At 40.8% G+C, this 288,358-nt stretch overlaps 9 protein-coding genes and 1 non-coding gene across 14 annotated transcripts; 5 read left to right on the top strand and 5 right to left on the bottom strand.

Moving 5' to 3' along the window:
• The first annotated feature begins 720 nt into the window (after nt 1–720).
• Nucleotides 721–16,535, top strand: arfip2b (ADP-ribosylation factor interacting protein 2b). Of its 5 annotated transcripts, none has more exons than XM_070843387.1 (10): nt 721–969; nt 3,511–3,621; nt 6,800–6,856; nt 8,491–8,599; nt 9,666–9,722; nt 12,142–12,257; nt 12,467–12,688; nt 12,863–13,020; nt 13,137–13,311; nt 13,444–16,535. In XM_070843387.1, the coding sequence occupies exons 2-10, from the start codon at nt 3,523–3,525 to the stop codon at nt 13,597–13,599; spliced, it is 1,149 nt and encodes a 382-aa protein (XP_070699488.1). In that variant the 5' UTR covers nt 721–969; nt 3,511–3,522; the 3' UTR covers nt 13,600–16,535. The 5 variants fall into 5 exon arrangements, with proteins under 5 accessions (XP_070699488.1, XP_070699489.1, XP_070699490.1 ...); XM_070843388.1 differs by having other exon boundaries at nt 6,800–6,832; XM_070843389.1 differs by lacking the exon at nt 9,666–9,722.
• Nucleotides 16,536–18,411: 1,876 nt separating this feature from the next.
• On the top strand, nt 18,412–24,609 carry fhdc3 (FH2 domain containing 3). Its single transcript, XM_070843930.1, has 11 exons — nt 18,412–18,667; nt 19,006–19,067; nt 20,806–20,908; nt 21,212–21,297; nt 21,458–21,558; nt 21,672–21,742; nt 21,890–21,997; nt 22,118–22,188; nt 22,327–22,444; nt 22,549–22,713; nt 23,317–24,609. The coding sequence occupies exons 1-11, from the start codon at nt 18,452–18,454 to the stop codon at nt 24,367–24,369; spliced, it is 2,154 nt and encodes a 717-aa protein (XP_070700031.1). The 5' UTR covers nt 18,412–18,451; the 3' UTR covers nt 24,370–24,609.
• A 2,191-nt stretch (nt 24,610–26,800) lies between these two features.
• trnaw-cca (transfer RNA tryptophan (anticodon CCA)) lies at nt 26,801–26,872 on the bottom strand. Its single transcript has one exon. It is a non-coding gene; the product is annotated as a tRNA-Trp (tRNA).
• Nucleotides 26,873–57,641: 30,769 nt separating this feature from the next.
• Nucleotides 57,642–73,381, top strand: trim3b (tripartite motif containing 3b). The gene is made up of 17 exons (XM_070843762.1): nt 57,642–57,719; nt 61,184–61,359; nt 63,568–63,697; nt 64,352–64,462; nt 64,639–64,790; nt 65,007–65,187; nt 65,456–65,557; nt 65,722–65,820; nt 66,186–66,338; nt 66,678–67,056; nt 68,175–68,278; nt 68,406–68,573; nt 68,911–69,079; nt 69,821–69,862; nt 70,601–70,671; nt 70,775–70,915; nt 71,110–73,381. Exons 2-17 carry the CDS (start codon nt 61,214–61,216, stop codon nt 71,260–71,262), a joined length of 2,301 nt encoding a protein of 766 aa, XP_070699863.1. The 5' UTR covers nt 57,642–57,719; nt 61,184–61,213; the 3' UTR covers nt 71,263–73,381.
• Nucleotides 73,382–75,982: 2,601 nt separating this feature from the next.
• trim47 (tripartite motif containing 47) lies at nt 75,983–83,033 on the bottom strand. The gene is made up of 8 exons (XM_070843478.1): nt 82,830–83,033; nt 82,238–82,449; nt 79,554–79,599; nt 79,273–79,368; nt 78,738–78,962; nt 78,395–78,417; nt 78,195–78,316; nt 75,983–77,216 (listed from the first exon to the last, which is right to left on the bottom strand). Exons 1-8 carry the CDS (start codon nt 83,010–83,012, stop codon nt 76,687–76,689), a joined length of 1,437 nt encoding a protein of 478 aa, XP_070699579.1. The 5' UTR covers nt 83,013–83,033; the 3' UTR covers nt 75,983–76,686.
• Nucleotides 83,034–86,025: 2,992 nt separating this feature from the next.
• On the bottom strand, nt 86,026–136,221 carry frem2a (FRAS1 related extracellular matrix 2a). The gene is made up of 24 exons (XM_070843698.1): nt 131,250–136,221; nt 128,390–128,479; nt 117,274–117,420; nt 109,699–109,929; nt 105,722–105,847; nt 104,006–104,257; nt 98,838–98,987; nt 98,516–98,725; nt 97,505–97,702; nt 96,930–97,094; nt 96,472–96,654; nt 95,234–95,364; nt 94,606–94,764; nt 93,516–93,819; nt 92,216–92,347; nt 91,498–91,829; nt 88,689–88,881; nt 88,468–88,593; nt 88,172–88,299; nt 87,954–88,088; nt 87,692–87,818; nt 87,402–87,589; nt 87,153–87,299; nt 86,026–86,574 (listed from the first exon to the last, which is right to left on the bottom strand). The coding sequence occupies exons 1-24, from the start codon at nt 136,219–136,221 to the stop codon at nt 86,026–86,028; spliced, it is 9,375 nt and encodes a 3,124-aa protein (XP_070699799.1).
• A 13,789-nt stretch (nt 136,222–150,010) lies between these two features.
• On the bottom strand, nt 150,011–160,194 carry ufm1 (ubiquitin-fold modifier 1). Its single transcript, XM_070843690.1, has 6 exons — nt 160,144–160,194; nt 159,984–160,040; nt 157,404–157,461; nt 154,799–154,838; nt 153,444–153,476; nt 150,011–151,159 (listed from the first exon to the last, which is right to left on the bottom strand). Coding segments are annotated over exons 1-6 (264 nt in total). The 5' UTR covers nt 160,146–160,194; the 3' UTR covers nt 150,011–151,085.
• A 38,176-nt stretch (nt 160,195–198,370) lies between these two features.
• On the top strand, nt 198,371–229,215 carry trpc4a (transient receptor potential cation channel, subfamily C, member 4a). The gene is made up of 15 exons (XM_070843174.1): nt 198,371–198,531; nt 201,708–201,937; nt 202,941–203,159; nt 214,325–214,465; nt 214,876–215,052; nt 215,767–215,967; nt 222,631–222,976; nt 224,227–224,366; nt 224,465–224,665; nt 224,799–224,920; nt 225,083–225,278; nt 225,373–225,567; nt 226,436–226,477; nt 227,023–227,112; nt 227,835–229,215. The coding sequence occupies exons 2-15, from the start codon at nt 201,779–201,781 to the stop codon at nt 228,567–228,569; spliced, it is 2,964 nt and encodes a 987-aa protein (XP_070699275.1). The 5' UTR covers nt 198,371–198,531; nt 201,708–201,778; the 3' UTR covers nt 228,570–229,215.
• Nucleotides 229,216–233,047: 3,832 nt separating this feature from the next.
• On the top strand, nt 233,048–252,200 carry LOC139212729 (periostin-like). Its single transcript, XM_070843243.1, has 23 exons — nt 233,048–233,224; nt 233,946–234,044; nt 238,828–238,892; nt 239,052–239,209; nt 239,300–239,464; nt 239,588–239,734; nt 239,904–240,045; nt 241,672–241,884; nt 241,987–242,121; nt 242,350–242,498; nt 242,935–243,071; nt 244,621–244,751; nt 244,942–245,072; nt 246,412–246,514; nt 246,614–246,681; nt 246,789–246,834; nt 246,917–246,949; nt 248,866–249,246; nt 249,377–249,412; nt 250,799–250,843; nt 251,077–251,163; nt 251,263–251,298; nt 251,609–252,200. The coding sequence occupies exons 1-23, from the start codon at nt 233,106–233,108 to the stop codon at nt 251,662–251,664; spliced, it is 2,682 nt and encodes an 893-aa protein (XP_070699344.1). The 5' UTR covers nt 233,048–233,105; the 3' UTR covers nt 251,665–252,200.
• An 8,354-nt stretch (nt 252,201–260,554) lies between these two features.
• Nucleotides 260,555–263,625, bottom strand: ugt5d1 (UDP glucuronosyltransferase 5 family, polypeptide D1). The gene is made up of 4 exons (XM_070843242.1): nt 263,486–263,625; nt 262,930–263,228; nt 262,111–262,824; nt 260,555–261,491 (listed from the first exon to the last, which is right to left on the bottom strand). The coding sequence occupies exons 1-4, from the start codon at nt 263,487–263,489 to the stop codon at nt 260,907–260,909; spliced, it is 1,602 nt and encodes a 533-aa protein (XP_070699343.1). The 5' UTR covers nt 263,490–263,625; the 3' UTR covers nt 260,555–260,906.
• Nucleotides 263,626–288,358: the final 24,733 nt, after the last annotated feature.

Genomic DNA, 288,358 nt, shown 5'->3' on the forward strand with positions numbered 1-288,358 from the left:
AGTAGAAGAACACATACAGCTCACAGTTACCTGAGTTAATGTACAGCTCGAACCTGCACACATCACCTGCAGGATGCTCTCAAAGATGGGTTGTAACGGAGGGAGGGAAAATTAGGAGCTTTCACTCCTTTCCAATTTAGAGATACAATTCTAGTAGTATTGATGGGGAAATCGCTCCATGCCCACTATCTGTATATTTAAGCAACAAATCATCATAAATATAAGCACATTCCGTTTGAAACTACTGAAAGTGGCAAGCACACATATGCATCATATTAAAGACCAGTAGACATTGATTACTACAGTGAATTCTGTGTTTGAAACCGGAAACCTGTAATTTAATTATGATAATATGTTGTACCTTAAGTTTAAATATTTTTACTAATTTGTTATCAACGCATTAATCACAAAGGAAGGCAGGATGGTAGGAGGTAGGATCTGTGCCACATTGTTTAACACCTCATATGAAAAACAACTATATTGTAAATATACATGGAAAATACTAAAAAACACTCAGTGTTTCAAGCTGCTCGGCAACTGTGAAGTTAAGCACCAAGCAGCTCATGGAGGCACCAAGCCGCTTATGATGGCACCGTGGTGGTTTTTGCCTTTGTGACTTGTGAGTCATCTTCTCCTAAATAGACGCTCTTTGTATCGGAGAAATGAATTAGACGATGTCGTCAGTTCCGTAAAACGTTCCTCCCAGATTCATTAAAAAAAAAAAAAAAGAAAGAAATACAGGATTATTTATCAAGAGGCAAGAGACAAAAACAGTTATAGCAAGACTTTACCAGGCTATGCCATTAAAATACTCTTAAACAAGAGCCCTGCACTGGTTTTGGACCGACCAAAGACGCACCAGTCTCCTCTAAGCCGCGCATGAACTGGGATGCACTGCCGTTAGCCCGCTGTTAGCTCGCCCGCTAGCATCCCGAAGAGCTCCATTTGTACGACGGGACCAAGCACACCGTAAGTCACGCCGTTTGAAAACCACCATATTGTGTTTTGTATGCGTCTTTATTTTTAAGTTTCTACCGTTTGTGACCACTCAGCTTTGCCCAGTGAACACACTGTGTTGTTTACCATTTTTAACCAGCTTCCTCTGAACAGCTGCATGTGAGAACTACACGCAGGCCTTTTCTAGAAAGCAAATTCCAGCCTGAAATAAACAGCTGTGACAGGCTGCACGATGTCAATAGATGGTGATCATGATCTGTTATTTGTTCCGGCCTGAATAAACCCCCCAGTGTGTCGGACAGATTGAGCCCACCGGCCTGCATGTAGCGTTACCTGCTGTACACCTGTGCCGGTGCACCTGCTATGGCTCCCGGATCTTTTTTAGCTGTGCAATTTCCCACCAAACCCTCCAGTCTATTAAACTACAACTCACTTCATCTTTACGTCTCCAAATACATTGTCACTGTTGTAGCACCATAAGTGCAGCTAAATGATATTTGTAGTAGTTTAGGAGGCTACACGTTCCAAATATTAGACTAAGATCAATAACTAATATTTAAGGCAGTGTCCCAGCTCTCCCTCCTGGTTGTTTCACACTGACTCATCTTTGGACTACATGATGTCATTGTAATGGACTTAAAGGTCCCATATTATGCAAAATGCACATTCTGATGTCTTTATAACATAAATATGTGACCCTGCTTTGCTGAGAGACCCTCAAACTATGAGAGAAGACCTTTCTTTAATTTTTTTCTCCTGTTCCATCTTTCCAGTAAGAGTTTGTGAAAACGCTCTGTTTAGATTTGGCTCCCCTTATGATGTCATAAAGGGGGGATCTCTTGAACAAGTGACATCCTTCAGCCCTTTAGCGGCCCGACTGTCATTGAAAACCCCCCTGAATCTGCCACTGCTTTTTTCCTCACTACCTTTAGCTTCTGGAAACACAGAGATGTCGAAGAGGAGAGCGAAGCAGCTGGCTGTTCTGCGTTCAGGCAGAGCAGCTGCGTCTGCTATGATGAAAATAATGTGTTTTTTGAACATTAAACCATGTCAATATCTTCTAGTCTGACCTCCAAATACACGTATGAGCTTCAGAATGAGCAGAATATGGGACCCTTAAGACTGTAGCTTGATCCGTGCCTATTATAGATGTAAATGTTATGTAAAGCATCTAACTTGGTTGTTCAGTCTATGAAGTGTTTTGTAGAATCTCAGTTCAATAAGTTTGGATGACAATAAACTGTTGTATAGAGAAGATGTCAAGCCAGTTCTGGCTCAGGCGCAGTAGGCTGTCTTAGAGACTTTTTTCTGTGTGAAGCATTGTTGGGCAAGAGAAGTACAACTTTTAATGTTAAAAGCCAACAGAGATGTGTCATTCCTCAGGTAGTGGACTGGGCATGGCCCGCAAAAATAGGCTAGGTCAAAGTAATGTAAACAAGCGGTGCCTCCCTTCAGACATCTGTGATATTGGTGCCATGAAGCGATCAAACTGCCATAAACCTGCTGCTTAGTTATCTTCAAGTTACAGTCAGCCACATGGTAGCAAATCTCACAAAGACACCAAGCTTTTTTTTGCCTTAATTTTCTCACATAATACACATTTACCATATGTTCATTATTAGTTTATTTGATGCGCATGAGTTATGTTGCCTGGATCCTGACACGTTTCCTGCTTTTCAGCTGTGTTATCGATTCAAATACATGTGAGGTTACACATGAAATGACATAAAAGTATAATATTTAACAATCCATTAAAAACACAATACTCTGAATTACATTGTGAGACATTTGTTGATAGATTAATTATTGTTTATATTGTATTATTTGGTCTATCTTTATGTTTATAGAGCTGCGCTACATACTTTAGTTAACCGGCACCCTGCTCTTCAGTGTGAAAACCATAATAAGCATCTTTTTGCACCATCATGTGTGGCGTTGTCTCTCACACACAGATGCCTCATTAATGCCTGTGGGAATGAATTCATTAAGCTGTGAATTCATTATTTCCACCCAAGCCAAAAGTACGATCTATGTTACTGCTCATTCAGCATTTTAGCCTTTTACTTTAGCAAACATTACTGTGCATACCTGATGTTACGGCTTGAACGTGTGGCTGTGCGGCATGCCAAATCAGTTTGACCCGTTAGAATGACTAGAAATGTTCACGTAAACATTTCGCTGTCTGGGTTTTTAGGCAGTGGGCGCTGCTGAAAACACGTTCCTGTAATCGAGCTGTAGAGCAGAGTGGCCACTTCAACACGGCAGCTCATTGTAGTGGCGGCTCGTGTGCGCGGGGCTTTCATAGGTGTACTGTTTTCATGCTGCGCGGTAGCCTTGCTCTTTGAAAACCACCTCCTCGCATCTTTGTGGCAATTATGCTCCCGTCTGCCTAATGATTTGGCTGTTTTGACTACGCTCTGTGGTCTCTCCTCTTCAAAGCAGTATTAGGCCTTGCTGTTTTTCCATTTCTGCCTTTTTCACTTTGTTTGAATACAGTAGTTTATTGTATCCACACATTCTCTCTCTCTCTCCCTCCTCGTTTTGTTCTAACAGACATAGTGCATTATGACAGACAGCATTATGAGTAAAGCTGCCACAATGGAGATTCCCATCAACAGTAACGGTGACACAGGGACACTACCAGAAGACGACAGCCTTGAACAGGTGGGTCACCGCTACTGTATTTGTTGATAGTCTATTTTGTGTAGCATTTTGAGACCACCCTGTGTTGTAATGTGTGTTTATATTATTTACCTGTTTAAAGCTATTACACAAGGAACAAATGTGCAAACTTTTACTGTTTACACACTTACCCTAATTTGCATACTGAAACCCAGAAGACACTACAGAGAATGCAGTGTTGGTTATTTTCTCAGTCATTTGCTTGTCAGTAATTTACGCTCATACTGCTAGACAACTGTTGGCCCACCACAAATGTTTCAGGACATAAAGACTGTTGCATAAAAGTACTGTTCTTACTCCAGTGATGATGTGATGTTGAAGACTGAAAATGTTATAAGTTTGTTTCTAGTTAGTTCTTATAGTTCTAATATATATGTATATATATTAGAACTATATATTATATTAGATTTGTTTTGTCAGGTTGAGATCACAGTGACTCTCATCAGGTATTGGGAGATTTTTCTTAGTTTTGCTCCTATGGAACAATAGCTTTAACATGATGCATTCAGTGATACAGCGCCACCCCTAAAGGTTATATCATTCACATGAGAGCACATGAAGAAAATCAAACTTGCATAGGTTGGGAGCTGATGTCATTACGTGTCAGTAGTTGTAGCTGTAGTTCTGGGTATTGCGCTCAGCTATTACGAGATTAGGTAAGTGAAACGATACCATTCACACTTTAGTGCCACTCTGCAGAGAAATGCACAGTACAGTTTAGGACTCATTCTTTTTAGTATATACAGTCGTCGGTATTTAACACCAGCAGTATGAATGCAGCCTCTCACTTACTGTTATCCTTTCACTTTGCCTTCTTGTCTGTATTCAGTTTCTCAAGGCAGCATCATCATTCAGAGGCTTTATCCCAGATTCTTGTTGTGAACTTAATACTTAAGTCAAGTCAAATTCATTTGTATAGCCTGAATTGACAATTTGCCTCAGGGGCTTTATGATATGTATAGACTACATTACCCTCTATCCTTAGACTTTTAGATCCTTAGGATATTGTGCTGCCTGGGTTTAGCTATTATTGTATTATGTATTGCCTGTCATACACTGCCAGAAGTCCATGGGTCTCCTTAGTTACAACTGTGGAAAGAGCTCCTACTGGGAAATCAGGTGTTGGAGACCAGCTGTCTTCTAGGGAATCAGTTGTTCCCATCAACAGCTCATGTGGCTTCGTGTTCAGAGCTGCAGACACATCTCGGGTGTATTTGGTTAACCTTAACTCTATGTGTTTAACTGAAATGCTATACTCTCGGATGCAGGTGGGGATTGTTCATTTACAGCAGCACTTGTGGGCCTCCTTTGAAGGCAAAGCACACAGGAGTTTAGCACCAAGATTTTGTTTCCATCATTTTCAGGAGTGCATTAGTCAGTCAGTCAGAATGAATTAACAGCCGAGTTGCAGAGTAAGTTATGTGGAACAGGTTGTTCATTTTCCTGCGTCCTAAGACACGCCTTGTTGGACAAACAGACCGAAGATCCTGGAGGAAGTACTGGCAGTCAATAATGTTATTTGCTCACCAAACTATGTGTGGCTCCACTTACGTATTAAAAGAAAACCCTACTTGCTCACCAAGCTTACAGGGTGAAGCAAGCATTCAACCATTTGGTGTGACAACCTCAGTCTAATGTGTTCATGTATGAGAAGTGTTGAGCTGCACTGTTTAGTGCTGGATATTAACCAGTTGTCATAGCAACTCTGCAATTAATCTGAAACTGGCTGTGCTTTGTCCTTGAGTGAAAGCCCTCTGATATCGGATTGATATCTACTGTGCAGCACTTTTAGTTAAAGCTGCAGCACTCTGTATTGCTCGTGCACATAGAGATGAAGATTGGCAGGTTAAGGAGGAGCAGAAGTCTCGTCTCAGATGGTTTTGTGCTTGTGTCAGAACAGGGATGGTGACTGGCAGCTTGACAGTGACAGAGAGGACTGACTGCCTGCAGCATCCTGGCAGAAGCATGAGATGTATCACAGTGGCTCACTGGTGTCTACTCAGTCAGTCAGCAGCATTTCAAGATGCTTAAACTGTTAGACACAATTTATCAAAGGTGATTACTTATGCTGTTAATTTGGAGACATCCCAGTTGTATTGTTAGAGTTGCAAAGCAGCTCGGTTACTTTGGATGATAGGGGTTTGTAGCATTTTAAAGCAGAGCCTCTGCTTTCCAGTCTACCATAGCATTCTGTACATAAACAGACACAGCATTATCATAAACCTGCCAATCCTCACTGTTAAGATATGACATGCAGATGATTTTATGTTGACTTGAAGGTGCTCTAGTTTACTTCATCTCATAACTGTGTCAACAAAGTGTTTAGGGAGGGACCAGTGTCTGCGTCAGTTTTCTCCCACATTGAACAGATGCCATACCACGTGGCAGATCTCTAGAAGGAGATATACATAGACTGGACGAAGGAGAAAATGCAGTTAAACAAGCTTTGTCCCTTTTTTCAACATATGTTTTTGCTATGTGTGGTTAAAATGTCCATTTTTGTATGAGGTTAAATGTTGAAAACTATCATTGTAAGCTACAGAAATGACCACATTTACTGTGATGAAGGCCGTTCAGTTTAAAGGTTACATGTTACTCCTGAGACGACTCTAACATAATTGTTAAACAGACAGATGTCTTCTGGCAGTCAGCGAGTGCTACCTGGAGTTTGGGCACTTAAATTTGGGGTTTGCGTGGATGTTTGTGTGCATACAGTTCCTTCTTGTTTTTGTTTTTTTGTTTCCCCCATGATGTTACTGTCACTTTTAATGTCTGTAACTGTCTTCAAAATGAATACCTTGTGTTTTTTTTTTTCACTAGAATCAGTATTTTCTTTGTCCAGACAGTGATGGAATAATATCATGGCAAAGCCGTGGTAACACATTATAGATGATCCAATGTAAACGTTAACATAAACCTACTAAATGATGAATCCTGACCCAACCTGCTGTGATATCAGACATCACTGCTCTCCATCCTACATCCCTGCTGTCTGTGGACATTACAATGGTTTTTCTGGGATTTCTTTTTCATCGTTCTATCTTGTTTCATGATTTCAGTCATGGATTTTTCTTTTTGTCTCCTTTCCTTTTTTCTATTTGTTATCCTTTTTTTCGTTGTTCTTGTGTTTGTCGATTTCCCCTCTTCCATCTCTGTGCAGGCTGCAAAACTGCAGTGGAGCTTAGATGAGAAGGTAGGGAGCTCCAGAGGCACCAGGGTGAGCAGGCCGTTTGTGCATTTGTGTGTGTGTGTGTGTGTGTGTGTGAGTGTTTATGTTGGTGTGTAGTACTGCTCAGTGGTTTGACTTTATGCAGCATTAAATTCCCTCGCATCACTTTGTTGGTTCATTTTCCAAAATGTCAAATATTTCATTTTTACTGCAAACCACTGTGCAGCTTGAATTGTGCTGCCCTTAAACTTGGCTCCTACTAACTCTAGATAGGAGTTTCTCAAACTTTGAGAGATATCCCCCAAGTTGTGTAGTGTTAACAAAATAGCTGACAGCTAACACTTCTCCACAATACGATCTGTTTCCATTTGATTGTTTGATTCAAAATCCTCCAGCCTGTGTTGAGCTAATATTAACATAGTCTAGATACGTTGTGTGTTTGGGTGATGTGTGACTGTGGTTCCTTAATTTTAGCGGGTGTTGGTTGACAAAACAAACACAGCGTCTGACTAATAATCATCATGTCATACTACTGCTGTAATATTGATGTGAACTGGCTGTGCTTGTTCTGTTTTGATGTTTCAGTCATGATGAGAAATGTAGCTGGCAAGGAAGTGAGAGAGAGAGAGAGCGAGAGCTGACCGTGGCTGCAAACAGATCAGGCCCTGAAGCAGAGCCCAGACACACTTTGCTTCACGCTGATTTCTTTTTTTTACACATTGAATGCTGTTTAACAGCACAAATCACCGCAGTTGTATTTTTACTTCATTTTGGTGGCATCAAACATACTCGTTGTGTTTGCTTACAAAAAGGAAACGGCCACCTCCCTTCCACAGCTTAAGAATTTCCTTATCACAATCTTACGATAGAGTTGAAGCCCCAGGTTTCAGGAAGTGACCCATATGCCATGCTCTCGTTTACATTTCACAATGGACGATATGGGTCTTTGGCCATACTTCAGTTACTGTGCAGTCTTTTGCAAATGAAATTAGAGGCTTGCTTACAGCTCTGGCAGGAGTTAGAATTAAAACCTGTTTGTTGTAGGAACCAAGACTCGCATATGGTTTGCCAAATTGAGAAATCTGTTCAGGACAGATTTTCCATAAATTCCTCACATTTTTTTTTTCTTAACTGGGTGATACTTGAGCAGGAAGGCAAACAAAAGAAAACACTGAGCTAAATTAAGGAAAACACAGATGATGGATTGTGCTGCTGGTAACACAGTTTCCCTCATGAACTGAGCTTCACTCAAACCTGTGATTATTTTTGGAAGGAAAAAATAGTTTGCTTGAGCATTTCCTGCTGCATAGATCACAGAAGTCACTGCTCGGGATAGACTTAAGGTGTCACGCAGCTGTAGCCCTCTTGCTTGGCAGGAGATTGCAGGCGATTCACTTGATGTCATTAGTAGGATTATTTACTGGGCACTTTAGTAGTGTGTCTTTGCTTCTAGATAAGTTGTTGAATTTGACACTGCCCAAAGACTGTGTGTACTGACTAACCTTCCTAACATAGTAGTGTTTGTCCCCCTCTAGTGAATAAGCCTTTAATCTACATTGTCTACAGTGTTTCAATTTAACACTCAAATCATAATCTCCTGTCTACATACCCCCTCCCAAAACCCTCTATCCTTCCCTTTTGTTATTGCTATTTTTTTTTCTCCCCCCACTTCAACTTTCCAGGACCTACAGCAGGTGATGGTGTCAGGTCCCAATCTGAATGAGACTAGCATTGTGTCTGGAGGTTATGGAGGAACGGCAGAGGGTATTATCCCCACCAGCTCAATCAAAGGTAGAGTCCTGCTTTTCTCTTTTTCTCTCTCTTATTCATTTGTAACATCATTTGAATCTCTTCTCAGCTGTACTGTCGCAGCCCCCTTCTGACCTCTTCTGTTGTCTCTGTGCTGCGCCTCTGACTAAAGTTACTCAGAGAGTTTGTTCATGGAGCGTTAGATGTCTGGAGCGTCCTATGTTAGCGTTCCCATGAGATCATTGTGCAATTAATTTGTGGTGATCTGTGGTCAATTTGCGCTCAGTCATCCCTAGCCTCGGTCTCCACTGTATGAAAATGTCTGTCTGTGGTCGGTGTTACTCTGTTTTAAATGGTTCTAAGTGAACGATGAGCCACATGGATTTCAAAAACCACTGAGAGTACCAAAGTATTGAGTATAATAGTAATGTATTTGCTGGATTTCATCTGAAACATATGCATGTTTGGCAAAAGATTTTTTTTTACATAACCTGATTTGATACAATGATTATTTTTGTAATGAACCTTTTGAAAAGTGTTATTTAATCATCTACCACTACACAATGCTTTAACAATAGTACTTTCTTCTCCTGCAATAATATTTTTTTCATAGTTAAAAATCCCTTCTCATAGTGTGATAAACTCTTGGATCTGTTACTTAAACTGGCCTCACTGGTACTTGAAACAGCACTCGCCCACCAATGTGGCCCCACTCACTTTTTAATGGTCTGAACTCAGGATAATGCCTCAGAAAGATGCCGCTGCTGGAAAAAAAAAGTTCATCATCAGATATGTCAGGGATTCTAAATGTCAGGCAATGGTTTGAGGACATGTCATTTCAAGAATTACATGAGTGCGCTATGTAACACCAGTACTACCCATCAATTGTTTCGTGTAGCTCATAAGCAGCACAGACCTACAAAGATGGCTTCAAACTGAAATGTGTGCTGGAGTTTCCTCACATGTTGTGTGATACCGAGGGTCCACTAAAGGATTAACATAATTTTCTGGTTCAGGACATTGCCTTCAGCAGGGTGGTTGTAACCGCTCTGTTTAATACTTATTTGACTCTAACATTTCTACATGTTTATTCTGTTCTCTCTCTCAGGCCCTGCCGTGCGCTACAATGCAGAGTTTAACAAAAGGATCCCAGTTACAGGATTAGGTGCTCCTTAGACCTGATTATTATTAATAGCGTAGAGCTTATTTCCAAAATGTGATGTCATTTTAGGGAATGTTGACAGAAGATAAAACATCCGGTCTGTGAAATACTTTTGTTAAGAATAAGTACCAAAGAAGTTTTTTCTGTTAATTGCTATGCACATGATGTTGACTTTGATTTTCTTCTGTTTTAATGGATATTTCTCACATGATGGATATCTCATTTTGGAAAGATGCTTTTTCTACTGAGTGTGTCTTTTTTTTTAGATAATTGGGAACCGGCTTTTCTGTCCCTTTTTATCTTTAGAGTTGTTCCGACACTGACATCCGTATCGAAATACCTCTGATGCAGCCTAAAACGCTGATCAGCAATTTCCAAGTATGCGAGTCTATGCATCGATTCAATATCACAACATTTATTTGCCCCGAAAAAATCAATGTGTTTCACTCAGAGTAAATTTTCACTGTGCCGCCACTGGAAACTACTCTTTTAGAGCGTCAGAAGAAGAATTGATTTCAGGTGATGCGATTATAGCTGCTCATTGATGATAGCTGGCATTGTACCCTCTGAGGGTGTGTGAATATTGCCCCCTGCTGGACAACAGTTTAGCACACAGGCTGTCCACCGATGAGAGAACTCAGTGAGAGATATGTCAAGGTAAAAGGTAAAAACATAAAGTATTGCAAGCATTAGGTCAGAGATGAACTAGGTTATGCTAATTTTGCTAATCTTCTCCATATAAAATTTACTCCTACATTAGTTTGTGTGTCTTCTTTCTAAGATGCGACTGTCAGACTAGATAAGAAAAGAAAGTTTTAAACTTTCTTTCTCCGAATGTATTCATTCATGCTTTACAAAGGATTTAAACTGAGCCAGGCCATACAGCAATAGCTATGATAGCACATCTGTACAGGGTTAGTAGTATACAGCTCTTTAAAAAAACAAATGAATAAATAGGCTCTTGGTATCTGCTGATTCACAGATGTAAGGATAACGGGGAGGAGAAAATGGTATCGGAACATCTCTATTTGTCTTCATCAAATTTTCTCTTTTATTAGTGGAGAGCAGATCAGTGCACCTATTTCTGGCTGCTTCTTGGACACATTGGTGCCTTTTTTTCTATCACAGCACTCCTTTTATATATTGCTTCTCTACTTTCTGGTTGGCTTCTCTTGCAGTTTTAAGCTCATCCATCAAAGGGTCTACGCTTCTTTATTTTTTCCCAGAATACCACACTAAACTGATCTCTGACCTCCTCTTTAGGAAAACAGAAAGCTTCTTTATGTCCATTAAAGTGTGTATTTGTTGTAAGACCTTGAATACGAGTAAGAGATTACTGGGAGAAGCTTTATTAAACTTTTAGTTTTTACTCCTCCTCCCTTTATCTCATGTTAACCTTTTTCCATTTATTATTATTTAATGAAAGGCTGATCCAGTTTATTTAATGTCACACTGATTAGTACTGCTAGAATTCAAACTTCCATCTTCATCATCAGTCATTTGTCTGCATTGTTCACTGGGAGTCAAGCACTAAATGTTGTCTTTTCATCTTTGTGTTTGTCTTTCTTTGTCCTCCTCCTCCTTTTCACCATTCCCTCCTACATATCCTCATCCTCCTCCTTCTCCCTTTTGTCATCTTACTTTTCTGTCTTTTTTTTGCACCTCCCTGCTTCTCCCACCAATCTTCACTCCATTTTTGGCACACTCGTTCAACTCCAATAACTACTTCATGTCTAAACCCCAAATACAACTATAATTTTAAATCCTGATCCTGAAATAAAATTCCAATAATATGAAAAATGTAAATCCCACTCCCACACCCTACCCAACCATTCCCAACCTGAACTATTCCTTCATCCACACCCCGCTCACCCATCCAACTGTCACAGACTTGCGTATGAAGGCCGGGCGAAGTAACGTTTCCCCAAACAGTTCTTTCCCCTGCCACATAGCAAGCCAGTCGAATGAGCACCAAGGTACTGGGGAGGGGAGGAGGGTAAAGTTGAATGCTCAAAAGGGCTCTACATTGATTAATCAGATTACCATTTTAGTACTGACCCAAGACGTCCCTGGAATCTACAGGATTTTTACTCTCAGAAAAAGCAGTTTAATGTCCACAAAGTTAATGTTTTCTCAATATTTCCATCAGTTTCTCTGTTTGAGTCTCTACATTTTCTTGCCATCCACTCACACACTAACCCCATCTCTCACTCATGCATGTTTTACAGTGGTGGAATGGCTAGCGGTGATGGACACTGGTAGGAGAAGAGCATACAGCTCTCAGAAACTATGCTCAGTTTTGTCCTTTTTAGCTAGTTAAGGATTCTGTTTGGTCGGTTCTTTGCTGGGCTCGATGCTGTCGCCTACCTGGTTGTTATTTTATCATGTTTTTATGTCACTACATTTGGGTCTTGTCTCTCAGGTTCCAACATGCACCACAGCAGCAGCAACTCATCAATGATGTCAGAGGAAACAACCCGCGGTGTGGCAGTGGAAAAACTGGAAACGATGAAGAAGTGGGGTCTCAACACTTACAAGGTATCCCAGGGGCCTGTAATGTGGATTCATGAGAAACTGTGAATAGATGATGGTTTTGTGATAAACAGCTACATGATACAAAAGAGGTATTTGATAGTGTAATGATAAAGAGCCTTTCCCGCATGCCCTCATACAGTACGATGCAACCAGAGAAGGAAGCTGCTTTGTGTGTCACTAATGTCTCTGGTTGTCTTCCCCCACTGTTTTAGTGTACAAAGCAAATGATCTCTGAGCGCTTCGGTCGGGGCTCTCGGACTGTGGACCTGGAGCTGGAGGCCCAGATTGAGGTGCTGAGAGACACTAAAAGGAAATATGAGAATGTGCTGCGATTGGCCAGAGCGCTGACCAACCACTTCTACAACATGGTGCAGACGCAGCATGCGCTGGGTGACACCTTTGCTGACCTCAGTCAGAAATCTCCAGAGCTACGGGTGAGGCCTCAAGAATGTGTTCATGTAGCTCTCATGTTACTCGATATTGATCAGCAGCTTGAAAGTTGCCACTCGGTGTGGGTGCACTGGCTCGGTTTTTTTTTAAAGACATTTAAAAGCATTAATACCATTCATCCTCTAATGTTCGCACTATTGCCTTGTTTGCCTTTACAGGATGAGTTTGGCTACAATGCAGAGACTCAGAAGTTGCTGTGTAAGAACGGGGAAACCCTACTTGGTGCCATTAACTTCTTTGTGTCCAGCATCAACACACTGGTCAACAAGACGATGGAGGACACTCTGATGACAATCAAGATGTATGAAAATGCCAGGTAAGGACATGGAGCAAATGAATTATGTTGTGCTCATGTTGGAGCCCACCACTCATAGTAAAGGGTGAGTTTTTAGGGCCTTTAAAGTTCAGTATTTTCTCTCTTTTTGTGAACAGACTGGAGTTTGATGCCTACCGGTCAGACCTGGAGGAACTGAGTTTGGGTCCGAGGGACGCTGTCGCCATGGCCCGCATAGATGCTGCTCAGCAACAGTACCAAATCCAGAAGGACAAGTATGAACGCCTCCGCTCAGACGTCACCATTAAGCTCAAGTTCCTGGAGGAGAACAAGGTCAGTGGGCATGCCTGCAGCATCATCAGCCTTCGAAATGAGAAAAAAGGTCCACATCCAGATTTGAATGCGTCTTCTCTGTGATAACACGCACCAACCAACTTCCTAAGCTCCCTTGTTTCTCTCTCTCAGGTGAAGGTGATGCATAAGCAGCTCCTCCTCTTCCATAATGCCATCTCGGCGTACTTTGCTGGCAACCAGCAGCAGCTGGAGCAGACGCTGAAGCAGTTCAACATAAAGTTGAGGCCTCCAGGGGCCGACAAGCCCTCCTGGTTAGAGGAGCAGTGAGAGGGTCTGCTTGACCTTCTGCAGCCTCCTTCTTGATCACCTCCACCTGTTACCTGTTGAAACCCCCTTCTTACAGAGGACCACTACAGATGGAAACACAGATACAGATAATTGGGTGGAAGAAGATATGAAATGAGCGTGTGACTGGTTGATTGGACAGATGAATTGCAGGGTATTATTGACAAATGAGCGAAATGCAGCAGGAAACCAGGTGGCCAGTTTCATGAACAGTCTGGGGGCTTTTAGTGCCTCTTCCCAACCCCCCTCCCCACCTTTCTTTTTTCACTCTAACCCTCTCTTTGTGCGTTGTTCCCAGAGAAACTGTTCATCTCACCCTTCCCTCTCTCCTATTTGACTCCAGCCCCCCCCCCCCTCTATCTCAACACTATTTTGCTGTGTGAGCTTGTGTTAGTCGTGTTGATGGCCATTATTGTACTCCTCAAGTGCTCCCAGTGCTCTGAGTTAAACTTAAACCCCACACTATCTTATTAACACAGACAGATAAGTGAAGGAAAAAAACACTAAAAACCATTAAAACACACTCGGATGTAACCAGACACTAGATCAAAACTCTTCCAAACCTTATCACTCTCCTGGTGTGCCTCCTTATATATGAGATGATGTACTAAATATAGAGGAAGATGGATAAGTTCAGGAAAAAGATTTCCAACTACATATGAAGGGGATTTGTATGGTACACTGGAAACAAATGTCCAGACACTTCAAATCAATGTACATTTCAAATTAAGTACTGTTTCACTTTTGAAATGAATATTATATGGTTGTTTGTAGCTTCTAAAAAAAACACAATGTTGTGTTTAGTTTTCGCTTAGTTTGACTGTCATCTTTTTATTTTGTAATCATTTCAGTTCTAGTCAGCTGTGTGTCCTGAGTGAAGGGCAGTGCACCGTTTTGGGGCGACGTGTGCTGTCGTGTTAGACTGCAGGCACCGCGGCGCTTAGGCTGTAATCGTCAGAAATGCTACAGATTTCATTTGTAACTTGGAAATTCTTTGACGGCAACTCGTATATGCAACGATCATTTAAGCACACTGCCGCAGCCTCCCAAAGTGATACTGGTTTGGGTCTTTACTAATAGTGTCTATTTACCCAAAGAGAACTGAGAGATGTTTATTGGACGACGACCCTTGCCACGCTTCCATGGGTCGATTAAGCAACAGCGATCGGTTCAGTGTCGCTGTGGACTGAGGAGGCTTAGAGGGACAGGTGACCCGTATAAGATGAGTGTGCCAGTTGGTTAAGATCCAACAAACTTGAATGGATTCACTCTATTATTTAATTGTTTTAATAGACTGTATTTGAAAGGAGTTCAGTTGCTTTCGCATTGATTCACTGTTTTGTCCTAAGTTTGCCTTTTTGAATTCACACAAACGCATCATTGACATGTGGGGCCATATCTTTCAGCCCTACTAAAACAGAATATATTTGTCTATGGTTCCCTTTCTTCACACTGAAGATTACTGTAGCTGTATAATATTACTAATCCTAATATTTCGACATAAAACCTTGTAAATTAGTAGTTTGGGAATGGGATAACACTAATGATTCATCATTTGTTTCCTTCTCCTTTTAACTGAAGCTTCGTCTTAGTGTAATGGTAGTAAACAATCATCCATTGTTGACAATTAAGAGAAGGTGTTACCACAAAATATCGGCATGGTACTGCATATGTAATGTTGAATTTTTATGCATCACTGTATTTATTATGTTCATCATATGTGTGTTAATCTGTTGGAATCAACATATTGTACACTGAAACTCCCGGTTTGTGCAAATTAAGTACGACAATTATGGTGTTTTGCAGACGATGAACTAACATGAAAACATGCCTCAGGATAACCAAATCTGAAACGAATTCACTCTAACAAATGTCTCTAAACTAACTTAAAGAAAGTCGTTTAGTTTTCCAGTGTCACACCTCTGTGAAGTCAATGAAACAGTCCAGTGTAATGAATGTTTTACCATGCTGAATTGAACTCACGAGAGCCTCTAGTATCAGAAGGAAGAGCTCTGTCAGTTTATGGGTCAGTCCTCCAGCTTCTCGTCGTCTCTGTATTTGCATGGCAGCCAGCGATGCAGAGCATAGGTGCAGATACGTGTGAACGCACCGACGCTCTACTCCTCTCCTCCTGCGCACCAGCTCGCATGGATTGGCACAACGTCATGCCCATGATTTTTGAATTTTGCCACCGGCTGAAGCGGAATCCAAAATGAGGGTTTACTTTTAATGCTGCACTCTTCAAGGACAATTTACGAGAGGAAATGGATTTGATGTGTGACGAAAAGCAAATCTCAAAAAATTGAATCTATGATTTGTTTGGCTTGTGTTTTCTGAAGTTGTATGTGTCCGTGTGTCAAATGAGTGTATTTTATCCTGGCTGGGAGAAAAAAAAGGAAAAAAAGAAGTTGCTCTGTAAGACCTTGGGCACACTTTTGCCTAAAATTGCAGTTTGACCGGCCGGCTCCTGGTCTGTTTGACTGCCACACAGCAATATTAACAATGTGACTCCTCTCTTCCAAAAACCTGCCCTTTTGCATTTCCTAACCCCAACACCAAAATGAATGGCAATAGGATGTCTTTGTTCCATAGTTGTGAAACCTCCAGTAAACTGAAAAAAAAAGAAAAAAAAGCGTGACAAGGATTTAAAGTCACTCTTGCTAGCAGTCTTTACATTGTTGCTGAGAGAGAACCAAGATTTATAAAATGAGATATTTTATTTGTGTACAATCAATGTTTTCTAGGCTGAGCTGGTGTGTTGTACTGTATGAATGATTGCACATGATGGTATTTAAGATGATAATGAAGATATGTCATGGGTTGATGTGATACTCTGCCTTCATTCCTCACTCAGACCTGAAAGTCCCACTCCACCCCACCCCAAGGGAACAAAATTAAAAGTACACATTTTCAAACGCTCTGGCTGTCCTCCTCTGTTTGCTCGTTCTTTTTCTCATTGTTTTTATTCACACTGTAGCCCGGCGTGGTTCCTGTTGCGTGTTGACCGACAAGCGACCATCTCAAATAAAACACAAACCTGGTGATTGCAATCATACACGGGGATTTAAGAGGTAATCTTCATCATCTGATATTTACAAATGGATCTTAATGGTAATTAAATTCTCCTGCAGTTCAAACATTTTCTCACAAAAAAATTACATCAGTTACATTTTTACTTTCTTTCATCAGTAGTATGCACAATCCCACATACTATAAAACACTAAAACTCAGCTTTCACTGCATTTTGATGTCATTTATTGCATAATGTAAATTAGATATTTACACATGATATTATATTTTGGTGATGTTGTATCTATTGTGTTGACCCTTGCTTACCCATCTTCTCCCCTGCCTCTCCTCAGAGGGGCGTTCCCGTTACCTGGAAGCTTCCTTGAATGTGATTGGTGGAGGCTCGTCCTGCACCTGTGGGTGCTGTTAGTGAGACAGACCGAGCGGAGCAGTCTGCTGGAGCACGAGGCAAGACCTGAGAGAGGGTTAAATCTGACAGCTTGCCCACATTTTAAAAAAGCACGGTGAGTAAAAATGAATATGTCAAGGGGGCTTTGGTGAAAGCTCAAATTTGTACGTTTTATTGTGTGCGCCGGATGATTTGGTGAAATAAAGAACATGCTTTTGCAAGAACAGGAGCCCTTGGTTTTATGTCAGGAACTGACAGCAAAGCTCTGTTTGAAATTTGTCAAGTTTTGCCGGCACAGACATGTTTTAACAGCACTTTCTGAGATGCTTGAGTCAACTTTTATATTCGGCATGCGAATATAAAACCAAATCCAGTTGGCTCGCCTGCTATTTTCTACAGCTTCCCCACTCGAAAATAAGCAAAACATCGGCAGCAAACATTAAATTGCAAGTGAAGTTTATCTGTGAATGTGTGTTGTTCGATCGTGGGCATCTATGCCGAGTGCACCACTGGGCTCTAATAAGTAATATAAGGTATAAATCAAGATATGTGAGGCATTTACCTTTTGTTGTGAAAAAGGAAGTATTAAAAAGCGAAGTTTTCTCAATGATGTTTCGTCTAGTATTCACATATGGATGGACCATAATTCGGAAGTTGAAATATTATATTTAATGAGACGTAGAAGGTAAGATCATTAATGCAAATGTATTTCTGTGGGTCCTATTTGTTGGTACAAATGACACTATATCTTTTCACAGGCCAGCCAAAATAAGTAATAAAGAACAATGTTTTGATTGAATATTTTATTTCTTGGATTATTGATCAAGAAATGAATGTGTTTGCTGACATCTGCAGACTGACAGCAAAGCGGAAGTTGCAGAAAAATGATCTTGCTGATATGTGGAAATTGAATGGCTTCCATGGCTCCTGCTTTCTTGGACTAACATTAACCTGTAGCTATGAAACAATGAGAAAACCTAACATTTTAAACAGATTGTCCCCAATGACTTTATACACATGTAAGAGATGATCAGTGCACGCATAGTTTGTGCCAAACTACTTATTTAAAAAACAATTTTCTTTATGGATTTATATCTTTGGATCTCCTCAGGTCTGAGGGTCCCGCTGCTCGGTGCTTCCTCCCATCGTCTTTAGACTTGAGAGACGCAGATGGAGGGCGTGTTGATTCTAAGATCTGCTTCTCCTCCCAACTGTCCCTCTCAAAACTCTTCACCTCCTTTTTCACTGGATGCTCAGGAAGATTCACATCTCCAAACATCTTCTCCTGTCCCTCCCATCGTGTGTGTTACCACTGTACCACCCCCCCCACCACCACCTCCTCCTCCTCCTCCTCCTCCTCCTCCTCCACCTCCACCTCCTCTTCCCTTTGGCTCTCGTAATGTCCATCGACGCTCCATGAAGAAGCTGAACTGGGACACCATCCCCAGCCAGCGTGTCCTGGGAAAACTGAACGTCTGGACCTCTAAGAGGCCTCAGAGGGACCTCGTGCTGGATATCCGGAGCATTGAGGAGCTGTTCAGTCACGGGGACAAACGGGCCTCGCTACGCAATTCGAGGGTTATGGGTCTGAAGAACTCTGATGGCACAGACCATTTTCTTCAGGAGCCTCAGGTAAATGGCGAGGGTTGCACTTGGGACATATTTGAAAAACTTAGATGTAACAAAGCTTGATTTCCAATAAGTGATAAGACCATGCTACATTTCAAGGGAAGTTACAAGGGAAGTAACAAACACACAAATAGGAACTGCTTTGTAAAAGTTCCACGCTAATAATGACATCAGTGAGGAACTGCTAAAGTAAAACTATGTTTGGGAGTGTTTTTACTTCCTCAAAGATTATGTGTAATATAATGTTGAGTATGGACTTGTTTTCTTATCTGCATGTGGCTGTAAAGAGGCAAATCCTCTTTTTGATTGGTGTTGATGATTTCTGCTCTTTTTCTCTTAAGGTTACAATTCTTGACTCTAAAAAGAGTATGAATATTGGGATCTTCCTGAGACACTTCAAGAGGTAAGGATTGCTGAGGTTCTGAAAACAGAAAGTGAGTCTAATCCAGTGAAAGAACACATCAGGGCTGCAGATGAAGAAACTAAAACAATGAAGACAAAAGGACCTTTTTTTTTTTTTCATATCAAACATAGAGTCAGAAATATGGATCTTGAGTCACTCCCATTGTGCTAATCATTACCCAATCTGCAAACTCTTTATCTCAACGGACCTTATTCAAATAAATGGAAATGCGTTTTTAAATATAATTCGAGAGCATTCAGTATCAGCAATAGAGAACAACATAAAGTGATCTATTACTCACTGATAGGAATGATAGGAAAACACAGTGCAGCCCTAGTGCGTGAGGATAGAAAGGAAGGATACACCCAGCAGGTTTGTAGCCATGTTGAATTACCGCTGTGATGTAGCTGCATTTGTAATTCTTTATATATAGTTGAGTAAATTGCTTTCCTACTTTCTCTACTTATCCGCTAACACGGCCAGTTGTGCTTTTTCAATTATGAAAGTTAAATTATGGCCAGATCATTAAAAGTGTCAGGTACTGAATACTGATAGAAGCTGCTCATGAATTTGGATTTTAGAGATGATGGGAACTGTTGTGATCCAACTGTGTAGAGTAAAATTTGCTATATGTAATGTATGCAAGTGTGCAGGATTGGTTTCATAGATTTAGGGCCCCCTGGATTTACAGCTCCACATTTAGCTGAGCGTTTATCACACTGGACGAGTGAATTGCCTGTTCAGCACTGGAGGCACTTTCTGTGTCTGAACCTTATCAAGATGATGTTACTTTCAGTCTAAGGTTCACTCAGCTCTCACTTTGAATACCAAATGTGCTCTCAATGTCTGTAACACCTGAAATGATGACTGCTATAGCATTTTATTCAAATTCAAATTGCATCAGCTTCTGTGTGATAGTGACGAAGGTGCGCTTAGTGATGCTATTTGAAGGCATTTTCACATTTGCTAGACATAAAAAAAACAAATTTGTTTCATGTAACGTGTTGATCTTAACCAGTCGTTCAGGTTTGTCCTGATACTGCAGTAAACTGATGAGAGAGTTTTTTTGTGCCAGTGCATATGTGACGTGCACATTATACATTGTAGTAACTTCATATGCACGCCAACCGTTCCCCCTCCGCTCTGCTGGTTATATTAAACAGGAATCTGTAACTTACCATATTATGTCATAATAGCAGCAGAGGTCAACTGTGAACTGCAACATCCAGAGTTGGCTGCCAACCAACTACTTTTCGAATGCAAAAGGCCACTAAATTAAATGAACATCATTATTTTTATGACACCTCTGTTTGGTCATTGTTTGTCTTGTGGGTTGTGACTGGCCACCTCTCTAGTCTTAGGTGCACTGTAGGGATCTCCCTCTAGCACTTCGATTCAACAGCTTTCTCCAATCAGTCAATGTTGTGCAACAGGAACATAAAGTAGAGCATGATGCACGCTTCACTGTTGTTACTTACAGACGGGATAATACACAATATGCATTCTTAGCTTCTTGCATCAAGAATTCCCACTCATGATGCCTCAAGCAGGTTTTAACTCTTTTTTTTTTTTTAACATTATTTTGAAATGAATGAAAAGCAGTGGCAGTCTGAAAGGTAGAGAAACCACTAGTATGACGCAGCAGGACTGATCATGTTTGATGTTTAACCGGTTGTTGCAGGACTTCGGGCAGCACGAGCATCTTTGCATTACTCTTGTTGTTTGTCTCCACCCGCAGGCCAGTGGCTGAAATGGTGCAGGACATCCGTCAAGGGAACTGGCTCAGATTTGGAACAGGAAAACTAAAAGAGCTTTGTAAACTGCTACCAGAGGAAAGTGAGGTAAGCTCTAACCTTCTCCTGTCGTATTTCCATTTTGCATGAAATAAGCCTAATGAATATTAAAGTTTCTTGGAATAAGAATATTGTGAGGTGTGGTGTGTCCGTAAATAATTTGCTTTATTTGAAAGAAAATGATTTTGTAAGACTGTTTGTATTGATAACTGCAAATGATTCATATCAGTCTAGTCCTATTTTCTGACTAGATAAATATCTCTCTGTACACTTCAGCTGTGTTTATCTCGCGTAGTATCTCTAAGAGGGAATGATAAGTGAAATGTCACTGCTTGTTCAATGAAACCACAGGTGAAGCAGCTGATGGCGTTCAGTGGGAACCTCTCTGTGTTACCTGAGGCTGACCAGTTCATGGTGCAGCTGGTCAAAGTGCCAGGGTGAGAGCATTTTTAAACTGCGCCCATTGTGGAAACCTGTGCCGCTATTTTCATTGGTTTGATGTTCATTTTGAAAACTCACCCAGTTACTTCTAGGCTTCATAACGGATCACAAGACTGATAACGTTTCTTTTATTTTTTGGATGTTTCTTCCCTTCAGCTACGAAGAACGCCTGAAAACGATGGTGCTGAGGGAGGAATTCTTTCCTCTTATGGAGGAGGTGAAGAACTCTCTTGCTGTTATGACCAAAGGAGCTAATGGTAACGTCACACACATCCACCGAACGATCCCAACTCCAGTCACATTTATATCTCACATGCTGTTAATATTAAAAAAGAATGTGTCTCCATCTCTTTTTCTTCCCTCCCTCTAGAGCTGCTGGACTGTGATGACCTCCACTCAGTCATTCGGCTGGTATTAAAAGCCGGGAATTACATGAATGCTGTTGGTATTTTTCTTTAAGAATTATGTACTTATTACCCACACAGATGAATTATGTGTCATGCATTAAGCTGCCCTTTCTGTTTTCAGAAGCTTTTCTCAGCTTTTATTATACAGACGAATTGCCTATTCAAATGATTTATTGTTCAGGGTGGCTCCAGTGCCAATGCCATTGGCTTCAGGATGACCTCTCTTCTCAATCTGGCAGACACCAAGGCCAACAAGCCTGGCATGAACCTCATGCACTATGTTGCCAAGGTGAGGAGGAGCGCTGGGATGGACACTGAAGCAAATGAAATCATGAAGATGTCAGTAATTGTTCTCACGCTCCAACTCTTTAGTCATTGTCGCTCTCCTTCCTTTATCCTCCACCCACAGCAGGTGGAGGACATTGACGCAGAGCTGTTGACTTTTCACAACCAGCTTGAACACATTGGGATGGCATCAAGGTGGCATTATCATCATCTTTTTTTGATAACAGTAGCTTCAAGTGTTAGTCAGTATCTGTTTCAGTCTGACACTGATGATTATACTCTGTGTTGCCGGAATACTTCAAAACAATGTGTAAATGTTGCTCGCCAACACAGAATTTGTAAAGAGGAGATAATCACAGAGTTTGAGAGGGAAGTCAAGAAGATCAAGGAAGTGAAATTGTACTGCAGCAGACAGCCCGGCCTCCTGCAACAAATGGACACATTCCTCATGGTAAAGTTTCCGAGATGTATTGCAAAAGTGCAAACTGAGCTTGTGAGTACTTTGTGCACTTTCGATCTTTATTCTTTATGCCATTTCGTGTTTTTATTTCGCAGAGGGCTGAGGCCAAGCTGGCCGACGTGGAGTCATCTCTCCAGGAGCTAAACGCTCTGAGTGGCGCTGTCGCAGAGTACTTCTGTGAGGACCCAGCTACCTTCAAACTGGAGGAGTGCTGCTCCATCTTTCATTCGTTTTGCAAGCGGTTTGACACAGCTGTACAGGTAAGAACAGAAAGAATGTACAACAATACTAAAAAAAAACACATGGTAACCTTTGATGAGCAGCAGCAACAGCGGCCTCTGCTGCCACAAATATCAATTACAGGATGTTGGCTCATTTAATAATGTTGATGTCTGAATGACGAAGGATGCCGCGCTATTCTAATGAGAACAAAATTAAGGAAAACCAAAAATTAACACCCACAGCAGTTAGACCCACTGACACGTAGTTGGTAGTTTGTCAGGTAGTTCTGTAAAGCTTCATGACCCCCTCTACCAATGTTACATAGTGCAAGAACAGGTGTTTGGAGCATGGGGTAGGAATGACAGTCAGAGCATCACCAAAATGATTTTGAAGCTGTTATTTTAAGGTAAAATAGCTGCATAATGTTTCTTTAAACGTGCTATGAAATAAACCACATCACAGGTAAACACTGGGTCACTGTGTAAGCATTATCATTATTCCCCCATTTTAATGGAACCTTTGATGGTTTAATGTCGAGTCATTTGAATTTCAACAAGCTCTGTTCTCCTTTCAGCCTTTTGTCATCGTCCTACACTGTGTTGTAGCTTTCTTAAACATTTTCTCTCGTTATGCGGCTGTAGGAGAACAGAGAGCGAGAGGCGGCAGAGCAGAGGCGCAAACGGACGGAGAGCGTGCGCATCGCAGCCAAACGCCGCTCCACGGTGTCTTGTCCAGGATCTGAGCCTGATCGGGACTCCGCCAGCTTGGAGTCGGCCTTGCACACCTTTCTCTCCACCGTTCCAGATGGATTAGCCAGGTGCAAGAAGAACATTCTGCCCCCCATCAAAGGATCCCCCTCTGAGCATAGCTGTAAGACAACTCCATCAAAAGAAAAAAACGATGCTACGCCCCGCACTAGACAAGAAAGGCCCGAGAAGAAACAACCCAAACTTCAGAAACAGGCAGGACTGGAAAACAAAGAGGACGCTGAGAAGATGCGTGAGATGACTCGAAAGGTGCTTCGCTATCAAAAAGGCAAAAGCAGCCTCGATGGGGACAGAGTTCCTGGCACTCCTCGTCGGTCGGAGAAAACGCAAGACACACCGACTACACCAAAGACCCCCCGGCCTAGAACCAGAGACTACTTCTTCGCTAACAATGGGGATGTGGGCTCCCCGTGGACTATCCTGAGCCCTTTAATCTGCTCCCAGAGAAACTCCCTCCAGCGACAAGCACACCAATACAGACCATCCTCAACGTCTGGTGGTGATGACCTTGATGATGGAGTCTGGGAGAGCAACAAAGGCACTTATAGCTCCAAATCCTCCGATCGTGACGGTGTAACACCTCCATCTGGAGGTTCTGCGTCTCTTCCTGACTGCCCCGGTCAGAGAGCTGTGTCGCAGGGTCCAATCCTCAGGTCGGTTTCCATGGATGAAACCAGGCGATCCCCAGCATCTCTCTTCCGGCTTGGAGACTTGTTCCAGAGAAGCATATCTCAGCGGTCATATTCCTCCAGATCAGGGACAGACAGTATGACAGAAGAAGGAGCAGGAGTGTATTCATTACATGGCAGGAAGGCGCAGAACCTTATAGAGGGCCAAGCGAGCACCTCCGGGTTCATATCCTTCTTCAGACGTATTGGAGGCAAAAGTAAGCCTGGTGATGTGGAGGAACAAACTCCTAATACCTAATTAAACATTTTATCTAGAGACAGAGACCAAGCTTTGTCTTTTTTTTTTGTGTTTTAGATTGTTTAAAATGTGTTTGTCTTTTTTTACTGTTATTTTACCCTTCAGTGGAACCAAGGCAAATGAGGACTTGCTTTGAACTGTGAAGGTTTCGATTTTGTGGGTGTGAGTCAAACCACGTTCAAAAATCGTAACATCCTTCTGTTTTTTGTCTTTTTGTGTGCAATAAAGGGTAACATTCAACCTTTTTTAAATTTACTTGTATGTGGAGTATGCACTCAACATTTCTATTTGACAGATTTTCAGGTTGAAATGTCTCCTTTTCTACACTTTTCACGAGATCCTAGAAAGTCTGACTGGTGCGACTGTCTACCTCAGTGACGCCTACTCAGTTTCCAGTACTTGCCTTTCCCTTCATGTATTATTTCTTCTCTGTCAGTCTAACTGGAAGGCAGTTGTTCAGGTAGCAGAGGAGTTAGCCTTTTAATTTTTAACACTTTTTATTCGGAGACAAAAACAACTGCATTAGTAAACTAGAGGGATTTTCTTTTAAATGTCACATTATCCCAAGTGACAAGAACATCTCAATAAGACACACTGCCATTTGTTAAACCCACGATTGCTGTCGCCAGCCACCCTTTGGCTTCCAGTTGATCCGTCCTACCACTACTGTGCCATTCTGATGTGTCTGCTCAGCAGTGGCTGAGATTTTTGGGCAGACGGAGAAGAAGGAGACATTGAGCTGTGTTACTTGGGCAACAGTGTTTGTTTACAGCCGTTTCATTTGAGCTCTCGCAGTGTAATAATACTCTCTTAGACAAACTGCTCAATACAGGCTCCTTTCTGACTGTTCTGTTGTCCTCCCACATCCATCCCACCCACTGGCGAGCACTCAATGGGGACATTTTCAGTTGCCTGGCATTTCAAATCAAGGGGCACAATGAAGAGAATAAAAAAGGGATTTTGGGTAAAATATTGGTTGTTTTTTAAGGAATGGGACTCCTCTGTGATGATGAAAATTCAGCGCTTTCTCTTTGCTATAGGCAGTTTGCAGCTCTGCCAACCCTTCATGTTAGTCAGACAAAAGCTCAAAGAATGGCCTTGTACACAAGCAGAGATAACAGTCTGGTACTTGGAGCAGAGCGCTACGTCAGCAGCAACTGACCTGTTTGATGTAAAATGAGAGCTCCAGAGTACAATCAGGGCATTGTGATAGAAGGCTAGAGTGCTGCTAAGGACCGTCTCATGTGAGTCAACTCCTGAGGACTTGAGGTGACCTATTCTGTCTCACTGGGGCTATGCTAATCAGCCGTGCATTCAGAGTGTGTGTTTGTGTGTGTGTGTGTGTGTATGTCCCAGTGAAAGATGAGAAACATTCATGAATAGAGAAGCGAGAGGAGGTGGTGTGGGAGAAATTTTGACTGAGAGAGGAGGAGGGAGGGAGACTTACAAGTTGTATTGTGTGGGAGCATTTAAGCAGAGAGGAGCATGTGAAAGGAGAGAGGAAGCCAATATCTTAACAACAGAGACAACACAAAAAGGGAAATGCGCAGGAACAAGAACTAAGGTCAACAGGACTTACAGTCGGAAGGGAAAGAAAAGGAAAATCCTGCATAGTTACAATCCTGGATGACTAAATGTGGGAGCTGACAGCTGGACGGAAAAGGTAGATTAATATTGAACACGTCTCAAGAATGCATATTGTCAAGTAAAAGCATTGCTGTAGATAATAATATACTTGTTTGTATTCCATGTATTTATAGATTTTAAGCATAAAGCATTAAGCAGCGAAGCAAAAGACCACTTTGTGGCACCTGTGGCGGTTAACTTAATCCATCATGGCTGCTATCAGACTGTTTACAAATGTTCTAATCAGATTTGAGGTTGGAAAGGAAAACCGTGAAGAAGCCACTCGTGATGCATTTTAAATTACATTTCAGGTTTTCGGCTGACGCTCTAAACTCCATCAAAGGGTTGCAGAAAGGGAAATACAGTATGAATGTTGAACCTGCGACCGCTCGGTGACCTCTTGTCCAACCTTGAAAAGAGCTCTCTGTTTTTGATTGATTTGAGTGATTCCCACACCTCTGTGCATCCAAATAGTATTGTATTTTATCTTCTTCTAACTGTCAGCACTGTTGATTTGAATTAAATGAAGCATGGAAGAATGTGAAGCATGTACTAGAGAATCAGTTTTCAAGAAAATTAGTGGTGTGGATTTGAAATAAACTTACATTGCTGCGCAGTCACAGCTATAAATTGTAAATTTAAACAACCTGGAATGTGCACAGCTTGTTATTATTACTCTTTACATTTGCATTGAGTTCAATGGACAGCCGAGATCAGTCAGTCAAAGTAGCAGACGATGAGAGGTCCAGGGGGAGAGTTGCCTGTATGTCATTGATCATTTATTCCCAATATAAAGCCAAAGAATTGACCCCGACGTGATTTGAACACGCAACCTTCTGATCTGGAGTCAGACGCGCTACCGTTGCGCCACGAGGTCATTGGTGACCTCATCACATGACTGACATCTGCTGCTCTGCGTGAGGTCACGTCTATTTCCGTCCATTCTGGAGACGCGTGTGTGACGCGTCCGCGTTCCCTGTCGTTCGCCTTTACGCACACCAAACCTTACTTAGTCAAAAGATACACGACACACTCTTCACAGCTTGCTTCTCAGATACTGGGTAAAGACATTATAAAAGTTTAATTTGTTGCGTGTTTCCAGGGCGAAAGTGTTTTTTTTCTTTCTTCTCACAGCTGTTATCTAATTTGGCTTTTACGCGCGGCTTCATTCACCGTGTCTCTCTTCATTCTGTGATAAAAGAAGAGTAAAAGGTGAGATCACAGCTCCACCTCGTTGTTTTATCTGCATGGCATTAAAGTGCCAGTGGCTCCATCTGGTATAACATTTAGGGTGCTGTAGGGTGATTCTGTCCCCAGTCTGTCACTAGATGGTGCAATTCAATTCAGGTTAGCAGCTTTCTGCTTCGGTCTCCAGCATCTGTCGTTCCAGTTTTCAAACTTATTGCTTTCACATCTGGCACAGCGCCTCGGAGGCCCCCCTACAAAAAGTTGGCCCTTTAAAAAGATGTAAGTAGACGAATTAACATAGTTGTTGGTGTTTGTGGTCCCTGTGCACAATCCAAACTGGGTGTAAATGAATGTCAGGTAACATGGAAAATCAGAATGATGTGTTCCCTGCACATATAAATACAGTATGTGCTCATTTTATTTGTCTTTCAGATTCCCTCAGGCGTTAAAACGTGTCCGTTAATCCAAGCTGTTTCTTGCACAGGAAAGACGAGGAGCATCTGGAGATTCAACCAAGCTTACCTGCTAACCTCCACTAGTGACCGGCCTGTTCATAGTAAGATGGATAGGTACGTGCACACAAAAGATGTCAAATCTGTGGTTTTTGTTGTTTGTTTGTTTTGTCACAGGCCATACAAAAAGTAGTATTGCCAAGGTGCCTTTTATCGAGTAACTATTACCATATTCTTCCATTCACTCACAATTACAGGGTTTGTTGTCATCAGGGCAACACAAAGCAGTCATTATATTCACAAGTCACCTTAAAATAGGGTTGCACAGTGCTGATATTAATGTCCTTCCTGCTCCAGCTGTAGCCGCTCTGATTAGGATGCATGCTGCTTTCTGTCTACACTGATGAGATGGGCTTAACGTCAGGGAGCCGGAGCAGCACAGGGCACATTGATTAGCTGGGTAAATGTCACATTGTTGCCGGCAAGGTGAACAGATGACGGTGACGCCGTCGTCGATATTTATGTCTTTTCCGTTCCAGTAGTTTCATTTCACTGCTTTTATTACGCCAAAGTCAACTTTCCTTTCTCTCAATCACAATGTTCAGCGAGACAGAGAGATGGAAGCATGGGGATCAGGCAGTAGGTCTCTTTTAGACTCTTTCTTCTGCAGGAAGCCACCTGATTGGGTTTACAGGGTCAGACTGTAATGTTTGCGGGTCATCATCTGTGGTTGGTTTGGTTAAGTCGATTGTTTCAGGTCACAGGAGAATAACAGTAGCAATCTAACGAAACAGGGAGATGCGAGTGTGTGTGTGTGTGTGTGTGTGTGTGTGTGTGTGTGTGTGTGTGTGTGTGTGTTGCAGTTTTCATTGAGTTTCATTGATTCCGGACGCACTCTGCCGGTGAAGGCAGCTCATAGCTTACAGGTTTTGGTTATATGTACATTTACTGCACACATATTTCCACCACTACAGTCTTATTTGCAGGTCTTCTAAGTGAGTCATGATTCCTTTTCCTGCTGTCTAGAAACAGAATAAAAACTTTAATACATCCAGCTTATGCACGCTTATGCCTCCCCCACACACCTCAGTGCTGCAGCAGCCAAAGCTCCATTACTGCCTCATTCTCAGGCCACTCTCCCACAGCTAATACCCATCTGAGCACATTCACAGGGGTTTAGTCCAGTTTTAAAATCCATCTTAGACATGATCTACCAGTTAGTTGAAAGTCTGCTTTCACAAGTAGCACATCTAATGAAAGATTTTTGAAAGTGGAGGTTTTGGTACAGAAAGCGTACTTTAGTGCCAGTGCTTTGTCGTTACTTTTAAAAAACAGAAGTCAATTCAAGTAAATATTTCTGTATATGAAGACTCAGACCTCTAGAGTTAAAGGACCGTGCCAGTGGTTTTGCATGTTGTAGCCAGTTACCTGCAAATTGTGTAAACATCACAGCACTGCTGACCGTTTCCCCAAAGCATAGCAGACATTTTACACTAATTCCCTCCCTCCTAAATACACACTGTTTTCGATTCACTTCAGTATGACAATCACCTCATGCAGACTACTTGAAGCAAATAAACCATCATAGTTTGCACAATATTTGTACAATATTTGAAGAGATTATATGATTTTTTTTATGCAGCACATAGATCCAGGAGTAATTGCAATGTCATGCTGTTAACTCACAAATGCTGGTCATGAGTGTTGTCAAGTCACTGAGCTAAATGTTCATTGTGATAGCTGTCTTAGCTCTGGACTATGGTTATTTTGTTGTCGAACACACCAAGCATGTTTATGGTGATCTAACTTCATTATTCTAACTAACTTTATTATTCTATTTATTATCATGTAGAGTCAAGCTGAGAAAAACAGTTCAAAGTGCAGATATGAGGTTTTCACACAGTATCTCATATATTTATATCTATAGACCATTAAAAATGCTCTACAGACATTTTTAAAACAGTAAATTATTAGTGATTTACAATGGCATACACTGACTTTCACTGAAAAAGGAGGATGAATGTGTTGGGTTAGAATGATTTTACTTGTAAATAGATTGCAATATAGTCTTACTGTTTTTACATTTTTTTGTTGCAATTGTGTGCATGCGTATGTCTTTTTGCAACCATGCACTATTTTGTAATACTATTTTCAGTGATTAACACTGAAGATTTGTACATTTCTATAGGTGCCTCTGTTTTTTCCTTGTATATTGGGTTCCTGACAGTCTTATACATAGTTGATAATAATGTTACTTTGACAGAATGATAAGTCAGACTTGTGGCTGTGCTGAAAAAAAGGATAGCATGCGGAGTAAGAACATTGTGTAAAGCACCAAACAGAGATTAAAGTGAATGCATTAAACTTAACTGAAAGAACAGCGTGTTTTGGAAAATGGACAGTATGCCATAGAGACATTAATTAAACCGCAGTGTGTTTACGTCACCTTTTCTGCTCCAGCCTTTACAATGTGACATGGGATATGTAATGACACAGTTGGTGCATTATACTGTATACATACAGCATGTTCAGATATATTACAGGATACTTTTTGGTGAATAATCTTGCATCTTTTTCTGTGCAGTATCTTGAAAACAGGAGATGAACAGGCCTTTTCCTGTCTGTCAAAAAATAGTTGTCTACATGCTGAGTCAAAAGCATGTCCCTACCTGGAGGGTTTTTAAAAAAAAAAAAACCTGCACAGAGACCAGCTTTTATCATTTGCTGTTCAGGGATGAGAAGCTAACTGGACTGTTTCAGAGAGAGAGAGAGAGAGAGAGAGAGAGAGAGAGAGAGAGAGAGAGAGAGAGAGAGAGAGAGCAGCCATCCGCGTGTTCTGCTGCACTGGATGCAGTCTCCATGGCAACATGGTGCTCCCGCAGCAAAATCCTAGGAAGATGGTTTGGTCCCCACCCCCATGCGCATGCATACAGGCAGGCTACGCACACTTGCAAGGAGGACGGTGCTCATGCCTCTGCTGTCCACACACACACACACACAGATTTTGATCACAATTTTTTTGCCCGTACATTTCACTGCTACAGCCACTGTTTTGTTATCCTCTGCTCTTAAGGATATACACAAACTTACAGACAGGCAGAAACAACAACAACAACATTGTTATTCATCCTTGGGAAGAACTTGAACCCTTAAAAACCTGTTTACTTTCACAGCTGATTAATCTCCGTCACTCACCTCTCGCTTTCACTCTGTCTCTCTTTTTAACACCACTCCATCAGCCTTTACATCTGCCTCTTAAGCTGAGCTTCACATTTGTCACTCCTTCCAGCCATCAATTATTACAGTTCCCAGCAGGATTTGGTCATTCATCTCTCCTGCTGCTCCTATCAGCTACCCTGCGCCGACACAAAGAGTGACAGGCTGGTTTGCGTTTTCTGTTTGTCTCACTGACAGACTGGTTCTCTCATATGAAACATCAATTTTCTGTTTGATAGTTTGGGCTTTTCTCGTTCTCCTTACACGTGCAATCAGAATAGAGAGAGAGAGAGAGAGAGAGAGTGAGGGCAGGAATAAAAAAAATCTGTCTCTTTGTTGCCATCTCCTCTTCACTCTGCTCATCTCTTACACAATTGGTCAATCTAGCTCCCTCCCATTTTCACACTAGCCAGTCAGCTTGTACAATCTCTCTGCATCTCTTGCCTCCTAATAGCCTCTCTCTCCCTCTCTTTTCCCTCAGTCGCTTTCCCTCCCGCTAGCACACACATACATTAAAGCCAGATCTCGATCACACTCGTACGCTCACACACACACACATACACACACACACACACACACACACATGCGCGCACACACACTCATATACACCCTGCTCCTGCCTCTCTATCTAGGCTCTCTGTGTGAGGTGCTTTTTGCTTTGGCAATGTCGGGTTTTGTGGACGGATATCGCTCCCTGTGGAGGAGAACGTGCTGAAACTTCCTTGTACCTCTCCTTCATCTGTCAGGAACCTGCTGTAAGTAAATCTTTCTCTCCGACACTGGCTCTCATCCTTGCTCTTTAATGCCATCCCCACTGTGTGCCACCGCTAATTCCCTCACCCTCCACTAGTTCCATCTCACACCCTTCTCCCCTTGGCACAGGGTGCAAGCCTTCCCCTCCTCTCATGTCTCCTTCTCTCCACTCCATCCCTCTCTCCTGTTTCCCCTCCCTCCCACCGGTGGACACACACACCCTGTGCTGTCTGGATGCAAACTAATGCTGCAGGCCATTTGTCGGCCTGTGATGGGTTCATGTTGTGCAGCATAACCTGAAAATATTTCCTGCTCGTGTTCGTGAGACACCCTCTGTGAGGCTGACCTGGCTGTTATTATAGATGAGTGGAGAGATAGGCTGCAGTTATCTGTGCTGGATAGGTGGAGTGATGATGTTCTGATGTGATTGCAGACAGAGGGGCACTCAAAATAATGATTTGTGGCTTGGTGCGGCATGCTTTTAAAAAGCTTTTTTTTCTAAAATTGTGAGCGCTGAGTTTGTAACAGCTAGTGTGAGATTGTATTTTATTGAAGAAAAAAAAAACGAAACATGAAACAAAATGATTCTTTCAGAGAGCACAATTGCTTTTTGTGCAATTTGATAGTTTTCACTACAATGTATATTACAAACAATGGTATTCCTAACCATCGCAGTCAAGTAAAATCCTTCTAACGTCCATAACCTTAGTGACTGCAACAAGATTGCATTACATGGACTGAGCAATTTCTACAACATGTCAATCCCAGAAAAAAGAAGAATCAAAACTCTTCGGATGGTATAAAAAATGCATTGACATTGAACTTAAAAACTTTACTCAGTCTCTGAAAAGGGTTTCAGGAGGTTTAAAGTTCATCTTTCACCAGTTCCACATGTCAGTCCCATGCTGTAATCTACCGAGATTCACTTGATGATTTCTTGAGTAGAGCCTTACTTTGTCCTCAATCACGTGTTTTGAGTAGAATTCCCACAAGACAAGACACCGAGGGGCAGATGACGACAACAGAGCAGTGGCGTGCACCTCTGTACATGTATGTGCAGAAAGGCTGGGATGTTGAACAAGAGAATTTTTTAAAAGGTTCAAATAGTGATCCACAAGCACCTCTGGCCGCTGTGGGGGAAGTGGAGACTGGAATGTCCCGCTGGCATGGGAGGAATGTCACCGGAGCTGCATGGGAGGGGTGAGAGTCAGGCGACGAGGGATGTGAACTTCCCCGCACACTGAATGATTAACTGAATGGTCGCCAATACTGTAACTACTGACATTTCTTTTGTGTCAGGACGGTCATAACTCCGTGGCTTGTTTCTGTTAAGGTGTTCATGCAGTCATCGTCAGAGAGGTGTCGCAATGCTATGATGATCAGCTCACTTGATGCTGAATCAACGGTGCAGCAATCGATAAGAGATAGCGGAGCCAGTTTGTGTGTTCTGTGAATGCCTTTGTGCAACTAGTTGCATAATTGCAATATCATACTGTATGTTATATCTTTCTGTAAATGAGAAAATGTGTTGTCTGCTTTGGCCCTTCAGAGCAGTTGCATGATAAATGCATGACAAATTAGCAACAATAACCCTGTTGTGACAGCTGTATCCTGTGTGTGTGTGTGTGTGTGTGTGTGTGTGTGTGTGTGTGTGTGTGTGTGTGTGTGTGTGTGTGTGTGTGTGTGTGTGTGTGTGTGTGTGTGTGTGAGTGGAGGTGTGCTACTCTCCTCGTCCTCGTCTGGCAGACATGATGAGCTCTTAGGTGATTGTGTTGCCATGGGAAACAGAAGTTCTCCTTCACTCTGCATGGTCAAGCAAATGTTTGTGCACGTCTAAGATTATGTTTTTTTTTGGGGTCTTTTTTTAAGCTGCTTTGATGTGGGGGGGTGGGGGGGGGTGTCTTTATGACAAACTTGTACGTTGGCACAGTACCAAACAAGTGCAGCTCAAACTCATTAATTCTTTAAAGTTTTAACTTGTGAAGTCAGTAGAAGAGAAAGTCTGAGTAAAGTCTAAAAGCAAGGGAAGTGATATAACGCTGTCAGCAGGGAATTCTGTAAGTCAGGTCAGGTTAATTGTTATTACTTTCTGCTGTAAAAGCAGCGATGGCTAGTATAAGTAGCTTTAATGACTTTATTTTAGTTTCTATCGATGTTTCCAATTGTACAACTCCAACTTTTTGCAATCCCGTGGTCATGTGGACGTGACAGTAGTCATTACTGGTTTATGCGTCCAGTGCTATGGTGGCAATTTCTACGTTATTACGTGTATTTTATGTCACAGGTTTTTCTTTTATATACAGTTTGTGTTGTATCCACTTCATCTTTAGCCTCATGTGAATTTTATTCTTCAGTTGAAAGCACTTTTTTTCCCGTCACAGACAAAATATTTGACATTTGATTTGAAGACTTTAACTACCGTTGCTGCCTGACTTCATGTAGTCTTGTCCCGTCTTTGGTTACGAACGAAATGTGTGTGTGTGTGTGTGTGTGTGTCATTAAAATTAACCGTATATCAAAGCATATATGGCGTGTATAGCCATATCATGTGAGGAATAAATAGTGAGGTCATTTTCGTGCTTTGGCTGTGGGCGTTCAGGTTTTCCAAAGCTTTTTCAACCCTATTTACTTTGTATTGTGGGGGGAGAAGCATGTGGTGAAAGCTTAGTGTCTGAGCAGAGAGATGCAGTCATGTCATGTTGGATATATTTAGATGGATCCCTCAGGGGGGCTCAGTAATAGCACTGGCCATATTGTGCCATTTCTTGAGCATTTCATATAACATCAGCAATAAAACACTCTTGTTTTACCCAATTTCTCCCGTTTCTAAATCCAGTTAAACATTTTCCCTTCTAATGCGAGACAAATAGCCTTGCAGACCAATTTCACAATGACAAAAACAATAAATGTCAAAACAGTGCAGTAAAGAGGAATAAATGCACACGTCTTTTAAGATACTATGTCATTTCGGGTTATTCTTAGTTATGTAGCATGTTTTTCTTTCTTATTTAAACCATCTATCCCGTTGTGCTCTTACGTCATTTTTCACATTAGTGTTACACACTTCTGATTTGAAAGGAATTAGCATTTCTAGTCATGTGGATGCTATAAATTCCTTGATCAATTCTGACCTTCATGTTAATACGGAGATTTGTTTATTGATGCTTGCGGTCATTATAAGCTGTGATCTAAAGGTCCAAAGAAGATGCTCAGAATGCTAATTGGTATTATAAAGCACTAACATTTGCACTAGAGAGGTAAGGCCAATGAATACATCTGAAGGACACATTAGTTACACCTGCTGACCTGTTAAGACAATTCACTATTGATGTTCCTGTGTTCTCTATCCTGATAGTAATCCTTGAACCAGTCACGTCTATGTGCATTACCTCTTGAAATTGTATATATATGTAAGTATGTCAGGCAGGATTTGCACTTTTTCTGCTTCCGTTAGTATGAAACAAGGAGCCCATAAAACTGATCTCTCCTTATTGTGTACCACTCTTTCCTAAGACCAGAAATTAGAGAATTACAGCTGTGGTGACTCTGTGTTAGTAAAACAAATAGCTTGATGATGGCAGTTGGTCATAACTTTTCACAGTGTTTCATAGTTTTTGCCAAAATGTTTGCCTAAATACGCTATGCAGCAAATATATTGTAGTAGTGAGTTTAAGGCTACAGCATGAAAGCAATGGAATAAGGTTAGATGAACAGAAACTATGTTGTTTAGCTCTTTACCATGGATTAATGATAATGTGTTGGAGCTCTTAGTGTCTGAATGCTACTCTGGGATCAGATTTAAAACCCTAAAACCACTTGTAATCAGTTTTAATCAAATCTCTGCAAATAGAAATCAAAAATAAATGCTGCAGTGCATCTAGGCAAAAGAGAGGAAGCAGATTTGATATCTGAAGCCCTCCAACTGAATTCTGTCAGTATGCGTGTTTGGGGAAATCCTGATTTGCTGTCTGTGCGTTCATTTTTTCCAGTGACATGCTTCTGTGGTGAAGATGTGTCGCTTGGAGTTGTGTGCACCTGTGTGTCCGTTTGTGCTCATGTGCGCTTGCGTGCTGGAGTGTGAGCCGTGCGTTAATATGTTGATACAGGCGGTTCCTGTGACACATTCCTGCCCAGCTTGGCTCAGATCAGGCAAGCTGATAATTTTAGCTGCGCTTATGTCAGTCAGTCCCGCTTGTGTGCGGACAGTGAAGAGAGGGTACCACTCCTTGACATTTGTCATCCACTACATCATCCTTGCCAGGGGACTATACACGATGAATGTGCGTTGTAACGTTTGAGTCAGCAGACAGGCCTCCCTGTTTTTCTGCCCTGCCATCATAACGGCAATCTGGTGTTTCAAGCAGAATGATACAAGACAAGCAGCGCTGACTATAGCGTCACAAGCGTGTGGTCAGTATGAATGAATTTTCTAAGATATTCAGTTTCTGAGATGGTGTTTGTTTACCTCTGAGGTAAGTTTTAGGCCCTGATTGGGTTTGTATTATACTGTGTCTAGATATCTGTTGTTTTGTCCACCAGGAGTATGGTTTAGCCCAGTTCCCCTGGTTCGTGTGCAGAGGTTTACAGACGTGCAAATCATAAATCTGCTGACCTATCAGCATGACGGACAGATGATGGAATTTCTAATCCCCTTAAGTAAATCAATTTCCACCCTGTTAGGAATGCAAGCAGTAATGCACATTTAAGATTCAGGAGACAGGGTTCTTCATGATTAAAGTGAGCAGCTTGAGAACAAAAAAAAAAAACTTAGAGACAGACTGTGCTGCTTCTTACAGCCAGAGAGTAAGAAAAAGCAAAACTTCAAGTTAGGATACATAAAAATGTATTTTATCTGCAACATCTTTCACCGTGTTTGATTTTGGCGTGTGTGTGTGTTTCTGTGATGTGAAGGGCATGTAAGCAAAACACCCACGGCTAAGTGCTTTTATTTGTCTGTTGTGATTGGTGTGCTTGTTTTCTGGTTATTTGGCGCTTACTTAAAGCACATTTTTTTGACTTTTTCTCTCTAAAAACACCCAAATGGTGACATCCTAACATATAAACTTCCCACATACCCGGATGGACCTGGAAGGTCTGTTGCACTCCAACCTACCTGAAACATCATTGTGGTCCATGTGACATGGAGCTGCTTATGTTAATATATGTTCAGCTCAAGGCGTCTATTCCCTCAGTTATTTAAAGAAACAAATTATTTCAGGATCAGCTCCTCTACCCTGTGGCACATGCTCCTCTTTCACTGAAATAACTCTGTGTGCTGTGAGAGGGAGAGAGTCGGGTAGGATAAGACAGAGGGTGAAGAATTAGTGCCTCATATAATATTCCCTTTAATTTAAGATATTTGAATATACACTCGCAGATTATGTAATTTGTTCGTTTCTTATGCTTGTGCTGCTGTTTGACGGGCTTAAACATTAGGTGCCCATGCAAATTGTTGTTCAGTGTTAAACACATGCAAGAATAATAAAAGTCAATGTCAAGTGGTTTTGTTTAATATTCATACTTCATTACAGTTTAGAGTAGAGTAGAAAAGAGATCGCCTTTTCCCAAAATGCGAGTCCAACATCAAGAGGTTGTGACGGTATGAGTGTGTGCACACACTTGCTCTGCATCATGTACTCTAAGAGATGTGAAGGAGGCTGTATCTCCCTATCTGAGCTGCTCATGTATCTACTTCTCAAGGCTCAGAGGAGTTGAGCTGCGGCTCTGACGTCTGCCTCGGTGTTATTCATGTCAAGAATCTCTTGATGAAGTTCTGTTGGCAACAGCGTGAAAAAGAGGCTTGATGACTGCAGTGGTCACAGACACACATTTTGTTTGCGGTTTATTTCAGAGGTGTAAGGAATTGAAATATGAGTACTTGACCTGATGTTTTTTTTGTTTTGTGACAGACTTTTACTTCTCACTTAAATAAAAGTAACATTAAGTGAAATTTTAGGATATTGAAGAACAATTTTTTTTTTGTGATACTTGTAACTTATCAAACAATGTATGTAGGAAATACTTTTCCTCCGCTGGTCTGTGTCGTGTGGATGTTAACCAATATTAGGATATTTGTGTGAAGTGGGGCACTCTACGCACAGTTTTCTGCTCACACACCTGCTTTCCCTGAGGCCAGCTGTGGTGTAAAGACAGCTGGGTAGCTGCCACTGCATTTGACAGGAAGTGTCAGTGTTTTTTCTTTCAACCCATCAGTTAGCGCTTTGCATGTAGAGTAGATCTGTGTGTTTACCATGAGCCGCCAATAACAAGCCTCTTTCCTACAATAGTGTGTGCATAGTGTCAGATCTCTACATCGCCCTATAATATGTATACCTGATGCATTTGTCATGTATTTGCGTATTTATGTAGAATAGCAGGGACACCTGACTCATGCTGATAATTCCCTCATGAAATGCAAACCTTATTAGTTGTTATTCCAGCGTTATGCAGGTCAACTTGCTCTATCTTGTTCTGCCATCAAGTTTGCATGTAATCACACACGCTGGCAACCATTAAAAGAGACAGCAACCCTGGGGAAATGCTAGCAATGCTGTGGGATGGGATGTTAATGCCTGCATGAATGAGTGATAGTGTGCATGAATAAATCTCACATGTGCTACATGTGCGTTACGTGTATCGGAGATTTAGGGAACGAGGCACACGCTGATGAAAGTGTTGAGCATGTGGATTCTTCCCAAGTGTTTCTGAATCATTACTATGCTGGTCATCCGAGGATCCCTGTGCTTTTTCACAGTGTGTGTGCAGCTCTGAGCACGTGCATGCCAGTGTCGTGAAGGGGATGAGAACTGATAGCTCTATATATAGAAGTATATGTATGTGGAGGCTTAAGACTGGACTGCGCAGGAGGATAGAGGCTTGCCTTGCATACTAACAAGGGTCACACAGGCTGGTCGATGCACACCATCTATCAGCTCTGGATGTGTTTTCTTGAACTTGTATCATTGTGAGGACCAAATTAAGGGTTAAACCCTCAGAGTGAGGTCTGTGTGCGCTTTTGTATATGATTGGTGTAACTTGGGCAGTTAAGGCAGAAAGGGGGGGGTGGGCTATAGTATGACTCAGATTGAAACAGCTGACTGTGTGTGTGTGTGTGTGTGTGTGTGTGTGTGTGTGTGTGTGTGTGTGTGTGTGTGTGTGTGTGTGTGCGTTTGTATTTCTATCCTGGTGGGGACCATCACCTGACATTTCACTCACCAAATGGGGACCAATTTTTCTTGTGGGGACCGACCCCCGGTCCCCACAGGCACGAGCATTGCAATCAATAGAAAACGACCTCCTGATATGCCTGGTGAGGTTTATTTTGAAAAATAATTTTGGTCCCCACAGACTTGATTTTCAAGACTTTGTGTGTTCCCCAGTGGTGGTCGAGGGTATTGCGGTGTGTGTATTTGGATGGTGGGGTCCGTTTTCCTGACAGTGTGTGTAAGTGTGTATGTTATATGAGGTTAGTGTTTTATGAATATTATCACTTTCTGAGCACTTTGATGTCATCAGACTTGCATGTTATTGAATGACAGAACCTAAAATCAGGAAAGGGACCCGGTTCATCATTAAATTCCTTTCAAAGCCTTTTTATTCTTTGAAAGAAGTGACGTCATTGTTAATGGCCTGAAGTAAATACATATTTAAATGACAAATAAACAAATAAACAAACAAATAAATTAATAAATTAATTAATTGTTGGACCAGTACAGTACTGGTACAGTACATCATTCATTGATTTCAGAATCAATGAATGATTACCAGATATTTTGGATGGAATATTGATTACTATTACAGAGTACACAATGTACCATAAACCTTAAAGGGAGGTGTTTAATCACAATGAAATGAGCTCATTAAGAGAGAATGACATTTACATTAATATTGATTTTAAGCTGAGGTGAAAACTAAGTGACAGTGTGCTGTACAAACTGAAGCTACAGTAGCCCAGTATGAAACTAAGATGAGGCCCACAGTTAGCCTGTGTCCTGATAAGTGTCCAAACTGAGACCAGACCCACAGTTAGCCTGTGTCCTGATGAGTGTCCAAACTGAGACCAGGCCCGCAGTTAGCCTGTGTCCTGATGAGTGTCCAAACTGAGACCGGACCCACAGTTAGCCTGTGTCCTGATATTTGTCAAGACTGAGACCAGGCCCACAGTTAGCCTGTGTCCTGATGAGTGTCCAAACTGAGACCAGGCCCACAGTTAGCCTGTGTCCTGATGAGTGTCCAAACTGAGACCAGGCCCACAGTTAGCCTGTGTCCTGATGAGTGTCCAAACTGAGACCAGGCCCACAGTTAGCCTGTGTCCTGATAAGTGCCCAAACTGAGACCAGGCCCACAGTTAGCCACCAGGCCCACAGTTAGCCTGTGTCCTGATGAGTGTCCAAACTGAGACCAGGCCCACAGTTAGCCTGTGTCCTGATAAGTGCCCAAACTGAGACCAGGCCCACAGTTAGCCACCAGGCCCACAGTTAGCCTGTGTCCTGATGAGTGTCCAAACTGAGACCAGGCCCACAGTTAGCCTGTGTCCTGATGAGTGTCCAAACTGAGACCAGGCCCACAGTTAGCCTGTGTCCTGATGAGTGTCCAAACTGAGACCAGGCCCACAGTTAGCCTGCGTCCTGATGAGTGTCCAAACTGAGACCGGGCCCACAGTTAGCCTGTGTCCTGATGAGTGTCCAAACTGAGACCAGGCCCACAGTTAGCCACCAGGCCCACAGTTAGCCTGTGTCCTGATGAGTGTCCAAACTGAGACCAGGCCCACAGTTAGCCTGTGTCCTGATAAGTGCCCAAACTGAGACCAGGCCCACAGTTAGCCACCAGGCCCACAGTTAGCCTGTGTCCTGATGAGTGTCCAAACTGAGACCAGGCCCACAGTTAGCCTGTGTCCTGATGAGTGTCCAAACTGAGACCAAGCCCACAGTTAGCCTGCGTCCTGATGAGTGTCCAAACTGAGACCGGGCCCACAGTTAGCCTGCGTCCTGATGAGTGTCCAAACTGAGACCGGGCCCACAGTTAGCCTGCGTCCTGATGAGTGTCCAAACTGAGACCGGGCCCACAGTTAGCCTGTGTCCTGATGAGTGTCCAAACTGAGACCAGGCCCACAGTTAGCCACCAGGCCCACAGTTAGCCTGTGTCCTGATGAGTGTCCAAACTGAGACCGGGCCCGCAGTTAGCCTGCGTCCTGATGAGTGTCCAAACTGAGACCGGGCCCACAGTTAGCCTGCGTCCTGATGAGTGTCCAAACTGAGACCGGGCCCACAGTTAGCCTGCGTCCTGATGAGTGTCCAAACTGAGACCGGGCCCACAGTTAGCCTGCGTCCTGATGAGTGTCCAAACTGAGACCGGGCCCACAGTTAGCCTGCGTCCTGATGTGTGTCCGAACTGAGACCAGGCCCACAGTTAGCCTGCGTCCTGATGAGTGTCCAAACTGAGACCGGGCCCACAGTTAGCCTGCGTCCTGAGGAGTGTCCAAACTGAGACCAAGCCCACAGTTAGCCTGCGTCCTGATAAGTGTCCAAACTGAGACCAGGCCCACAGTTAGCCTGTGTCCTGATATTTGTCCGAACTGAGACCGGGCCCACAGTTAGCCTGCGTCCTGATGAGTGTCCAAACTGAGACCGGGCCCACAGTTAGCCTGCGTCCTGATGAGTGTCCAAACTGAGACCAAGCCCACAGTTAGTCTGCGTCCTGATAAGTGTCCAAACTGAGACCAGGCCCACAGTTAGCCTGTGTCCTGATATTTGTCCAAACTGAGACCAGGCCCACAGTTAGCCTGTGTCCTGATATTTGTCCAAACTGAGACCAGGCCCACAGTTAGCCTGTGTCCTGATGAGTGTCCAAACTGAGACCAAGCCCACAGTTAGCCTGTGTCCTGATAAGTGTCCAAACTGAGACCAGGCCCACAGTTAGCCTGTGTCCTGATGAGTGTCCAAACTGAGACCAGGCCCACAGTTAGCCTGTGTCCTGATATTTGTCCAAACTGAGACCAAGCCCACAGTTAGCTTGCGTCCTGATAAGTGTCCAAACTGAGACCAGGCCCACAGTTAGTCTGCGTCCTGATAAGTGTCCAAACTGAGACCAAGCCCACAGTTAGCCTGCGTCCTGATAAGTGTCCAAACTGAGACCAGGCCCACAGTTAGCCTGTGTCCTGATGAGTGTCCAAACTGAGACCAGGCCCACAGTTAGCCTGCGTCCTGATGAGTGTCCAAACTGAGACCAAGCCCACAGTTAGCCTGTGTCCTGATATTTGTCCAAACTGAGACCAAGCCCACAGTTAGCCTGCGTCCTGATAAGTGTCCAAACTGAGACCAGGCCCACAGTTAGCCTGCGTCCTGATAAGTGTCCAAACTGAGACCAGACCCACAGTTAGCCTGTGTCCTGATGAGTGTCCAAACTGAGACCGGGCCCACAGTTAGCCTGTGTCCTGATGAGTGTCCAAACTGAGACCGGGCCCACAGTTAGCCTGTGTCCTGATGAGTGTCCAAACTGAGACCGGGCCCACAGTTAGCCTGTGTCCTGATATTTGTCCAAACTGAGACCGGGCCCACAGTTAGCCTGTGTCCTGATGAGTGTCCAAACTGAGACCGGGCCCACAGTTAGCCTGTGTCCTGATGAGTGTCCAAACTGAGACCAGGCCCACAGTTAGCCTGTGTCCTGATATTTGTCAAGACTGAGACCAGGCCCACAGTTAGCCACCAGGCCCACAGTTAGCCACCAGGCCTACAGTTAGCCTGTGTCCTGATAAGTGTCCAAACTGAGACCAGGCCCACAGTTAGCCTGTGTCCTGATATTTGTCCAAACTGAGACCAGGCCCACAGTTAGCCTGTGTCCTGATGAGTGTCCAAACTGAGACCAGACCCACAGTTAGCCTGTGTCCTGATATTTTAGTCTGCATACAGATGGGGTCTATCAAACAGCTGGCCTGTTGGTGGGTCAGACCAACTTGGAGCTGAGCAAGCTCAAAACTGTGGAGATGACAGTGGGCCCCCTCCCTAATGAAAGACTTGTCAATGGCGTACTGTGTGTTGCATTTGGTGGCTGTTACAATCACGGCATAGCCCTAAACTTCTTATGCTTCAGTAAATTGTTTTAGAAATGTTTCCTTTGTTCAGCTTGTCTTTATATTTCCTGTTTCTGTAGAAGAGAACAGTGGGACACCTGCAGTGTTCACATACTCTGCCAATACTGACTCGACCAGGCCAACTGTTGGCACCATCCTGACATTTATACAGACTGAGAATACAGGTGATGTCGCATTGTTAGTCACATTAGATTATGAAATGTACACTGCTCAAAAAAATAAAGGGAACACCTAAAAAACACAATGTAACTCCAAGTCAATCACACTTCTGTGAAACCAACCTGTCCAGTTAGGAAGCAACACTGATGAATCAATGTCACCTGCTGTTGTGCAAATGGAACAGACAACCCCTATAAAGGAGTGGTTCTGCAGGTGGTGACCACACACCATTTCTCTGTTCTCATCCTTTCTGGCTGATGTTCTGGTCACTTGGCATTTTGTCAGTGCTCTCAGCCCTAGAGGTGGCATGAGGCGGTGTCTACAACCCACAGAAGTTGTTCAGGTAGTGCAGCTCATCCATGATGGCACATCAATGCGAGCTGTGGCAAGAAGGTTTGCTGTGTCTCTCAGCACAGTGTCCAGAGCATGGAGGAGATACCAGGAGACAGGCCAGTACACCAGGAGACGTGGAGGGGGCCGTAGGAACGCAACAACCTAGCAGCAGGACCGCTACCTCCTCCTTTGTGCAAGGAGGAACAGGAGGAGCCCTGCCAGAGTCCTGCAAAATGACCTCCAGCAGGCCACTAATGTGCATGTTTCTGCTCAAACTGTCTGAAACAGACTCCATGAGGGTGGGATGAGGGCCCGATGTCCACAAGTGGGGCTTGTGCTTACAGCCCAACACCGTGCAGGGCGATTGGCATTTGCCAGAGAACACCAAGATTGGCAGATTCGCCATTGGTGCCCTGTGCTCTTCACGGATGAGAGCAGGTTCACACTGAGCATGTGACAGACGTGACAGAGTCTGGAGACGCTGTGGAGAACGTTCTGCTGCCTGCAACATCCTCCAACATGACCGGTTTGGCGGTGGGTCAGTAATGGTGTGGGGAGGCATTTCTTTGGAGGGCCCTAACCCCTATCCCTCCATGTGCTAGCCAGAGGTACCCTGACTGCCATTAGGTAGCGGGATGAGATCCTCAGACCCATTGTGAGACCATATGCTGGTGCAGTGGGCCTTTGGTTCCTTCTGATGACAATGCTTGGCCTCATGTGGCTGAAGTGTGTCAGCAGTTCCTGCATGATGAAGGCATTGATGCTATGGACTGGCCTGCCCGTTCCCCAGACCTGAATCCAATCGAGCACATCTGGGACATCGTGTCTCGTCCATCCACCAACGCCACACTGCACCACAGACTGTCCAGGAGTTGACTGATGCTCAGGAGAACATCCTCCGCCTCATCAGGACCGTGCCCAGGCGTTGTAGGGAGGTCACACAGGCACGTGGAGGCCAAACACACTACTGAGCCTCACTTGGACTTGTCTTGAGGAATTTCCCCTGAAGCTCGATCAGCCTGTAATGTGATTTTCCACTTTTATTTTGAGGATGATTCCAAATCCAGACCTTCATGGGATAATTTTGATTTACATTGATCATTTTTATGTTATTTTGTTCTCAACGCATTCCACTATGTAATGAATAAAGATTTTCAACTGGAATATTTCATTCATTGAGATCTAGGATGTGTTATTGTAGTGTTCCCTTTATTTTTTGAGCAGTGTAGATCTACATGCATAGCATTGGCAGTCAACTTAATACACTTTTATATAGTGTGGATGATAAAAGCTCAACTTCATAATGATCTCTAATTTAGGGCTGTGTCCCAACCCTGCTCTGCTCTGATGTACAGGGCTTCTCCTAGATGCACTGATCTGACTGTGAAACAGCAACAATAAAATGTCCACACTAACTCAAAGTGAGGGAGGGACACACTTTCACTGTGGTCCCCACGCTGCTCATGCCCATCCCCCACCCCGCGGTGGACACACAGGAGAGATGGGACACATAGGAGAGATGGGACACACTTCTCCAGACATTTTCGGTCCCCACGTTACCTGCGACGCCGCCGCCCCACCCCCTCCCCCCGCTCACGTCTCACCTGAAGTTCAGGAGCATGCGGACAGCACGGACGGTGGTCGGACGGCAGAGAGACGATGTAATGAAAGCCAAGTAAGTACAGAGAGTTGTTTTATTAATTAACTAGGTTAAATTTAACTTTTAGAGTGTTTGCAGCCGAAAGCTTATTTTTATGCCAGCATGATTCGCTAATGCTAACGCGACCTAGCTTACCACATGCTAACGTGTGCGGACAGTGTTGCTAGCTAACAGTTTTGCTAGTGGACAGTATAGCTAGTGGACAGTGTAGGTAGTGGACAGTATTGCTAGTGGACAGTTTTGCTAGTGGACAGTGTTGCTAGTGGACAGTTTTGCTAGTGGACAGTATTGCTAGTGGACAGTTTTGCTAGTGGACAGTGTAGCTAGTGGACAGTATTGCTAGTGGACAGTATTGCTAGTGGACAGTATTGCTAGTGGACAGTTTTGCTAGTGGACAGTTTTGCTAGTGGACAGTATTGCTAGTGGACAGTTTTGCTAGTGGACAGTGTAGCTAGTGGACAGTATTGCTAGTGGACAGTTTTGCTAGTGGACAGTGTAGCTAGTGGACAGTATTGCTAGTGGACAGTTTTGCTAGTGGACAGTATTGCTAGTGGACAGTTTTGCTAGTGGACAGTATTGCTAGTGGACAGTATTGCTAGTGGACAGTATTGCTAGTGGACAGTATAGCTAGTGGACAGTATAGCTAGTGGACAGTTTTGTTAGTGGACAGTATAGCTAGTGGACAGTGTAGCTAGTGGACAGTATTGCTAGTGGACAGTTTTGCTAGTGGACAGTATTGCTAGTGGACAGTATTGCTAGTGGACAGTTTTGCTAGTGGACAGTTTTGCTAGTGGACAGTATTGCTAGTGGACAGTTTTGCTAGTGGACAGTGTAGCTAGTGGACAGTATTGCTAGTGGACAGTTTTGCTAGTGGACAGTGTAGCTAGTGGACAGTATTGCTAGTGGACAGTTTTGCTAGTGGACAGTATTGCTAGTGGACAGTTTTGCTAGTGGACAGTATTGCTAGTGGACAGTATTGCTAGTGGACAGTATTGCTAGTGGACAGTATAGCTAGTGGACAGTATAGCTAGTGGACAGTTTTGTTAGTGGACAGTATAGCTAGTGGACAGTGTAGCTAGTGGACAGTATTGCTAGTGGACAGTTTTGCTAGTGGACAGTATTGCTAGTGGACAGTTTTGCTAGTGGACAGTATAGCTAGTGGACAGTATTGCTAGCTAACAGTCATGGCTGGTGTTTCAGCGTCAGTAACACCTGCTGCTAATGTCGAGTAATGTGAGAAGAATCAAACTTTAATGTAACTACAGGTCATGAGGGTTACACACATTAGCTAAAAGCAGCTGAGTTGGAGTTGGATTTTTATTGTAATTAAAATAACGAATTAATCTCTTTGCATTTCTCTTGGTGCATTTAAACGCTTACTGTAACGTGTTGACATGCTGTACACTGGTAACAGAGTAGATATAATGCTTATGGACTGCAGTGATGGTTGCAGTGATGGTAGATGTAATGCTTACAGGCTGCAGTGATGGTAGATATAATGCTTACAGGCTGCAGTGATAGTTACAGTGATGGTTGCAGTGATGGTAGATATAATGCTTACAGGCTGCAGTGATAGTTACAGTGATGGTTGCAGTGATAGTAGATATAATGCTTATGGACTGCAGTGATGGTTGCAGTGATGGTAGATATAATGCTTACAGGCTGCAGTGATAGTTACAGTGATGGTTGCAGTGATAGTAGATATAATGCTTATAGACTGCAGTGATAGTTGCAGTGATGATTGCAGTGATAGTAGATACAATGCTTATGGACTGCAGTGATGGTTGCAGTGATAGTTGCAGTGATAGTAGATATAATGCTTATAGACTGCAGTGATGGTTGCAGTGATAGTAGATATAATGCTTATGGACTGCAGTGATGGTTGCAGTGATAGTAGATATAATGCTTATGGACTGCAGTGATGGTTGATATAATGCTTATAGACTGCAGTGATGGTTGCAGTGATAGTAGATATAATGCTTATAGACTGCAGTGATAGTTTCAGTGATAGTAGATATAATGCTTATGGACTGCAGTGATGGTTGATATAATGCCTATGGACTGCAGTGATGGTTGATATAATGCTTATGGACTGCAGTGATAGTTGCAGTGATACTAGTTATAATGCTTATGGACCGCAGTGAGAGAAGCTGCTGCTGCACCCTAATGCTGTGTTACCGGCGCTGGGGGCTAAATGAAGCGGTCAGATGCGCAGTGGTGGAAACTGACTTATTGAGACGTCTACAGGCTGCTGTACTGTAGTTTAGTTACAGTCACACATCTTTCTAAATCCAAGGAAGCACGGCTCCATGTAAACATCTCTGCTCTGCTCAGATGTAACAGTGTTTTGTGTTTAACCTCCTGCAGACGGAGCGCACCATCCACCAGGAAGAGGACACGCTCACATCGTCTGAGGAAGCGACATGGTAAACACTTATCCAAGACCAGGACAGGTGTTAAACACCAAATGCAGGTAATGATGATGAGGTGGACTTTCAAATGTGATACAGTATTCATGCAAACAGAATACAATTGTATTAAATAGAATAGATTTCAGTTTTTTACTCTGATTTTCAGTGCGGTTTTGTACCCAGCCCTCAGGTGGTTTGTGATTTTGGTTTCCAGTGACATTATTGCATCGCTTTGTTTTCAATGAATTACACAATGTACAGTAAAGATTCTGATTTTGAATATTTAGTTCATTGGAATTCAATGTGATTGAAGTGTTCCCTTCCCAGTTTATTGATTCACATATGAAACTTGTAAAATAGTTATAGGTGCAAGTATCAGTGCACTGATTGCAGTGATGCATATAAAAATTGTACCAGTATTATTTACTAGCGTATTAGCAGTGTAGCTTTGATAAATTAGAAAGATTGATGGCAGTGTAGTTTATTCAGGCTTCAGGGTAAATGAGTTGGTCCTTTGGATGTGTTGATGGTGAGTTTAGTGCGTCCTTTTGTATTTTAATATGTCAGCGGCAGCACACATCTATGATAATACATCTGTCCTGTCTGGTGTACAGCCCACAGCAGCTCCACTGCAGGACAGAGAAACCCCATCACTGCCAGAGCTGCCATCTGAATCATGCACAACTCACCAGAGTTTGGTAAGTGATAAACAAGCAGAGATTTTAGCTTGTCATTGACAAACCTAGCTTCACTGCCATTATGTTACAAATGTGTATAAATCTTTTTTCTTAAATTCAGCATAAGTTGCTTTGTTGACCAGGAAAACTGATGGAAACACATGCACCCCAATATTATTGTAATGAAATAAATATAAAGTCACTACAGTACACCATTATTTAACATATTAAAATGTATTAAGCTACTGTCTCACAGTTGGCTCCTTAATTCACACTCAGTCTCTCTCTCACAAGCTTTTTGTCTCTGTGTGCATCACTTCTTCTCTTACTTTCACGCTTTGATGCAAGCTGACCAGTCAAACAATGAATCAGTTACAAAGGCCTGAGGGAGAGACTAATAACTGCTGATGCAGTTCTTAACGTTGACTATATCCAATGTTGGTTTTTAGTGTTTCCATCCACATACTGTATATTATACACAACAGCACCATATGTTTAACTCTTTCTGACCTGCATGTCCTGGAGAAATGGTAATTCATGTGTCCTCTATGTTTTCCAGCCCTCAGGAAGTTTACTCCAAGAGGGGGAGACCTCATCATCACCACCAGAAGGGTCATCAAGCTTTCTTGCAGCTTCGAGTTTCGTAAGTGCCAAAAAAGCACTTTTAAAATGACAAGCCTCACAAGCAGACTGTTCTTAAACCAGGAGCAAACTGGGAATCATTTGGTGTTGTAGGAAATGAATCCTCTTTGACAAATGCTCAGGAAGTTTTTTTCAGTATGTTACAGTGACTACTTCTTCTAGTACTTATATATATATATATATATATGTATATATATTCCCCCGTAGGTAATGAGCCTAGATGCCGACATCGACACCGATGCATGGAGTCTTGAAAGCCCACATGCTGATATTGACGACCCAGATGTCCCGCCCCTACAACGAACTGACAGCATATTTGTAAGTTTGTTTAATGAAAACTAGCAGGGCATTTAACTTTTAAAAGAGAAAATGGTTACAGAGAACAATTCTGTTAATTTTCTATATTTATGTCGCTTCTTGGAAACATCAAGTGTCAGCTTCAGGTTTTAAGGGGGTCTTACAGACTTGTGTTTTTCCGAGGTTCAGTTAGTAGAAGTGCACTGCTAATGCAGAGGGATCAGCACCTCCGCTAAAATTTTGTCTCTCCTCATTCTACAAAAACAGTTAGTGGTTAAGCAACAGGTGAGTGAGCAGTAGGTGTACAGTGTAGGCACCAGTGTGTCAGTTAATAAATGGTGCCGCTTCTGTTTCCTTACTGCTGGAGAGCAGCCCTAGTAAATGTGTAGAATAATGGAGTTACAGTTGTAACATTAATCTTTTCACTTATCTGCATGATGTGTGGAGTTTGCATGTTCTCCCCATGCTTGCGTGGCTTTTCTCCAGGCACTCTGGCTTCCTCCCACAAGCCAAAGACATGCACGTTAGGTTAACTGGTGACTCTAAATTGCCCGTAGGTATGGGTGACTGGTTGTCTGTCTCTATATGTTGGCCTTGTGGTTGGCTGGCCACCAGTCCAGGGTGATTACGCCTCTTTCCTAAAGTCAGCTGGAATTGGCGACACTGATGGATAAGCGGTATAGAGGATGGATGGATATCTGCATGATATTACTGCCTACTTACACTACTCACAAAAAGTTAGGGATATTCGGCTTTCAGGTGAAATTTCAGGATGAACCACCACCAATACATTTCCTGCTTCAGTTAGAACTGGTATTTAAACAGTCCTCCTCATCATGCTGTTCACATTCTGACATCATGAGACCAAGACGACACCTAACAATTGATCAGCAGCACCTCAACACTGGAGGCTTCAAACAGGTCCTCAGATGAAGTGTAGTACAAAGTACAGTATTGCCTGTTGGGCTAAAGCCTGAAATCTTATTTATCTGTTCCATAGAGCACAATTCTCAAATCTTAAGTACATGAGCCATACTTGGTCATGTGTTCTTCATAAACAAGTGCAGAGTAGTTTATTATATTTGACCAGATCATCTTTTGATATTGCTTTCAACAGATTACCCTGGCTATTACTGTGCACCTGTGTACTGTATGAACTTAGGCCTTCCTCCTGGTGCCAGCAGGCACAGGTCATGTGTGCACACCTCAGCCACTAAACTCCATCCTAGGGGAAACACAAGTCCATGTAAGATTTTCATACCTGTTAATATTTCTTGTAGATAATTTAGCTACAATTGTCATTTTATATTTTATTTTCCAGCTTACCAAAGAATACCTGGATCAGATGTACAAGGTGCCAGATAATACAGAAGCCTCAGATAGCTGCATCCAAAGCACTGATGATGACTATATTCCATCCAAAGACTCCACAGATGAAAGCAGTTCAGATGGATCTGACAAACCTATGGGCAAGGTTCCATCTGTGAAACAGAAGGTGTCGAAGCCTTGTAGAGGAAAGACATTGGACAGTACTCCGAAAGATAATGATGACAGGAGAGGAAAGAGTGACAACACGGACACAAACCTGGAAGGTGTGTCAGTGCTGAAGCTGCAGAAAAAGAAAGATGGTGGCAGACTTTACAATAAACCACATTATTGTCTGTACTGTCCCATACATTGCCTTAAAATGGCGAGGCACTTAGTACGCAGACACGGCGACGAAACGGCTGTAGCACAAGCAGTTGCCTTTCCTTTGAACTCAAAAGAGCGAAAATTGCATCTTGACCTTATTAGAAACAAAGGAGACCAGGCTCATAATAATGAGGTCCTAAAATCTGGTCGTGGAACGCTAATCCCAAAATACCAATCTGGAAAAACAGCGAAAGTAAGTGACTTTATGCACTGCATAAACTGCAAGGCTTTTCTTAAAAGAAAATCATTATGGAGGCACGTGTCCAGGTGCAGGCTCTCACAAAAATGCGATACAAACAAGCCCGGCAGAAGTCGGATCCAGTCACTCTGTGCTTTTGCACAGCCAGCCCCAGATGGCGTTACCAATAAGGTTTGGGAGCTGATAAATGGTATGCACCAAGATGACATTACAAACATCATCAAACAGCAGAAAAGTATTTTGAGATTTGGAGAATACATTTATGCAAAACATGGACATGACAAGACCAAACATGAGTACATTAGACAAAAGATGCGAGAAATGGGTAGACTAATTCAGCACGCGCAGAAAATGGGCAGACTGAAAAGGATTGAGGACTTCTATGTACCTTCCAACTTCAACTTTGTGATTGATGCTGTAAAGGGCGTGGCAGGCTTTGATGAGGAGAGAAATCTCTACAAAACTCCATCTTTGGCTCTGAAACTGGGCCATAGTCTGAAGAAGATCGCTGATATTCTTGAGTGTGAAGCGCAGATGGCAGAGTCTGACAATGAAGAATTTCTCAAGAATCTGAAGAGGAGCCGGGGTCTTTATGAGAAGAAGTGGGATGTGTGCGTGTCATCACGTGCCCTACAAACTCTAAAAGAGGGGAAGTGGAACACACCTCAACTCCTCCCTTTCACTGAGGATGTTAAGAGCATGCACACGTATCTTGACAAGTGCAGACAAGAATACCAAAGCAGGCTTAAAGATGATCCAAATAAGAAGAATTGGTCCAAGCTGGCCAATTTGACTCTTTGTGAGGTGATACTGTTCAATCGCAGGAGAGAGGGTGAGGTGTCAAAGATGCCACTTAGTGCCTTCACTCTAAGAGACAGCTCAGAAGTGCATTCAGATTTGGCACTAGGACTTTCAGAGTTCGAGCAAAAGCTCTGCCAGCATTTTGAGCGCATTGAAATCAGGGGGAAAAGAGACAGGAAAGTTCCCATTCTTCTGACTCCAGACATGCTCTCCTCAATGCAAGTCTTGGTCACACATCGACGGGCCTGCGGTGTCCCTGATGAAAATCCCTTTTTTTTCTCCAGACCTGAATCAGAAACACACTTAAGGGGATCAGATGCCATCAGACAGATTGCAAAGGAATGTGGGGCCAAGCATCCTGAAACTCTGTCCTCGACCAAGTTAAGAAAGCACGTGTCCACACTGTCCACAGTGCTAAACCTAAGGGATAATGAGATGGACATACTTGCAAATTTCCTCGGCCATGACATCCGCGTCCATAGGCAGTACTATAGACTACCTGAAGGAACGCTGCAGTTGGCTAAAGTGAGCAAAGTGCTGATTGCCCTAGAACAAGGCCGACTCTCAGACTTCAAGGGAATGAGCCTGGACCAAATCCAAATTGATCCCAACGGTAAATTGAGTTTAAACAATATTGATCTACTCCAGAGGAAATGTTTTCCTGTCATATTTGGGATAACCCTGTTTTTCAGAGGAAGTGCCAGAAGCCAGGGACAGCGATCTCTCCGATGCAGGGGAGGACCTGTCTTTCTCTTCATCAGCAGGTGGGTTACAACTACTACAGTAGTTATACCTTCCAACACAATAGGCGAGTGTGAAGATTAACCACATGCCAATGCATTTACCATATTGTGTGTTTTTCTTGAAGGATCCTCAACATCCTCCTCGAAGAGAAGTCTACCATCCGCAGACGAGTTTGATGATGTCACACCCAGAGGTATACCACAGGGTAGAAACTACTCTCTCCATTCTTTCATTGTCTTTTATAAACACTGACTAATTTAAAAAGGGAATGATTTATTGTTATGTTAACAGGGTACTCAACACCCAAGAAAAAAAAAGAAACTGAGTCTGACAGTGATTGCCCTGCAACAGGTATCTTTACATAATAAAATACCTCCTGCTATTTGAGTTACCTCTTTCAGTTTAGCAACCAAAAACAAATGCTGTTTCTTCCTATATTTTAACAGGATCCTCAACATCCACAGGAAGAAATGAAATGGAGGAGTCTGACGGTGACGACCCTACACCAGGTATTTCACACAATAGATGGTTTTATTGTTATTTGACTTGCCTGCTTTTACAGGGATGAAATTAAAGAAATAATGTGATAGCATTTGAATATTCGACCAAATGTACGCCAACTACTTTTGAATAGAAATTCTGTTGATTTATTTTGCAAAATTTAAGTTGGCAAAATTCAGTTAGAAAATAATGCCACTGTCATTATCTGAAAATATTATCAAAATGAGTACTACTACTGCACCAAGCTAATTTATAATTATTTCAGCCCACTGAAAAAAGAAATACAAATGCTGTGGAAAGACTTTATCCCACATGGATGTGCACTCGCACTCAAGCACAGTTAGGATCTTAAATATGGAGTCCAGTCTACTGCTCACAGGTCACACAGCATGCTGGTTTTAGAAAAGACTGGGTGGCAATGCAGTGGCTGGAGTATCTACAAAACTGCTGTGTTTCAGTTGCCATTTTCCCAATTGTTTTTCCTTTTTCGCTCGTCTTGGTATTACATAGTGACCTGCATTTTTTTAATTTTGTAAACTATTTATTCCTCAAATAGGACAGAGAGCTGAACCTACTGCCACAGGTGTTCCACAAACTGATGTCACGGCACTTGATGTTCATATCTCCTGTTTATCTGTCTTTGTTTTTCTCACAGAACAGAAAAACGGGCAGTATTAAAACAAAGTCTGATTTTAGTTTTCTAGCCCTAATACGATGATTTTATTTCAAAGCCGCAGAAATACTTCAACTATCTGAGAGACAGCTGAGTAAATTGTTACTTGTCTTTTGATCTGCTCAACATTTACTATTTTAACAGGATTGTTAACTCTAAAGAGAAGACCGGAAACTGCTGAGTCTGACAGTAGTGACCTTAAAGCAGGTATTTCACACTAAATGACCCCCCCCTCTATTTTACTCACCTGCTTTTATCAGTGTAATGTGTAATGAGGGCTTGTACATTCTAGCCTGATTGAAATGGCCTCTACCAGTGGCTCCAGTTAGTCACTGGGAGCAGAGAGCCTCAGTGACAAGTGCTGTCTCTCAGAGACTAAAAACCTGATTTCACCTGCATCTCAGAAGTCCAATTTCTTGATCAATATGTATCAAGACCAAGATGTTACTTCCATGTTTCTAAATACTGATTCTCTTGTCTCTTTCTTAGAATCGTCAAAGAGGAGACATTGGTCATCTGCAGAGGTCTGTGCTGTGGAAAAGACACTAATGACCTTCATACAATCTGGTAAAGTACCAGGAAAGTCAGATTGTGTTCGCTGTATCGAGGCTTCACCGGGAGCACTGAGAGGAAGAACTTGGACAGCGGTAAAGTTTTATGTTAAAAATCGCATCACTGCCTTTCAGCGTGAAAGTGCAAGAAGATATTACTGACAAAGACACACACAATGCCCACGTTTGGGTTGTTCTGTTAAAACTCCATCTGACAGCCAGTTGGCTGTGAATTATGAGATGTTGTGAGTACCTACGTGCTGGAGAATGTAGTGTTCAATTTTAAAATGGATTTATTTTCTATATGTATTCATGTTGCAGAAACAAAACAATACCAGCCAGTTGGCTGTGAATTATGTGAGTACCTGAGATGCTGTGAGTACCTACCTTCTGGAGAATATAGCATTCAGTCTCAGCATGTATTTATCCACACTATGGATATGTTGCAGAAACAATAAAAAACAAAAGGGAAATCGGCAGTGGTTGATTGTGTGCTCTGTAGATGGATGCTGGGCTGGAGGTAACATCTTTAATACTGAACCCATTGGAGTGTTCAGGCGGAGCAGCAAGCATGATTTATGAAAGGGGCCATCATGTTTATTAACTGTTTAATCAAACATTTGCACAAAAATTATATTTTAGAGTGAGAATCTGACCTGTTTCTTTAGAAAAATCTGTCATCTGACAGTCTGGACTATCAGATTCAGTGTTCATGTAATCTGACAAAGGTTTCAATCCTACAGCAGTTGGATTAAATGCCTGTCATGGATTTTGTAGTGCTAACAGTGCAGTTTAGTGCATGTGGAAAGATGTCACATGATTGGTCCCCAGGAGGTGACAAGATTGAGGTTTGATGAGACTGGTCCCCAAGGGGAGCAAAAATCAGGTTTTCAATTTTTTAAAGAGTTTCTTATATTTCAAGTGATTTTTGTGTTTACATGAATTTTTAATGATTTTAGCAGTTAAAACTATGTCTGTAGACCCTTCAGAAAGGGTGGTTCCCACTAGGCTGCTCCCTGTCAGGGGGTCCCACGAGGTAGTAAAAACGGGTATGTGTGTGTGTGTGTGTGTGTGTGTGTGTGTGTGTGTGTGTGTGAGGGATGGTGTCAGGCCCGGAGCTGTCAGACTCTAACACCATCATGGTAGCCCAAAGATATCAGCATCATGCTCTGTTACACAAGAACCATTTCATCATTCACTGTGTGTGTGTGTGTGTGTGTGTGTGTGTGTGTGTGTGTGTGTGTGTGTATGAACTGTGAACTGGGTACTGCGCAGTATCTGCGTGCCCCCTCTTCCCTCTTCCTCCTCCTCCTCCTCCTCCTCCTCCTCATCACCACTTTTTCCTCTCATCTCATTCTTGAGTCCTTTTCCTCTCCGCCTCTTTTTTCCCCTCCACATGTTTCTGAGTTTATTTCTCTCTATACATACCAGGCATGAGGTTTCGGAGCACAGTAGGCAGAGACAGGATGGTACTGACATCATGTTGGGAGAGCACATAAAGCACAAGATCAAGCAAAAGATAACAAGGCATCAGGTGTGCAGCACTGAGTTCAGGCACATTATGAGTTGCAAATAAGCACAGCAGCACCCTTAACCCTTGGTACACACTGTCACTCTTAGAGAACTTTTCTTGTCGCATTATTCAGCTTGTGACTCCTGCAAGGTACAAAATAAGCAATGAAGCACCAGCCTGAAGTGGATTTTCTTGTTGGATTTCTTGGAGAACATCATTATCATTCTTACTGCCCCGCCTCTTACTGACCCTGGGGCAAAATCGTTTCTTTTGGTTGTTGACATTGCAAAAGGCACAGTGCTAACTTCTGCAGTGTGTGTGCTCGCCCCATATAGCTCTCTCTCAAAGCATATTTTGGACTTTCTGCTTAAATAACCATATTAACCATATTTACTTGGATCCTTTTTGTTATTTCTACTTAGAATAAAGGCCAAATTTTTTGAAATAGAGGTATAAACCTTTTAATATCTGAAAATATGTAATGTAGACAATTACTTTTTTATTCTATGATTATCAATAGTCTTTTAGTGGATGCAGTACTCCCATTGCGGGTGCCACTGGAGGTCCATCTTCCTCTCGTTTAATAAGTGCAGGAGTGGTATATTGTGATAAAACTGTCGTTTCAGCAGAAAGCGCACAGCGGTGAACCAATAATGCTGTGGAGTGCTCACTGCAGGGATGACAACAGTTGTCTTCAGAGGGTTGCCCACGCTGGAGTGCTGCATTTGGTATATTGGTCATGTCAGATACCTTCTCTCTAATTACTGAAAACAAGACTTCCTGTTCGATTTGTCCAGCAGCAGTACGTTTGTGGGAGTTGATTTAGTTTGGAAAGAACAAGCATCAGAACCTGTAACTACTGTCAAGTTGAGCAAATGTTTGACTTGTAACCTAACAGGTAGGACAGATTTCATAATCACAATGGTTCCCACTGAATCAATGTGTAACAGTGTCATTATAGATAGAATTTATGGAAATAAATGTGCTGCAAAGAGCTACTGATAAGTCATTCTCTGAGCTTATCCTTTACTTCCTGTTACACCCACCACATCAGTCTGGCCTGTGAGTTTAGGATGATGGGATTTTGGGAAAGGTGCGTGTAGGCGTGGAGGAAGCAGAGCCGGAAGCGAGAGAGGAGAGACGAGTGGACTCAATCCGCAACACATTAACTGTAGATTGATATTTTTGTCCCAGAATCGTCACCTCTTGCTACATATTAAACTCTGACCACTTCATACGGACAGGGTGTTTAAGGGATTGGGTGCAAAATCATCCTGTGACACGACATTTTACTTAAAATTCAAAATGATAATCCCCTTTTCAGCATTAGGGGCCTTTCTTAATCCCTGCATATGTGTAATTTGATACTATAATGCTAGACAGAGAGGCGCATGTTCCAAATTCTCAGTTTAACTTTTTTTTTTTTTTTAAAGGTGACATCATGAATTATATAACTCTATGTTTTGTTTGGCTGCCATGCGCGTGTGCGTCCATGTGTGTACTTGGCTGGCTAAGTAATGACGTATTTCTTCTTAACTGTAACTGGAGGCCAAATGATCAGATGATCGTCACCCATCAGCTGCTGTTTCTGATTGTTATTAGGAGCTAATCATCAGTTTTGGGTGTGCACACATTTCACAGACTCAATAATTACGCAGCAGATTAAGGCTTTATGCGCAATATGTCACTGGATTCAAGATTGTGGTCTTTCCAGCCTTGACAGTTGGTTTTTTCTTCTTCTTGTCTGTTCCAATCCTTACCTCTCACTCCCTCTGGCCAGCATGAATTGTTGGCCTATGATGCAATCCCTCGTCCCTGCTAGTTTAAGTTTCCCAGCCAATCAGAGCATGGCAGTAGGAGGGTATCCAGTCAGCTCATGCTTGTAAACAGCACTGACAGTAGGAGGGACTTTAAATTTACAGTCCCACCTTCTGTTGTCATCCCTGGTCAGTCTTTTTTCAGCGCGCGCGTGTGGCTCGGGAAAGGGAAAAGCAAGGAGGAAGAAGCAAAGGGAGAAGGAAGGGGGAGTCAGCAGGGCCGAGGGGGGAGAGACGAGAGGGGAAGTGGGCGTGCATGTGTGAGTCAGGGTGTGTGCTGATTCTTCAGTGTTACACCGACTTAACACAGAGCTGCCATGGAGCCTTCTAGACCGATCTACTCCACACTTTTGACAGTACGTAGCCTTTCTTGTTTGTTTCATGTACATGCTTGTGTGCATGTATGACTCTACAGTGTCAGCACAGCTGTTACTAGAGAGGAGTGTGTGAGCTCGAATGTTTATCTAAGCTGTCAGCACATGTTCATTGGTGCTGTACAGGTGCATGACAGTGAGGCGATCACAGAGGGGCTGATACTTTTACTGTATTCACTTCTTTCTCTCTTACTAAATGTCTCTCTCTACCACTTCCCTGTCCTCTTGTTGAACTGGGAAGAAAACATTTAATTTCCTGTCCTGGCTTATTTTTCCCCCCCCACTTCATTTCCACGTGTGTGTTATAAGAGATGCACATGAGCTGCGAGGATCCTATTGTACAGTTAAGCAACAGCAGAGGTTTCACTGCTGAATTAGACAAAGAGAAGTGTTACTCTTGTATTCAGTAAAGCCAGCAGTGAATAGACTCATTGTGCGATGACTCCATGGGTGTTAGCTTGTTGTCACGCATAAACATGCTGCACACATGCGCTTAAACACACACACACACACACACACACACAAACAATTAGTTACACATGCAAATGCTGTAATCCTGAGAGTTTGGGGAATTAGTGATGCTAAGGTCACCAGCAACATCACTGCTGTTATTACTGCACACAAATTGGCTGGAAGAATTATAACACATTTCATTTTGATGGTATTAGCTGACAGCTCTCTGCAGGACGTGCCCTCTCATACATCATGTTTTGAAGCCTCCTGCAGTCCTGCCTGGGCTTGGCTTTATCCCACCCTGCTGCCTCTAACTGCAGAGCCCAAATTCTCAATCTGGTCCTCTTCACTCACTTTTTTTTCAATTTGCAAAGTCAGTTAACTCGTCATGGTTACTTTAGAGCATCAAAACTAAGCATCATGGCCTACTTGAGAGTTTAAGTGGGAATGAATGAAGTTAGGGCCACGTCAAAACACAGTCTCTTGAACATATTTAACTATAAACATGGACAGACTCAGTCACGCGCATGACTGCTGTTGCACCAGGTATGCATTTTATATTAAACTGTATTTGTGCAACTTTTTTGCATCTCAATGTTTGGAAAAATATTTCTCCAGACTCTTCTTTCTCAGTGGTCCTTCCAATTTTAAAGTATGACCAACGGTAAACAAATGGCCTCCAGCCACTTCACCCTGCAGCAGAGACCCCAAGTCTTATTTTAGATTCTCTGTCATTGCTTTCTCGCCTGCCCACTAATACGTGTGTCTAAATTTAGACGGACGTCATTACAGATGATATTAGTATCAGTGTGTTCTAGTACAGTGAGAGAATGAGAGAGAAGTGTGAGAACTGTAATGAAGTGTACGGTGCATCCTGTGGTTGATCCCTCTCCGGTTCTTCGTTCTATCGAGAGACATTCAAGCTTCTTTTCATCAGAATTCAACAGAGACAACTGGATATTCTTGAAGTGCCCGTTTTAAGAGCAGGATTTATGAAGAACAATGCATATTTAAACTTAGACAAAACATAAGCTTCCCACTTCCCACTAATCATATCCATTAGACACCCTGCCTGTCCCAAACCAGCGTGTGAATGTGGCATGTCGTTGTCATGGTTGACAGCTTAAGAAGAGACCTGTACCCTCCCTGCGTAGAGACTGTGTGTCACTGGATCCTCTGTGTGTGTGTGTGTGTGTGTGTGTGCGCGCACGCAGTAGGCAACAACTGACAATGGGACGTGAGCATAGATGGGACATAGGGGATTGAGTGCTGTATTAGATCCAGCAGTGACAGATGTGCAGACAGGGGGAGAGTCTGGTGGGGGATGATGATTATCAGTGTGTTTGTGAGCATGAGTGGGTGCGTGTCCTTGTCATTGATTGTGTAATGTTCATAACTACTGTATATCTTAAGGCCAGGCATGTTTGTCGGAGACACACGCTGCTATCCACTCATCCCTGCATTTGTATGAGCTTGTGAGTGCATGTCTGTGTCTGATACATGAATAATACACGTGTTGACCTACTGAAAAATCTGTAGCAGGAGCCAGTTAGCAACACAGAGATAAAAATGGCATGCGTAGTATTTATCAGAGGTGCCAATTTCAAGCTGTGTTGTCATGGCCACTTTTATCACACAAAAAAGTCATTGTTGCAAATGGCAGGTGTTTGTTTTGTAATTCACACTGGATGTTTTTCATAGTTAACACCTGATCTTCCCACTTCATTTACGCACAAGATGCATAGCAATGAGGCCATGCTGCTGTAGCATCTTTGCCATGCAACTGTAATTATTATGCCATATGTGCTTGGGCTTGCCTCGCACTGATGAATGTGAAAGTGGGCCACTTCTAAACCAGCGCTGGTTTTGTGTTGCTATGCAGAATATCCATACCTTGCAGATGTATTTCCATAATGGATGAGATTATGTAAGGCATGGGGCTCCTTTGTTCTGGTCACCTCACAGAGTTTTGCTGCTATTTTAAATTGTCACTGACGCGTTTGCATTGGCATTTATTGAGTGCGTTATTTGAAAGATATGCATACAGTACATTCTAGATGTAGATTATAGCAGAGGCGGCATGAAATGTGAAAAAATGTAACATACATATCAAACAATTAGGTAGATAGTCAAGCACATTCACATTCATTTATTTTTCACCTATATATGAAACTCTTTACTCATACATGTGCTGTAAATCTGTGTGGGCGTGCATTATCAGAAATCACAGATCCTGATACCAACTTCATTTTTTATTCATTTTTCTATTATATTTATATATTTCCCAAAATGTTTTGATCTAGAGGCAACATGGCTGCAGTAGGTTACAGTATGAACCAAAACATAGGTCTGCAGTGGTGTGTATAGATAGACTTACAAACTCAAATAGAAGGAAATATAGACACAACTCAGCACAGTGGGGTTCAGTCACACACACACATATATATATATATATATTTGTGAGTGTTCATGTCTGCATGTAACTGTTAGTACAGGTCCTGTGTATCAGGAGTGGATATTTTTAGCATGTTTTCTTTCTGTTCTTGTATCATCAGGAAAGCTTATTAAGGCATTATTATGGATTTGTCGTAAAAGCCCCCCCTTTGACCACAGGTTGCATTTATTGTGTAGTTATAAATCTCTAGTTTCTTTAATTTCCCTCCTTTGGTGTTAATTGAGATGTTAATCAAAAAGCCACATGGCCATACTGGTTTGTCTATATCTGCTGCTTTCTGCACATTCAGGATTGCTTCCATTTCACACCGTTCTCTTTCAGCTGGCTTTTGTCTGGTATTAACCTAGAAATAACACCAAAACAATGGACACGTTTTTGTACTAATCACGGAATTAAACAGCTTTGTTAACTTTAGTTCCTGGTACCTCCTGTGGTAAGTTTGCTGAGCATTATCGGCTCTGAAAGTGACGCTCTCCAGAAAAGCTTTCGTAGACGAATATGGGCAAATATTCATGCATTTATCTTTGTCTCTTTGCAGGTTAACTGCTGTCATCGTCCGTGGCTTTAAATGTCCTCTGCCATGGCAAAGCGCGAGGCTGGGAGCACCAGCCCAGTGGTACGTCAGATAGACAAGCAGTTCCTGGTCTGCAGCATCTGTCTGGATCACTACCGCAACCCCAAGGTCCTGCCCTGTCTGCACACCTTCTGTGAGAGGTAACATTTGTGCTTTCTGCTTCAGTGACAACTGGCAAAAGTCCTAATTACCTACACTTCCCTCAAGCTAAACCTGACATAAACCCAAGTATCTGCTCACCCCTGTGAACGCTGGCTGCTACATGTAGCTTTGCAAAGAAGAAGATACATCACAATTTTTTACCATAGCTGTTTCACTGCCAGTACTTATCTTCTCACGCTATTACTGAAGAATTCTTGTCATATTTTCATGTCCCTTAATAGAGGAACCTCATCTATTGCAACTCCCTACCCACAATTAAACAGCTCGGAGCACTTCAGCTCACCAACTCCACTGGGATAAGAGCATTCCTCAATGTCAGGGACTGTCAGTGACTGCAGACTGAGAAAAGGCTCATTGTTTGGAGACACAATTATGATCCTTCAATCTACAGTTACTTAGAAAGATGACATCCCTCAGGCCATACTAACTAGGGCCTGGGCAGCGGAGGCTTTTGGAAAGCTTGTAGGAGGATGGAGACTGGCGAGGGAGGTATGCTGTTGAGTACAAACGATAACTGGGATTATGCTCCAAACTGGTTTACTTCTAAATCTAACAAATGTTTATGGAATAGTTTTGAATAGCCGCACAGAGTATGTGATAAATCCTTTCTCCATGCAGCGTGACGGGCATTTGCCCACCGTAGGGCAAGTTTAATCCCCGGTTTAACCGGATGGCATGTGATCTGGAGCCCTGCTGAGGTGAACAGATTTTTGTCTGGAGCTATACATGATGTTGCCAGACAGATGTTTTAATACTGGATGGGTTGATGTAGTTTTAGGGGTTTTAGGGCGAATCTGGCGAACTCACACTGGGCCTACTCTCTTTTAATTTTGCTTCCTTTTATCTCTGTGATAATCTGGGCACATAACCATGTGTTACTATTCCAAATGATGCCAAAATAAATGCCATCTTCCCTACAATAGCGGCATGTGGCTACTGGTACTTATGACACTATTGCTAAAACAAGAAGTCAGTTTATTGATTAGGTGGTTTACAGATAAAACAGTTTGGGTTTTCAATTAATTGATTTGATTTGCTGCTTTTCTCTGTTTTATGTAATAAATAAAAATATGCTGTATTTTTTTTACTATTATTCGATAAAAACAGTTCGGGAAAAAATAGAGGAATCTTGATGACCGTTTTTCACCATTTTCTGACATTTTATGAACCAAACAAGCATTCAAGTAATCACGAATTGACAGATTAATCGGCAGTGAAAATACTGCTGAAAATGTATTTACCACTGAACTGTTGGAGCCTGTGGTCTGACAGAGCAACAGTAATTTATTCAGGCCTCAGAGCATAACAGTGGTGCAGTCTGTCTAGGTAGACAGAGACTTTAGTTAAAGCCCTCTGTTGTTCTCAAAAGCTCATGACTGCAGTTTACCAAGGGTTGATTTATAAAAACCTGTGTAGTGCCATAAATAAAAGATAACGGTGTGAGCAAACGGCCCAAGCAACTTCCTGACATCCTTGTGTGCAACAACAAAGACTTATCCTCAACACTGGCCTCACGTTTCTTGCAGCATTAACAGCCAATTTGGTGATAAAGGAAAACAACCATACTGGCTGTAGGCCAGGAGTGCGGTGCGCTCTGCATATTGCGGCTGAACTTTGTTGACTGTGGATTCGGTTTTGGCTTGAAGGTGTCTTAACGTTGAATAGACTACTTCCTAAGGGGAACTGAACCTGCGCAACATCCTCAGTCATTAGGATAGATATGTGACTTCTGCCAGGACGAGGTTAGGCCAGAATCCAAAACCTCCAAAATGCAAAAGCACACAAATATAAAGAAGCTTAAGCGAACATGCACACACGAACATCTATTCTGCCAAAAGTCTCCTGTCTCTTTGCGTCTCCGTTAGGCAGATCGGTTTGCCTGAGATTCACTTACTCAAAGAGAAAGTGTGCGTGTTTTCTCCTAAGGCTGTTGTCCAACGTATTGACTCTGATTCACACTTTTCCCCAATTTGTTGTGACAGGAGCACTATTTAGGCACTGTCTCTCAATTACGGTGATAAGGTGACAGCTCTCCCTCTCTAGTGTCTTCCTCTCCTTCTCTTTCTGCTGTATTAGTAAATTGACGACTAATAGTTATACACAGAACAATGCAGGTGAGAATTGCTTGGATAGACTGTTTACTCTGATGCTTGATCTCTCTTTATTTGTTCACTCCTTCCCTCCAGTTGTCTCCAGAACTACATTCCCCCAGAGTCCCTGACGCTCTCGTGCCCAGTGTGTCGGCAGACGTCCATCCTGCCAGAGAAGGGAGTTTGTGCTCTACAGAACAACTTCTTCATCACTAACCTCATGGAGGTTTGCTTTTAAACTTCTTGCAAATGTTTTGGCCAAACAAGATTTCAAGTGCATTTACATGAAAGAAAAGACAAATCAGCAATTAAACTGATTATGAATTTAACAACATAGCAACGATTATTTAAAACAATAAGAAATGGGTTGGATGTGATTCAGTGCTGCTGTTTTTTGTGAGAACTACTCTTAGTGTTGAACAGAGGGAGGACATTTTTCGTATTTTGGTTTAAATTTGAGGTTATAGGGTTTCCATCGGGCTTGTACGGGTGATGATTAAGGTTACCTTTGGGGTACAGGGAGTGAATGCGTTGAATGGAGGGTGCTCAAAAGGATACCAGTGCAGGAATGTGTGTTAGTGTCCTGTAGAAAATGTAGCCAACAACAGACTGCAAGGAAATTCAGACAAAAAGGAAAGAAAAGAAAGAAAAGCATCTAGTGAGCGTATAGGTTAAGACACATACCATGTACCGTTGTCCTCAGGCTGATGTGATTCTGGCTGATCTTTGTCTATGTCATTCCCACTCTCTCTGTTGGTAGAAAAGAAAAAAAAAAACATGACAAACAGTACACATGAAAACAGCTCATTCTTACAAGTCTGTTGAGACATTGAGGCTCATTGGAAAACAGCATAATGAAGTTTAAAATGTTCTCGACCAGGTCCTTCAACGAGACCCAGAGTGCTCGCGGCCGGAGGCCTGCAGTGTCCTGGAGTCAGTCAGTGCTGCAGCTGCGGGGAAGCCCCTCTGCTGCCCAAACCACGAGGGAAAGGTGGGAAGCACTTTTGTGATGCCTCAGACCAGCCATCAGCACTGGAACATCACCTACCTCTTTAGTTTTTAGCTATAATTAATGTAAAGGGAACCAAATCTTAGTTCCTTACTTAGCTGCAAAGCTCAGCAACAGTGAATGAGCTTTTTTTCCACTCGGTTTGTCTCCCTCTGCAGGTGATGGAGTTCTACTGCGAGTCGTGTGAGACAGCCATGTGTCTGGACTGTACAGAGGGCGAGCACCGGGAGCATGTGACTGTTCCTCTGCGGGATGTGGTAGAACAACACAAGGCAGCGCTTAAGACACAGCTGGATGCCATACACAGCAGGTGGGGACTTACTTTACTTTGATGAAATATCCACAATATTTCCCTCACATCAGGTGTACGGAGGCTTAAGCGTTTGGCCCAGATTCGGCATCTGCCATCAGAGATCTCCTATGCTGTGCTGCGCTCGGCATTTAAGCCACTGTACTGAGCGCTGTCTTTATTTTAAACTCTTACATTTGTTTCTGTAAGAGAAGCTCACGTTGTGCCATCCTGCAGGCTCCCTCAACTAACAGCAGCCATCGAGCTCGTGAGTGAAATCTCTCGCCAGCTGAATGAAAGGAAGACTGAGGCGGTAGCAGAGATTACCAGCACATTTGAAGAGCTGGAACGGGCGCTGCATCAGCGCAAGACGGCCCTCATAACAGACCTGGAGAACATCTGCAGCACTAAGCAGAAGGTTAGCTGTTTTTTTTTACACGTTCACGTGTGCAGTACATGCTCTCACACAGGTGCACTTGCTTCCTTGCGTGCACAAACACATTTAGGCATTTTACAGGCAAGTATTTGAGCACGACCTGCCACATGTCTCACAGCCCTTCAGCCTGCTGACTTCATGATTTTGACTTTCCACTCTTCCTCTCCTCCTCCCCCTCCTCCCCCTCCTCCTCCCCCTCTTGCTCTTTTGTGCCCATTTTCCTCCTTATCTTCCACTTACCTGAGTGCAGGTCCTGCAAGCCCAGCTTTCATCTCTCCTCCAGGGGAAGGAACACATCCAGAGCAGCTGCAGCTTTACGGAGCAAGCTCTCAGCCATGGGAGTGCTACCGAGGTGGGCTGGCACACTGTAAATTGTACAAGCAAGATAACGAAAAGATTACAATACACGAGGGAATCGGCTATCAGATACGTTGCAGTAGTGTAGCAGGAAGTGAGCGCTTGCAAAATAATTGAATGAAACGCTAATGGGAGCATTTGTGTGTCTTGCAAGTGTAGGTGCTGTTAGTTCAGAAGCAGATGAGTGAGCGGGTAACAGCGCTGGCCAGACACGACTTCCCTGAGAGGCCACATCAGAATGCACACCTGGACTGTCAGGTATCAACTTTTATTTATTCTGACTCAAACTGTTTCTCTGCTCTCAGTTTTCTTTATGAGGGTCTGACTGATATTCCCACATGGTCACAATTTTATTGAATTTCAACCAAAAAAGGAGGCGTCTATGGCTCACGTTTTTTCTACCCACAGTACCTTTTTTTTCCTTTAACGTGTTTGCGATTTCTTGCCACTTGATAGCTTTCTGTCCAGTATTCATTGTGTTTTTTTTATCCCGGTTTGAGTTACAGGCAGGCATTCATTTGTCATTATACCACCGTACATCACATGGAACTAATGATGAAAATTAAACTAAAGGAGCTGTGCAGTGGAAAAGATCGTATATCTTGCTCTGCTGTCTACTCCAGGTGGAGACTGAAGGTCTGCGACGCTCCATCCAGAACCTGGGTGTTCTCCTCACCACAGCCGCTGTGGCTCACACCTCCGTCGCCACAGGAGAGGGCCTCCGCCACGCAGCAACTGGGCAGCACCACACAATTACTGTGACAACAAAAGACAAAGTACTACCTTTAGATTATTAAGCCTCGTTGCCGTTTTCTATATGTGTAGAGTGAACCCCGCATAAAGCTGGAAGCTTTACATTTTGCTTTTCTTTAATCTGTTGACTAACATATTTTGGTCTAGTTTTTCATTCAAATTCATATTTCATTCAAAGTTCTCTTGTTGTTCTCCTACAAGAAGTCAGTTATTTTATGGTGGTCTCTCAGGGCACCAAGGCAATTAACAGGGCTCATTGTTATCAAAACACATCTGTTAGAGGCTTGTGATGTGTCTGCAGAAAGTGCAGAGGTTGCAGAGGTTTTTGTACTAAAATTGAAACCCCTTGTGTCTGCCTGTAGGATGGAGAGTTGGTGCGGACAGGAAATGCTGTTTTAAAGGCAGAGATAACATCTGCTGACGGGAGCCGCGCTGCAGAGACAGAGATAGCGGACAATAAGAATGGGACGTACGAGGTGGGCTACACGTTACGCTCGGAGGGAGAGTACTCTTTCGCTCTGTTGCTCTACGGCCAGCCAATACGGGGCAGCCCGTTCCGCCTGCGGGCGGTCAAGCCCTCAGACGTGCCACAATCTCCAGATGACGTAAAGAGGAGGGTGAAGTCTCCCAGCGGGACAGGGGGCCACATACGGCAGAAAGCTGTGCGACGGCCTTCCAGCATGTACAGCACCACCAAGAAAAAGGAGAACCCTATTGAGGATGAGCTCATCTACAGAGTGGGTAAGACAGATGACCCACCCAGGCGAGAAAGTCTGTGTACTTTACCTGTCAAAAGACAGCATTTACACGTGTTGTCTCATTAAACATGAATCAGGAATATTCATCATATCACATATTACAAGTTTTTAGATTGACATCCTCCCCTATCAGCCACTACTGTTTTCACTTCATGCCACTAGACAACAGAACGAAAATCAACTTGCTGTGACCTGTTAGAGGAGGTGACGGTCAGGAAAAACACTGCATAGACAAGTATGTTGTAAGAGCATTGAAAGCAGAACAACAAATGTTGTGGAAAATCAAAGGAATCAGCCGGACACCAACTTCAGCATACTTTAATACTGCGTCGCTTACTCAATGTGTATGTATGTGAATTGTATGTGTGTGACATACAGAGTGTGTATGTGGTGATCTGCTCCTAACTTAGATTATCTTTGTGTAACTTGTAGCATGTCCCTCTGCTGCTGCACAGTGTATGTGCGGTGGCTTCCTCCTATCTTAGGTTACCTTGCCCTGTCAGGAACTTGTTTTACCTACTCTTGTGAGCCTGTGTTCTCAGACCTTAACCTATTTTTCCCCTACACAAAGTGTCCCTGCCATGCAAAGATAACATAACTTCTACAAATAAATGAGGGTGCAAGATTCTCACTGTGAAGAGTTAACTATTTCAAGCAGGTCTTTCAAGTCCTAGCAAGTTCATTTTTGAACTGTACCGCCATTTATCTGGAAGGAGGAAATCAATAAAAAAAAAGATAAGATATTCCTTCATTAGTCCCATGACTGGGAAATTTACAATGTCACATCAGACACGAGGAGATATAAAAAAAATTTGTACAGCTCCGATAGACGAAGCATAATAAAATAGACACAACATAGTATACAAGTGGGAGATATTACAAAGTATTGCACATTGTGAAGTGAAGTAAAACGATGAATAGATATATTACACAGAGTGAATTTAGCTATGCTTTGAAAAACAACCAGCATCAATGCATTGCATAAGCAATTTTTGTCCAGAACCACTGGTATGAGCCTTTAAGGAAATGCATCACACGCTGACACAAAGGTGAAAATATAAAATGGCACATGCACTGAGCGTGTAATGATTTATTTGTCAGGCACCCGCGGCCGAGAAAAGGGGGAGTTCACAAATCTGCAGGGAATCTCAGCCTCCAGTAATGGCAGAGTGGTGGTGGCTGACAGCAACAACCAGTGCATACAGGTGAGACAGACCCGGAGAGGAAAAGTGCACCCATGTGTGCCTTTGTTATCGCATCAAAAAGGAAAAAGTAGTACTGTGATCTCGATAACTTCACTCAGAAGGGGCTCTTTGATGGAACTGATTGCAGGTATTCTCCAATGACGGCCAGTTCAAGATGCGCTTTGGGGTCAGAGGAAGGTCCCCGGGGCAGCTGCAGAGGCCGACAGGCGTCACTGTGGACATGAATGGTGACATCGTGGTGGCCGACTATGACAATCGATGGGTCAGCATCTTCTCCTCTGATGGCAAGTTTAAGGTGAGATGGCTTGTTACTACGACATAAGTGTGCCTAATTTAAGGTTTATGCATTTATGATGTATTTCCCCACTGAAAAATGAGTTTTCTGAAGTAAGAGATGATTTTGCATGAATAGTTTATCAGTTCGATTCAGACTTTATTGTCCCCTGAAGGAAAATTTGAACTACAGTGGATGGTAAAAAACACTCCAAACCACTAAAGTGGTACCCATAATAAAGTGCTGCTGACAAGTGCAGTCAAGGTTTAGTGCAAATTGAATTAAATGTGTCTTACTGATTCAACAGTCAGTACAAAGTCTTAGTTTTCCTGCTTAAAATCCGTCCGCTCCCTCACAGAATAAGATCGGTGCAGGTCGGCTCATGGGTCCCAAGGGTGTGGCCGTGGATAAGAATGGACACATCATCACTGTGGACAACAAGGCCTGCTGTGTCTTCATCTTTCAATCCAATGGGAAGCTGGTGACTAAGTTTGGAGGCAGGGGGACCTCTGACAGACAGTTTGCAGGTGAGAGGGAGGCCTTAACATGTAACAGCAGAACTCTTTTCAACACTTACAGGAAGCTCGCAAACAAATCTCCTCTCAGGGACACAATATTTGACTTATTTTGGATTCTGCAAGGGTTCTGCAACATGTTCTGCAGATTGCATTTCTCCATTGCTCAGGACTGATGTAAGAAAAAGCGCTCTTTGTGAGCATCCTGACTGGCGTAGGTGCAGTTTAAAATGTCAGCTTGGGGAAGCAAACAGCATGACAAGCTCTTACATTTGAGGCCTGGATTTCAACACTGCATTATGTAACAATAGAACAATCTGGCATATTCTCCAAAAGTGTCCACATGAACACATGCACACACACCACATAAAACAACAACAAAGCAAGGAATAAAAAAAATAATAATAATAATAACAGCCAGTATGTTTTGTTGCTCTAGGCATGAAGGTCAGCAATAAGGCAGTGGCCTCCATTTTTTTTTTTGTGTGTGTGGACACTTTTATTGCCAGTTTGAGCAAAACTCTAACATATACTTGTGCTCTCTGTCTATTTCTGAGTGCAGATCAATGCATTACATCACATGGTACACTCTGTTTAAAAATGAAAGCCCCAGGCGATGCGGTGACCCCCCTGCTCCCCCCACAAGCTGCGCCTGTGCTGACCACCCGACTCTATTTTCTTCTTTGCTTATTCTTCATCTCTGACTACCTATTTTTTCTTTCTTTCTGTTCTTCCTCCTTTTTTTCAATCCAGAAAAACTTGGCCCAAACTTAAATAAATCTGGCTCAGTTTTCAGTAAGTACTAAGTGTGGCCTTGCTGCAACCTTAATCCCACAGTGCAGTGCCCTCCGTCTAACCCGACTCCCTGATATGTGCCTGACCTCCTGAGAAACTCACATTGTTGACAAACTGTCGGATCAAGCAGTGCCTGTACAGTAATGATCAGAGATACACGTACATGCACATTGTAATAATCAATCACTATTACAATAATGAACATTTTGTCATGTGCATTGTGTTTTTTGGTGTAAATGGCTATGAAAAGATCAGTGTGAATGATTTTCACTGTTCCGACTCCAGTGCCATGAGACTAACTGATGTTCCTCGTTTGCTACAAGACAATCAGTGTTGGGAGCTGCAGAGCTCACTTGTAGGTAACTTAATGGGAAGCTAACTCATGTTTTCACTTGAATAAATAGACAACAAATTAGGGGAATGAATCCTTAAGCCTTGAACCTTTCCATACGATCTAACTTAGAGTTGACAATCTGAAACATGCAGGGAAACAATTGTGTAACTCAAGTTAAAGCATCTAATGCATGAAAAGAATGCTGTCAAACCACTGCAGGCAAATCAGAACAGCTAACCATGTGATTAAAGTAGGATTTGTGATTTCAGCTTTAAACATGACTAGTTGAAATTTGTGTTTAAACGGCCTACTAACAGTAAAACGAATGGTGCAAACTACAGGAATCCATTCCTGTTCCACCTTCAGCAAATGCCACAATAACGTGCCTCTCTCTCCTCATCTAGGTCCGCACTTTGTTGCGGTGAACAACAAGAACGAAATCATTGTGACAGATTTTCACAATCACTCTGTGAAGGTAAGACATGCTTTGTCCCATTCTGAAAAGGTGAATTATCTCTGAGAGGCCGTGCGTGGAGGTGAAGACAAAATGTGTGTGTCTTATTGACTTCCCGTCTCAGGTGTACAGCGCAGATGGAGAGTTCTTGTTCAAATTTGGCTCTCACGGTGAAGGCAACGGCCAGTTCAATGCTCCCACTGGTGTGGCTGTGGACGCCAACGGAAACATCATTGTAGCTGACTGGGGTAACAGCAGAATACAGGTGAGACAGGTTGCATCCAACCGCTCAACTCAACTTAAAACTCATTTTCTGCAATATAGTTTTATTACTATTTTTCAGTGAGCTCAACATTAAGTTACAAAGACAAAGGTAGCATTTTGAACCCTGCATCTATGGATACCTTTGAGTATTTAGTTGATGCTACAGTCTGAACACGTTGTGTTTTTCTGTTCCAGGTGTTTGACAGCACAGGCTCCTTCTTATCTTACATTAACACATCAGCAGACCCGCTGTACGGCCCCCAGGGCCTCGCCCTCACCTCAGACGGACATGTGGCTGTTGCCGACTCTGGCAACCACTGCTTTAAGGTTTACAGATATCTGCAGTAGGTCTGAGGGGAGACATCGACGACGCAGCTCCTGCTTAGACATGTTAAAGTCACGTAAGACGTAGAGCTGCAATGTGCCTGTACACCTCTCAGTGGCTGGAGGTTCCAAAAATCAATTTCCTTCTCATTTTGTCTCAAGATCTAAAATTCAAGGAGCAAGGCATAGAAACCGAGAAAGTGTTAACATGAAAAACAATCCAAACCCTAAAATGAGCTAATTATCCCAAAAAGTATAGCAAGAAGTGATGTTAACCCCTCATCTGTGACGCTATCCGGTGAAATAAAAGTTAAAAAACAAATAAAATTTCACAAGCATAAAGCATATAAAACATCCTGTAATTAGATGTTCCCTTATCTGATCTGTCTACTTTAAACTCTCAAAACGTTGGTCTTTTGAACCAAAAATCCCCCCCGAGGTAAAAATTAACTGGAAATTAATTTCTGGAACAAGGTGTTTCAGCTCTATTTCTCACAAGTTGGAACTCACCAGTAGATAGCCCGCCAGTCTGAAGTTGGTGATGCACTGCAATTTCTTTGGGCAATGCAGACGGGCAACACTCCCAGCGACCAGCAAACAGAGCGAGACACAGGAGCAGAAGTCTGCTACCTGTTTCCTGGTGAGAGGATGATGCTTAGAGGTTGAACAATGCTCAGGCCTTTCCTTGAACACTGTTGCATGTCGGTGCGCTCCAAAAAAATTACCCTGTCGTCACTGCCTTCAATTCCTCATCGGTAAACACAACAGAACACATGCAGACAGGAATGTGTTGTTTGAATGTGGTGTTGCTCTCATTCTGCACCTTAACACTCTGACAAGATCTCTGCACATGGATATAGATTTTCTTTTTCTTTTCAGTCACAAGATGAGTTGATCTATATGCAAGTTTTTTTTTGTTTTTTCTTCCCGTTTTGGTACCCAAAGACAAGCATAAAGAAGCACAACAGTTAATAGGACGAAAAGGTTTTTAAACACATCTGATTCAGCTCCACTTCAGCATTAAGCTTAGTCCCCTTCCAGCTAGTCTCTCTCTTCTATTAACCAAAACAAACTTATATCTGACTCAACTAGTTGTTGCACTTTTGTGTATTCATATCTACAACCTAATGTAGTTGTACATACGCATATTTAGGTGTATATATGGATTCGGTGTCCATGCTGTTTCATCATATAGCCCACTTATTTCAGCATTTAATGAATCAAGAACTTCAACATTGGAACATGTACTAATACAGTAGAAGGTCATGCCAAGTAGTAGCCAACTGAATGACTTGCAAGCGTCAATGGAACAAACTTGTATACACATTATTTGCTGTATTTTATTTTTTCAAAGGACTTTATTTATTTTTTATTTTATTTTCTACATAATTTGTTCTACAAATTATTTTTCTAATTGGTGCATTTGAACTGTCTCCTCTTTGCCAAAACGTCATTGTACATAGGCCTTGTAACTCGTAGCACTGAAAGCTGTTCCTTCTTTTGCCTCTTCCCAGAGCTCACACCCAGTTTTAACAGTAACTCCTCCTTCTGCCAAAACGTATCGTTGTAAGTTGTTGTTGAACATTGCACAAAATACAAATATTATAAGAGTTATATAGTTTGCAAGAGTAATATATGCCTCTGTGTATAGTTATCATTTAACATAATCAGAAAGTGTACTGTATATTACAATCATATTCTTGTTGTAGCTGAAAAGCACCTTTATCATGGATTTTCCAGAATTTGTATTCAGTTGCTTGGTAGTTCAGTGTTTTAAAGGTTTTCTGTGTGGAACACAACACCAGCTAACATGCAGTGGCACAGAAAGTTTCTCCCCTGTGTTTTATGAATAAACCGTCTGTTTCCGATGAATGATCTGTGATCCGATCCGTCTTTCCATCAGCATTTCCCACTTATTGGAAAACTGACTGGTTTAGTTGACTTGCCGCCTCCATTAATTGGACCTGTGTTTCTATTTTTTTTTTAATTTTTTTAATGTCTGTCTCTCACCTGTAACTGACCTTCTCATGTGTGTAAAATAAAGGAAGCACATATAAACGAAACACTAGATCAGCCATTTTGTGTAGCCTACTGTGTACACGAGGCCAGTCTTACAAAGAAGTAATCACTACACTTATGTAATCATGGCAAAGGTGTGATTGTACATATTAAAGAATGATATTATGAACTGTTGTGCAAATGGTCTGCTTTGTAGAACAAGTTAATGAATCCATCCACGGATTAGAGTCGGAGTAGAGAAAATGACGTGAACATTTATATGCTTTTTTTTTTAGAAATCAGCAAGTGTTTTCTTGCAGAGACACTTGCTCTTGCTCTGAGGCCCATCCTGATAAGCATTTTTTTGTTAAATGCGCCCCAGTGGCTGTTTGAAATATTGTCAAATTAGCTGCAAACATGGTCAGTTAAATGCTGTGGAAATTGGAAACTTGACTGAATCATGCCATTTAAATGTATTCCTAAAAACTCCAGGATAAGTGGACATTAACACAATCAAACGAATTCTTAATGTGCATTTTTGCCTGATTCGTGTGTCTGTTTATGAAAATGTTATTGAAAACAGGAGTTCATCATAGAACATTGTTTGCTTACTATTACTATTACATTACTTGCAAATGTAACACTAGTATTCAGTTTAAAGTTACTGAATGCTACTGTAAAAATTCAGATACTGGCATCTTCAAAGGAAAAACCAGTATCTATCTTTAGAGGCTCCTGCCTGTAAACCAAATGAGTCACAAGAGACTGATGCTCAGAAACTGTTGCATAAGGTCACATTAGCGACCATTACAATTCTTCCTTGTGATAATGCTCGACTCCTCTGTGTCCAGTCGAGGAAAAGCCCAGTCGTCGTCATGGATACCAAGTCGGCCCCTATCGCGTGTCGTGCAGCTTCTAACCAGTTTTTAATCAGTCTAATGAGCAGATGCGTCAGACACGTCAATGTGTTTGTATCTCACTGTATGGTCAACTATTTATATGGCTCCTCGTCAACACCACTTATTCATCAAGAGACCAGGAAAAGTCACAAGTGAGTCATTACCAAAGCAGGAGGAGGAGGAGGAGATATGAGAGCTTGGTTTTCTCACCTCCTCCTTAAATGTTCTGGCAGTATGAAAACTGAATCAGCAGCACCACACTGTCTCAGAAGGTGAAATTAGGATGTTGGACCAGAATAGCGAACAGGGAGCAACAGCCTTTGAGGCTTACTCTTAACTCCAGGCAGGAAAAGAGTCGGTCCCTTTGGTGGTTCAGACGGAAGTCTTATCCAGGAACCTGCACATATTAGAGTGAGTCAGTGCGTCTACAAAAGTTAGCTGAGCAAGAAGGAAGCTCAAGATTTTGATGTTGCAAAAAAAAAAAAAAAAAAAAACTGACAGATTTCCTTTCAATAATTGAAACGGTTGAATCTCACAAATGACTGAGCTTCCTGATATCAGAATTAACTAAGCTGACAGTGATGTTATTGAATGTATCAGTAACTAATATATTATTCTACTAAGAGATAATCTCACAAAACAACTGTCTACCCTGTGAAAAGAGGGGAGATAACACTGAGCAAAGTGAGTACAGCAAATGGATAGCAGAGGAGAAATAGAGTCTTTTTCCTCTTTTAATGTCATTTGAAAGTCTGAGAAACACAAAGCACATTTATAGCAGGTGAAAAGGGCCACAAACAGGGACTACCAAGATTATTTGTCACAGCCTAAAAATGTCTACGCTGAATACGTGAATGAAATGCTCATCTAGGTATTAAATGAGGTATACAATCTTAGACAAAAACATTTATCAGCAAACACCCAAAAGTTTAAGAGCACAGAGTTTTGTAGTCTTAACACGTGAAAACCTTGGATGCCTAAAAATGAACCAAGGAAGGAGCAACTTGAGATTGGCTGTGGAGATGGCCAGTCTCAAATGTTCTCACTCATGCCGTTAAATGTTTCTACCATGTTTCTCAATATGGTCATTTGAAAGAGAAAAAAAAAAAAAAAACAGATCCACAGATCCCATCTGTAGGTTCACAGCCGCACAGAGAGAACCTGAACGCACAAAAATAAAAATCCATAAAGATAATCATCTGAAATAAGAAAATGTTTCAATCATAAGTTTATGAATGAAGGAAAAATATATATAACTGTCCACATATATGTATTTTTTACATTCAAAATCAAATAAGACTGCATTAATTGATGAAAATTAAAAAAAGGAAAAAAAAAAAATCATACTAGATCAAGTTGGATTATAATAGACCGTAAATGTCAAGAACAACTCGCAGCATTGAGACCAACTCAACAGCTAGTAATTAATAATCTAAAGCAGGATTATTCTGTAAGAAGTAAATAAAAAGCAAGAACATGTCATAACTGTCCTCTAGCATTCCTAAAGTCCACAAATCCAGTAGGCTCTTGGCTGTAAACGCTGACGGCTGCTGATGGAATGTCTTTTAGCATAAAACACAGTTGTAAAATAATTTGCTGCTAGGATATTTGAAAACGTTTTGCTTCGTCTTATCCCTGGCAGACTGATAAAATGTTCCAGAATGTTAAAACACGTCCAAACGCAAAATGACACGACGTCATGCCTTCAGTATCACTGCTCACATAAAATAAGTAAAAGAAGTGAAATATGACTGAGCAATATACAGGGGGGGGGTGAAAGTCAAACAGTGTCAACAATGTACAGAGTACAAAAAAACAAAACAAAGATGACTTTAAAAGGCAAATGATAAAATTATTTGAGCCATTTATTCCTGGAAACTTAACTATTGAGAGCTGAAATCCCAGTACAAGCTGGCTGACTGTGAGTCAAATTATTCTAAAACAATCAGCATTGGTTGACTTTCTTCCATCTTCAGTTAATGAGGGAATCTAAACTGTCAACAACTATCAATGTGATAACTGTCAAACATCCTTCGAGTTCTACCCAGCAAGGCGACAGCACTTGCCCGTCCGGAAGAAAAGAAAAATGGATTTAGGAGTTAATGTACAGTAGTATGGCATAGCGGTTGCTAATAGGATAAGAGCTCTGTATGCTCCAACCAAGAGCATCTGAGGCATCTGCATCCCAGCAGACACAGTGATAAAGACAGCAAAGCACCTCTCTAAACCCCCAGCCACAGTATTCAGGGGGATAAGCCTACAGTGTGTGTGTCTAGGTCGAAAGATACCAAATTTCAAATTATGAGGAAAAATGAAGCTCTACATTAAAACCAAAGTGTGATGAGACACCTGGCAACTCTTTTCCATGTTTTCTGAACGCCAGTAAGACCAACAAGTAACTGAAATGCATACAGTGCATGGCTCTAAGGGTCAACATCACCCTGTCACTGTCCAGCCTGATCTGTAAGATAAAACCTTGCTAACAGCAAATCTGAAAACACTGGCATACACGAGTTTAGGGAACTACATTTTAGCACTCATTACAGCGCTCTCAGTAATAGTGGCATATCTGCAGCCTGCTGCATGGGTCGTTCTTCCCTGGGCTGAAGAAAGGATAGACAGGCTCTTCAAAGCAGGTGTCGAACATGTACAGTCTCTTCATTGTGACGGCGTCATAGAAACTAAGACGTCCGTTGTCGTAGTCCAGGTACACGCCGACCCGAGGAGAGTTCCAGTAGTCGGCGACAGGGATGCGCCCGTCCTCTCCGTTGGCGTACAGCCGGTCCTGCAGACACAGGCTCCAGTACCCTGCAGAGGGAGTCAGGCTGACGAAGCCCTTCCTGTTGCTGCACTCGGTGGTGACTCCCAGGTACCACACACCTTTGTCCTTCACATCCACCTCCCAGTAGTGCTGGCCGCTGGAGTACTGGGCTGTCGCAAGGACACCACAGAACCGAGTGAAGCGGCCTGGCAGGTCGGGCTCCTGGTTACGAACACGACCCTCCTCCACTTTTGTGTCAAAGTCTGAGATAAGCAGGTTTGGGTGAGCAGTGTCTGGGTCTAAGGTGAGGTTCTGAGGCACTACAGAGAGACGCATAAAAAGGACAGATTAGTTCACCTTTCTCCTTCATTGGGCTGAAACTGGCAGTATGTTTGGACAAAATGTGAAAAACAATCCCTTTTGGCTTTTTCATCCAAGAAAACTGGCAGATTTCCAAACCAGAAAAACAACTTAATTTGGCATTTATTGCCACAGTGCAAGGAAACCAACCAGCCAGCTTGTGAAAACTTTACAATGCCACCAAGCACGACTATACTTCCAACTAGTGTTATGCGATTAGTTATGCCTTGAATGCACGTCCTTTATGAGCTAAGTTTTTGTTCCACCTCTACAGCTGAATTAATTCTAATGCAACCAATAGCTGTACTGAAATTAGTGCCTTCAAAGTAAATACTATATGCAACTATGCCTAGTATTAAATATGCAAGATGTGTTGCATAATATGTGTGATCAGACATTTTCTTCAGCTTGACTAGGTTGTTTCTATTGCGATGACAAACACAAAAAAAAAAAAAGCACGCAATTTTGCCCAGACAAAAATCTCAACTGGTCCCAACTTTTAAAATATTTTCAAAGCAATTTTTGAATTTTGTCTGCTCATAGCACCATAATATAAATAAACAGATAATGGATAGATTAATTTATTGTGTTTTCAAAACTACTGAGCCAACGTGTCCTCTGCAGGGTTGCGGGATTCCAGCTGAAACTAGAGGTGAGGTACACCCTGGACGGGTTGCCCAGCTTATCACATGACAGACACACAGTTTCACTGGCGACTCTAAATTGGTGTGAATGTGAGCGTAAGTGATTGTCTGATTTTCTTTGAGCTGTGGGATGCAGGCACAATTTGAGACCGTGCTAACCACCATGCTGCTGCCCATAAGAAATCTAATTAAAATAAATTACAGCAACTCTTCCGTTAACTGCCAGTCTTACACTTCAAACAGCAACACATTTGCCTGTGTTCAGTGCATGCATTGTGTGCGAGGTAAACTCACTGGTGTGCAGCACGTGCATCATCTTCTTCCACATGATAAGCTGGAAGGGCCCTGAGAAGTCTGTAAATTCCGTCTGACAATTAACCGTCTCAAGAGATGTGAAAGGCTTGCAATGGATGACTCTGAAAGAAAACAAATCACTTTTTTTAAAAGTCATTTTTAAAGTTCTTGGGTCTGTGATAAACACAAAAGTTACTTACTCGTTAAATGTCTCGGCAAGGCTCTGTTAAAAGAACAAAAACACATTTTCATTATTGAACCCAATTTAGAGCTTTTTCATCGTCTCAAGAGAATTGTGTTTGCATACAGTATGTAGTGGTTTTAATGTGTAAATGAAACACTAACAAGTTTCATAACCGTTAAGCTTTCGTTCACACCAGTAGAGTCTGAAAAAGGTGCACCTCCTACCTCAGGGGTAGATTAAGAAAAAAAAATAGAAAAACTTCTGCTGAGAACTTTCATGATTTTTCTAAAAGCAGAGACCTGCTGATTTAGGAGTTAAATCACCTATTTGAATCTGACAATTGATAAAATAAGACTTACTTCAAAGCTAGTTTTCCCACTGATGTGGCTGTGGATATTAGTGATAGCTTTGTCCACAGCTGCCACCTCCGTCTCCACGATCTTCAAGTTGTCGTCTATGATGGCCATGGTGGCCACTTCCTCAGCATCCAGGCTCTCAAGAAGGGAGTCTCTCTCGTCTAACAAGAACTGGACCAAGGCCCCAACATCCGCCTCAATCTTCTCCTTGAGCCTCTGTTTCTTTAACTGGACGACAGAGAGGTTCAGAGCGTTTAGGTTGAAGGATATGATTAATGAGGAGTGCAGATGGTTTGATTGCTCAGTGTCAACTGTAACATTTCAGTGCAGTATACACCTTAATATTTATACATCAAGTTTATATGACTACTTATTTACCCTCCAGGCTGGTTTGCAATATTACATTTACAGATAGAATGGGGTAAACTTGGGAAGTAAAGACAAAGCTGTACGTTTCAGAGACCATGCGAGCCAAGCAGTCTTTAAGCATGGCACTACCAAAAAAAAAAAAAAAAAAGGAAAAAAGGTCCATCCGTACCCTCACTTCACTTTTGGTGCGCTCATCAGCTGTTATAACTTTTACACATTGAGATTTCTGCCAGTTGAGCTCCATTAGCCTCAGTTTCAACTCCATCTGTAACAAACATGTAAATCAAGTCACATGCACACAGGAAAATAGGACATAATGATGCAAGATGTAGTCAATAAGACGTGTGGAAAAGGTCATAGATTCTCTGATCTTTCTCTTGTCAAATCTACAGCAGGAGATGAATACACAGAAGAGAATTTATCACAGCAAACTCATGCATGTAGCCTCACCTTCATGTCATTGACAACTTCTGGAACTGGTGCTACCTCATGGTGTCTGAAACGACAATAAAGCAAATGACAAGGAAGTTAGTGGTTTACAAAGCAATTTGTCACACCACCCATAAAACACATTAGGTGCCCTGTGGAGAGTTCCTGTAAACAAACACAAGTTGTCTTTACGTTCAGGGTTTCCTAATTAACCACACTGTGTGGTCTAACAGCCACTGTTGAGGACCTTTCCTTCCTCGTAAAACATGTGAAAAGCAGATTTTCTTCAACCACTGCCTGCGCTGGTGCATTACCACGTTTATTGAAGTCTCACCGCCACAAACTGCCAACAACAAAATGCAATTTCCTGTGGTTGGTGTCAGAGACATGCATGCATGTTCTTCCTCATACACAATACAATTAAAACGGGGGCTCCATATCACTGATTGAGTGAAAAAGTCTACAAATATTTTTTTAAACACCACAGGGGTTATCCCCCCAAAAGGTCCACTTGAACAAACCGTGGTCTGCATGCTTTAGGAAATGTTACCTTACATGTCTTATTTCCATTCATGATGAAAAGGTGTGAATATACAAACTCCATGTGCCCTGTTGCTTAGCAACTAATTCACCCTTGACAGAATTTCACCAGCGCTGACCTATGCCAAAACTCTTGTATCGTCCATGTGAATTCGTGCAGCAATATCAAAAAGCCCTCTGCTCTGGAAGACATCCCCGATGTCTTGATATGCTTATGTCTTAATCACTTCCTTCATCCAGCCACAGTGGCTGGCTGACATTGTAATGGAAAGCAGTCATGGACATGTTTCTTGCACTTAACGACAAAAAGCAAGAACACAGTCAAACAGCTAATGTGGTAGTTGTTCTAAATTTGGCTCTTGTGTAGCTCAGTGTGACCATCTGCGCTGTTACAAAACTGATTTAAAGAAAATTGATGTGAAGTACAAAGATCACACTACCAAAATTTGAATAGTACTACTTTGCATACAGTGATGTTATGCTCATGTTAGAGCTGTGGCAAGATAAAGAAAATCTATTAGTATTTTCAGCATAGTGGAAATTTCCATCTACCCTGCAACAATCATGTCATTTTTTTGTTCTTGGTGTTCTCTCTCAGCCCTCATCTCGCCTCTCACATTATATCTCTCTTATTTACCCAAGTGGACACTGTTTTCCTTGAAGACAGCAGTGATTGTTCTACCATTACTGTGCCTTCTGTACCCACAGCTGTGCTACTAAATATATCAGCACCTAAATCCTAATTTTCTTCAAAACTCACACTGATGTCTAACATTAAAGTTTGCGATGTCATTACGACGTGATAAACAGGCATATTCAATCCTCTCGAGATCCAATATGTGAATCAACAGCTGCATGTCCATCTGTTGCTGATTTCTAATTGGATGGGACAGATTAGGTTTGCAAAGGTTTTATGGAGCAAAAAAAAAATGCAAGAGATTTAAAAGGAACACAAGATAAAAATCATGAATTAGCAGATTACTGGTATCTCTTCATCAGAACACTGATGGCTTGTGCCTGGGAAAAAACAGGACTTTGGCAAAGTGATAACACTTAGAGTGAGCTCTCATTAACCTTTAAGTGTGAGCATTTGCATGACAAACGCACATTATAGGGAAATCGTCACTTTGGCAGAAGTAAGGGAGAAAGCAGATTAATGGGTTTTTAGTACTAGGGTTTTTCCCTTCTCATCTTACAATAATCTGGTTTCTTTTATGCATTAAATATATAATGAGTGGTATTAATAGTTTAGTCTTCTGCTAACTGTAGGCAAGGGCTCACAGGTGTGGCTTCCTCCAGTTCATGTAGCTAGCTAACGTTCGAATCACAGTATGCAATCTCAAAGAGCTTCACAGATTCACAAGTGTGCAAAGAAACAGGACAGTAATTCTCATAGTGCATGCATATACCCATGGTTGTGTGGTGGCAGGAGCGTTGGACGATACACTGTATAAAGGTAGTGAATGTAACTCTGGGTCTGAAAAGTGAAGGCAATATGAAAGTGCTTTAAACCTGCTTTCTAATGGCCAGCAAGGGGCAACTCCACTGGTTGCAAAAACCATGTCTGAATGTACAGAAGTCTTTGACAAAATGACCCTACTTCTCACTTGATTTGTTACCTCTATGAACATTTTTCTTATGGAGTTTAAAGTCTCAAACGCTTGTTTAACTGTGGAGTGAAGATCACTTTTAGCTCCGATATTAAGATAGCACCACCCACAATGCCAAACTTGAGGCTTCACAGCAGCAGTCCACAAACCAATGGGTAACATCACAGTGGCTACATCCATTTCTTTTAAACAGTCTGCTTACCTTAGCTTTAACCTGACAAAAACAAAATCTCATATTTCACAAGTCTGGTTACAGTCAAACGTTGAGAATATCTGCTGTTCATAACATATGTAAATGCAGCTGAAATGTGACATTTTATGGATTTGATCTTCTGTGATTGCATGAAGTCTCATTTATGCATTTGTACAGACTCATTTCAATGGCAAGGTCTACACTGGCAGTCTGACCTGAGCGATCTCAGTGACTAACAACTCACCTCATTCTGAATATGAAAATGGCAGTGATGAATATGCTTTTCAGAGCAAACAAATAGCTGACCTACAATAATATGTCTATAGCTTTCCAGTATAAAAAAAGGTGAGAACCCGACCAACCTGTGTGCTCTAGACTCCCTGCACACAACACAAATGGGCCTCTTATCAGTCTGGCAGTATAATTTCAGCTCTTCTCCATGTTGTTCACATTTGCCATCGACTTTAAGGGGCTTAGATGGTGTAGGACAGGACCCCAGACACTCCAGGTCGTCCAGTTTGGCCACCAAGTTCTGCACCAGGTAGTTTTTAGTGAAACTCCTCTTGTTGAATACCTGAAAGAACAAAGGCAGCGACTGAGAAAGGAAATCTGCTTGAAACCGAGGCTAGAGTCAATGTTAACTTGTTTACAGTGTCATAATCGATTCTGCATTATTGTATCTCCCAGCAGGCGAAAACTAAAAAGTTAGCTCATTATTGTTAGCTAACTTAGCTACTGATGATTTAGCTTTAGCGAGCTAAAGCTAGCTACCGTTAGCCGGCTATCGTAGCAACGGTAGCTACAATGTACACTGCGTAGCTAATGTCATTTTTCAAAGACCAGCCGTCAACCAGCTACTCTGAACTCGTTGATAGACTCTTTAAAGTAAAGCTGTCACACGTGTATCAAACCCGAAAACACGGTAGAAAACACAGATAACGTGTATTAACGTACCGTTCGGCATTGAGGGCACTGATAGCCGTAGTCTCCGCCATTTTCATCCCAGTGCATGCAGATGCAAAAACGACAGAAATTGTGGCCGCATTTCAGTATAACGGGGTCCTTGAAGAAGTCCAAACAGATAGCACATGTGAGCTCTTTCTTCAGGTCGTCTCCAGCTGCTCCCGCAGTGGCCATGTTTACGAGCCAGAAGCAGCACAACAGTGCCACAGCAGGAAGTGGAGGAAGAGGAGGGTGGGAGAGAGAGAGCACATTTGTGGTGCGTCACTTTCCCTCTTAACCAATCACATCTCTCTCTCTCTTCGTCTCTGTCTGTCTCTCTGTTGACATACCCAAATGAGCAGGTAATAAAGTGAGAAATGTCAACAGCAAGGTCAGTGTGTGGTGAAATAAAAGCTCATGAAATCACACTTTTATTTTGTGATATTTACAGATGCTGCTGTCATGGTGTAGGGTCTATAATCGTATGTATTTCATATACACATTATTGTCTCTCTTTCATTCTCCTCTCCTAAAATTCCCACCGGCTGGTTATTATGATTTGCCTATGCCCATAATGATGTGTGTGTCTATGTGAGGCACGCATATAACAGAGTTAACTTGTTAGGGACGAGTTCGAGTCAGGTCTCTAGACCTTTTGCGTGCAAGTTTCGACTCAATTTAAAGTGTCCCATGTCTCTGAATGGTGACCATTGAAATGTAAATACTGTTATCTGCATGGCTGAGACCCAGTAGTTTCAGTAAGTAGAATAATCAGTAATTCAAGGTGTTTGTTTTGTTGTGCAAAGCCTGCTTTTCTCCTGTCTTCCTTTCTTTCCCCTTTCCTCTATGCATTATTCATTTCATTCATTTTTGTCCAAGAATCTAACAGGTCAAAACATAGGATTTGAATGTTTTTGCTGTCAAGTCTCAAGTCTTGAGGGAGTAAAGTCTCAAATAGTCTCAGAGCAGTCCAATCAAGTCTTAAATTCAAGTTGACTCCACAGCTCTGCATGAATACTAAGTAAATCAACAACTAGTAAGCAACAATATTTATTCTTAAATACATGTACATAAAAACCCATTCATAAAAAGACACAAACTGAATATCAAGTTTGACTGTTTGTGCTAAAATTGTCATATACATGGGGATAACTGGCTGTGGGGCATAAATTACATTGCATAGCTTGGATTGGCATGTGAGGGATGTGACACAAAAAAGTGCATTTGATGTCAGACATGGTGTTATTTCCAAATTCATCAGGGCCAAAAAACACATCACAGCCTGGTTTTGGCAGACTTTTAGTTGCATAAACCATCACATCCAGTGGATTTTCATTACATTAACCAGCCCTGATAAATATTAGAAATAATTATACAATGATGACTGACAACACCATAATAAGACAAATATTTAGGAACACCGATCTCAGCATGTTGTATATCCATAGCAGAGTTAGACAACACATGTAAACAAGAAATTTCACCAGTGGTATCGACAAAATAATGAGACAGCAGATTACATCAAATGTCTCAAACATAACATTTTTCATGGTGACATAATGATTTGTAAGCAGCTATTTTGTTTGCATCCTTTGTTCGAAATCATGACTCAGAACACTGAAATCCCACACAGCACTAGTGGCAAAGCTTACAGGAACATAATGTGAGAAGAATCAGGGTCAAATCATGGGATATGGATACAGTATTTGCATGTTCACAGCACCACACTTATTAGCAGTGTAACACAGAAGTGGAAAGTGGCTCCGTAGAGATTCTCTTCAGTCAACAGTAGTAAATTGTGTTACAACACACGGCTCATTCTCTGTGAAAGAAAAAGCTCCTGAGATGAGTGTCTATACATACGTACCTTCACCAGTGTTGTTAAAAAAAAGTACGAAATATTATGCCAAAAGTATTTTTGAATAAATATGACAATTTCTCAGAAACACACGGTGGAACAACGACGCTGCCATGCTGAATAGCGGAAACACTTTAAACACATGACAATGGGTAAATAACTGAATTCATAAAAATACAAACAGTATAAAAAAAAACAATGGGAGCAACCCAACTCAGCAGCAACAAAAATGCCCAATACATATAGGAAAACATTCCTCATCATATAGTGGAAAAAATAAAGAAAAGTCAACAGATGACTGAATTAAATGGAATGAATGAATTAAATGATCAGCTGATTAGTGAACATGTGTTCTGACTGCAGTGGTATTCATCTCCTGTAGCCTGATGAGAGAGTTCTGCAGGTTTACTTCACAGATAAGAAACAAGTGACGGCACCTTGTGTTTATGTTTTTCATTACACATCGTGCAGAACGACTGTCCCAGCAAATATTTCTGACAAAATTGTTGGCCTAAAGGCACAATATGCCCCAGAATGAATGACTCAAGCATAGTCTTGAATGTTTTGTGGCTAAAAACTTAGACTATGGGTTCAGTATTTATAATAAGTCCAATGCTTACCTTTCAATCCTATTTTGTTTATGATATTGTCCTCTGGCAACAGATGGACAGTAGGTCAGTTGGTGAAATTAAAGTGGGAATCAATTTATCATTTGCGAGGTGCAGAAAAGATTCTTTCCACTAATATTTTGGGAGACATATGAAGTGCCAGGGTCATAAACTTCAGTGAAGTTTCGACTGACACAAGGGCAATTCGATAATATCTAAGCGTTCTGTTTGAGGTGAACTATTCTTTTCAGTATGACCATTGACATCATCTGTTCCCCTTTAGCCGAGGTACACCTGCAGTACTAAAACTCTCCCTTGGCCTGTGTGACACTAGCTTTATGAGAAAAGTGCTCTCTGTGACTGGGACTGTCCTGAAGGGATATGGCTGCTTCAGGCACTTCAATACCATAAAGCCAGTAAGAGAGAAAGGAAATACCATGCTACAAAAGCAGCACAAGTAGGAATGTTAAGTGAAGACAGCATGTGGGACTATCGTGCTGTTTTCTGTAGCAGTGATCAAGGTATGAAATGGATCCAATACTGCAGAAATCCCCCCCATTAACAAGCGCACACACACACACACACCCAATAACCCATATGATCAATCTCAGATTTTTGGTGTTATGAAAGTAATTTAATAGCAGTTTAAAAAAGAAAGAAATAAAAGAAAATCCAAACTTTTACAAAAGCCCACACATACTCTTCATCCCTTTGTCCATCTGTCCATTTACGCATCCATTGCTCAGACCTCTGAGCTGTTGTGGCAGTCTTGCATCCTCACCACCAACATCGGCTCTGTACTGATAGACCCTTTCACCACCTCCTGCACCCCCTCCCTCCATCCCTCCTTCCCATCCTTCTGTCTGGATCTCAGCACCAGTATGATGGTGACAATAATGAGGACAGTCAGCAGAAGCCCCACCAATGCCCCCACCACAGTCACCAGACCCTTCTCTTCCTCCTCTGCATTCAACTCACTAGATTCCAGCCCGTCGGCAAACAGCTCATTCGACCCCACTGCCCGACGCTTGGTGCGGTCCAAAGCGATGTGCATGATATTGGTGCCACGGTTGTTGTCTGCTCCAATATCCTCAGCGATCTCTGGGACCTCATCGCTGGCTGACCTCCTGGAGCGATGACCTTTCCCGCTTGAAGGGCTCAAGGCAAGTTCGTTGCTTGTAGAAACCAATGAGTGGTACTCCAGGCTGCGCTTTCCAATGCCTCTGTTAGCGTTCTCTTTGGAGCGGACTGTGTAAATAGTGTGAATATACCACTCACGGCCTGCAGCAACCTGAGGAAAACACAAAATTATCTTAGCATTTACAATTTACAAAATCACTGCAATTTTGCACATAATAGAAAGCAAACAGAATTTGTTGCGAGTCCAAAATGAGGACATCTTGCAAAAATAATTACAGCACATTCAATTTTGATAAGACGGGACCTGCAGGCACTAAATCAACTCACTATTGGAGTTTCGACTTCTGGCCAGAGTGCACTTTAGCTACCGTGAATTGACTGAATTTATTTGACGATTGAAAATACAATAACTCTGCACAGCAGTAGAGATGGTCATGGAGTATTAAAACACAATAAAGCTTAACTTCTCACTTCTACCTTCCTCCAAAATACAACAAATAACACAATACAACATAAAATCATGACACTAGTCGAACTAAAACACACAGTACAGCTGTAAAGCTGTTCAGCTTTCAAATTGTGTCCCACAATAGTACATGTCATTCACAGTAAAGCTTTTGAAGTGAAGTTATAAGTGAATGACAAAGTTACTTACTACTGTAGTTGCTGGTTCACAATAGAAAATGTCTATTTGCCACTGGATATGAGGAACAGCAAGATGCACAATACCTGGAACATGGCTGTAGAGTCCAGCCTAAAGCCATCAGACCCCGGCTGTCTGACGAGTGACATGGCTGATGGATCATCCAAAGCCAGCAGAGCATTAAAATGGACATCCCCAAAGACACGAGCCTGAGTCTCCGGCTGAGCCTTGTCCTGGTGAGGTGTGTCAGATTGAGTGAAAAAAGGAAGTTAGTTAGGAAATACTATTTTGCATCTCTCTGCATACTGAAATTGCGACATTAGTAGTATACTCACAAGGATCTTGAATCTATAGAGCAGAGACGGAGAGTCAGCCAAGCAGCCGAATTCAAACTTGGTCGGGTTGTACTTTGGTACATATCCATCAGCACCAGTGCAGAGGAACACCTTCTCTATGCTGCAGAAGAAAGAGTCTCCCAGGTTCTGCACGGGGTCCACCATCACACGGCCGTAGATCGTATCACCTGAAAGAATGGAAGAAAAGATTAACCTTGAAGCCTACACCACGTTATTATTATCAACCACACTTATAAATCCAAGTATAGACCTAATGAGAGGACACTCACCCTCAGAAAAGGCTACGTCACTCTCCTGACCAAAACCCATGGAGCCATCAGAGAGCCATAAGCTCTTCTTGGACAGCAAGAACATCTGAGTGTTCAGACTAAACTCCACTGCAACTGGATCACTCACCTAAAGAAGAATGCATATCGAAAGATAGAGAGAGAAAGAGGAGGAGAGACAGAGAGAAAGAAAAGCTTCCTATATAACAAAGAAAAAAAAACATGCTACTTTTGGATCTTAACGTTCAAAGAGAGACTGCCTTACTTGCTGGAATCTGATATCTAGATCGAAGGTGATTGGGTCTCTGGGGCTGCAGACTGGTGGAACAGTGTATTCCATATTCTGGGCTGTTGTACAGGGGATCAGCTTCACTGTGTAGGTCCCAGAGTAGTCTCTCACCTATACAGAGGGGACAGATACTAAAGCATCAGTCTATATCTATCATTATCAGTCAGTGTCAAATTTCATGGTGTCACACTTACAGCAAAGTCAGAGGTGAAGGTCCACTGCTGGACTGGCTGGTTGTAGGTGGGCTCACTCCTCACTAAGGTGAGGTTAAAGGTCAGGCCGGGATGGTCCACACTCATCACCATGGATGACATTGATGTTGCTTGGTAACGGATGTAGAGAGGGGGTAGAAGTTCATAATGGAGGACTGATTTCATCAAATGTGATGCCTGTTAAACTAATCACTTCAGCGATGTATGTGTGTTCAATGATGGAGATGCTATTAGGGAATAGTGAAACTGATATGGTTACAATAATCTGTCAATCTCACCAGCTCTTTTTATCCTGCCTCCAGAATGAGACTCCACAAACAGACCCCTGAAACGAGCCTTGGTGCGGAAGTTTACCACCAAACGTCCCTGTTCATTGATACGCATGCTGGTTGGATACAGTGCACCTGGCAAAAACACATACAAACACACCGGATTCTACAAAAACTGTTGTTTTGCGCGTGGATGTTGTCGCTGCGTTCTCAAGATCTTGGGGACTTACCCTGAAGGTCGGCCTGCGGGGGGCTGCCGATGCCATCCTTCCAGAGAATGGCCGTGTCGTACACGAAGGTGAGGCGCAGCTCTGACTGCAGGTCAAAGTGCTGCCAGCCACCGGTTCCCACGGGGGAGTGGAACACATACGACACGTAAAGAGGCACGCGCAGGGTCACATAGGACTGGACCAGGTTAAGCACCTGTAAGGAAGTTTTAATCACATTTACATTTTAGGCTCATAAAACGTAAAAATCATCACTGACACTGTTTATTTAGGTGATATTATGGTTAAAGCTGTAAGCAAGAAATCCTCAGTATGCACGGCAACAGCTGTATTATCGTTTTAGATTAAAGGGTGATTGTAGGTCGCTAAGCTATAACAAGTACTGAGAAGATGTAACAGATGAGCACGCTATTCTCCTCCACAAGGCACATGAACTCTTACTCCTACTCAGTGTTGTCAAGTTGCAGAAAAGTCTTGTACACAAGAAACCACAGTGGGAAGTGATGTGGGCCTGTATTGTTTTTTCCATTTTGGTTTTGTAAGTGTAAGTTTTTTCTAAGTATTAAAAAACTTTAAAAGAAAACATGTTGATTACTACTGAAGCACATGCATAATCTCTAAAACAAAATTGTAATTACACACACACACACACACCTTGGAAAATGATCTGATCACATTTACTTTGATCTTGTAAGCTGAAAAAACGAACTTGCTCTACACAACCCCTACTTTTTTCTGGATAACATTCTGAGTAACTTGAAACCATGTTAACATGTAATCTTGGACATATTTCCACAGAGACAGCCACTAGGTGTCTCCGCTCACCAACATTACATAAAGCATTTTGTGGGGCTTGAAAGATTTGAGCTACGTGCCCACACAAGTTTCACAAAGGTCCATTGAAAATGCATCACATTATCTTTGGTTGACTTGAAGTGAAAATGTATCCATTTGCATAGTCAATTATTTAATACTGGGCAGGAGGTTAACTGGCAAGAGAGGCTAAGAAAAGCAATTTAGCAGAGGCTTTTGGTACTTGTCTGATAAACCATTCTTCATCACTTGACTACATATATCACAACATCCAATTTCCAAAAGGACATTTGAACACTAAGTAGCACTACATAAGAGCATGGTAAAATATCTTTGCAATCAGAGAAAATCTCCACCAAAGGGCTGTAAGTCACTGCACACACGGCTGACATCTATCCAATCCACCACAGTGTCTATGAGGTCTCAGCAGAGCAAGTTGTGAAATCACAGAGTCAGGATCCAAATGAGAAATTAAATGACTGCTAGCTGAGAGACAAACTACCTCAGCCCTGGGGTTTTACAAAGCCATCATTTTAATGCAACAACCTCCTAAAATAAATTTATACTGCCTGGAACAGAATAAATATAGCAAATGTTCAAAGTGAGATTGAAAATTGAGATTCATGGTCTTTGCGCTTCTAGTGAGTTTAGTCTTTCAATTAGTGCATCTGCTCCCCAGATAACAAAAATAACTCAGCAGTTATGCAGACCAAAATAGGAAGCTGTAGTGAAAAACCAAGAATAAAAAAAGGATCTTCTTGATAATACAGCAAAACCTAATGTTTTTAACATTGATGCGGTCTTTTGTTCTTCAGAGGTAGCTGAATTATTTAATTCATTTTGTGCTCTTTGATTCGTTCACCCTGGTGGAGCTGCAAGGTTCTAACCATTTCTTTTTTTCTTTTCTTTTGGTGCTCCTTGGAAAAAAAAAAAACAAGTGACAGTGTGACAGTGATTTCCTTTAACGAAGTGGACTTAAGGCCTTGTGGATGATGGCCGTCATGTGTAACTATGTGTGCAAGCAGTTCTTGCAGTGACTGGGGACAAGCAAATTAATTTCTTACTTTCTCTCCATCTCCTGTCTCTCATACACAAATGCAGACACACACACACACACACACACATACAAAGCACCACACACACTCAGCAGTCTGATCAGCAACAAGAAGCTCACAGATCAAAGGCTGGAGGAACACAAAAGACCAGTAGGACATGAGCAAAGGAGCAATGGTCTGTCTCCTTACCCACAACAACAATAGGAACCGTGAGCATACAGCAGCTCTGTACAGTATACAACACAAACAACAAACGCAACATCTGCTGCAATGACGCAACAGCAGAAAACAGTTACTGGAAGTTTGTTAGCATCTAATTGACAGCCAGCCATAATGACAAAATTGAATAGCAATGTCTGACTTTTCTGGTAAGCTCAACTGTCAAATCACCAAGCTCGTAACAACAAACCTGAGCAAAGCTACCTGATAGAGAACTAAGATTTCTGCTCTAAAACTTGACAGGATGTAGGCGTTCTCATGATATAAAAGACTCCAAACAAAGTGACTTTTCTTTCATGATTTAACAGACTTCTTGTTAATCTAAGCTTTAATGCTCCGTGTTTAGAGCAGCGGTGAGCATTAGGGGAATGGCTGACAGGTTGGCAATACTTTGTTTGAGTGTGTCTCTTTCTGTGTGCATATGTGTGCATGCACACTAAAAGTTGTCAATCACATGCCGGGGTACGGAGCTGGCAAAGGCGCACACAAACATGCAGTGAATGAGACATAAAATGCGGGCAAACAGATGCGGTGCCGTTCTGTCTGTGCAACCCTCTCATTCAAACGGCTGTAAATAGACTGAACACACAGACAGAAACACACACAGGTGGACACACACACACACACAGGCTAACAGTCAAACAGATGTACATACAAACCCTAGATTGGAATTTATACGTTGTGGACAAATGCACACAGAAACACACAAAAACACACTCACACACCTGTCCATCAGTCCCTATGGTGCCTCCGCAGTCAGTGAGCAGCTCAGACATGTGGTAGTAGCTGGTGAACTCCCAGAGGCAGGCCTCCAGGTTCAGGTTCCTGTAGAAGCGCAATGTACTGTTCCCCCGCAGAGAGTTGCTGAACTGATAGGGCGCTGTGTCTCCCATGCTTTCGGGGTTGCGCGTTGCAGCAGTGATGAAGCTGTGACCTGTGGTGACCTCTTTGTAGTCCAGCAGGTTGGAACAGCGGTGGTTTCCGACCCGGGTTCCATCGGGACTGAGAGTAAGCTCAAAGTTCATGAGAGGGCGAGTGGAGATTACCGGAAGCATGCCTGCAGGGCAAAAGGAGATGATGTGATACTGACAGTGTCCAGCTATCTTTGATACTTTTGCTGAGAGAAACTGCTTCAAAAACTTATAGGAAAGAAATAGTTGAGCAAAGAAGGTAAAAGTGATAAAAAGAAAAACGGGGAGCCACAGAAAAAAGGAAGAAGGAAACCTGGAGGAGACGAGGCAGAAGGAAACTGATTAAAAATCAAGTTGGGAATGTTAAGTAGCGGGTGTGCTGGAGGGTTTCTACAGCGGGGTTCGATACAACCTGCGAAGATCTATATTCTGGCTGTCACGCTCCTGAGGATCCCAAGACGTGAATATTACACACACTACATTACACTTCACTTCATCTGTGGTACGAGTCCTGCCTCCAGCTCCTACCTACCATCTATGTGAGGCATGGTGACAGTCACTTTGATGAGGTTGGGGTGTTTCGGGTCGTCTGCTCCAGTGTAGCGTAGCTTGGCAGAGAAAGGCTCAGCGCCAACAGTCCCCATCTTGCGTGGTTGACACATACCTTTATATGACAGAGGAGCAGTGACAAGAGATTTTGAACAGAAGGACAGACTGCAACACTTTGGAGGGAAGAAGACAAACTCAATGGCTATGTGATAAATCTACAATAATGATTTTAAATAGTAATGCATACTCTAATACACTGTTACATGCATTTTGTTTTCCATCACCTGCCCAAAGTACCAGTGAGTCAGGTAGTGAGTTCCACAGTTCTAAGAATACCTTGCAACTACCCTGAGATATTGTGCCTAAACTTGTTGCATTCAGGATGAGTAGGTGGAGTGTGCGCAGCATAAGTGATAACATGGCAACAGTACAAGAATGAGAGTTCGCAATGAATTTTGCTTTAATGGGGCTGTTGTAAGCAATAAAAATGGTGCCTGTTCTGCAAAATATACACAAGGTTAGAATTTGCTGAATGGTTTAAAAAGATTTCTTTCAGCGGTTGAATGTAACTAAGTGCATTTACAATAGTGCTCCACTTAAGAGGTATACTTCAACTTCAGAAGGAAATATTGAAGTTTTTACTTCACTGCTTTGCAGATTTAGTTTTTTACATAAAAACATATGGTAATCTTAAATGGTATATAAGATCATTCATATTAGCTCCATCCTGATCAACTACAACAGTAAAATTGTACTTGCATATGAATGCATCAGTACCAATACTAAAAACTCTATTTAATACTAATAGTTAATTCACAGGGACCAATTTTCTGCAGTGAGTGCTTTTATTTTTAATACTTTGAGTACATTTTCCCGTAATATTTTAATCAAATAACATTTTGAATGCATGCCTTTTACTTGTAATGGAGTATTTTTACATTGTGGCACATTGTGTTACTTTACTTAAGTGAAGGATCCAAATAATTATAAGTCTTATATAGCTGAAAAGCACGATAAAACCAAAATGGGATCAAAACCTGCATTGTAAGTACATGATTTTTAGTGATTTCAGTGTGTTTTTCTTTTAATGTGCATGCTATGCAGCTTTACCACATAATAAGCACTGTTCATTCACAAGCACTATTCCTGAATGTTCATGATGCTTGGAGAACAAAGCCCCACTGGTTCTCATTGCAATATGCGGCCAAAGCCCTGCTTAATTTCTCCTCTAGGTAACTGGCAACATAAGACATAGAAATGGATGTTGATTATTCTGTCCTCACCTTCCTCCTGGCTGATAGTGGCAATGGGGCTGCTGAGCTCTAAGCCCTCATCCCCATTAGAATTAACAGCCCTGGCAGCACACTGGACCCTGGATCCTGCTTGGAAGTAGACTGAGTCCAATGTGATCATCTTGGAAGATGTAAAGAAAGTGTCAAAGTCCACCTCCCTCATGGGACTGGTGACGCCATCAGGGCCAGCTGGGGCACTGATGAGCCAGCGGTAGCGGGTCAAGGTGTTGTTGATGTGCTCGCTGACACAGATAGAGCCAGTCTTGTCATAGTCTGGGTATTTTGTGTTGCAAGCCTGGGGGAGGGATAAGGAGGCAGGAGTGGGTGGGTGGGCAGGGACAGCAGAGAGATGGGAAAGATACAGAAGATGCCAGAGGACAAAAGGAGAGAGGGGAACAGAATACAAACGAGTAAGTGACTGTTGCCAAGGAAATCCAGATGTTTCCGTGTGTTGTATTTTCGCATTTAAGTTCTTAAACCTGCTTTTCATTATCAGAGAAATAGGGATACGGGGTGGATTGGTTTGCTTTCAATGGATTTCATGGTTATCCTTTTAGCCCAGTTGGCATTGCATCTCCTGATTTGAGCATTTCAGAAAATACTTCTTTATTTTGTCTCCTTGACCACAAGGGAGGGAAACACACACACACACACACACACACAAACAGCAGTCACCTGAGAAGCAAATGTCTTGACACATCACGAAAATCCATTTAAGTGTCTCACTGAGCCTGTATTCAAGAGTGGAAGTGATTCTCCTGTGTCTGAAAGCACGAGGACTGTGGCCTACTAAACTGTGTAATGTGTCTTTAAAGGACATACTGGCTAACTCCAGAAGGACAGTTTAACTTTGGCCGAAGAAAGTATGGGGCCTGAGGGATAACAACGTGCTGTCCAATACCAGAGGACGTGGGTCCTGATTAGGTCCTGCTACCTCATTACAGAAAAGTCTACAAGTGTAAGTTTCCCAGGTTTTGCTAAAATGCACACCTTTAATAGAGAGAATAATTCAATCCAGTTCGTTCGCTAAGACATCTCTAAAGCCACCTGTGTCCCTGAATATTGTTTCAGTTTGACTCACTGTGACACAGATGACTGGATAGCCAGCTGGTGGGTGGAGGTTGTCTGGTGTCCTGGCGATGTCGTCATAATGGAGCAGCGACACCACATGAGGCAGGGAGGGGAAGGTAACATCGGCCATGCTGTTGGTCTCCTCGATGTAAACTATCACTTTAGTTACCTGTAGCAAAAAAAAAAGGTTTCAGACAGGAGAACTACTGACACGCTGCTGCTTGTGAATCAAGGCACCATGAATTACTGTCAATGAAATGAGAACTTCCATCACAGAGCTGGATGTGTTTACAGTCACAGCTGATTCTTTTTACTCTTCTCTCTCTTTTCTCTCATCCTGCCTCTTGTCTTCCTCATGCTGCAATTTTTGTCAACAATCATCAATTATTTATTGGGAAATGTTTTCATTGCTCTTTTGGTTGCGACTACAGTAAAGTGCTGCTGTTGTCTGGGCCAGGACATCATTGTAAAAGAGATCCCTGATCTCAGTTGGGCTGACCTGAATAAATATGGGTCAAATCGGCAAAAATGAAAAGTTTTTCATTTCTTTACTTTTTCATTAAGCTGAAATTCCATAACTGTCAGTTTGGATTTTGTGTGACTGCTGTATGTTGGTTAGGCATGAACGTGATCCAGACCTGAGTTTCGGCCACCAAGTTTTCATCAGGCTTCAGATGGAGAGTGAAGGCTTCCCTCATTTCTCTGATGCCATCGAATAGCACCTCCACCTCCACCACATGTTCCTTATCCCCCTGTTTGAACTCAATGTCTGGGCACACGCAGGCACACACACGGGCACACAACACACAATACAGCAAGGGATCATCATCAGAATAGGTGTAATGCATCAATAATTCTGGCAATTTGAGGAATTTTTGTTGGCCATGCTTTTTGTGGCGATAAAAATAGTCTGGGGATGTTCAAAATGAGTTTCTCTCTTTTTTCGCTGAATTTAGTTTTCCCTTATAAAAAGAAAAGCCTCACAGGTTAGCCCTATTCATTTTTATTGCTTCAGAGGAATATATCACTTAGCTAAAAAGCATTGCAGGTTTGTATTTGCATAGTGCTTAAGGTCGCCCATCTCCTCGTGAGCTAAGTAACAGAGCTTTGCATTAGAAATGTGCTGCACTGAGAAAATATTGTGCAAAATGAGAAATTCAACACGCCGTGATTCAAAACTGCTGGAAAATTGGCACCTTTTGTACGGTGGGTAGGCAGGTGTGATTTGAACAGACTGAAAGTATTCATATAAATATTTCAAGGCTTGATTAAGCTAAGGAACTGCGCTAAAAGCTGAGTGGATACAGAGGAAGATTTCACCCTGCTGACAAAGCATGAGGGAATTCTGAAATTCAATTAAAAATTACATGACCCTCCACTGGACGATAGCAGAAATTACCTTTCCCCGTTTGGGATGAAATTAGAAATCAATGGCCCTCACCCAAGTAAATCCTTATGCCCGCTTTCATTAATTTAACATTCTTGTGGTGAGTCTTGTTTCAAAAACTCTTGTATTAGGATATCTGCAGGCCAGTAAGAATACAGGTATCGTATTGGTAGAAGTTTGTGACCACTGAGGCTGTTAAGAGTTGCCTTTTTGTGGTAGGACATGCATTTAACATTTTAAAGGACTACAACAGTGGTTTTGAATTTTTTACTTTTGCAAACCATGCTGTTAATGTTACAGATTCTTGGATGCATCCACTGGTTTCAATTGGTTCTCTACTCTTGCGAACATCAACTTTGCATAGTTTATTTTGTCAAAGTCACATTACTGTTGCATGTTGTTTGAAACGCCTACACTGCATCACACCATTTCTTTAATATCAAAATGCCACAGTGCACGTTTAACCCAGAGAGCCAGAACAAGGGTTACCTTGAGACACTGGGTAGTAGTCCTCCCCTGAGACAGCTGACCCATCTTTGGTGTGAACACGGACCACTGACACTTTTGATGTGTCACCCACTCGCACCACAGGGATCCTCACAGTTGCCACGGTGCTGGCTTCCTTCGGTTCACTAACACTGAACTTGGTTTCAAAAAAACGGATGATGGGTTCTAAGGTGCACAGAGAGGGAGAAAAATATCATACAATGCTTTTGTGTTGGTTTCTGGGCAAAAACCTTTAATTACCACTCCTTTAATTATCACAGTTGATGACAATTATATATTAAAACCATGTGTGTTCAGTGTGCAAGCTGCATTTACCTAAACCTATATGTTTCATATTCATCAGCCGAAATTGTTCAACCATTCAGATAAATCAAAAAACGGATTAACCTACTTTTTATTATACCATACATTTAATCCCTCGCTGTCCACATCTCACTTACTGTCAGCTGTGTCCTGGATTTTCACCAAGGTCTCATTCTGAGCTCCCACTGATGCACCAAACTGTGAGTCGCTCTTCGGGTTCCCTAAGACCAACCGCAGCTCTTCTTCTTCCTCATACAGCGTGTCATCAACCAGTGACAGGATACATGGTTTCTCCGCCTCGCCTAGAGTGCAGCGTGAGATGGTGTTGACGGGACATGTCAAAAAATTTGAGGTGGGAGAAAAGATAGAATAAGTTTAACTATAATTCTTTATTTTCTTTATACAGCATATAACATCTTATTTATATAACTATACATCCGTCTTTCCAGTTCCTCCAGAGTTTTTGGAAGCTGTTCGCACATAAAAAAACGCTAAAAATGACAGCACAGTGGGTGATGTGTGGAACATTGTTAGACTTGCAATGTCTGCAAGGCACTGTTGATTTTACAAAAAATGTGTGACAAAAGACTGGTTTACCGGAGTTGTTTGATTAATTAAAACAGTGCCAAGCTTTCAAGACACATGATAAATAAAAAAAAAAAAAGAGGGAAAACATGTGTTTGATGATGCATTTGTGTGATTACTGAAGTACCTGGCAAGAAACTGATGATAGATCCATCTGTGTTGGGTCGCTCATCAAAGTCAGAGGCGACCTCTGCAGAGCCCTGACGGGTGTAACAGCGAACGCTGGATTTGTGTCTGATGTCACCACTGCGGTACACTGTCACTGTGATCTGACCGTCACTCTCCTCTCCAGTGTACAGCGGCTCACGGAACTGGACCTTTGGCACTGTCAGTCAACAGGATAGTTCAATCAACACATACTGCAAAGGGAGTAATAATGTCTCCCCTGGTGTCTGGGCTGAATTTTAATTGCAAGAAACAAACTTAATAACATAGCTGTCTGAATGAATTTCAGTAATGAATGTTCTGAAACTATGAATACACAGTAAAAGAAAAAGGATGAATTGTTAAGTCACGTTCAGTAAAGCAGCTAAATTGAAGAGAAAAGACGTTTTCGTGACAGCTTGAAAATGTTACCAGCTCTGTGAGGCTCTACTGTGGAGCTAAACGCTAACAGAAAGTACAGCTCAGGCTGCTGGGAATGTCATAAACCATAAACCACCAAAATACTGGACAAATTGGAATTATGACCTGATCATCGTGCTAGATGAAAAGATCACAAAAGTAATTGCAATTCATCCTGAGGGGGACATGAACATCAGTACAATACTTTGCACCACTCCATCGAGTACACGTTGAAACATTTTACAGTATGAACGAAAACTGCTGGTGGCACCAGAGGGCAAACCAAAGGGTCGTCATATTCATAGGTATTCATCCCCTTAGTGCTATGGATATCTCTCCTAAATTTCACAGGAGTTCATCCAATAATTGTCATGACATTTCACCAAAAGGAAAAAGAAAACAAGGATATCAGCAAATTCAGTAGGATTCATCCACTGGAACTCATGAATGTCTGTTTATACTCAGACCAACTGACTGACAGGCTGACATTGCTATCCATAGAGCCATACTGCTAGAACAAGGTGGGAGAAAATACAGTAAAAGATTCTGGGTTATAGTCAATCAAATCACTTACAGTCAGACACAGAGTCATTGATAAAGACTGTAGCCTTCCCAGGTTCTCCCAGGATGCCGTTCACTGGCATACGAAGGACAAGCTCGAAGCTCTCAGTCCCCTCCAGCTCTGGCTGTCCTAGGTCATCCAGAATAGTGACCCTGAACGTCAGCATGCTGACCCCTGGGGCAAAATCCAGGTTGCGGCTGATGCCGACGTAGTCAATACCGGCTGGAGGCAGGAAAGAGAGCGGGATGTGGAGTAGATGTACAGAAACGCACTCAGAGGATCTTGTTGGTAAATTCAATCATTTCAATACTGGACTATATGACTGGTAGCTTACCTTCTGCAGAGACAGGCTCGGCCTTGCGAGAGCGGACGGTGACTGTGCCAGTCTTGGACAGATCAGTTCCTGTCCTCCACACTTTGACCTCCACGTATCCATCACTCTCATCCACATTATACACTACCTCTCCAAAGTAAAACACTGGAGCTGGAAAGCAAAGAAAGCAAAAGTGAAACAAATAAACGAGCAGTACTCGTTGATGCTTGTTGATTCAAATTTAACTCAATGTGAAACTCTTAATTGACACTTTTGTACCTGACTAAATTAAATGGCCTTCAGCCTCATATGACCCAGCTTTTTTGGAGGGTTCATATTTGCAACTTTGTTATTGTACTTTTTGTTTAGTGTTAATGTTACTTGTCTTTTCTTCTCATGCGTGCACCTGTGGTAACATTAGACTTGTCAGCGGCCACCTGCGGTCAGACATGATTCATTTGTAAAGCTAGCAGCCGGACACAGAGGTCAAACAGCGACAGCCCATTAGTCTGAAGTTTAACTGCAGGGAAGCATAACCTTTTAACCTTTCCTGGCCTCTCATCCCACCTCATTGTTACCATTCTTCTGACAGAAACCACTAACTACTAAGAAAAAAAGGATGCAGTTAGCACTGAAAAACAAGGTCTGTGTGTGTGTGTGTGTGTGTGTGTGTGTGTGTGTGTGTGTGTGTGTGTGTTTGAGTGTGCAAGCGCGTGTGTGTTCACGTGTGTTTGTCTCTTTCTCTTAATGTGGCATAGAGAGATGGTGAGGCAGAGAGAAAGAGGCCCCCTAGACTGCTCAAAGGCTTGTTTGAACTGGCATTGTTTCCTGAGGCAGCAAAGTGGAGGCGGACCAATGTGTATTTGACAGCTTCATCTCTCACAAACCCCCGTCAAGTGCAAAAAAACTGACAGAATAAAAGTTCTGTCTCTGTTTTCAGCCACCTCTCTCTCTCTCTCTCTCTCTCTCTTTCTCACTACTCTCTTTTCTTATGTTCTGGCATATTATCCGAAAATAGAATGCGCTTTATAATTTTTTTGTGTCATGATCAAATACTTTAGCAGGCGAGAGATTTTTTTTTCCTGAATATTACTTTACTGATACATATACTTTTATATTTTATTTATATACTTCAACTGGACCAGATAACAAAAGCTAAGAATAGTGTACATAACTAAGGCGGAGAGAAAATTTACTGCAGTTGCATTTTGACTCTCAATTTGGCATAATAAGTGACAGCCGAGGGCAACAATATCCAGTATCACACAGTGAGTGCAGCCTGTGTCCTCGCTGTCTCATATCTAAAGACTTCTCGATTCACTCAACTAAAGTTTTCTCAGTTTCCTCCTACACACTCGGCTTCGGCCGGCTTGTGATGCAAATACAATGCATTTTCACAGTGACTGTAAAAGGAAAATTACAGATAGTGTTGGTGGGAATAACACACGGATAAAAACTAAACTGGACAACGTGTCTGGTTGGATGATTATTATTGTATTCCTGCATCCTTCAGCAATAGCAGCGGAAACACGTATCATGTCTGTAAACACCGTGTAGGCAGTTTGGCACACATTCCTTTTACGCTCGAAGAGGAAACTTCTACTCGAGTGCTAATATACATGTCTGCATTCACACATGTCCCGACTGCGCCCAGGGACGACAAATTCTTGACATCACAAGGGGGAGTTGAGTGATGACTGACGAGTGAGAACCGCATCCTCTCTCCCCTCTGGGGCCACGCCTGTGGTTTAGCAAGCGAGTGTGAGGGCTGGGGAAGGTGTAAAGCCAAATTGTGATAATTACTGTGTGTGGGTGTCTGTAGCCATTTGTGTGTCGTTGCGTGTTTAAATACAGTTTACAGAGCATTCTCAGCTGTCCTCTAAGGAAGGGGCCCTGCTTTTGGAGGAAGGACTGATAAGATCTTACAAAACTGTCTGTAATTTTACCTTGGAACCTGAGGTGCTTTTCTTTATGTTATCAACTACACATTGGTGCTTGGGGTTGAAAATCCTACCAATAAGGAATCCTGCCATGATTAAAAGGGTAGGAAATGAGAAAAAAAAAAACACAGTTGTGCTACATATTTTTGCAGACTGGTGAGTTTAACCTCTTGAGGAATCGCAGGCCAAAGCGTTGGGAGGCACAATCTGTGCCGATGTGGTAATACTGGCAATGTTAGATAGAGTTTATGCTCCTTTCATTGGTTAGAGTTAGAAAAGTCTTATTTCTTGTTTCATTAGATACTAATGATTTTTTCCATATTAAATGATTTTTGCTGTATGTAACAGGAGAGACAATTAGGGAATTGGGAGAGAATTGTTTGCTAATTGAGGACATGTGATGGAGGGAATGTATGTATGATAGAAATATTAAGATTAAAATAATGTGGTTTGAGAGCGGAATGTGTCGCAAAATAATGACAGCAAGTGAAACAAACTTCCTCCAGGTCCAAGTTTGCTGCAATCGTCCTCCTGAAGAAACCCCACTTTTATCTACAGTGAGGTCATAATGTAAAGTGCAATGAGCGAGCAATTCTGCTGCTTTGGGAGTGTGACCAACAGCTGGGCTGCCCTAATATTGAAATGAAGTACTGGGTTTCCAAGAACTACTCTGAGCTAATCTTCAATCCTACAAACTCAGCTGCGGCCATATGCACCCGACTGAGAGAGCCTGAGTGTCCTCTCTCCTTGGCAGGGTACAAGGAGATGACAACACTCACTTTGAGTCAGAGTGTGCAGTCATGCAGAGCGCAACACTCAGGGAGACAGGTACTGTAGAGTTTAATCTGATAAAGTACTAAATCTAGCAGACACCCCTGGGTCTTTTTTTCAGCTAAAGTGAGAGAAAGCGTGTGTGCGTGTGAGAGAGAGAGAGAGAGAGAGAGAGAGAGAGAGAGAGAGAGGGGAGGGGGGTGGTAGTGGAGAAGTAGATGGAAGGAGAACGGCAGGCTGAACTTGACTTTGACCTGGGGGAAGGAAAAATGGGGCTAGAGAGAGAACTAGCAGTCACACTTAGAGTTTTACAAGTGCTTTTTTCACCATTTACTTTTGATGCAGAATTCGAGGTCTAACCCTTTACTCGGCGTGTGCAGACACACACGTAAACACGCATGCATAGCAGACGCAGGCACAAGTACGTACCGATCGTCGTTACTCGTGTTTTGCTTTTTCCTTTGTGAGTTTGCACTAAAGCGAAGGAGGTTGCAGTTGCCTGGGTGTGGGTATTAGAGTACTGTCAGACGGTGCATTATCCTCCGGGAGGCTAAAAATGACACATCATCTCTCATTGGAGTTGGGCTTTCACAAACACATTTCCATTCCTTTGAACTCAGCATCACGAATGAAGTCTTCTGACAATTTACTAACAATCAGACAGAGTGTCATGTTTCTTGTTAACTGGCCCCCAGATGCCTCCGCGCACGCACACACACGCATTCGATTTAGCACAATTGTTTGTATCCCTAAATGAGTTCTCAGTCGTGAGTCGTCATTGTTTTATTCATCCCAGTCTGCCAATGGCATGACAAGTCCTCTCTGACACTATTCTTTCTGATACAAACAATTTATGACAAAATGAAAGAGCTACTTAAAAGGAAGACTGAGTCCTCTGAGAGAAAAATATCGAAATGTCTGAAAAACAGAGAGCTGTCATTTTTCTAGGATAGAATCTTAACCTGGGGTTATCTCTTGTTTATTTACCTTATTATCTCATTGAATATTGTTTATTTGCTGTGTATTTCCAATGTAGAGCAATCTGTGTAATCAATCGGTTTTTACTATTTCCACCCTGATGAAGACCCTGTGGAGTGAAACCACTCTGGCTTTTAACTAATATGCTTGACTGAATAGATAATAATAAATTATGATAAATCTATATAACTTCTCTCCTTGCTCCTGTTATAGTTATTTTGGATTGCAGCTGAATAAAAGAAATAAAAAAATAATTCAAAAATAACATACATGTTGTCTATTGTAACCAGTGTAAAAAGCTATTTACACTAAGATGGACCAGATGGAGGTTTTATTAGGTCTTATTTATGTTTTGATGTATCCTTCAGTCATCTAAAAATATTGGCAAGCACTGCCGTGCTTAAAGTCTTGTTAGGGCATTACTAACTGGAAATCAGGGCAATATTTTCTCTAGTCAGATGCCAGATGGGTGGGTGAGCTTATGAGCCTATAAACCACAGTGTGCATAAGGACAGGAAAGACTTCCTTGACACTATCTATATGGTAGTGATGATGAAAAATAAACCCATTGCATTGTTATATTGCTGGTATATGACCTAAATATATTACATCAATGCTCCCAGGAGAAAAAAAACCTTTACTGTCAGCATGGCATTTAAAAAAAAAACCTTTAGCAGAGATATTCAGTTTTTCTAAGTCTATAAAGTAAATCAATACAGAATGGCGAGATGATGGAGGACCCCTGTAGATTGGAATAAATATTTCCCAGCAGGGTTGTCTCTCCACAGGTAAACCCATCTTCACTTTTCTCTGCCTTTCAGGAGATGTAATCTACTTATGGACGTACGATGCTGTAACAGGATGAATTCAGGGACATGTGTGATAATGCAGTCCCACTGGACTCCTGTGTGAGTCTCAACTGTAATTAAAACCTGCTTGAATGACAGCGAGATGGGAGTTTGAATCCATCTGTCTGCTGCGGGTCCGGGGTCTGTGTCACGTGTGTTTCGCATTCATCAACACCCAGTCAGTTTGTAAACAAGCTTAATTAAAAGGGAACTTATGTGATATGAAGTCTTTGATAAGAAGAACTCAAACCACCAGAACTTAAAGCACTGTGAATTCACACATGCACACGGTGCTTGTATATGCCTGTATGTGTCCATATGCATGTGCTGTTTAATCTTAAAGTCCTACACATACACACACACATACACAGAAATAAATTCAATTTTCCAAGCCTGTCTTTGGAGACCAACGCTTCTCGCAAAGTTCACTAAGACCTCTCATCCGTGTGATTTGGGTACATAAAATTTGAAAATTGTTTAACCAGAGCTTGATTTTTTCTTGTTTTTTTTTTTTTTTTCTATAAAAGTTATTATAACTTGCATATAAAGATCCCTGGAGGAAGAGCCATGGGAGATGTAATAACTGATCAAGCACAGAAACAAATTACCTAGTGACTGAAAGGTATACACACTTCTACTCAGCACTCCTTACCATCATCCATATCTTCCAGGATGTTGACTTTGGTGGTGGGGTAGTGCTTTCCAAGGCGCCCCCCGACAGGCAGTGACAGAGTCACATTGAAGCTCTCCTCTTCCTCGTACAGAGAGTCGTCGATGATCACCACACGGCACTGCTTCTCCCTGTCGCCCTTGTCGAAGCGAAGGATGCTGCCGTGCTCTTCCGGACGGGAGATGTAGTCCGAGTAAGACAGGACAGTGGTGGGAATCGTTCCTGTGGCAGAACCTTCAAAAGGAGAGATGAAAACAGGGGTTTAGGAGGAAATTAGAGGATATTCCACATTTAAAACATCTAAAATATTAAAAGTAAATAAGCAAAATATATCATATTTGTATAAGGCATCAGAAACCTTATTTCCAGTTTTTCAGACAGCATCTGATCAGTATGGAGCCAGAACAGTGACTTAAAAACACAGGCATTAAAATGTATTTATTTTATTTAGATTTTTTTTTTTTGCATTCTGGTGTGTTTAAATCAAAATCCTCAATTTTTTTTTTCTTCATGTCACCATTTATTACTCCTTAGTTTGGAGATTACATGTACATCACCCCACAAACTCTCCCCCCTCTCCTCCTCACCAAAACGGCAAAGGAAAGATAAAACTGAAAACCACTGTCATCGTCATTATAAGAAAAAAAAAACTGTCATCATCATCATCATCAAAATAAAGCTATAATCAGAAAAAAAAAAAAAAAAAAATGTCATCATAAAATATCAGCTTTAGGTACATTACTTCCCACGGTGGATTCATTGCCTTTCAATTTAATACATCCAGAGACTAACAGCCATTATAGCTTGTGAAAGTTTGACCTTTAATTACAGACAGCCATCACGTGAGTCACTGAATTAGTTTTAATGCCAGAACACAATGGGAACAGACCACCCCCACGGGTTTTCTCAAAATCAAACGTGAGGTGCAACCGCTATAGCCTTTTGACATTTAACAATGGTGCCTTCATTAGGCTAATCAGTGCATGCATTATTCTGCCGTGCTCTGACTAAATTTCATATCGTTTAACTGCAGGAACATAGAGACAGTCCAGGCTGAAATCTCTAACTTCTGTCAAACGCACTGACTGCAAATAAGCAACTGAAGTCATTTGGATTATCATAAAGAGATTGGAGCTGTTGTGGAGGTTGTATTGAAACATGTAATGATTTGAATAAACTGCTGTAAAACTGTTAAAAAAACACACACACACACACACACACACACCGGCTCACAGCTAATTGTAATGCTACTGAGCTTATGCTGCTACTTCTTATACAGTATGTGAAAATGCAAATGTAGTGTGAACTGCATTTATTCCAGTGTGTTGTCTGGGTTTGAAACAGACTTCAACAGGAAATGTGCGATAGACGCACCTGACACATACACATGGATGCATTAACATCACATTAAAACAATATGGATTCCTGATTTAAAGGCAAAAGTGATCCAAATGTTAATGTTGTCTGATGACTATCTTTGATAGTCTGAGAAACGTGAAATAATTGTAAGCATTTTTCCTCTATTCCTAAGACTATATCTATGCAAATACAGTATATCTAGTCAAAATGTATTCAGTGAGGCTTCAATAATAATATTCACCACCTGATATGATCAGTCTGACCAGCAAGGAGGCAGGCAGGCAGGGTACTTTGAGGGGAAACAGGTTAGGTGAGGTGAAAAAAGGCTAGTCCATATACCCTGCTGTGTGTAGCACACCACCATGAGCTCCTCGCTGATGTCTCCACTGCGGTGCACCGGGATGAAAAGCTCCCCAACATCTTCCTCCACTGAGTGGATCTGTTCAGGGAAGAACACAGTCGACTCTGTTTGGAAGAGAAAAGAGAATGAGTGGACGGAGTCAGAGGAAAAAAGAAAAGGGTAATGATATGTATGACAATCTGTAAAAATCCACAGTACATTAGGCCATCAAGGACTGATACAGGCTTTTGTTCTGGCCCTGCATTAGTGAGCCGCAGCTGACATTTTTTTATTCAGATCTATTGAAGTGGTGGTCCTGCGGTGTGCTTATTCATATTCAAAAATAACTCTCCATCACAGTTTTCGGTTTGATGCAACCGGAGGTGCCCTTCAAAGAGACCCCTCCGGAAGTTTTTCTTACTGCCTGGTGTGTCGCAGACAATTACACATGCAAGCCTCTCAGTTCATCCCACAGAGTGAATCAGCTGGGAGTTTCACACATCAACTCCTCTCTACACAGAGGGGTCAGCCGAGCCATTCCTCTTATTTTCTTTCTCTCTTTCTCCACCGTCTCTGAGAGGAGTTCGTGATTGAGAGCGAGACTTAGAGCCAGTGAAAGCATCATCTATCGTAGCGAAGAACTGGCCTTATAGAAACGATAAATGTTGGAGGTATTTTGTACGGATACACAAATAAAAACACAAACAGAGTGGACTGAGCTTTAGCTCGTTACAGATCTTCTCGTGACTTTGTTCACCCTCTCCCCCTCTCTCTCTGAGTAAGTGATGGGAACTTAAAGACACTTGTGGCTTACTTGTGCAACAAAGATTTAAAAATGGTCAGGGCTGCAGTGTGAAAAATCAGCGAAAAAAAACAGATTTGGATGTTTGATTCAACACTCAGTGGAAAAAAAAAGACATCAGCACCTGAGATGACTCTTTAGGATGAAGTCATCAACATAAGACAATCTTGCACACCGCAGGGGGTCAAACATTTCTCTTCTCTCACGGTAACTCTCCCTAAATCGGTCTCTCTCCTCTCAATCTTCTCCTCTCTCCTCCATTTCTCCTTTCTGTCGTTGCCCACAATCTGTCACTCCCCAGGGGGTTACAGGGACTCATAGCAGGGGATTAGGGTCCACCGCTTACACACTCACACACGCGCACGCACCGCAAACACACACGCCCCGCTGCACCCTAATTTCTCTCTCTCTCTCTCTCTCTCTCTCCACACCTATGCTGCACACCTCCTCTCCTCGGAGTTCTTTCACATTTCACCTTGTACTTTGCTCTTCTAGTACCTCTAAATCCACCTAAGATTTCAAAAAACACATTTCAGCCAAGTGGGTCAAGTACCACCTCCTGGAGGAAAACATTTCATATTTAAACATTCATAGGGATAAAAAAAAAAAACACACGCTTTTATAGAGGGTGTTAAAATAGTGAATACTTGCACCTGGTCTTACTATTGTCTTGCCAAAAGATAAAGAGGAAAAAAAAAGTTTGGCTTTTATGTCTACGCCTAGAACTTCTTCATTATTGATCATTTCATGAATATTCTATTGGTGTAGTTTTTACTGTTTGGTTTGGTTGCTGTTGTGATAGCTGCACATTTTCCTCATTATCACCTTGCAAAACTGGTTATGCCCATCAGCCAAATGCCTGAAATGTGTGTGAAATGAAACAACAACCTCTTGAGACCTATAGATGATGGCTCTAACTAAACACAAGCACAGCACCATGTCACAGTTCAATGCATGTGCAGCCTCACAAGATGCAGTCTCTTGTTTGATGTCTCCTGCATTAGTCAAGGGATGTACATGGTAACTGAGACAAAGTTTTTTCTAATTACACACCGATGTGCTTGCCTGCAGCTGGCCTTGTGATTTCATGCAAAAAAAATGTACAAGACAGAAAACAGTTCTTCATCATTTAATAGAATGACCTTGGCGCAAAATGCAGTCAAGTAACAGCTAGTGATATACAGCGTCCTTGCTGTAGAGGAAGCAAGAAAGATATCACTGACTCTAGCAAGACACTGTTATTGCTTGCAGCAAACAGTCAAACAGCAGGCTGCCACCTTCATCTTTAGTCAGCACTCTGCATGGATTATATATGAAAGAAAGTCATAAAGTTTTGCAGGAGGAAAGCTCGGCTATCTCGCTCTGCAATTAAACAGAGTTTTTGTCTGCTGCAGAGCTGAAAGTGGGTGTACCACAGGCAAACGCTCCACAAGACAAGTCCACTCCTCATTATTAATCAAAGTAGCAACAGGCTATACAGTACAATACACAACAGTGGTATGCGGTACACATTCTTATATCTAAAACAATAAAGAAGACCTCCAGGCATTCACACAGACAAACAGAGACCAGAACAAACTCAGCTTGTTATACTCTTCTTAATTTTGAAACACTTTTGGTTAAAGCTTAGTGATCCTCTCTCCTTCTCTACAGCTATTAGCCTAGCTGACAAATCCATTGGGGAGGGAATCTCCAGGCTAACCACAAGAGCAGACAAAGCCATCATTAGAGAAGGAGGCTGGAGTACAGCTAACGCCACTGGCATAACTAAAGCTTCACTGGCCTATTACAGTACCAAGTGTCACATCTCTGTCACATTAGACAATCCCTGGAGATGACAGAAAACAAAACAGCCCCTGCCCTCCACACACCATAATTAACCCACAAGGGGGGATTGATTGAGGAGTGAGAGTGTGAGGGGGAGTGAGATCAAAACATAGTGAAAGATAGAGAAGACAAATAAAAGAGAGAAAGCAACAAAAGCAGCTGCTGTGTGTGTGTGTGTGTGTGTGTGTGTGTGCGTGTGTGTCACTATAATGGAAGCCTCAGTGTTTCCATCTTTGTTGCACATCTATAATTACTTAAAAGTTGTACTGAGGAGGTTGGTAATGCATACAAAAAACTGAATGTAAAAACTGCCGAGGAGTAAATCTAGCCTTGATGGAGCAGAGAAGGCAGTTTGTCGCACTACTCAACGTTCCATTAACATTTCATTTTGCTGGCAAAGACACAAAGAACTAGGAGAGTGAAAATGGCAGATTACAAACTATGGAGAGAAAGCGACAGACTGAAGGTTATTTTGCGTTCAGGTGTGACCAGAATGCACCACTAAGCCGTCAGTTCTTTAGAGGCACACGACAGGAGGCCCGTGTACCAAATTCAGACACTTTTATTTGGCCTGATGTTAATGGACAAATAAATAAACAAGTAACTCTAATCATACTGCTTTTTTTTTTTTTTATATTATTGTGTTTTAAGAAAAAAGAAACAAAAAAGCACTCTATGCAGCAGTTCTGGTGAGTGTAAACACACAGCAGTCATCATCCCTACAATACATCTCTACTGGCTATTATGTCAAAACCGCATTTCTCCTCTTTGCCTGAGGACAGATTTGACATCACTCGATATCAGTGGGCAATGTTTATATTGACAATTCTTCATTCTGTGTGTGCCACTTTAACTGATGCTTCGCACAAAAGTGCTGTAAAAGTATTTCTCATCGCTTTGTGACAGCATTACAAATGTCAGTAACTTCACCGTAGCTGCAGCCACATTTGTCTGTTCAGGTGGGCAAAAGTATTTCTGCATTGGCTATATCTTATTACTTTGTACTTTCCATCCTTTATACTGTCTGTCCATAGAGGCTGCGTTTGATTTTCATTTTGATGATGGATATCACACAGAATAAAAACACAAACTGAATAAGAAACATATTTATAATGTAAAATGCCGCAGTGTAGAAATACTCTGTTTACAAGTAAAAGTCATGTAGTCAAAATTACAAAAAGCACATAAGCATTAAAATATAGTAGTAGTACTTTGGTAAATGTAGTCAGTTAGTTTCTGTCACTGACCGTCACCACAAAACACAACAGGATATTCAATGGTCTAACCCTAAAAGTATTCACGTGTGTGCTGAGTGAAGGATATCATGTGTGTATGAGCAGTACCTACCGTCATTAGGATCCAGGATCTCAACTGTTGCCGTGGCAGGGAACTCCATCGCTCCCATCACTGGTTCCGACAGCAAAATCTGGAAAGTCTCCGCCTGCTCATACTTCCCATCAGTAAGAATCCGAACCCGCCACGTGGCTCTGGTCTGTCCAGGGTTGAACTGGACCTGCCTCTGGGACTTGCCCTTGAAATCCTCCTCGTTCTTTGCGCTGCCATCCTGGGTGCCAATGCCTGTGAGTTCCAGTGATGGATGTGAAAAGGAAAAGAGAAGGGAGAGCAGGCCAGATGAGTGAAAAAAAATAAAAAATAAAAAATAAAAATAAATAAATGTGACAGACAGGAAGAAGTGGCGAGAAAACAATGAAAGTGACCATGAAAGGGTGACAGGCAGGAGAGAGAAACAGATGAAAAACAGATTAGATATTCACACTCTTTAATGTTGCTCAGAGAGTGGTGAGAAAAAGAGCGTTGCGTCGATTTTTCTCCACTGATCAGTTACAGAGCCTCAGGAATGTGTGAAATGAATTTGTGACTGAAGCGTTTAAATAAGCACATTCCACCTCAGTGAGATGGATTAGCTCCCATCATTATTTCCCCAGGGTGAGGGATGCACGTGTGTGTGTGTGTGCGTTTGTGTGTGTCACCTCCTTTTCTCTTCAACTGTCTCTTTCATTAATGACAAATCTTTCATTTGAATCCACTTCACAAAGATCCATCTAACATGCCCGCTCATCAATGTACCCTCATCAGTGTAGGAAAGCTTACCGGTGCCACTGGATTTTACATCGAACAAACATCAAGGATACCCACGTGGCATAAGGCATACAGTAATACATTACATTTGGAAATATGCTGTTCATATTCCTTTGTCTACATTCACAGCGCCTTGTGAGAACAAGGTAAGCAGAGCCATGCCAGGCTGATGCATGTGCCTGTAAATAAAAGGGATTTTGTTGTCTTTTTTTTGCAGCCACTCAAACACCTGCACAAACAGAGGGAAAAAAAGAAGGTGACAAACACATGCAGGTGAGACTGGATACATTAGATTATACCGAGTAATATTTGAGAGCTGAGTACTGTATGCAAAAGTTAAGCTGAAAATAATCATACAGGCAGGAATACAAACTTTTACACAGTCACACTCTTTTATGTTGCTGCACCTTTGAAGGCCTGAAGTGATTAAATTCACTGAACCCAGGTGTGTGAAAACATGAATGGCAGCCTCAAGATTGTTATGAATGTTTTTTGGTGTTAAACTTTGCATTTCAGGGATTTTTTTGTATTTTTTTTTTTTATATTTTTGCTTTTCCCAAGTGTAACTAGGTCCAAATGTACTGCAGAGTATATTGAATCTACAGGTGTGGGATTTGCAATTTGTTTTCAGCCGAGCAGGCACTTCCCTGTCCAGACAAACCAACTGTTAATGTGATAATGGTCTCACATTTTACCTGATCTGTGGCTGGCAGCGCATTAAATGCAACACCATGATTCATTTCATTTTTGTAAACAACCCCGCACACCACACTGAGGCATTGTTGTCCCTAAACTCTCTCTCTGTTCTCTGCCTTTTTTGTCAACAGGAAGAGCTAATGATGCTGCTATAACTCACTGCAGCTGCACTAATACATCACAAAAGATCTACTTCTCTGGGGGCTGTTGAAAGGCTTTTTGGGAAATATAAGACTAATGGAAGTTTAGTCAAGACAACTCTTTGTTCGCTTGTTCGCTTGCTGAGTTGCCTTATTAGACTAACCTAAGTCAAGTTTTCTTAGGTACTGGTTGTACAAAGCTGGTTGGTACAAGTGGGTACTTTAAATGTGAATTAAGAACATTTCATGGTGAAACAGCTGCATTCATAATTAAAACTGAATATATTTAACAATACTGAGCATCAGGGAGTACAGTTAAAGTACCACCAGTCCTGTTTCTCACCTGAATCTAAAACAAAGTTAAGAAAATGTTTTGCCACATATCAAGTTCTGATTCAAAGAATTAATCTTCTGGGAAGCATTAATGTGCTTAGTAAATTTCATGGCAATCTGCCATTGGATTTTAATATTACTCCTGACTTTGGTGTTGGAAAAAAAAGGTCAACAAAAATAATACATGACGACCACGATGGTGGACAGCGCATTTCATGGCAATTTGTGCAGAAACTCTGGGAGACACTGCAATCTTTAGGCTGTGCCAGCAGCATCAGAACAACTCTGAGGGGTCTGGACTAATGCATAATCACAGGACACTGATGATCCTCATAGTCCAACCATGTACAATAACTTTATTATTTTTACCTTCAACCTATAAACTCAATCTCTCAATATCTCAACTTTATAAACGCTAGATATCAGCCTCATGATTCCAGTCCTGGTTGATTCAGTGCCACTTATAGTTACTGTAGTTGAAAGCAGAATACACGCTTTAATAATACATGCCCAGTACGTGTAAGGATATTTCCTTGTGCATGATTTGAACCCTGTGCGAAAAAGGCAGCCTCTGCCACTAATGATTAAGACACAGAGAGGCATTTATATCCAGAAAAGCCTAAAGCAGTGTCTTCAATGCAGATGGTTTCTATCAATCTTATCTTCCTGTTCTGGTTGATCAGTTGACAAATGTGAAAAACAACATATATGTACAAAAGACGGAGGAAGTGTTGATCTTAAACTGGTGGTGCCTCATCGTGCCACCCTTGGTGGACTCCCTGGAGGGAGCAGACACACCTTGCCTGGGGTCACACTGGGGTTCCTTCTCAGCAGGTGGAGATATACCCTTCCGAGGGCTTTTGATCTAAATGGTGCTGTTCCTCAGAGCTATAGTCCCTTGTGTTTGTGTCTCTATAGTGCACACAGACACACAGACTTTAACTCACGGATAAAGTGACTTCTTCACAAATAAATTCTGTTTATAGCTGCAAACTTTCCTTTCTTTTGCTCTGCACTATAGTTTATTTCACTATTGAAAGCAAACACTGCAATAGGCTGAGTTTGGCAGAATTTAAAGTAAACAATACATCACAAAAAAAATTAAGATTGCAGGTACCTCCATGCTCATTATACCATAAAGGTCATTTCACAAGAAGGCAGCTAAGATGGAGATCTATAGAAAAGAGGTTCAGGGGGGCAAATGTTTCTGTTCGCTCCTGGTGAAATTAAATGATCTCACCATCCATCCAACTTGGCAACAATAATGAGGCTGGAATACATCCCGCGGGATATAATTAACCTGGCAAATGTACACCTTGTTAACAATCCTCAATTTAAAAGGACAGCGCAGAAAGAGAAAGAAAAGTCGTCAAGGAGTGAGATTAGATGTATGGAGGAATGAGAACTCAATTTCATTGTTTTCCCATGGGGTTCTTCCTATTCCTCATACAGCAAAGACAGGAAGAAGAGAGGAAAGGAAAGGAAAGGTGGAAAGTATCATGAAAGGATATATAAATACAAAGATGAAGAGGATCCAGGAGAAAAACACCACACTAGATAACAACCAAATACAGAATACACACAAGGAAGACAGAGCAAGAGCAAACAGTGATTGAGCGCTGCACTGAAGTGAGACGAGACATGAGAGAAGAAGGTAGATATAAAATGAACGACAAATGGGGAGCGGGTGGAGGAAGAATATAAGACAGAGCCTATGGCGCAGACCCAGGGCTGTAAGGCAGTAAGGGAGCGGGAAGAAGAGAGGTGGTGTCTTTGATGAGGAAAAGCAGGTTAGCAGCAAAAGGACCGAACGCTCTGCGCGGTGAAATGAGGTGAGGGGGGATTATGGAAGAAAAGAAAAGAAGATGAGACAGGGTAAGTGGGTTGACGAGTCAGTGGGACAGTGCCATAGGAGACAGGAAGCAGTGACAGGACTCAATTAGATGAAGACACAGCATGTGAGGAAGAGGGCACACACCCGTGAAGTATTAAGATAAAGGTTGATATCTCGGTTGTGTATGGCTTTTTTTCATAACAAGTGAGACAGTGAGGTATAAAACAGTGGTAGAAAGAATCCAGTCTGATCCCCACACTCTCCAGCCCCGTGCTGCCAGAGCTCTGCGTAGTGGGGGCATCTTTGAACCTTGATCTTATCTCTGCGTTCCTCCTTCACTGATCCTCTCTACCTGTACATCCTGTTGTGACGGAGCATGTGTAACAGCTCCCCTCCGCTGTTGCCTGGCACCGCAGCAGCTTTCATCAGCTAACCCTAGCAACGGCAGCAAGCTCCTGACATCGCTGGGTGTCTTTTTCCATCCCTGGCACGCTCCCTGTCTAATCTAATGTAATCTAGCTATCTATCGGCTCATACAGTGTGTCTGCTCTTGACTTTTTTTTCTTGCCTTTTTCTCAATCAATTACCTTTTCATTTCCAGCTCTGATTGTGTTGTTTGTTACTACTGACCTATTTCTTCTTATACACAGGGTGAGAAGTAATTGCTAAACGCAAAGTAATGTTTTTTCGAACTGTTCTGGTTAAACGTCAGCATATTGGATTTGAAACTAAACAACAACTCTGAGGTTTAAGTGCTGACTTTGAGCTTTAAGGTTGTTTGATGGTGCTGATGGTGATGGCTGAACAGACATCACCACCAGCACCAAACAGACTTGTAGCAATTCTTAGAGCTGAAACAATTAGTCAATTAATCAATTAGTCAACCAACCAACAGGAAGTTAAGTGGCACATAATTGTATATTGAATATCTTTGGATTTTAGACTGTTGGTAGCACAAAACAAGCAACTGAATTTGGGCACTAGAAAACTGTGATGGCAATTTTACATTATTTTCGGACATTTTATCGACTTTTAATCAATTTTAGGATGATGCGGCAGGAACCTGATTATGTAGACAAGGCAAACACAGAGGTTGCAAGACCACTTAATTCAGTCTGCATTGTGGCAAGGAGAAAACATTCAGAATTGAGCCAAAGCTAAATGAGCAAAGATGAACACAAATAGATTCTCAACAACACTGACTCGTAATGAGATATTTGCTTAAAAACAATGCAAATTACAGTTTTAAAATGAGTTCGATTAACTTCAAACATCAATCCAAGGTACAATTACTGTGCTGGGATTGTATTGGATTGCATTACATTGTGTGGTGTTCCTGCTATTTTGTCCACCTCGAGTATGTCACCACTCCATTATCGGTTCATTCACTCCATTCTTCTGTTCACCAGCCCAGTAAATTGAAATCTATGAAAGTTATTAGATGACTTTTATCAGTTTCTGTTTTTCATTCTGTTGCCCTAAACTAGACCATATTTCATCATCAGTGCCTGTCTGAAGTGATCCACACTGGGCATATTGACACTCAAATACATAGACATACATGCACGCAAGTGTACGTAAAATATTTTATTTGGATTATGAGACAAAATGCTGTTGTCAGAGAGACTTAGGTTTTAGTGCTTCGGAGTAAGATAGATTTCTTAAGGTTACAAGTAAATGGTCCTCTTTAATCTTTCTTCAAACTGCAGCTCATGCTCTAGCTATGTCGGACAAGGTGGAACGCACATTGACGCCGCTGCATTTCTAGCGCCACGTCGACATACCATGTTAGTTGTTCATTCAAAAAGAGGGTTTGAAAGTGAAAGTGTATGTATGTTGTGTGTGTGGTTAGAGATAACCAGGTGCTCAACACATCGACTGTGCAAAGATGAGAGTCAGGACGCAAGCTTTCATGTGCGCCCAAGAGATACACTTAAAACCTTCCCGTGAGGAATCACATATACACACGTGCACACACACACACACACCAGCGCACACACAGGTAGATAAGTCTTAAAGCTTACATAAACTGCCTCAGTGTGATGCTAACACCTGACCCAACGATTAACAGGGATCAGAATGATGATGAGAGGTGGGAGAGAGTAAAAGCTGCTTACGGCTGCTGCTTCTCCCAGAGCGAATGAGCTGAAGCATGACAAAGTCAGGGCTAAGAGGAGCATTCAGGGACAACATCGCCATTATCCTTTTAACCTTCGAACCAGCACAAACACACTCAGACATAAGCACAAAAACATGTTTCCAGCACAAAATCACCTCCATCTGCTGGTCAAAAAGCATATTAAAAAACCCATTGATATTTGTGTAGCCGACAGGATATGAGATTTGAGCACACAGAGCCAGCAGTGTGTTCTTTGTCCACTCTGTGCTTTGTCCACTGCAGCCAGCATGATGATCACTTTGTATGTAACTTTGCTGATGATTCACTTATTGTCAGTATTCTAGATAAAAGAGAAATGTCACCATTAACAGCTGTGACAAGGCATTTTACAGTCTAATATGGCTCCAAGGGTAAGAGCAGCCATTCATACGCTACTTACAGCAGGTTGACAGCTACACTCGATCGATGATAAGCTGAATTGTAAGAGCAAAACTGGTTTAATTTGGAAGAAAATGCAGTTTTTTTTCTTCACAGAAAATGTATACATTTTCCCTAGAACACGACTTTGAAGAGCATGGTCGCTCAGTCACTTTTCCAAGCAAAGTTGTGAAAGTAGCTTTGTATTTGGTCTGATTTCACCTCAATCTTTTCTCCTCTATTTATTTCATACTGCAGTTTAGGGCCCCGATGCCACTAACCCACCTGCATAAAATAACTTAACTGACACACTGCTACACAGTTGTGAAGACTACACCCAACAACTAGCTGGCATGCATGACAGAAGACACAATATAAATGATCTATATTTCTTTAAACTAACACTGGGAAAAGACAAACTGGCCAACTTTGAACGGACACTTGTAAGATCTTGTAGTGCCAGTCAGACTGTAAGGCGACGGCTGACCACACACCATTGACTGGCTGAATGTCAGTGCCCTCCAAGTCATACAGATATAAACCAATCAACATTCACTCACATCTACAGCTTTGCTAAAGAAACTAATAGAAATCAATCATGTTATTTCATCAGTGACTTAATCTGACCTCAGTAACCTGATCATTATTTATGCTCTCAGTGCTTCTTTGAGGATTTCATCATATCCACCTGGTCATGTACCTTAATGCCTTTTCATGTCCTCACTGTGGCAAACCACTTGCCTATCTGGAGACAAATCAAGCTGAACTTTGAACATCAAGGAAAATGGCAGGTTGCTTCACAAGCTGTCATGTAGCAAAACACTTTTCTTGACACAGTTTTCCTGTGTGAGCTGATAAATAAAGAGTTATGTCTCTTTTGACAACATTGACCTTACAGCCATCGCATCCAGTGCTCCTCAAACTCATGACAAAAAAATTATTTTTGCAAAATGGTTCAAGGCCAAACAAGATTACTTTGGCATTGAGGATAAATTTGGTTATAGTGTGTGTGTTGAAAGGAAACACTGCAATTGCTTTTCATTTTCAACTTTCAGAGAAGGTCTTGGGAACCACTCTAAGCTTATGGTCGGCACATAAAATTGTGTACACTATTGACCATCAAGCAAAACAGTAGGAAAATAAGCTTCAGGTTGTGTGTTATTACATGAATTCCATTATCTGGCCTTATTTTCTGTGCACTAGTGGCGCTAGTGTGGCTGAAAACACAAAGCATGTCCTTTTGGATCGGAAAGGAAGAGAGACAGATCAACAAACAGACTAACCAACGAAGGACGTCTCTCCCAGGTAGCCTCTGCGTCTGAGCACCACCTCCAGGAACTTGTCGTCCTCGTCCACCACGTAGTACTCCTTTTCCAGAGAGATCCAGGCCCAGTCCAGACGAAACTGCTGGCCCTTAAGCTTGTTCCCACCTGAACAAAATACACAAGAACATTAATACTTTTTGTTACTCCTGACTGTAAACTGTTTTTTTTGTTTTGTTAATGTTGCATTTAAAAAAACAAAGCATCTACCTGAACTGACTGAATGTGTTGCTTCTTTAATAACTCTATGTGAGTGACAACTTACAGTTTATTATGTATTATGTAAGATCACTGTGGAAATACTGTTAGCATGTCGGTGCCTACTATTTCTCTGAGTAACTACAAAATGCTGAGTCCAATAATCTATAAAAATTGGAAAGGAAATCATTGGGGTGGAGTTATGTGACCAAAGGGGGCAATTACTGTAAAACTGTAATGAAGAAAAAGTGTTTTAATTCTGTTCTATGTGCGTTCACAACATCTGCAACAGAATATTTACAGATTCATAAAAAAATAAAAATAAAAATCTATAAAATTAAACCACACCTTCGTATATCTAGCAGTCTATCTTTTCATGCTCTATAATCAAATTAAACATTTTCTTGGTCTGTTTTATCTTTTATTCGGGAAGTATTTGGGAAACTAATGGGCTCCACTGTATTAAGGCAGGTTTTGCACAGTAAATGTTCTTGTTAGTGCTAGGCTAATAGAACTAGTCAATAGCTGCCACTTCAACAAGCGGACAGGAACGACGCTGCTTTGTCTGGCTAATTTACCCACCTGCAGGAGAAGAGGATGGAGCTTTGTGATAATGAAAGGAAATAATGAGAGGCTTCTAAAACTGAACTTCAATAAGTGGAGGAAAGATCTTTTTCTTTTAATCTGCTTTGTGTAGTGATGAACAATGCCTAACTATGCATGGCATTCCTGTGAGTGCTAAACTAAATATGTGAATGCAGAGGGAAACACAGAGGTGGAGGAAGGATTGTGCAAGCGTTATGTGTAGGCTGTCAGAAAGGAAATCTCATTTAGCTCTATTGAGGACGATTTCAAAGCTGTTTGTTCTTCCAAGTCACTTATGCCTCTTAAATCCCAGAGCAGTGAGGCTGTTAAAAGCACACACAGCATAGCACTTCACCTCGCTCTTTGTAGAGGTCATAAACGGCAGCAAGGCAGCACGTGGTGCCACTATGTGACTAATCCTGGACTATAGCACATCAGATGAATTAAGAGTATTTCTTTACACTGATCAGTGAAATATCCCAAATAGTATCATACAGAGTGGAGATGACATCTTCCACCTCCACAACTAAGAACATGTACAGGTTCTCAGTTCTCTGTTAGAATACATTTCTAACACAGTGTTAAAACACAGCAGAGGTGAAAAGTTCAGCACTTTCTGGCTTGGCACACACAGCTACAGCATGCAGAGGTGAGGACACAGCTAATATAATCAGAGCTCATGTATCCTCGTAAAAGCCTGTAGGCAAAGTTCAGGCTTCACTTAGCAGGTGCAAATACAAAGTCACACACATCCACCCACGCAAACACATACAACTCTTCAATCCCAACTTCAATGCAACCTTGACTTTCATCCCAGGTCCCTGATAGTAAATACAGCATAAGCTGCCTGAAATCTTGGTGTGTGCGTCTTTGTTTGTGTGTGTACCAGTCCTTCTGACCTCCCGTTGAAGGTGAGGCGCTGTGCAGAGACAATGGGGATCTGAGTCAGTCGGCTTCAGACTGTCTCACTCCTCGAGCCTTTCATAAGGATAAAAGGCCTTTCACATGTGCTGACCATACAAAAAGGCGGCTTTGAAATCATCCTCAATAGAGCTAAATTCACTTTACACCTTCTTTCAAAGGCTTTCCTGACAAAAACTCACCACAAGGGTTTTTTTTAACCAATTAGGGATCATAGTTTTCTGTACAGCAAATTTCAAAGATCAGAACAATGAGAAATGTGAAGAAAAAACTTTGATGCTACAGTTTTGATGCTGGCTTGTACGATCTACTTCATAGAACAATCACCAATGAAGGGTTAAAATCAAAAGACTTCTAACTTTAATGCATAGTAAGGATGTTTTTTGTTGTTGCTCTTACTAAGCTTGTGATCCAAAGTTTGTTACAGCTGCTGGTTTTGTCCTTCTGACATGTTCAATATGTTCAGTACTGTAGATGTGCAGCATGTCATCATGTTAACCATCACATGTTGGTCTACATGGTCTGATACAATACAGACTCAGCTCTTGACTTGGATAAAGTAGGTGAGTCTACAGAAACTCAGTGATACGGTTGAATTTGGAAAATTTGTAATTTAGTAATCCCTTTGGCTCATTGTTTTGTTTTTATGGTCACCAAGTCAAGGCATGGCTCAGTCTTAAAACTCTCATTTGTCTCAATTTCACTCTTCAGCAAAACCGATCTGATAAACCCAACGTACACAACCTTCCCTACCTTGAAATTGTTTACTAGAACTTAATCCACAACATTTTGTAAGGACGCATTTATTTTCTGGAGAAAATAATTGTTTGATACAACTTTTAATTTTCCTGCTGGGTAGCCTTGGCAGAGACACTTTAATTAATGCTGAAGTGCAATTACAGATCAAATAAGATGTAGGCGGCTTTAAAAACAAAACAAAGGAAGGGCCAATTCTATTTCCTATTAAATACATGTATTTTCATACAAAGAGTTTCAGCCCCACCGTAACCCCCTCCTCTCTTTTCTGCCTAACCTCCTCCTTCAAAAAGGTATGCAAATCCATGACCCCTTAAAGAAGCTTCCATAAAAGGTACAATCATTCATTCAAAAGCACATCAAAATCAGTGCTACTGGCCTCCATACAGGCCTGATTATCTGCTCTGCTTCTGAATATGCTGCTATAGGCACCAGCCAAGATCCTCTGACTTCAGACTTAGGAAGTGCATCGAGTCTCTCAAATCTTAAAACTTGAGAGTATGTTAAGTCAAGAGACGTTAGTGTCAAAGTCAAGTGGAGTTGAAAGAATTTTTGATTTTGTAAAAAGTCTTGATCCGACTTGAGTCAGAGTCATATGATTTGAGTCAAAAGGCCATCCATGCATGTTCCATTTGAGTCAGCTAAAACTGAAAAGTCAGAGTTTGGAGATGAATAACAGGGTAAGATGGCAAGAAATATCCGTGAGCATCAGCAATATTGGGTACCTCAGCTAATGTTTCTTAGACTGAAGTCAAAAGGAACAAACTAATATAAAGTTTGACAATATTTTGTTTGTTTTCATGTCCAGTGATATGAGCCTAGTAAGCAACAATTCAGGCTTTTCCTTGAACACAGAGATCCACTGTTATTACATCCACCGAACAAGTCACAAGTCACAGTAACGATCACTTTACTGGTATGTGTAGTTAGAGGAATGTGGGTTATGTATGTAACTAGATGAAGAGCGCCTACGCAGTGTTTTACACAATATGTTAGAACTTATTTTATTCTCTGTTACATGTTGCAGAACCACACAGTGACACAAACAGTGACTGTCTTTAGATCAGATTTCCTGAAAATGCTTTTTCAAACTCTTTTCCAACACAGACTCACGCTTGTCCAATAAACATACCTCATATTTATGTGTAGCACACACACACAGGTGAAGGTGAGACTATCGTTCACAGCTTTTGGGGATGCGTGAAGCATGTGTTGAAATGTGTGTGTGTGTGTGTGTGTGGTAGAGGAGTGTGGAGGGAGGGTGCCAATCCCGTATGCGGTCACCTCTCTTTGCGCTGAACTGTTCTTGTACTTCTGATAACAGGGACAGTCTGAATATGTACTGTAACAGCCAACGCTACATGTCAAAATGACATTTACATAAGAAACATCACTACCAGAGTTTCAGTTTTTCAATTCAAAACAAACACAAGCTTTAGCTCTTAGCCTCAGTCTTAAAAAATCAAGTCTTGACTTTCTTGAGTTTCAACCGTGTACGTGTGTGTGTGTGCATGTCTGGGACTTCACACCCAAAATCAAAGGAAAATTTTCACAGCAAGACGGTGCCGTCTGCTGCTCAGTACATCTATTCTGCTGCTGGCAGCGTAGCCCTTCCCTCACTGTTACGTCTCCATCTGCCTTCTGTACTGCTCCTTTGTATACGAGTCCCCATCTCCCAGCGCAACTGGCAACCAAACAGCTATATGCAACCAACAAACCAAAATGATCTCTTTCACCATGGAAAGCTTTGGAGAAACATTGAACTAGGAGGTAATCGTTAAATCTGCTATTTGTAGAGTTGGTAATGTGTTCCTTTTTTCAAAGCACGTATGCATGTGAAGCGCTGCGACACTCTTTCTGCCAAAATAGACTACTCAGCTGTATTAGGAGCCCACGCTCCATCCTTTTCACAGGAGTGCCTCTCTACATAAATTTTGATGGTTGACAAAACACAAATATTTCACTCCCCCTCAGGTTCCAATACCTTTTAGCTGATCCTGACAGATGTGCAGCTTTCACTGTACTAACACTGAGAGGCTTTGCATGTGTACAACTAGTGGCAAAGAGGATCACAAAGACTGTGATGGGTTCTGCACTCAGCTGTTCCTTTCTTCGACAAGGAGTGTGTGTGTGTGTGTGTGTGTGTGTGTGTGTGTGTGTGTGTGTGTGGGCATGAATATATCAGACTGAACACAGGTAATTTTACAGGTCTTTAAGCAAATCCAAATCCAGAGTCTGCATGTATGTGTGTATGTGTGTGTGTGTGTGTGTGTGTGTATGTGTGTGTGTATTGTGTGCGTGTATCCCACTCCAGTTACGTTTCGCCCAAGGCAATCAGCATGATAGTGGATAACTCCTGAGGTGCGGCGAGATATCAGTAGGCTGACCAGGAATTCATGGCCCTGGGCGAACACAAGTATTTAAAATGCTGCTCAACTCCAGGGCAAGTTGAAGCTGAGGTGTGTGCGGTTTCTTTGTTGTTAATTCACCAGGGTCAAGTACATTTTGACTGTCTGGACTGCTGCTTTCAAAAGGAATGTATGCAGGTAATTAATTTCAACAAGTCACTACATCTGATCAGTGGCTTCACAGGGTGCCAAACCGAATCAGATGTAGGTCGAATCCAGCACTGATGTTCATATCGCCAAGTGTAATATACTGCGCATGTGATTGTGTATGTGTGCGTGAGTGTGCCTGTGGGCAACAGAGGAAGTGAAGTGCACATACATCACCCCCACCAACCACTCTAAAGAGATAAAAGTTGCGTGCAACAGAATAATGTATCGTTTCCACCCTACATTCAATAGCCATCAGGCATGACTGTGCTGCAGAAACACTTTAAGCAACCTTGCACATGAAACCATAGGAAACTGACACCTGGGACAGAGAACCCTCACGCCTTTGAAGTTCTTGTGATACACTTAATAACTGTGAAGTTTTTCACTGATGTCTACAAAGACAGCCATATACAACCCTGGGCAAGGCTTAAAGGGAGAAGACTTGAGGACAAAAAAAAAAAGGTATCTTCCTTGAGGTGTATGTGTGTCTGCAGTTGTACAGTTATGCATGTGTGTGTGTGTATGTTTCTGTATCTGTGTGTGTCTATGTGCGTTCTGTGTGTGTCTGGTGAATGATAACACCTAAAAGCAATTGTTCTCCTGCAGAATTTTTTGTTTTTGTGCTCATCACAGAGGCAGAACTCCAGCAACCCTCCTATCACTCCAGCTTAATCACAAGTCCCCCATGCAACTAATATAACATTTAACAGAGGGATGAGTTTAATGTACCTCAGGATGGTTACTGGCACTCCTGAGAGAAAATGTGTCTGAGCACGGAGATGATAAACTAGCTACTCTGGCCTCTCTTTTCCGCTTTTTTTCCCTCTGCTCTCATTTCCCCTCCATCATCTCTCCCAACTCCTTAAAACTAAATTTTATTTTTCCAGAAAAGTTCATTTTCACTTTGGTGGCTCTTCCTAATGTTTACTTTTAGATATATGGTTTTTATTACACAGTTTCAGAATTCAAACAATAAAGTGGAGCTCTCAACAGCTCCCCAGTGCTGCGTACTTTTATATTGCAAAGTGAGCTGAAAAATGCAAATAAGGCATCTTCACATTTTAATGCTTATTTGATTTAAATATGAATTAAAGGTCCATTGAGATCCATTAAAAATGAAATAGCAGGAAACAGAGACGGATGACATGAAAAGACAGTAAAACGGAGAATGAGATTTTATGTTAGTTGGAATTGTCACTTTCCTACAGTTTCACTCTGTATAGAGAAAGCCATGTGCCTCATAAGGAGGAAGAAGGGTTGGGGGAAAATTGGAGGAAAAAAACTAATTGCTGTGATAAAAAAAAAAGAGTGAAGCAACCGTGTGAAAAAAGGTAACAGAAAAACTATAGATGATAAAAGAGAAAATCCAATGCTGATAATTGGGAGGAATGTACAGTACAAAATTTAACTTTTAACATTTTAGTGGCAAAATAAATGTTGAGAAGATCCAGTTTTGTGTTTATTCTTGAGATTAGAGGGTGTTTGGTCTTGCTTGTGTGTTTACATGTCGAGGAACGGCTGTCAAGCATAGAGAAATGCAGAATCAAAGATGATTAACTTGATGAAAAATCCCTTCACATCTCTCAACAAGTCTCACACTCTCATCTCGACGCTCTAATGAGATGCAGATCATCGCGAGCGACATTCACATCTGCAGAATGTGCTGTAATCCTACAACAGAGAGATCCATCAGCACCAACGCTGACAGACAAACACGGCAGGCGGGGACACACAGCAGGAAAAGACAGCGAGGGTATGACAGTAAAACCAAATCCTGATGCCTGAGACGGAGTCGGCACTCAGCACAATAGAACACAGCTTACTTTGAGATTAAACTCGGCAAGACAGGAGGGCAAAATATTAAGACTGTACCTCAACAGGAAAAGGGACATTGATAGGCGCAGAGACAGACGAAAATAACACTAAAGAACGACATATATAATGAACGTGGTTACTGAGCAAAAGAATGGAAAATGAACAAAAAACATCCAGCGAGATCTAAGACTGACAGTGTGAGAAGAGAGAGATGAAGAGGATAAAGATAGGAGAGTTGGGCCCAGGGAGAAGTGAGTGACAGTAAATTCCTGAATGCAGACAGATAAAGAGAATCCTCTCCTAAAGCCAGGGGATGTGTTAGTGCGTGTGTGTCAGTCTGTGCTGCATGCTGATGTATTTCCTTGCAATCCTGCCCTGATCAGTAAAACTTGGCTGGACGGGTTAAAGAAAAAGAAAAAAAGGTCAAAAGATTAACCTGCTCAATTTGTGGTCATGGTGACAGCCAATTTAACCTGTAATAGCTTGTTTTTTAGGGTGCCTTTACATCTAAACCCTCTAAAGCAGGTGAGACATGTTAAAAGAGGACTGAAAAAAGTTATAGTGTCACAAATGCGTTTCTTTGGAAACGAATTAAACAGCTTTTTCAATTCAGGACATTCCAAGGAAATCCAGACATCTACAACTGGATTATCCCATTTACATTCAGCGTGTTCAGCTGAGATATGATCAGACTGTGTGAATCATTCTACTGTCGAGTTTAAGAGTTATTATAGAAGAAGTTTAAAATTGGCTCATTTATTTCTTTTTTCAGTGACCGATTTCTTCCATTCATTAGAAAGAAAGTGTGTTTGTACATAAATAATTTGCAACACTTCTCATGTACCAGAGAAGAGGGCAACACAAGGAGGTCATCTCATCTGAAGTTTTAGCGCTGCTTTTATGAAAAAAAGGGTCTTTTGAAGAGAGGGGGAAAAAAAAAAAGTAATCACAGTGGCACCACACATCTACACCCAATCATGCTCAAACAAAACTGATGATAAAGAAGTGGTGCCCTTGCAGAATAGTCTGCGGTGGTAATTGGTCCTCTAACACTAAGAAGGGAAAAGTTACAATCAAAGCATTTTGTTATATACAAGAGATATGTGTGAAAGAAAACATATATTGTGTGTATTGTGTGCAGTGAAAAGGGGGAATAAAGAAGCTGCAGGGGTTGTTTTAAGGGGATATATTATCATTATAAATCCGGATAAAGCAGATAAAGCAGTGATATGTCCGAGCTGCTCTTGGGCAAGAAAGAACGATTCTATTGTAACAACCAATTTTGCCTACAACGGGAGGATTAACAAAAAAAAAAACAAAAGAAGACAGGACGAGGAGAGAAGTGGAGGGAAATCATGCTTGTTTTCTTCTCAGAAAAGATCTTTCTGTGAGTGAATGCATAAAAATCTCTTTCCTGACAAAATATCCTGGTTACTCTAGAAAATCCACAGATCTCGTTTCATAGGGACTGTTCCTTTGGTAGAAAGTTGTTCCATTAAAAATTATTGGCATTGAGATGTGGGTCATCCTGAGTAACCGCAGTACTGCTTCTGGATGGATATGTTGCTGTTGATTTTTTTTTAATGTGCTTTTTTTTTTTTTTAGTGCTGTCAGAACCGCGAATGTAATTCCCTTCAATTACATTTAACGTTATGTCAGTGGAAGAGATAAAAACCTAGAAAACAAACCTTAATCTGCGCCGCAAGAGTTGTAATCAATTAATTCATCAATTAGTCAATCAGCGGAAAATAATTTGCCGCCACTGTGATAATTGAAGGATCGTTAAGTAGCGTTGTTTGTTTGTAATTTCCATGAACTTTGCTTCATTGTAATTTACGCTGCTTTCTGCTGCTCTATCATAACTACCTGGACATCTCACAGCCAAAGAGAAGCCTGGGAAACAAGCCATGTTCCAACCCATTGGAGTTAACTATAGTGATCCTTGCTGGTCTTAACCTGTGACGGAGGGTGCTTCCTGCCACTCTTCCCCTGTAGATGAGCCTGTAATAGGGCCAAGTAATTACCAGTGGCTGCCTCGGGGCTCTGCCCTGCTCAAACGCCCAGGGCTCTCATTACCCACAATGCTGCCTGGGCTCTAAAATATCAAACACCTCTTTGTGCTGGAGGCCCTACCGCACCTTAGCCTGCAGCTACCCCTCTGTGCTCTGCTGTGTATGCATGTGTGGGATGGTTTGCGTGAGTGTGTCCCATCACACATCTGGATTAGTGTTTTAACACATCTATATAATATATACTGTATAAGTGTTACCGCTTACATGTCCATTGATGTGTCAGAATAACATAACTTCCTGTAAAATAAAGGCTTATAGACAGGGGGAGTTTTGGGGGATTTTTTTGGGGGGGAGGAAGAAACCGAGAAGGATGCTTTACATTTTTGCAGTATGTAGGATTTGTGTAATTTCTTTGCAAATACTATGTCTGGAATTAGTCTGCAGTAACACCAACTCTCTTGAAAGAAGAGGAGAGGGCCAAAGTAGATTTAGTAAACTTGTGTATTGATAACATAAACTTTAAGCCTCACTGTTGCTAAGAACAGAGAAATATAAAAAAAAAAAGCATCTTTACAGGGACACGGGCAACCAAGAAGTCAGCGTCTCTCCTTTTATGTATATAAAGTAACTGCTATTCTTCCATGCATTAGCACTTTCTTCTAAGTCCATTGGCACCACAGTTTGAAAACCACCTTTGAAAAATGGGTCTAGGGCTAATTCACAAAACAATGAGTTCATATTTTCAGACAGAAATTGTGAAATATAAGGTTGTCTTCCTGTGTAAGGAAGAGAGCACAAACATTTTGATATTTGTGGTTGTGCTTCTAACCAGACTAAGACAACTAACCTCTTGGGTGTGCTTTGGTATTTGCAACACGTCCCACTTGCTTGTGCTTCCACTCTTACATGGGTTAGGGCCCACTGATAAATACTCCGTATCATAACGAATACCATTGAATTTCCTCCGTTTACAGCGTGCAGCTCTAATAAATTCTTTGAAATGTTGTTACTTCATTTGGATTCATTTTCTGGAGCTTGCTGATTTTGAACCTGTGCAACCACCTCTCGAGCTTCCCTTCACTCGCAGGGATTTTATATGCGAGACTCCCATCTGCTGATTGCTTAATTAGCTGCTGCCTTGGCAAATGGACGATAATTTCATGCACATTTCAAGCAGACATATAGAACAAAATTCACAGACTTTAAAGAGGGCACAAATCAGTGATTTACAGTTATAATGCTTCTGAGGCTATTCGTATTAGACAGGATTTTATACATGAAAATAAAAGCATGTTATTTTTCTCTAAGTGAAAGCCCTCATTGCTCGATACATGTTGTTCGAATGTTCTTCTCCGAGCTGGCAAAATAAAGCCCTGAGATATCAGCCTTGCATCGAGAGAATATACAGTAATTCTACTTGACACATCCTGCAGTAATATTCACAAATTATACAGGCAGTCTCATTAAATCATTGAACTGTGAAAATGATGTGCGTTAATGTCTGCACCACAAAAATAAGTTTTCTATCTTTGATGAGCCTGGGAGCCTTATCGGTTCACCAGGAAGCTAATACACTATGATGTAGCATCATTTGTAGTATGCGCTTACAGACAAAGGGCTTCTGTCAGCCTACATATATTTGTCAGAAATTGATATTCTGACCCACGTCTGCACAACTGCACTGCTGCTCTGTATGGCAGGTAACTTTACAGGCAAATCCTGAATCGAATGAAGTCAGTGCAAATAGTCACTTAATACATCTGAAGCTGACAGAGGGAAGGCTTCACTCCAGCAGAGTGTTTATGAATAAAAACAATAGAAATGTCAAAAATATTCTTTACTGAACTCTACGTAAAAATCTGTCAGAAACTATTAGCAAAATTAAATTCACTATGAGCTGGGATATGATGCCTGACAGCTGACTGGCAGGTCCATCACAGTTATGAGTTGTGAGTTACTGTATGAGTAATGAGTAATTCTCTGAACCCTGACAACTCAGAGAGAAGAGGAGCATTACAGATTCACCTGAACAGATGAGTCTAAAGGTTAGAGAGACCATACCACACCCAAAACTGACAGGTCTGATCTTCACGTTAGCCGGTTCAATATTTTGTTGAAATGTCATTCTGTAACATATTCAGTCCTTTTTTTCTGCTCAAAGTGTTTCGCTTCTGTGCATAAAAGAATACAAGTGGATAAAAGCTCAATGCAAATATAAAGATAAAATCTTACCACTATCCTCAACGGAGAAATGGAAGACATCAGACGTGGCATTTTCTTCATTCCGTAACACATAGCAGATGTTCAAGTCATGAATATCAGCTGTAACAGGAAAGTGACTTTTAGTTAAGTGATAAAATAGGTATACAAATCAGGCATGGAAGAAGCACAAAAAGAAGAAAACAAACAAAAAAATCACAGTAACACACAAACAACAACAAATGTTTTGATGTAGTTAATGGCAGAATGCAAATGAGGGCCAGTGTACTCTGCATTTTAAATTTAAGGGTTACATTGTCTTTTGAAAGTGAGATGATACATGATGAAAATTGTAACGGTCACCTTGCGCCAACTTAAAGCAAGGTGGTGCTTAATTATAAATTGTATATCGAAGAGATCTGTCCTTGTCAAGACTTAAAAATATATTTATGAAACAATTTGCATTTTAAGATTACAAAAAAAAAAAACTGCTGGCTACAGAAATAGCCTCAAACACTCTTTGAAGCTGTATTGTGGCTTTATGGTTTGTTCAAACACTCTCTCTGTCGAATAATTGCTCAAAGATGGAAGCTGTCCCGCCTCAGCACCATATCAGCTTCGGTAACAGCAGGTCTCTAGTATCACACTGATTTAGTTCCTTATCAGTACTCAGCATGAACAATTTTCTACCAGAGAAAGCATTCTGAAAGTCATGCATCTGTAATCCAGGACGATAAGGCCACGACCTCAAATCCGAGACTGCTCGAGCTAAACCAACAGACAACGTTCAAATCCTGAACCTGCCAGCTTTCTGTGTCAACAGCCCTGAAAACCAGGTGACAGTGGATCTTTTAATGACAGACGAGGGTAAGAATGTTAAAAACAGGATTGCGGCGGGCACCTACACTTCCACAGCTGTTTTCCCCAACTTCTCTGAATTACAGGGCTCTGCCTGCATTTTTTTTTCCACCATTCTCCAGAAACGTCTATTACAGTGCAGAAAAATCATCAGGACTGTGAAAGGGCTTGGCCCCTGCGAACCACCTCCTTCAATAATAGATGTCAGACGAAGGAGGTTCATAAAAGTATAAACCCCTGACTCTTGGCTGGGACGCATCTTAAACCTCTTAGTGGCTTCCTGTCGCTGCTGCCTCGCCTACTTCCCTTCAAACACGGAGACGTGTGTTTCAAAAAAAAAAAAAACTATACAAACATTTATAAATCATATGATGAGTTTCGCAAGAGTGTTCTTATTACTTTAAGATTGTTGTTCATCTTTTCACATTAGTGAGTATCGATCTGATTGTACAGGAGGGGAGGCAGGAAGAGGATGTTCTCCGGAGTGTTGTGACACAGCCTTGAACAGGAGGACCTTGCAAATATAAAGTCAACACTATGAACCAGGGGCTCGATGTTCATCAAATATTTAAAGAGAATGCCTCATGGGATGTGCCCTGGAAATAGGATGAGTAAATAAAGAGCGAGGGATTGTCTCTTTCACCTGACTGATTCTTCTGACGAGCCTGTTTGCTCTCTCTCAGTCACTCTCTCACGCTCCTTCCCTCATTCTTTATTTCTCTCATGCCACCTACACCTCCCCCTTCCTCCCTTTCCTCCTGCCTCCTTTGCACTCTCTTCCACTTTACTTGCTCTCTCTGCGCCCTCCTCTAAACCTCTGCCTCTCTTTCTCGCCGCGCCCTGTCTCATCTGTGCCCTCTTGTTTCAGAGACTGCAGCCGCACGGCGTTTGTCAGAAGTGTCCGTCGTCTCCTGCAGACTGAAGAGCTCGTTTTTCACTCAGTTTTCCCAGAACCTGTTTGAGCTGACGCCAAGCGGTGGCACAAGCAGGTGAACTTTCTTACTTGTTCAACTAATTGTCGCAGCATGATACAAAATACCGCTTTGATTGCATCGCCTTTAGCCTTAATCAGTGGCATTGTTGTCTTGATTCAGTCTGCAATATCAATAAACAGTCGCACACACAAAAAAAATCTTTACATGGTTCACGTTGCCTATCTCACTCCCTGTGCTGGCGATGGATAGAAACCAGATGAATGTTTTCTATATGCATTTCTAACATGCCTAATTGTAATAAATTGTTTCAAATCAAACTGACCTGGTCCAACCATCAGACTGTGCTGCAATTCAAATGCCATCCTGTAACTAAAAGGTCTGCACTGACCTTTTCACATGATCTGCTTCTGTCCTGCTTCATTTAACAAACCACTGTAGAGAACATCAGAAGTGAACATTTCCCCAGAGAAGTAGAAATGATAAATAATTCATCTCAAACCGTCTACAAGACATTTGTGTGAAACATCAGCCTCTAACTTTGGTCTGCTAATTATGATTTGATGAGCAAGGCACATCTAAATCAGACCCACAAGTTAACTATTGCAATTCCCAAGCCTGCATTTGTCACACATATGAATAATTACTACTCTGTGAATTAAAATCTTTCATAGACAGTGTGAAAAGTTGATCAAAACTTATAGGTAGGCAAGGAGTTTAACTTTAAAATTCACTATTATGTCACATGTTAGGGGATTATAATCATTTCATTATAAAACATTATGGTTAAAACTTCGTCAATTTGCCAAATGAGCACAGTAATAAAAGTAATAAGATAAAATTAATAAAAGCAATGAAATAAAAGTAATACAGTAAAAAAATAAAAAATATTTCAATGGATTTTTTTCATGTCAGATTGACACTAATGCCATTTTTCTTACTAAAAACATTTTGTGATACTCGTTATTATATTATAGAGTGGAATAACCTTTCCAGTAATTTTGTTTACCAGATATGACGGATTACATTTCAAAATCCCTTCTTTTATCTGGAATTTATTAGGTCATACATTACAATACTGTATTTTTTTTTTCAGTGCTTACCTTGAGTAAATGTGTCGATGGAGTTGTTGCCTTGTCCCAGGTTAACGATGTAGCCATGTTTGGGCTGAGTGGTGATGTGGAACACCAGAGCGACCAGGCTGCTGTCCCTGTCCTCAGCCCTCAGCACTTTGGGGCTGAATGGGAACCCCAGCTGACCTGTTGGCAAGATCTTCAAAGTGGGGGCACCTTTATTCACCACGATCTGGGGGGCGCCGTTGTCGATCGCCACAATGGTAATCTTCATGGTTTGAGGGCGCCGAGTCTCGAACACAGTGTCGGGGAACACATAAAAGTCGGTGTGTGTGCCATCAGTGATGGTAAAGGAGAAGGAGTCCTCTGAGGACTCAGTTCCGTCGTGTTTGTAGCTGATGAGGTTTTCATTGAGGTCTTGTTTGGAGAAGCTGGTGACAGGGGTGGACTGGTTGTAGAGGAGTTTACCATGAACAGGCAGCTGGGTGACTGTGAATTTCAGCAGCTCCTCAGCTGTGTCCTGGTCTTCAGCAGTGAGCTCAAACGGTGTGATCAGCTTTATCTGCCCTTCTGTGACCACTAAGCTATTTACTGTAACGACAGGTTTCTTATTATCGACATCCAGAATTGAGACTCTGAATGTTCTGAAAATAGGATTGTAGCCGTCAGTGACTTCAAACTCAAAACTGTCCATTTTCACCTCATCGTCTGAGGTGTGGATGTAGTAAACCTTACTGCCGGCCAATTCGAGTTGCGTAAAAGACACAATGGGCATGCCAGGAGTATCTGTGCACTCCAAGTGGCCTCTGACGGGGGTCCTTGTGATGGTGAAGATTAAGTTTTCATCAGGGCTGTTGAGGTCAGTGGTGCTGAGGAGATCTGTGGTTAAAGTCACCCTGCCACCTTCTCTCAGGGACACTCCTTTGCTGACCACATCAGGGAACACCATGTCAATGCTGCCCACAGTGACATAGAAGTAACGATCAATCAGTGGGTTGATTCCATCTGTGACATCAAATTTGATCAAGTCTCGGATGCCCTCCTGACCATTGTGTGTGTAGAGTATAAGTCCTGCATCGATTTCAGCTTGTGTGAAATTCATGCCGAGCGTGATGTTTTCTAGAGACCCGGCTGGGATTTTCCTCTGCAGGAAACCCTGACCGGGCCCAAACCGGATTATATATGTGAGTGTACTGTCATCTGAATCTAAATCCGTTGCTTTGAGCAATTTTTCGTTGATCTCTTTGGTCTCCCCAATTTCCACCTCCAGGCCGTCGTTGATGAGCATTCTGGGGGTCTCGTCATCAACAGGAATGATCAAAACCATGGCTGTTTTTTGCACAGAGTATTTTCCATCAGTCAGAGTGACATCAAAGCTGTCCTCTGTTGTCTCTGAGTCATCGTGCTCATAAATAATACTTGATGCCTCCCTAATCTGCTCTAAAGTGAAATTAGTCACCAAAACTGAGCCTGTGGATAGCTGGTTTAAAATGGCACCATGTTTGGGAGGTTTGGAAATTATGAACGTCAGCTCCTCGGGTGGAATATCGACATCAGCTCCATTCAGAATCGGCGTGTCGATAACAATGTTCATCCCCTCCATCACAACTATCTCCCTCAAATAAATGTCTGGCTTTTCATCATTTGTTGGGATGATAACAATCGGGAAGAAAAGGTTCTCCGAAAAATTTATGCCATCAGAGCACCTAAATGTGAACCTGTCCTCCACTGGCTCCACTCCTTTGTGAATGCTCTGCACATAGTAGATATTCTCCTCCCTGATTTCTCTGATGGTAAAAGCGCTGATAGCTGTTCCTGACCTGGACTTTTCTGAGCCCGGGGCAGGTGATATATTTTCCACATAGCCGGCAGTGGGCTGAACAATGATGGTGCAAAGGATATCATCTGCTGGAGTGTCATTATCATCAGCGTTCAAGTGCTGAGGGCCGATGGCAGATTTCTCCCCTTCAATGACACTGAATTGAATCCCGACTCCGACCTCAGGGGCCTGGCTGTCAACAGGAAGGATGGTGACTCGAACGTGGACTCCGTTGACCTTATTGCCACCTACTGTCCAATCATCGGACATGTCTGTGAGAGTTAAATTGAAGCCATCTTGCTGAGAGGTGAGACCTATCTCACCGCCGGTGTGTGCGTACACAACCACGCCATTAATAATATCAGCCTGTGTAAACCTAGTGGCAGGCACTCCTTTAACCAATATTTCACCCAAAACTGGAGGATCTTCCACAATAAAGGTCAGCTGGAGGTCATCTGTGTCATCATCGTGGCCTTGAATGACATTAGTTGTGATTTCTGTGGCTCCATTTTCCAGCACATCCATATGAGAGCCGATTGTTCCCGCAGGCAGGCTGATGGTTGGAGTTTCATCATCCACAGGCTTTACATTGACTTTCACTGTCACAGTTACAACATGAATCCCATCACTGACATCCAGCTGAAAATCATCACTCACCGTCTCCTCCCCGCCATGAATGTATGATATCTTCCCCTCTGAGATTTCCTCAAGTCTGAACACTCCTTTTTTCTCTAAGTCAGTAAACGCAACCTGGACCTGGCCATGTTTAGGCGCCTGGCTTAGAGTGAAGGTAATCTGTTTCCTCTCTGTGTCTAGATCTGTGGCGTCTAGCTCAGCAATACTGACGATATGCATACCACGTTCGGACACGGTGAATCCGGTGTTTGTAATCTGAGGGGGTTTGTTGTTGACGGGCTGGAGGTAGATAGTGAACGCCCCTTCTACACTGTTCCCGGCCGTGTCTTCAACGCTGTAACGAAACTGCACGACGTGGGGTGTAATCCCTAGCTCAATATCCGGGGGTCCGTAGGAGATCTTATGATGGTTGATTTGAGCTTGTGTGAACTCTGTGACTTCAGTGTCGGGGCTGTCTGTCAGAACCAAAGATCCAAACACTACTGGATTGTTTTCATCTGTATCTGTCGGGGGCTGGATAACTGTGTATTTGAGGTCTCGGTCCTCGGAGTCCAAGTCAGTGTAGCGCAGAAATTCTTTGCTAAAGTGAGTGAGCTTGTACTCCTGAACGGTCATCTGCAGGGTGGTGCCAGGGTACAGCTCAGGGGGTACGTCATCTATGGGTAAAACCCGAATTATAAATACGCTCTCTCCTGACTCATTAGGGGGGTCGTTGTCATCCTGAACTGTGAACACAAACTGATCCATGATGGTGTCTGTGTTGTGAGGGCCTGTGTGCTTGTAAAACAACTTCCCATCAGTGATGTCTTTCTGAAGCCACTCTGTCACCTCCTTCTCGTACACTTCATCCTCAGCGTTGAACTTCCAAGAGGAGGGGTCCTCTGGGGCGTCTGACTGCCTTAGGAGCACCGTGCCGATAGTGGAAAAAGGAGGGACGATAGTGAATTTAATAGTTGAGTCCTCAGAATCAATATCTGCAGCGCTGAGCATGAGTGGAGATATAGGCATCATCTGGTTTTTGAATAGCACCAGGCCAGTGTTGGCATTTATAATCGGTGGCTCGTCATCAGTGGGAACAATTGTAATGGGAAAAAGGAATTCTACTTCATTTTTTCCATCCGACATCTTGAAGACAATGTTGTCGCTGTACGTATCGGTCCCATCATGCTGGTACACAACAACCCCTGTTGTAAGGTCGGCAGGTGTGAAGAATTTCCTGTGAGAGCCCAGCACCATGAGGTCACCGTGGCGCAGCCCATCCACCACTGTGATGGAGACAGAGTCCAGGTTGTCTTCATCACTGATCTCCAAGTTGTGGGCGCTGAAGAGAGGCCTAGACTGGCCCTCGTACAGCAGCTGACCTGTGTTACGTGTCACAACAGGAGCCAAAGTGTTCATCGGCTTCACCACTATCATAAAAGCGAAGGGGTCCGAGACGGCCCCGTCCGTGTCTACCACCTCAAACTCCAGCTGGAAAATCCTCTCAGTGTCTGAGTCCAAGGAGGGCGGCTTGTAAGCTATTTTCAGGTCACGCAAGTCTCTCTGGTAGAAAGACGTGATGGGGAGGTTTCTGTCATCAGTGCTGACTATGTAGCCCTCCTCATAAGATAAGGGAGAGGTGATGTTGAAAATAAGCTCAGCTGGGTCTGACTCTGCATCTTCAGCAGCGAGCATATCAGTAGTGAGGGCGGTCATGACAAACTGGCTGACCTCCATCATCATCATGGACACAAAGCTGGGCTTGGGGGGAGTGTTTTCCTCTCCCTCTTTGATCCGAATCATGAGATGGAAATACTCCTGTTTCATTAGGTTGCCTTCCTTATCGTGCAGCTCCACAACCATGGGGACGTAGTCTCTGTTGGGAGACTTGCGCTCAAACGTATGCTCATAGCGGATGTCAGCTTGGGTGAATTCATCACAGTCCATCATTGTGGAAAGTTTACCCCCGTCGATGAGTCTTCCATATCTAGGCAGCGTGCTGCCACCGGACAGGGATGTCACCTCACATTTCTGAGAGTCTCTGTCATAAGTGAACTCTAAAATCTTCTTATCAATGGGGTTACTGGTCCCTTTGAGATTATCAACAGTGAGAGGCATGTTTTTGGTGAGTAACTCTAGCTGCGTAAAAACTACTTCTACCTCCATCATAAACGGGATAATAACAGTTTCGGTTTGCGCGTCGTACCTGAGCTGCAGCCTCACTCTGTCTTTGGCCGGACTCCTGGATCCGTAGTGGGAGTATGTGACATCATTGGGACCGAAATCACACGGAAACTTTTTAGGAGAGAGATGCCCCGGTCTCTGTGAGAGCGGATCGTTATCCAGGACGGTGATGCTGCACCGGTCTCCCGGCTGCGTCTGGATCACCAAATCATTGATGGGATCGATGAAGACCGATCTCCCGAAAGGCACGCGTATTCCGTTGTTGGCCACCAAGATCGCGTCTTCTGACAGTTCAGATCTCAGTGCGTAAAATAATCCAGTGCTGTCAGGCTGCGCGGAAACAAGACCTGTTACTGAAAAACACAGGAGAAGTCTGTAGAACATCTTGGCAAAGGATGTCATCCAAACTATCCGAAAACAGCCACTCTGCCAGGGCGATATTCAAAAATGTAGCGGGCTGTTTTTATTCATACGAAAAGGTAAAAATCCCCAGATTGTTGGGAGTCCGCTGGATGCCTACACGGTGGCTCCCCTGCATCTGTCCGCCCGGACCCTCGACATGCTCTGCGAGGAGAGCGCGCAGGAGTTTTAACTTCAGACACTCCACAGCCTGCGTAAAAGGGCTACCGCCCATCTGTGCACATATTGGAGGGTTTTAAGGGCTTGTTAGGTGAGCCTTATCTCCAATGGGCAGTGCAGCTGACATTCACAGTGAGGCGGAGCCTAGAGGAGGGTGAGCTTAAGTGCACAGATGTGATTCATTACATTTAGGGCAATTACTGAGTTTCTCGTGTGTGTGGACTTTTTTTTTTTTTTTTTCCTCAAGATATAACATGGGTGCTTAAAGATAACATTGCCCCGAAGACAAGCAGCATATTTAGTACTCCATAACATAGATCCTATAATCATGTCGTCTGTGGACATACAGACACACTGATGAAATGTGGAGAAATGTCAAAATTGTAGCCCAGAGGGTTACAGAGATTGACAATATTGCGAAATGAAAGAGAAAGTTAAATAACTCTGACTAACTTTGTTTTGTTACTGCTCTGATGATAAAAGCGTTTAAACTCACTAAAGGGTTGAAAAGTGAACGAATGCTTTTAACAATGCAAAAGCTAAGAATAAGTCTTCTAATAATTATGTAGAATTAATTAAACCATTTGTTTCTTGCACCTAATACAGATCCTTTACGCACTAGCAGACTAATCTATAATTATTATGCGTTTTCAGAAAACAAAGCCCAGGGGTTAACCTATTGGAGCATCTATGACACAGACTGCTTATCTGCAAAATGCTCCACTGTGATCATGGATCACTGTTGCATGTCATCTGACTCTCTCCCTCTCTCCAAATATTTCGTGTCTCTACTGCCAGACTGTCCCCCCCCCAAAAAAGGCTCATTTATGCATATATATGGTGTATTAAAGATTTCTTACATCAAGCTAATCGTTGAATTCCTGATAATCTCGAGTGCAACAAACCTCATTTCAACTTAACGTGAATCTGTAAAAAGAGCATAAGAAAAGAAAAAGTAACATGGGGATCATTGTATTCAATGTATGGATGTGATACTGATGAGATCAACTTTGGGCATTATTTCCTAAATAAAGCAACACACTCATTAGTCTGCTTGTTGCTGGCTTATTAATGCTCTTTAATGTCCTCATTTGCTGTAACTCTACACTTCCTGCCGAAAGCTTGTAATTAAGTTGATAAAAGTGAAAGATTGGTTTACTTTGTATTCATGTATGCAGTCTATATTTGCTGTTTGTTTTGTGGTGAAATGCAGTTGTATGTGGGCCTCTGAAAAACACTGACCTGTGTGCAGAAAGTTGGAACATTTTTCAAGGCACGAGAGTCATGAGAGACGTCGCTCCTGCTGCTCTGAAAACAGTCTTTTTGATGTGATCAGTTCTCTGGCATTTAAACATTTTTGCTGAGCATGTTTTTTTAATTTGATATTTGGCATTTGTGGAGACAGATTTGCAGTGGCTTCGGCAAATGTTGCAGTCGAACAAAAAGCATGGTTGCCATTAATCTAATAAGTTGAGAAAAATGTGCACGGTGTACTGTTCAGGAACTTATATCAAAGAGGGTCCGGGCAAAGATTTTTCTATCATCATGAAACTGGTTACACGTTTCAGACATGAATATTTGAAACATCCCATGCTGTTCTTACAAACCCAAGTCCTTCCTGTTCATACATAAGCCTGAACCTTAGAAGTCCTGCTTCCGACTACATTTTGTTCTTGGCTCACCACCACCCACGTTTAAAATGGCAGGTGATTAGAGGGCTCCCGGTGCCTTGTTATTTCAAAGTACATGGCACCCCAGGCTTTTCCAGCTGTCATAGTCTTTATATGTGCTACAACATTCTTCTTGTGATTTTACATGAGAGAAACCATTCAGATACACGGATGTTATATCTGCAATGTGAGGAGTGAGTTGCCAAGACATATTATACTGGATACTGATGTCTGATGAGAGACAGACGGAGTGATGAGGAACAAAGGAGGGGCGTAAAGATCATTATTAAGTCAACAAGATTAGAGACTAGTGAACATTTTCACCTGGAGCTTTAAACTACAATGTTTGTTTCCCACCAAATTATTTTCCATAGGAAAACATATAAAAGAGTCAATATGATGGGCACCTGTTCACAAGTGGATGTCTATTTCACCTCAACATTTGTTCTGTTCCCATCTGACTAATTAGCATTGGAAATCTGGCTCATCCCTGCCGAGTGCACAGAAACTTTTGCAAAGTCCAGCCTCGGACTTATGACATATTCATACAGTACAGGACATGGGGCTCCTTTTGCACAGCAGCTTCACCTCTGTGATAAGGCCACACATGGAGATTCTGGGGTGTGAGCCTGTATGGGAATGTGAAAGATTCAAAACTTTCAGGTAATGAGACAGTATGATGCTTAGGTTCCCATCAGATTGTAGCATTTGCATATAATCTTGGCACGCATGCCACAATTGACAAAAACATTCCCTACCTACTAAAAGCTAATTTACTTTGAATAGATATTTTGTGATGAGTTGGGCCCACATTCACCATTAAAAGCCAAATGAATATTCAGCAATATAGTACACATTGTTATTCAGAGGCAGTAGCACAGCGGAGCAGATTAGTCTAAATCAATTTTACATATGTGTGTCATTATGTTAGTCAGTATGAAAATGCTTCTTGTTGTTTGGCATGTGGATGCATGAAGCAGGTTTTGTAATGCCTGGTCAAATGTTTTTTTTCTGGTTATCAGGAAGAGTAATGATTAAAAATCTAGTTCTTGCTAGAAGGCTGAGCCCCCCCCCCCCCCCCACCCCCACTCCCAAAAAAACAAATGCAGCACTGTAGACACACGCCACCCACACACCTTTGTCCCAGCAGAATCAAGAGGTAGGAGTTTTAAGCAGTGATGCTGTGACAAATGCTGAGTGTGACACCAGAAGTATGCTGGCTGTTTTTCCAGAAACATATTCTGCTCTTACATCACAATGCGCTTTTGTCCGGCAGGGTGTGTATTGATTTTAGAGAACATCACTGGTCACGTTTGTTTTAAATATATGACCCGTAGCCCCAATGAATAATGTATGCCATGTGAATTTATTCATAAAGTGAATACATTTAAGCCACAGGAACAAACTTCCTATGCATACACACAGTGGTGGAAATAAATCAAGTACATTTTTGGGTACATGAGCATTGTGATTTTATGCTACTTTATATTTCCACTGCACTATACTTCAGCTAGCTATAGCTGCTTTGCACATAAAGATTGTACATACAAAACATTTGATTGGTCCAAAATGATCCAATGATATAGTTGAAGTCTATAAAGTGGTTGTAATTGACCAGCTACAACGTTACAATGCAGCTTATATATCAGTGCATCATAAATAATAATCCAGCGAAGTAATATGTCTCTCCGAAACAGGACATTTTGCATGAATGAGTATAGATTTACTTTTGATAGTAAAATTCATTTTAAACTTGTACTTTCACTGAAGTCAAAATTTGGCAGGACTTTCATTTGTCATGCATTTTTATATTTGTATATTGTGCCATCTGTGCTGAAAGTGAGTAAAGGACCTGAATACTTCTTCCACCGCTTCCTCCTGCACATACATCACACAGCTGTTACTCTCGCGCTTTCAACTCTCAGCGTCAATGAAAGGAGCCTTCCTCCTGTCACTCTCCGCTCTGTCCTCACTATCACCATAACCACGCAGAACCTGTTGCTTCTTGAGGAAGCCCATAAAAGCAATAGCTCGACATGCAAAACCACTGATTTCACCTCACCGCCGAACCAACCTGCAATTACTGTTTTTTGTCTGGGTCAGCTAACAGTCTAAAGGGAAACCCCCATCACCCCGCTTGCGCACACACATTCACACAAGGACATACAATCCGTACACATTCACATCTGGTCTGTCTTTGTTCCCATATTACAGTCGTGAAGAAGTAGGCATTCAGAGGACACACCAGTAACTCTTTTCTCCAAACAGGCATCTCAGCGCCTCTGCTGCTCTGTAATCATCAATACAATGACCGTGTGAGTTTACACAAAGTGCCATTCTGGTAAATGTTTACTGTCTGGTGAAACCGCCAGTTTGTTCCTGCGTCTCACACACTCATTTACATTACAGATGACAATACCCCTGCAGGCTTTCGCCTTTCAGCTGGAGGGACAAGGTTATTATTAAGAATTAGAGGGGAATTGGGTAAATATCTGTTGTATCTGTGATTCTGTTTCTTGATGAATTGCCCTGAAAGTTGTGAGAAAAGACTTTCAGTGAACCACTTTACCCTTTCATGGTCTGTAAAAAAAAAAACACTCTAGTTTGCATTCATTTCTCTCAGGACTACCGGGTATTTCATATTTGTAAAAATCTGTGTTTCCAACATATGCTGACAGTAACTGATGGGGCTTTTACCTTGAATCTTGAAGAGCCACCACACTGAATTGTTAGGCATTAATGACTTGTTTACAGCTCGGGTGTGAAACTTTTCCCAGCTGGTTGGCTTTGTGACATGCCCCTTACAGAGCGTGTTCTCTCTATTTCATGTGATTTCACAGAGGTGATGAGTCTAATAAGGGACAAGCCTGCCACACTCTATCAGACATCAGACAAAGCACTCAGCCCTGCAGGCAGCGTCAATTTGCGGTGGCTGTTGTCAGCTCTTGTGGCGTGTTGGAGGTGAACTTTTATAACAATACTTCTGCAGCATTTTCTCGGTACTGTGACTTGAAATATGGAGACGAGAAGAGAAGAGAAAGAGAAGATCAATCAAACATTCTGTGCTTCTTAGTGTATTTTCCAGACTTCCACACAAAATGTTTTCTATTTCTACATAAACCTTGTGGAGCGTAAGAACAGATAAGAATAGCAGGCCACAGTGGAGTACAAATTAAGCTGTTTATATTCCTGAGACCAAATATTCCTGAGGCAAAAGAAGAAACTTATTTACTACAGAGTTAGTTACGCGGTGGATGCAACCAAGACTGTATGAACTCTATCAGAATATGCAGCAGATTATTTGCCTTCTTGCTGTATAGCCAAATGATTCCAGTAGAGAGAGAAAAAGGAAAGAAACACCCACATTTCTCTGAATTTGAATAAGGTAGATCAATCATTTAAATGCGGCCATGACTTCCATCTAAATGGCTGAGGAAAGAAATGGTGTTATTATTTTTTTTTAATAGACTACTGCTCTCTGGTGGTGAGGATTGGAAGCAGCATTCCAGGAAACAGCTCATGAGTCAAGTGCTAAAGGTTATCAGGTGTTGATATAAATCAAGATGCACTGACAGCCAAATGAGAATAATGCAGCCAGGGGTTCAGCATCAGAAGTTATTTATTCCTTCTGATCATGACATGGCTGTTAAGGTTTCTGCTGGCTGAAGGCTGAGTGCGGTAAACACCACATTTTTTGCATGTAAGGCATTAAGAAAAATATACTGTAGAAGGACATCAAAGACCTCAGATGATGCACAAAAATCCATCCTCAACCTGCAAGCTAACTTCAGTGATGATTTTCACACTGACTTTTGACATTAAAGGCATCTATCTGCTCTCTGTGTTTTGTCCACCCTGCAGAGATAAACCCTGCGCAGAAACTGTGTGAAAGCAGCACGGTTAAAGGCAGGCGCAGAAGAAAAGAGAGAGAACATCTCTGTGCCAAATGAAGTTTCAGCCGTCACAGCTGAACCCGGAGTCAGAACAAAATGAAAAGAGGGTTTCTTAAGTCGCGGGTCCAAAGATGGAGAAATCAATCAGGCCACAAGTTGATTCTTAGTTTAGGCTGTTTATCCACACCGGTGTGATCTGAAGCAGACAACCGTGATTGTGCACAGAAGCAAAGGAAACCAAGCTGGTGTATAGAGGAGATGTGTGGAAATATGTGTGTCTTGGAAATGTGCAGATGTTTGTGTATTTGCATGTGAGTCAGCATTAGCTGGAAAGAATGCGTATGGCTTTGTATGGCTCTATGCGAAACAAGTCCCTACGGACTCCTGTCACCTAAATCGCAGAGGTATGTACATAAGTGACAACATAAGCTACACAGATATGAGCGACAAGGTGACGCCTGACCAGATGTTTGACTCCTTTTAGCCTGGGAGTTATTCTTGACCCCTCAGTGCACATATTTGAGATAGCAAACCAATTTCAAACTAACAAAAAATAGGCTATATAGAAGATGCAACAGTTAATATGGAATTATTTTCAGAATTCACATAAAGCAGACAAAATATAATCATCTTAGCATACACCAATCACAAATAGTGCAGCTGGTTTCAAGGTTAACAGCCCTCTGTATGACACCCTTTCCTTTTACTCCGGCTTTGTTCTTTCCTCAGCCAATGAGCTGTTGCTTGCCCACTAACACCTGCTGAAGACACACACACACACACATACACACACACACACACACACACACACACACACACACACACTTGATATAACTAGTCTGCATTTACAAAACAGATGAAAAGGTACCAAACCAGGGGCATTAATGAGTGAAAGCAGGATTTGGCCTGTTAAAAATGACAAATACTCTGTCATTTAGCATTGCACTTCTATGAAGTTGTGGGATTCACAGATTTAGATTAAAAATGGTGAAGCAAAAGAAGCAGGGATATCTGACTTTTGAACCTCTATGAGTCAAACAATGAAAATACTAAATCATACAACCTCCATAATGCAATTTCATTAGACCCTCCCTGTCTCCTAAATACCTTTTTTTTTAAAGACTGTACTGACTTTGTATTAAAAAAAGTAACTCTCAAGCCGAGGCTGAGATAAGGCGAGGCTGGTGACACCATTAGGTTTCACTCTCAAACTTTAGATATCTCCCTCCAGATCCATGGAGGACACAGGCTGAATAATACTCAGAGAGAGTAAACAGACCTTCATGTTTATTGATAAACGCTTGCAACAAACAAGTTTTAAAAGAATAATTCATAACTTGCTAAAGTTAATTTTCTAGTAATACTTTTAGATAGACACTTTGGCTCCCACTGGAGGAACACACATTCAGTCCCTGGATAAGTTCCCATCTCCTAATTTTGATGTTAATGCTGTCTGTTTGAGGCTGTGCCAGCCCCCCAAAACCACTGGTATAAGTAACGTACAAGCTTTAGGTTACAGAGGGTAATATTTAGATTCAGATCTGATTATCTGACTCTTAAGAGATTACAAATGGCTATTATAATAATCATTCATAATGAGCTGTATGAAATATTATATACAGTCTATGCGTCTGAGTCATTTTAGCATGTCAGCATCCTAATATTAATTACAGCTGAAGTTAATGGGAATGTCATTAGTTGAACAGGTATTAGGTCAAAAACAACATATTTTGACCACAATCAATCCTGAGGGAAATACCACTGCAATCCATCCAACGGTTATTGAGATGTTTCAAAATAACCACAATTCTTTACCTGCTGGTGGCACTAGAAGAGATGACCAAAGCCAGTAGGTTTCATTGTCTGGGGACCGTGAATGAACAATGCATCCAGTAGTTGTTGAATATTTCAGACGGGACCAAAGTGGAGGGCTGACAGACTGACATTGCCATCCGTGCACTCACACTGCTAGCATGGCATAAAAACAGCAAAACAAGACAGAGACAGGAGGTAGTTCTGAAGCTCTACAGTGTTTTGCACTCTGTGTGCACACACAGCATGTTATCACTGAGACAGAATGAGCTGCTGTTGGAAAAGCAGACTGGCTAAGACTCTGCTCCCTCTGTTCTGACCAAGCTTCGTGGCTGTGGCACAAACAAGCTAAACTCACCCTTTGGATGTTGTGTCCTTAAAATACACTCTCCAAGCGATTTATTAATACTCCCACAAGCCCTTTAAACACATTGCTACAGAAAGTCGGTGCAGAGAGAGAAGAGATAGAAAGAAAGAAGGGATTATAAAAGATTAGCTGTAGGACTGCCTCAACAGATTTAGGAGACCACTTGACTCAAAGAGAAAAACTGTTTGGTGAAGCAACTTTAGAATTGTTTTAAAACTTGTACCGTTTCTTTTTTCCAGCATTAAAAAAAAGCAGTTGCTGTGAAATCACAATCGTAATCATTCACACTGGTTGTAATTTATACAGTGCATCTAATAGATTAGCCCTTCATGTTAATGTTCTCTACAGTACACAGTAACCTTAGGCTATTTGGCTTACTGGTAAATGTTAGCTAATGTACACTATTATCATACAATATGTCAGTGTGGCTTATTCCTCGAGCTGAATAAGTTCACAAGTTCAATCACATAGGCATGTATGATTATACACAGCTGGAACAGCGTTGTCATAGAATGACACACACCACCTGTACAATGATGGTTTGTGCTTTTGAGTCCAAGCTTACCAAGAAGACCACCAGGCGCTGGTAGTCGAGGTGAACAGTCCTATAACATAAAGAAGAAAAACTAGAAGAGGCTCTTCAAATGGATTAAGGACTGATTTATTTCATATCTACGAGGTGACATTCATCTTAAATTTAATTTGAATTCAACAATTGATTCTAAATTAATTTTACGGAGCAATGGCAAAGGGGGAGAGAGGCGGAAAGAAGATTTGGATATGAAGTAAATGGACCATTTTGCACCTGAGGAGCATGTGTGTGGGCCTTTCTGCTACGAAGATGTTTTACAAATGTTGACAGGTTAACTCCTTTGAGAAGAAAACTGCAAATGTCATGCTAAATATTACATAGAAATAATAACAGACCTAATTATTAAAGGCAGAGTCTGCAATGGTGGAGAAACTAGCTGATTTATAGAGCAGGTAGATTTTTGCAAAGTATCCAATCAAAAATATCCCACCCCTCCCTTCAGGCTTTCCTCCAAAGACACTCCCCCACAACACATGAGCGCGTTGCCCGACAAACATTACTGCTGGAGGACGAGTCCACCGACAGTGATGAGAAGACTGGTCGCTGCCAGGAACATCATTTGTTCTGTACTCAACCGCTGACTGACAGCCTCGCTTAGTTTTTCAGTCAAACAAATTCTGTTATCATATAAATATAAACACAAAAAAGCAGCCGTCACAAACTTAGAGTTACCTTTATATCATAGCATCTGTTCATGAGGCTCAGAGGCTGTTTTGTGCTGTTAGTTCACTAAATGACTGTCTGGTCAGCAGAGACTCTCTCTTGCTCTTCGGCTCAGCGGGTGTGTGCTTCATGCTTCTAACTCTAAACTCGCTGACCCGTAACTTGAATTTCGGCCACACTTTTTCTGCCATTCTCGTACAACAAGCTCTCTGGAAGACTCTGCTCATGTGCAATGGGTACATATACAGCCCTGTGACAGCCACAGACACCTCAAACAATGTTGCACTATTTCACCCAATATAACAAAAAAGTGCATCTAAAATAAGTTGCAGACCCTAACTTTGAGCATCTTTTCTTTCAAAAGACAGAAAACTGTAAAGAATGTGTACTTGTATTGAATATGTACTGAGAATGATAAAACCAGGGGTTTGGGTGTATTTTAATATTTAATAACCAAGAGCAACCCTGCTTTTAAGCCACATTATCTATGTCACTTTAGCCTGAAGGATATCAGATGCTCAGACGTACGATAAAAAAGAATCCTCCTCTTGGCAGAGATTTGTGGAGTGTTTCCCCCTCACTGGTGAATTAAGGAAAGATGAAGCATATCTAAATATGCTTTGTGCGAAAATATCTACCCTCCATCGAGATTAATTAGTTGGTGTTCTGCAGAGGAAGAGATTCAAGAGCATAAATCACAGCAATCGAACGACGTATGGGCTCCTTCTTAATAATTTTCCTCCAGCTGTCATTCTAATTCTAAGACAGAAGGGGGCAGAATTAGGTCATTCAAATAATAATAATAATTATAATAAATCTTATCATGAGCAAGTATTTGTACATTTCTAACAAGATGCTTTCTGATGTATATGTGCCCATCTCTGCCAAGAGGCAGCAGTGCACAGTGAGAATAACATTGGTCCCAGAATGAGACAGTCCACAGGTGATGATAGCTGTTGAAGAAGAAAAAAATCTTGGATGGAGACAAAGAAAACACACTCCAGTGTAACTCAAGTGATTCCTGCCCATTTCCTCAGTCTCTCAATGGCAATGCTGTGCTCTGCGGTGTCAAAGGGTGTACTTAAATCCAACAGCACTGAGGCAGAGCTGTGTGCAGAATCTGCAGACAGTAATTAGCCATTAATTGTCACGCCAAGAAGGGCGTCAGATTCGATAAGTCAAAGTAATGGCCAGGGATGTTCACTGATGTTGCAGGAGGAGTTATATGTGTTCAGGTGGTATTTATCTTATTATTAAAGAAAGTAAGGAACTTTTCATGTTCTGCTGTGGCAGTGAATAAAGACAAGGATTATAATTAGCAGAGATTAACAGTGAAAAGTCCTTTCACTGTCTTTTGTGACAGAAAGTGGAAATCAAGTAAAGTCCACTATCAATCATTAAGAGTTCACATGTCCAATTAGATGCTCTCATAGTTGATTTTATCTGAGCTTTTAGATGAGCCACCTTGTCCACGATGGACGGGCACATCTTATGAAAAGCATTTGTGAGGTCATATATATCTGAATATTTCAGATTGCACATGGCACAATGACAGAAGGATAAATGAGATTTAAAGGAGTTTGAAAACGCACCCTCTTTTTGTAATTTGTCTCTACACTCTGAATCACAGTGTCAAATCAGATCATAACATATGATCTGACACTGGAAAGTATCTGAAGGAAAAGATTATTTACATTTGGCCTCAGAGTTAACACTAAGTATGATGTGTGGCCACGACTGTGAGTTGGGCCTTTAATGTGCTGAGTCAGCTTGTAAGAAGTGTGATTTGAGGTGTCATCTATACGGACATTAAAGTCACCACCAATAACATTTAACATAATCTATTATAATTGAGAACAATGAAAGATAGAAATTCTGTAATTCATTTTTGGTAGGTGATAAATGAGAGGGCAAAGTAGGGATGAGGCACAATTTATTTTAAACATTAGACTCTCACAACTCTAAAAACAGATCACTCATGACAATGGGGCTGCACTTTAGTTTATCTTTGAAGACTACAGCCAGACCTCCTCCGAATAATCTTCAAATCTTAAAAGCCTCAAGGCTTTTGTAGATTTAATAAGCCTCGCAAGGCTTTTATTTAAATTGTACATTTATCAGTTTCCTCGGGGTATGATACCACCTGGCTGCGCGCATGTGGTCAATGAGGTTCCAGCTCATCTGGGACACTGCACACACCTGCAGATACACGTGCTGCGTGTGTTTGAGTGACAGATGTGTGAGAATAAAGTGAAAATGAGCTGGATGAGCTGTCAGAGGGGGGCTGTTTCCATTCCCCTGGTTCCCTATTCCTTTATCTGCTTCACTGACCTGCAGCTGCAGCGCTGCTCTTATCTGTGCTGCATCTGTGGACGACCACCAGATCTCATTTTAGATTGACTGCCTTTAATGGGAGGCCAAGGAGCACGTTCAACATGTCATTTATAAAGCAGTGGGGGCACAAAGGATTGGGGAAAAACTACTTTATAGCAAGTGGGCCTTGATTCCTCTACCTCCTCCTACACGCGCACACACAGCTTCGTGTACAGCTGCTGCGCTCAGTCAATACTCTGTCATTCTCTTGTCAGCGTCCTGGTTCTCTGCATGTCTGCCATCTTCAAACTGAAGGGATAAAACAAAAAAAAAAACTGTTGCTGCTTCAAACAATTCTCAGATCACGAGCCGTGAGTGGACTGAGTTTGATTGCAAGGCAAATCAATCAATACATGTGGCAAGTTTGCTCTTTGTGAATTTTGAGTAATAAATTAAGTCCCACAGTAACAGCAAAGTGGATCAGCAAATGGATTGTAACTTTCTTTGTGTGTGTTTAATCAATCGCAAACTTCTTTCTCTTCTTTACTGTCACTGTGAATCACAATGAAACTAATATTGAGGTGTCAAAAACTGTATGTTCCTCTGAGACAAGAGTCACTTTGAATTAAGCCACAATTTGAGCAGGAGTTGCAAAAAGTGGTCTAGTGGTTTAAACCGCAATAACAGCAGAGCAGTTCAAAATGTGATGCTCAAGAGCTGTAATATGTTGCTGCTGTGGTTCTTACTTTTTCATATGTATGAATTCACCCTGGTGCACAGGTACGTCCTACCACCCACACTACCTCACTGCAAGGGCAAGCTGGTGTCGGATTATGTAGACAAACACAAGAGAGGGTGAGAGCAGTGAAGGGCATCCCAGTCCCAGCTGACCATCTACTAAAGCATCTCTTTTCCTCCATTTGTCATCCCATCTGTTGAATCAACTCGCATCTACACAAACATCCCCTCCTGATTTTCTCTGCGAATTGCCTCATCTCAAGTAAAGGACTCTCACAATTGCATGCAGAGCCTCTCAGCCAAACCATAATGTGACTCACACCTGCAGGATTTGTGCCTCGGCAGAGCCTGCATTTGTCTTGCAGGTAGCTGCCAGCATAATACGTTTCCTGTGAGCCATGCCGCAGAAGCTTGGAACGGTTTTTGCTGCTGCTACAGTGGTAGATCATAAGGAATTTGAATCCCTGTCAGGATGTCCTCTTGGCGACACTTTGAGCCACAGGTCTATCAGCGCAGCAGTTCATCCTCCGCTCGGCTCAGGACTGACAGCTCAACCTGAAATGTGATTATGAAGCATCTTTCTACCTCATTGCTCATGAAGATTAAATCGTAGCGCTCGTTTTGTTTAAGTGTGAAATTTTAATTTCACGGCTAAAAGAGCACAAAATCAGAGGATGTGATGAAATGAGCTGATTTCTTACTTTTAAATGAATCTTTTTTTTTCTTGTACTTTTTCCAGCATGTGCAATTTCAAATATTTATGCTGGTCTGAAAACAACCATTCTCCACTATATCTTTAAAAAAAAAAAAAAAAAAAGATTTTTAAGACTTAGACTGACCAGGTATACACGATGCTTGTAAATAAATCTTATTTTGCAAATCGCTACAGTAATTGATCACTTTTAAACCAAGATTACAATGCTGTGATAGATAACATCTGCCACATCCAAGGCACGTGGTCTTTTCCCTTCTTAGAAGTACATTTTTGGTGAATGTGCCCTGCAATGACTTTGATTAAAATAAATGAGAAAATCAATTTGTGATGGCAGAAGGGCCCTGTCCCCCCCCCCCCCCCCCTCCATTTGAGTCTGCATCCTAATGGATGGTGAGGCACAACGGTGTCTTTTCTCTCGTGTATTACAGCATGCACGCTCCATTATTCTCTCCAGCCTATTTTTCTTTCACAAAGTATGCATTTATTTTGCATTTGTTTTTCCTGGCTGGAGAAGGAGAACCAATTCAGGAATAAATGAGTCAGACCTTTTCAGATGGTAATGATTAATGTGAAGAGGATAATAAACTGCTTTCCCTCATTAATCAGTCAGAGAAACAATAAAGCACATATCAGAAGGAACTCCTGGTCTACTTATTGGTTATGATTTTGTTGTGAATGAGAGTAATCTGGAGACTTAATTTGATGGAACATTTTCTATTGGCTGATTCTTCAGATTGTCAGCACACTCTGCCAGACCGAAAGACACATTACAAAAACACTTCAATCAAACACTTCACGCATTTTTTTTTTTTTTTTTTTTTTTATTCCCAGATGAAAAGCGGTGTTTGTGGTGTTGAATGAACTTCCCTTCAGAGATTGCTATTGTGACACCTTCTGGGGCTTCTGCATTTTTATCTAATCTTTTTGAATTGCCGCCTTGTTTTCTCACCACCTGTTCCGCAGCTCCCAATTAGACTAGAAATGCATATCAAAGTTTATATAACTGAAGTTTCATCTTTTTATATCTGTTGTGTAAAGGTGGCACACTGAAACAGAGAGATAAGGCGTTCGGGTGCATACAAACTGATGTTAAAATGTTTCCTGACAGAGGGCAGCAAAGATCCACGGGTCAGTTTGACAGATCACATTTCCTTAACATTAGCAAAAACTATTTACTATCTGTAAATATATCCCTTTAAAGTTTGGAAGGAGCGGATCCACAATACAAGTTCAGTACAGATGCATGATGCAAGTTTATTTTTCTTCTGTTTGAGGACTACGTGTCTGACAACAGCCTGACATAAAAGAAACGAATATCTTAAGTGGACAGTTTACCTTCATATAGAAAGCTACTTAATGTAACATCCATTAAATGGTCCATAAAAGCATGTTGTACACATATTTTCAAAAAAAAAAAAAAAAAGTTTACCTCTTATATTACCATAGTCACAATGCCAATACAGACAAAAATAAACATTGCAAAACAAGACATGTGTTGTTACTCATACTGATTGTTTATTGTAATTTACAAAGATACAAAAGCTATAGCTGATGACTTGGTTGTTTGTTAGTCTAAGCTAAATTTTTTTCCCAGGGTGCAACTGCTGTGTTTGTGTATATTAATTACTCAGTGTCTCTGCTTACTCTTGATGTCACTCCAGTCCTCTGATGAAACTACACTTACAGAAAAAAAAAAAAAAAAACTTGACTGAAGAATGAAGAAGCAGGAGGCATGCAAGTGTGTGTGCATGTCATCATCAAGTTTAAATATACATATTCTCGTGTGAGTCACTGTCAGTTGTGGCCCAGAAAATAAATATGACACACACTGGGGTGTTTCCTGGGCCTCAAGTGTTATATGATTCTGCCGGGTGAGTCATTATGCCATCAACGAGGAAAAGCAGCATCAGTCTCCTTGTCCTCCCACTCTGTCTCTGGGAATGATGCGAAGCTCTGAGCCATGTTTTAGAAACACGTTCCCTGCAACACAGGGCAGAGCACCACATAAAGATCACAATTTATAATCTGTGCTCTTTAATAAGGGCTTTCACTGTCAGTAAAGATGATACACTGCAAACATGTCTATTCACTAGCTTGGAGAGACACTTGAGCTTTCTTCCAAAAGAGGCGCGATTTCTACTCTCAGAAAAGATGGTTTGTCCAAAATTGGATAAAAAATAAATAATCAAAATAAAGCTAAAAGGTCAATGCAATCTCTCATCAAAACCTAAAGATTCGATTACAAAGTTGCACAGACATTCGGATTAACTGTTAAGATTTCAAAACAAGGTCAGAGAGATGCCTAATCTGGAGGATAAAGTAATTTCCTGACATAATTTTTAGCCCTTATGCAGTCGCCATTTACTCGGAAACCAGGTGGATATTAGCCAGCGAAGACAGTGCATCTGAATAATTTATGATACAGCATTATGGAACCACAGATAGCAATTCCGTTCATTAATTTGTTCGTTCAACCAGCAATCATGCTGACATCACATGGGGAAAACTCATTCCCAGAGCCATCAGTGTGGGTGCACTGTTGACACAGAAAATGTAGAATATTGTCCTTCTCAAGACGTGTGAAGGGAAAGAGATTTTTAAAAAATTGCATCTGATCAATTTCCACCATGTACTCAATTCCGGGAACATGTGGTGGAGTGGCAGTGCAGTGGGTGAAAAAAGGCAATCTGACAGAGGTGTCTGAACTGAGGCTATTCTTGGCAGCACACAGCATGAACGTTGCGCATATAAAAAGCTGTTGTGGATGCCCACCGCTCTTTTCCTTTCTTGGCAGAAATAACCCAATCTTGCCTTCAGTCAAAGCAGGCATTACCTCATCCTCCTCTATGCAGAAAACCCAGTCATCCGTTACCCGTCGTTGTTGAGGATGATGACTTACATAAAGAGAGACGGGCTACACATTAAGTATGAACCTCAGGAAACACCACGGAGGCTGAGGAAAAGTGATTCACCGGGGCTCGGCAACAATGCAGGAATCTAAAGCCAAGTGAGTTGTGACTAAACAGCTTGGTGCATCTAGTTCGCCTCAAGTCAGAAGTCACTTTTTAAACTGAATTTAACATTACATGCTGCCTTTCGGGGGCCCTGCCTCTATATTCATGAATCAGTAAACACCATTTCCATGCAAACAAGTATGAGGCCTGCTCTAATACAGAGATGATGGTTAAGTTTGGATTATTTCAGTAATTTACTTTTAGGGAATTTGTTTTTATGGAAAAGTATTTGTTCATACAAGGCTTGCCTAAACTTCTGTTTAACTATTGCAGCCATTCTCTAACAACAACACTGTTCACAAGTCATTTTATTTACAATTATAATTTTTTAGCAGTGACCTCTGTGGGATGAACACTTTACATAGTTTGCAGTTATGAAGACATTCATTACCAATATAACAGTGACTAGATGTTGAGCTAAGATGAAGAAGAACCTTGCGTTATGGTACAATATTACATCACCTTTAGGATAAGGACAGCCTGGGTTTAGTTATTGTTCAAATAAAGATTTTTAAACCCAAGACAGAAAAATGGGCATGGACTCCTCAAATCTCCTAAAAGAAAATGGAATTTCAACTTTGCTCGACAATTCAGGGCTCTGAGTTAGTGCATATTACAGATCTCTCCCATGCTGGTGAGGTTAGTGTAACTGTTTTTCTTCAGAGCATTTCTTGTGTATTTATCATACATTTATCTCCTTTACAATCTGAGTCAATGTTCCCTGCTTGACGCCATCACACCAATTTGCTTGACAGTTCAAAACTAATTTAAATAATCCTGCTTATATCAGCTGGAACTGCTTGATCCCAGATCGATTTGTTACATTACCTCAAGTAAGGCTTTTCACGTTAAGCCTTAAATTTCTTTGCCTTCTATGTGGAACCACCCACAGAAGTCACTGCCTCTGGAGCTTTTGTCATATTAATCTTTTAGACTATTAATGCACTTTGGTAATGCTGGTGGCATTGTGTTATGAAACATGATTTATTCAAGTTCTGCATTAATGCCTTAGGTTAATAATGCTTTGATGAAAGCGCATTGACAAGTGGCAAAGTGTTTGAGAGAAAGCCCCGACTATGCTTCTAAGCACCCAAATACATTTGACTTGAAGGAAAAACATCTTCATCGAGAAAGGCTTTTGTGGGAATATAAGAAAAATGGTTTTTTTTCTGAGGAAAAAGCTGCTTTTTAAAAAAAGAAAGAAAAAAAAAAGATTGTCGGACGGGCTCCAAAACAACGTAACAACTTACCCGCTGTCTGGGCAGGGTTGATTCCTATTCCGTCTGCGACCATGAAAGAGTAAACAACACAGTGTATGTGAAAAGATTGTCATGCAAATGAACAGCGCAGCAATGAAAAAAAAATTATTTACAATATCACCAGTTTATCTGTAATGATGTTGCACTAGTCAACAAAAATGAGAGCGTGCCTCGGCAGCGGGCAATTCTATCTAGAATAACAACAGATCAGCCAACAATTTTGCACTGATAAGACCAACACTCATATTTAACATGGCTGTCATATCTCAGCCATTTCATACAAATCTCATTTCAGTGTTATTTGGCAACGCTCATATGTCCGATTCTTTCCCACAGCCCCATAAAATTGCCACATTTTTCATGACTAAGCTGCAGAACATTGTCTGAGGAAATGCATCGGCCACATCGCTTTCTCTACATTTCATTTTCATTTGTCCGAAACTGTCGGGGCAGAGCAGAGGTAAAGAAAAACATCGTCAGTGTTTATGTGGGGTGACACGGTTTAATTGCTGGGAAACAATGAATGAGCTGACAATTTTCCTTTAATTATATGTTACCCTTAACCATTTACTGTAATTTGTTCTGGTGATTACTGTAACCGTGGTTACAAGTGTTGCCATTTTTTTCCCACATTTTTAGGCTCAGCTTATTGAGGGACGTGTATCTGTTGGATAATTGATGCAGTCTTTTTCCCGATAGGATTACAGTCCTTCAATAATCAAATCAAATTATCACCTTTCAACTGAATAATTAGGGAATTCTATTCTATTCTATTCAAATAAGATACGACTTCTCAATTGCAATATCTTGCTTCTTTAATAACCATTTTGTTTGTTCTGCATGTCTTCTCTTTAAGCTTGCATCAAAAGGAACCTTATGTCTGATAATGTACACATAACGAGAAAGATCTGCCATGAAAACCCTTTATGATAAATAAAACCGAAACATCACTGGGAATTTCTGAAACACCCGAGGTTTATTTCTCAAATCTCAATTTGAAAAAACACTATCATACATTTCTGTGACTTACTGTGCACATCAAATAAATCCTTTTGACTTTCAGTTGTTTGTGGGTTTGCTTGTGGAGCTTTCACTGATCGTTATGATATATCATTAGTTGGCCTGACAGCATTTCATTCGTCAGCTCATTTCCAGCATCACTCTGCAGTTCAAAGGCCCTCAGAGTTTGAGCTCTGTCACCCCCTCACAGCTTGTTGTTGAAGTTTTGAAGCTGGGCTGAACATCTACGCCAAAACGCACAGTTTCTTGGTGTAAAACGATTGGTCCCTTTTGACACTTAGAAAGAGGCAAAATCATTAGACAAAAGATCTTTTCTCAAAACTCACCATTTGTTATTATTGCACTGGTTGCTGATGGCACTTTGAACTGTTAAATGAAGCAGAGAAAACTAATCACACTCAGATCTCCATTAGTGAAATGCACAACAGAGGACAGATACCATTTGACATGTCAAAACATTTCAGCAGTACTAAAATATTTTGGTTAAATTATAAGGTGCACATTGCAACCCAATTCCGCTTGGTCTGAAGACGCAGTGTGAATAAATCATCAAGAACGAAAGCTACATCTAGTGAGTCAGCGCGCTGAGATTCACTGTGTGACAACTTCAAAATAGGAGCCGTGGTTATGATGTCTTCAGAAACAAAGTTGGTGAAACAGGCAAAAAGAATATGCTGTGTTGTGTGTTTTGTCCTCAGTCTTTTGTCTGACAACACAACATGTGTGTCAGATCATGCACACACACACACGCACACACACACACACACACACACACACACACACACACACACACACACTCACGCTCATACAAACAGTTAGGAGAGAGCCTGAGGGAAAGATAGCCATGCTTGGATTTCTGGAAGAAAATCACTCAGCATGGTCACAATACATGTCCTACTTCAGGGAGGAGGATGTGGGCTGGAGAGATTTGCAGTGAAAGAGTGGAGGGAGCAGGCTGTCACTGGGGAGATAAGGTTAGCAAAGTGCTGCTCACCAAACTACTGCCAGGTAGCAGCCCACAGTTTGGATCAGGAAGGAATCACTGTTGAGCTTTGTTTCATGAAGCATAAAACTGGATAAATAAATTGGATGATACACTTTTATTGTCTTAACTATAAAGGATTATGGTAAAAATGCCAATTCCAAAAAAAAAAGTATGAGTCTGAATCACCCACTGTAAATGTATTTTCTGATCTCTCCGTCTTTGCCCAACACATCAGCCACTGTCATAACAATCAGGTTTAAAACACACGTCTGCCATAGGTTAAAATTAGCACTGGATAATCACACTTAATTCTACGGTTTTGTATTGTGCTCTTAAGGGTACTGACCAAATTACATCGGTACAACAGAGTACCGTTTCCCATTACGTCAATCGGTGCAAATTTCTCAGGCTGCTTGTTACAGTCCAACACGGTCATGACGGAGGGGAGCTGAAAGCCGTTGTAAGTGTGGTGAAACTTTTCAAAACATGAAACAGACAACTCCTATATCTTGAGAAAGATATAACATGTGCTTCCTCCTAGACACACTCGACAGCATTCTCACGCTACGGTGACAGACGGTGACAGTCTGGAGGTTGCAGGGATGTGTTTGGGAGGGGAGGGAGAGGTGGGGAGGGTTTTTATTTTGTGCAGTGTGCAAAATGTTCTAAATAAATAAGAATGTTCAAATTGAGAAGTTTGAACAGTTTGAGAATTTTTTACAACTGAAATTATTTCTTTGTTATTACAGAGAGAATGAAATACAGAAAAAAAGTTAACGGTATCAATTTCCAGGTACTGGTACTAGTTCAAATGTGAAGCACTTTGGTGAGCTTCTGAAAATAAGTATTCCCAGACTGATGTGGTGTAAAACAGTCTAATTTCAAACTATTTTCCCTTTTGATAAATGATGAAGCATTATCCAACTAAGTGGGCTGTTTCTGTTGGCTTAATGGACCAGTCAAAACTTTACTATGAAAAGCCAAATGAGAGCATTATGGTCTGTCAGTATGGTGGTTTATAATAGAAGTAAATTAACACCCGACCTACACATTTTAAATGCAGCACATTAGCACCCCAGCAGCAGCGGCAGCTCCAGTCCTCCATCAGTCTGCGCTCAGCCGCAGTCCAGCTGTGTGTTTATGTGCATGAAATGGAAGAAAATAGACTTAAAGCCTAAAAAGAGGCTTTGGGTCACGGTGGTGTGTGTAAAGTGTGTGTGACATGTGAGGCATTATATGGTCTGTGTGGACAGGACAGCTGCATCAGTGAAAACATTAGCAAATTAGTTCCATCAGATGCATGACTGAAAAGACGAGGTTGAAACGCATACTGTCTGTAGAGCTTGACTGAGTTTTTGTTTTTTAAGGCCATTACGAACATCGAGATCTGAGAGTTTAAAGCAAACCAAAAAACTAAATATTGATTGATTGGCTGAAACTTTCTCAAATCATCACACATATATAAACAAACTTTTTTTTATAAGGATCCATTTGTTCCATTTTAGAGAGTTGTGACCTTGTTAAAGGACGCATATATGTGCACGTACATGTAAGAACAGTATACACAGACATATGTACATCTTTTGGTATACATAACTTCCGCAGAGGTAAAGGCTTCTATCCTAAGAGGTCCTTCATCCGTACAGTATACAAGTATTTTGTCTGAGGTTTCCCCTTTTAAGTGACAAATGTGAGCCGTGTCGTGAAGCTGCGTCAATGCTAATGACTCGGTTATATAAATCTCTGTTAAATAATAAATAAATGAGTAAAAAAAAAAGTTGGAAAAGAAATAAAAAAAAGAAAACCCAAAGAATTGTGACCTAGATATGTACTATGCTGAGGGGGATAAACTGTGAAATAGTGACAGTGTTTGAAAATGATCTCAAACATATTTATCCTACACGTGTGGCTACATATTTAAAGTAAGGCGGAGACAATAAGCTTACCTCCTCAGCTGCAAACTTCAAGACTGCTGTGAACGGTGTGCTCTCTGGGACACTGAGTCTGTAAAAAAACAAAAAACCCATAAAATCAGCCTTTATTTACCAGGTTTCATCTTTAATACATGAAAGCAGGAATGCCACATAGTTAAATATCATTTCTCTCAGCCTGAGCTTTGATCGCCAAGTACCTGGGCTGCTTTAGCGGTGTAAGAGAGCCACTTAAACATCGTCAACTCCAGAAGAGCAATTGTGTAGCTGACCATTAACTTTGACTTCCATGGAGAGGAGAACAAAAGGAAAAATTTCCAGAGAGGGCTCAATTGAGTGTAACATTACTTCTGTCAGATGATATAAAACTATTTATGGCATGAATAGTTATACACTTCCAGTTGGATGCTTCTCCAATGAATCCTGCAGTGCAGTTTTCAGCAGGGAGTGGAGAACCCTCTAAGGGCTACGCAAAACACAGACCAACAGACATATTTTGCAGAGATATGGGATATTTTTTTAAACCACAAAGCCAGAGATATAATCTCCTAATAAGGTCATACAGACAGAGCTGAAGCGGTGGAGGGCAAAATCGATCGACATAGTCAGCAGCAGCAGCAAGTGGCCGAGAGAGGAGCAAAACAGTGGGTGAGAGTGAAAGCTTGTCAGATTAGACAGACCACCATATTCTCTTAACTTGTTTGAATGACCGGTAATTATACGAATAATCTGAACAGATCGGTGGTGTGCTCCAGTTCAGTCCTCTGGCAGAATTGATACGATGCTTCATTAGCTACAATTAGTATCTCTCTGCTTACGCTAAGACATTAACAGCTGCAGCGTGGACTAGAATTGTCCGCATGGCTTCGTATTTTGCAGACATTTACTATTTCTCAAATCAAAATTCAACTTGAAGCGCTGCTGGGAAATTTGACCAATTCAAAACCAAAAAAAAAGCTGTGTAGAAAAAAAGACCTTTAAAAGTTGATTTGATATTCTGTGTCTGATTTTCAACACTCTTGATATGAATATCTGTTGCATTCCATAACAAAAATTATTTTTGTAATGTATCACAGTACATCACACTTACATTACATGGATATTATATATCCTTAAAAAAGGGAAACCTCAAAAATGAGTTATTAAAAATGTAATCAAAACTTAAAAGTCTGTGTTATGATGTGAGCTACACACATCATTAAATACAACTCACAATATTCCTTGAATCAAACGCACAGTGTAGACTGTAGACAATCAATAGAAACTATAATATATGGATATCTATGGATTATCTACATAAATACACATTTGGAATTAGTTGAGTTCCACAATCATCCTCCACTAAAAACACAATGGGAAACAGTATTGGACAGATTACTGCAAAGCCACAATTGTTTCAAGAACAGTTTGCATAGTGAATCCCTTCTGGGGCTCCAAGAGATCAAGAAGAACTTCTGCCAATAAGCAAGTTGCCAGTTCACATTTAAATTGCCAAATATTTTAAGGAAGTTTGGTGTGTGAATTGCGCAAAAGATGAGCACTGAACAGGTGCTTGTTTCCCTATGATCATATACACACTGCTCTAACTAGCAGTAAAGTGGAAAGGAAATACTTTAACACTTCTTTCTATTCCCTGCCTCTCGCCAAATGTCAGCTCGGATTGGCTCAAGCCCCCCTGCGACCGATTTATATGCACTTCAAAGTAAAATAACTTTATCTGGAGTGAAAAGACCACAATTGAAACTCTAAAAAACAATGTCATTTTGTTTTACAGTAACTGGATAAAATCACCATCCATTCAAAGATGTGTTGTTTGACCAGCATGAAGTATGTGCAAAATTTGCAACAACATTTCTGTGCTCACCTAAAATCTGAGTTTAAAACATGCAGGTAGGAAGATGATTTCGCGATGCCACAACTAGGCTGGAAACCAAGTGTGGCCCAGTGTGCCACTTACATGAATGTGATGTGTGAAAAATTAAGCCTCAAGAGCACATTATCTAAGAAGAGGACACAAAGTGGCACACCTAGAAATGAAGGATCCTACATACAGACTGATCTTGTAGGACTAAAACTGCTCAGAGTCTGTCTAGGAGTGTAAGTTTACAAAGTGCATGGTACATTTAGCCATTGATGATGTGATTATTATCTGTCATCTCTGTGCTGATCAGAGGAGATCTCCCTACAGTGATGTTAATTCATACTTTCATATAGGTTATTTATAGGCGGTGGCTTTGTCTCAAAGTCGTCACACAGATATTTGAGCTAAACGACAAAGTAGCATTATTTAGTCAGGAGCATTTCATTAATAATAGACGTCACAACACGCTCTGATGTTGTTCCTGCTTCGGTCGGTGCTGTTAGCGGGTCTGATTCAGTGTCAGCATGTGAATCTCAGCTTCACACTAACAGATGTTTTCTCACTGACCACATTTTGTGAAGCTCAGGTTGAAAAACATGAGCACAGCTTTCCACGACGACAGCAACTGCATCAAATAGCGGCGAGATGAAATTGTGACTTAAATGTGTTAAAAAACAGAGATGTAGCGGAATGTAACGTTAAAGCTGTGACTGCTGAGCTGTCAGTGTACTCACACTTTGTACGGCAGCCGAGGGTCCGACGTCAGGGTGATTTTAAACGTTACTTTAGACCTAATAAAGCAGAAGAAATGATCCTTATTAGCTCCACGATGCTGGCAAATAAATACGACATAAGTTGAGGGACAAATTACACAAGAAATAGACAGAAACTCACATCTTTAGAGCGAGACAACTCCGTCTACAATCTGTTTGTACACACCCGGAAGTCCGATGGACCCATACATACACGTCATCCATCTTCCGCCATCTGTGACACATTTCTATGTATGTTTGCTGGTTTCTGGGGTTATTTTAGTATTTTGTTTATATGCTGATTTTTTGCGCTAAAAATGATGTGTTGTGCTAAAAATTTAAGGTATAATTTGTGCCAATATTAAACAGGCATTCTTACCAAACGACTAACGTTTGCCGTAAACGACAACAAAAGGCGCACTGAAATTTTCTTGGGCGCGTGATTCTAATTGAGTTGGACACATGGCACTCCTCTGTCAGGTAAAGTCACCTTTTTATGTTTTCGTAACAGAAAAGTTGCTTTGTTTTTGTTTCCCCTACCCATGTATGTCGCTTCAAACTGCCTCTGTTATCAAAATATCCCCAGTGAATTGTGAAATTCTGCTTGCAGAGATTTGAAATTAGCTGGAGATGGCAGTCAGTGCGAATGGGCCATGTGTGTTTTATTTTGAACAAACATTTTGCTGCAAGTCTCTGAGTGCGCGTTTTGTTAATTGATGTACCATGGTGTAAAACGGAAGCGTCTCCATGACATGTTTTTTCACAGTGTACTAGATATTGTTTGTCTTCCAGGTTTAGTTTTGAGAATACACACAATGGTGTGTGTATTTCTGGCTGCCAGATATCAGTGCTGCAGGCAGCACAAGAATGCAGTCTGTGCTTTATGTTGTCTAACAATAATGAAACTTTCACAAAAAAATGTACCAACATTCCTGATGTTTAGCTTGCTTTGGAAGGATGGTTAAAACACTAAGAAAATGCATAATTTGACTGTGTACAACAAAAACATGCCTCTTGAATCAAGTGTTGGAGTGTGGTTACTGCTGAGCTAAAGGCAGTGAGTGTGTCAGTGAGTCAGTTATGGCTGGACTGTCCGGCCTCAGTGGCAGCATTTCAGCGTTTCGTCATCCAAGCAGTGTCATTTTCAGAAGCACGAAGTGTGAAAATCCTGAATATCAAGGTCGGCCACGTCAAGCTGTTCACCGTTCTCATCAATCCAAACTGAAAGCACGAACCAGACTAAAGACTTCAGTTCAGTTTTATTCTGGTTTTTAGTGATTACACATCACTTGGTGATGTTGGTGTTGAATGAGCATGTGGACTCTCTGGAAATGTATATTAGAGAGCATGCATCCCAGGAGTAGTGCAGACTCTAAAGGAGTGAGTATTTAAGAAACGCACTTATGATGTATTTTATTTATTGTTGAGCTTTTTGTTCAGGAGTCAGTGGTTGGCCAGACAAGGATCAAGAGAGCCATTGTGAGTGAAGCTTCACACAGAGATCACATGATGACACCTTAGCCAGCTCCATTCACTTAAGAGGACCATGACAGGCAGTTGAAATCTCTGAAAGTTAGTAAGTGGAGCTTTTAGCTTGGAAAATTTGTTACAGAAAATATGACAAACCACACACAAATAATTTATTTATTTCACAAGTCCATGTTTTAGAGATGCTATCGATGTGAGTTCAACTCAAGGTGTTGCACCATCTACGCAGAACGAGAGAGAGGGAAAGAGGCAGAGAGATGGAGGTGTAGGCAGTGGAATGACAGCCGACAAAGAGAATGGGAGCAGACTTATTATGGTGACTCAGAGTTACAGTGCAGACAGTCAGACACTCACCTCTGGGATTTTAGTGACGAGTCTTCCCCTGATAAAAGTACAAATGCTGAGGGAGGTGTGGTGAGGCTGAAAAATGAACAACGGGCAACTTTTGCGGTAGCATATGAAAAAAAGAAGTGTGGAGGGCTATGGCAAGTAAGCAAATGAGAGAATGTATGTTGTATGTATTATCTTATCGATACTGAATTACGTTTAAACAAATGGCAGACAGCCTATTCAGGACTCATTGTAATGAGGTAGTCAAATTGAGGATTCTTGCCCGTTCTCCGTCATCATGCAGAGCTTGCATAATGAAGAAAAGGTTCCATACAGATACAGATTTTGTCTGAATCTGTCATTATGGTGAAGAGGAATAGTCGCTTTGAAGCAGAAAGAATATATGAAAATATTATTGTCCATCATCCTCTAGGATGAGGCCTGAGAGTGCATTCAAAATGCAACGACTGCGTTCAGTGAATTGTGCCGCCTCCTCTGAAAGAGCTTATTAACATACGAAAAGCAGGTCCCACGTGTAGGAGGGAAAAAAAAGGCCAATTACCTGCAGAGTTAAAAACAAATCAGTACTAATATTGCTGCTTTTGCGTGCGACAGACATGCACATATGCAGTAGGTTTACAGTACAAGCATAATGCGTGCAGTTGTGTGCGAGGAGGGCAAAGACATTATAGTGACCATGTTAGAATGAAGCCCCATGAGCATCACTGGTAAGTAGTGCACAGTAAATGAAATTCAGTCTCTACAGCCACTGTTGTAGCACTGTGTGACTTTCAAACACATATCATTCTCTATTTATATGTAGGACATTCTGTTGCTGCAAATACTCTGCAACACCCCCTCAGTAATCCTTTTGAGTTCCAAGTTGTTTGATGTTTGTGTGCTGCTTTTGATTCAGCAGTTTTACATCCCTGTTTGTTGTATTTCTACTAGCCACATAATATCAGCCCGAATGGCTTAGGGAGGCAGCTTTAAATGGAGTGTGGTTGACCTGAGACGTATATCAGAGTTATATCGATACTGAAGATGCAGCGTAGATATCTGAAAACCCTAAATTTACCTTTTCATTCATTTCCTGACCTCGCCTCTCTCCGTCAAGTAGTATTGAATTGTCCCCAGTCAAACGATAACTACATTTGATCCTTTTTGTGTGCAGATCAAATGTTTCTGTGATCTTGCTCACGACCAATCACCGCAAGTGTTCTTCAATTTTATGTGACGTGTGACATGCCCACTGCTGCATCAGCTACAACCCATCCAGTCTATGTGGGGTGAAGACGAGCAGCACTTCAGTGTGCTGAGATGCCACCAAAATGTCCAGAAGTGTAGCTATACTACACATCCGTGATCAAAGTAAATGCATAAAATGAGGACGGATTATTTCAGGAAAAAGGGGACCATTCACATGATGGGTATTAATAAAAAAAGGTATGGAATAAAGTACAATATTGGTGTTTGTATCAGTTTACTGGTGCTAATGGTATTGGTATCGTACGTTTTTGATAGCTGCATGTTGCTGGCTTATACTGGTTTATAATAGACATTAGTTCCATTGATTTAACTGGTTTCCTTCAGTTAGAATATAGACCCGCTCCAGACAAAGAGGTAGTTCATAATTAATGCTTTAATAAGGAGCCCTTAACCTCTTTGCACCCTGCTATTTAAAATGGGATGGTGCTGAAGTTAAGGCTGGATTTAATGCCCTGCTTAGCTTATCAAACAGTACTTGAAATACTGGAGCAAAAGATCATCAGCAGGGTGAATCATATCACAGTTCATAGACCTAATTTGTTCAGAGAGTCCTTCACAAATGAAATGGTTGCATAGGATGAAAATCAAGTATTAAAATGAGCTATAAAGCTGCTGAGTGTCTCCATCATTGCTGCTTTCCTCTGGCTTGCCTAATGGTATTTTCTGTATTACATGTCGACTAAGCATAGACAATCTGCACATACTCGGGTTCAGTCTGTGTTATTGGAATATTTGGTTGTCTGAAAACATGACAAACTATTACTCTTGCTCATTATTTCTTTGCTGTCTGTGTGTCTGTGGCTTTTCATTCTAGCAGTGGGCGACACATACTACAGGTGGACACAGATATTCTGTTGTTTTGCTCAGAGCAACAACATGTTGCTCAATTGCAGTGTATCCCAAGTAGTAATATAATGTAATGTAATTCTAATACCAATCTGGTCTCTGTGAACTGACCTTTTATGAGAGCTTAAAAAAGGTCTGTTATACTCTGAGTGTTACAAGGAAATGAATTTGCAGAATGACTGTGCAGTGTGATTTAAAAACTTCAAAATATATGAATATACTAAAATATACTTACTATTACTGAAGACATGGCCCCAGTTTATACAGACCCCGTACATTAGATATTATTCTTTCAGTATCTCTGAAGTCTTTCCAATAATATATTTATATACTGATAAAAATGTAGCATGTTTCTGTCAATGAAAAACTGACACTACAGCTTAAAGATGTTTGCACATATTGTCATTCTGTTGTCTGGATGGCTTACATCTAAAATGGATTATTTTCTCACAGTCATAATACCAGTGTTTGTTGTATTTATCCACGTGCAGTTTGCATTTGTATTATCTGGTGCACTTAACACTAAAAACATCTAATCCTCAGCCTAAGCTGTGCTATGTAGACACCACTTTTGCTTGTTACATCAGTGTGTCAAACACCTCTCCAAATGAAGTTGCGTGTTTAGCTGAGTCTTCATAGCTTGTGGCGTAGCAGAGAATCCAAAACGTCCCATTTCAAAAATATTGGTCAGTTTCTTGGTGGGTTTCTTTTGTGTTGTTTGACATAATTTTTGTTTTGTTGGATATGTGTTGGATATTCTATCCAAGGAGAGATCATGTATGAATGAGACTTACTTGTTGCAAGGTATGGCATCCAAAAGGAGTCGCTGTGATCTCTGTGCTTATAATTGGGCATAGGAAGTAATTCTCCTCCATACTAAACATGCAACCATATTTAGTAAGATTGGCTCTTAATTTCTTATAAAGCGCGATGATTAATCATGTCTGAAAACTATTGCAAAGAGACCTCAGGTGACAAACCCTCTGTGTCACGCTCCTAATGTTTACCTACTTTGCATAATCCCCAGCATGCTGTGTTGTAATTAAATTTCAGCTCAGGAATAAGTTGCCTGTGTGTGTTGTGTTAGCACAGAGAGGGCATGATAAGCAAAGTGCCAAAGCCGCTTTTCTAAAATATGTTCAAATGTTACTCCGGGGAACATTGTGCAGTGACACAGTTACAGGACATACTGTTTGTATACAGGGAATAACTACCAGATAGACCAGACTGCTTCACAGTCTCTTACTGCTATTAATATCATTGATAGATCTATTTAACCTTCCTGTTGTTTGTGCATTCTCCAGATGCTCTTCTGGAGACAAGTCATTATCCCGGTGGTACACTGAGCCCAAACAAATGAATCACAGATGCAAGTGAGAGGCCAAATATGTGTGTGTATATATACATTGAAGCACAGGCACACAGTTACCAAAATCTAATGATGCATGACAGAATAATTTAGTTAGGTGTATGCTCCATGGTTTAAAGAAATGAACAGCAACTGGAGGGGAAAAAAAAAACATGTTTATTGATTTACTTCTTTTTTTTTCACTAACAGGCTAATACTCAGGTAGCAGGCGAGGGAATGGTTGTCAGTGTGATGTCAAGATAGAAATATATTGAGGTGAACAGCCAAGACAAGACAAGCATCTATTTTGATTACATGCTCCAATCAAAATGGATGTTGCTTGGAAGAGCTCCCGGCCAGCGTGGAAAGGATGCATGAATGCCTAAAAGTAACGAGAAGATTGATGGAGAACAATTTGAAGCGTTTGCACCATAAACTGAAGATAAATGTAAGGTGAGAAGACAGACAAGATTAAAAACAACAGAAGGCAGGAAGAAGGGTGGTGAAAGGTGTGTGTGTGTGTGTGTGTGTGTGTGTGTGTATCACAGATAATTAGAGGCAGCCTCTATTTCAGCTTCATCACAGTATGTTTTTATGAAAAAAAAAGTTATGGTCACTTTCATGCAGGTTATACGTGTGTTTTAAGTATGATACTATGCTGTGTATGTTTATAATTTAGCATCACATCATACCATGCAATATTATAATTCTTTCCATTTCTTAAAGAGTAATGTATCAAAAGTACAAATACAAAAATGTACTTAATCATTCAAGACAAGTTACTCAAACATGTTGGATTTTCATTATACAAAATATGATTCAAATATTGGAATTCATGCTTTTCTATTTGCTTTATCCCACTTAATCTTTCCTTCTCAGCTCCTCACCTCCTTTTATCTTGTGCCTTTTTTTTAAAAAGTTTCCTCGCTGATGTGCTGCCACGGCTTTCCACATTTAGCACCACTCTCCTCTGCTGTCTGTTCATCTTCACAATTCTGCGTCCAATTTTAAAATGTGCCGTCTTTCTGTCACCCTTGTCCTTCCTCAAAGATTGGAATGGAAGGTGCTGCTGACAGTCAAAGCTTTAACAGCTTTAAGGTGGCTTTACTGGTGACTTCCTCCATATTCCCCCGAAAGTCGACCAAAGGCACCGTAGAATCGCAGAATCAACACACATAAGAACCATTATATGTGTCAGTTAGCTCTCAGAGGTTTCTTTTAAACTATAAACCCCTCCAGTACTAGACTGTAAATCCCTCCAGTACTAGACTTTTGTGCAGCTGCTTACCCCTCATGGTTATTCCCCACAAAATATGTCCACAGAAAACATGTATTTGTGTATGTGTGTAAGAGCAGTGCATATTTGTGCCTCAGCTGCCCACACAACAGAAGATGAGGCCTAAAGCGCTAATTAAAGCATCTATGATTACCGCTCAATCCCCTTCTTCTGCCATCACACGCACCCTACCAGACAGCTGACTATATTTAGAGGAGGAAAAATCGGTGCTTCTTCCAGAAAACCCTGTTCCACAGTCAGTCTGGGATGTGCACGATTGTCATCCCTAACAAGGTAAGTAGGTATTTTGAGGCCAAAGCTGTGGCCTCCATAAAGCCATGGGTTAAATTCACCAACACAGACAATCATCTATCTATCTTATGTTAAATGAGGGAAATCAGCAGAGGTTGCAATATTTGGACAATGATCTTGTCCTTACCTGACTCATTGGACTCAGATTAATGTGAGAGCACCCTTGGTGAAATCAATACTAACCTGTTTAATGGGCATCATTTGTTATGCTGCAAGGGGCTTTTAAAGTTTTGTTGTTAAACCAGCTCGGGCTAACCAGTGAAAACAAAGTTCTGCATGCTCATAAATGTAACCAAACCTGCCAAATATGCTCTGCAAAATAACTCTTAATTAGCCCACATACCTAACGTTAGAATTAAAAGAAAAGGGCAGTCTCCTCTGCAGGGTGTCATTGGCATTTTAAAAGTGAAAATAGATTAACAGTTCACCTTCCATAATAAATCTTGCTTTTTCAGTCTGCTTGGACATTTTAGTCATCCACACAATGATTATATTGAAGCATTTGCTTGATGAATGGAGCATTACTGAACAGCTGTGGGGGAAAAAAATCTGAAGGTTTTGAGTGAGAGTCCAGCTACAGAAGACCAATCAGAAAAGAACCCCAAAACAAAACACAAAATCACACACAAACTATGTACTAGTCATGTCTACTGCCTGATGAATGCTGACTGCATCGTATGGCTCAAGTAGCCGTGTTTAGCTCTAATCTGTCTCGCACTAATGGCTCTCCATCCACTCCCATATAAACACCAGCCAGTCATTGCAGATGGCCTCACACACGTCCTTTCTCACACACCCCAAATATCTCACATTCACACACACACACACACACACCGTCACAACCATATAGGCACATGATTTTGTCCATGTTGATGTCATGCTCATGATTACTTTCATGGATGTTCTTCTGTTTAGTCGACCGCCTGTTTGTCTTGGCTGTATGTTATGCTATAATGCACGAACATACTGCATGCTGAATGTATATTCTCTTGCTGTATATTATTTCCTCTTGTCCTCTCTTTCAATATGGGCAGTGTTAGAATGTGGTTCACTAATAAATTCCTGCACCAATGTGACCAAGGCAGTGCACTGCACATTTATTGTATTAGACATATAAAGTTCATGTGGGTCTTGTAGGACACTGATGCACCAAATTGTTAAAGGCAGGACCGTCAGATGTTATACTTGACGGTAGTTGCTGTAACGTGGCCGAGCTACAGATTTTTCAAACGAGGAAAGCTTTAATTGAGCTCCTGGTGGGAGCAGTTTGATGCTGTACGAAGTGGGAAACTCATCTGTATGCATCGCCTCCCAATAGATAACAGCTTTATTGTAGATGCAGCATTGTGAATGACAGTTCAAGTGTTGCTATGATCAGTTTTGATTTACCAGACAAAATTAGAAACGTGTGAAAGCAGGTGCTCCTTTGTTCTGGCTCATATAGAGGATGCAGGGATGAAAGGCAGGGCCAAGCATGCAACACAGTAGTACAAAGTGCACATCAGAACATTGTGCTGCAAATTGTTACTAAAATGTGCACAAAGCACCAAGAGGGCATCAAACTACAAACTATAACTCTCTCAATGAGTGCCACTGTAAATACAGTCAGTTTAAATAACCTCACCATACTGTACATTACAAGCTAAGGTTTCAGGGTCACAGACAAAAGAGCCTAACATTTTGTTTTCATACATCGATTGGCAAGGGAAAGTTGAAAGGTTGCACACTTTGAATTAGCAAGGGCAAGGGACGTACAATGTCTGAGTAGTTTCTGAGGATCAAGTTCAGAGCAAACCAGAAACGTCTTCATTAGCTATTCATTAATTAGATTTTGTCATTAACTTGTTTTACCAAAACTATTCAAGATGTTGTGTTAGTCTAACCTGGGATTTTGTTGCCAGAGGGAGTGGAGATGAAGGATTTAGGAGCTGTGATTCAGTGTGGAAGAGGAGGATGTTGCATATAGATGAGTTTTTTTGTGTACAACAGAAGGAAAAAGGTCAGCCTAACTGTCAAGACGGTGGTACAGTAATGTGACAGGAGCAAAGCACCAATGTTACTGGTTTGGGACCTTTCAGTTGTCTTGTATACGGTATCATTTCAGCTGGGATTTTAAGTTCGCAATTCAAATTGCATAATATAGTAGATCCCTGCTTTAATTATTTCAAAATAGCTCCATGCAACCTCAAGGGGATGAGATGGATGTATATTTTTTTAATGAGACACCGAAAACATGACTTTCCATTTACTAATTGCTCTGTTTTTAATGTACTTCCATAGGTATAAATTAGGTAAATTACACCTCCTCACAAAGCAAATAAAAACTTACTGAATGGTTCATCTGAATGTATAAACCACGGTTCCTTCTTTATTAAACTGTCGTGTTTCTGGTTCAGCTTGTTTGTGTTATTGTGCAAGTAAATAAGTAAACAGTCAGTTGATCAGTTTCCATGCCTTTCACTTGTTTTTGTGTGTCCCCTGGGTGTACACCAAGGCGTGATCTAGTGCGGCAAAAGCATGGTAAGATACTGTGAAAGCCTAATCATATTGGTGAGAGACGGAGATGGCGATAGAATGAAAAACAGGCTGTGAAGTTGGTTGAGATCAGCCTGCTGTTTTTGGCACCAGGGTTTCAGCACAGAGTGTACCCAAGGCCTCCTTCAGCAATCATAGCTTTAATGGATGACTGGCCTGGGAAACTGCAGGGGCTATAGTGAAGTGATGGGGGACTGACTCAGGATGTGCGTGTCTCACCCTCATGGCACACACTCTCACACTTATGCGGACATGGACACAGAGGGGTAGTGGGATGTCAAATGCTTTTGGCCCCCAGTGGAAAATGCGATTTTATTTATTTATTTTCAGAGATAATTTGTTGTTAGTTCTTCACAGCAAATGGTGGATGGCAGCATTTTAGCATGTAATGCATGTCTAACCAGATCCTCTTCAGACGCTTACCAGCTCATGATGTTGATGATACTGTATGTAAACCAAATTAAATTGGATAACAACGTAGCTCTGGGCAAAAACGATCTGACTCGACATGTCTGTATGAATGAATGTCAATGGCAGAGCGATCGTCATTCACCTTGTTGCATATTATGCATGAAGTGACAGTAGCGAAGGTGCCAGCACCCTGCAGTTGTTAGAGATGCCCAAAGCTGTCACTGTGGTTCACCACTGCATCTGGTTGGCTCCATTTTAAACGAGCCATTTCTTACTGTGGGCACTGTGCTGCTAGCAGAGTAACTCATTAAACAAACGTATTATCCTATCTCCCCCTGAACTAATTTAATTTTAGATGCCGTGTATTAGCTTGTAGTGTTTCTGCCTATCCAGCACAGGGATATCAGTTTCCTCTTGGGAGAAGCTTTTGTGGCAGGATCTTTTCCTTTTTAAATGCACCCATGTGAAGGAAAATAGGCAATTTGCTGGTCATGATGGGAACACCTTACACACTTGAAAATGTATTCTGCCTAATTCCACATCTGCCATTCTTTTCAATGATTCACAGGAATAGAGCTCATAGAATTAATGGAAAAAGTTTTACCAACTTATTTCCGATATATTATGACATTTTCCTCATTTGCAGCATGCCACCTAAATCTAACAGCTAACACAATTCAAATGGGTCCAACTGATCAATTAACTGAAACAAATAACAGCATTTTCCTCCATAACTTTTGCACAAAAAGTACAGTTTTTATTATTACACAGCTCTCAAAAAAATGGCCCTCTGGTCCCCGCAGCTGGCATATTACAGTAATAAACTCAAAGTCAATTATTACAGCGATGTGGCCTTAATGATGACAAACTCTTTTTTGCTTTAGTACTAATAAGCAGGCAGGCTGTGCTAAACTTGTTAAATCAATATTGGATTAAATTATTAACTGTACCGTGCAGTTAAGACAAGAGATGTTTTATTCTCAATGGGAAATTGTGGTGATCTAATTTTAGCCTCAGATCTGTAACGATGAGTCACAACATTGTGTTTGTAGAGATAAAAGAGCCATCTGTGTGCTTCTGTTAGCAGCTATTCGGTCACATTATATTCAAGGTTTCGATTGTTTGGCTAAGTGGCGACTGTCTTATGTACCTGTCTGTCAAGCTACCTGCCTGTATTTTTGTTGATCCCGAATTTGTCTTCCGCTGTATATTCAAGCAAAGTGGTGACTGTGTGTGAATCTTGATACCCTCTGTGTTTTTCCTAAACGACTTGGTTTGTTAATGTTCAGTTCTATGAATAGGTTTCATCCTGTTGGAAAGTGATATCCTTGTTTCAATTCGTAGTCATATCAAGGTTTTATTAACAGTTTATTTTCATCCACTATTCTGCATGTTTGTGCAACGTCTCTTCCTCTGAGGATGTTTCTATGACATGCAGTTTCTATGACCGCTTACAAAAGCTTAAGAGATTCCCAATGCCCTCAGGCCTCCTTGCTTTTGTGGACCATCTTTTGTGCACATTGTCACAGTGCCTGAGTTCAGTATTGGTTCCTTTTCCAATACACAAAAAATGTTTGGTGCAAAGATAATGAGCACGCTGATATAATGTGCTTCTGTATGTCGTGTGCCCTGTGGGAAGACTAATAACCACTTGAGAGAAACCACAGATCTGGGAGTATGTGTCTGTGCGTGTGTGTGTGCGTATAAAGGTTTGAGTAGATATTAATGGATATTGCAGAAGATGATGTAGGTATAGAGAGGCGAATGGCGGTATAGATTGTGAACAAGGCTCATTTACCATCCCTAATCCTTTTTATGGACAGACTCCCTTCATGAGACTCCATCACCACAGAGTAATAAGTCAGCCTACAAGCGTATGCATGTTTAAACTATCTAGATGTCAGACGTAGTCGATACCCCAATATCTGTCATACTCTACCTTAATGTGCAGCCATAGCATTGCACCCAGTGTGGGTGGCTGGAGGCAAAGACAGACAGACAGAAAAGGGAGGGATGAGACAATTAAGACAGCTTAGAGATTAGACACAAGCCAGCTATTGACATTACCTGTAGCATGCCCGGTAACCATGGAGACAAGTTTTGGCTCATTGTCTGAGGATGAATAATTTTTTCCTTGTATTCAGTGGCCACCTGAGGAGATCAAAAAGAATAGGATAGGAAGTGAGGGAAGTGAAAGATAGTTAGCAAAGTCATCACAATAAGTCGGGCAGGAAGAGTTTGTCTGATAAAACGGACACCATTTGAGAATTTGACCTCATAAAGTAGATGCATTTGTATTATGTCCTGTGCTATATGTATACTGAAGTGCACTATTTTGAACCTCCATGGAATAGTCATGCACGCTAAATAAATATTTTGATGAGTGGGTAACATAGAATAGAATAACCCAGAGGTTGATAAGTGCCATGCAAAGAAATCCCCTGACCTATGTTTCTGTTAATCATACATATTTTCACTGCACATTTATCACCACGAAACATCAGTCATTTTGCAACATCAGTAGTTTTATTGTGGAAGAAATAACTGGTCCTTGTAAAGGTCGACTGAAAGAAATCTCTACAGAGTGCAATTTACTCCCTGAATTATGTAAAAAGGTCTGTTAGTTTTCATCATCTTCCAGGTGGTCATTATCACATAGCTGCATGCATTCACATTTTGAACTCATAGAGGCAAACATGGGGCTATAATTAGATATACTGTCTGTATTCAACCCATTCGTACAGCTGTGCCTACATAGGTCTTGGTGTATATCAATTATAAGAGGACAGCAATATGAGAACAGCAGTGACAAATCTTTATTAGAACCAGTATTCAAAAAATGAGGTGCAAATACACTACATACAATATTTTTGGTCACGTTTTTTGAAAAGGTCATTTGGAAGATCCACTATTTGTCTGTGACTCCAGAGCAAGCTGCTGTGGCAAAAGTGGAATACTTTCATAATGCTTTATGCTGCCGTATAAGGAGAGGACATGGGTGAGAAGTCAAATTGAGCTGACCTTGGCTAACATTTACTCTTCTGCTGCTCTGTTTGAGAACTAACACGGTGCAAAGCACAGTCAGTAGTGCTCAGTGCAAACGGACAGGCCGTGGTCACTAACTTTGCGGGGGCATATATGTGGAGCTGATTCACTGATGCAAACTGGTGGAATTAGGCGTAATGTGTTATAAATTAGTGTAGGAAGCAGTGTATGCTTCAATATTGTACTCAGTTACAGTCACGCTAATGCAAATTTGAATATGATTTGATCAAATCACCACCCAGTGCACTGTAAACCATTAGACAACAGCCTAAAGAAGATCCTCAATACAGTTTCTCACATGAAGAACTTGATATGACTTTGAACAGAGGAAGTGCTTGTATAACACTAAATTTGATTATTGGGGTGCAGACGTTGCATGTAGCGGATCTGATCCAAGAGCATATATTAGCATATGCATGAAGGTTGACTGCTGGTTAAAGTGGTTTACAATAAAGATAAAGAGGATGCATTCATGTGGATGAAAATAGAACAGATGTGACGTTTGGGAAACGGACACATTTGTATTATTTAATATGTGAAACTAAAAGAAATGTCTTCCCACAGTCAAGGATCATTACCACCTATGTTCTACTGAAGCTACTTTTACAACAACAGAGTGTAGGTTGAAGGCAGTGCAGAGGTTCTGTGATGTAAAACCATATGAGGCTGCATCTACTCACCCACTGGAATTTGTTACATATCCAGTGAGTCAGTACTTTGTCAGAGTGATTAAGTTGTGTGTTTTGGCTGCCTAAAGGCGTTGATGACACATAGACTGTGCAGTTTATAAAGGGTTCCCCCATCTCAAAGGGAAGGGCAGAGTGCAGTGAACCATATCTGGAATCAGCACATGACTGAAGCGCACACATCTGTTTTGGTCTATAGTAACTTCAAAGTTATAAATATTGTTGGGAAATGGAAAATCAAAATGACAAGTACATACATACAGTCACCCCATTGCGCCTCACCCACTCTCAACAAAATTTATAAAATTCAGTTTTCCACCTTTTTTCAGCGTGCCGTCCGTTGGATCAAAGATGATGTACAAAAATAACCCCAGTGACTGCAGCAGGGATTTTCATACTCTATTCCACTAGAAATCATTAGATCCATCATCTGCCCTCATGATTGTATCAAATACCTGAACTGAAAGACTGACACTTCGTCCAGATTGTTCATTCAGAATTTGAAGGGTGTCTATGAATGTAATTTTCATCTCGCAGCACACTCACTCTGCCCATAAGAGGTGAGATTTAGAGCATGTTTGTGTTTCTGGTCATGATCAGTATTTCTATTCAGTCTTTCGATTATTGCCCATCAACATAAATAATGATAATAGTGACAACAGTGACAAAAAGCCACGTAAAAATTAAAGCAGCATCTTCAAGTGAAGTAAATTATCCTTGACGTGATCAAGCGGTGGCACACACGAGAAGGGAACTTTAGGGTGCTGAGTTTCATTCTTCACCCCAAGGGTTTGAATGAATGTGATTAATAAAGCTCAGACCTGCTCACTTACTCCTTCAGAATAATACACCTGTTCACCTCAGAGGAAAACCTCTCCTCTTCTAGGATTAATGTTATTTTCCCTTTTTAAAATGTGCACCTGTTGATGTTGTTTGCAGAATTCTCTATATTAACTCGCCTTCAGACGCAGCAATAATTTGTTTATTTGTCATATTGTTCTGGTGTCAGCCACATAATGTGATGGATTTTTGGATGACTTGGCATCAGCTCTGAAATGTCACCAGCTGCGTATTTATTAGCACAGGACATTTTGGAAACTCTATTCCCTCTCGAACAATACACCAAATAACATCAGTCTTCCACTGAGCTCAGTTGACGTTTAATAAAAGGATTTTATTAAAGGTCAGCTTACCAATGCAATGCCTCAGTAGGAGCTGATGCCATCTTAAGCTACTCATGTTAACACATTTTCACACTTTAAATGAATATTTACATTACATTACACATGCACAATGTTGGAAAGGCATGCTTAATGCTTCATTTAACTACTTGGCCTTTGGAAATGTTTTTGCTCTTACAATACAATACTATTTTCAAATAACTTGGATGACAAGTTTTCCATCTGCCTGAATCTTTGCTAAAGCCTCACTATATCTATATCAACATACATAAAATGCAAACACAACCTCCAACTGTATCACTTGACCTTTTAATGGATTTTTCAGCAGTTCAAATAGAACTTTTCATCATTTATCAAACACTTGTTAAGCCAGAGGAGTGATAAGCACAAAAGTGGATATGAAAATGATTTCTTGATCTCTTCTGTGCCTTTGAGATTTGGAACTTGAAGTGCAAAACTAAGTCTACCCAGCCACACTAGCTGATATCAATCTTGGTCAGTGGGTCCATCCACCACTTTGAACCAGGCTGAAATAGCTCAATAAATATTTAAATGGGCTGCTATGAAATGTTTTACAGGCATTCCTGTTCCTGATCTACTGAGGATGAGTCATGATTGATGGTGATCCACTGTCTTTTTTTTTAGTTTTTTAATCTAGCCCTACCTTCAGGCCAAATTGTTATTTTGTCAAGTGTGTGACCGTCACCTGTACTTTGTGTCTTGCGCCAGTTAGCAAATATTAGCATGCTAACATGCTGAACTAAGACGGTGAACATGCTACAAGTGCGGCCTTGTAGAGCGTGTATTGCATGACTCTTTGTCTTGTGTGATGTGAGAGGAGACACTGAAGATCACAATGAAGGTCACTGCTCACTTGGCAGAAAGTAAAAGGTCAAAACGGAATCAAAACAGTGATTTCCTGCAACTCCGAAATGTTTCCTCATGAAGTTTATCCCCAAACTCTTATCTCAGAGTAATCCTTACATAAAGCAAATTGTCTTTTTAACTTCTACAAGCAGTAAACCAGTGAAACCCAGTGATAGCTCAACACGTCTCCTGCGTGTACTGACAGATCGGGTCAGCTGAGTGTGTTCCCTGAAAGGGGGTTTTCTCCCAAGTGCATATCTAGAATGATGGGTATCTATTCATGAGAAGTGGCGATGTAGCAGCGTGATGTGATCAGTGCAAGTGGAGATGTTTTAGTGGTTATCTCACAACTAATGCACTGTCTCACATATACACACATGCACACAAAATGTTAATGATATCTTTAGTGGCAACGTTGATTTCCTGCAATTTCAAACAATCAGCCATGGTGGGGTTGAGTTAAAAGATGCTGTTACCGGATGGGGAGCAAATAAAATTCAATGCATTACTTCCTCAGGAGGTTTTTAGTCTTCTGGCTAACCAGGAATGTTTTCCAAGTGGTTGGGCTCCAGTTACACGCAGACAGTCATCTCTAATGCCGTAATGATGTTAGAAAACACAGGAGGGGAGATCAACTGTGTCCAGCAGGTAGCTTATACCCTCATTTACAGCCTTTTCAAAAATCAGATCCATGAACACCAACTTTAAAATCTTCCTACACTTCAGTTTTATCCCTTCATCTCAGTCTAGATTCTCTACGTCTTTGCTTTAATAGTTCAGCCATATACTCAAACACCGGCAAGTCTTGGATGAAAAGACAGACCTTTACTTTGAATATTAAAAAAGTCTCTCTTTACTTCACAGGCAGAGAGCTTTTAACTCCACTGCAGTCACTTTGTTCCCACGTGTCTCCTATACTTCATGCCGCGTCTCAAGATAGTTGGTTGTTATCACGAGGTATGGCTATAATGGCATTGAACAAATTAGACTTTCATTCATTAATATTCTGGTTTTTCTTTGCTCCATTAATGCACCACTTGTTTGCCCTGTTCTTGACAAAACAATCTGCCTGTGTTTTTCATAGGTGAAATAACAAATACATTAGTAATTCATGGATACATAGAATTGCCTGGCAAAGAGGTATTGTGACACAAATGTAGCGTGTTCAAGGTAAGCGCTCATGTCCAAGAGACCTTAAAGTAAAGTAATACCCTTCCACAACATTGTAATGATCCACCAAGTGTTGGTGTTAGTGTTATTCAAGTTCAGGGTAACATCTGATGGACTGGAATTCCAAATTTGGTCTCCTTGAAGTATTGTAAAGGACTTTTTTGGTAACAATAAAAAAAAAAAACTATTTTGTAAAAATAAAAATCTTTTCAGAGGTTATTTTTGCTTCATGGCTTACATCTGTCATAATAGTACAAAATAGAAAACATCTTAAAGACTACTGGAAGGAAACAGTGACAGCTTTATCAAAAGCCTCTGGGCAGTCGCACGATTGTCTGAGGATGATAAATGGAGGGTTCCTGTATTGATTCAATGTAAGTAGAAAAAAATAAATAAATGCAGACAACATGATGGATGACACTTTGCTCAGAATCTCTGGATAAATTACTCTGTGAATTGATAGCAATTTGTGCTGTTTAAGCGCAGAGAGGTTAGGAAGACGGCAAAGCCGGCCCATTAAACCACCAATATGAAGCTGTGGTTGAGCCTTAGAGAGGTCGGGGTCCCGTGGTGGCACTAGTGTAGATTGACTTCAGAAATCTCCATCGTATTCTTCATCAACTGACTTATTGATTACATATTCTGACCTGGGGCAGTACTACATAGGCTGGTAATAGGTGAATATTTTTTGTAAAATGTAACTGTTATTGGGATGAAGATTGGCAGCGTATCAGTGAAATTTCATTTTGACAATTTTTGCTATGGTGTATGAGGATGAATGTTCTTACACATGTAATTCTCAGTCAAGATTTAATGCCAACAAGCACTCAAAGCTTGTTATTGTGTACTACGACTGTGATTCTTTCTACAGATTGATGCGCCATAAATTCAGTGTGCTGGCACAAACTGAATTCAAAGGCTTTTCGAAACATGGGCTTGACAATTAAAGAGAAGTACTGTATAAGTGCTGTGCCATTAGCCGCATAGAGAGATGAAATGAAACCAGTCTTGGTGAAATGCCAATAACATTTAATGCCAATAGCATTAATGACCACACCCATCCCTGATGCCACTGAAATAAAGTGAAAAGTAAAATAAAATATGCATTCATGATCATGGAAACAGATGTGGTCAAAGAGATCAGAGAAAAATATGGATGTAGGGCTATAGGGGAACATTTTGTTTATTTAAAGAACTTGCCATTTGACTTTTTGACTTTGTCAAATTTTTCAAATCATTGAAATACAGAATTGCTTTCACCTTTACTCTATCAGCCTGCATTGTTGACAAATAATTGCAAACAATGGATAAGTCAGTCACTCAGTCTTTTCATACAGCAAAGTTACAGCACTGGAGTTTTGCCCATTGTTAATATTCAGTGTTTGAATATGCTGAGTCAAACAAGCCGAAGATAAAGACATGAAGCAGTCACATAAAATGCTGCAGAGAGTCTGCAGAGTGTCTGACACCGTATGCCACCAGATTCTCCAGCATAAGGCATATCTCACAACTAAGATGGGCTTTTACACACAATGTTTGAGTGATGTATACCATATAACATGTATACCGGTAACATTTTGGATTACATTTTCCGGTCATCACAAGTATACAAAGAAATGTGTATAGATTCTGCAGCAGTAGAAGCAGTAACATCATAATGAAGATATAATTCATACTGCACTGTTTATGTTTTAATTTAGATGATTTAAATGTGTCTACGAAATGTGTCAATTCCCAGACACAATAAAAGATGCATGATCATCTAACATCCGTTTTCTCTGATTTCTGAATTGACTGCTTGTGTCAATCAAAATAGAAGTTACTGTCAAGCAGCCTCACACATAAGTTGATTTCTTATGGTGAAGTAAAAGCCCCATGAGACGATAAGAGTATTAGAATTAGTATCAATTTCACATGTTTAAATTCTCCTAATGCTGCTTTTCTGTGGCCTTTTGTTTTGTTTGCGTGTTGTATTTTGTGCAGACTCCCTGCGGTGTTTTATGCAATCCCTTGATTGAAATGCTTTAATGGATCTAACAAAGCAGTGAGCGGTTTCTGTCTCTTCCTCTGACAAAAGACGTAAACGCATATGCAGCTCTGCCTCTCTCTGTCTGCCTGCGTTTCCACTGCGATATTTCATGCTCTACTCATGGCAGCAGCAAATCATCTTTTTAATTTCTGAGGTCATTCTAATTGAACCAGAAGATGACAAGCAAGTTGATTTCTCTTTCTCGCTCTCTCTCTCTCTTTCTCAGCTGTTTGCTTCTCTCTCTATCTGTTACAGCTGACTCTAATACCTTAATGTCTCCCTTTAGTACAAATAAGACGATCACTCTATCTAACCGTAATAATCTTAACTCCTTGCGGGCACAGGCCAGTTACCTTGATATGCTTAAACACATTAGATCTGCTGAAATCCATTAAATTGCACATATAATCTGTTGTATTCCACTTAACTTGACCAGGTCCCATATGGTTCAGTGAGCACAGTGATCACTCTAACACCTTCAGTCCACTGAGGTAACAAGAACAGCACCACATGCTAGTTTAACAGATGAAGTGAAATATTGCATATGAAGAAAAATAGAAATAGAAGCGTGTTTACAAAGGACACCATGAATAGATTGGAACATAAATATTACAATGAGCAACAGATCTTTTATCAGCTACACTGTATCTCATCTATCCATTTTTTTTTTTTTTTGTTTCTGTGACTAAACTGTGTACTGCACTGTGCCCTTTAGAGACCAGATTGTTCAGACAGTATATAAAAGACAAGGGATGTGCACTGAACACTGTGTGTGGATGTGGAGCTAAATACTATGACATTCACCGGCTAACCCCCAGAGGCTTAAGCATTCTCTCTATCTCTCAGTTAAAGCTGAAGAAATAAAAGCCTTGTAGACATTTTGTCTGACCTTCCTCTGCTGCTGTCTTTTCACAGTTCCTTCCATTTGTCCCCTCTTCACCCATTCCCCTCATTCCCTGCAGGCCAGTCCATTAACTTGATGCTAATAGCAGTTTGGAGTGACACTGCCGCAAGTTCCAGTTTAGCTTCTGTGAGCAGTCACATCTCAATTAATTAACCAGTTTTATGTCATTTTCATCACATCGGTGGTCATCATAACAGACTGGTGATGTCAGGGAAGGTGAAAGGTTACCATCTATTATCATAAAAAGAAGAAACGCATAATTTCCTAATGGTGATTATAATTTCCTGACAGTATATCTCAGTTATAGTCAGAAATGTATGTTTGAACTGGTTAATAATCTAAATATAGTTTGTCCCTGTGGTCACCTTCAGTCAGTGTGAATCTGCAGGTATGAAAGGATAACAAATACAAGACTGACCTTTCACTATTGCCTGAGGTGCAGAGGATCTCTCGGGTCAATAAGAAAAGTCAAGTCTCAATGTTCCCTTTGGTTAGGTATACATACACAATGTGATATTAGGCAATACTGTGTCTTTAGGTTATTTATTTTAAATGAATATGTTGCTACTTTCTGCTGCCTCACAATAAACACTAAATCTATACTGACAACACGTGAGCATTACGCATGCAGGGAAATTTATATATATATATATATATATATATATATATATCTCCCCGACTTCCACTGAGCAGGATAATTGCAAGATTTTATCTGCATTATTTAATTTCATCCAGTAGCTAAAAGCGATCATCATTTAAAAAGGCATGATGTACTCAGCCCACATTTTCCTCTATTGTGTGCCCATTACAACGAAGCCATCATCTGTAATCTTAACATCAGCTGTCACTGTTAAGCAGACAAGATCCTTCTGTATTTGTCTCTCAGACCAGATCATTTTCACCCTGATGATTCCCTCACAAATATCATCAGTGACGATATGGATCATTTCCAAGGGATAAAAACTGATATAACGATCAGGGTCAAATGACTTAAGATGCTGCTTGTAATTATCAAGAAGTGATGGGGCTCCAAAGGACTGACTTAAATCTACAGCTTTAGAAATGTGCTAAATTTGCATAGCTGCCAATGAATGTCAAAAAAATGGAAACACCCTTGCTGATCTGCTCTGGTCCTGATTTTACAATCTATTTCTCGAAGTCAGGATTTGCTCCATACATTTGGATTCAGTAATGCTGCTATTGTCTGCTGATTGTTTCCTCGGCAACTGAAAAAGAAAGAAAGTCCCCAATTGTCACAACGATGATGTAAACTAGAAGTATACAATGCTTAATGATTAATGGGGGACAAGTGTATAATTAATGCTAAATTTAGACAACAAGCTATTCAAGAATCAAATAAAAGGACACTCTTGTTCTCATGTTGTATTTATTCTCCTAAAGCACTTTGTGATTTATCCTTTTAAAAATACATATCCCCAATTCATATTCATGTTTTCTTTGACTCTCACCAAAGTGAAAACACAATGACAAATAAATAGAGCGCATGTTTCTACACCTACAATTACAGTGCACTGATAATTTCTGTTATTTTCAGAGACTGGTCATTTCCATGGTGATGGTTTCCTTTGAGAGTCTTTAGAAAGCTCTCTCCTCCCAAGGTGCTAGTTTACACTTTTTGAACATTTTGCTTTGGTTTTGTACCCATCTGTAGTGATTACACAGTAAAACCAGGCACCAAATCAGCAGAGAAGCATGACGTTTTAATGGAAGAGGCATGAGGGAGCGGAGTAAAACCAACAGGGCATGCTAATATTCTCAGCCGGTACTCTGTTCTGCTCAACCTTGACTGTGGAGGCATAGGTCTCACAAATGTGAAGTGAAAAAGAGAATTTTGCAGTGATGCACTGTGATTTTTTTTTTCAGCATCACGCTGTGGTTCAAATGTTGTTAAATGTTTTTATGATGTCTCCATGCTCCCCCAGTTTTGTCTGGAAATGAGTTAAGGGAGATCAACAAGGTTTCTGCTCACACTTAAGTTATTTAAAGACTCCTGAGTTCTCAGTTCTCTGCCTCGATTTATTATTTTGTAGCATTTTTCTTCCCATCTGCTCTTGTGTATAATTGTGTATTGTCGAGTAATATCCTTCCTTTGTGTTGTCAAGCAAGGCATTCAACCCCCCCCAAAGCAATCTCATGAAAGCCTGTGAAATGTAGACTCAGTATTATCTTACTACACCACAAACTTCCATCTAAAATAAAAAAAATCCATGAATTACACCAAGGTTGTCTAAGACACCTCAATCTTATTTTGTCTGGTGTACTATTTTAGTATCCTTTTTACATTTTTCTGTCAAGTCTCCACCTCATGCTTTTTGTTTGGTGTGGAAAAAAGTTGTCATGTATTTGGATGTATCGAGGACATGTATTCTTATCATAAAATTTCAAGAGACCTGTGAAGTGCTGCAAGCTGTTTTCAGAGGACAGGTGTGGATGTGAGAAAAATGTTCCTGTGATAATGCAAAGGCCATAAACCTTAATTAAACACAATGTCATAGTGATAGACAGATGACAAATGGTGAAAGACGCAAGAAAGAAAAGAAGTAGCTGTTGGCGAAATGGTGATTGATTTTAATGATTGGTTTATCATATGCTGTCAGACCCACACCATCAGAGCAGATTCACAGAGTAAAGATTATGAACAGTGGAAAAAATTTACAATAATGCAACTAAATCCATTCCTTTTGGGTGATGATTATTAAGCTTATTCGTGAGTGCTTTAATAAAGCGTGTAAAGTGACCCAAATCAAACGCACTCATGATGTGACCACACAGGTGCATGCTGGTTGCACTGCAGCTAACATGCTCATGGTAGAATTGTTGACGATGCCCCGTTAAAGTAGTGACTGCAGAGCATTCATTCAGCTCAAAACTTTTTGAAATTGAGGCGTGCAGCGAGACGGAGAGGGTAATTACACTTTTGAGAGTGAACAAGCAGAGAAGTTGAACCAAGAGCAGATGGTGGAGGACTGACAGAATGCCGCTCAGATAGGTGAGTCCAACAACAAACTCACTGATTGCTGTAAATCTCTGCGGAGGAGAACGTCTATAACCAATGTGTTGCCTAGTAACATAGCATTGTGTGTGCTCAGTATATGTAAGAACTGCACAGCTGTTTTTATGCTTTAATGTGCTTGTGTGTTTGTGGGCAGCAGATGCTGTCAACTCATTATTGTCTATACATTTATGTGTTGACTGCCTGGGTGCTGCTTTATTCTGCTGTTTAAGTAGCAGGTTATTTCATTGGTGTAGCCTTTCCCTCGTTTTTTTTTTTTTTTTTTTTAATTGTCTGACTGTTTCTTTTCTGGTTAATTCTAGAGAAGCTACACTGAGGAAGGAAGTTGTTTATGTATAACTGATGATCAGTTGTTTCTACTCTGCAAATATAGAAAGAAATGTATCATTGGCTCGGTGGTGCGGTTCAAGGGTGATGTTGTTCTGCTAGTATAGACGTTGACAAGTCCGTGCACTTTATTTTGTAGGCTAAAGGTGCTCTTTAATTTCCTATTATCTATCATTCATTATCATTCATATACAGCCGTCTCTTGTGACAGCTCCATTCCTGTTATGTGGACATGCATATCTCTTCCTTCTCATTGCACCCCCCCATCCTTGCCCTCTGTCCATACTCACACGGATGCATACATAGCAGGTGGTCATGGTGAGCTGATTGATATCCAGCACACGTATAACTGGAGTTCCTCATTCATGTGCATTTGATTTCGATGTGGTTTGTATGTGTTGATGTGGGTGGTCAACACTGGACTTGTTATCTTTCTTTATGACCCACCACTGAATGCATAAATGTCACAAAACCTCATTTATGCTTTATGTTGCTTGCGTGTGACACACAGTGAGTGTTTGATGTATTGTGCACACATGTTGGATGTGATTTGTCTCCTGTGGCAGGCATGATTGCACAACTGGTGCAAATGTTGAATGATAATCAAAGGTGCAGGTTCAGTGAAGCTTCGGAGAATACAGAATGCCTGTTTGATTAGATAACAATGCCCTTACTAGGTACTAGGTTTTTTTTCCACAAAAGTCTTCCATTGAAGGCTATTATTTTTGAGGAAGACACTGCCTGCCTTTTCCCCATAGCTTTGCCTAATACCCTATTAGGGGAGGACACAATCAATGCAGTTTGAGCTAATAATTGGATTTCTCTGGGGTTTTTTTCACCCAAGGCAAGAGGGAGAAGGAATAAAACATGAAACATGACTTCCACCAGCCTACTCAACTTACCTTTATTTGCATTGTGATTGGATGGCTTGTCTGATAACCCATGACTCTGATATCTCTGGAAAGGTCGGTAAGGGTAATTACCATGAGCCTCCTCAGGCATTAGTGCAGGCATGATTGGAGATGGTTCAAAGATTGTGTGTGTGTGTGCGTGCATGCACATATGCTGGACAGATCACAATCTAATTACTCCAGATCACCAGAACAGCTTCATGTATCGTTAAAAGAGGGAGCAAACATTGACAAGTAACGGACAGCACCACGAATTGTACTTACAATCTGATAGGACAGGTAAGGTATAATAATGAGAGGAAGAGGGAGAAAAAGAAGGAGAGAAAATAAAGCAATGGTTTCCCACACATATTTTACCTGAGGCTTCTTTTTTTTTTTTTTTGTGCCATGTTTGCTCTTTTCCCTGATCCTACACAGTATGATACATAAAGTGATGATAATATGGTCACAATTGTCATGTAAATGGCACAATACAAAGAGAAGGAATTAACATGTTTCTGCAAAATAGAGGGAGACTACAATGTTTATTGATCCTACTCCGATGATGATCAATAGTTTGCTAAAACTGGGTGAACACATGAACAGAAAAAACGAGACTCTTTCCAAGAGTGTTTCCTATGCTGTTGTCTAAAACGATTAAATATCTCACCTTACATGATTGCAGCTGACGGCGAGTGGATTTATTAATTAACCCCATGGCAGCAATGCCAGTGACGGGAAGCAGGGGCAGTTTAAACTTGTGGTGCTTGTTATCTGGTTTTTACCACATTAATCCTTCAATACATCAAGTCAGTTTTTCAATTTATTTCCCTAGGAGAGAAATTCAGGTGTCAGCTGCATCCTAACAACAACAAAATGGGTGCTTGTTGAACCTGCAAAAGGGGTAAAAATCATTCAATTCAGTGCATCGTATTTACAAGTCATGTGTGCAGAGATGCCAGAATACGCTACATTTAAGCGAGGTTTAAAGCAATCTTGCCTGAAGTGAAATGCAAAGATAAGCATAATTTAATCTCAGTATGTCAAGTAAAGGTTCAGTTCTACAAAATGGAAGGAGAACCACATCTCCACTGCCCATCGATATTCTCAAAATGTTTGAAACATGTATAATTCTGCCAAAATATGCCAAAATTATGCAACTTTTTTGTTGGAGGTTATAGCATGAGAAGGGAGCAGAATGTTGAGTCATATTTTATCTATAGAAAACATGAGGTAGACAAATGCATCTGTATTTAAACATGCTGGCCAAAGCACCACACACATGCAGGGGAAGTAGAGGAAAAAATTATTTTTTTATTATTTCATCTCATGGATGTTGGGACCATGATGACAGCCACAGTAGTCACTGACACTGGTTTTAAACACTGTGAGCAACATTTTGCATCCACAATTGTTATTTGTTAATGATTCAAAAGCCTTTGAGTGTGTTTGGTAGGTGTTGTGTGTATTACATAGGTGTTGTTTTCTTTTAAGATAATTCCTGCAGAATTCTACGTTAATGAAAATATCTTATTTGATGAAATCAAGTAACCTAGTCATCTCTTATCTCTGACGACATCAGACATGTATATTCCACTTTTGGTCAATTATCTCCCTGTCAGAAATGTTTTGAAATGTTGAGAACCAAATATCAGACAGACAAGAATTTATACCAGTGTGTCTGTGCCCCTGCAACTAGGGCATTATTTTTGCTTGAACGGAGCCTCCATTTGTTCCTTCCTAATCATGTGCAGCAGGAACTCTCTGCAGCATCAATTACGGGAGCATTTTGGCAGTGACTGTACGAACAGTGGGCAGCGCGGTGGTGCAGTGGTAAGCACCGTTGTCTCACAGCAAGACGGTTCCAGAAAAACCTGGGGTCTTTCTGTGTGGAGTTTGCATGTTCTCCCTGTGCTTGTACTGCTTACCCCGAAGGATACGCAATATAGACAATGGATGAACAGTGTTTGCAAAAGAAATTGCTTCTCCAAAAAACAAAGAGTCACAGTAACCTCGGATTTGTTAGTTTTCCAGTCCCCCCCGCCCCCATTCAAGAGATAATTCGAAGCCTTTGTTGATACAGTGTAAGAATATCTCAACAGCAAACTAGAGCCTGAATGAATGTTTGTCTTGTAAGCCAGACAGATTTGTGAACACACCACAGGCTTGGGCAGCTACAACATTTTGTGTAAACACCATTAATTGCATTTTTTGCAGTTGTAAAATGTAATCATGAGAAGCTAAAAAACTTGGACTTACAAAAAAAAAACTTAAAAATGGACTTACAAGGTGCTTGTAATGTGTCGCAATTGCTGTTGGTTTTTTGGATGATATTTTTTCCTGAATCTTAATCTGTATTTGCCGATGTGCATATGTTGTGAGAATAAATCTGAAAATGCTCAAAAATCTGTTGAAGAATGAGTTTGCAGTATCAGTCATATGAAAGGTGAATGCGTTGCAACTCTACCCTGTTTCCAGCCCAATCCAATCTATCTTTGATAGCTGATGATTGACACCCTGGAAGTCAGCCAACCAAGCCAAATCAAAAGAAAGCAACTAGACAGCACAGCTCACTTAAATCACATGCTTTGTGGGGTAAATTACTGCTTTGTTTGGTCTTCAGGGCATGGTATTGAAGTAATTCAGTGTCCAGTGACTGGAAAATGAAGGATGTTAAAAATAGAATGATACCTTGCCTTAAAATGTGTGTTGACAAGCTGAAAGGGAGGTCGAAGGAGGGCAATCAGAAAAAATCAATAGTTGTAGTGTTGGAGGAAGGTGACAAGTTGCACAAAGCATGTCCGCCAGACACCACAAAGACCACAATCTCCTTACGAGACTGCTCATGTAACACACCCACTGCAGGACTTTGCAGTGGGACCACAGATGCTAGGTTTGACCTGCCAATGCAAACAAAGGACAAAAGACCACATAACAGGAGAAGTTTAAAAACTTAGTTTATTACATCATATAAATACTAAAATCAAAGGGAAAACACCTGAACTCATGGTGATACTCTAGTTCCTAATTTAACTATGAGGCGTTAAACTGTCAGTGTCCTAAAAGCAAAAGGGGAGGAAGAACAGTCCCAGACCAAAGGTCAGCTGCAGGTTGATGGCTTCTTTACAGTCTGTTCTAAACGTCACTTGATGGCATTCCTCTCTGAGCCGAGTGCAGGCACACTCAGACATACCTGAATTCAACCAACACCTGAATCGCACCCATTTGCTCACAGCAAAAGTAAAGTCCTTCTACCATATCCCCACCACCACCACACACACACACACATACTCACACATGCATTAACCCACTCCCATTAAGTGCCAATCAGTTTGAGGATAAGTTAGTGTGAAGGTGATGAGATCATAAAAATGTGGTGCATAATATGATAAAGACAGAAAAAGAGTGACCCACACAGAATGTTTTACTCGAAACCCTCCTTTTTCTCACTTTCAATTCAGACGTGTCAACACCCTCACTTTTTGTCATCTCTGTTAAGGTGTCTGAGTGGCTCCAGGATATCGTTCAGTAGCATCACTGCAGAAAAAAGCCTTTAGACTCCTCATCTGTTCGTCCCCCTTGATAGAGGGGGTCAGACAGGGGACAACACCTGGCTCTCCACCAGCTCCCTTGGGGCACAGAGACTCACACATTAATTCACTGAAGTGACAGGATCTGTCGGGAAATCAAATGCATACACACTAATGCTTAGAGCATACATTAGACCTACACGCACACACACACACACTGTCACACTAAGCTGCATCTTGAGGGACAACAGTAGCCTTAGCAACAGGAGATGTGCCAGTTGTTTCTCCCCTCATTTTTACACTCTCCCTGAACAAATATCATACTCAAAACAATTGAAAAACAAACTGTTGAAAATGTTTTCAAATAAGGTATTGCACAAATTCCTACTACTCTGCAGCTCATTCTTTTCATTGTGTTTCTGCAGTTTTCTGCAAATGTTGAAGCTGATTTTGATTTAACACTCATAATTGACAGCTTGCAAATTCTGAGAGAGTTCTTCTGAGATGCTTTAGTGCATTTCTGCATAATCTTTTTTAAAGAAATGGCCACTTCAGATTTCTTAGTGATTCCCTGCTTTTTAAAAAAGTCTACTATATTGTCTTACATTTTGTCCTTGAATCTTTGTTGCAGGAAAACACCTTGGATGTCTTGTGTGCCAATTAAAGGGATGGCGCTGACAGATAAGTACAGATGGATGCTTGGCACCCTCACTCCCACTGATTTGCATGTGTCTGAGATTTTGGACGAAATCAACAGCAGAAGAAAATAGAAAGCACACCTGCAGTGTGACGTTATTTAAAGAAAATACCATTAAAAATGTGACGAGAAAGAGAAACCAGACATGCACGACTCTGCAGCAGTTGTCATGTATAACAGTGTATATCATGTATAGTCATGTACAATACAGGCAAATGTTTTAAACAACATGCAACATTTTGTCAAAATATTTGACAGAATGTAAATCAATACCAAGATAAAGAGAAAATACAACTAAGAAATCAAACCACTGAGCTACCTTCTTTAGACATTAATTAGAGCATCTCTATCAGACCGAGTAAATAAATCTGACAGTTAAAAGAATGTCTTGCTGCTAAAGTCTCGACGGTTCTTAAAAGCTACTTTTGAAAGTGAATGAAACAGGCTTGATTCAAGTGTGTTTGATGCCAGGAGACATGTTGGTTCCTCATACATGTGGCTTCATTAACCGCCCTTCTTTGTGGTACATTGGATAATGGTTCCTCCGTGGTTGTTCCTTTGTTTGAGCCGTGCATGAGACACCCATCACTAGAAATTGATGACATAAAAGAAGCAGTATGAAAGCTTGGTTAAATTAGGTCTAATGAGGGTTTGATACTAGCAGAAGCTGTTCAAAGTACCCTTGGTCAAGACCCTGCGCTGGCTGCCCACTTAGTACAAATGGCTATTGATTAACATATCAGGCCAAACTTCAAATTAAAAGTGAGGCAGGAAATGGCTCCTAAGTCTGTAAAGCAAAACAGCAGGGTCTTTTTTTTTTTTAATAAATACTGCTTTGATCATTGCCGTCTACCGTGCACCAGTCATAGTGTCTGCTTAAAATGTCACGTTCAAGGCTTAAAACTGTCTGATAACTGAACAACAAAAACTTCTGAGAAAGTGGCTGGTTAAGTGGAAGTTTGACTGATGCTTATCATACGGCTGGGGTGATTACATTGCCCTGGTGGTGACGCGGTCTGCTGGATCGGTCGAATGCTGATGCTGCAATGCTGATATGAAAGTAACCCACACAACACAAAAGATTAGAACATGAGAGGAGATTTTGGCCACCAGAGAAATGAATTTGCTGTCAGATCCTGTTTTTTCACAATTACCCAAACATTGGCATCGCTTTTCCAGCGGTGGGCTGTGCCAATGAAATGTTGACAGATTTCAAATAGAAGCTACATACACATTAATTCTGACACAGTTTTTGAAGGTGGAAATAGAGGTGGAAAAAATGAATTTATCATGAGGAGCACCACTGACTGGATAGATGGAGCACTAAATAGCAGCACTATTTTAACATAGTTACCTTGTTACTTCAATATTTTAGTGAAAAAGTCTGAGCGTACAAGGACAGTACTGTGGAGTTGCATTATATGAATTGTGGATTTCACCATTCTTGGATCGTGACCTATCATAGAGACTAAAAGTCTCCCAACATCAAGTGCAATAAACTGCTGGAGTAACTCTTCCTTTTTTCTATTTTTAAGAATCTGTAATAAGTGATGTGTTGATATCAAACTGAAAAATGCAGAGTGACATAGTTCCAGCCCTGCATTTCTGCCTGAATTATCTGTTCAGTGCATCATTTAGGCAACAGACACTGGACAAGTGATGGTTATGCAAATCAGTTTTCTAAGTGTGGTATTATTTATACTGAGGGACACCTAATTCACTCCAGCATACTCATTTGGTAGACTGGATCTCGGCACTTTAATTACTATTACTCCAGGCGGTATTTGCAGTCCAAGTGCTCCAAATTAAATGACAGAATATTTTGTTTGTCCGTGCGACCCAACCTCCTCCTTACAGTCTTTGTTGCTCTATGATAACATAGTAACGTCACCTTACATTGCTTTGTCACGTGAATGTAAAAATTCAAACATTTACTATATTAAAAACAATTGCTGGAAAAGAATTGTCATTAAAAAGCAAAAAAAGTGAAAATGATTATAACCTGTACTAATTAGAATAATACAGCTAACAGCTCCTTCCTCCTGCATGTACTTTGACAAGTAGGTGGGCGGCAACTGGAGTGCAAGAGCACTTAGGGAGCTACAGGTAAGGATGAAGTGAATAAACGTTCAGGCTGTTTCATATGCTGCATAAAAGTATGCAGAGGCATTTCTTCAAAGTAAAGGCTCTTTTAGGAAAGGCTTAAAAACTGATTTGATTTTGCAAATGCAAGTTTAATTAATGTTAAAATGCATCCCATTTTCTTTTGCAAAGTAGCTTTAAAAGCAGTCCGTAGACGTTAAATTTAGCTGCAGGCCATTGCACTCTGTCAAAAGAACAACTGAGGGTGATAGATAAGGGCATATAGATGTATTATGTTGTTTTGAAAACTATTGAGATTTCAAGGGCAAGCCCTTTAATATTTGTCCTGCTGATAATAGCATGCCTGCTGCAAAACCAACTTTCACTGCCTTTTAAAGGATTCAGACATAAAACATTTCTTTTGAATGGGTGCCATTAACAATCAGGCTGTCTTAATGCCCTTTGTCGATCATAGTTTAACCACTCAAACAAAGCTATTCAGTGGTCTTAGAAAAGCATTATTGAAAAACAGATCAAAAAGAAATCGCACAGCCCTCTAGAAACATTTTGTGCTTTCATACACGTTAGGGAAGAAAATAAGCATCGCATTTAATGTTACATAAGCCAAAGATAGCTGCACATAGCGGCCATGTCCTTGACAGATCACTGCAGTGGAGTCATAGCTGTTCTTTCATAAGGGTCAGCGTTGGTGAACATCCTGCACAGTAGTGCAGAGCTTCAGGATGTACTTACAGAGGACATGTGTGTACTCTGAGACAATCTGTTTATTCTCTCTGGGGTCTGGAGAGTGATAGCTGAGCAGCGTGAGCCATTTCTGCCTCATCGTACTGGGGTTTCTTGGGAAGAGATGTTTACTTGTCCTTGGCATTACTCGTATAGTAGAACCTCTGTGAAAATAACTAAGAGGGTTTCAGCATCACACAGGAAAACAGCTTTCAAAAGTCACTGGAATTTACACTCATTGTAGTGTATTTACATCTGAGGATAAATATCCCTCACTCATACTCGTATCTGGAGGCTCCAGACGTAACCAAGGTGTGTTTTCACATTAAACTTAACAAAGACATGACAAATACTTTACCCTGGTTTTGAGCTTAATAATTGAACCAACAGAAAAAAATGAACACTAACCTCAAGTTAAACCTAAAAAAGTACTCAAAAATTAGAACTAATTTGTAATGCAAATGTTGCACACTTAATATGACAGATTCAATGATTCAAGGGATTCATTGTCATATGTATTTAAATGCTACCAGTACATTTTAATACAATGAAAAAGTTGTGCCCTGGTTGATCTCCCATCGCCATTCACATGCTTGTGTAATGCTGCCCAGATCACAGTAAAATATTTATGTTAAACATACCTGCAAAATGTTCAATATCAACGTCTGTCATTTGTTTTCTGTACATTATTCAGGTCTGGCAACTAAACCATTATTTATGCTTTTTATGTTTGTGGTTAGGGTACTTGGTGAAGGTGAAGGAAAAGGGTTTTGGTAAAATATCTAAAAAGTCACTTTTTAATGATGTTATGCCCAAATTTTTGCAGCCTAAGATTACCGTATCTGCGCCATGACTGCTGGTCTCTTTGTGCAGTAAGGTAGTGATAATTACTGGATTTGAAAAAAGTAACTTTTGCAGATGTCCAGCAATGGTAAGGTGTTTAAACAATACGATAAAATACAAAAGTAAATCATCGCTCTTCTTTGTTATTTGCTGAGGTAATGTTCTTCCTCTCTTCATGCATTTCTGCTTACTTCCACAAATATGAACTGTGTGTCAGGGAGCCAGGGTGGGAGTCTCAGCCTCAGTGCATCTCAAGAGAAGACCGAGACAGATCAATTTTAATTACCTAGTAGCCTCTCAGAGAGCATGAGAGTAATGGGGATTTAAACAGCTGAGATGGCCGCACCAACCTCAGGGAACCCCGAGAGCCACAGATCCAAAATTCTGCACGACTCCCATGGATGCACGCAGAAGAAAAGAGGGATTATGAAAACCTGTGAATTATATAATCTTGATGTTGACAGGGGCACTGCCTTTTCAAAAACTGATTCTAAAAACGGCGTGGTGTAACTTCATGAAAGGGTGACTGATTATTCTCAGAAGCGTGGGACAGGATGAGGACGGCACTGCGTTTCCATGGAGATAAAAGAGAAACTCTGGGTTGGAGCACAAGTTAAGTTTTCAGGGAACAGACAGACAGACACACACACACAGACAGACAGACATACTTTCGCAACAGAGAGCAGTCCAACTCTTTGTTAAGCTTTGAACAAAAGTGGGTTCGACCTGCGGCTGTGTGAGGGAGTGCGAGGGAGAGATAGGAACAAGAAAAAGGGGCAAGACGGAGGAGACAGACAAACAGATGAGAGGCTGCAAAGGGAGATGTCACTGCCAACTGGATGTTGATACTGAAATAGTGGGCATGTTACATTTCACAGACGGAGAGCGTGGCTGTCTGCTTTGTAGCCGCACAAACAGCTTGCTGCTCATTCTCTTGAGTCTCCACTTACCTTGATGAGAGCAGCACCATCTGTTTAAACTCATGCTCTTATCTATAAGTATTAACCACAAGGATAACCCCCCCCCAGTTGTATCTGCAAAAATGTTTCTGTGTGACAAGTAACTACAATCGCAACACTGGGAGGACCAAAGCTACACCCCAAAAGCTCAAAATGTGCTGCAACAGCAAAGTAGCTGGTGAAATAAAGTCTTATCAACAACCACAGCAATAACGCTGTCTTTATGCTCACTCTGCAATATGCTGTAACACTTGTATTACCAAGTGAAACAGCGCTGCATATCTGATGAGGGGAATTCACCACTATCGTCAGGCAACTGTTTGGTTAAAACAGAAAAACGCTTCCGCATCCCCTGCGGCTGAGGTCGTACTGAGCTTCCCCTCGATGCAAAGTGTTATCAACCGGTGCAAGAAACGCTACCTTCATCACAACAAAGGGCCTTTGCCGACATGAGGCAGCTTTAAAAAGGTGAATAAATCAGTGTAAGTGAGGCAAGTGGAATCTGCAGTCTTTCAGTCTACAGTCTACGGTCTTTCTCTCCTCTGCGTCCCATCAGATGTTGTTTTAATGTCCTTAAAGCCCCTTTTATGGCAGAAGAATTAGCTTCAGAACTATTTTTAGAATGAATAACGTTTTCTGATTTCTGACCTGTCAGCCACACAGACTCTGTGTTGCAGTGTAAAGGAGATTATTTAAATGTGCTCTACATACTGCTGAATCTTAAGCTTTTTTTTGAAAATGTGCTAGATAGCATACACAGTCATAGCTATAGTAGCTTACCTTACTTGACTTTTGTCAGTTTTTATTTAAATTTTTTGGGTTCGTCAAACATCACATGAAAAAAAGAAACCGATAAACCAACAAACACTTCAGTGTAAGCAATACAACCATGTTAAATGAGGATGCATACAAAATGACATAACTCATCATTATTTGACAGCAAATACTGCATCCCATATATCCTCAAATAAGGATATCAACTAAAATAAATAGAATAAAATTCCTCCCGTTTCATGTGATAGGCACCCATTTTCATCCTTTATATGATTTTAAACCCACGATTCCAGACCTGAAAAAATCTTCCTTTGTTGTCATTTGACCTAGCTATCATCAATTCAAAGAAAGCATCAGGCCATCAGCTCAGTCAGTCAGTTCTGGTCAAGTCTGACTCACCAAGAATGAATCTAGCCGCAGTGATAAAGCCCGTCAGTGGTCAACCAAATTCTGATTAGATATTTCTGGTGATAACTCTGATCTCTCTCCCAGTAGACGTAGTTGGGGAGGTGGGTTCGAGCAAGGATTTTTCAAGCCATTCACCCAATTTTCCAATAACCTCTTTCCAGAAAGGGGAAAAAACAATGATCATTCCCACAATGTGTATGAGAAGGTACCTCCCTCTATGTTACATTTTCAACACAAGTTGTTCTGTATCAAGTCCATTTTATGAAGTCTTACTGGTGTATGATAATATCCGGGGATGGTCTGATAATGTGTGTGTGTGTGTGTGTGTGTGTGTGTGTAATTTCACCTCAAACATCTGTAATGGACCATCCTGTATTTGTTACTATGTGTTTCCTTGCATCTACCTCAAAGTTACAATTTAGATCTTTTTGCCAAATTAGACTTAAATGTTCACACTTCCCACTCATGGAGCATCAGCAAACGTATTGCAAAAGACTGAGGCTGAGTGAGCAGATCTAGGTTACTCAAAAAATAATTTTACCATATTTTCCCACTCATGTGGTTTGATGCCTGTGGCTTCAATGCTACTTACTAAGTGGAGGTACGTCCAAAAATCCCCATTGTCTTTCAGTCTAAAATGTTCACTAATACCTTGAATTGACAAAAACACCCGTCTCCTATCTTGTTCAAATTCCCCTCCAGCCAAGATTTCCACAAACATGGTTTATTTCATATTTTAACAGATGGGTTATTCCAAATAGTGGACTAATCTTGTATGTGTTGGGATATCCCAAGTAGCTTACAGCAAGACACTGCAGGAAAACACATTGTTGAGACTTTGTGTGATTTTGCTCCCATGTCTTCTTTCCAACTAGTTGAACAAAAACATCCAAAAAATACATTTAGGTGTTTATTTTACTACACTTTGTCTATTTGTGTTTGTAGATTTCTCAAAATGAGTTTTTCTCATATTCTGCGCTAGAAATCTCTACTTCAATGGCACTTACAAACACCAAACTTTGCAGTTTCTATCTATACCAATTCTGTCATGTACTCTGATGTTATGTTTATGCAGGAGTTTGTTCATTTATCGTGTATTGCCTGATTTCTATAAGATTTCGTTCTTATAGAATGATATAGCGAAAAAAAAAAATGTATGTCTGTTGACAGTATTTTCTAATTTATGAAGTGACTGCAAAAAAAATTTCCGTCCTAAAAACCTTTCTCTCCAGTAAGTGAACAAAATGAAAAAAATTTGAACCTGGCTTTACCCAGTGTTCAGATTTCTGTTTAAGAAATGTATGCAAATCAGTGCATATTTAATTAGATGATGCCTCATTTATTTACGCACAGGTAAACATAATATTTCAGAGAACTTGTAATACAAAAAATAAATGCCTTAATGTAAATAATCAACTGGGGAAGTTTCATGGTGATATACATTAGGTAAAATGTTTACTCTATTCACAATGTTATGAGCAGAAGCGCACACAAGATGAACTCAAAAGCTCGACACGAGGAAAAATAGATTGTAAAAAGGTGCAGCTTTAATGTTGCACAAAAAAACAAGAACAAGGAACCAAAAAGCTGACACAAAAAATACCTCCTAATAGATACCAACCTGACTAGACTCAAAACACTCACAAGAAACTCTCACTAACACTGACTAAAGACTCTGGAGCGCTCGACACACCGGACAGGGGAAAACACAGACAATATAAACACCAGGGATTGAAACACAGGTGGAAACAAATGGGGAGGGACAGACCAGGATTGGGGAAACACACAAGGGCAGGAAGTCAAAGAGGCTGAAAGGAAAGGGAGAAGCTGAACGCTACTATAAAACCGGAAGTAACAGAAAAACATATGAACTAAACTTAACAAACTTGACGAGACGTAACACACCTGTAGTGTCTTGCTGCATTTAACTCTGCCCACGCTTCTCTGGAGTGCTGCAGAATTGGTTTAGTCTCCTCAGCAATCAGACTACCCACAGTATTCTGTGACAGGGTCTCAATGGGTTTGAATGGGGCTGTAATTTCCTTTTCTGTCTGTGTCCATCCAAGGTGTAAACCATAGCTGGCTCAGTTTTTGGCAAGCTTTGCCATTTTAAATGACTATTGATTATCATGTCTTTGATTCATTAGAGTGGGTAGTGACATTACTAATATATCACATTTATTTCGATTTCCTACATTCCCACCATGATCAATTAATTTGCTGCTTTGCATGTCTGTGAGTATGTGTGTTCCTACATCAGTTTGGCTGGATTAATCAGTGTATTGACCGCAAAATCGAAGTGTTCTTTGTTACAGTGCTATACAGCGATCATTCTGAATTAATACGATAATTTTTTAAAAAAGACATGCGAGACACAGTTACTGTACCCATGAGAAGCCTCCATGTGTGACTCCAGCTGAGTTTCAGGGAACCCTGTTATTCCACGGTCACAACCATTTAATTCGACTCTATAGAGTACATCAAAGAAATTAGCAGCACAAGGGATATGGAATCTTAAATGAATTTTAATTAGGAAAAGCCCCAAGAGGCAGCCAAAAGTACAAAGACTGAAGAAGAGTTTTTTCTATAATGACAAATTTGTTATGTGAAAGTCCCCTGCAGTGTGTATCAGCATGCATCATGCAAAGAACTGACCATATGCATTACATATTGAATCGCAGTCACACTCTGTAAAGTGAATATAGCTTGGAGTGGTTATCTTGAATATGTACCTTTTGAAAATGAGAAAGAACAATGATGGATAACTACAAACCTACAAATCCTTCTTCTGTCCAATTCCGGCAAACAAATGCTAGAGTATCTCTATTCTGATGGCAGGCAGGCAGGCAGGCAGTGAGAAATCAAAGGCTCTCCATATCCAGCAATCTGTCCCCAGTGACATTTCACTGGACTGGGCCTGCAGTGTAAATGCAAGTTCTGCCAACATAAACTCACACACAAACATACACACAGTCAGACCCAAGGAATGACTCTGGCCTGGAGACTCTATAAACATGTCAGTGGACATTCAACAGCAATACACACTATTAAGAAGAATTTACAACATCAACAGGCCCATAAGTCTGCCAAACCGAGAAAGAGAGATATTCAGTGTATGTGTCTTAACCATGATTAGTGATCTGATGAGGTGGTGTAAGAAATCAATAGGTCGGCCATTATAAAAAGACTTGACTGCAGCACCAAGCATGTGCGGCGTGTCCAGCCTGCTGATAAAAAAGTCATAATGAATGGGAGGTGTCTGTCAATTCTCTTCCATATTCAGTATGCCTCACATAAACTGCTATTCACAACACAGTGGACTTGATTTACGCCTGATTCTCCTCCAATAATGTGACGTAGCATCAGTCATTCCAGTTTTTTGGAGACTGAAGGGGTGCAGCTCAGAATTAAACCTGTTGTTTCAGTTTGTAAAAACCTTGACAGATTCTTGAATGGTGAAAGTAGAAGCCTTATTGGTATCATATCCTATTTGTCTGTACTGGATTCCCTGTTCGTTTTAACTGGATGACCATCAAATAAAAGTAAAATATTATGCTTTAAATAGGCCTGCGAGCTGCATACGGAATTAAAGATCTTTTTTAAACGGATCTTCAATTAACAATGATCAAGGGAGATCATTTTGAGATAATCTCACTGGTTTCAAAAAAGCTCAGGATGAAAAGCTCATGTATGTTGCTCTTGGATGAATCTGCACTGTAACTGCCTTCCCTGGGACAAGTAAAGATGACTGGGAATCTGGAATTATGCAAAGTGTGTTTTTCATATGTTTGAAGAGAGGCTGAATGTCTGTCTGAGTATCGTGTTTGGCTGATTTTTTTTTTTTTTTTTTTCTCCTTCCTCTTGCAGTGCCACAGTGTTCAATGCGTCTCCAAGTGCGCACGACCAGTCTGCAGCAGCGCTCCGCAGACCGCCTGCCAGGCATCTGGCTGCGCTGTGTTTATTTCTGGAGGCGCTGTTTTTTTTTTTTTTGCTCAATCACCCCCAACAGGTGGATAAGTCGAGTGGGCAAGAGCATGGGTGAAGATATAGCCCGGGGAAAGCTGGACGCGTCGCTGAACCAGGTGTAATCCACGGAGGAAACTTCCTTCTCGCTTATTTTCGTCTCCAGGATTCGTTGCGCGGTGAGCTAAATGCGGTGTGCGCTGGACTGCGTTTTTTTTTTTTTTTTTTTTTTCCTCCAGATAAAACCGAATGGAAGTCTTAATCAAAACTGACTGAATCTGGATGTACAGTGGGAGTCCTCAAGTCTCCAAAAATGAGAGAGGAGAATGCAGACTAGACTAAAAGCCAAGAGAAAAGACGGACTGGCATCACAAGGCACCAACACATTAACAAGCAGGCTCCTCACGCAGGTCCACACTGCAGTTTTCACATGTAGGGGATCCTTAATTCAAGAAGTTTAGCCGAATGGTGTTTTCAATCGTAATGTGTTTGTTTTATTCGCCCTGATGTGGTTTTGGGATATTTTCCAAAGGAAGAACATTGATCTCCATGAGCGAAGTTCCAATGCTCAACATCTCAAAGGTTAGTTATTTGCTCCTCTGTACATTTTCTGGCTACAGCAAGGCGTTTCATGTGCGCCAGGAATAGACTGTGGAGATAAAAGATGTAACCAGGCGCCTGTAGGGTCCCTTAGCTTTTTAACTGGCCAAGGAAAGTCCTCTCTTATTCTCACAACCGTTTTTATTTTCACCCATGATGTTCCCTGGAACCTCAAATAGAAATAAAAATGCCAAAATCTCAGCTGTGAGTGCGAGCAGGCGCCATTCACTACATATGGCACATGCAGTTTGCCAATTTCCACAGAGCTGTTGGCGTTAATTAGTGAATGCTGACAATTTTATGTCTGTTTTGCAGGCAATGTAAACACAAGACATGTTATCTCTAAATGGGCTGTATGGTCTGATGGAAAGCTCATCTACACAGTATGTGCACCTTAACTTTGAGAATGTAAGAAATTTTGTTCAACATGTCCCCTGCCACTGCACATGAATTGTGTTGCTTTTTTTTTGTATATAACAAAGCTCAGATTTTGTATTTCGAAATCATGTAGGCCTATTGATTCCAGGGGACTGTGATTAGTAGACGAAAGAGTCCTCTGCGCAGAGAGATGTGTGTGTCTTCTTGTTATGGTGTTTCTGCTCGGTGGGTATAGCTTTACTTTATAGCTCTGGCAATTTCTTTTTCCCAAGTTAACAACTAACAATCGACCCAATGTGTGTTTTCCTTAAATTGGAAAAGGCCTAATTCGAATGACAGGACAGAATTATAAGCAGAGAGGAGAGCAAACAACTGGCTGAGGTGACATCGCCCATATATTACAGTATGACATCTGTCAAACACAATCGTTGGATCTGTGACTCCCAAATCCCAATTAAGTAACACATAAAAAGAGAAATTGACTATTGAGACCATAACTAATTGTGGAAATCAAGCTTTAAGAGAAAAATACATCTTTCTGAATAGAGCCGAATTTGATATTCTAATATATGCCTATTTCAATCATAAGTTAGTTAAGTTTAGGCTTTTTGTGGTAAAGATAATGGTAAACACTTACTGAGAATGAGGCCTATGATGCTAAAAACATGTTGACACTCGGTGCCAATACTGGAGTTGAATTTTGAACTAACATCTACTTTTGCTGAGTCTTTCTTACTGCAGTGCACTCACTTTTTTCTGCATAGTGCACGACTTATGCTCCACCTTCTCAAGATTGAGCTGTTCAGTGATGGTGACTGCAGGGTCCCCATGTGGCCACTTTAGAGGTATTTTTGATTCAAAGTGAAATTGTTCCACCAAGGGCCGTGGCAATATCAAACTAATGCCCAGTATCTCAAATGAGGTGTGAAAACCTGCTACCAAAAAGGCTCTCCAGTTAGAAAATCTTCTCACTGGAGCAAATCTCTCTTTTTCTGATGGATTTTGACGCTCTTTCATGGAGGGAAATTAGAGGGCATTGGGAGCATTTCTAAAGCAGTAAAGTGGCACCTTCACTGTAAGAGGAGCTGACAGGTGACATAATGTGGGGAAAAAAGTGGACTACATGTTGGTCCTTTAATATCCTCCACCTTTGTGATATTAACTTGCAATTTAAACTCCTGCTTCTGCAGCACGTCAGGCCGTGGGAACATTTGGGTTGCTAGTTCAAAACCTGGACAATCACATTACTGCTTGTCACGTGCCTCAGATGAAGATAAAGCAGTATCAATGGAAATGTATCATGCTAACTCAGTTAAAGGATAAGTCAACAGTTTGAACATTTTTTGGCTTTCTTGCTGAGAGTTTGATGAGAAGATTGAGTGATACCGCTCTCGTTTTTATGGTAAACATGAAGCTGCTTCCAGTCTTTGTGCTAAGCTAAGCTAACTCATGTGGCATCCATCATCTCATCTAACTCAGCAAGAAACCAAATAAGCGTACATCCCAAAATGTTGAACTATTCCTTTAAATGTGCTATTTTAGAGTTGCAGAAGCTTAAGCACAGCATACATAGTTTTACACATATTTAGTGAAGAAATTACTGTTTTTCATCTTGTTCTTATAAACTAATGAGGCTGGTGTGAGTCTTTTAATTCAGTCATTATTCATTGAACAGAGACACACAGAGCAGTAATGAGTTGTCCTGGGGACGGGGGGGGATGTAAAGCACTGGCTACTTGAACTTGTTTCTTTTTTTATATTTAATAACATGCAACCTTTTCCATTTTATCTTATTTAATGTTTTTACTTGCCAATTTTATTCTTCACCCTCTCCATCGCCTGCACCCCCTGTTGTCTTGTCCTCTCAGTACCCTGTGGTTTTTAACTTCCTTTAAGAACATTAGAAAAGCAACCGATCCCTTACGTTTGTATTCATTTCTTTATGCCTCTGTTCAGTGGTTATAGTGAACCCACTATTAACAGTGATGCTGGTTTTAGATTGGGGTCGTTATCATGGTAGTACATAGTCTGAGGAGATCCACATTTGAATTAAGGATTATCCAGTTACTAATGTTGTCTCAGTTTCCTAAAGCTTCTTTTTATGTAGTTCTGAACGCTGAAGAAGTTGTGAATTTCCTCATCTTCTATTTAGGTTCAGTAATTTATTATTACAGTGGATTTGTAGATGTCATTGCTACCTGATTCCAGAGAACTTGGAGATGTTGACAATTGCCTTGTTAGGACACAACCACTGTGCAGTGTCACTGTGTCGCTGTGAGGGTTTGTTTCCGTGAACACCATGAACAGTCAAAAGTGCAGGAAGTGTCATTTAGCTGTCACCAGGCAACCGCCAAGCTGCTGTCGATCAATTATCGAGCATCGCTAATGACGTTAGCCAAGGCTATTAGTAACTCAAGAACTAAACGTCTTACCATCCATTTCAGCTGTATCACTTCAAGCCTGATGTTGTGCATCATGATGACTCCTGGTGGGACGGGCTGAGTTGCAGCAACTACTTCCAACTTTTCATTTCTCATTTAGTTTCAATTTACCTCATAGGACAGCATAAAAACAACACAGTGACGTGAGATGTTGCAGGCAGTATTTGAAGCTGTGTGTTTTAGACTTAACATTAGGATTAGATAGGAAGATTATGCTATGCTATGAATTCTTAATAATCCTCTCACGTCCCTCCCCATCGCCTTTTCCTGTCTTTCTCATCTTTTCTTCCTTGTGAAAGTGTCCTCTTCCTATAACACCTTTGTTCCTGTCCCTTCTAGTGTGAACTCCCACAGCCTTGCAGCAGCTGTAGCAGTGTTAACAGGGTGCTGGTAAGCTGAAGCCCGGGGAGATGTCACAACTATACTACCGGCGGACTGACAGCTCCTCATACCGGGACCGCATCCCGCTGAGAATTGTGCGGGCCGAGTCGGAGCTGTCACCTTTGGAGAAAGCCTACCTCGGAGCTGTGGAGAAGGGGGACTATGCTAGTGTCAAACAGGCTCTGGAGGTGTGTGTGTGTGTGTGTGTGTGTGTGTGTGCATAAATGCATGACAGAAAGGATAATTTGACTGGTAAATGAACGAGTGAATAGAGTCACTTACTCTATTATGGGTAGATGAATAGATGGATATTAAAGCCGTAATCTGATTGATTTAGAAAAGCTTAGTAATTTATAGGTAAGTTGCAGCCATGATTACACTCTACTCATTCCCAGTAATAACTGCGCCTTTATTTACCTTGACGGATGCTTTTAAAAAAACAGTGGGAGAGTCACATAGCAATGCAGTTAACCACACAATTCAGAGAGGAAATAAAAAAAAAATCAGCTGAGTAAAGCTCATTCATTTTCTAGAAGGCCTTTAGCCAACAAATTCCAGATATGAATAGCATTGCACCCCGATAACATTGTTGGACTCACAACAAAATCGATAGAGCAGAACCAGAGATATCATCCATTTTATTCACCACATTCTTCTTTGTCAAAACCTGGCACCTACATTACCCAGCCGACAGATTCAGGTGTGTGTTGCTAGCAGCAGCCAACTAAGATGAGGAGTGGGGTACAGAGGTCTGGTAACATCATTTCTTTGCATCGCCAGATCCAACCCACCAGATTTTTTTCCCATTCCAAACAACAGCCCCAACTGATGCCCCAAGTTACTCAAGGCAGTTTATCAGATTTCGTGTGTTTCTCATATACAGTAGTACTCTTTTACAGATTTTGATGTGCACAATTGCTTGAATCCCCCTTTAATTACAATGAATGTTAGTAGGTTATCAGAATGTGGTCACCAGTGCCGCAGACAAAGCCTCAAAGCAAACGTCTGTAGGCTTTGAATTGCTCTGTCAGCCCCGAAAGAAGTGAAAAAGTGACATTTCCTTTAAAAATCAATGTGTATTCCGTGTCAATGTGTATTTTCCCCTCTGGTCAATGATATTCTGTTTAAACCAAGTCCCAGTGCAATTCTTGAAACAAACGTTGGCTTTCAATCACAACCTTATTGTGTCAGGAGGCCGAGATTTACTTCAAGATCAACATCAACTGCATTGACCCTCTGGGCCGCACGGCTCTGCTGATTGCCATTGAGAATGAGAACCTGGAAATCATTGAACTCTTGCTGAGCTTCAACGTCTACGTCGGTGATGCCCTGCTGCACGCAATCCGCAAGGAAGTGGTGGGAGCCGTGGAGCTGCTGCTAAATCACAAGAAGCCAAGTGGCGGCATGCAGGTGAGGAGGGGACATGAGGGGAATGGAAAGAGTTTCAAATTATGAATGCTGACGGGGATACTAGGAGAGAAACTATGATTACAGATGTTTTATTTTTCCTCTAAAAGAAATGCATTCCTTGTCTTTTCTTTGTTTTTCTTGCCATCTATCCAACCAATGTGCATCATGTTTCAGTACTTTCAGCATCAAGTTATTTCTCTTTTTTTTTTTTTTTGTAGTTGATAAAAATACACTCCTGTTTGATCCTATTTCTGTTTCTATTTGTGCCAGTTTTGTTTGTCAAAGGTATGATAACCATCTTTTGTCTAACAGAATATGATCATAAAATGTGTGAACAGTAATATTTACAACTGATTAACAGAATCTAGATATGAATGTATAACAAAAACTCCTAGTCTCACAGTGTCTCAAACACAAGAGGGCCAATAAATGAGGCTAAAGTGTCTCCAAACAACATATGTACAGTGTGCCAAATCACAGGAGAAATTCTGGATCTTAAGCCAGTAAAATACACTGTGTAGTTTATAAGCTTTATGCAGTTAGCTGGGGCTTTTTGTACCATCCAGAATAATTGAGCCAATATTGTTAGCTACAACAAAAGCTGACACTTCAAAAAGCCGTCTGCATAATCCTTTTTCCTTATTTTGGAAAAGGAAAAGTTCTCACAGAAAAAGATTTAATAAGTGCATTCACTCAAAGAAATATATATCTTATATATATTTATAGGTATATTTTGTCCAAAGAGTGCATTTGTGTATTTTTTCTCATTTTAGGGATTCAGATTAGTTTGAGAATGCACTACTGCTGTTCATAAACAAACCCACTAGACGAGAGCTGCCAGTATAGAGCTTTAATTACTGTAATCAAAATAAAATACAGTTGTTGGAGCCAACGCAGAAATTAATTTGTATTTATATTTCTGAGTTGTATTTGGAGCATGCATTGTTAATGATATATTTTCTGATCGATCATTTGAATCTTTTGATTTAGAGAAACGTTGCATTGCTATAATTATTCTATCGTATCTGGCGCTGGTCATCTCCTTCCTCCGCCCCCTCCTGCATTATAATCAGCTGACAGGAGACAGCTGGGGGATCTCTTTTGTGTTGGAAGGAAGACAAACAGATTTATGACCACAGGTCTTAATTTTGAGTTGTTCTTTTGTTTAAGTAATGAGAATTTAATTTGATGGAAAAGTCAACCTCAGAGAGTTTATTTGTTGACGTAACTTTAAATAAATGTACATCAAGGAACGGATTACAAGGATCTCTGAGAGTGCTTTTGTTTGTACCGTGAGTCTAAACTCATCTCCTGACCTCCAGCACCCCACACGGAAAAGTTGTCCCCACAAGTCATAAATCTTCAACCCTCTTGACAAAGGAAGCGAAAGGAAAGGAAAGAAACTCCGCGGTTTCTGCGGACCGCACAGCAGGAGAAGCCGCAGAGGCCGTGAGTAAAATCAGCTGATCGAATTTATGAATGAAACGCGCTGTTGCGTTACGAAGGCGCTGGATCGAGCCATGCTGAAAAGTTGGGATCTATTGGATGAATAAACATTGATGATCGATTTGTCAAAATGAGTGACATTCCTGAAACCGCAGCTGAGGCGGAGGAGCTGTTGAAGTCGCGCATAGCAGCGCGGAGGGTCAGACTAGCAGTATGTACACGAAAAATGAATGAAATGAAACCTTTGATGGAGCATGATGAAAACTTTGATGAACTTAATATTTGTTTTGAAACCTATAAAGGAGTTGTGGATGAATTCAAAAATGCTCATATGTCTGTGCAAATGCTCTTATCTGAGGAGGAGAAGGAAAATGATCACACTGAATGGTACGAACCAAGGATATCCAATATAAACCACTTTATGAAAGAGGTGGAGTCATGGAGAAAGGGACATGTTGCTCAAGGAACAGTTGGACCACTGGACAGCATTTCAAATGTGTCATATGGCTCAAGACATACAAAATGTAGATCAAAGTCCTCTACCTCTTCATCACTCTCCTCAGAGTATAAGAAAGCCAAGGCTGAACAGGCCGCCCTGCTGGCCAAAGCTGCTGCATTAAAGGACAAACACACCCTGGAATTTGAGCAAATGAAACTGAAATCCAAACTGGAACAAGTGGAGTTGAATGCAGAACTGGCAGCATCGAACGCCAAAATAAAAGTCTTGCAAGAGGAGGATGAACTTTGTGAAAAGCAAACTAATGCTATGAACGAATATTACGATGCACATCAAATAAGTTCAGAAACTGATGGCACAGATGAGGAGTTTTTGCATTTAGGTGCTGTACCTAAAACACCACTCCAAAGAACTGTTTTAAGTGGCTCAAATAAACTCCAGCCTTTAGGAGAGCAAAGAACAATAACTCAAAGGAACTCACAAGAAGATGACCAAAGGGACATGAACCACACCACAGGTCAAATTACTCATGACAGCATAAACAGAGTTATTCAAAGACAAAGTGACATTGCTGAACTTATCATTTCACAACAAAAACTGTCTTTACTTCCTGCAAGGGAGATTACAGTGTTTGATGGGAGCCCACTGACATATCAGTCCTTTATTCATGCATTTGAACACTTGATTGAGGACAAGACCAAGAATAATCAGGACAGGCTCTACTACCTTGAACAATTTACCTCCGGTTTACCACAAGACTTGATCCGCAGTTGTTTGCATATGGATCCAAAGAGAGGTTATGCTGAGGCAAGACGACTTTTAAAGGAACATTTCGGGAGTGAAATTAAAATTTCAGGAGCTTATTTAGAAAAGGCCTTGAACTGGACAGCAATTAAAGCTGAGGATGGGAAAGCACTGCATGCTTATGCAATGTATTTGAGAGGATGCTGTAATGTAGGGCAGGATTTAGAGTACATGGATGAACTTGATATCCCATCAAATTTAAGGCTAATTGTATCCAAACTACCCTACAAGCTTCGTGAAAGATGGCGAACAATAGCCTATGAAACACAACAGAAAACTCTTAGAAGAGCCAGATTTCAACACCTAGTGGAATTCATTGAAAAGCAAACTAAAATCCTCCTGGACCCATTGTTTGGAGACATTCAAGACCATGCTACTGCTAAGAAGGTTTTACCAAAAAGCAGATATGAATTGAAGGCATCAAGAAGCAGAAATAGCAGTTTTGCTACCTCAGTGGCAGTGAATACTGAACAGACAAAAGGGACTTCAAAACAACCCCTCCTCCAGCATCAACAATCACCTCAATCTTCTCCCAGTTTTGTTGTTGTTGCATGTGGATTCTGTCAAGAAAAACATGGATTGATGGACTGCTCACAATTCAAAACTCAGACACGCGAGAAAAAGGTTGAGTTCTTGAGAAATAATGGATATTGCTTTGGTTGCTTAATAAAAGGTCACTTAAGTAAAAATTGTAAAAGGAGATTAATGTGTCAGATTTGCCAGATGAGACATCCAACTGTGCTGCATATTCAAGGTCTGAGAACTTCAAGACAGGAAGACCAACCGAATGCCACACAGGCTAAGGAGACTTCAATCAACACTGCTCTTGTCTCAGCCTCTGATGCAACTGGGGCCGGTAATGACTGTGCACTTGCAATAGTTCCAGTTCAAGTCAAGGTGGCAAAGGGGAATAAGTCAATTCTTACCTATGCATTCCTGGATCCAGGCAGCACTGCAACATTCTGCACAGAAAATCTTATGAACAGACTGAATGCTTCAGGACGCAAAACACAGATTCTTCTCAGGACAATGGGGCAAGAGAAACCCATAAGGACTTTTGAAGTCACAGGACTGGAAGTTGGGCATGTGGAAGGCAGGACATTCTTGGAACTGCCAAAGGTTTTCACCCAGAGCCACATACCTGCATCCAAAGAAAACATAATAACCAAGGATGGTTTGAGAAACTGGCCATATCTCAGTGGGATCCAGATAAACGAAATTGATGCAGACATTGAACTTCTCATTGGAACTGATGTTCCAAAGGCATTGGAACCTTGGCGTATAATTAATAGCCAGAACAATGGACCATATGCGGTTGAGACACGGCTGGGATGGGTAATAAATGGACCGCTTAACTCCTGTGCATCTGCAACACAGTCAGGACTCATGGCAGTGTCATCAAACCGCATTTCTGTTGTTGAGCTGAAGGATCTCCTCATCAGACAATATAACCAGGATTTCTCTGAAAATGGATATGAAGAGAAAAGAGAGATGTCAATTGAGGATAAGAAGTTCATGGATATTGCTTCAAACTCAATAACTTTGAAAGATGGTCACTACCACCTACCTTTGCCCTTTCGAGATAAAAACAAGGTTATGCCTGATAATTATGAAATGGCCTTAGGACGCACAGTGACGCTCAAAAAAAGGTTCAACAAGGATTCAAAGTATGCTGGAGAGTATAAAGCGTTCATGGAAGACATATTAAAGAAAGGCTATGCAGAGAAGGTACAGCCAGATCAGCTTAACCGAAGAGATGGACAGGTTTGGTATATTCCACACCATGGTGTTTACCACAAGCGAAAGCTCAAGCTTAGAGTGGTGTTTGACTGTACTGCATCCTACAGAGCAACATCCTTAAACAAAGAACTTCTCCAAGGACCAGACCTGACAAATACACTTATTGGAGTCCTTCTAAGGTTTCGCCAGGAACACATTGCTGTCATGGCAGACATCGAGGCAATGTTTTACCAGGTGCAGGTTGATGAAAATCACAGAGACTTTCTCAGATTTCTATGGTGGCCAGAGGGAGATGTGAGCAACGAACTTCAGGTCTATAGGATGAAAGTCCATCTTTTTGGTGCTGTGTCTTCTCCAAGCATTGCAAACTTTGCTCTACGTCATACAGCAGATGACAACAAAGATAAATACAGTGAGGAGGTGATCAAGACTATTAAAACCAACTTTTATGTTGATGATTGCCTCAAGTCTATGGCAACAGTAGCCCAAGCCATTAAGCTCACAAAGGACTTGGGTGACGCCTGCAGCCAGGGAGGCTTCACATTGACGAAATGGGTCAGTAATGAGCTGGAAGTCCTGACATCCATTTCTCCGCATCACAGAGCCGAGCTGGTTAAAGAACTGGATCTGGACAAAGAAAATAGAGAGCAGACACCGGTTGAGAGGGCACTCGGGATCCAGTGGAACATTGACTGTGACACATTCACCTTCAAAGTGGCTGTGAAAAAGCGACCAGCCACAAGGAGAAGCATCCTGTCCACAGTAAGTTCAATTTACGATCCACTTGGCTTTCTTTCCCCTTTCATCCTTAAAGCTAAACAGATCCTCCAAGAGCTCTGCATTTCAAAATGCGGATGGGATCAAATGATACCTGAAAATCATGCAAAATACTGGCAGAGATGGGTTGGAGAATTAAGCCAGTTGAATAGATTTCAAGTGGAAAGGTGCATGAAACCTAAAAACTTTGACCCAGTGAAGAAAGCTGAACTCCACCACTTCTGCGATGCAAGTGAATCTGGTTATGGGACAGCAAGCTACATTAGATTTACAAATCACCATGAAAATATCCATACTGCCTTTGTGTTTGGGAAATCTAGAGTAGCCCCACTCAAACAGATTACAATCCCACAACTGGAGCTCACAGCAGCTACACTTGCTGTAAAAATAGATCGAATGTTGAAGAAGGAACTGCACTTCTCACTTCAAGATTCAACTTTCTGGACAGACAGTTCAACGGTACTGAAGTACATTCATAACCAGACAAGGAGATTCCATACATTTGTATCAAACAGGCTTGCTGTGATCCATGATCTCTCCCACCCTAGACAATGGAGACATGTGAACTCAAACCATAATCCTGCTGACGATGCATCTCGTGGGCTGCACGTGGAGTCATTCTTTCAGTCAAAATGGCTGAGAGGGCCTGAATTCCTGCAAGAACACAAACATACATGGCCAAACCCTTCACAGAGTCTAGGAGAAATTCTGCCTGAAGATCCTGAAGTTAAAAGAAATATAACAGTAAACAGTGTTGGAACTGAGAACATGAATCCTACCTGTAGGTTAATCGAGTATTACTCCTCATGGACCAGACTTCAGAGAGCTGTAGCCTGGATATTGAAGGTAAGACAAAATCTTCAACTGTTGAGCTTAAAAGGGACCCGTGCTTCGAAGGATCAAGGATCGAGCAAATCTCTGACGGAAAAGACAAGGCAACTCGAAAACAATGATGGAACACAGACTCTATCAGTAGAGGATATGAACACTGCAGAGAAATCTATTATTCGCTTTGAGCAATCCCGCTACTTTGGTCCAGAACTACTTCAACTTGAGAATGGGAAACGGATTAGTATGAAAAGCTCCATTTACAAATTGGACCCTGTTATCGATCAAAACATCCTGAGAGTAGGAGGTCGAATAAACAAGGCAGCAATGCCGGTGCATCAGAAAAATCCCATCATTCTCCCTAAAACCTCACATGTGTCAAACCTAATCCTGCAACACATCCATCATCAAGTGGGACATTCAGGAAGGAGTTATATGCTCTCAAGATTAAGACAGAGATTTTGGCTTCCTCACGCAAACTCCTTATCCAGGAAGATCATCAAAAATTGTGTCTTCTGTAGATGGATACAGGCAAAGCCAGGTGAACAGAAAATGGCTGATCTTCCCGAGGACCGTGTGTATCCAGATCTACCACCCTTCAGTCATGTAGGTATTGACTACTTTGGACCTATAGAAGTCAAGAGAGGTCGAGCTCAAGTGAAGCGATGGGGAGTAATATTTACCTGTCTTGTGAGCCGCGCTGTCCACCTGGAGATGGCAAACTCCCTAACCACAGACTCATGCATAAATGCCATTCGCAGACTGATATGCCGGAGAGGACCAATAATTAGTATCAGGACAGACTGTGGAACTAATTTCATAGGAGCACAAAAGGAACTACAGGATGCACTGAAAGAACTAAATCATAAGAAAATCCAAGACACATTACTGATCGATGGAGTAAAATGGACATTCAACCCTCCTTTTGGAGCCCATTTTGGTGGAGTTTGGGAAAGGCTTATTAGACAAATCAAAAAGACTCTGATGGCAGTTTTAAAGCAACAAACACTGGATGACGAGACACTGCAAACTGCATTATGTGAAGTGGAAGCCATTCTTAATGATAGACCCATAACGACCATCTCAGGTGATCCAAATGACTTGGAACCTCTAACTCCAAACCATCTACTTCAGTTAAAAGCTCAAGCAATAATGCCACCAGGACTTTTTGAAAAAAGAGACCTCTATTCCAGAAGAAGATGGAGACAAGTACAGTACCTCACAGACCTCTTCTGGAAAAGATGGACAAGGGAGTATCTTCCACTCATGCAACAAAGGAGCAAGTGGCAGCATGCAAAGCGGAATCTACATCCAGGTGACATTGTCATCATTGTGGACAACACAGCACCAAGAAACTCATGGATCATGGGCCGTGTTATCAAAACCTTCCCAGATTCTACTGGACTTGTTAGAAGTGTTCTGATTAAAACCAAGACTAATGTTCTTCAGCGCCCTATAGACAAACTTTGTCTGCTGAAAGAAGCAGAAGAATGAACACTGGAACACACACCACAATCACATTATATGAATTACATACATTCTACATACAATCTGACTTCGATATCAACATGGACACCACATGGACATTTATACTGAATGGACTTTAATGCATGAATTGAAAGTATGAATTATTTGTTATATCCTGGCTCCATATAATTATGTATTTTGTAATTGTCTTGCTAAAGCAGAGAACAATTAGGGGCCGGAGTGTTGGAGCCAACGCAGAAATTAATTTGTATTTATATTTCTGAGTTGTATTTGGAGCATGCATTGTTAATGATATATTTTCTGATCGATCATTTGAATCTTTTGATTTAGAGAAACGTTGCATTGCTATAATTATTCTATCGTATCTGGCGCTGGTCATCTCCTTCCTCCGCCCCCTCCTGCATTATAATCAGCTGACAGGAGACAGCTGGGGGATCTCTTTTGTGTTGGAAGGAAGACAAACAGATTTATGACCACAGGTCTTAATTTTGAGTTGTTCTTTTGTTTAAGTAATGAGAATTTAATTTGATGGAAAAGTCAACCTCAGAGAGTTTATTTGTTGACGTAACTTTAAATAAATGTACATCAAGGAACGGATTACAAGGATCTCTGAGAGTGCTTTTGTTTGTACCGTGAGTCTAAACTCATCTCCTGACCTCCAGCACCCCACACGGAAAAGTTGTCCCCACAACAGTTGAATTAATTTCAAACTGGTGCCCCTTTGCGCTGATTGCTCTCCACTCAAGGAGCTTTTTCTTTTGCTTGTTCCTGCCACACTTGTGCTGAACACACTGGAACACACACTCTTGCAAGCTTCACATGCTTTCTTCTCCCTCTTCTCCCCATCAGCAGTAATGCACCATAAGCCACAAATGAACAGATGTTTTTTGGCTTTAGCGACCGACTGAAGAGGAGATGTCATTGCTGTTCCTGTTGGGCCCTGTTAGATGCTGTTCATTTGGCTTCAATAGAATAAAGTAAAATAAAAGGAAAAAAAAAAATGACAGGAAAAGGAAGTCTATAGTCGGGAGCAAAAGGGAGAACAAGCACAAGCGTGAGCTCAGGCTTGTTTGTGAAATGGATGAGGAGGGACTGAGATACAGAGCCCAAAATTTGTAGTCTGAACCCCCTCAGCTGTGGCATCTATCAGCTGCCACATTTCCTCTTTACCTTAATGCCTCCATGAGATAGTGCTTATTCCCATTACATGAGTATGTTGTGAAAATAGATCACCCCGACGCTACCAAATTTCCCCAAGAGCAGTTCATTGATTATGTTGAAAAGCTATCTGGGGAAAAAGCATCCTATCTGTTCCCAGTGTCTCCTTTGAGATTTATTAATAAGGAGGATTCATTTCATGCTCTTCTGGAATTGTGTGCATTTGTCTACTTTGCAGGCTGTCTGAATGCTTTGTATGTCACAATCTCACACGTGTTGTTGTGGCGTATTTGTTTACAGCGAAGGAGCGCTTAGGATATCAGCATTTTTAACAGCTTCATGTTTTATCCTGAGTACAGATATGCATCTGACGGAGGCACAAACACCGGAGCTCACAGTGTTTGTCAATTAAAAGGGCCTTCAGGCGCTTCTGTGTTTTGCTGTTCATTCTTTTTCTGTCAGTCTTTTCAGAGTCCACATTTTGCTCATTGTTTTTTGGGTTTCTGTGCAACCCGCATATCATATGCACATGAAGATAGTTATGTAAGGGACTCCCTCGTCTTCTGACATATAACACGATGCAAAGGAAGCATCATCATGCTTGCTTGAATCCACGAAGACTTCAGCTTATTTTCTGCAGTGTCATTCAAAATCAAAATAGCTCCATGTCCCATTTTAAACCACTTTTATCTAAACAACATTTGTAACGTCGTTGGATGACAGGTGGGGAGGCTCGAAAGGGAGCTCACCGACAACAAAAGCGAGAGCACACTGTGCAAATGCTAATGTTGCATTTTTAATCAATATGTTGATGGTGGATGCCTCGTTTTCAAATGAGTAACAAATATGCATTACACGGACAAGTGGGCTATAATTTTGTTTCTATTCGCTACTATTATCATAGCTTCACATCTACCAGCATGCACTCCTTCTGCTCTGTGTTTGGTCTCAGGCCAAGGCTGTTTGATGTAGATTATTTGATGTCCCTCCTCCTCCCACACGGAGAACAGTGGAGAAGAGTATATAGCTTATTAGATCACCCTCCTCTTAGAAATATGACGACTCTCAGACGTGGCTCTGTGCCACTTTTTTTGCTGCTGCGCTGTGACAGCTCTGAGAATGAAATACACAAGTAATTAGTGACCACATGATAAAACAATTTTTTTTCTGCAATATGGATGATGAAAGATTTTAGAGAAAATGAACCAATTCCCTAGATAGCAATTCTTCATATTTTCGTTCCTCAGAGAGCAGTGACGCAGTCTCACTGGTACTATTTCTGTGTCTACTTATAATTGACTGATTTAAAATGAAACATTTCTAAAACAACCCACAGTACAGTACATTTCAGATCTTGTCTTAAATATGATTTGTGCATTCGTAGCTTTTTTCTGTCCTTTCTTTGGAATCAAATGGAATGTGCAGAATGAGCTTTGTAAGACACAAACGTGGCCAAGAAGTTAACCAAACAGCAAAGTGATCTGTGTTTTCTTACCAATGATTATACCATGGAAATAGCTGGATGGTTGAAAAAACGCATTGTGTTTGTAGGTCAAGCATAAATTAAGGTTGTATAACTTGTACATCTCTTCCACAGCTACTACTTTCAAACCCTTTTTTGTCTACTCGCGTAGTAATCGCATATAGAAGGCCTACTCTCTCAAGCTACTTGTCTCTCAGGTCTTTATTAACGTTATTGCTAAGCTCTCTCAACAGAACTAGACCTCGTATTCCCATTTGTCCTCCGCATGCATCAAGTTGCTAAACAGGCCCTTACCTATTACATGTTTTTCCCCCAACCATTCTCTGGCTATCCTCTCTCTCTCTCTCGCTCTCTCCTCCCTTTCTCCCTCAACTCAGAATCAGATAATAGACCTTCAATTAAAAGAAATGAAAAGGACCCACTCACTTCCCTACAGCCTGCAGCCACGTATTCCCGCTGAATGATATGGGAATAGCAACAGGGCTTAGCTGGAGTGGATGATAAGAGGGATAGGTGGAATGAGTTTCTCTCTGTGCATAATGATTCCCTCTGAAATACTGTATGTGAAATACCACTGTTTTTCACCACACTCTTTGTCTGTACCCTAAACAGCAGCCTTCTTGCGACTTTGACCAAAGGCGTAGTTTCTTGTTGGTATTTGGACAGTTTTCACTGCAGCTCCCAAAAGCTCCAACAGCTGATTTCTTCATCCTTCTTTTTCCATTTAACTTCACTGTAAAGACCTTTAAGCTGCACTCTTAGGTGAATGAAAGATCTTTCAGGTTCTGTGTTTAACCAAGCCAATTACTTCTACTGCATGCTGAGCGCGTCACTTAAACCTGACAGAAGGGCTAAAGGGCCTTTGAGGTCTGAGGTCTTTAAATTGGCAATAGATCACATAAGACCAGGGCCAGTTGTGCTGCTTCGAGAGCTTCATTCAATATGTGTGATTAAAGCATTTATTTTCCTCATCTCCCCTGAAAGGTTCCTCCTATCTTATTGGACAAGCAGTTCTCTGACTTCACCCCAGACATCACTCCCATCATCCTCGCTGCACACACCAACAACTATGAAATTATCAAGCTTCTGGTGCAGAAAGGCGTGTCCATGCCGCAGCCGCATGAGGTGGGTAAACCTTACGTTTTTAAATTGTGGTGTGAATTGTATTTGTGTTTCGTTGTTATCAGCTTAAACCCACAAATTTCCAAAATGTCCAGAGAACAAACAAAAGTCTTGTGTGCAGCGTGATTAAAGTGCCGTTTTGACTCTATCCAGCGGTACAAAAGATTCATTACTGGGTGTTTATTCAACAGCAGCAACTTGTACTTTGTGCAAGGTAATTACTGTACAGTATACATACCATAAAGTGTTTAACAAGGATACTGTCGGACAATATCTAAATAACAGAACTAGACATGACAGTGCTTAGTTGACATTGTAGATACAATGCTTGCATTGCTGTGCTGAAACATGATCTATTACTAAACACTGTGCAGCCTCATTAAACTGTATCCATGCTCTGTTTGATGTTGCAGGTGCGCTGTAACTGTGTGGAGTGTGTGTCTAGTTCAGACGTCGACAGCCTGCGGCACTCGCGCTCACGCCTCAACATCTACAAAGCGCTGTCGAGTCCCTCTCTAATTGCGCTTTCCAGCGAGGACCCCTTCCTCACTGCGTTCAGGCTCAGCTGGGAGCTGCAGGAGCTCAGCAAGGTGAGAGCAAGAGAGCGAGCTAATAGTGGAGCGGGAACATCATTTGGTAGGACTGGATTTTAAAGAACTGAAATATTAGCTTCATGTTACATTAATTAACCTTTATGTGCCCTTTCAATCCCATCAATGGCCTGCCAATTTGTCAATATAAATTGGTCTCTGCAAATGTCATTTGATAAAAATAATGAAACACATGGCAGTCGGCTATGAGATTTCACAGAAATAATTACATTATTTAAGTTTTTTTTTTTTTGTAAAGCTAAATTGCAAGTCAAAATTGAGATGTCACATGCTTTCATCGCATTGTAAAAGAAATATTTCATGTTAGAGGCTCTCTAGATTCCGCTACATACAGCAAGTCTCTTTCCTTTAGGTGTAACCTGAGACTAAATGGATGCAGTTTGCATATATTTTCCACAAATTTGACATGGGTGCACTCATTAAATTCCAGTTGGTTTCCCCCCAGTCTATAAGATGAAAAGCGTTTGAAAACATGGCTCATCGAGGTGGTGCATTCAATTAATGTCTTTAAACAAGTTTGATACAGCTTCATGACACATAATACCCTGAGGCAAGGTTTAATTTAAAAACACCACTTTTTTAAGACATGCCTGTACTCTGAGATTTTCCTTAATATATCGACTTACATTTCAGCCGCTGGGTTCTTGTAGGTCTATTAAGAGCTATCTGTATTCTGTATGCCCTCTTTTTAAGGTGGAGAATGAGTTCAAATCAGAGTATGAGGAGCTGTCTCAGCAGTGTAAACAGTTTGCCAAGGACCTCCTGGACCAGACAAGAAGCTCCAGAGAGCTGGAGATGATCCTCAACTACAAAGACGACACCAACTTATTGGAGGAGGAGGGCAACAATGACCTGGCAAGACTCAAACTAGCTATCAAGTACCATCAAAAAGAGGTAACCATAATACACAATATTAACGCATAATGGTAATACTAATCATTTATCAGTGAGTGAGTGAGTGAGTGCAATGTACGCTGCCATTCTATTATAATTAAAACAAAAGTCTTCAAAGAGTAAAACAAGAAGGATACACTAACAGTCACTTCTTTAGGTTCTTTATTTTGGAAAGTGCAGTAATCATCCTGCTGGCTATCATTAGAACGATCTCACACACACACACACACACACTCAGACGTCAGATATGACTGCAATATCACATTTTTATTTTCTTAAATTGCGTAATATGGAAGGAATGAAATATTGTTGTTTTTTTTTCATGTTTTTCCTTGTTTTTTCTCCTCTATTCTGTCTTTCCTTCTGTCCAGCATTGTTTGCTACATTATTTACTGTGCAGCTTGCTGTTAGATTTCCATGCCACATGCTGCAGGCAACATTCACTGTATGTTGCTTGGGGAAGAGTGCCAAGCCAATGTCTACTCACAGGTGTCCCTGCCTGCCAATATGAACCCATGTAATGATGTTAGATTAGCATTGGGTTCTTTTTTGATGGTGCCAGATGCTGGTTTGGGTAGGATTTAATCTGTTTTCACTGTTCGGCAGCTCATACAGATGACAGATAGACAAAGCTGGAATTCCATTACAGCAGCTGCAAGGTAATACTTCCATATTATGATTGTAACTGTGGCTGTAGACAGCTACTTAAAATGTTGTTGTTTCATTCAGTTCAGGTCAAGTCATTATGGCACTGAGAAGACAATAACCTGTTGCTGGAACTTCTGCATGCAATGCGGTCTATCAAGCGCTCATGCCCTATAATGGTCTCAACTGTTTAATGCAAGCCATGTACAGTACATCTGTTTTTAATACATTGGAAAACTGGTGGTGATGGTGTGTTGACTATTTTCACAGTCCAGCTTCAGTTTCCTGAAATTTGTCAATAAATTGAGCCATAGAGCAACTCTATAGGCCTTGAATTGCATTTCAAATACTCGTAAATAATTCTGAGGAAATGTTTCAAACCTGATAACTCCACAGAAATTTTCCTTTCACAGTTCACAGGTGTTGTGCTTTTGTTTCCTAGTAGAGCCAGGAATAATTAGTATGGAAAAAAGTGCCATGAAGTATAAAATTAAAAGTTTACTTCTGCTTTAAAAACCTTCTGTAACAAACATGGCTAATAGAGAGTTTCTCTAAAATATATCATATTTTTTTCTTTCAGACTGAAGTAAAGATGCTGTAATTGTGACTCATGAATATATGTTTTAGATTCATCCGCACACAGACCTGTTAAAAGCTGCGAGCTGTGCTGTTATCAGAACTGATGCACGAGCTATATTTGTCTGTGTTTAATGAAGGCTTAGTTATGGGATGGCTGCAGGCTTTGCTGGGCAACAAGAATGGGGTTAAATAGATATTACACTGCAGAATTGTTCAGCTGAATACAAAGGTGAAGCAAAATGATGAGGAAGCAGACACATTACTCCCAGGAGCCACTTATAATTCATTCAGCTGTCTTCTTCAGGGAGCTCTGCCTGGCTGTCAGAGCAGACGCACTTTCAGAGGCGTCTCGATTTATGAAACTGCCGTTTCCTCCTCCATCCCTCCAGTTGTTGCGCATCGTGACACAAGTTGACAGATTGGCATGTTTAGTCACAAAAAGGACAATTGGGAGTAGCACAAGTGCACAGGTGGACGTAATGATGGACAGTCCCCTGCTGTCGTCTTGCCAAACCTCACTGGCAGTAAATCTGTCATTATAAACACACATCCCTCTGCCACAAATGTTCTTCCGTGCATCTCCTCTCCCCAGGAGTGTTTTAATTATCCAGGAGATGTCCCAATATGCCTTTCTCCTCCATCCTATCAATAAAACCCTTCAATCGCACTGGGACTATGATGGAGGACAGTGTGTCATTATGTGGGTAACAATCCACCCAGCTGCCCTTTTCAAATGATAAATGTTGCGGCCATCTAAACTGGTCTGCAGTCATTTCTAGGTGAATAAACTCATTTCTCGCTGTAATTAAGTCCGTAAAACTCTTATTTTTCTCAAACAACTGAAAAACTGCCACAACAGTTAAAACATTTTAAGGCAGGCTACTGTATGTCCGCAAGTGTTTTATAAAATCTTTTTTTTTTCATTCCAATGAATGAGTTACTGATTTTTCTTTTTTGCAGAGGTGGTAATGCAGGTATGTTAAACTGGTCATTATATAAATTCAACCACTGAAGCAAATAAGAGCAACAGTAACAGCAGTTAGTGTACTGTGCCAGCACTGTGCCATAAGCTTTAGCATTTTGCTGGATTTTACAGGCATTGTTTAGTAAACTGTTCATTGATTTTGAGAGAAAGGACGTATAAAATGTGTATCACACAGCATGTCTGAGTCTGAGCATAGAATTGCTGCTCCAATGACAATTTGCAGTGGAAATCGTTAAGCTCACTGTAGAACTGGCAGTATAACAATGGTCTCTGCTGCAGTCTCCTGAGAAGGGAAAATGACATTTGTACACACTAAGTGCGCATTCACACTCACACACAGAAGCATTTATGGTGAGCGTTTTGTGCCCATGACAGATGATCTTTAAGCCAGACAGGGTTTTGCCCCCTGCCAGGCATCGAGGGTTAAGTGGATATTCAGTTGGACTCGAAAGCCTCGTTTGACTGTTTTTTATTTTGTTTTTTTCCCACAGAGATCAGTTATTATTTCAGAGCATTTTGTCTGCGGTGTGATCACCACTCACCTCTTTCAGCAATTTTGCAGACAAGCACCAAGCTCTTATAATTGGTATGACATTCAGCCTGAATTTTTTTATTTTTTTTTGTTTGTTTTTTTTATAGTACTGGCTGCTGAGTGTTGCAGTGAGTCACGGGGAGCATGTTTTTGACCCTCTACTAAAGAACAGTTCCCCTCTCAACCCTCTTATGTGTGTAGCGTATGCACACATTTGTGTTTACATTTTTGTGTTTATCCTTGCGTACATGTGTGTTTTCCAGCTTTGCAGCTGCTGTGCTCCCAGGGTTTAGAATGGCAATCTATAATGGTCTGAAGAGAAATCTCTGCAGGCCTCCTGTCTAAAGAACAGAACTAACAGTGCAGTCTGTGCTTTGAAACAGCAGGGGGGTCAAATCAGATAAATATGATCAGTAACACATACACATTAAAGTGCAGATTATCCCCCCTAGCTCCCCGAGGGTTTCAACAGTGTCTTACCTTCATTCCTACTGATATCTTTGCAAAAATATAGGTAAGTGCATCGAAGATTCACAGCGTGAGCGAAAATAACCCTTTAACATGTGGATTCTCTAAGGAGCCAAGGGAAACCTGTACATTTGACATGCTGTAGTTTGACGTTGCCCCCTTGTGATATCTTGTAAAAACTGCAATTCAGTGTTTCAAGATGTTTTTAATGAGGATGAAAATACACTGGAACAGGAATGAGTGTTGAAAGGACCATTAGCACTCACTTGTTTCGGCAATCCACTCCAGAAATATCAGTTTTCACAATTCAGTCCTGTGTTAAGTGTCTGGCCCTCAAAAGTTTCCGTTTATTTAGAGCAGGTGAAATATTTGTTTTGGTTGTAAGCTTAATGACCAGTTGGATATCTTGCAGTGTTGTTAGAAAAATTTTGTGCTTTATGTAATGTAATCATTACTGGAGTGCTAAGCTTATATTATACATGTATGTGAATCATTTTGCAAAGTGCACCAGCTTTCATGTTTCTGCCGTTTGGTGGTGTGAAGCAAAGTCCAATCAACACCGTGTTTTTACAAGAGTGAGACCAGCTCAGCTGCATTAAAGGCGACAGACAGTGTGACCATCAGTGTGTGAGTTGATTCAGAAATCAGGTTTGTCATCTTGAAGTTCTTGCACATCATGGATGCTTCATGCCGAAGCTTTGCAGGTGTGTTCTGATTAACATGAGTGGACGGATAATGACTGTACAGGAAAATGCATGCCATCATTCGTAATTCATGAAATGTTAAAATAACACCACAGATTAAAAACAAATTATGGATTTACATTTATACATATATGACAAACGTTTCAACTAACCGAGAGCTTTATTCTTCTGTTGAAAAATACTTGAAAGCATCACTCTCTGGTCTTAAAAACACTATGGACTTTTTGACCACCTGTATTGAAACTCTTACCAAAGCAAAACATAACCAGCTGTAAATTGTGTGATTGTCGGTGTGTGAGTGCAGGAGAAGAGTTTCAGTCGTCCTTTCATGTTTGTAAAGCTGCAGGGGAACATGTCTTCACAGAGCTTCGAAAGCACTCTCACCTTCCCCCTCTCGCACTCATAAGCACTTTCGTGGCGCTTTTGGACAGCTGACAGTGGTGAGAGGCAGGAAAGGTTGTATAGACACTTTCCCAACTGGACTTGAGACCAGAAGGGATCCTGTTTGAGTTGTCTGAACAAGCCACCTAAGGCAAGTTTGACATTTAACTATAGCAGAGCTTTGGGCATGATTGGGGCAGAAGAACAGGGAAGAGAGTTTTTGTACTTGAATGTAGCTGTAAAATGAATGGATGTCAATGTAATGTAATTCGGGGTGGGGATAAATGAAGAAAATGATGAAAGCAAATGATCCTATCTCAGTTTTTAGTGCCATTATTACAATAATTGATTACTTTTTCTTTCTAACCTGCTGCTTGAGATTTTAGCGATTTAGCTGGTAAAAAAAAAAAATCAGTTCTGTCTTAAAACAGTGTGAATAAAATAATAAATCAAAAACTTTTTTACTTGGACCACAGCTCAAATAAAGACGATGATCTGATTAGGTTTTGGGGAGTAAAAACTCAATTTCTGTTACAGCTGAGCTCAGTTTATACTTACGTTATACGACAAGTGCACTAGCAAGGATACATTTCCTAATTAAAACATGAATTAGCTTAATTTGTGACCTCATGAGCATCACTGTCTGTGTTTGATATACCATGCTGATTAAGGCAAGACATCAGGCAGCTCAAGTTCCTCTTGTTTACTGTCATTGATTAGGAATAATGTTTTGACAAGCAGTGAAAGATGCAACCTAAAAATGGACTCTTATGTTTATAAATGGACCATTCGCCTCCAAAAGTCTAGATATGTTTAAAACAGTTATGACAAAATGATCAAAGCTTTCTTTAAATAGACACAACTCTTCTATCTATTGCTGCTGCAGAATTTAAAACAATGGCTCTTTTTTTTTCATTATTTTCTGGGTGTGATGGGTAAAATGTACTTCATTACAAGACTTAGGCTGCCCCCATGGGTCTGCTTCAGACTTTGGTTGCAACTTAATGAGGTTAGCCATCTTGTCTATAATAAGCTTCATGCTCAAAGGAGTCATATGAGAAAAGAGAGCAGGGGCTTTTTTCGCTTTTCCTCTCGCTTTTATTCTTCCGTTGTCAGACGACTTTGATATGTTGGTAATACAAAGAGTCGAAGCTCTCTCATTAATCACCCTTATTAGTTTAATTCTCTCCCTCTCTCTTTTCATTTGGAAAAAGAAAGAATATTCCTCTAATTCACGACATTTCTGCCATCTTGACCTTGCTATATTCCCTCTCTGCATTTGCCCCCAAGTTTTCGTGGCAAAACTGTAGTGAAATGGTTGAAATATGTGCTGTTCTACTCCAGACCCTGATGCTGATAGGGATCTCTGGTTGCCATGGTAACGAGGCTGCAGAGTTGGTGAATTGGCACCTTTATAGTGCTGGTCGACACTTTGACTCTGATATAGGGGCTCAACGTGAGACTTCACAACATTGTGTGTGCCTGTGTGAGTGTGTTTTCGTGTGTGTGTGTCTCATTTATACAATTTAGTACGAGTTTGTTTTTTGTTTTCATTCTTGAAAAACATGATGTTTCCTGATACCTTTATCACCAGATGCTGCAGATGCTTCCATCAGTTTGGCTCCCACAGCACAGCTGCAGTTTTGATGCATCAATATTTTGGCCTGTACTTGGTTACTAAAACAAGCATGACTTATTTAAAATTTCCACTGTTTTTTTTGTTTTTTTCTCTCCCACTTTTGCAGTCACACAAGGTACTCATCCCACAGCAACAGCAATACGTAACAGGCCAAACATGCAGAGAAGAAGACAAAATATTTCCCACATGTTGATCTATGTTGCGACTATTTTCAATCAGTCCTATTGTGGCATAAGTGTTGTCTGTTTCAGATGAAGCTCTCTGGAAGGAGTGCTGTGTTATCATCGCAAGAAAATCAACCAGAAATGCAGTGCAGTGATCTAAAAACATGATCCTTGATAATGTGTAGATTCCTTTTCACTGACCTCACACCTTTTTTTTTTTTTTTTTTTTCTCAAGACAGCCATTGCCTGGTTGTTTCACAATATCCGTGTCTGTTGATGATTACCCTTCAAATTTTGACACCGCCAACACATCCTACTCCTACGTTTGTATGCTCTAAACTGGATCTTTCTGCAGTTGCTAATTCTGGCGTTTGGTCACAAGGGCATTATGTTCTGTGTAAAACCATTAAATAACCTCAGGCTGTGAATGCTGTCTCCCAGCAGGTTTACATGCTGGAATCATATCTTAAAAGTGTTGAAGTTCTTTTAAGTCATGTGTATCTCCATAGATCAAATAGATCAGACTGTTCATTTAATTCTCCCCTCCCATCTCTAATTTCTTAAAGTTTGTAGCTCAGCCAAACTGCCAGCAGCTTTTGGCATCACGGTGGTATGATGAATTTCCCGGCTGGAGACGCCGCCACTGGGCAGGGAAGTTCTTCACCTGTGTCTTCATCGGCCTCCTCTACCCCGCGTTTGCTCTCTGCTACCTCATCGCTCCTAAGAGTCGCTACGGCCTCTTCATCCGCAAGCCCTTCATCAAGTTCATCTGCCACACAGCGTCCTACCTGACCTTTCTATTCCTGCTGCTCCTCGCCTCCCAGCACATCGTCACCACAGAGCAGGACAGGCAGGACAGGCAGGGTCCCGCACCAACCACTGTGGAGTGGATGATCCTGCCCTGGGTGCTGGGTGAGTAAAAGGGGTGAGGACTGAGGGCGTTTGTAGCCGAGGATAATCATAAGTGTGTGTCCTGATTTACGAAAGGTGTTTTTTCCATCAGTTTGCTGTCTTATGGCTTCAATTACTATGGTACCCATTAGCCTCAGCTGGTGTTGTTAAAGAGAGGACACCGCTCATAGGCTTAAATCAGAGATGCTGCGAATTCAGAACACTTTCAAGCTTGAAAGACACAAAGTGTTTTTTAGATTCGACCCACAGCTCTATATGGATATTAGTCTGATGTCAGGTGTTCAGTTGGTTTATGTCCACAGACTGTATAAGGAGTGTACATAGCCACCATGGCGTCACCCACCGGTTTGTGGACTGCCCTTTTGAAGCCTCAAGTTTGGCATTTTGGCTGTCGCCCTCTTAGTTTTGAAAATAGAAGCGACAGCCATTCAGCAAAGACTCTGGCTCTGATTCATTAGATTAAGGCATGACTCGCCTCTGAGTAGTTACTGATTAGGTAATCCTACCCTAAAGCGTGACCTGTTTATCATCTATTTTAGTTTAAATGGGAACATAAGTTACAAAAAGAGCATCATGCTGTATTGAAGAAAAATTTTAACTAATCACTGACACCATAAACTCATTAGGAAAGTGTTTACTCTACTACTAATAAATCTAGTGATAAGTAGGGGCATTTTAACATAGACTCCATACGGACTTCTTTTTGCAACTAGTGTGGTCGCCCCATGCTGCCCATTACAAATAATATTTAGGTTTAAGGCCCGGAAGCTACATCCACTCCATTCATGCAGGCGATGTTTCTAGCCGTGCATGCAAAACTCCACCTCATCTGTACTTTGTGCGTTTAGTACTAATTTGCTAATGTCTGCATGCAAACATGCTAAACTAAGATGGCGACCATGGTCATACACCTGCACTAAACCTATATCTGCATGTTAACGCTGACTTAAGCATCTAACTCAAATCCTCAGTCTCACAGCTGCATTCTCTTAGTCTTGTTAATAAAATGACCAGATATTTTCTAATGCAATTTGTGATATTTTGCACTTGTGATCCAGTCAGGGGAGTTTCATGCCCATCTAACTCCCAGTCACCTAAATTTGTCTCTGCAGAAAATGAACCGGGCTTGTTTTTTTTTGCACAAGCTTGGAAAGTATAATGTTTCAATGGACACCTGCCAGCCAATCCGAAAAAAAAAATTCTGTGTCCATGGTATGAGGTTATTCATTGAACAATCTCCATATTTCCAGGATTCATCTGGGCAGAGATCAAACAGATGTGGGATGGTGGTTTCCAAGACTACGTCCATGACTGGTGGAACCTGATGGACTTTGTCATGAACTCTCTTTACCTGGCAACCATCTCCCTCAAGATTGTAGCCTACACTAAGGTAATCGGTGATCTATGAAGAGCAGTACAACAGAAGTGTAATAGTGTAATTTTCCTGTGTTCTCACTTTATCTGTTCACCACCCTTTGTCTTCTTTAGTACAGTGGCAATAAACCCAGGAACCAGTGGGAGATGTGGCACCCAACACTAGTAGCTGAGGCGGTATTTGCCATAGCAAACATTTTCAGCTCCCTTCGCCTCATCTCGCTGTTCACAGCCAACTCTCACCTGGGGCCACTGCAGATCTCTCTGGGGAGAATGCTGCTGGACATCCTGAAGTTCCTCTTCATCTACTGTCTGGTAAACACGCACATATTTGTTCACAGGCAGGAACATAAACATGCAAGCGAGTAAGGTACAGAAACCATCACAAAGAAGCACATGGATTAAATAATTGCATCCACTTTGCACATGCTCTTTGCTCTTTCTCCAGGTCCTACTGGCCTTTGCTAACGGGCTGAACCAATTGTACTTTTACTATGAGACCAAGGCTTCAGATGAGAAGGGCAAATGCAAAGGCATCCGCTGCGTGGAGCAGAACAACGCTTTCTCCACGTGAGTTCATATAAATCTAAACTTGCTTGCATTTGCAGTGTAGTATTCCATAAACCCAACTTCTCCACCCTTATGGAAAATTCTTTACCCTTTTACACTGACAATACATATTCATGTATTTATCTACTCTCGTAACACACATATCTCATCTTTCCCTTGCAGGTTATTTGAGACCCTGCAGTCTCTCTTCTGGTCAATCTTTGGTCTGATCAGCCTTTATGTGACCAACGTGGATGCAGACCATCAGTTCACCGAGTTTGTCGGCGCCACCATGTTCGGCACCTACAACATCATCTCACTGGTGGTGCTCCTCAACATGCTCATAGCCATGATGAACAACTCCTACCAGCACATTGCTGTGAGCACGTACTGCAAACAAAAAACAACACGAGTGTGTGGCATAGATAATGTTTGTGTTGGCAGTGCTTTTCACTTGTTGATCTTGTTTTCAGGACCATGCAGACATTGAGTGGAAGTTTGCCAGGACAAAGCTGTGGATGAGTTACTTTGAAGAAGGGGCCACTCTGCCGGCCCCGTTCAACATCATCCCCAGCCCCAAATCATTCTGGTACCTCATGTGCTGGATCAAGAGGCAAGTGTGCAAGAGGACACGCTCCAAGCGCCCCGAAATGTTTGGAACTCTCGGAGTAAGTCTGGTGTCAAAGACTCAAATACACGTTTTTTTCTGAGTTTCACACAGATAGAAAGAAGATGGTCTAGTTTGCTTGAAGAATAAACCTCAGTGTGAAGACTTTTGTACTTCTCAGCTAATCTATAATCAGAAGGTGTGCTATTATTTTGTTCGTTTCTGTTTAACAAAAGTTGATAAATCAACTGGCAGAAAATTTAATGTGCAAAACTTTTGATAACCAATTAATCATTTCAGTCATTGTTGAATCTAAATTACAAACATTCAACAGTCAGGATTTGCTGCTTTTCTTGGTGATGATGAACTGATTTTTTTTTTTGACTGAAAAGCTAGCAGAATAATGGTAAATGGTCTGTATTTGTATAGTGCCTTTCTAGTTATTTCAACTACTCAAAGCGCTTTACATGACATCCTCATTCACCCATTCACACAGGAGGAATGTAATTTGGAGGAGACTATTGTTTCATACTCATTCACACACTGAAGCCAGGCTTCAGGAGCAAGTTGGGGTTCAGTGTCTTGCCCAAGGACACTTCGACATGTTGACCCTTAGGAGCTGGGGATCGAACCCCCAACCTTCTGATTGAGGGACGACCCACTCTACCACTGAGCCACAGCCGCCCCAAGTCTAGTCTTAATCAAGACTACAAATAATTATTAGTTGGAGCCCTAAATAGAAGAATCCTTTTTTCCAAATATTAGAGATTGAATTTTGGAGCAGAAGTCTTAACTGAATTGTGCTGCAACACCCAAGGGCCACATGCAGGGAGACTCACAGACAGCAAGAAAAAATTTAAATATGCTTTTTTTTTTTTCTTCCTCATCACCCACTCTTTGTGTAACTCTGGCATCTGATGTCTGTGCAGAGGCGAGCAGCAGAGCACCTGAGGATAAATCATCAGTATCAGGTAAATGTATGATTTCTTTCTATCAAAGCAACCTGAAATTGATTACTGTGTGTGTGTGTGTGTGTGTGTGTGTGTGTGTGTGTGTGTGTGTGTGTGTGTGTGTGTGTGTGTGTGTGTGTGTGTGTGTGTGTGTGTGTGTGTGTGTGTGTGTGTGTGTGTGTGTGTGTGTGTGTGTGTGTGTGTGTGTGTGTGTGTGTGTGTGTGTGTGTGTGTGTGTGTCAGGCACACATTCTGCTCTCTGACTGCATTTCTACACTTTCACTTTCAATCTGTAAATAGAATGTTTTTGTGATGTCTCATATAATAGGCCTAACAATTACACTCAGTGGGATGTTCATCGCCATTCTCTGTAGAAGATTTTTTTCATTTGCCCATGTCTGCAGGTGGCTATTGTAATAGTTTTTATAGGAGATGTAGCTTGAAATGTCTTTTCATTTGTGCTCATGTGTTTGTCATCTTTCCTGTGAGTTTTGTGTAGAAGAGACACTTTCTTTCAATATTAGGGGATGTTATTGTGTTCAAGGGCATTGTTTTCATTGGTGTAGGAGGTACTGAGGAACTTGGTGAAACGTTATGTGGCTGCTATGATCAGAGATGCCAAGACAGAGGAAGGCTTGACTGAAGAGAACTTTAAGGTAGGCACAGTTCCTACCGAGCAAAGGATAAAATGAAAGTGGATGTAATCATTATTTCTATATTAACAATAGATCACATTATGTATTTGGAAGGGGTAGCTCATATTGATGAACCCACAGGCATTTATAATCAGACTCTGTAGTGTCATTGTTTTAGTTTTCTGGCCTGCAGCTTGTACACTACCTGCCCAGCATCCATAGACAGACAGACACAGTCAGCAACTAGCTGTTGAACATTAAGTGGAACATCTAGCACCTAAAAAAGTAGATAATTTCCTCAGGAGTTGGTAGAATAAAAAAAAACATGAGATAGAAGGACAGGAAATATTGACATTTGTCAGGTGGGCGTTAATGACTCCAAATTAATTCTATTGTTGCTTTGTGTCTGCTGGGAGTGCAAATAAGCAACTTATTTCTAACAGGTTTGCCTCATTATCTTAAAACGTGATGGTATGTCAGTATTGTGTTTGCAGCTTGTCTCCATAGTCAAACAAATAATTTACTGCAGGTTAGAAGTGATTCAATTGTGATTCAGTCTAGTTTTCTAATCAAGATCATAAAATTACATTTTTATTACTATAAAATTACAAAAAAACAATCACAACCAATTACAAAATTACATCATTTAACAGTACAGACTATGCTTTGTGAGAAGAAGAAGGTGCTGTATCTAGTTAAATGTTAATTTACCAGAGGAACTCACTTTTACTCTACTCCCCCAGGAGCTGAAACAAGATATCTCCAGTTTTCGTTACGAGGTGATGGGCATGATGAAGACAGGGAAGCCTGCTTTACAAGGAGCAAAAGCCAGTGGCAGCTCAGTGGAGTCCAGTCTTGCTTACCCCAACTCCTCGCTCAAGGTTTCTACCTGCCCTCAGAGCAGCCAAGTGAAAAGCAAACTCAACCGATTCAAGATCGCCACATCCATCCTCAAGGTGGGCTGTTCTACAGCTTCACCCAGGCCACCTGAAGCCTCCAACGGCCTACCTAACGGACTCCTGTCCGTGGTCTCTGAGGAGAGCTCTAGCGAAAAGTCAAGCCAGAGGAGCAATTTCCCCAAAGATATCACTGACTTTGGCTTGTACCAGAAACGCCACTGGGGTGACAGTGAAGACACTCCAGGTCCAGGAGAGATTTCCAGACAGATGTACGCTTTGTCAGAGGAAGCAGGGGAGTCTGGGGGCTCAGACACAGAGGGGCAGGGCAAAGGGCATACGGCAAAAGGTAAGGATGAGAAAGGACACACGGAGACGGACACGGGCGAAGAAGCTGCAGCAAAGGAAGACCTGATCGAAAATAGCCACGTCTCGAACACCAACAACAACTTGGAAGAAGATGGAAAAAAGGAAACCGAGCAAAAGGACAAAGAGAGTTTACCCTGTAGTGACTCAGCAGCTGATGGTTCATCAGGGTCAGCTAGAGAAGAAGCATCAAGATGTGATGATACAGGAATGTAAACTACGGGCAAAGTAACGCTAGACTGAAGACAGGGAAGCTGACAATCAATGTGGGCTTCAAGTGAGAATTTGTTTTTCAAAGAGTCTAACTTTTCCAGTTGTAACTAAACTGATGATCAGCTTTGATCTTTGGAGACTCAGGGAGGCCTTTGGTTATAGTGTTTTAAATGCCGCCATGTTAGCAATGGAGATGCAGCAAAGGTTAACAGAGCTCTGTGTGAGCATCGCAAGGATTTAGATTTTGGGATAAAGTCATTTTATCTAATCTCTACAGATGATTGGAAAGTAATTATTTCCCGAAAACTGATAATTTCCTCTTTTTTTTTTTAAACTCCTCTCTCCCCCTATGTGCCCTTCTTTTCAAGTTATCGTCAAGTTCATCGTTCACCACGCTCTCTCCTTCAGCAATCTCTCTCTACCTCTTTTCCTTTCCCTGTCTACACTGCTTAACTTTCCTTATCTCACTAGAGCAATAGACGTGTTCTGTTTTAGACCCGACTCTCTGCCTTACTCCGTCTGTTTGTGCACTTTACACACTTTACACTGACATACAGTATCTCAAAGATGGGTCTAGCTCTGATCATGCAACAATTCTGTCAATGCTTTTTCTATGCAAAACCTGGGATTGTAATTCTCATCATTCTGAAGAGGACAGTGGTACATTTAACAGTGACCGTTCATTCACAGTCAATCAAAGAACAATGGGGGATATACAATATAAACACAACCATTTAAAGCAGCATATTATTCATCTTTTATCACTCCTACTGAAACTAAACTTGGTATTTTGAACAAATTTGCCGTTTTTAACTGGTACCTTTAGATGTCATGTTAAATTGAATGAATGATGTTATAGAGGTTAAAATATGGATCATAAATAAACAGAGAAATACACTCTATATTTGACTTTCCTCTTTTGTTCAATGCAGATCGCAGATACAGACATGAGCTTAAACACCATGATGCCGTCATGATGGGCCAACACAGTCATGTTTTGAAACAGGATTTTACATTATGGTGATAACATTTTATTTCAGATTGCTTCTTGAAGAAAGTATTGGCAGTTTACAGAGTACTAGTAGTTTTCATAAAGGCTTATTGATCGTGAAGAAATACTGTGAGGTATTCAGAAGAAATTGCTCTCAGCAAACAGACTTGGTTTTTAAGGATGGCCATTTATAGAATGAGATGCAGGCCCAAGGTTATCAAAAAGTCAACATTTTAAAAGGTTCAAAAGGCTGATGACAAAAGTTTATATTTAAAACAGCTTTAACATCCCTCTGTTGCTTTGAATAGAAGCAGTGTTAAAAAAAATGAGTCAAATAATGAGTGCATTAATGGAATTAGAGAATTACTGAATCCTTTCAAAAAGCTTTTTCTTTCTTGCTCCAACAACAATATGTCCATTAACAGCTGAAATGTTCTTCCATTAGCTCTTAACAGTCAGTGCAGGAAGGAGACTGTAAATGTCTCATTTATCTGCTACGAACACAGTACGCTCTACAGTACAGTACAGTATTATATTATATTAATTTCCTTTCTCTCTATGTGAACTCACTTATTTACTCTGGCTTTTGTTTTCCATTGTTAAATCCAGGTGGCATCTTTAATACCTTTCTGTAAATGGAGAAAGACAATAGTCTTTTTGTTTTAAAGATCGTAGAAAGCTAAAGAAGAAAAACATGTAAATCCTCTCCTCCAGTAACTTTAAAAGGCTGTCCTACAGTTTCAAAACAACAGCCAGTCACACAGTTCAAAAACTGATGCATGAAAGCACAAATCCGTCAACTGTCCTGTAGGTTCTCCCACAGACTGGACATTTTTGTTTTCTCTGATCTGATTTTTTTTTTCTTCTATTTTCCTATTTGTACTTCTCAGTGGCCTGTAATTTCTATAATTGGACAAGTGACCAAGCCAGTGAAAAAGAGATGAAAGACTCAACAGATGATGAAACCGTGCGGCATGTGTGATCAAAAGGCTGTGCTGAAATGCTCCGGGGCTCGATGGATCTTCCAACCCGCACTGAACCAGGCTTTCTCAGATGAAGAGAGACACGAAGGGAAAGTCATGTGGCATAAAGTGGCATGTATACATGTTCACACTCACACATTTCAAATGCTTAAATCTAATTCAGTGACATTAGTATTATGTAATGTGACACATTAGTTCTAAATATTGATGTGTGACTTTCATGACTGAACTCATTAGTTCTGATTTTCCCTTGAGCAATTTCATATGAATGTGAATCCATGATAGCTGTGTTGTCTTTGAATTACACAGAATAGTACAATTTAGAGCGCGTTTGGAGAGTCATAATATATTGATAAAAGAAATAGGACCTTGATCACGATATTCCTGAAATCAGATTTCAGGCATGTCGTGATCAAGGTAAGCTAACATTATCTTTTCTAAATAATTTTGTTATTTCTTTGCATTTAAAGGAATTCAGTGGTCTTACCCCGAGTGTATGACCTGTGTAATTCAAAATGTAGAGGGAGGTGAATAATGTAACATGTAATTAGATAGATTGCCTTGAAAAATGGCTGATAGAAACTTTTAGTTTTTCCTGTTTCATGTGTTAATGACATTTGAAAACTCTATTTCGCCATTTCAGTCACAGAGGCCTCATATATGACTGTACTGACAAATCCTTCCCACTAGGGGGAGATATCATTAAAGGATGGAGTCCCTGCTCTCTGTTTCCTTTGTGACAATAACTCTGCATGATCTGACACCCAAAATAACCACCTGCATCCTCAAGGGGACAGTAGTGCAGCCCGGTGGGCAGCGACAGGGTGACATGTTCTTCATAAAGGTGTTTAGTAGAGGACAGTGAGATGGTCAAACATAGACTAAAGGAAGAGAGGCATTTAATCCATTGTTAATTCACTGTTAATCAATGGAAGTCAGTGTCAGTACTGTACTCTAAGTGTTTGTGTGTGTTTATGAGACTGTGCATGTATTGCGTTTGTGTGGGGGGGGGGGGGATCTTAGAGGAGCCTCAAGCAGTGGAGGGAGTGAAAAGGAAATCAATAGCTGGTAAGGTTTAAATTACTGTAAATTGCTGGCTGGGCTGAATATGTGTGTCCTCAGTCCTTGTTTTTCGTAAGTGCTAAGATAGCATCTTAGACAGGAAGCTGTTTCCAAAGGGAGGAGGCCCTGTTGGAGGCAGCTCCGGGTCCTGCATGCTGGTGTCCTCCATGACATCCGAGAAGTCATGTGAGTTCATAAAGAGTGAGTAAATGTGTGATGTAGTCTGGGAAAGAATATGTGGTTTTATCTAAATCTACTTTCTTCATTCTGATTACATACCGATTTAAACTTAATTGCAATCACTATATAAGAAACAAAACATTTAAACCCGCCTACACTCACATTTTGTCAAGTTTGTGGACAAAACCGTAAGATTTAGCTCTTACCTCAAACAAAAAATCAACAATCAATTTGTCACTGGAGTGCACACCTTCATGTCTCCAGTTAAGACGCATACCTGTTCAGGCTCACAAGTCAAGACCGTACATGACGTTGTTCAGGAGGCCTGTTTCATGATGGATTCTTCCTCTGAAGCTGTATCAGATCTGGCTTCCAACATGGGAGACGGAGACAGCTGTAGGGAAAGGTTGGGACCGCGGAAGAGCTGAGCTTGACGAACGATGAACATGACAGCAGGGTGGATGAAGGGAAAAGGGGAGCTGGAACACAAACAGGAGTTCAGGGGAGGAAAGGCTGGTGGAAATGATGAATCCATGTCGTAAAAGCAATGAGGAGGAGAGTTGTATCCCAGGGGATGGGCGATAAAAATACAGTCAGGGTTCTGTCAGGCAAAGTGTAAACCTATCATCTACACAGATTTATCACCATGGGTCTTTGAGTTTGATTTACAGCCATATTTCAAAGCCTATTAAAACATTTCAATCAATTTAATTCACATATTTTGCTGCCAAATGGCCCAAAGATACATATTAGAGGTACGCTAACTGCCCGTGTGTGTGCTTATGTGTGAATGTGAAATACACAAGTATGTTCACCTTGCAAAATACTCAATCTGTCAATCTTAAATGCATGTGTCAAAACTTCTACATTACATAGTAGGCTAATATACTTTGAAAGGACAGTCCACAGCTGGACGACAAGCTGTCATTTTAGGGTGCAAAGGAATGTAAAGTTGGAGTCACAGGGTGTCCTCGGTGCTCTGGGATGTGATGGTGGTAAAGAAATTCATGAGAAACAACGGGAGGGAGGGGATGACAATAAGCATGTGCTGGAGTCAGAGCTGGAGGGGAGGATTTTTGACTAAAGAGAGGGGTGTGTGTGGGTGAGAGGAGGACATAATGGTAAGGAAAAGAGTGGGTGGGTATGGGTGTGTGTTAGAGAGAGAGAGAGAGAGAGAGACTTGTTGGTATAAAAGCTCCCTCTCTCACTCGAACTCCCACATCTCCTGTGTATTTTTAGGGGGGGTTGTGTGTTTTTGTGTTTTAAAGACAAGAGGAGTGTGTGTTTTTGCCCTTGCAGTACAAAGGACTGATAACTCCCAGGATGCATCAGCTGCTAGTGGTGACCTCGGTGCTGGTGGCACTTTGCTCACTAGGGAGCGTGGATTCTTCAGCTTATGACAAGATAGTCACCCACAGTCGCATACGGGCTAGGAAAGAAGGGTAAGGAGATGGGAATTGGGGGGGGGGGGATTGAAAAACAGTGTAGAAATTATTGCCTTTTTTTTCTGTTTGTTTTTAATTACGCAGATAAACTGAGATTTAAAGAATCCTGACTGACTTATTTGAATTTGTCTGCATATGTGAGAACATAAATTACATGATTAGTAATTAGCTGACAGACATGTACCCATGTGACGTTTTGTGTGTGTCAGATTTTATATTTGTGCTACGTTTTAAGGTGGTTTTAAATCACATAGAGCACTCAATCAGGAGTTGAGAAACAGGTCAGACACATTGATGAATAGATTGATTCAAGCCATAATGGAAAATTCAATATTTTCTTTCACATTCAACTCTCCTCCTGAAAACAATGTGTTTTTGAAGTTGATTGTGAATATGGAAGGAGGTTTATTTCTCAAGCTTATATTAAGAAATAGTTAAATGAGGGATGAAGTATAAGCATCAAATTATTGGTTCTTCAAACAAAGTGAAAGTATTCATTGTTGAAAGGTTTTGTGCATAAATTATCTTTTTTCTTTCTCTTTCTACCCCTCCCTGTGTCACACCTTTACTCAACCCCCCTCTCATCACATCCTTCCTCACCTTAACTGTCTCCCCTCTTCTCCTCCACCCATATATGCTCCCACATCCTGCCTCACCTGTCTCTTTCCTTGTCACTCCCTCATCACCCCTCATCCCCTTCTCCACCCTCCTCTTACAGACCCAATGTGTGCGCTCTGCAGCAGGTCATGGGGACTACAAAGAAGTACTTCAGCACATGTAGGAACTGGTACAAAGGCTCCATCTGCAGCAAGAAGGCGTAAGTCTTGAACTGACTGAATGGATTTTTTTTTCTTTACTTCTATCCTTTTTTATTATTTGCACAGAACCGAAACTGCCTCACCAAAAGTTTAAACCACTACAAACAAAATATTTCAAAATGTTCCAACAAGTCAGACAGTACTTGAGGTGCCTGTTTCTGCACATGTGGATGGATTTCACTCCTAACCTCCACAGCTGTTGCCTGGTCCAATCTTTAAGATGTTTCAAACAACCAGCTCTGTATGGCCCCAGTTTTCTGGATCTTCAGGCTCCTCCTGTCTCACATCACCTGAACATGTAGCTGTCTTACTTTGATTGGGAGAGATTTCTTGAACATGGAAAGATAGAAGACCCACGCAACAGTATATCAGTCTTATTTTTCATAGTGCTTTAGCTCAACATACCAACATATGTTTCACTTGGATTGGACTGGATTTCACACACTCAGTTTCCTATACATGGAATCTTTATATATGCAGCATAATTATCTGTCTTTGTCTTCATCCACCCCTCCCCTCCTCTCAAGCCTGGGCATGCTGTGTAGCCTGCAGGCTGGGGGTTCACTCCATTGTAGGCCTGTTGATGTTGTAAACTTCTCTCAACAGTGATTGATGCCCCACTTCCCCTGTAACGCATTTTTGGTGCACAGGGAAAAAAAAATCAGGCTAAATGCTTGTAGTCTTTATGTGCAGTTGGGCAAAATGGAGGCTATATTACATCTCCAGTTTCACCAGGTTTGGCATGGGTAGTGCGCACTTGATTTGTGCTGTACTGTATGTGTGCCACTAGGATACATTTTATAGTGCTGGTTTGAGTGGAGGTTTTTCCGTCCCACAGTGGGAGTGAATTCAATGATAAAATATAAAAAATTGTAATAATTTATTAATGAAATGTTGGTTAACAAGCAAAAGAGTAGAGCGCATGGATGGTTTTATGGACTTCTGCAGGATATATTATATCAGAGGGCATGTTGTTGATGTATTTAAGTCTTTCTTGTGACATGATGTGCAGAATGAGTCGATATTAGAGTGAAAATATGAAATACAGCTGCAGAAGCATTGATGGAGTGTAAGGCTCGACTGGAGCTGCTCTGCCTTGTAGGTGACTAAACTGTAGTGGGGCTACATTACTAGAAATTATCCTCAGTCGTACACACACATGCACGTATAACAGCAAGCATATACACATACACACCTTCTCTTAGTCATGCAATTAGATGTGAGCAGCAGCTGCTGTGTTAGGATAAGCCTGGAAATAAAGATGAGATGAGAGAATGGTTAAAGGAGGGATTGAGTCACTTTCTCCCGACACGGTACAGCGATAGATCACACTGAGACGACATTACATGGAGACACCCAGCAATTATTAAAAAAAAAAAAAAACAAGATAACATGGCACATGGCAGGAAGACAATGAGGGTTTTTCTAATGTACCAAACACGTCTAATAGTTTTGGCCTGTAAAAGTACAATAAATATACATCACCTGTCACAAATCCCATTAAAGTGCTCACTTGATGAAATTCCTTTTTCTATCACTTGTGTAAGTTGCTTAAAACAAGTTTAAATATGTTTACTTAGTTTAAACACAACAGACTGAGATTAGGTATAAATTCATTTTCATTAGCAAAAAGTTGTGATTAAAATAATGAATGAGTACAAAAATATAATCATGTTAAAGGTAAAATGTCGTAAGAATGAATCCAGATCAATTGCATTTTAGGTGAAACAGTGAAATATATATAATTTATGGGACCATATCAACCATCAATTACATAAATGTGTCAAATAATTGCACTGTTTGTATTCAAAGTATTCAAATATTCCACCAGCACAAGAATAAAAAATTAGTAAAACAAAGATATGAAGAAAAAATACAACAGACACAGGGGTCTGTGGTCACAGTGAAGACATTGTTCAGCGGCAGTGGAGGAAATCCAACCAGCTGTGGTTATGCCTCTGTTGGATTTGGTGTTGATGAGAGATTAGAGAGGAGTGTTTAAATCTACAGAATGGCTATGTGGAGGTGCAACCCAGCTGGTGTTAAAACAAGCTTTGAGGGTACAGCAGTTGAAGTCATACCTGGTCCAAATCTCTTAGAAACCACAAGAGAACAAATTATGTTGATGTGAATTCGCCCTGCCCTGTCGTCTTCTAATTATCTACGCTGGAGTCAAATGATTCCGCTGAGATTTCTTAATACCCTCATTTCCACAAAGAACTCTCGAAGTGAGCTGCTAGAGGTTCAGGTGGAAGCAATTTTCTTCAAAGTAATGTGCTGTAGGTGACAGACACGCCGTGCAGGGAGCAGAGGACAAGTGCTTCGAATCATTTGTGGTTAAAACACAGCATTATCAGAGAAGTGGTAAAGCTATGACATTTAAATTTACAGTAAGTCCAATTCCATGTTAAAAGAAAAAAAAGAAAATGTTGGCACAGTGTTCAGGAAGGCTCTGGCAGTGAATTAAAAAAAAAAAAATACTTGATGAGGACACAAGAGAGACTGTTGGTTGTTATATAACAGAAAAAACTGTAATGTTTTATCTGATGCCGAGCAAACCCCACCTAGTGCTTCTGTGGGAGTTCAGTATGTGTGTGTGTGCACATCTGCTCATCTGGAAGCCACATTGAGCTGGTTCATGCAGTGTCACTGCCAGAGGCCTGGCAGCGGTGCACTGGGTAGTTCTGTCTATACAGGATCCATTATCCTGTCAGAGCACAGCCGGGGAGCAATGACTTAATACGTTCCTGACAGCCAGCTGTGTATGGATATGTATGCGTTTTACATTATAACAATTAGTGTTAAAGCATAGAATGATTGCACTGTAAGCAACACGGCCATGTGCAGAAAAATAGCTAATTCGCAGCATTCAGATTCATCACGCGCATTTCCATAAACACAGAGATGCTGGTTAAAGTGGATTAGACGGGTTTGCCAAAACATGTGAGTCATTTTAGGGAGTTGAAGGGAGAGAGTGAGTGATGTTGCTTTGTGTGTGTGTGTGTGTGCGTGTGTGTGCATGTGTGAGATTTGCTCTTGTATAATATATCACTGCTGTTCATTTGTGAAAGGAAAGCAAATACTTAGTCATTCTGGAAGTGAGTCCTGTAGAGAAAGTTCATATAGAGGCATAGTATATTCATGGGAAAACAGGAAACGTCGAGCACCTTGGAAACCAGTGAATGTATAATGAGCTCTTTAAGCAAACCTCTTTAGTAAACACACTGAAAGCTCCAACTGGAACCCATGAAGTGTTTCAAGCTAAACCACAATTAAACTTATTCCAGCATTCAACCACTCCACGGCCATTTCTCTGGTGGATCATTGTTGAGCATCCAATGTTGACTCACTGCCGGTCTGTTTGGAAGATTTTTGTCGGCTTGGAATAAGTCCCAATTAAATGTCTGCTTTGATTACCATCTGGTTCAGTTTCAGTGAAAGGCGTAAACATAAACATAATTCTTTCCTCCATTGAAGCTCAGAATACTGACTTGTGGCTCGCACTGTCAGACTTCTCACACCTAATTCTGTCAGTCATAACAGTGCAGTAAAGTGTAATTCGATCTGGTGTAAACTATACGGCGGATTGAGGAACGCGGGTCAGCGGCACAGCTCCTTGGTGTGCTTAGTGTTAGCACGTCGTCTCAGCTTCCTGCCAGGATGTTCCTACTTCATTGAGTTCAGTTTCCACAAATATTCATAAGCCGTTCCCTCCATCCCAAAATCTAAATGTATTACTGTACATGGACACAAAGAATCGACTGAATATCAAGGCTGTGTTTTTCTTGGAGGCTTTCTTGGGAATTAGATTAATAGCCAAGACAAAGTGTGTGCATGTGTGTGCAGTGGGAGAGCAGGGAGGCATTGGCACCCCTGTCTGGTTTCCGTGTTAACATACTTACAGTCTGAATATAAAGTAAACAGCAGAAAGCTGTGATTTCCTTTGGAAGTTGTCTGAGACTATCCTGCATGTTATCTAATTCCAAATGCATGCTAAAATAATTCCAAAACCACATTTATTATTAGTAATTAGCCCCAATCATTAGGAATGCGTTGCTATATCAGGATAACTTCTCTTACTTGTAAGATTTACGGTGCTGATTCCCTCTGGCCACAACTGTCTTGCTGTCTGGTTCCATCCTCATCTTCATTAGTAACTGAGCTCACCACTAACTATTGTTTCTTTGTTTTTTTGGCCAGTTCACTTAAAGCAATTGTCTTGGGCTTGTGTTTCTGAGTTTAGTGAAGCTTCTCTCTCTGATTGGTCTGGTGGGAGTCCACTCTCTCTGCCAGTTTCCTTGTGGAACCTGTTAATGTACTTGTGCTTTCATGTTAATGGTGTTTTTCTTTTTCTTTTTTTTTCTTTTAACCCTCCTTGACTTGTTTGCTTTTTCATGGATGTTTTATTACACCATCACTTTGGCTCTGACTTTCACATGTGCCTTGCCCAATTATGGAATTGTTAGTTGTATGTCTTCAGCGTTCTCAATCCAATCCCCTTGTCATTTTCTCCAATTACAGCTCCAGGGGTTATTTTTCATCTTAGATGTCAATTCTGCTTTGTTAATCTGAAAAGATTTTGTTTTTCTTAACTTGCATAACATTCACACTACGTCTTCCTTGTTTTGTCTTTCACTTTTGTTGTTGAAAAGTAGCGAATCAATATAACATACAGCTTTCTGACTTTTAGATTCTGTACCTGAATATTGATAATTTATGTTTTTCTATGATCTGCTAATCTGCCATGTCACTCACGGGTCTAACATGTGATTTTTTTTAAAGCTTGGTCCTATATGAGTGCTGCCCTGGGTACATGAAGATGGAAGGCATGAGAGGATGCCCTGCAGGTAGATGACTCAGCCCCTTTCTGGTCTTATATTATTCTCAGTACCAACTAACCAACCATCCCATGTACAGTTGGGGCCAATTAAAACTGGATTCAGAATTTCAATGAATTGGTATAATAGACTCGTCTGTTTCTGAGCATTCATCTGCCTTTCCCCTAGTGGCTCCCATCGACCATGTGTATGGTACACTGGGGCTTGTAAAGGCTACGACCACACAACAATACTCTGACATATCCAAACTGAGAGAGGAGATCGAGGGCAAAGGCTCCTTCACCATGTTTGCACCAAACAATGAAGCGTGGGAAGAGCTGGACCCTGTAAGTAAACTGGAGGTTTAAGCTTTTCTGTGAATACAAAGAAATACAAATTTACTCACACGTTAACTGACCTTTCAAAAAATTCCCCAGGAAGTACGTTCTGCACTTGTGAGCAACGTGAACATCGAGCTCTACAACTCTCTTCATTTCCACATGGTGAACCGTCGTCTTTTGACCAAAGACATGAAGAATGACATGGCTGTCACTTCTATGTACAATGACCAGGGGCTCTACATCAACCACTACTCAAATGGGGTCAGTTTATGCCCTGTGTAGAAATGCACATGATTGCATGAATAAATGATTGAATTATGTCGAAAAAGGAGTTCTGACCCCAATGATGAGCTTTGCTTAATATAAAATTTCCTCTCTGTGAAGATTGTGACAGTGAACTGCGCCAGGATCATCCATGGTAACCAGGTGGCCACAAATGGTGTGGTGCATGTCATTGATCGGGTCATCAGCGCTGTGGGCACCACCATCAAGGAAGCCCTGGATGTCAGGGATGAGCTCTCCTCCTTCAATGTATGAAACATGCACAGAACTCTAAGCTGATCTCTGAAAACTGAAAACTACTCTTGAATTACGTGCTTGAAGTAGAACATGTAAAAAAAAAAAAAAATATCTAGATCTAGTTTAGTGTCTCTCTGTATGAAAAAATGTTGCATGTGAACCTCACTGTCTTGTTCTCCAGGCTGCGGCACTGGCCTCTGGTATGATGGACAAGCTGGACCAGCCCGGCCACTATACTCTGTTTGCTCCCACTAATGAAGCCTTTGACAGATTGAACCCAGGCTACCTGGAGCGTATCATGGGAGACAAGGCTGTTATTGCAGGTACATTATCCATGTGATACACTAATACTGACATACACTATTAGCATACCATCCTTTGGTTAATTTTAGTAAGTGCAAGTTCAGAGCACTCAGTAAATATCTTTAGCCATGCTGGCGTGAAATGGGATGGCTCTAGGGATGGTAATGTAGGCTGGTCAGATGGTCAGTTCACCACTTTGTTCCAAGTTTAAATATATCAACAACTGTGTTGTGGATTGCCATTAAGTACAGACTTACATGGCCCTCAGAGGATGAATCCTACTTTACTCCTCTGACTGCTCTAGTGTCACAAGCATATCAAAGTTTGCACTTATCCAGTGAAATATCGCAACATCTACCAGATCGATTGGCGAAAATTGGTGGTTCCCAGATGATGTAGCCTAATGAGTTTGAGGATTCCATGATCTTTTTTCTTGTGCCAATATGAGTTCAACATTTTGTTCACTGTATTGGATGCCATGATTTCCATGAAATTTTGTCTATAAATTCCCCGTCCCCTTCAGAATGAGTTGTAATAACTTTGGAGGTCCCCGGAATTTCCATGTAAAGCTGTCATCAGGTTAAATTTTCAATTATTCCAACACTTTTGCTAATTGCATCAGCCTCAGCTGTGCTACATGCTCAGTGCTAGTTAGCAAGCGTTAGCACTCTAAACTATGATGGCTTTCATGGTAAACATATACAGGCTTAGTATTAACACGTTAGCATTGTCAAAGCACCACTGTGCCTCAGTGCAGCATCACAGTGCGCCTGCATGGCTGTAGACTCTTCTTCGTCTTCTTCTTCTGATTGATGTTTTGTTTATTTAACATGCATTTGCCCCTGAGAGAACGTCAATCATGTTGACAGGTTAATGCCAAATTTACACTAAACTATTGAAGTTTTCCAAACCCACTCTGCAAATTCTCACCAAAAGTATGTTTAAACTTACGCCAATCTAATTCTCAGGAATAAAAGAGCAGATACACACTCGCACAAGCATATCCACAAACCACACAATGCAAGCAGGAAACTCATGTCTCCACGGTGGCAGCTTTATCTGCTTATTTGCTAACTCACTGGCCTGCCAGGAACGTCAATTAGCACAAAGCCAGTTTGCGGTGTCCTCAGTGAGTGGCTCCCTCAGGGAACACAATATAACCTCAGATGAATTCTCAGACACTTGGCAAACAGACTTTGCTGACCAAACATGTAAGAACAGCCTCCAAAGTAAAGATGATTTGGAGTCTTGTACCTTGTTTCATCAAGGGAAGGTTCGGGCTGCAGATTAATTTAGCCTGCAGTGCGACACTGATTGCTTTTGAATTTTTGTGGGTTTGGAAGGGTTTTTCATGTTGTCATTACATTGCTTTTGCAGGCCAGTTTTGCTTGCTTAGTTTGACAGTTGGACTTTGTCAGAGGTGTAATCCTATATCTTAATGTTGACAGAAGTGCTTAAATATGTCTTAAAGAGATAAAGGAATGTCTGTGTGTATGCATTTTGATTAATGGTTGCAATTGTAAACCTTAGATTATGTAACTAGATTACAAAAATAACTGCAGGCAACCCACAAAGTCGGTAATAGTTTTCAGATCGGATGAGCGACTTATTCTATGTCTCTCTCTCTGTCTCTCTCACCTACGCAGCCCTGGTGAACTACCACCTGTTGAACAGTGTCCAGTGCTCAGAGGCAATCATGGCAGGGTCAGTGTATGAGACCGCAGAGGGCAGCACCATAGAGATCGGCTGTGATGGCAACAGTCTTACAGTCAATGGCATCAAGATGGTGCTGAAGAAGGACATTGTCGCCACCAATGGTGTCATCCACCTCATCGACCAGGTGCTCATCCCTGACTCAGGTAAAACACTGAATTTGAGTATTTCAAATACTTAACAAATAAATGTATCCATTCAAATCATCTGGCTATATAAACATGTCATGTCTATATGGTTCATATCAGCCAAGGAAGTGATGGAACTGATGGGAGACTCCCAGAGCACTTTCAACGACTTGGTGTCCGAACTGGACTTAGCTGCTGCCTTGGGTCCCAAGACGGAGTACACACTCCTTGCTCCTCTCAACACTGCTTTCACTGGTGAGTTGCTGTCAGAATGGGCCGTAGGGTTGCACTGAGACTTAGTGAACTGAAGATGTAAAAGAGTGTGTAATATTTTGTCTTTAACAGATGGAAAAACATGCTTTCACTCCTTTCACAGTTTCACTACTAGGACTATTTAACACACACACACAGAAGGAAATATTATCAAGACTGGAATTATTACCCAAGTCATTTTAAATCTGTAATTTTCTCTGTGCCTGTCAGGTGAGGTGATGTCAATAGACCAGAGCCAGCTGAGACTCATTTTGGAAAACCACATCTTGAGGCTGAAAGTTACACTGAGTGAGCTCTACAATGGACAGCTGTTGGAAACTCTGGCTGGCAAACTGATCAGAGTCTTCATTTACCGCACTGTGAGAACTATGTGTGTGTTGTGTGTGTTTTGTTGCATCAGAGAGTCAAACAGAGTCAGGAAGAAACGGGGGAAAAAGATGAATAACTGATGGAAACACAATGGCTTCTACACTTGAAATCTGAAAGCCATTACGGGGCCCCTTACCAAGTGTTAACATGATTTTGTTGTCTTTCGACAGTAAATGAATGCAATAAGCTAATTATTACAGCTCTTGGCAGATGAAGTGTGTTTCTGCTCTGGTGGTTCAGGTATTAGAAACAGCTGTGTATAATTTTCTCACAGAAACTTTTGTATTCTTCTTGATTGATTGATTGATTCCAGTCAAACAGGACAGTGTGAAAGTCCCCCTCGCCTAAACTAAATAGTTACCAGATTTCTATAGCGACTTTTAGACCTGTAACCCTGCTCTCTGACTGTCTTCTGTTTTCTGATAGGCTGTGTGCATCGAGAATGCATGTATGTCACGTGGCAGTAAAGAGGGAAGCAATGGGGCCCTCCATCTGATGAAGTCCCTCATCAAGCCTGCCGAGAAAACTATCTACGAGCTTCTTATTGCTGACGGACGGTTCAAGTAAGGACTACATTTACTTTAAACTGTTTTTCCTGTCTAACTGTTATTACATTTATCATTAACCAGATTCGATGTAATCATTGTTTTGTTGTTTTTGATATATTTGCTTCCCCGACTCTGGAGCACTTTCTAACGTTAAAGGGAGACTACATAAACAAGCAACATTTGATTCTTATGACTGCAACGTTGAGCTCTTCAACTCTATGCAACTGGAAAAGTGCACTTAGTAGAGAGCAGATCTCCGTCAAGTGTGTTAGAATGAGAATCTAAACATGTTTGCTAACGTTGCTTTGTAACTGACATTTACAAAATAAGAGTCAGGTCATCATAGGTTTACGTAGGGACAAACATCTCAGTCAAAGCATCTACAGCCTGATTTGTCTTCTTCCAGCTCCTTCAGTCTATTCTTAAAAACGCCCAAAGTGACCAGTTCATCTAGACCCAAATCCTTCTGCAGCAAGTTCCAAGCTGCAGGAGCAGCATATCTAAAAGCTTATTTTCTAATTTCAAGACAGATGTTTAGGGCAGATAATAAGAGTAGACATGTTGAACTTCACCAGGAGACATGACCGGTGTTTCGTGCTTGGGGTCCCATCCTGGTTGCTCTCAGTCAGCTAATGATTGATGCCTTTAAAAGCAAGTGACAACGACAGTCTTGGGAAATTAAGGGTAATTCAATGTGCCATTATCCTGTAATTGCTACTTGTGTCCACAGCAGCTTATTATGTGATTTTCCACATTATAGAGTGGTATATGTATCTGATGTGTGGAAAATGAGATACAAACAGGATTTAAAACATATGTGTAAATATCTCAAAACACACTTAAGGTGTAATGCAGTTTGCCATACCCACCTCACAACTGACATACATCACACAAGGGAAAGGGGTTAAGCAAATACAACAAAAGATGAGGAGATATAACACGGGAAAAGTGAGTTGAGTTGCGGTATAAGGAGAACATTACCTTTTTTTACAATAACATAAACAAACATTGGTGGCAATGCCTGACACAGTTCACTTCTTCTCGTTCTATGACAGACATTGGCACCAGTAGAGGTTGATGATGAACAACTGAGGAAGCAGATGTGTGCATTAATGGGACCACACAAGCACAAATGTCTCACACACATCCAAATCCTATCACATTGCCAAAACCATAATCCTCCTCTCTAAAATGAGCAACATATGACTGTGTTTTGGTCCAAATGCAACATGTAACCTGGTCTCCTTGCTGCATTAAACTCATTGTGCCATTATAACCAGAGCTGTTCTTTTCCTGGTTTCCCAGCTTGTCAAAGAATCTCTGATGTGATGTCAGTGACCATTATGTTAAAAAAAAAACAGGGGTGTGGATTTGTACTGTTTATCTCTGCCTCTGTGGATTGTAAGATTGTCAGCATTATCATTTCCATGAACCCAAACGTGTAAAATTCAACCTGCACATTGCTCTTAGAGTTCAGGCTTCATTTCACTCCTCCTGTACTGTATGTTGATTGTGTCTGATGACTTTATTCTTTCCTTTGTTTATTTCATTTGAATAAATGTAGGATTTTCCTGTCGCTGATGGAGACAGCAGGACTGACTGATCTGCTGAAGCAGGAAGGCTCCTACACCATCTTTGCACCAACTGACGGTGCTTTTGAAGGCCTCAGTAGAGAGGACTTAGCTCTGCTCAAAAGTGAGTTCTCCAAAGAAATTAACTCATACATATTTCATGCATCTCATTTTTGAAGACTGGAGACGGTTGTCAAGCTAGTTTGTACAGATTTAGCGTTGAATAACAGAGGGTTAAAGAGAGGAAAATCTCCAGAATTGGTGCTCTCCTGTACTTTATGGAAATCACATTTACCTTGTGCTGTCATTGACAGGTGATCTGAATGCTTTGAGGGTCATTCTGCTGTACCACTTCAGTAATGGCGTCTTCATCAATGGAGGATTAGAGGGAGGAGTTACCAATCTGCTCAAAACCCTCCAGGGCAGCAACCTGCAAGTTATGTCCGTATGTACAATCAGCCACGAGCCACCGAGTGTGTAGTTGTGTCTTCAGAATCAAAGAGACAGGACTGATATCCTCAATCTTTCTACATTTTTAACGGTCGCTGAACAATCAAACCCACTGTAGGAAAAACCTACTGTATTAGTGCACCAACAGATGCATCGGCGCATGAAATTCACCACATCAAGATTGTTGTGTTTTGAGTAAAATGTGCAACCATGATTACATTCCATAAAGTAGTTTGCTGGCAGCTAGATTTCAATTCCTGCCCTATTTTGATTGATATAGGGCATTCTGGGAAATATGGGAGCTTTCCAATCTATGAAGAAGCAGAAGAGACACTATCCAAGGGCTCATTCTTCCTTTAAGAGCATATTTGCATTATGCAATCAAGTTTAAATTTAATTTAAAAATGACCACACATGCACACAATTTCTTTTTCTGTTCACAGAGCCTCCTTTGTAAGACCTAAACCCAATCTTTCCCCACATTTTCATTTAAACAATAGCATCAAAGAGCCAGTGCTAATCTACAACTTCAAAGCTGGTTATCTCTGGAGAAAAGCCAGAGAGAATAAAACCTGGCTTCCATCAATGCCCACTCTCTTTTCTGATGGCCTCCACCTGCCATTTCTCCTGCTTGTCAGTCTTCATTTATTTATCATCATTTCACCTATTACCACAATTTTGCCCTCTGTCTCTGTCTCTCTCTGTCTCTCTGTCTCTCTGTCTCTCTGTCTCTCTCTCTGTCTCTGTCTCTCTCTGTCTCTCTGTCTCTCTCTCTCTCTCTCTCTCTCTCTTATCGTCAGTTTATTAGCCAAGGTCTCATATCAGGCCTACAGGACTTTCTTAATGGGCAGGGCACAGGATAGCTTGTTTGAAACAATTCACCAACAAAGACATGGGCAATTCAGGCCTCAAGCACTAAAAAAGAAAATCTAGGGACAGTGATTCATGGTGTGGTTAGGCTTTTAAAAACTGGACTGAGGCTGAAATGTGGCTTAGTTCTGTGGGTGAAAGAGGAAGAGAGGAAGCAGAGGAGAAAGGAAACCCATACCGTACTTATTCAGCATGTCCACCTCCAGTCATCTCCATGGAGACAATTAAATTGCAGGAAATTAATCATAAATGGAATTCCCAGATTTCATCTCCAACAATGGAGCACAGGGCCTGGAGTTCCTATTAAGTCTCACCTGATCTTAAAACCATCAAACCGTTTCGAAAGAGTGTGAATTTAGATTTAGAGGGAGAATAAACATTACAATAACTGTCTGTGTAAAATAGCGCGTTTATTGATACCTTTGAAAAATAGACATGCATTGTTTTTCCTCCGTTTTTCCCAGGTAAACAACTCCATTCATGTCAACTCTGTGGATGTTCCAGATAGTGACCTGATGGCTTCAAATGGTGTGATCCATGTGGTGAAGAATGTTCTCTATCCTGGGGGTAAGAACAGCATACATTGCCACAATGGGCTCATGCGATGTGCACTCTGTGCTGAGAGGCATTATGTTGGCTTCATCTGATCATGCATATTACTCACAGACCTTCCTGTGGGCCAGCAGGACCTCCTGGTCCTCCTTAAGAAGCTGATTAAGTACATCCAGATAAAGGTAGAAAAAGATAAAATACACATTTGTCTGAACCTGCATGGAATAAAGAGAATCTATTATCTTGTGTTTCTTAAAGCTTATATTCTGTTATGCTTTTTGTTCTTTAGTTTGTTTCTGGATTTTCTTACGCTGAGATCCCACTCACCTTCATCAGTAAGTTTCTCTAGAGCCACTCATTATAATTATTTGAATTATTCTATCTGCAACCACTTAACCATTCTCTGTTGCTTCACAGAGAGGACCATCACAACTACACATATTGAAACAGGTAAGACTGTAACTATTACTATTGGCTATTATTCCCTAAATGATCAAAAGATAAGTTTTGAAGCTCTCGTTTAGCATTAGTGGTAATTCTAAAGGCATGACTACCTTTGAAACTTATGTTCTTTGTTCAAAAATGAGCATCTGTTCTTCAAGTGAAATCCAACCCACAGCCACATGCGTATTACACACATATCATCGCTCCATTCAGGCCTGAATGGAGCGATGATATGTGTGTATGTGTGTAATACCTCCATGGTCCTCTTCTTTGTTCCCCTGATTATCCACTCTCACTGTTGGTAAAGTCCACTTGGACCTCTTGACATATTCAATCAGCTTCTTTAGGGATGAGGTAATTAGACTGTCAAAGCATGAGAGGGTCAGAGACCATAGAGGACTCTCGGATGTTGTTCATTCAGTTGGGCTGACTCCAGCGCTCTTCCACACAGATGGGAGCATGCATTGATGTATTGGGTAACATAGGAGGAGCAATTCTTCAAAGGCAATTAGGCACATTACATAGACTATAGAGCTGTTGGTCTGGACCTCTAGGGGATTTCATTTTTGGGTTGTAATTTTACGCTATATATACAAATGTTACATTTGATAAGGATATTTGAATTTCTTTTTTCAACTATTTTTGGCATTGTGTTAATAGTTTTCACACTCATGGCCCTCTGTCTTACACCAAACACATGAATGTGAAAAAAAACCAAAAAGATCATTTCCTTACAAGCAAAGCTCACGTTGTTTTATGGCTTCAGGAGCCAAAAGTTCACTTTGGTCCATGTACTTTTTGAAGAGAGGCAGAATGATGAGAAAGATAACGAGGGGTAGCTGAAGATTTTATGCACTTTATAAAGTTCAGAGTAAATGTATTATGCGCTTTTTCATGAGCAGATTTATTCTATTAGGTTTTCTGAATTAAAATTGCCACTGACTACATTCAAGAAGGTGGAGTTTGGCTCTACAGAGCTTTAAAAAGAGATAAAACCTGTTTAAACCACACATGTGGTTATAATGCCATGCAGAACAGACACTTTTTGCACACACACATTTATATTAATCACATTCATATATTACTTTTATAGTCTAGATAACAGGTGGACTAAGTTGTCATCCAGATCATGCAAATCCATGTAGTAGTGTACTCTCTACACACACAACGCAAAGCAGCCACATTTTTAGACATAAATAGCCAACATCTCTTAATTACTTTGTTTGACACAAGTCTGGCGCTGATTACTGGACCAGACCGCATATCAAGGGAACACCAGGCCAGAGATTAGAAGCCCTCTGATACAAACACACATCTGTCAGCTTTCATCTGTTTATAGCTCATATAAATTCTGTCACATTAAAAAATCATCGCTCAGAAGCAGAAAATATAAAAGAAGTTAAAGAATGTCCCTGGCTGTAGTTTCTGCTGAAGCTGATTCAAAGGAGGAGTTCTAGGGTTTAACAGAGGTGTCTGGCCCCAGATGGGAATTCATTGACTGGAGGAAAATATTTTGAATGATGTAACGTGTCACATTTTCTCTTTTTGTATCATTTTCAAATCAGTAGACAAGATTGCTAAAATACCCAAACTTCTTTTATAAAACATAAACATGACAGAAATGTGATACTTCAAATCCAACAATCAGAGGAGAAAATTAAATCTGTCCATAGGGAGAAGCTCACTGGGCCACGGAGCATAACAGTAGCAGTTATTACAGCCTTTTTTTCTTTTTTCAGTGAATCAATCTAATCTCCCACACACATCATCCTCTATTTGTTCCGCATGCTTTGATAACTTCACATACTGTACCTCCAGCCTCCTCCTCGGCTCATAACAGAAAGAATGTGGGAGTCATAATGCATAAAGACAACCCCCTGTCACTCAGAGGGGATGCTCATGTTATGTCACCCTCTCTGAAGTCCCTGAAACAACAAAAGTGATCAGAGTCATCGAAGGAGAGCCATCTGTCACCAAGGTGACCAGGGTCATCGAGGCGGACCCAACCCTCACCAAGGTTACAAGAGTCATCGAGGCGGACCCAATCCTCACCAAGGTTACAAGAGTCATCGAGACAGAACCAACGGTCACCAAGGTGGTCATCGAAGGGGAACCGGTGATCACAAAAGTAACCAGGGTCATCGAGGGAGACCCTTCGATCACAAAAGTAACCAGGGTCGTCGAGGGAGACCCTTCGATCACAAAAGTAACCAGGGTCATCCAGGGAGAGCCCACATTCACCAAAGTAACCAGGGTCATCCAGGGAGAGCCCACATTCACCAAAGTAACCAGGGTCATTGAAGGTGAGATAAGAAATAAGTATCAAGGGTCATTTTAGTATATTTAAATCATTCATAATTTGAGCACAAATGATAAGTTAGATGATAAAATGTATACGTTTGATGGTTTGATGACACATTCCATTTGACGCAGGTGGAAATCTGGATGAAGATGGAAAGCTAGTTACAGGTCAGTTTCTCATTACACATTTGCTGCCTTGAAGAGCATGACGGCCTAGATCAAAGAACATTCGTGCATCTTCTAACTGTTTTAACAAATGCATCCAATTTCCTGTTAACCACAGTTCATCTGAGCATCATCGTCTAATGTGAATTTCCTATCACATTTCCTTGGTGATCATCAATTAATTATTATAATTATATTATTATTATAATTATTTTAGCCTTAAAGAAACATTTTTGGATGTTTTGTAGACTGCTAAGTTTAAATGTAAGAATGTTTGACTGTAAAAGCTACTCTACCCATGTTTAACAGCTAAATAAGCTTGAGTCCTGAGTAGTGATATGTTTGTCTTGGCTACCTCTTGGTTTCCAACTATTTCTTTATCTTTAAGGCTAGCAGTTTGGCTTTCCACTGGTGGTTCAAAGACAAACCAATAGCCCCAGATGGTTTGCGTACTGCACTGCTGTGGTTGGCTAAGTGCCAGCTGACAGTTTCTGTTGCTGCACAAGCCTGTTGTTTCAGTTTCTCAACTTTTTGATCAGCATTCAGTAGAGAGACATGTAAAGCTGGCTGCATTATTATTACAAGAAAAATAAGGTACTGTATATTATATTCTCTTTGCTCTAATTTTGGGGCAGAATCACAAATCATCTGTAATAATATCCTGCAATAATGGACAGCCAGATACGTTTCAGACAGAGAATGCTCTGTTGAACACTTTGTTCCTTGGGATTGTTCAGTATATTATGACAAGCTCTGGCCAGCCACCATGCAAAACATCACAAGCTCGCTCTGGTTTATGATGTTTGCATGGGCTCGGCAATGATGCTACGAAAGAGAGGAGGTTGATTTTTACAGTCCATCTCCTGGTTATGCACACATACTGTGACTGCATCAAAATAAAGCCAACATTTTTATACATGTTCCTCTGCAACCCCATGGTGCACCACGATTTGGATGTCTGTTCATCTCACCGCTTATCCATCTGATGTCATCTCCCTGATAGTGCTTTTGTCTCGGAGGCAAAGAATCCCATTATTACAAGTTCTCTGTGTAATAAAGCTGTAAAGTGTATGTTTGAGCTGAGCGCAAATTATAATGTGCCATTCTGGGGTGCCTTATAACTGCTTGCAGCTTAGATTGTGGGCTTGCTCTCTTTTTCTGAGCTGAGCGCCCCCTTGTTCACCTGTACTTCACGCCCTGTGCATTTGCGTGCAAGTGTGTGTGTATGTGTTCATAAATACTACACATCTGTGCCTGACTTTGTGTTGGCGGTGGCGGAGGAGGTGTTTTACGGGGTGTATGTACCTGTCAGTCTGTCCGTCTGTCAGTCAGTACAGTTGCTAAGTCGTTAAATGACTTTCAACACCCTTCTCCGCTGCCGGTCTGAAGGTGGAGCCAGATACACCACGGCGAACGAGCCTCATATCATTGAGGGTAGGGTCCCCTTACACAAACTCTTTATATCAAAGAGGTTTCTTTCAAATATTTGTGTCCGTGCCTCCTTGAAATAATCATATTTACAAGTCTGTACTTATACGTGCAATATATGGTTACTTCAAGGTGGAAACGAGAACATGATGCATTTTTAAAACTCCATACATGTTTTTGTATGTGAGGGATTAATTGTTCTGGGTTTTGGATTTAATAGTTTTGTTCTGAACGTTCAGGCCCAGACTTCTCTAAGATCACCACCATCCACGGAAACCCAAATCTGATCGATGAGGAATCGGAGAGAATTACCAAAATCATTAAAGGTGAATACTCATAAGTGCATTTTCTTTTGTGTAGTATGCACGTGTGTGTCGTCCAAATGCACTGAGTGTCTGTGTCTGTGTCATCTCTTCATTTCACAGAGGGAGGTAGATTCGCTGCTGCCAGGAAAGCTCCAAGTAAGAGCACAGTTAGTTAATTACACATTCATCAACACCTTTCTGGGATCGAGGCAAAAAAAAAGTTTGCCAAAAATCACACAATCACTGCTGGAAAAAATGCAAAACAAAAGCCAACTATCTAACCGCTGTCATTGTTGGATCTTGCCTTTTACCCGTGTGATATTTTTTTCTTTCCATTATCTACCTTTAAGTCTTTCCACCTATTCTTCACGTCTCATATCTTTCCTCCTCGACATGTTTTCTTTTGCCTTAGTTTTCAGTCACACCTCTGATTCCTTCCATTAACCCTGTCTCATGTGTCTCACAGCTGGAATGAGGAGGAGAGCAAGGCTGGTCAGGCGTCACCACAAGCCAAGGGAGTGAATCCAACAAAGAGAAAACACCTTCGGGCTCACCGCAGAGACTGAATGCATCTCCAGTGCTCCTGGTTGAGCGCTGGAAGATTGAAAAACTGTGGACCAATAGGGAGAGATCAAATCTAGCTATGTCTTTGTCCAAACCACCAGTAAGAATGATTGTTTACTATTCCATTTGGACCATGCTGTGTGTGATAGGCATGGTGTGTAATAGCAATACAATGAAATTAGAATACCCTTCATGTAAGTAGTGCAAGTGTGCAAGGGAAATATGGATATTTGTTGCGGGGTAGATGATGTGTAAGGTGAGATATATTCTACCACTGAGAAAAGGTTTGCTTTCTTTTTTTATTGTGTTACTTTGTAAACAGATGGCTGGGGAGGATTTTTTCATGCTTTTTATGGTGCTCGCATTCTGTACGATGGATGCATTTTAATGAATACCACAAATGAAACAGTGTCAAACAGTGTTTTGCTACCATTTGATGCTGTACTGTACCTCTGTAAATTATCACATGGTAATTAAAAAATAGAGTGAATTTTTATACAGTTTTCAGTCATTCTTTATAGCTTCTTTAAATTGTTTTTACTCCACACAACCAAAATGTGTATTTGCTTGTGAAACCAGGCTTCACGATCAAATGTTTGTTTTAACCTCAAAAACTAAGTGGTGAATAAATGTGTGAATTAAAAGTGCATAGTGAATTTGGTCACTCTGCACTTTTGTCTCCATTTTGTTACCTCAGTAATATTGAAAATGACATGGTGGCCACATTTTTAAAAAAAAGCCATGGCACTGCATTTAAATAAGAAAATTTTCATTCTCTACCAACACAGTACTGTACTTCTATTAAAATGACATAATCTATCATGCTAACTATTAGTTTATAAATATGTTTTGTAATTTACCAACACAAAAGCAGATGATCCACAATTTCTTTAGACGCTGTTTAAAGATGTTTTTCTCTCTTACTTAAATATTATCAAACGTTCATCACGTTATCATGTGTTCTTCTGAACAGATATTAATGAACATGCACAACACCCAAGACCATACTTTGTTTTGTAGAGACACACAAAGCATACAACAACGTTAAATGTTGGAGTATTTACCCCTGCATCTAATTTGCTGTGGACCGCCACTTGTGTACCTCACATGAATCATCTGCCACATGAATCTTATGAATTTGATGACTCAAATGATTCCCAGAAAAGCTGTAAATGTTGCACAGATTTGTCTTTTGCATCTCCAGATCATGCATGGTGAGAATGTGTACACAATAAACACTGTACACATGCGGGTGAAATGATGAAATAGTTCTCTATGTGTAGTGTACCTCTGTTGCAACATCATTAAAATGATCCATTGCAGTGTATCCAGGGTAATAGCAGCAGAGGGGAGTAAACAGAAGATCTGTACAGTGAGAATATATACATAATAAACACAAAGCATGCCAGATTTGAGGAATTACATAATATTTACACAATGTGCCATAGCTGAAGTAATTTTCACTGTGGGGCATATTCCAATATTACATTAGTGTGCAACTATTCAACTTTCCTTTTCTATATTCTTGAGGTATATCATATTGTGTGTGTGTGCGTCACTTCTACATTAAATTGTACATTACAAACAAACACCAAAAGGTGCTTTAAGAGACAGCTCATCCTCAATGCTCGGGTGATCATTGGATGGTAACAGAATCTGCCTAATGCCTCAAACCTATACCTCATTTGTTTAATTTGTACGAAAGTGCAACAGTTTCACAAATTTGCTGTTCTACGATGAGTTATGTGTCACACTGTTTCATGGCCAGGTACATTAATTGCCTGGCACCTGCTCAGAGCGAAGAAATAGCCCAACACGTAAAAACACATCTCTCTCTTGCCCATCTCCCTCGTTCAAAACTTTAATGATGCTGTGATGTCAAAGAGTTGACCTACTGTGCACATCTTTCAAAAACACTGTTTTCAATGTTTGTATCAATGACACAGCAGCGTATGGCTCCTGTTACTATATTTCATGAGTCCAGAAAAACTCTTGGTTGTCAGCTCACCTGAAGGGCTGACCACATGTCAAACTGGAGATTTAATGTCTTGACTGCAGCTGTTGTCAGACATGCTGAAAGCAGAATGGGTAGTATTTGACCTTTACCTTTAATCTTAACTATTCACATCTTCTTATTAAATGTATGGTTAAACATTTGAATATTCCATATCATACAAAAGATTAATATTAGCTTAACACTGGGTTAGTCATTGTCTCAGACTCCACCCATCACGGTTTAACAAAAAAAACGTCGCATTTCTTACCTTTGGAGCAAGTATTGAAAACAATGCCCCCCCCAGGGGTAGACAGAGTGAAAAATAGAAACTGTTAGATGAATCTCACAAAGTCACATTCGGTCCAGAGTCAAGGATATGATTTAGATCATGTCATCTTGGTCCAGGAACTACAGCTGGCCAAGTATGAACTCACAGTCCTCCACAGATTTATGCAATAATAAAGTTAGAGTACAGTAACTAAACATAAAAAGAATGGAAACCAGCGCTGAAATGGCCTGTGAATGTCACAAAGTAAATTGGTTATATAACCTAATCATACCTGTCAGTCTGTAGGAAAACATCCTTGTAGTCAAACGTTAACTTTTCAGCATAATTTAGCCCATATTTGTTAGAAAATTAAACCAATATTGGCTGCTCCATGTGACTCAGATTGTATGTTTTCCTCTGTAATTTCTTGATAGTTTAACACAAGTTTAACAGTTCTCCACCCAATAAAAACCCACACTTTCATTTTATAATGCCTTTATAGCTGACAGGTTTAATCCTGCATTATTTTTTCCTTGTTTTTTTAACTGTAGATTTGAAAAATAACTTTGTCACACGTGCAAGATTAAGATTCACAGTCAATGATTTCAGTTCTTATTTTATTTCAAAAATTCAATTTAAGTAGTGAATTTCAAAATAAGCAATGATCAATGTTACAATAATTCTTTTCCAAGAACAAAAAGCACAGTTTCTCAAATACAAATAGCATACTTTGTGAATGATCAGTCAAAGGACTGCAGCCACAAGCACTGGTTGCTGTTCTGGCCTCTAGTCGTGCTCATTCATAAAACTTTACCAGAAAAGAAATGTTTGATTCTCAGACCACTGCTTTCCACCCATGTGTGGACTTTTTTCTGATCTCTGATTTCATGTGTGTATGTCTATGTCGCGTTTATGCTGCTCAATCTTTTTCCTCATTATCATGTTTTTAACAGACATTTTGTAAATGCATTGCCACGTGTCTGCCTCTCCAGTTTATTGATCATACAAAGTAAATGTGTCTAAAACTTCTACTGAACTTCGCTTTTTGGACCAACTTTACTATACTGAAACTGCACTTTATGCCCTCCTGGGGTTTGACCCAAAGGCTTAGCACACTCTTCCCGTCCGAGCTCAGTGCCAGACAGCACTATTGTCTGTGCTCCAACTCTAAATTAAAACCAGTTGACCACAGCTAAGGATTTGAACTTTATGGCAACTGAGGATAGTCTCTGCAGAGACAGGATAGCAAAGCGGCATCCAGAATCCACTTCATGATTGATGTACTGTGACAGAGAACCATTTCTGAGCCACTCCAAATGTGCCACTTTCACTGATCTCAGACAATGCGTTTGGATTGTATGTGTTATAGCAGATTAGGTAAAAAGAAAGATGTGCAGCAATGACTGTAATGTTTGCAGATATCCTTTCTTTCTGCATGTATTTTTCAAGTGATTACAGTTTGCTACACCATGTGTGCATAGCAGATTAGTAATTAAATGAAGATGTTAGAATATGAGAGCGACAAGACAATTCATGTTACATGAATGAGTACTTTAATAACTCTATTTTGAGACTAGGCAATCATAGATATTGTAGGGTAGAGTCGCTGATGAAAAGCCAAAAGGGACAGTTATTCAGTGAAAGGACAATAAACTGATGATTTCATTGTTTATCTCTCACATATAAACGTCCATTCTGTAAATCTGCTTAGAAATCATAAAAAAATGATCCTTTTAACTCAATCAATGAGTCTTAATACTATTCTGTATTAAAATAATCCCGTGATAGTTGTATGAACAGCTAATAAGATGGTATCAACTTGCCAAAATTTAAACAAATATACCTTGAAAGAACAGAGATTAAATTGTAGAATCCACTGGGGAATGTAAACTTACATTCATGTTACACAATCAACTCAGTTTTATCTGGGGGGGGGGTTATAACTACATTTTATGCGCACATACATTTTATGTCCTCATGTAGTACATTATTCATACACGGCCTATCTTTATCTTTCAAGTCAGTCTATCTTTTGCAATAATAGCCTTAATATTATAGCTTTCCACAATAATACTTCACTGTTATAAATGAGCTGCTGAAAACAAAAACAAAACTTAAATCCTTTAAGGACAAAAACAGGGAAAAGAAGAAAGATGAGGACACACATGGAGTCTAAAATGTCACAATCATGGCAGGTGTCACCGTGTTTCAGTCATAATGATCTAACAGATTTTGTAGAATGGATGATGTGGTCTGTCTGGAAGAATTTCACATTGCTGAAGAATGACCATGATTCCCAAGTCTCAACAGACAGCAACACGTGCAAACACACAACCAGAGCAAGGCAGGATTTTCTGTGCATATCACTGGATCCATCTGAGCTTCTGGCCGGTAGTTTCTCCGTGGGGAGAGCAATTAATGTGATATGTGTGTCTGTGGAGAGAATGATGTCACAGCCTGCAGATGCCCTTTGGGAGCACAAGCCAAAGAGGCTGAATGTGTGTGTATGTGTGTGTTGAGTGATGAGAATGTACATGAAACTGCAAGTGCATGCTTGTTCCTTGAAGAGAAGAGGTATAGAGAAACATAGCTTTGGTCAAACAACATCTACTGTGCACAAACACACAAACACACACACACACACACACAAACTGAAGCCTTTAGACAAAAACACTAACTTTATTTTCCAATATTTCAGCACTAAAACCCAGTGTTTATGTTGTACCAGCTAATTTATGAATATTTCAGTTTTTCTATTTTCCATCTAATGATCTCTAGATTTGTAGTAACACAGGTTGCCAAGTCAAATAATGAGGCCTCTTAACATCCTAGTCCTAAAAACAATTTTCAGCACAGCTCATTACAGTGAGGTCAATAAATAAATGTATCAGCTTAGTCCTGGGTGTGTTTTTACACTGAAAAATCTGTGGTTTGATGCAGCCCAGAGCCAGGAAAATGAAGGTTATGTAGGTAGGTCAAATATCGACTGTAACTCTTCCAATTCAAAAATATCCATGAGTCCAACAGCCACCTTTTACATTTCAAAAGGTGCAGAAGCAATAACTTCTCCTACAGAATCTAGCTGTTAAAACGTAGAGTATCACATTCAGAGATCTGCTTTCCCTGTATTCACAGCCCGACCTTGACTAGTCTTTAAACACAAAACATGCATAGTGACATCATCCAATACCAACCATGATCACAGGAAGGATTTTCCGAGGAAACTGAGAGGGGGGGGAGGGGGGTGTAAGATTAAAAAGTGAGGCAGGAAAAGAGCCAGAGTTAAAAAGAAACTGAGGGAGGGGTATGAGGACACAAATGGAGGACGTGTGCTCACTGTCATAGCATAGCAGTTTTTGTATGTGTTGGCTGTTCCTGCAGCAGATGTTAGGGTGTCTGACCCCATGTCTGGACTAGTCAAGGCATCCCTCAGGGCAAGAATAATGTGGATAACTACACATCGAAGTTGTGCAGTGAGCAGCCACTTTTTTTTTTGGAAATATTGATTCTAAGCTTTGTCCTTGATCTTGAGAGTACATTTATTCTGAAGAAATAGAGAAAATGCATTTCATCTGCCAAGATACATTTTTGCAACACAGTGCAGGAATGTGAGTTCAACTTTGGAAGTGCCTTATCTGACTTGAAAACAGATAACTGCAACTTTTCCACAATATGTTAAAGGCATCCAAAAATTGCAGCTCAAAGGAGAAACAAAATAACCCTGTTAGTGTCTACTTGAGTACGTTTTTTTTGACCAATTCAAAATAGATTCGTAGTTGTTTAAAACACACTGATTTTAATCGGTTTGGCTCGTTTCATCATGTCATTAAAATGTGATTTTCACTCAAGAAACAATTGCATCATTTCTTCCATTTTAATTCTCCATTTAGATTTAATTGATCTCATTCACCCTTTGTTAAAGCATTGTTTTAGGTCTATGGCCACCAAATTTACCATCACAGCAATACGCCACCGCAAATCCTTCGATTATCAAACACTCTTTAGGGTCAAAAGGTGGCTGTTTAAACTTTTTATTCTCACCCTTGGTTACTAAAAATTAGAAGTGTGGTAAATTACAGTGGAAAGAATCAAAATGTCTAAAGAAGCTCTTAAAACCACTGCTGCAGCTTAATCCTCCTCACTGACCATATGCTCAGTATGTTCCCAACAGATATCGTTATGTTAAAATATGGCTTAATAAGAATAAGAATAAGAATAAGAATGACTTTATCCCAGAGGAAATTGTTGTGCCAGAGTGCGGTACAGAGGTCAAGTCACAACAATACAAAATATTGAAATACAAAATTGAACAGAAGCTTAGACACAATAAAATACAATTAAATTAAATAGTCTGTCCCTTTTTAAAACAAAAAGTACAGATTGAAAATATAAACTGTATAGAACTGTTATGAGCATATAACATACAATGGTGTTGTGAGATAAACTGCAGGCCCATTACAGCATGGACTCAGCAAACAACAACATTTGCATTTACAACCTCCAAAGCAACCGTAGTCCCTTACGCACCCCAGTCAAAGGCAACAGCTGATAACTGAAAATACATTTTACTTGTAAAAGAAATATAACACTGAGTGACCACTATGGATTATTTATGTATTACATTATTTATTTACTACTGTAAATGTGACTCTGTAAGGTCATTCTAATAATCGTAAAATTACATTATAATGTGACTACCCCCTATTCATTTGATTCACATGGATCACTTTTCAGATAGACTTTTTTTGGATAACAAAGTTTATGCAAACCTACACACACATACACAATTCTTCTCTCTCCTGTTTCTTTGCTTGTGTGTTTCTGTTGAATGTTATACTTAATGCGGTTTCAGGCCTCATGAATCACCTCACTGCCTTCGTTCCTTGGAACATTTTCACAGATTTGCTTTCCTCATCAGCAGACTGAGGAGTCTCAAGCAGTGTTTCACTGAATGATAAAATGTAATTCAGCTTGTAGTGGATTTACCAAGACTGCCTCAATCATCTTATAAATCAAAACCATACGAGCGTATGCATTATCAAAGAGAGCTTTCCTTGCCTTGCAGCCCCTGATTGTTTCAAGGCATCTGTTTCTAGATTGTTTAGGAAAGGGAAATGGATTTAATACAGTCTATTTTCTGAAATTATAGGATTTTCCATAGTCATTTTTGAGATTTGTCTTCTCACTGGCATTGATTTTAGTTTGGAAGATGATGTCATTTATATGGATTGATACATCCATCCATCCATTTTCTATACCGCTTATCCGTCAGGGTCGCGGGGGGAGCTGGAGCCTATCCCAGCTGACTTCGGGCGAGAGGCGGGGTACACGCCAGCCAATCGCAGGGCAGACAGACAGACAACCACTCACTCTCTACGGGCAATTTAGAGTTACCAATTAACCTAATGTGCATGTCTTTGGATTGTGGGAGGAAGCCGGAGTACGCGGAGACATGCAAACTCCACACAGAAAGACCCTGGGTTCAAACCGGGATTTGAACCCCGGACCTGTGAGGCAACAGTGCTAACCACAGCACCACCATGCTGCCCCTGGATTGATACAAATACAAAAAATAGTGAGCAGGACATAATCCCTCTACAAGATTTCCATTAAAAAATAGACTGCCTGTGGCATCCCTTTGGCGCCGCATACATATGTTCTTGATATTGAGATTAAGTTTGCTGTTTTTTTTCACACAAGACAGACAAAACACTGCATTGTCTGTTGAAACACAGTAACCGACTTTTGTTTATATCTCAGCTACATCTGTTTCTCTTCAAGAAGCACATTAGTTTCTTATTATTATAAGATACAATTTAACATTATTACATTTTCATGAATAGATAACAGTATGATTTGCCCTCTGGTCCAGTGGAAATTTGGCCTTACCGAAAAATATCAGCTGTGATGTCTAGTGTGCGTATTTGTTGTATACATTTTGGATTGGACAAGGGGTTCTGCTGGAATGTGGGCATGTGAGGACAAGACATTTGTGAAATGAAAGTAGAGTTACAGACAGCGAGACCAAATCCACAAACAGATGAGGAGGGATGTTATTCTTAGATCTTTGTTACAGTATTGTTTTTCCCAAGTCAGTTATTGTAGATCTTTGTGCAAAATATCCACTAAAGCATTAGTGACAACAAGCAACAGCAATTTATTTTAAGAAAAAATTTACTTTTGTTTCAATATGAAATGATGGAAATAAGTTACAGAATTCAGAACATATGTTGATTGTCTGCACTTTCTTAGTTTTGTCACATCTGAAATGGTTCAAGACTCAGGGTTTTGTTACTTTGGAAATGGATTGCATCATCTTCAAGGATTGTGATCATAATCAGTGTCTCGGCATAGAGTCAATGGCTCCATACTTTATCATTACATTGTATATAAAATTAAAGAATCATCACTAATGATTCGTGGGTATTTTACAACTTAAATCTCAATTGCCAAATACATTTGGCAATTAATTTTATAAACAAGAAATGGGCTACATAACATCAGATATATTCATATTTAATATGGAAAAATCAAAAGACTGATTAATTAATAAAGAGGTACAGATGAAATACCTTCAACCCGCAGTGTTGAAATTTTGTCACCCACTTGTGGCAGTGAGAGTGATTACACAAACATGGTCATGGTAGGTCGCTACCTACAGATCTGTTGCTATGGTAGCTTCCCGCTTCAGCTCTGGTAAACCAGTCACTGATGGTTGACATCAAACGTGGCACTACCTGTGTGTCAGCGTGGCAATGTCACCACAGAGACCATGATAGGCATAGGCATTGTGTGCACTAGCTTGGTTTGAATGTCCACTTGCTTACTCATTTACTCATATGCAAAAGTCCCACACTTCAGCTTTAAGATGTCTGCTTTTGTCTTAATACAATGCTTTAAAGAACTCATTGTAGCATATTTCTAGAGAAACTTTGGTTAGTGTTGTTTGGTTTTGCTCTTTCTTCTACCTCTGCAACATAAGAACCTAAATATGGCAAAAGTAGACAGCAGCAGCACAGTCAATGCAGTCAGCAGTACTAGCAGTACATCTAAACAGTAATATGAGTACCAAGGCATCTTATAGGCCTCCGTGCGCAGGTGAGGAGCCCCTTTATGCCGCATCACATATTCCACCCAGAAGACGGCCTGATCCATAGGTGCCATTGGCTGATCTTTGTGCAAACGTGACAGTCTTTGTATGTTATGTCTGTAGCTGTCTTGATGGAGCACTTCATTAACACCTTGCTCAAAACTGCGGCCGTTCACATCACCTAGCTCAATGATCTTTGCAGCTCCTCTCTCCTGCAGACGTAGAAGGTTGTCATACTGGTCGAAGAACAAGGGTATGCCTAACACAGGGACCCCGTGGTAAATGGCCTCCTGGACTCCATTGGTTCCACCATGAGCCACAAAGACTTTGATCTGTGGGTGTCCCAGAAGGTCCTTCTGTGGCATCCACTCCACTATCAGGGTGTTGTTTCCCAAAGTAGTGGGACGCTCCCCTATGTGTCTCCATATCACCTGATCAGAAAATGAAAGAATCGTTCTGAATTTACAATATATTTGTACACCAGTACACCAACTACATAATGACATTGCAATAGCTGTAGTCATTTAACACTAATCTGTATAGACACATAACTTATATTAATGATAATAATAACACGTTTTATATACAGTCGATGATGATTTAAATGATTGATGATGATGATTTCAATCAATGAACCATGACAAGTAGAATACAAACAAAGAATAGTGTAGTAGTTGTCGGTTTAAGGTAGCTTGTGTAGTTTAAAGTGTTGAAAAGTGTTTCCCAGATAGAGATTTACACAGTCTGCCATGTATCAGGTTACATTAATCACTTTTTCATCTCTCTATTAATCAATCCATCCTCTATGAGCAGGCTGTCAGTCTATCACAGGGCAATAAACCCCCTTTTTATTTGATGTATTCTTTGAAGGGGTGATTTGTTCATTATAGTCTTCTATCAATTTCTCTGCCTAATTCATAAATAATATTGCTTTTAATTTTATATATTTATGTTGGATTAATTGCTGCATAAATATCCATAAAAGTGCACATTTAAATCATTTTTAACATTTCATGTCATTGCAAAAGTGAATCAATGAGTATGTGTTACCTTCTGAGGCATCTTGGCAAAAACACTGGCGATTTCTTCCGCAACCTGTTTGGGCAAAGCGTTGACCAATGTTCCCAGAGTCATGATGATCACGCCGTGCTCCCCTGCACTCTGAACAAACTCCTCCAGGTCTGCTGGGAGAGGCTGGGCTGGTTTGCACTGAAACCCTCCTATGTAGATGACATTTGGCATTGTGGGCCGAGGGAACTCAAAAACATAATCTGACCTGAACAGCCAAATGTCTGCTTCCTGAAGAAGCGAGATGATGTCACATCCACCCTCAATATGTTCAGCACAGATGGCATCGTAGTATGGCCCCACCATGAATTTCTGCTGGAACAATATAATGCCGTAGAATAGCATGTTCTTGAGCCTCTGGATAAAATTCATTTTGTCCGTCATGCCTGATCCTGGCACGGGGATATAAGAGAGTGGTGAGGGTGCTATCACAAAGTGGCCTTCCCCGCTGGTGATCCAGCGAACATTGAGCACCACGGGCAGTTTGAGATACTTGGCAAGTACAACCCCTGGTGCTATGGCTGGGTCAGTAAGAACAAGATCGTATTGGGAATCCATTAAGCTTTTCGTCAAAGTTTTATCATTTAAAATTTCAGCAAAGGCATCAGCCCACATTGAATGGGCCATAGAAATCATAGCAAGGAAATCCTTGGTGAGTTTGAAGAAAGTAAATGCGGATGCCCCCTCTCTCTGCGCCTAAAACAATGGTTAGAAAAGAATTGAAAGTGAGCAAAGTGATTACCTTCATAATTGAATGAAGTGGCACCCAGTGGGCCCAATACATAATCCATAATGACATACCTTCATATGCTTCTGTAGGTACAAATCAAAGAAGTTCTCTAAACTCTCATCCATTTTGATGGTAATGGGTGTGTAGAGAGGAGACTTTTCTGGAATGTACCAGCTGCTGGAGGCCCTAATCACAGTGATGCTGTGTCCTCTGGCATGAAGTTCTTCTAACAGGATCTTCATATTGATCCAGTGGCTGCCATCCACAGGAATCACCAGAATGTTTCCTCCATCGCAAGGTGGTGCGAAGGAAATCAGACACACACTCAGGAATACAAATATTCCATGCGCACAATGCAATGGCATGGTTCCTAAAATGTAAGAGAGAGAAATAATAACATGAGAGGCCTCTTAGTCTTTTACACATCATCTAGAAGAAACATCATTACAAGTTTTTAGATTTTTATCAGGTAAAGGCGGAGAAGAGAAACTGTTTGTGTTGGTAAAACAAATATGAATCTACAGGTTATTTTATAGTTTAAACAGTGGAGATTTTCACGCATTGATAAGAAAATATTGTATGATACCAAAGAAAATATTGATGATAATGTTCCTGAAAGACACTTACCCATGCTCAAGAGTAGCGGCAATCCTACTTGCCTGCAGACTGACGGTCCATCTAAAGGATTCCTTACATATCTGAGTTCAAATTCCAGTCGCAGAGATGATCAGTCCCTTCACAAGTAAATCAGTTACATGTGGCACGTGTCACATGAAGCTATGGCTGCCATGAATGTCCTGCATATAACAAACAGAGTTATTATTTCTTCTTTGTCATTTGATCATAGTTTTATTACTTTGTTTAGCAATGTTGTTAAACTACTGGTAGTATCCTGTGCTGTGTCGTTTTGTGAGTGTGTTTTTCTCTGTCAGGCAAGAACAGTGCTTGCATCAGAAGAACCTGTGACCTCTTTCATACGATTATTAGAGTGGGTTATATAAGGAGTTAACCCACAGGAGTTTCATGCATATCATGTTAGAGTGTAGCTAAATACCTGGAGAAAACATGCATAGGTTTCCTGGATACAGTACATGCTTTTAGTATGTTATGCAGTTATTTTTTCCAGGTTTTTGATCACTACAGTTTGTGCCAAATATAGCTGCCAGTTGAATGTAGGTCACATGTCTGTGAACTCAGCTGATCTGTGGCATGTCCTCTCATTACAGAGGTGAAGGTAGTAGTAAAAGTGAGTAGGCCAAAGTATCATCAGGAAAATGTACCACAGTATCAAAAGTACTTAATGCCATAAAATGCCCCTTTAGTGTTATGCTGTTTGGATTAATAGCTGTTATACTTTTTTTTAACTAGAATGCAACTAATGATTATTTTCATTATGTATTAATCTGCAGATTGTTCCTTTCATCAATCTATGAACTGTTTGGTTTGTAAAACATCACAAACTAGTGAAAATTGCCCATAACAATTACCCAGAGCCCAAAATGTTTCAGTTTACTGTAATTCAAAATAAAAAACAGCAGCAAATCCTCACATTTGAGAAGCTGGAACATGACTTAAACAATTACTCAATTATTAAAATAGTTGCAGAAGTATGATTGACAACACAACTTTGTAAACTGTTTCTATACTTAACATATTGTTGGGTAATCGAATCTTTTATAATGCACCACATTTTAAAAGCCCAACACACTGCTTGACATGTTGCGTGCTTCACTATCAAATACTTCTTTCCATCCCACACTCATAAACACATCAAGAACAAAACACAAGGCCACAGGCTTGTCACCCACACAGCATTTAAGTTTCTCATACACACTAACAAAAAGAGAGCTGGTACACATGTGAGATGTGGAATTACTGACTTCCCACCCTCCATCCCACATACAGTAATTGGCAAATGCAATTGGTTTGTTTCAGTTACACTTTTTTTTTTAACTCCCCATAGAAAATCACTTAGCTTACTAAAAATGAAGGCTTTCCTAATGTATGATTAAAAAAAGTGCTTGAAGCCCTGTGACAATTTCTTCCATGACAAATTCCATCATCTGGTGGTTTGTTGACGGAGGAAATGCTGGAGTCTGTGTTCCCAGATCTCCCATACAGCAATAGCTTAAGTGGATAAAGATGTTGTGATTAAGAAAGCAAAAGAATCAACTGATTTTTACACTCATGATAAAAGTAACTGCCTTTACTTGAGCTGATTTGAGAGACTTGAGAGATATTTCTGCACAGAATGTTTAAACACAAATACACTTCAACTTGCCATCACAAATTACACTGAAATACATAAATAAAATGATAGCTCAGAATCACTTTGTGTACACTGGTGTTCAACTTGCGCACTGAGGCGCTGAGCAGACATTACAGGAAACTGCTTCCCATCAGAATGTATCCTTTCTGTTCCTTATTTTTCCAGGTGTTTCCTTTATTTTGATAGGTGATTCTCTTCCTACCTACATCAAGGAGAGCAAATACACCCTTTACACCAGAGCGTAATCTGTTCAGGCAGTAGGTTTGGCGGACTGTTCATCATTAGCTGTCAAAGAATTCACATGAAATAACCACTTCTAAATGATCAACAGTGAAATGTAAACAATCACAATAGCATTAAAGCAATAGCATTAAACCATGTCATGCCTACAGAGGTCTGCTATGTCATACGTCTTATGTAACAGCTAAAGTCTGAATAAATAAAAGTTGCCATTACAGTATCAGGATTATTTTTTTTGTTACAGTCTGCACAAGCCATTTTCATTTTTCAGCAGGGCTCTGGACAGGATAATGACCATGTGGAAACCCAGGGATGTCTGACTCATGCATCCTTGAGGGGTCTCTGACCCGCAAGTGACGAATGAGAAACAGCTTTGAACCACGGAGCACTCAGATTATAAGAGCAGATGAACAAATGAATGAGGAGAAGTTTCTCACCTGCAGATTGTTTATTCTTGATCTACTCCATTCATTCACTATGTGTCTGAGTTTCAGATCAGAGTTCTGGTTTTAGTTTTGTTTTCCAACTTGAGACAGAACTGCTACTATGCTTTGAATATGAGACGTGTTGGTGAGTTGTGTCGATCCAGACTGCAGAATAAAATGTTGGGGGTAAATCAGCCCCATTTTAACTGTCCTTTAAAAAAAGAATAAAGTAAAAGTAAAAAATTTGTAATTTTGAATGTCATTTGAAAACGTATATTGCATTTAAAAATACTACCCAGTATCAGTCTAAATGCATCTAATCAAACTTACTTGCAGTATTCAACTAAAAAAGCTTTGATTAAAATAAATGTTCAGAGCTTTTCAAACAAGGTGAATTTCTTTCTAAATCAATGGGCCATTGACAATGATTTTGAGATTGTTTATCAGTCACACAACAAAGACTGGATATTAGTGGGAGTGAGTGAAGTATGACTAGACGAGCTAAAGTTGGTAAAAATGTATCCATCTCCTAATTGCTAAAGTGTTAGGCAGGGAGTGGTGAATGCAAAGAGAGCAACTTTTTCAAAAAGTCCATCTGAAAAAAGCAAAAACACATAGAAGATCTCCTGATTCCAAAGGCTTAAAAGGGGAGGAAACTCAGTGGGGACAACAAGTGGAAAAGATGTGCACCTTCAACAAATGTTAAGCTGTAATTTTCACTAATCAATTAACACTGCACATTTGTTAAATCCTATAGCTTCAGGCAAAAGTTAATAACAACACATGGAGTACTCAAAAATCAAATATCAGCCTAATCTATGACTATTGCTACTATAACAATTACTATTACTAATAGCAACTTTGAAAACAACATATCTGGTTGTGTATGTTCTGTAATCAAACATTTTAAATTCAGAATAAATAACATAAAAAATGAATTTTAGGCACTTTTTTTAAACTGAACACAGACCAACTAAATCAATCATCACTGGATGGACTGTTACCAGTTGTCCCCTTTAGGGGGACTCAATCAAAATCACTTAGTGCCCCTTTAAAGTGCCCAACATGGATCAATCTGGTCAGACATGTGGAGCTGCAAGCTCTCAAACATTCCTCTGTTTTCTTTTTTCCACAACACAGATTAAGAGACAGCAGGTATATACTTGCCAAATGACTCTCCCATTATTGTGACATTTTGGTATATGTCTGTCTGTCTGTCTGTGTGTGTGTGTGTGTGTGCGTGCGCGTGGGGGTGTGTTTCTTGGAGTGGAGATGACAATCTCAATGTGTTCACAGAATCCTGCAGCTGACAGAAGAAAACCTTAATAAACAAACACAACTGGAAGATACACCCTAATGAAGTTTCTCTCTCGTGTGCCAACCTGCTCGCAGAAGAAATGCACTGCGCATGAAATCTCATTGTTTCAGTGATGGATAGCGTCTCTTGAAAAGGGAAATGTATTTGTCTTTTGTCGACAAAGACTCTGCAGGGGTAGAGACTAATCTTGGTGGACTTTGGTTTGATTACTCATACAAGAACCCTTAGATTGTTAGTCACATGAGCTCGTACAAATACACACAAGAAAACTGACCTTTAATTTTTCTAGCTTCCTAAACACAGCCTAAATTAAAGGACAGATGTAAAAATGTAAAGCTGATTACAGGCTCCATCACAACCAAATGCCTTTGATTTGTCCTCTTTTTGTTTAAGATGCATATTTCAATGACACCTTCCAGGCTAAATTCATAGTACTGTTTTATTATGGTATCACATGGGATTATCCCAGATTACCACAAGATTATAGAGACATCTGTCACTGTTTACATACACAGACAATTTAGAAAATGTCATGAATTTGTTGTACCATGAGGTGCATGGTAAAATGAAAGTTTGCTCCTTATTAAAGTCAAGATTCAATACTATATCGCTATTTCAAGTCAAACATCATTCGCAAATATAGTCTGTATTAGAAGACCATACCTGTGTATATGATATGCAACATATTTCCACCAAATGCTAATATCTAATCTCTAATTGACTATTTGCTTCAGAATAGATGCAAAATAAACATGCAAATATTTTAAGGAACTTCAGTCAGTTGTTTATATTTATTTTGGGTTAAATTGTATTTGCATTATTGCATCATTATGTCATTGCTGCATGGTAATGTAGCTGCAAGCAGGGATTGTTTTGAGAATCCTTCCTTGTTGGTGCATTCAGGGGAGTCCAAATTGCAAGATTTGAAAGTTAGCAATTAAAAACAGTTCCATTGGACAGCTGAGTTAGTTATCAAACATGTGTGTCGTATTTCCATTGAATGGTACAGCTTGGGTCATCTTGACTCAACTCACATGTGGTACCAGGCATGATGCTGAATTTGATTATTTATTTGATTATTATTTATTATCCCACACAGATAGATAGAACTTGATTAGAAAATATGGATCCATTAAAGACAACAAAGGAAATTGCGCGAGACTGCGTGACATCTTTACGTTGACCACCAATGTAAGAAACAGATGTAGCTCAGTAACTTTCTAAAGTCCATCTGTTTACCAAGACACATGCAAATTGTTACCAGCATCTCAGATTTCCTGTCCAGTTCATCAACTGAATGGGTGAAAATAAAGCTAGTCTCACTGAGTCAACGACTTGTGGGGCTTTCCACCATAAAGCAACTCGCATAAACAAATGTAAACAGCATGGCCTTTTGGACTGTTTATATAAAGACCCCACACGTTTGCAGCCTATTGCAACATTTACAGTCTGTAAAGTGAGGAAGTTAATGATACAAAGCAATATCTGTGCTGCTTTTGGCTCAATGACTACCTGTCTCAGATGTGCAGCATATTTGACCCATGAGTCTGTTTGTATTTCAGTTGCAGATGTCCACAGAAAAGAAAAATAAACCTGTAAAAAGAGTATTAGAATGAACTATAAACATCCACTTCATTCTTTAGAGGCCTTTAACAGAGTTAACTTCTGCTTTCCTTCCTTCACTGTAGAGTCAGTTCAATCATCTGGGAGAGATCAAAAACTCCTCAAGGTTTATGATTTCAGTCGATTTGGCCATCTTCATCACTGGACGTGATTCAGCGCGGGCCCCTTGCAGACCCCTGCACGTGTGCACACAAATGCAAAGTCACACGCATGTGTGAACACAGTGATTGTTTTTCCATCCAAAATGTTCAATCTGTCTTCCATCCTGGACATGGGGAATGTCACTGTAGCCCTGACAGCTCTCTGGAGAAGGCATCTGAATGCACACATGCATGCATACACACACACACACATAGTATTGATGATTGGTAATTTGATCATGAATTTGTGATATCTAATGCATTCTTATGACAGGTTTTTCATTTTTCTTCAGAAACAAGTTGGACAGTAGTTTTTCTGGCAGGCTCAGGTTGTTAACTCAAGTGAACAATGGGTTACCACAGGCTTTAAGACAGTAATTTGTGTTTAAACTTCGTGTTGGCGCATCCAATTGACTGTTCAACAACAGTAGATCTGACCCAGAACACACTGGGGGGATTACATATCCCATTTGGCCAAGGAACACCTCAGGATCCCCAGGAAGAACTGGAGAAGGATGTGTTTTGTTTAGCCTTCTGCCAGCATGACCCAGACCCACATAAGTGGCTGAAAATGAATGGATGGAACTCATGTTGGAAATAACAATATTCAATCACTGAATATTGTTTTTCACAGATTCTGATTGCTCTGATTAGCAAACAGAAGATGATAGAAGAAAATAGTATCGCATTACTTGATTTATATAAATGGGCCTTGGTAATCCTGTAGTTTGCTAAAGAGAAGCCTGTTCAGCTCTCATTCATATGAAAAAAAAAGAGGTTTTGGGTGTGGTAGGAGTCAAATGTTCACTTTTAGAAAAGCTTTATGTACAGTAAAAAAGTTGAAAGTTGATCAGACAAACAGCCCTCACATTCAATGCCTATTCAAAGAAAGCACGCTGTGTAGGTTGTGATTTTGTACTATAATCTTCACAGACAACATTGAACTCTGTGGCCGGCGCTTGCTGGCTAACAAAGAACATACACAGGAAGAGGAAAGGGCTTGACTGCTGTGCGTCATTCCGCATGGGAATAACTTTTGCTCTTACTGGTAAAATTCCAGTTTGTTGAAACACTTTAATCACTTAACTGTATCCTTTTTAGAAAACGCTGAAGGCCAAATTTGAAACTCTGCAGCACTAGAGCTGCCAGACCTGATCAAACCATAAACTTTGCATTAGCTGTGTGGATTGTTATACCTGTAATGATTGCTGATGCATTCAGCTGTTGTCCACAGATTTCTAATATACCAAGATTCTACTCATGGGATTTTCATGTGCTGCATCAGTTCTCTGAATGTGTGTCCTCTGACATGACAGACTTTGGACTGTTCAGAGTTTGACCCCGAGTAAGTGAGAGGGCATGCACACTTATCAAAAAGGGATAGTTGATATCCATTTCCTGTGCTTACAGCCTGACGAAAGACGGATTGTGTTTTATTTGCTGTATACAAAATCAACAAAGAGAAATTTATAGCCCCATAAGCAACCATTTAGGGCACAAACCAAACAATCCTGGCACCCCGTAAACCATGGGAACATGTACAACACATTAACTGAGTACAGGCTTAAAGTCATGTATGTTGTGTATGAGTGTGTTTTTTGGCACCAGAGGGTCAGTTTACAAAAACCTAAGTTATAGTCAGAAGTGTTTTGTATGAAACAGGCCTGTGTTTAGGCACAAGGACCTCATGCAGAACACAGAAAAGTTCAGTCACACCTAGTTCAAAGATTACTGTAACTTCCTATGGCTTAATGTTTACACTGGTGAGTCCTTTGTAAATATCCATAAACAGTGAAAGGTCAAGGCCACAGCATGATGTAAGCTGTGGAGAAGTCATGAGGCCACCACACACACACACACACATCAAAACCGCCACCACTAGGCAGCAAAAGCATATCCTTAATTGTAGCATTTTGAAAAATAAAATAAACAATGATTTATTCAAATATGTCAACTTTTTTAAAGTAGTGACTAATTGAAATGGATCAGTTGGAAACTGGAGGCGACAAAAATACATTTAAGCATGACCACAATCTTTCCCTTATTTTAACCAAAGCTGTATAAGTTGCCTTAACTTTAACTAAACTGTAGTTGCCATTGCATGTCTATTGAAAAAATGTGGTATTTGTCTAAAGATGATGATATCAGCATTTGAAAAATTGTTCTTGGACATAATATAAAATCTTGTAAAAATCAATTAGGTTGCAGGAACACTAGTGTATAAAATCAGTAAACTACCAGAAAAAAAAAGTATTTTTTTAAATTATTGTGCTTTGTACTTTGATTATAGGTTTGTTAATGCATTTTTATGTGTAAGCCCGCTCTCAGCAAAGACTCTCTCCAAACACTAGACAGGTGAACTGCTGAGTAGTTTAACACAGAGCCAGACTGAGAAACATAAACTACAGCACCTACGCTGTGCACTCGCCCACCTTAAAATCCCATCAGTTTAATCAGCTGTAATTACATCCCCAGGCCCCAGACTGAGACCTGTTCCTCCCACCTACAGTGTCGTCCGTACTGTATCATAACCTGGACACCAGTCAAACGCCTTTCTTTTTACTCTTTCTGGGCCAAAGCTAGAGCCAAATATCTGTCTCCCATTCAAATATAACGCCTGAGTAATCACAGACGCAATATATCACATGGAATGTGCAAAAAGATATCAATGTATTCGTTTTTCAAATTATCTTCCAGACAGTCCACACAGCCTCCCACCTTCACCCTTCTTTTCTATGTTTTAGTTTTGGAGGGGTTTTTTTCTGGGTTAGACTGGGTTTACACTACTTTGGTCATTTTTATTTCTAATGAATAATCTTGTCAAAGCTCTTATATCAACCTGGTCTCATCAGCACAAGTGTCAGGTTGAAAAACAACACAATAAATCAAGGAGTTTTATTACAGAATTGCCTTGGCATCTCCTGAATGCTCTGTATGGCATGTCTTCTCTGTCTCATACTTCAAGTAAAGCACATTTAAAAAAAGACAATTAATCGATCAATGTTGATTTGACTGTCAAATGCACTAAAAATGGATTAAATCTTCACTTTTACACTGAGAAAAGAGATGGAAAATCCTGCCTTGCCTTCATCTTTGGGTCAACAGTAAGTTTCAGTTATAACATGATATGTTAATGGGGGAAAAAAACAGTTAGAAGAGCTAAAAATTATTACACACCTCTCTGCCTTCCTCTTTATGTGTGCAAGAACTGGTGCATTCATCCATGTCAGTGTTTATGTCAACCACACATGGGCCAGTGTGTCACTATTAGTTCGCTGTAAGACAGCAGCATGGAGATGTGCAATGAAAAGGCAAAGAAAGATCCATTCCAAAATAATGTCTACTTCTATCCACTCCAATGAAATTCAAGTTATGTCTCACACAGGTAACTCTAATTTTTGCTTTGTCTTCATTTTTGGCTCAGAGTTTGTTTTTATTAGCCCAGCACACAATTCAGGAAACAGAGTAAAGGCATCTGACCCATAACTCAAATTGTGCTTTCTCCAGAGAAATAATCATATGAGCAACACATACAATAATTAGGAGATTTAAGGTTTAGCGTACACCAACTCACAGACAAAGGAGTGTGCTGAATCTTTGTTTCCAGAGGAAGTGCTAAGGGCGGTGATTGACACGTTGAACTTTTTCCTTGACACAGAGCAGACTGAGAAACTGCCACCTTATCTTATCTACAGTATGTTCAACCACTCTTACTAACCCTGAAACAACTTGCATCAACATTACTTACAAGGGAGCAGAGTTTTTCCTATACTCACAACTCTATTCTCTTTTTGTAGTCAATCCTTTTGCTTGAAACAAATTACAAGTCTCTCAGTAGAAAATATTCACTTTAAACCAACTAATTTGTTTTTAAAAACACCAATATTTTCTCAAACAGCAGGCAGACCAATTGTTCCTCCATCAGAGCATGGTTTTATTGAGGTTTCTGGTCATCTGTCAAATTACCAAGGCCATTCTATGTGGTCAGTCAGTCAGATTTTTCATCCAGCAAATAGAAAGCATGAAATCTGCATTTTCTGTAATATTATTCTGTCTGCAAACAGAATAATCAGACATCAGCACTCCACGCGAACAGACGTCACCAGTGATGTCATTGAACAGATGCACACACATGATAATGTACAGCCCTTCCCTTGTTCTGTCTTTTGTGACCTACCCTCTTTCTCAGTTTTTCCAGCATCCTATCTACTTGACAGTTTTGTTGAGTAGTTTAAAGGTAAGGAATTCACAATTAATCCCCTTCATTGGGGATGGGGTTGCGCTAAAAGGTATAGATTGACACCTCTTGAGGTTTCTCCAAGGGGCTGGTATGAAACATCTGACACACAATCATCCAGACCTGGCGTCACCTTACACCCCACACCCACGCTCAGCACCATCTCCTGTGATAATACCAAAAGCAACAAGAGCATGTGCATAACCTCATGGATACAGTAGCATGATGTACATACTGGTTGGTGCGCTTTAACACGCCACCTTCTTTAACGCTGCACCTTCTAACTGTCAGTCTAACTCTGGTGAGGTGCCAACTGGCTGCTGGCCAATGCATTGCACACCCCACCTTTGCTGTGATGACAGACACATTCATATTTCCAGGACTGTTTAGGGAAGCACTGGCAGAACGTGCAAGCTTATTTTTCCTGTGATGGGTGGACGGTTGTGGTGCAGCATGAATCAAAACAACTGCTACAGGCAGACATGGAGAACATAACAGATGACCACTGTGTTTTTATTATTGTTCATATCATTCATACTTTCCTACTGTTCTGGATTTTTTACCAACCAGAAAGTGTGAATTTAACTGTTACATTTCTTTGCGTCAAAGGTACATGGCAACCGTGATGCAATCCACGAGCTCTGTCGCTGACCTTACTCCACTGACAATCATGTAACGCATGTGAGCCACGTTTATGTTTTTCATATGTCAGAGCAAGCTGAAAAGTCCCACGTGCAGCTTGTGGAATATGGTGATAAGCTTTGAGATTTAATTCATCTTTGGAATTAATTTAGTTTTTGTTGAAGCACAAATCTGAGGCTCATAAATCTTTGACAGTCAGAGCTTTAGCTCAAAGCTGTATGTTCACAGAAATAAAATGGCAGTCAAATATGAACATCAATGGAAATAAGTATGTCTTAACAGCTTTCTGTGGTTTGATTTTTGTATGCTTCCTACTCTCTCACAGTTTTTGAATTTGTACAATAAACTGAGGATTAAGTGAGATGGGACAAAATTCTCCTACCTCTTAAGCAAATTAAAAATCTATTGGATTATTTTACTGATGCATTGTCATAATGGTGTTAAAAGGGATTACATTTTGTGTATACATCACAAGATAGCGACAACACATTTTTGTTTTTGTCTTGTTTTAATGCTCAATAACCAATGTGACTGTGATATATTTCAAAGCCAAAGAGAGGCTTCACTTGACTGGACTATAAATTGGAAAATAAATGTATTCACATTAGTATGAATATTGTGTGAATAAAAGAGGTTTAGATGAAAAAGTTGTTTAGTTTCTCACATCCTACCAATTACTCATGGCATACCTCACAATAAGGCATAATACTACATGAAGAAATGAATCAAACATTTCTATATAAACATGATATACTTAAAATCACATAACACATGCACAGTGTGAAAAGTAATCATATATCTTGAGGTATGTAATAATTCTTTGTTGACAGACAGATGACAGATGATGCCTCCATAACAGACTGGAATCACAACATGTGATGTTTGGGGTTGAGTCATAGCTTTCATCAGAGAGGCTACAGGGTATTTATTTTTTCTTTCAGGACTGGATACTGTCTTGTGCAATGGAGCAAGTTCCCAATGTGACAAATAGGGATCAAGGACTGTAAAAAACAGTTGGAAAGATACGTGGTAGTGAATCTTCAGTGAAAGCTGAGTGTACATTAAAAACATCTGCGTAGATACAATGTATTCGCTCCAATATCAAAATATTCCAAAGAAATGTGTTAAAGAGTAATGCCACACTGACTCTTTTAAGGCAGAAAAGCACTACAGCACTGATTTATTTCTAATTGGAGATGAAACACAATGAGCTTTAGTTGTTGTGCACCTCAGAGCAAAAATAAAGGATAATACTGCTTATTCTCAGCTGGTTAATTGGATAAATTCAGCGTTAGTGGACACATATATCTGAATACAATGCTGTCAGTGTGAGTGCATATCAAATTGTATGTGCAGAAAATGTACTTCAATGCTGTATATTAAAATTGAAACCCAGAGTATTAAACTACACACAACTGACTGGCTTGATCAATGGTGATCAGTGAAATTACTTTGATGTTAAAGAGTGCTGCTGAAATACAGCACATGTGAGCACATTTCTCATCGGCAGGTGTGAAGAAGCAGCTGATGAGTCTGTGTTGATTCGAGAAAAATTGAATTACATCAAAAATTTCCTTCTGCCTCATTGAAAAATCCTGAATCTGCAAATATTCATTTCAAACGTTTATCTGCTTGGGTCTGAATGTGGTCACGCTCAGTCTATGTGCACTGGGGGCTTTAAGTTTCCACATCACCCTTGTGGAAGTTGCATATTACACCATGATTGGCATCAAAGGTAGATGTGGTGTCACAAATCATGCCCACACTTGTTAAACTGAGATTTGAAGTGAATGTGGAGAAACTTTCCCCCTGCAGCAAATGCATCTGAAAACTGCATTCTACAGTCAAACTACTGTCAAACATAAACTGGGGGGATCGAAACTCTCCATTGAATAACTTCTCAAAGCGAGCAGCATCCAAGCATTAGACTGGATAAAAAAACACTCTATACCACTCTATACCACTCTATACGCTATACCCAGGAATTGACTCTTTTGGATTTCCTGGATTTTTTCCTTACTTTCTTGAGAATCTGTTAGATTCCGTTGTTTGTTTGAAGATTGACAACCATTGGAAACAGTTGTGAATGGTTAAGTAAGGCAAAGGGTCCATACCAAACAAGGCCAGAGCAGAATGGCCCAGACCAGACTCAGTCTCATACTTCAAGTAAAGCACATTTAAAAAAAAAAAAAACAATTAATCGATCAATGTTGATTTGACTGTCAAATGCACTGAAAATGGATTAAATCTTTACTTTTACACTGAGAAAAGAGATGGAAAATCCTGCCTTGCCTTCATCTTTGGGTCAACAGTAAGTTTCAGTTATAATATGATATGTTAATAGGGAAAAAAACAGTTAGAAGAGCTCAAAATTATTACACACCTCTCTGCCTTCCTCTTTATGTGTGCAAGAACTGGTGAATTCATCCATGCCAGTGTCAACCACACATGGTCCAGTGTGTCACCATTAGTTCGCTGGAAGACAGCAGCATGGGGATGTGCAATGAAAAGGCAAAGAAAGATCCATTCCAAATTTATGTCTACTTCCCAGGAATTGACTCTTTTGAATTTCCTGGATTTTTTCCTTACTTTCTTGAGAATCTGTTAGGCAACTGCTTACTGACTCCCCTTACTATTGTCTGCGGCCATGACTCCGTTGTTTGTTTGAAGACTGACAACCAGTGGAAACAGTTGTGAATGGTTACGTAAGGCAAAGGGTCCATACCAAACAAGGCCAGATCAGACTGGCCCAGACCAGCTTTATAGCTTAACATCATCACTCAGTCACTCTGAATGATGAAGCAGAGGGGGAAATGATAAATCTACGTGTGGAGAACAACGTATCTGCTAAGGACTGATATACTGATATATTGTCAGCTTTTACCTTACTGATTCAGTTTAAAAGCACAGTATCTAAGTAAAAAATTGCATTCGTAGGGAAAAGTGACAAATGACTTTTGAATGACTCACATCTTAAACTTTGCTCAGTTAAGGAGATTTAGTGAAGCATACAGTTTCTCAGTGTAAACACTAACATTTCAGTCAGGTAAAATATGTACTAAAACAACAAAAATTGCTTTTAAATTAGTTATAAATGAAAATTTTAACGCTAGGTGATTAAGTAAAACTACAATATTCTTCCAAACGTTAAAAAAAAAAAGTGGAAGTGTTGATGAAAAGGGTCATTTCACTGCAATCACAAAGAAAAGCATTACAATTTTCTCACAATAGCAATGCACACTATTTCAATTTACTTGGTGAGGCTTCTGCTGCCAATGCAGCAAAACAGAGCTTAATGGAATTTTGTCTGTACCACATTGAAGAATGATTTCTGAAATACGCACCAGTATGTGTTTTGGGAAACAATGTTCTTGTTAGGACAAAGGTCAGGACCTCGGTGTAGACAGTTTTCATTGGAACTACTTTCTACCACTTGACACAGAGGTTGAGGGATTAACCAAAATGACACGGCCATTGTTTGTGGAGTTTTTTATAGCCATAGATAAACACCAAGTTTGTGGTGAACTGATCCATTTACCAAAAAATATTTTTGTTACATTCAAACATAATGTTCCATTTCAAAATGGCATATTGGTGAACTGCAGTTCATTGGGTTCGTTCATCCTCTTTAACGTCTAATAACCTTTAACCAGTGCAATACAAAGTTATATCATCCCTGTTTGAGCTCTGACATCATGTGGCCTCTCACCAAACACTGAAAATGAAGCAAGTATGCACATGTCAGAAATCATACTCCATCCATGTCACACCAGGTTTTGTTGCAGGTGGTGTGGCTACGGTCACGACATTTTTGACCAGTGAGGTCATATGACGGCTGAGGTAAAGCGCGTACGAAGGGTTCAAGGTTTATTTACTGTGCAAACAGAGCCCTCTCTCATTACTACAATATGTTTTCACAGTTTGATGTAGTGAGCGCCATAACACACATAAAGGGAACAGATGTGAGATGCACACATACAAACACACTCACACACACACACACACTAACTTCTGTTTTTGCTTATTTATTCAGCTTGGTGCTTTTATTGCTTTCTTGCATTCTTGATTTTGTTTATTCTGTTTATTGCTTGGAGTGGATTCTTTTTTCTCTTCTTCTACTGTGCGCATGAATGTTTCTTTTCTTCCTTAATCAAAATACCATCACTGCTATGAAACTTGTTGTGAAACGCGTAAAACTACGAGAACCCCCGTGCAAAGTTAGCTGTAGTCCTCACCACAGCCAAGGGATAGGCTTGCTGTCATAAACCTAAACTCACACACACGCCTGCAGGTTACATTCATGTTTGAGCCAGCCTCCTCTCAAACACAAACTTGGAAGATATATGTTTGGCAACAGTCAGTGAGTGACAGAGTTGGAATGCTAATGGAGCTCAGATGACAAAGTGCAAGAAGTGAAAGACAGGGATGGGAACCTGAGGGTTTCTATCACCACTGAGACATCAGGGACTTTCCCCATCCAAGTGTGTGTGTGTGTGTGTGTATGTGTTTGTGTTTGTGTGCGTGAGGCAGCATGTATTTTTCAAATTAAAGCTGTGTCTTATTATTTGAATAACAATCAACAGCACTATCATCACTGTCTATAATTCTCTATAATCACTCTATAATTCATTTTTTTACACCCCACAAGAGCAACATCAAGCACTATGGGGTGTCCTACCGACTGAACTTTGCTGAGTGCCAAATTGTTTGCAAACTGTAAAACCAATATAAACCAGATGAGAACCAAGTAAGTGTCAAACTGGGAAGAAGCAGTGTGAGTTGCTGAGTACAGCGGCCTGAAATTCCCTGACTTCAGCTGATTGTAATCTTGAGAAGCTGCAACACCACAGCTCTGGGGAAAATTAACGGATACATCACTATACGCCTTGTTCGAGCCAGTAATGGTTTCTTTCAAATGATCATTACTTAATTATGGTACACACGAGAATAACATATTCTAATAATTCATTATTCATATTTCGACTGTGAATTTTGCCAAATTTAGCATATCAATCAGTGCTGCCTCAACTGTTCTGCTTTCAAGGATCTATCCGGATCAGCAGTATGGCTTTGCAAAACTTACAGAAATGATCAGTGCTGCCAAAGTGTTCTCAAACAAGATACTGGCTCTTTCCAATATCATTCTGTATCTGACCCTGCTCTCTGTGGAGGAAGAAACCAAAAAAGACTAAATGTCTCTTTTGGGGGGGATTAGTGGATTACCACAAAAACTACTCTTATGCAGCAAATGGTCCCAAAGCATCATTCTTTTTATTCCAATTACAGAAAAAGCTTTGTGTCACTTTTCCTCTCGCTCCTTTGGGCTGCATTGGGTTTTTGCATCCCTGCTGTCACTCTTTCTCTTTGTGGCACTTGTCCCACTGAACAAGGTTTTGCACGACACAAGAGAAATATAAATATGTCAGCCCCTGAGAACCAGGCCAAGCAGCGTAGGCCAACTAAGATTCTGTGACTGTGCAGAGCCCTGTTGGTAATATCACTCAGAGACTTTTTAAGATGAAACAGAAGGGAGGGAATCATAAGTCATTCCTCTGTCATCTCATTCACATTACCTCAATTTACTGATTTTACTGTATTGTTAGCTATCAAGTCTTCACTAACGATGAACTGATCTAATACTCCTGATTTTGGAGGGCAGGGCAGCTGTAATGTGACTGATTTAGTTTATTTTATGTTTTAAGTTACAATAAAATTCACTGTTTCAACTATTTATTACGTGTTCTTTCACATGCTCATGACTCAGTAATCCTCCATGAAAATGACTCCAATCCGATCGGCACTCTGTATCGACAGGTTCATATACATAAACAAAAACTTGGATCTGTGCATCACTAGTCTCTTGCATCACTTTTTATCTCTTGAAACTGATCTTTATGCCTTCAGCTATTGGAACAAGATGGGTTTTTTTTTTTGCAAAAATAAAATCATCAGTGAGTTTCACAGATCAGCTATCTCAACATTGTTAACAGAGACCTTACTCTTAAATGAAGCAATAATTGAGAGGTTTTAGTGGGGGGTCAGAAGAATCTAAAGGAAAACTACTATTCTAAAGAATCAGTACATAAACCTCTCAGAGGTATTCTGCTGTTTTGGCCTGTTTTAGCCTGAGTTTATTACATATTTTGAATGAAAATCTTTATTCTGTAAATTCACTGGACAGTAAATGTGCAGTATTTCTCTCTCAAACATGATTATGTAAAACAGAACTTACAAAAGGCTAATGTCACCTGGGTATATATATCATTACCTCATCAAAATATTACTTTCCAACTCTGAATAACTTTTGACTTTAATTAATTAAGGACTGAAGTTACAGTTATGTATAGAAATACATTACAATACAATAGAAGGACCAATTTATGAGGCAAATGTGTTATGATTCTCATCATCTCATCTCTTAAACAAATGCATGTTAAGAAGAGCAACAACCTGATGTGACCCCGACATGTCACGCTGTGGTCAGAGGCTATAACCAGCTCATTTGCACTTAAAATTCAATCATAATCTAGAAAGTCTCACTGTAAGCTCTTTCCGTTCTCCACTTTCTGTGTTTCTTTCCCACAAGTGATTAAAGGTAATTCATTGTTTACTCCAATAAAATCACCCAATCTCCAAATAACAGAGCACTCTTTCCATACAGGGTGGCAGACAATCAATGACTTTGGCAGTGTGTTTAATGCGTGCCTTTGTGAGTGCGACTGAATATGCGTGTGTGGACAGGCCATGGGGACCCACTCAAACATGACAGTTAGAGAGAAACCTAACACTAATGTCAGACACTTTTAAAGCCCAAACCAGCAATTAGACTTTCCTTTAGCCAGGGAAGAGCACGGCACAGCCAAGACTATCAGAGAAATGTTGTTAATGCAAATGAAAAATGATATCAAACCATAAAACAGAACGAGAGCATCATTGATTTATGGTCACGTAAGACTTGGCTCAGTCTGGCTGTGACATTGTGGTTCCACGATTGGCTGCGCTTTTACCCACATTAACTCTCAGGGCATTTCTAGTGTGATTTTTGTCTAGCATTGATTAGGGTATTAGGGATAATGTTTACATAAGACAGCCAAAGCCAACAGCTTATAGAGAGATTAAAGATTTTCCTTTTTATCATAAAAAGGAAATCTAGCCTTGAATAGAAACTCGGCTAACATTTGCCTCGCTTGTAATAGTTTAAAGCAATTTTCCCTCTCAACAACTGTGTCATATTTGGTAACCAGATACCATAATAATGTATGTATATACCACAGTGACTGAAATTCAATACAATGGTGTCCAAACCTACTTTACATTCTCAATCTGATCCCCATCACAGAGCAGTAAATCAGCAGCTCGTCAGTATTCTTGGACAAGACATGAAAGCATTTATCTTATGACTAAGGGGTCAAAGCAGTGAGTTCACATAGCAGATAAGTTAAGAAGTTTGGGTGAGAAGAAAGGCTGGGCTTGCAGCTGCCGCAGGGAATTGTAGATCAGTCTCACAACAAGATCTGACCTACATGTCGGAGGCAGAAGGAGGAAACATCAAAACCTCCAGCTGTCTGGAGGCTATAACCTTTAACCCTGAGCTGGTTCACAAACAATAATTTTCATTGTCAATGCTTCTAAATATTACCTCTGTGTTGTCTGAGTATTGCAAAACTTTAGGCTGCTTGTTGAATTGAAACATTCCTAATACAAAACTATTACCATTAAAACGCATGTTTTTAGCAGAGCTTTTACTGCATGCATGCTCATGCACATTTTGATAAATATGCAGATCCTACTCATTTTTATTCCCTTTTCTGGAAATCTTAATAAAAACCATCTTTGGTTTTGTGTTTGTAATGATGCCTGTTTCTTTTGTTATTGCACAGAAGTTTGTGTGAAGTCAATCCTACATAATTAAAGCTAAAGTGAGAAAGTTCAAACCTGAAACTGTTGAGCGACCCTTGCTTTCATAGGTCTTAGATAGGCCAAATGATATTCACTATTACTGTTTTAACCCCATATATTTTACTTTTACTAAAATAAAAGTCCTAGTCGGTAGAACTGGTGGTTTTCACTGTGAGGACAAGAGTGTTGAAGAAGTCTTGTAAAAAAAAAAACGCACTTTCACTTCCCACTCTATGGTCACCTATGTGGGGTCTGAAAATAATGAAAGAATTTAAAGCTACATAGTGACATAGTCGCTCTGGCTTCAGCAGATGTTTTGTCTGCCTGCCTGATTATATTTTTCTTGCACCATGCACGTCTTTGTGGGGCAGAAAAGACAGAGACAAAAGTACAAAGTAGGCTGTAGTTTGGCATTCAACATGCTGAAACAGGATATTAAAAATAGATGTTGCCGTGAGTCACTTACAGTAAGACTATGTCAACTTCTTTTACACAAACAATGGAAACTGGCAGATTCAGAAAGGGGAGTGAAAAGGGCAGGTCAGAAAAGACCGAATACAGAGAGGTTGATACAAATTTCAAATTCCTGGATAGACATAAGCAGTCCATTTGACAATTTAAAAAAGAGAAAGAAAGGCACATTTCGGTTGTGTCTGACAAATAGTAATCATTGTAACTGAAAGACGTTTAAAAGGTAAATTTGCCTGTAGAGATTAAAGATTTTTGGATTTACTTTTGTGTGAAATTATTCAAAGATAACCATTATTATTTTTCCAGATGTTTTAAAAGTCCTCAAAAAACAGTGTTCGTTGTAAAAACATCTGAGGCGGGAATCAAATTTCAAGCAACTTCATCTGCTGTGAATTCAGTGGGCATTTCAATAAACTTTTCAACCTGTCGGCAACTAAATCAAAGGAATTTCCCTCCTGCCAAATGTTGAAAGATAAACAAAAATAAGTCTCAGAAAGGCCTGAAGTAATGTGCTTTAACTCTATGGAGCCATTTAGTCTGTGTGTGCACTGGCAAACCTCACAACATTTTTGCCAGTAGGAATTGGATTGTGAAGGACATTTAGAATAACACAGCCCAACAATTTGTGCCATGATATAGTCATGCAGTAATGTAAGGCCCATGTTCTGCACTGGGATCTGCACTGTGAGCCAGGCTGCTGTTAAGCTGAACTGCTTTGTATAATCAGCGAGTTTTTTTTACTTCATAGAGTCAAAATGGATACAACTTCGTAGGTTTCATGTACAGCTCAGAATCTGTTGATTTCCACCCACTTTTAAAGATACTACTTGACAATCCAAGTTTTCTGGACCTTATTACCAGACCCTCTGTGAGGCTAATAGTCCAGCACTCGTTGCCATATTAGTTACATGACAGCACTTTCCATTAGTTGAATTTGAGGGAGTTGCTCTACAAGCGTGCACCCCAAATGTCCAGTTAATCTGCTCAGACAATTGTAGTAGGAAAGTGGGCAGCAGAGTGGTAATGGAGTAAATTTGTCACTGCATTGGAAAACAGAGGACATGTGCTCACTAACTGGCTCACTGTCTTTTTCCCTTGGCCAAGACCTCATGCTGTGTTGTCCCATCAGGCCATTGCTGTCTGAAATTATTCCTGACTTTCTCTCCTCTCTCTCTCTCTCTCTCTCTCTCACACACACAAACACATACACACACACAGATCTACACTATTGCACACAATTGTTTCCAGCTTCATGTGTGTGAAATGCTGCAATGTGTCTAAGGTCGGTCTACATGTAGATACAATTATTTATGATGAAATTTCTAATTAAATCCATCTCGTATAAATAGATCTCGTGTAAAAAACGGGGACATGCGGAGAGATGCACCACTTTGCCAAAAGTTGACCTCAAGGAAAGAAAGAACAAACCTGAGTCATCTGCAGAGCAGCAATATATAATGAGAGTCAGCTCACACCTCTGACTGACTCGCTGATAACTTGCTGACTCCGGCATTCCCAGATGTGTACTTTGAAGGACAAAAGCTTGCACACCTGTTAAGCTGCAATTCATCACAATTCAAGTTATCATTGCCTGAAACCTTTCAGGCCCATTCCAAACATGTCTTTTTAGGATTTCAGGGTTCAATCATCTGAGGCTGAAATATCACTGCTGCCAGAACAGACTACCAGATAAATTTTCCTCCCCTACGGTGAACAACTGCCTAGGTTGCCTAGACTTGTATTTCCGGCTTTCATAGCATCTTTCTTTGTCTTTGTTTCATGAATCACAAATGAAGGATATACTTATTATGGGAGAATGTCATCTCAGATCACAGCTGCTTTGTGTTTTTGCACAAAGCCTTGTCTTAGATCATGTGGGTTATCATTTCTTTAGCTATAATCTGCTCCAAGTCAGTTTCAGTTCTTGACACCTGATAAGATTTAAAGGATTAATAAATCAGAATTGTTCACGATGTTTGCCTAATTGAATTGTTTTGTCTTCCTCCTATATACCTCCTATATACCTGACTCATTTGTTAAACCCAAAGGAATTCCCCATCTGTCTCCTCTGATCTCTCTGACTTCTGCCCTCATTTCCTATCAGCCTTCCACAGTATGTACTGTCTCTGACTCATCAGAATGATGCTCGGAAAAACTAATTTCTCCCATTAAGGGAATTATTACAATGAGGTTATGGAAATCAAAAACACATTCTAAGCCCTCCAAAAAAAGGTGATGATGAGTGATTATTTTTGCTCTTCTCTTGCAGACTCATCACTTCCATTTATTTATTCTGTTGCTGGTGGTGACCATTTTTTGTGTCCATGACACTGAAACAAATAGAGATTAGAAGTTATCTGAAGCAAACATCAGCTTCTCTCACGATTCCTTTAAAACTGTATGGTCACCAGGTGGGAGCCCATGCTGTTTGTGTCCAAGGCTATTTTTGCTTTCTTGCACATATGCGCATTTAATTCGAATGAACTGGAAGGATGATCATTTTTAGATTTTCTCATTGACTCAAAAAGTAGTAATAAGAGTAGTGACTAAATCACAATTTAGTCTTCTTATCATGTGCCTAAACCAGTGTAACGGAATAAAGTAGAGTAGCCCTTTAATGTTTCTTTATTCTCTTTCTCAGTCTCTTGCTGTCTTGTTTTTGGAATACTTTGACCCATCTTACATGCTAAAACAAGACTAAACAACGCATAATACATCCACCATGTGTGCATGCATAAGTTAATGTATTATCCACTATCTGGGCTGCTGTCACCAGCTCCAGCCATCACCAACTATTTCCTCATGTGACATTTTTTAACATGTCAGCGGCCAGAGTGGTCTGTCAGTACCATCGCAACATCCATTTTTTTGTTGCCATTATTAGATAGTGACAGGGGAGGCATGCAGGAAACTGGGAAGAGAGACAAGGGGGAATGACATGCAGCAAAGATCACCTGCTGGAATCAAACCGGCGACAGCTGCAGTTACCATGTGACATGCGCTGCAACCGCTCAACTACCATGGCGGTCCATCCATCATTTTTTATAGCCATCAGTTTACATTATATGTATCCCTGCTTCTCTGTCTGCTAGTGAGTGTGTGCATGTGTTCCTACCATGGAACGCATGTGAACTTTAGCCCTGCGGTGGGTTTCCAGTGGGTTGCTGAGTTGCTGGCAAGGTTAGAGGCCAGTTAATCCCTGCTCCAACCCAAACATCAAGCCAGCTGCTTATCTGAGAGAAAAAAGGATGTGTGTCTGTCTGTGAGACTCTGAGTGTGTGTGTGTGTGTGTGTGTGTGTATGTGTGTGTGTTTGTGTCTGTGATGTCTGCCCTTTTTGTCCTTCAGAGTTTTCGCATGCAGCTATAAAAAAGAGAGAGATAGAGAGAGTCATGCTCACAAATCCATGTGACTGAGGACAACATGCTGTCTGTAAAAATTGAGCTGGCCCTCTTGTGAGAAGCTGGCAGTGGTGAAATGTAGCAGACAGAGAACTCACGTGTCCACTCCTGACAAAGATAATTAACACCTCAGATCGGCGTTAGCAGCAGTGATGAGAGTGGAGGAAAATGTATCCGGTAATTTCCTGAAAATCTCCTTATGGGCAGTTCAGTGAGCTCATTTTCAGAGGAGGGGAGAGGGGATGTCTACTTAACACAGAGTAATTTCAACTTGTTGATTTGATAATTGACACAACAGGAAGACGTAGGTAGAAGTGCAGTCAGTGGTGCCAGGTTGGAATTTTTAGCCATATGTTTCCTGTTTCTTCTCCATTTCCTTAATATAATGCCATGTGTTTGAATATTTATAGTATTTTCTATGCACTTGGGCATTCTAAACTCCCTGTTGTTTCTCTCTAATCACAGATTAGAGAATCCATAAGCTCTATAAGAAATTAAAACCATCAGCATGATAAGTGGTGTGTCAAGACAATTGTGTATTTCTTTTGATTGCAACAAAACACAGAACTCCAGCTCCATTCAGCCAGTGAAAACCTCATTACACAGTAAATCAATCAAAGCAGTTGTTTATTGAGGCTCCACAGGGGAAATACATCCAAGACTAATAACCATGCCATGCTAACCCTCTCAAATTAAACCATATTTGTTGGTTTGGACGGCACTATCCATTGCTCACTCTGTTCTCCCATCAACCCGTCACATCCCCAGCCCCTTTCCACACGTATCCCTTCGTCCCTCCTGGTGTGTCGGGATGATGTCCAATCATTGACATCTGCCCTCACTCATTCAGCAGCTCTTCTGCCCCTTCTCTCCTCTGGTAGTGACTCACCCCATTTTGGCACAGAAACCATTGAACTCCAGTAAATAAAGCTACCATTAACCACAAAGAGTGGCAAAGAGTCACAAAAGGTCACATTATTGAAATGTAGACGCACAGTCTGCTACTAAGCTATTACAAGCGAAGAGGGGAAGCTGCCAGATCTTCATCTCTAAAATTCAAGTCTCCTTCTCTTTATGATTCTGCGCAGTGTAACTCCATATGGCTGTTCATACCATTCCAAAAAACGCAGAGGGTAAGCCCTCAGCTCTTGCTCGTCTTCCGGCACCAGGAGAGGATCCAAAGCCTCTTATTGCCACAAATACAGACACAACATCAACATAACTGTGGTAGAGGATAAGTCCAGCTTACTTTTGTGGATTTGACCATTGGTAACTGGTGATGTCTACTTCACATAAACGTTTTATAAGTGTACAGGATCTGGACACTTGGAAGACTGAGTTCATGCAGGTCACAAGACAGCTGTGATCTCAGCTGAACCGAAACCTGACTGTAACATGGCTCCTCCCTCAAAATCTCCACATTTAGCCCAAGTAAAAGATGTAAAAGCGAGAGGGTTGGAATTCTTGTGAGCCTTTGGGGAGGTGTAAGACTGAACTTGAGCAAATTACCAGAGAAATTTTCACTCTGACCTTAAATTTTTCTCTCTCGCTCTCAGCACTGCCTCATGCCCGTGATGGATGATGTCAGCTTGGACCTCACAGAAAGAAAGACTGCTGCTGCTGCTGCTGAAGAAAAACATGAAAACCTGAATTAATCTCTGTACGTATTTAGAGAATGACACAGGAACTGAGGCCTTTGAACTGCAGATGAGTTGTGTAATTGAAGACAGCCTTTAGAAAACCTACTCCTTAGTCCCCCCCCGTTTCATCATATGGTACATAATAATAACTTACCAACACAATACTTTCTCTCATCAAACAACTCTGCTTGAATGCACAATTTAAAACATATTCCCACATCTGCATGTGTCTTACACACTAAATATTGAATGTAAAATCGAGTTAGACAAACTAAAGAGCTGCTGCTTTGTTTTTGCCATAGATAAAAGATATAGGCTAAATTTCAGCCAGATGCATAACAAGAAAGCCATTTGTCTCACCGCAGCTACTGGCCAACTCTCTGTGGGTCTTTTGCTCCTCTCCCATGTGAAATCATGAGATTTTTCTTCAGCGCTGTAATCCTATACAACACAACAGAATAGCTCTTTGTTTGAAACAATAGCTGAGTCACAAGCTCACAGTGTGCAGAGTCCAGATATGCAACTATAATCCCTTCAGGACCACAACTGGACTTTATAAACTGCTGAGTAGTGGCTTCAAACACTACAAAGTAGTTTTAGTGAAGTATAATTTCTAATTTATCCATTTCTAATGCAGGCTGCTCAATTTTGCTCAGCAAGTAATATTAAATAATTCAATGAGTGAAGACACATTGAACTTTGTGAATTATCTTCAAGTTAACAGAGGTACTTGAACATTAAATACCACGAACACATGAATGCATCACTAATATAATCCAGTAATATGATGTGTATGTCTGAAATTTGTCATTTTGCATAATAAGTACTTTTATTTGTGTTTTTAGTATAGTTTGGTGTTTTTAAACTTGCAGTAGGGTATTTTTGCATTGCAGTAATGCTACTTAAAATATCTGACTACTTTTTCCACCTCTGGTCATTTGTTTAAATAGTTTAATACACAAAAATAATAGAAATTAGTTTTTCCATCCACGTGACTCTAAATATTTACTTATGATAAAAGGGTGTTAAAAGGTCAGTCACAAAGTCTCATAATTTTTTATTTCCTGTACTTTTGCACCATATACTTTGACATGTGACATCCTCTAGAGAATGATTTTTATCTGCTTTAGAAAGTTTGGGATTTGAAAAAAATCATGACATCGCTTCACTGAAGGCTGAAGTTGTAAAGTCCTGCA

Source organism: Pempheris klunzingeri, chromosome 14 (assembly GCF_042242105.1).
Source record: "Pempheris klunzingeri isolate RE-2024b chromosome 14, fPemKlu1.hap1, whole genome shotgun sequence".
Lineage (NCBI taxonomy): Eukaryota > Metazoa > Chordata > Actinopteri > Acropomatiformes > Pempheridae > Pempheris > Pempheris klunzingeri.

What these genes read in the sequence shown, in the direction of transcription:
- arfip2b (XM_070843387.1), top strand. Translation starts at nt 3,523, where the DNA reads ATGACAGACAGCATTATGAGTAAAGCTGCCACAATGGAGATTCCCATC. An exon ending in CCCCACCAGCTCAATCAAAG is followed by an intron (nt 8,600 to 9,665) that starts GTAGAGTCCTGC and finishes TCTCTCTCTCAG; the next exon opens with GCCCTGCCGTGCGCTACAAT. An exon ending in AGTTCCTGGAGGAGAACAAG is followed by an intron (nt 13,312 to 13,443) that starts GTCAGTGGGCAT and finishes TCTCTCTCTCAG; the next exon opens with GTGAAGGTGATGCATAAGCA.
- fhdc3 (XM_070843930.1), top strand. Translation starts at nt 18,452, where the DNA reads ATGAAGAAGCTGAACTGGGACACCATCCCCAGCCAGCGTGTCCTGGGA. An exon ending in ATTTTCTTCAGGAGCCTCAG is followed by an intron (nt 18,668 to 19,005) that starts GTAAATGGCGAG and finishes TTTTCTCTTAAG; the next exon opens with GTTACAATTCTTGACTCTAA. An exon ending in CCGGGAATTACATGAATGCT is followed by an intron (nt 21,743 to 21,889) that starts GTTGGTATTTTT and finishes TTTATTGTTCAG; the next exon opens with GGTGGCTCCAGTGCCAATGC.
- trim3b (XM_070843762.1), top strand. Translation starts at nt 61,214, where the DNA reads ATGTCCTCTGCCATGGCAAAGCGCGAGGCTGGGAGCACCAGCCCAGTG. An exon ending in CTGCACACCTTCTGTGAGAG is followed by an intron (nt 61,360 to 63,567) that starts GTAACATTTGTG and finishes CCTTCCCTCCAG; the next exon opens with TTGTCTCCAGAACTACATTC. An exon ending in TAAATCTGGCTCAGTTTTCA is followed by an intron (nt 69,863 to 70,600) that starts GTAAGTACTAAG and finishes CTCCTCATCTAG; the next exon opens with GTCCGCACTTTGTTGCGGTG.
- trim47 (XM_070843478.1), bottom strand. Translation starts at nt 83,012, where the DNA reads ATGGCCACTGCGGGAGCAGCTGGAGACGACCTGAAGAAAGAGCTCACA. An exon ending in AGTGCCCTCAATGCCGAACG is followed by an intron (nt 82,450 to 82,829) that starts GTACGTTAATAC and finishes TTGTTCTTTCAG; the next exon opens with GTATTCAACAAGAGGAGTTT. An exon ending in AAGTTGTCAATGACATGAAG is followed by an intron (nt 79,369 to 79,553) that starts GTGAGGCTACAT and finishes TGTTTGTTACAG; the next exon opens with ATGGAGTTGAAACTGAGGCT.
- frem2a (XM_070843698.1), bottom strand. Translation starts at nt 136,221, where the DNA reads ATGTTCTACAGACTTCTCCTGTGTTTTTCAGTAACAGGTCTTGTTTCC. An exon ending in TATCATCAGTTTCTTGCCAG is followed by an intron (nt 97,095 to 97,504) that starts GTACTTCAGTAA and finishes GCTGCACTCTAG; the next exon opens with GCGAGGCGGAGAAACCATGT. An exon ending in ATCCAGTCATCTGTGTCACA is followed by an intron (nt 93,820 to 94,605) that starts GTGAGTCAAACT and finishes TCCCTCCCCCAG; the next exon opens with GCTTGCAACACAAAATACCC.
- ufm1 (XM_070843690.1), bottom strand. An exon ending in CCTCGGCTGCCGTACAAAGT is followed by an intron (nt 157,462 to 159,983) that starts GTGAGTACACTG and finishes GTTTTTTTACAG; the next exon opens with ACTCAGTGTCCCAGAGAGCA. An exon ending in CAGTGCAATAATAACAAATG is followed by an intron (nt 153,477 to 154,798) that starts GTGAGTTTTGAG and finishes TCATGGTCGCAG; the next exon opens with ACGGAATAGGAATCAACCCT.
- trpc4a (XM_070843174.1), top strand. Translation starts at nt 201,779, where the DNA reads ATGTCACAACTATACTACCGGCGGACTGACAGCTCCTCATACCGGGAC. An exon ending in TCAAGTACCATCAAAAAGAG is followed by an intron (nt 215,968 to 222,630) that starts GTAACCATAATA and finishes AATTTCTTAAAG; the next exon opens with TTTGTAGCTCAGCCAAACTG. An exon ending in GGATAAATCATCAGTATCAG is followed by an intron (nt 226,478 to 227,022) that starts GTAAATGTATGA and finishes TCATTGGTGTAG; the next exon opens with GAGGTACTGAGGAACTTGGT.
- LOC139212729 (XM_070843243.1), top strand. Translation starts at nt 233,106, where the DNA reads ATGCATCAGCTGCTAGTGGTGACCTCGGTGCTGGTGGCACTTTGCTCA. An exon ending in TCCATCTGCAGCAAGAAGGC is followed by an intron (nt 234,045 to 238,827) that starts GTAAGTCTTGAA and finishes TTTTTTTTAAAG; the next exon opens with CTTGGTCCTATATGAGTGCT. An exon ending in TGCTGCCAGGAAAGCTCCAA is followed by an intron (nt 251,299 to 251,608) that starts GTAAGAGCACAG and finishes TGTGTCTCACAG; the next exon opens with CTGGAATGAGGAGGAGAGCA.
- ugt5d1 (XM_070843242.1), bottom strand. An exon ending in ACCTACAGAAGCATATGAAG is followed by an intron (nt 262,825 to 262,929) that starts GTATGTCATTAT and finishes CCATTGTTTTAG; the next exon opens with GCGCAGAGAGAGGGGGCATC. An exon ending in TTGCCAAGATGCCTCAGAAG is followed by an intron (nt 261,492 to 262,110) that starts GTAACACATACT and finishes TTTTCTGATCAG; the next exon opens with GTGATATGGAGACACATAGG.